The 288,358-nt window shown below is 43.7% G+C and overlaps 1 long non-coding RNA gene across 1 annotated transcript; it reads left to right on the forward strand.

The window, feature by feature from the left end:
- The first annotated feature begins 10,942 nt into the window (after positions 1-10,942).
- On the forward strand, positions 10,943-135,944 carry LOC141114535 (uncharacterized). The gene is made up of 2 exons (XR_012236922.1): positions 10,943-11,754; positions 135,476-135,944. It is a non-coding gene; the product is annotated as an uncharacterized lncRNA (long non-coding RNA).
- Positions 135,945-288,358: the final 152,414 nt, after the last annotated feature.

A 288,358-nucleotide genomic window follows, 5' to 3' on the forward strand; every position in this document is an offset into this window, starting at 1 on the left:
GGACATAAGTAGACCGGAATGCAATCCTATGCCCATAGCTTCGGACTTGGTAAGGTTCATTTTCAGGTTAGATATACTACTATATTTCTTGAATTCTTGCAAAAGGTTTGGGAGGGAGACCATCAGGTTAGTAAGTGAGAACAGCATGTCGTCCGCGTAAGCGGCTACCTTCTGCTGGGAGTCCCCTATCTCAACCCCGGTTATGTCTGGATTAGACCTTACAGTGCACAGGAAGGGCTCCAATGACAGGGCGAAAAGGAGTGGGGATAATGGGCACCCCTGACGAGTTCCGTTTTTGATCGTAAAAGAGTCGGACAGAATCCCATTAGCTCGAACCTGGGCTGTGGGGTCTGAGTAAAGTGAGTTTATCCAGTTGAGCATCGTGTTGCCCAAGCCCACATAACCCAAAACAGACGTCATGTAGTGCCGGTTCACCCTGTCAAAGGCCAAAAAACATGAGAATGCATGAAAATAAAAACGAAATGACAAAAAAAAAAAAGAAATTACAGATCAGTGCCCACAACAGTGCCCAAAAAAGTGCCAATCAGTACCCCATCAGTGATGCCTGTCAGTGCCCCATCAAAGTACCAATCAGTGCCACTCAGTAAAACCTATCACTACCTCCTAATCAGTGCTGCCAATCCAGTGCCCATTAGTGTCCATCAGTGCCGCCTATCAGAGCCGACAGTGCTGCCTATCAGTGCCGCCTATCAGTGCCCATCACTTTTTTTTTTTCAAAATTGTCGCTCTTTTTTGCTTAGGCCGAGTTCACACTGGTGCGACATGACAGTCGTCCTACTTTGGATCTGACTTTGCCCTGCGACTTGAAGCCGACATATGTCCAACTTTCAATGAATGGGGATTCGACTTGGATCCCTGCCAATACCAGGCACTGTGTTTGGTATGAATCTTGAGGGGGAACTCCACGCCAAATTTTAAATAAAAAACCAGCATGGGTTCCCCCTCCAAGATCATACCAGGGCCTTTGGTCTGGTATGGATTGTAAGGGGCACCCCCTACGCCGAAAATACGGCATGGGGGTCCCCCCCAAAATCCATACCAGACCCTTATCCGAGCACGCAGCCCGGTCGGTCAGGAAAAGGGGTGGGGACGAGCGAGCGCCCCCCCTCCTGAATCGTATCAGGCCACATGCCCTCAACATGGGGGGGTGGGTGCTTTGGGGCAGGGGGCGCCCTGCAGCCCCCCTACCCCAAAGCACCTTGTCCCCATGTTGATGAGGACAAGGGCCTCTTCCCGACAACCTTGGCCATTGGTTGTCGGAGTCTGCGGGCGGGGGGCTTATCGGAATCCAGGAGCTCCCCACCCTATGTGAATGAGTATGGGGTACATCGTACCCCTACCCATTTACCCAGGAAAAAACTGTCAAAAAAAAAGAAACACGAGAGAGAGTTTTTAAAGTAATTTATTAGGCAGCTCTGGGGGTCTTCTTCCGACTTTGGGGGTCTCTTCCTTCTTCTCCACGCTCTCCGGCCTCTTCTCCGCGCTCTCCGGTTCTTCTCCCACTCTCCGGTATCTTCTGACGGGCTCCTCCGCTATCTTCTGCTCTTTTGCCGGCTCTTTTGCTAGCGGTGGCCCAGTCTTCTCCGCCGTCTTCTTCCCTCTTCTCTTCTTCCGATGTTGACACAACGCTCTCTCCCGCTGTAATGCCGTGTGCGTGGTGCGCAACGACTTATATAGGGATGGGGGCGTGGTCACCGGGTGAAGTCACCCGGTGACCCCGCCCCTTATGATGTCACAGTCCCGGGGCATGATAAGCCCCCCCCCCCGCCCGCAGACCCCGATAAGCCCTCCGCCCGCAGACCCCGACAACCAACGGCCAGGGTTGTCGAGAAGAGGCCCTTGTCCTCATCAACATGGAGACAAGGTGCTTTGGGGTGGGGGGGCGGCAGGGCGCTCCCTTGCCCCAAAGCACCCACCCCTCATATTGAGGGCATGCGGCCTGGTATGGTTCAGGAGGGGGACGCTCGCTCATCCCCACCCCTTTTCCTGACCGGCCGGGCTGCTTGCTCAGATAAGGGTCTGGTATGGATGTTGGGGGGACCCCCACGCTGTTTTTTCAGCGTAGGGTGTTCCCCTCAAAATCCATACCAGACCCAAGGGCCTGGTATGCTCTTGGGGGGGAACCCATGCCATTTTTTTATTTAAAATTTGGCACGGAGTTCCTCCTCAAGATCATCTGAGCACAAGTCGCATGCCAAAGTCGGATCATGCAAGACGGCGATCCGACTTTGATCTGACTTCATTGATAGTCAATGGGCTGAAGTAGTATCAAAGTCAGACCAAAGTAGTACAGGGAGCATTTTCAAAGTCGGACCGACTTGTGTCGGACCAGTTAGGACAGCTCCCATAGGGAAACATTGATTTTCACACGTCATGCGACATGAGCTCCCAATGTCGGAGCATTTGTCGCACTAGTGTGAACCCGGCCTTATAGCGCAAAAATTAAAAAATGCAGAGGTTATCAAATACCACCAAAAGAAAGCTCTATTTGTGGGAAGAAAATGATAAAAATTTAGTATGGGTACAGTGTTGCATGACTGCGCAATTGTCATTCAAAGTACGACAGTGCTGAAAGCTAAAAATTGTCCTGGGCAGGAAGGGGCAAAAGTGCCTGGTATTGAAGTGGTTAATCATGATAGCAGTAGAAATTATTAGCTACTTTTTTACTAGATTTTATTTTGTTGTTTTTCAGTATGTGGGGTCACGATTGACTTCCTGAGGCTTATATTCTCTGTAAGGGGACAGCCTTTTTAATTAATCATCAGCAATGCTATGTTAACCGCCCTCTTTCCCTCCTGTGGTCAGGATGGGAAGTACTTAAAATATAACGATGGGTGTGGCACCGCCCTTCTGTTGAATATGCATGACTATTTAAGATGGGTGTATAACGTGCTTCCCTATACGCTGATGAAGTCCTGCCCTATGAAACGATACATAGTTGCATAGTTGGTAAAGCTGAAAAAAAGACATTAGTCCATCCAGTTCAATCTGTAAAGGTATATGTGTATCAGTGTCTATAATGATTTCCCATATCCCTGTATGTTGTGTCCTTTTATATGTACGTCTAATGCCGCGTACACACGGTCGGACTTTTCGTCTACAAAAGTCCGACAGCCTGTCCGACAGACTTCCGACGTACCTTCGGCGGACTTGCGGCAGACTTTCTTACGAACGGACTTGCCTACACACGACCACACAAAAGTCCGACGGATTCGTACGTGATGACGTACACCGGACTAAAATAAGGAAGTTCATAGCCAGTAGCCAATAGCTGCCCTAGCATGGGTTTTTGTCCGTCGGACTAGCACACAGACGAGCGGATTTCGGGGTCCGTCGTACTTACGACGTAAAGATTTGAAGCATGTTTCAAATCTAAAGTCCGTCGGATTTGAGGCTAAAAAAGTCCGTTGAAAGTCCGGAGAAGCCCACACACGATCGGATTACCAGCCAGCTTTAGTCCGTCAGCGTCCGTTGGACTTTTGTAGACGAAAAGTCCGACCGTGTGTACGCGGCATAAGAGTCTTTTAAAAATATTCATACTCGCCACTCTCACCACCAATTGAGAGAGAGGGATCCACATCCTTATAGCCCTAACAGTGAAGAACCCCTTACGCAATTTAAGGTTAAACCGCTTCTCCTCCAGCCTCATTGTGTGCCCCCGTGTCCTTATACACTCCCTAGGACTGAATAGTTTAATTCCTATGCTGGGATTAGTTATCATGCCTCCTCTCAAGTGTCTCATCTCAAGCGAGAATACACTTAGTGTTTGCAGACGTTCCTCATAATTGAGGTCCTCCAGTCCCTTTATTAGTTTTGTTGCCCTTCTTTGGACTCTCTCCAGTTCCAGCACATTCCTTCGGAGGACTGGTGACCAGAATTGGATGGAAAACTCTAGACATGTGTACAACAAAAAAATTAGTTTAGTTTTGTTTCGTTTCTTTTTGTTTACGTTGATTCGTAATGATTCGTAAGACGCAAGTTTTCATATTCCGACTAGTTCGTATTTTTGTAACAGTTATATTTTCGTTGATACGAAATGATTCGTAATTCCATTAGTCTAATGATTTGTAATTTCGTAGGATGCGAGGTTTCATATTCGGACTCATTCGTATTTTCGTAATAGTTATATTTTCGTTGATACGAAATGATTCGTAATGCCGTTAGTCTAATTTTCTTTGATTCGAAATTCGTAATTTTGTTAGATAACAATTTTCGTTCATTCGGTATACTACTCGTAATTTAGTAATTGCTCCTTTTGTGAGATTGCCTTTTTCGTTGATTCATACTTTCGTAACATTGTTTTGTTTTCGTTGATTCGTAATCGGAACACATTTCGTAATTTTACGTAATGTGCTTCAAATGTATTCATACTTTTGTAAATACCTTGCGGTCATTCGTACTGATTCGCAATCTCGTATTTTAGTTTCGTTTTCGACACGCGGCTATAGTCTACGCCCCTGTATGCCTTTTTGTGAGGGTGTACAGTGGTGTGGTGAGGGAGGAGCAGAGAGTGGGATTGTTGTTTTTGTGGTTGTTTTTGTGTGGTTTGGTGGTTTTGTTGCAATTAGAATGTCTGGGAGTGAGAATGGACGTGTAAGTCTTGTGAGTGAAAATGTTGGTGTTAGTGAGTGTGTTGGTATGAGAGTTGTTGGTGTGACTGAGAGTGAAGGGGACAGGAGGAGTGGAGGAGGGGACTCAAGGTAAGGGGTGGAGGGGAGCAGAGGAGTGGAGGAGGGGACTCAGGGGAAAGGCGTGGAGGAGAGGAGAGGTGTGGAGGGGAGGAGAGGCGTGGAGGGGAGGGGAGGCCTGTAGGGGAGGAGAGGAGGGGAGGGGAGGCGTAGAGGGGAGAAGAAGCGTGGAGGGGAGAGGAGTATAGATGGGAGGAGAGGCATGGAGGGGAGAGGACTGGAGGTGAACGGAGGCATGGAGTTTAGTCGAGGCCTGGAAGGCAGTGTGGAGGTAGAGTGGAGTGGAAGCATGGCCAAAAACGGAGACATGTGTCCCCCCCTACATCACAGAGTGCTGACTCAGACATGTAGCAGCCCCACCAAAGCAAGGGACAAAGATCAGGACAAAGATCAGGGGGGCCCGTATAAACCCAAGAGCAGAATGTTGTATTGGTTGCTGCAGTTCTAAAAGAAAAAGTGACACTCTTCTGCCAAACTGTGCCAACATCCGAGAAGGCAGCAGGCTGGGGACGAGTCCCGGAATCCGTGAATGCAGTCTCCAAGTTTCGCAGGCCCACCACTGGCGTCAGACACAGGTAATTATTCCAATATTCTTTCACTCTTAGAACACACATTTGTAAAAAATAAATGGTGTAGTAGTCAATAAAAAGTAACAGTAACGAAAAAGTAAGCAGCTCCAGTAGATACGGAGGAGGGTTCCTCTAGCCCCAAGGCAGCGCCAGCAGCAATCGGAGCTAGTAGGATAAATGGAGTGGAATACATCTGGGGTCATATACCAGAAGTAGAGGATTTTATATGTGAAAAAATAATGTGTTGCGCTAAATATTAACCTTCCAATCAATTAAACTCAACGTATATATAAATCCATCCAAATTGATTAACTTGTGAATGTGATTGAGTCATTAACACTAAAAACTATAAAGTAGTGCTCAAAAAATAATAAATAAAGTCCCGAATGTCATGTGTGATAATAATTAGAATGAAAAATAGGATATAACCATTATATGTAGTCCAGTATCATTATGATAAATATAGTTAAAAGGTTTAACAGAATTTCCCAATTATAGGTTAGTTGATAGCCGTTCTTAGTTGTATTAATTATACATTCCACTTCATCAGTATTACTAGGAGTAGTCCCATGTACATTAAAACACGAAATCTATTCACCAAGATCTCCCAATAATGCTGTGTAATATAATATAGGTGTTTCCAGAGGGGAATTCTCAGGTATCGCGAATATATGCAATAAAAAAGAACAGACATCATTGCGCAGTAAACGTTTGTTTAAAACCAGCAGCTTTTCAATGAGTGCACTCACGTAAGCCTGGATATTCAAATGCCTGGATGGAAGACAATCAGCCGCTTGGGGCGCGGTGGATCCTCATACCGCTCGTTGCAAGCTGCTGACTAGCCTCAATACTGTGCGTTACTGACTCCTCCTACCAGGGAGTCACTTGTTACTTTGTTTTAGGTGTCTGAACACTTTTAAGTTTTGCAGCTTTTATTATTTGGTTTTCTTCCAAGTCAAAATATTTGCACAGGGACACTACTAATCCCGTTAATTAGTGGTTTAATTTATATCCATTTCAGCGCTTTAGTATTTTTTTTTATTTTTGCACATATATACTAGAGGATTTTATATGTATTTTCCTTGTAAAGCGCACAGAGCAAGCTTTTCGCCGCCTGAGACCAGATCACCCGCCATTGCTCCATAGGGATCTCCTATGGACATGCATTCAGTATTTTGTATATATCAGATATTAAGCCCTTCTGGGCAGATCCCGCCAATATTAGATTTTCAAAAGGGGTTGGAGGGGAAAATTGCAGGTTTGGTGCAAAAGTCGTAAAGGCGTATTTGGAGGTACCCATAGAACTCCTGGTGTTGCAGATCAAATTTGGCCTGTAGCTCGGCAAAAGGCAGCAGTTTGTGAGTCCGGGGATCCATCAGATTCCCAAAGTGAAAAAGATTCCGTGTAGCCCACGGTGAGGACATTCGGTGGGTAAGGCTATCTGGCCCCTTGGGAAGGCAGGCAAATGAGTTCAGGAGCGAGCTATCAGGGGACAGCTCATGTTGGCGTGCCAGCTTACGCCATGTCTGCCAAAGTTGGGACATAGGGCCCAACAAATGGTCGGGGTCTACCTCTGCGCTTGCACTCCAACGTAGATTGTTTGGGTGTACTGGGGCGAGCCACAACTTTTCGATTTCCGTCCATTTGTTATAGGAGCGCTGGGTCAACCAAGAGGCCCGCAGCTGGGCCGCCTGATAATATTTATTAAGGTTAGAATAAGCCAGGCCCCCGTCTGATCGTGTCGCCATTAGTACCGAACTAGGAATTCTATGCCTTTTGTAATTCCAAGTATATTGGAGCAAGTCGGTCTGAAGCTTTCTCCTTGTGTTCCTAGGGTACACACATAGGCAGAGTTTGGAACAGGTACAGTAGTTTTGGGAGGACTGTCATCTTTATGGAGGCTACCCACCCCAGTAGGGAGATATGGTGTTTTTTCCACTGCAGTAGGAGGGCCCTGATGAAGTGAAAGAGGGGGGGAAAGATCTGTAATTTCATGGGCACTGACAGGCTTTATAGAGGGGTACAGGCTGGCAGGTGATGGGCATTGATTGTCAGCTGATGGGTACCTTTTGATGGGGCTGTGCTGATAATCAATGTGCTGATTATCAGCACAGACAACCCCCCCCCCCCCCCCCGATCCGATCGGCTCTCCCTGTCAGCGTGAACCAAGGAAAGCCGTTTACCGGCACTTCCTGGTTCACCTGATGATCAGCTGTGATTGGTCACAGCTGATCACGTAGTATGAAGCCTCTGTCAGAGGCTTCATACCACGATTGGAGTTGCGGTGTGTCAGACTGCGCACCCCACTTTGCCGCCGTCATTTTGCTATATAGCGGGCGGCAAGTGGTTAACTAAAACATCAACCGTGGCCATCTTTCACAAATCAATTAATCGCATATAAAATGAAACATATACAGCAAATATTGAGTAAAGTATTCTACTTTAGCGCTGCACTATATTGATCACATGCGATGTCTGTGTTCGCAATAGTGTGTTTAAGGAGTCTGCCGGTCTATTAGTCTGCTGCTTTATTTGACTAAGGGTGTCCTCTGCCCTACCCCTCCCTCTCTGAATTGTTCCTGTTGTGAGTAATTTCCCTTTTGTTCAAGCATAAAAGTGACTGTCGCCTATCTTTCTACCTTGCACACCACCCAAAATGCCTAGCAACCTGCATTCTAAAGTGAAATGTCAGCTCTCCCTGTCTCTGGGAATCACCACCCGGTCTTTGGAGGTCAGGGGGGGGCGCTAAAATAATGATAATTAAATGCAAAAAAAAAAATGAAAATCACAAAATACCACCATAAAACAAATGCCTCTTACAGAAAAAAACCTAAGGTTAAGGCCATATTAAAATAACACAAAATAAAGACTGACACCCCCCCCAAAATATAAAAAAAAAAAAAAAACCCAAAACACACCTGAAACAAAAGCCTGTTTTTTTAAGGGAAGCCTTGCAGCAAAAAAAGTTTGCTTTGGAACGCTGACCTCAAATCAACCACATAATAAAATGAAAGACAAATACAGAAGGCCCCAAATATTAGGAAAATAAAAAGCAGCAAAAGGGTTGATTTCCCAAAGAGCTATGAATAATAATTAACCAGTTACCAACCAGCCTATAGCCAAATGACGGCTGCAGGGTGGTTGGATAACTCTGGAAGCACGTACTATGACGTGATCACGTAAGACCGCTCCCGCGCGCCGGCGCGCACACGGAAACATCCGCGTCCGCCGGGTCCAGAGGATCACGGTAAACGGATCACGGTAAACGGCCGCTGATCGGAGCGATCACATGTAAACAAACCAATCTGTACAGAGGGGGAGGGATCGGATGGCAGCAGCGCTGTGGGCTGGATGTGTAGTGCCCACAGCGCTGCTCTGTGACGTGTGCAGTCACATCCATGGATCCATCCTTCCATGCTCAACCATCCCTCCATGCTCAGCAATACCCTGCAATACTCTGCAATGCCCCGCAATACTCTGCAATGCCCCACAATGCTCTGCAATACTCTGCAATACCCTGTGCAATACTCTGCAATACCCAGCCATACTCTGCCATACCCAGCCATACTCTGCAATACCCAGCCATACTCTGCAATACTCGGTGATACCCAGCCATACTTTGCCATACCCAGCCATACCCAGCCATGCTCAGCCATACTCTGCCATGCTCAGCCATACTCGGCTGTGCTCGGCCTCTGTATGTGGCCAGGCTCTGGAAGTCTCACACATGTGGTATCGCCGTACTCAGGAGGAGTAGGAGAATCTATTTTGGGGTGTCATTTTTGGTATGTACATGCTATGTGTTAGAAATATTGTATAAATGGACAACTTTGTGTTAAAAAAAAATGTGTTTTAACCACTTCCCGCATACGACGTCCTTGACTTTGTGCAGGGATATCTGAATGATGCCTGCAGCTACAGGCATTATTGAGATATCAGCTTTTTCAGCCGGCGATTCCCTACACCATAAGAATGATCATAGCGGCTGTTCCACTGCTTGATCATTCTTACGGGAGGTGAGAGGGGACGTCCCCCCCTCCCGCCGCCCTCAGGTGCTTCTACCGACTCACTGCTACGATCGAAGCCAGGATTTTTTTTTGGTTTTAGGCTTCCCAGCCTAGAGGTGAGATGTGGGGTCTTATTGACCCCATATCTCACTGTAAAGAGGACCTGTCATGCCATATTCCTATTACAAGGATGTTTACATTCCTTGTAATAGGAATAAAAGTGATCAAAAAATTAATTTTTTGGACAAAAGCGTCAAACTAAAATAAATAAAGTAAAATGAACAATAAAAAATGTTTTTTTTTAATTTTTTGTCCCTGTGTGCTCGCATGCAGAAGCGAACGCATAGTAAGTCCTGCCCACATATGAAAATGGTGTTCAAACCACACATGTGAGGTATCGCTGCGATTGGTAGAGCGAGAGCAATAATTTTGGCCCTAGACCTCTTCTGTGACTCAAAACATTTAACCAGTAAAAAATTTTAAAGCGTTGTCTATGGGGATTTTTAAGTAGCGAAGTTTGGCGCCATTCCACGAGCGTGTGCAATTTTGATGGGTGACATGTTAGGTATCTATTTACTCGGCATAACTTCATCTTTTGCATTATGCAAAAACATTGGGCTAACTTTTCTGTTTTTTTTTTAAAGCACAAAACTGTTTTTTTTTGCAAAAAAAGGCGTTCGAAAAATGCCGTGCGAGATAAAAAGTTGCAATGACCGCAATTGTATTCTCTAAGGTCTTTGCTAAAAAAACATATATAATGTTTTAGGGTCCTATGTAATTTTCAAGCAAATAAATGATGATTTTTACATGTAGGAGAGAAATGTCAGAATTGGCCTTGGCACTCCAGAACGCCTGAAGGTGCTCCGTGCATGTTGAGCCTCTGTATGTGGCCACACTGTGTAAAAGTCTCACGCATTGGGTATCGCCGTACTCGGGAGTAATAGCAGAATGTGTTTTGGGGTGTAATTTGTGGTATGCATATGCTGTGTGTGAGAAATAACCTGCTAATATGACAATTTTGTGAAAAAAAAAGAAAAACTAAACAATCTTGATTTTGCAAAGAATTGTGGGAAAAAAAAAACAACTTCAAAAAGCTCATCATGCATCTTTCTAAATACCTTGGAATGTCTTATTTCCAAAAAGGGGTCATTTGGGGGGTATTTGTACCTTTCTGGCATGTTAGGGTCTCAAAAAATTAGATAGGCTGTCAGTACTTCAGGTGTGATCAATTTTCAGATATTGGCACCATAGCTTTTGGACTCTATAACTTTCACAAAGACCAAATAATATCCACCAATTTGGGTTATTTTTACCAAAGATATGTAGTGGTATAAATTTTGGCCAAAATATATGAAGAAAAATTACTAATTTTGCAAAATTTTATAACAGAAACGAAGAAAAATGCATTTTTTTTTACAGAATTTTCAGTCTTTTTTCTTTTATAGTGCAAAAAATAAAGAACCCAGCGGTGATTATATACCACCAAAAGAAAGCTCTATTTGTGTAAAAAAAATGACAAATTTCATATAGGTACAGTGTTGCATGACTGAGTAATTGTCATTCAAAATGTGAGAGCACCAAAAGCTGAAAATTGGTCTGGTTATTAGGGGGGGTTTAAGTGCCCAGTGGTCAAGTGGTTAAAGTACAATTTCTTAACTGACCCTACTCTCTCTCTCTAGCATTTTCAGCTCTCCCCCTTTGCTTTACCTGCAACAGCTTCCAAGACATTCAGGATACGATGACTGCTGTGTCCCCCTACCCCACCTTTTATAGTGAACAATGCACATTTACCAGCATAACCAGGATCTTCAAATTCCATCCAAGTTTTATTCAAGATGGTCACATCACAGCGGAAGAGTCCAACATTTCAGAGCCACAAAGGACCCCTATATCAGGCATTTGATCACATCAAAAATAAAAATATTCTTGCCAAAGAATATACAAGAACCTTAGCTGAAATTGTGATCATGCAAAAAAAGTATTTCTGATGTGATTGTGCATTTTATTCATATGAAATATAACTCACTCTAAACATTGCTTTTAAACCTTGCATTTCTTTCTCTTGCAGTAGATCAGGAAAATGGCCTGTTATTATCTTGGACTGCCTTTGCTGTTAAATTATAGCAAAATATATGGGCAATGTACTGCAATGTATATGGAACATTCATCCTGGAAGGATTGTTTTTTTTTTTTTTTTCTTATTGTGCTGATGATGACACAGCATTGACAGTGTAGCAGCATGCATGTAAGAGGAGGCGAATGACAGAGGTAAGAGTGGCAGCGTAAGCAAATGCAGCCCCCTCCCCTCCTGTCCACATCTCTCCCTGCCCCCTCCCAGACTATTTTCCTGCATCCCAAGGCCTCCAAGATGCTGGACATTTTCATCCTGATGTTTTTTGCCATTATTGGCTTGGTTTTGCTGTCGTACATCATCTATATATTGTGAGGAATAATATTCTTGGCGTGCAGGTAAGCCACTTGTCATTCTCTGTCACTATATGTACACTGTTATGGCTCCAGTAGATAGCAGGCTACAGCGTTTACCTAATCCTAACATAGCAGTTATGCTCTACATACTATATATATATATATATATATATATATATACACATATGCAGAGAAAGAAAGAAAGAGAGTTTGTACCTCGTATTAGGAACCTGCACCCTCGTGTTTATTACATAGGTTAAAGTGCATATCTCGGTATTATCATCTTTCTATTTATCAAAACCCCCCTTTCCCATATAAATGACCATAAGTCATATGATGTTTATACTCGGTTAATTGTTGACAGAAAGATCCTGAGCAAATTTCCGACTTTATGTATACCCGGGTATATGCATGTTAACGTGCGTGTGTGTATATACATGACGTAAAGTTCTTCTTCATCTTCCTCTGTTGCCATTGTTGCAATATACGCGTACAGTATTTACTTGTGTATACATGCATATGCATTCAAATTTTTGCACTCAAACTTAACATTTTCTATTTATATTTAATGGCTCTGACATGATTGCTGTATTACTGATCTTTACAAAGCTGTGTGCTTTGTTCCACAGACAACAAAGCACCTGTGTTCGGATCAGTAAAAAATTGGCATTTTTACTCCCATGTGCAAGAGGCCTAATGTATCTGTTCTCTACAAAAGATGTACTCGTAGTTCATTTGTGATATGAAGCAGTAATTGGCCTGTTTAACTTTTCAAATGACTTGGGGCCAAATCACACTTTTGCATTGTGGTACAGTTACAAGTGTGTTACCACCTTACACATTACGTGTTAGTGCACTGAGGTAATCACTACTGTGCGTTGTAGTGTGCTGCGCTGGAAAAAAAATGCTGCATGTCCATGTGCAGGCGCAGGTGCATGGCGCTGAACGCACACTGTCTGCATTCAGGGCTGTGTACCCATGTAGATGCCAAATTGGGAGTAGCAGCTGTGTCCGTGTGGCCACTGTGTTCCTATAGGCATTAAAGGGACTGCCTGCTAAGGGATGAACAAAACACTTGGTAAAGTCGAGCCTTGCACGGGGTATACATTGATACGCCCGTGTAGGGTGCAAAAAGGATGACCAGATCAGTGGGTAACACTTCTGAAAACTGGAATCAAGCTGACTATGATTAAAATAAAGTTAATTAACCCCTTTGCGACTGCTCTATAGCCAAATGATCGCTACAGCGTGGCCGCACTTTGCCGGGAGGCCGTTATATGATGTTCTGCCATGCTCGTGCTGCCTGCGGTCCCCCTGCGGCACGCATCGGCAGCGATCTGTGATCACTGCATCCTTCAGACACGGCTGATCACAGATCAGGTTAAAGAGTGAATCACGGCGGATCCTTAATAGGTGATGAGCTGTGTCCAATCACAGCTGATCATGGACGTAAACAGGATTTGCCGGTTGTCGGCAATCCTCCCCTCAGGCTGACAGGGCGTGAGTAGAAGGGATCCGAAAATTGGCAAATGCACACAGGGGACATCTGCCCTGACAATCAGGGCACTGATCATCATCATCATCAGTACCCACCAGTGCTGCCAATCAGTGCCCACCAGTGCTGCCAATCAGTGCCCACCAGTGACGCCTATCAGTGCCACCTATCATTGTCACCTAGCAGTGCCTGGTTAAAGTGATATTTAAAGGCTTTTTTTTTTAAAGAACAACCATGTCATACTTACCTGCTCTGTGCAGTGGTTTTGCATAGAGCATCCCTGATCCTCCTCTTCTCGGGTCCCTGGTGCTCTTGGCATCTCCCTCTTGCCAAGTGCCCCCAGAGCAAGCGGCTTGCAATGGGATCACCCAATGGCTCCCGCTTCTGTCTCAGGCAATGAGGAGGGAGAGTCCCTGGAGAGCCAAAGTTCTCGTGCACATAGCTGGATCGAGATGGGGCTCAAGTAAGTATTAGGGAGGACTGGGGTGACTGCTGCACAGAGAAAGATATTTTTTTTTACCTTCATGCATACAATGCACAAAGGTAAAAAAAACCTAGAGCCTTTAGGACCACTTTAATGCACACAACACCTGTCCAATGCCATAGAAACAAAAATTGATGCTGGATATCCGCAATCCAAATATTCACCTTTATTTTGTAAAAAGTAGAAATCAAAGCATAATATGTAGATACAGACCAATTGCACAGCTAAAGCGTTTCACACCATATATGGTGCTTAATCATTGCCTTTGGAGCAGTGAACTCCCACACCTGTCCAATGCCAACAAACCATAAACACAGCAAAAGTGAAAAATAAACGTGACAGCGAAACAAAACAAAACCAAACCAACAATCTAACTATAATACAATATGTATAAATGGAGGGAGGCTGACATAAACAAGGCATGACCAGGACTGAGATTGAGAACACGGGGAGCAGAGATAGGGTAACAGGATACGGAACAAAATAATCAGCAAGCAGATGTATGGCTAAAAGGCAAGACACTGAAGCACTGATGAAAGTCATGGTAGGGGTTATATACCTTTCCAGCAGCCAGAATCAGGAGCTAATTACTGGGATCTGCTGGCAGCTGGCAGACACCCGCTGGGGGCCACCTGAAATTCAGCTCTGGGAACCACAGTGCCACCAGAAGGTGATCCAGGTTCTGACAGCCTGTGTGAACAAGGCATAACACTTGCAATCTGCTAGGGATGAGCCGAACACCCCCTGGTTCGGTTTGCATCCAGAACATGCAAGCAGGCAAAACATTTCTTCGAACACGGGAACACCGTTAAAGTCTATGGGACACGAACATGAATAATCAAAAGTGCTCATTTTAAAGGCTTATATGCAAGTTATTGTCATAAAAAGTGTTTGAGGACCTGGGTCCTGCCCCAGGGGACATGTATCAGTGCAAAAAAAGTTTTAAAAACTGCAGTTTTTTCGGGAGCAGTGATTTTAATAAAGCCTAAAGTAAAACAATAAAAGTGAAATATTCCTTTAAATTTCATAATTGGGGGGGTGTCTATAGTATGCCTGTAAAGTGGCACTTTTTTCCCGTGTTTAGAATAGTCTGACAGCAAAATGACATTTCTCAAGGGAAAAAAAAGTCATGAAGCAATAGCGGTGTCAGCTATAGTGAATTGTCTATGGGAGAAATCAAAAGTGCTAATATTAAGGGTTAATATGCAAGTCATTGTCATAAAAAGTGTTTGGGGACCTGGGTCCTGCCCCAGGGGACATGTATCAATGCAAAAAAAAGTTTTAAAAACAGCCATTTTTTTGGAAGCAAAATTACATTTCTAAAGGGAAAAAAAAGTCATGAAGTAATAGCGGTGTCAGCTATAGTGAATTGTCTATGGGAGAAATCAAAAGTGCTAATTTTAAGGGTTAATATGCAATGTGTTTGAGGACCTGGGTCCTGCCCCAGGGGACATGTATCAGTGCAAAAAAAGTTTTAAAAACTGAAGTATTTTCGGGAGCAGTGATTTTAATAATGCTTAAAGTGAAACAATAAAAGTGTAATATTCCTTTAAATTTCGTACCTGGGGGGTGTCTATAGTATGCCTGTAAAGCGCATGTTTCCCGTATTTAGAACAGTCTGACAGCAAAATGTCATTTCTAAAGGAAAAAAAGTAATTTAAAACTACTTGCGGCTATAATGAATTGTCAGTCCAACAATACACATAAAAGTTCATTGATAAAAACGGCATTGGAATTTCCCCACAGCGGAACTCTGAATCAAAATTTAAAAAAAAAAAATGTGTGGGGGTCCCCCTAAATTCCATACCAGGCCCTTCATACCAGACCTGGATTTTAAGGGGAACCCTGCGCCAAAATTTAAAAATAAATGGCATGGGGTCCTCCCAAAAATCTATACCAGACCCTTTTCCGAGCACGCAACCTGGCAGGCCGCAAGAAAAGAGGGGGGATGAGAGAGCGCCCCCCCGAACCGTACCAGGCCACATGCCCTCAACATTGGGAGGGTGCTTTGGGGTTATTGATGGGGCCTCATCCCCACAACCCTTGCCCGTGGTTGTGGGGGTCTGTGGGTGGGGGGCTTATCAGAATCTGGAAGCCCCCTTTAACAAGGGGACCCCCAGATCCCGGCCCCCCTGTGTGAATTGGTAATGGGGTACCCCTACCATTTCACAAAAAAGTGTCAAAAAGGTTAAAAAACACAAGAGACAGTTTTTGACAGGTCCTTTATTAATTTCATCTTCTTTCCGCCTCTTCTTCTATCTTCTTTCTTCTGGTCTTTCTTCAGTGTTCTTCTTCTTCCTCAATCTTCTTCTTCTCCTTCTCAATCTTCTTCTTCCTCTGCTCTTCTCATCCCGCATCTTCCTCTGGCTTCTTCTTCCGTCTGTATGATCCGCCCCAGTGGGAGTCTTCCGCCTGTGACGCTTCTGACGCTCTGACGCACGGGGACTTTACGGGGACTACCCTATGGCTTTTCCCGTGTTGTCAGAGGGAGGCGGGGTCACACGGTTACGTAAACAGGTGACCCCGCCCCCTCTGACAACATGGGGAAAGCCATAGTGAAGTCCCCCCAAAGTCCCCGTGCATCAGAGGAGGGCGGGGTCACCGGGTGGCCCCACCCTCCGTTATATAAGAAGTGTCAGAAGAACCGAAGCGTCACGCGGTGGAAGACTCCCACTGAGGCGGATCATGCAGACGGAACGGAGAAGAAGCAGGAGGAAGATGCGGGACGAGAAGAACTGAGGAAGAAGAGATGGAGGATTAGAGCTGAAGTCCCGGAACCCAGGGCTGGAACAAGTTCTAGCCCTGGGCTCCACTCCATAGTGGTATCCTCAATGGGTGCAATGTGTGTTCTCACACACAGCACCAAGTGAGGATTTTTGGGAGAATATCTGGCCAGCAATCTCTGCTCTTCCCCCCCTCCTCAATGCAGTCAGCGGTTGTTAGGACCACCGGCGTCCCAGCAACCAATGACATAATTTGCAGGCCACCTCTTAGCTCCGCCCCCCTTTCGGCTCCCGATCCGGCCTCTCAGCGGTCCCCATCACGTCTCTCAAGTGCCCCAATCCCATCTGCCAGTGGCCTAGATCCCAGCCGCATCTCAACTGCCCTGATTCTGACTGTCAGTGCTCCTGAAAGGTAAGAGGAACTGAACTTTCTCACACAGAAGCACTCCACATGCTTCTGTGTGTTAGCACCAGGCATTCAGGGGGGACATGGCCCACATTTGCTGGTGGGTGCCCTGGGTCCCAGCGCCACAACTGCCCGCATTGCTGCCCTCACATTAGGGATGCCGGAGGTGTCTTTCCCTGGCTGTCAGGACTGTAGCATCGAGTCGAGTGAAGTGCTTTGAAACTCCTCCTCGGCTCCATACTACAGTCCCGACACTCAGAGCTGTCAGCAGCACTGTGCTTAAAAAAGCACAGGGAGTCACATTAATCTGCATTTCTGAGAGTTGGGGGGGCAGTAGAGGAGAGAGCTGGGGGGGCATTAGTAAGAGAGGGGGGATTGGTCAGAGAGCTGGGGGGGGGGGCGTTAGTAAGAGAGGGGTGGAATTGGTCAGAGAGCTAGGGGGGGCGTTAGTAAGAGAGGGGTGGAATTGGTCAGAGAGCTGGGGGGGGGGCATTAGTAAGAGAGGAGGGGGGAATTGGTCAGAGAGCTGGGGGGGCATTAGTAAGAGAGGAGGGGGAAATTTGTGAGAGAGCTGGGGGGCATTAGTAAGAAAGAAAGGGGATTGGTGAGAGAGCTGGGGGGTCATTGGTAAGAGAGGAGGGGGGAATCGGTGAGAGAGCTGGGGGGGGGCATTAGTAAGAAAGAAGGGGAAATTGGGGAGAGCTGGGGGAGCATTAGTAAGAGAGAAGGTGGAATTGGTGAGAGAGCTGGGGGGGCATTAGTAAGAAAGAAAAGAAGGGGGGATTGGTGAGAGAGCTGGGGGGTCATTAGTAAGAGAGCAGGGGGAATTTGTGAGAGAGCTGGGCATTAGTAAGAGAGGAGGGGGGGGAACTGGTCAGAGAGCTGGGGGGAGCATTAGTAAAAAAGAAGGGGAGATTGCTGAGAGAATTGGGCGGCATTAGTAAGAGAGGAGGGGGGAATTGGTCAGAGAGCTGGGGGGGCATTAGTAAGAAAGAAGGGGAAATTGGTGAGAGAGCTGGGGGGGGGACATTAGTAAGAGAGAAGGTGGAATTGGTGAGAGAGCTGGGGGGGCATTAGTAAGCGAGAAGGTGGAATTGGTGAGAGAGGGGGGGGGCATTACTAAGAGAGGAGGGTGAGAATTTGTGAGAGAATTGGGGGGCATTAGTAAGAGAGAAGGGGGGAATTGGTGAGAGAGCTGGGGGTGGGGCATTAGTAAGAAAGAAGGGAAGATTGCTGAGAGAAGTGGGGGGAATTAATAAGAGAGGAGGGGGGAATTGGTGAGAGAGCTAGGGGGGCATTAGTAAGAAGGAAGGGGAAATTGGTGAGAGAGCTAGGGGGGACATTAGTAAGAGAGAAGGTGGAATTAGTGAGAGAGCTGGGGGGGGGGCATTAGTAAGAGAGGAGGGAGGGAATTTGTGAGAGAGCTGGGGGGGCATTAGTATGAAAGAAGGGGAAATTGGTGAGAGAGCTGGGGGGAGGGGGCATTAGTGTGAAAGAAGGGGAAATTGATGAGAGAGCTGAGGGGCATTAGTAAGAAAGAAGGGGAAATTTGTGAGAGAGCTGGGGGGGGACATTAGTAAGAGAGAAGGTGGAATTGGTGAGAGACCTGGGGGGCATTAGTAAGAGTGGAGAGTGGGAATTTGTGAGAGAGCTGGGGTGGGCATTAGTAAGAGAGGAGGGGGGGAATTTGTGAGAGAGCTGGGGGGGACATTAGTAAGAGAGAAGGTGGAATTGGTGAGAGAGCTGGGGGGCATTAGTAAGAGAGGAGGGTGGGAATTTGTGACAGAGCTGGGGTGGGCATTAGTAAGAGAGGAGGGAGGCATTGGTGAGAGAGCTGGGGAGCATTAGTGAGAGAGCTGAGGGGCATTAGTGAGAGCTGGGGGGCATTAGTGAGAGCTGGGGGCATTGGTGAGAGAGCTGGGGGGCATTGGTGAGAGAGCTGGGGGCATTGGTAAGAGAGCTGGGGGGGCATTGGTGAGAGAGCTGGGGGGCATTATTTAGAACTAGGGGCATTGGGGAGAGCCGAAGGCATTGGTGAGATAGTTGGGTTTTGTTTAACCACACCCCTTAGGCCCTTCCCACATTTTGGCGCTACGCGCGTCGCAGCTCACTTACTCCCTCAATTGTCCCTCATTCTGAAGTTCAAAAATTGGGAGGTATGATTATATATATTTTTTTTTTCAGCAGAGACCCTCCCCCGCTGAGACCACTTTTATATGAAAGACAATCGCCTACTGTAACTAAAGATACCCGGTTTATGGCAGCTAGCTGCTGCCATAACCCCGGTATTTAACATCAAAGTAATAAGGTATATTTACAGTTAGGTGGTCGGCAAGTGGTTAATGTCAATTCCGCCATGAGATGAGATTTATTCTCAGCCTGTGGAAAGTTGCACAGTTCTAATTCACCTATCTAAAAATGTACAGGCTTTATATGACTTAAAGTGTATGTCACCCTATATATAGATTTTTTATTTATTTTTTTATTTATTACAGGTACTTACAAAGCGCTGTCAATTTGCACGGCCCCCCCTTAATCTTACCTGTGCCCGTTCCGATCCAGCGACATGCACGAGGGCAGCAGCTCTGGCCACTGTCTCCTTCCTCATTGGGCAGATTGATAGCAGCAGCCATTGGCTCCTGCTGCTGTCAATCAAATGCTGTGATCAGGGGGCAGGGCAATAGATGCAGACTGGGCAGCTCGGGAGCAAGACTATAGCATATAGGCACACTGTAACCTGCCCCCACCCCCCCATCAGGAAGAAGAGATACATGGTCAGATGAAAGGTTTTTTTAACCTTGTAGAAAAGATAACAAAGATCAATTCTGAAACTAAGCAAAAGTAGTTATGGTTGGTGCATAGTTAAAACTGTATTAGAAAGTAGCTTGCTATGGGGGCACCTGAGCGGATTCACAGCTCCCTGTGTCCATTCAGACACGGAGCCCTGATTTGGCCCCGCCCCCTCTCTCTCCTGATTGGCTAACTGACTTTTGGCACCATGGCACCGCTGCTGTGCCTCAGCCAATCAGGAGGAGAGTCCCGGGCAGTCAAAGAACTTGTGGACATCGCTGGAGAGAAATGGGGCTCAGGTAATTATTAGGGGCCACTGGAGTGGGGCTGCTGCACACAGAACGCTTTTTATCCTGATGCATAGAATGCATTAAGATAAAAAAACCTTCTGACTTTACAACCACTTTAACTTCCCTATAAAATGAATTGTAAAAATATATATGTATATCAGTCTCTGCAAACACAGACAATACATTATTATTTATATTTATCAGCATGCAATGAAAATACAAGGGAAAAGAAAAAACAGGGACATTCATAGGTACTCCACACAAATCAAGAATATCTAAATATTTCTTTATTACTGGACTGGAATGCACACGAGGGTGAAAAACACCTATTTCAGAGGGGTCTGACAATTTTTTTTCTGTTTCAATATTTTTATTGGAGCATAGATCGACATCCAGTAGTGTATTTAGGTTTTGTGCTGCCCTAGGCCTGACTAAACTCGTAACACCCTAATTTAAATATGACCCACCCCTTCCTGTCAAGGCCACACCCCTTGCTGTTTAAGAATCGCCCTGAAATTTTAGAGTGGGGACACTAGTTCTGAGGGCCTGGGGGGTAAATGGATTCCCTTAATTTGCATAGATTTCCTCTCACTTCCTGTTTGGCTATGGGGCAAGAAGTGAAGGGAAATTTCTGCAATGGGACAGGGATGGTAAAAAATAAACTGACAGGGGCTATAACCTTCCCTTATTCTATCCAAAATGAAAAACAAAAGTGTTGCCTATAGTTCTACTTTGAGTACAAATTTATGATCATTTTATGGAGAGGACTAAGAAGATATAACCATGCCAATGGTGCAAGAGAAAACATATAGCACAGTGAGGAAGGTTTGTGGTCCAGGATGATAGGACAGTCAAAATTAGAAGCAGCAGCGCCCCCCGTTTTATCTATCAGTGCCCATCAATGCCTCCTATCAGCACTGCCTATCGGTGCAGCCAATCAGTACTCATCAGTGCTACTTGCCTCCTCAGCACAGCTCTGAGCAGAGAGCGTATCTCATATACAGCTCAGAGCCGACAGTTCTCCCTGCTCCCCCTTACGTCCCCTCTACCTCCCTCCTCTCTTGCATGGGATGACACAGCTAATCTGGTCTTTCTTCCCCCACCGCTCTCCTGTATGTGTACTGTGGAAGGTGTGAGCTTGTTAGCTTCACACTTGACTTTCACGCAAAGCACACACAGGAGGGGGAGAAGGAGCAAATCGGCTATGCCATCCCGTGCGAGAGAGGAAGGAGGGAGATGCTCTCCGCTCTGAGTCATGGGACTAGCAACCCCGCTGGGGCCCCTGACAGTGGCGGAATGCCAGGGCCCGGTCGCAAGTGTGACTGCTGCGACCCTGCGATCCACTGGGACAGGGTAGGGCAGAGTACCGAGGGGGGCTCTACATAAAGAGATTAATGGGTTGCGCTGTATGGACTTGGGCCTCCACCACCTCTAATCTGGTCTGTAAGACCTAGCGTATAATTGAGTCAGTTGGATAAGTTGCACTGCCATATAGTATTTTTATGAGGTCAAAAACACCCAGCCCACCAGCCTCTTGTGTCCTGTAAAGCATGCAGAGTGACAGTCTATGGCCCCAGGGTTGCCAAATGAATTTCAAGAGCTGGCTTTGAAATCGCCAGATGTCAGGGCAGGAATCAACATGGGGGGATAAAAGAAATATAAAATTCTAGGAAAGAGTATCATCTTAACTGCAGCTACTCTGCCCATCCAGGATAAATGGCCCATGGACGACCACACCTCCACATCCTGTAGCAGTTTAGAAAACAAATTTGTGTAATTGTAATTTAGGTTGCAGAGAAAAACTATAGCTATGCTTTAGGCTCCGTTAGGCATCCTCATCCAGATTAATGTTAAGAGCTTCCAATTTCGCCTAACTCGAGATGTGCCAAAAGCAAGCTAATAGATCCATGAGCAATGGAAGGGAAGTGTGGGGGGAAGTGAGAAAAAGGAACAGGTCATCAGCAAACAACGAGCATTTACCGGTCCTCCTGTAGGGAGTCCTGGCACACAGGGGGCTCGGACAGCAGGAGGATCAGTGGAGAACAATGCTCTCCTTGCCTCTCACCCAGGTTTCTCCCCTTCTCCCTCCCGCCGGCTTTTAGCTGCTGGGTGAGAGACACGGAGGGATGATGAGGCTGGCCGCCTCTGAGCTCCTTCCCCTGCCCACACTCACAGCTGGGAAAAAGGTCCGCTGTATTGTGCTCTCCTTCCTGTCAGAAGAACATTCCACTATACAGCACATAAGACCACAGATCGCTGTTACTGTAGATCGCATTGCACTGTTTACACAGCGTCCCCTATCCACATTTCCTGCTGTTGGGAGAAGAGCAGCCCTTGGAGGAGATAGGGGGTGCTGTGTGTGTGCAGTGCAATGCGATCTACAGTAAGATCCTGTATACTGTAGGTGAATGCTCTTCTGACAGGACAGAACACAGCATTGTTGGCAACATTCTGAAAAAATTTATAGGGACACTTTTTTGTATGTAGGTGGAGTCTTATTTTAATTAGGGTGGGGCATTCTCGTACAGAGAGGGTGCGGAGATGGTACAGGAGACTGTCACAGAGTGTGCGGAGATGGTACAAGAGACTGTCAGAGAGTGTGCAGAGATGTACAGGAGACTGTCAGAATGTGCAGAGATGGTACAGGAGACTGTCAGAGAGGGTGTGGAATGGTACAGGAGAGGATGCAGACATGGTGGGTGAGAGGGTGCCGACATGGTGGGTGAGAGGGTGCAGACATGGTACAGGACTTGATGTGCACCTCCAACACAGCACTCTGCACCCTCCTCCCCCAACACACAGAACATCCAGCAGATCACCTGCAGCATCCCACCTGCACCTTTGGCTGTCAGCTCACTGAGAATTGGGTGGACGGCAGCTCTGTGGTGCCTGCGGGATCTCCATGCGGCTAGAAGGTCTTTTCCGTGTGTACAGTGGAGAGGGGCCTTCGACACGGACAGCTAATCGGCTGCAGTGTACAAGCGAATTGCTCTGCTTGCACACAGAGGAGAGAAGCCGATTAGCTGCTCGGGGCAGAGACTCCCCTCTCCACTGTACACACGGAAGAGACCTGATAGCCGCATAGAGATCCCCACACGGCCATGTTTTCATAGCCGGGAGCTGTGGCTGGTGGTTGGCCGGTGACGGTTTGCCGGGACAATGCCAATTTCCTGTGATTTTTCCCAGGACACGGACAGACCAGGACAAGGGACTGAATCACGTGAATTTCCTGGGAAAATTGACTGTTGGCAGCTATGCTCCTGCTGGCTATTAGTGGCTTCCTCCTGTAAGTTGGGGGAGGGGGGACGGGCAGCTATCTGTGTTGGGAAAAGTGATGGAGATTTAGGGAGGGGGGATATGTGCTAGGAGGAGGGAGTGGGGGGGGGTAGGGGGTGGAGGGTTGAACCAGGAGAGGGGATGCTTGTGCTGGGGGGGGGATTTCGGTAGGGAGGAAGAATTAGGCCTGGGAAGAGTAACTTAGAGGGGGTTGTGCTAGAAAGAGGGATTTGTGGGAATTTGTCCTAGGAGGGGGATTGAAGTAAAAAGATTTGTGCTGGGAGGAGAGATGGGGGATTTTGTGCCAGGAGCAGGTGTGCTAGAAGGGATTAGGGGGGATTTGTGCTAGCAGTGGGGATTTGGGGGAGAAGGTTTGTGCTAGGATAGAAAGTGGGGGCCCATCAGGTAGGCTGTACGGGGCGCCGTAATTCCTAACAGCAGCCCTGTCTGTAGGCACAAGAGGAATTTAGGACCAAACTGAAATCTAGACAAAATTCTGAAGTAAGTCCAAAATAAAATGTTGAATGCTTTCCTTATGTCTAAAGAAAGCAACATCCCTTTCCGTAGTCTCCCCATCCCAAAAGGAATTAAGTATTGAAATATGATCGACGGCCCAGTGAATTTGGTTAAATGCTTGTCTGTGCAGAAGGAAGCCGACTTTATGGATGTAGCGGGCGATAAAGCCATTTAACCTTGTAGCATAAATTTTGGCTAGCAACTTCAAGTCTGTGTTTATCAAAGAAATCGGCTTGTAATTAGCCACAATGCTGGGGTCTTTGTTGGGCTTGGGTATGAGACTGATAAAGGCATTGCTGGAGTCTGTGTCTAGTGGGCCACCCTCCCGAAGGAGCCACACAGAAAAGAGGGACGCGCCATCTAACTGCAGTAATTAAAAAGCATTTATTAAAACTTTGGTAATAAAAACCTACAAGATGGTAAATATACATCAAGTATAGTGAGAAGAGCCCATGTCTTACTTTGTAAACTTATGTAGCACCCTCTACCATAGGTAGGTGCTAGCATAGGATTTTTTGCTAGGGAAACTGTCAGCACAGGTAAATTTAGGCAGGCCTAGCCTTTAGGCTAGGCCTGTTTGTTTTGATCTGGGGGAGGGGAGTGGTTAGTGTAGCAGTGGGTGTGATCATCTGTACTTTAGTTCTGAGGCGCCTCCCCTGCTTCAAGTGAGAATGTTCTGGAAGAGGAGCAGGGCCTGGAACTGGAGTGGCAGGCAGCTCATGTGAGGAGCCCTGACCAATCCCTAACAGTTATTGTCAGGGGGGAGGCCTCCCATATAGGCTGAGGTAACAGGCCACTGGGGGGAGTTGTCGGCTGGGAGAAGTGAAGAATGGAGTACTAGACAGCAGCAGGAGGGCTCCCCCATCGGGGGGGGGGGGGTGCACCAGTCGCAGGAGGAGGCCCGGGAGAACTGTGAGGGAACTTCACCTTTACACGGTCATTGGTGAAGTCTTCATCATTACATGGTCATTGATGAGGAATTCCTGGAGCAGAGGGGCAGGAGAAGCTATCGGAACGTATGGTCCGGTTAAGTTCTCTATCATGGACTCAGCACAGAGAAAGGTCGGTGAGTGTACCACAATGGAGGGCTGAATGTGGAGACATGCCAGGAAGTCTGTGAGGGAACTTCACCTTTACACGGTCATTGGTGAAGTCCTCATCATTACGCGGTCATTGATGAGAAGTCCTGGATCAGAGGAGAGCCTGTGGGGAATAGTGTCAAATCGATGCGGCCCGAGGGCGCAGAATTTGCAAGCTGGGCAAGCTGGGAACAGTAGTCCACTGTTCAGCACATGCTATTAAACTGCTAGGCCTCCGGGGAGAGGTACTGCAGACCTCTAGCCTAGTAGCAGCAACCAATCAGAGTCAGCATTAGAGACTATTCAGAGTGGGATCTTTTGCATATAGAAGAAGATGTGACAAGAAATGAATGTGCTACAGTATAAGTTTGTGCAGGAGGGAAGGATTCTTGGGAGCTTCACCCTTACACGGTCATGGGTGAAGTCCCCATCTTTACACGGTCATTGATGAGGAGTTCCTGGGAGCAATAGTCTGCAGGAGTTACGCAGAGGAAGAGCGCAATAATCTGCATGGTGATGCAGGGAAAAGACTGTAGATATTATACATGCATATAATTTCTTCAGGCTCAAATGAAGTTATAATCTATAAATATGATGGCAAAGTAATTTGATCTATGGGCATCCCATATACCCTTTTTCCCCAACAAAGTTATACCCCCAATAAACAAAAACAAAGCAAATGACTTTTCATTGTCTTGGATGTGATATATGGAGGTCGGGCAGCAGGGTGATATGGTGGATGTGTCAGGGCTGGGCTCAGTCCTTCCTTCCCTGAGCTGGCCGCTCAGCTGTCGGCTAATTGCCAGCTCCCATCTCTCTCTACAGTTACTCAGCTGTTGATGATTCTGCTCGTCAGTCCTGCCTACTTAAGCCATCCAGTCCAGAGGAGCTCTGCCTTCGCCTTCGTCACATCACAAGAAACTATCTCCTGTGTTCCTGTTAAAAGACTGGCTTTGCTGACATCCCTTCTGGCTCCAGATCCTGCTTGCTGTTCCACTACTTGTATCCCTGACTTCTGGCTTGGCTGACTATCCGTTCAGGTTACTGAACTTTGGCTATGTTTTCACTAAGTTTGTTCTTTTTACTTTTTTCGGTCTGATTTCATGGTTTCTGACAGTAGGCGAAGGACATGAATTCAGAAGATACAGTCAATCCACTTGTTGGTAATATTTTTTCCAAATATAAAATATAATTGGATGAGCAAGACAAACACTCCTGAGTCACACGGCTCACCTGGAACCTCCCACTGTGGCTGCTCTGGTACAACCTGAGTTGCAGGCCTTTCCTGCTGCTGTGCCAGTCTCTGTGCAGGCACCCGCATCGAGTATTACCTCTATAAGAGGTATGTCTGGTTCCGCTCTGCATCCCCAGCGATTTGGGGGTGATCCAGTTCCATCAGAGGGTTTCTCAACCAGGTTGAGATATACTTTGAGATGCTGCCCCAGGGGTTTCCCATGGACAGAAGCAAAGTAGGTTTCGTGATAGCTTTCTGAGAGAGCCTTGGCCTAGGCAAACCCTCTATGGGAGATGCAAAAACCTGTTGTCTTGAGTTACCCTGAGTTTGTGACCTCCTTTAAAAGGGTATTTGATGTTCCCGCATGCTCCACTTCTGCTGCCAAGTGCCTCATATCCATCAAACAGTACGAAAACTGTTGCTGACTACGCCATTGAATTCCGTACTCTGGCAGCAGAGGTTGCTTGGAAGAATGAGGCCCTCGTGGCTGCTTTTTCTCATGGTCTCTCAGATACCATCAAGAATGAGATAGCAGCCCGAGATATACCCACTAAGCCGGAGAAGTTGATCACATTTGCCATCCTCATTGACTCCAGACTCAGAGAAAGACTCTCTTTTAAGGAGCGCTTGCGGAAGCCTCCTGTACATTTGCCTCCGAGCTTTGCAGTCCCACCCATGCCTCCCTCACCTCCCATGCCTCCTGGTACCGAATCAGTCAGTGAACATGAACCCATGCACTTGGGCTTCGTGCGTCTCTCTGCGGATAAAAGAACCTTTAGGAGGAGGGAGAGATTGTGCCTTTATTGTGGCCAGACAGGTCACTTTTTGAAGTCTTGTCCTACTAGTCCAGGGAACGCCCGAACCTTGAGGTCCTGTCACGGACAGACCTTAGGTGGAGTTGTTTCGTCCCCAGTTATCCAGAAGGATAAGCCTCTGGTTTCAGTCACCCTTTCTTGGGCTGAGTCGTCCATCGAGATACAGACTCTAATTGACTCTGGGGCTGCAGGCCTTTTTATTGATGTTGCCTTTGTATCGAAGCACTCGATTCTGCTGCAGCTGCGTGACACTCCACTTGCCATTGAGGCTCTTGACGGGAGATCTCTACAGCCTGGCCATGTGACTCATGAAATGGTGAGGGGGAGGAGTAAGGGGAGGAGTATGGGCAGATGTTGAATACACAATGATAAGGGAAGTGACAGATGTATTACGAGGACGGCCAAGACAACAATTGAATCATTAACGTCAGTGCTATATACAGTGAAGTCCTGAAGGATTTTGACACGGGTACAGGGCACAGATGGATCCCTACTACTGCAGGATCCCCATCTCAAAGACAGTATACCAAATAAACCCAAATTTTCATATAGGAAAGCACCTAGCATTAAGGGAAAGATTGCCCCAAGCAAACTCAAAAAGAAAACAAATATGTCATCTTCACTCCAACTTTTTTTTATGATTGGGATGTATCAATGCCGCAAACCCCTTTGCCTTACATGCAGTTTTGTACAACATGGTCAAAAAACATTCACGATTAAAGATAAAACATACAAAATTTCGCAATCCTGTTCTACAGATCATGTTGTATACTGCCTGACCTGCCCCTGCGGCCTCTACTATGTAGGTCGAACCATACGCCCCCTACGCCAGCTTTTTGGAGAGCACCGCTGATTCATCAAGGCCGGTAAAGACCACCATTGCCTCCCACGACATTTCACCCAACATCATCCTAAATCCACCGTAGGCCTAAAAGTATGGATCATCGAATCCATACCAGCCACTCTCTCTGCGGCAGAGAGATTTAAACGTCTCTGCCAATGGGAGACTTGTTGGATATACGCTCTTGGCGTACTTTCGCCTGGAGATATTAATGAAGAATTGGAAATTAGCACCTTACTCTAAAAAATACTACATTTAAAATACAGATTGTGATATCATGGTGTCTATTTGTTATCCACTACTAGTATACTATCCACCTCCAACCTCCTAATTTTATCTTGTGTAAGTTATATGATCTACTACAGTAAGTTATATGATCTACTACATTTAGTAGTTCATTTATCATTCATTCCTTCTTATTATCATATCCATACGTCATGGTGTTTGCCTGTTATACAGGTACATATCTGCCATCTGTCTCAATCAAATATGATCTATTATCGACAACTATAGGCACAATCTGTACTATTTGTAGAGCATCCATTACATTTTATTACCTATTACTATAAGTAAATTCTTTATAGTAGATTTGTGACCTTATTTGCGGGTGTGTAAATGCCCGGCCGCCCCTGTAACTCACCCGCATAATTATTTAGTCTATTATTATCTATTATCATCTATTATCGTCAGAGTATTGCTACAGGCATAATCTATACTATTTGCATAACCATTCACCACCTCCTATTACCCTTCTGTAGTTTATAGACGCCCAGCCGCCCCTGTAACACTTCTATATACTAATACACAGTTGAGTAATACCTCTCACCGTGAGATTATTGCTACAGGCATAATCTGCACAATTCGTACAACTTGTATAAGCATCCACTATTTTCCTCTACCTGTCTTTAGTGTATAGACGCCCGGCCGCTCTTGTAACGCACATATACACTTATTCATAGTCAAGTAATATTCAGCATTGTTTTATCATTGTTACAGACATAATCAGTACAATTCACACAACATCCACTATATACTGTCGCTTATTCGTTTTTTTTAAATCCCCTTTCAACAGATTTATTACTTCATTTGCATGTGTACAGACACCTGGCCTCCCCTGTAACGCGGCTGCATATTTATTCATTGTTAATTCAACATTAGACTTACGACCTTATTTGCATGTGTACAAACGCCCGGCTGCCTTTGTAACACGTGCACATAGATGCCTGGCCGCCTCGTAACACATGCCTGGCCGCCCTTGTAACACGGCTGTATATTTATTCATTGCCAACTCAACATTAGACTTACGACCCTATTTGCATGTGTGCAAACGCCTGGCCGCCTTTGTAACACATGCATGTAGACACCCGGCCGACCATGTAACACACCTGTATACTGATTCAATGTCAACCTTACGTTTGTATATTTATTTATTATTGTTAATTTAACCACTACCATCTGTGCCCAGTACCCCTGTGTCAAATTCCTTCAGGACTTCATTGTATATAGCACTGACGTTAATGATCCAATTTGCGGGTGCACGGTCATCTTGGCCGTCCTCGTAATACATCTGTCACTTCCCTTATCATTGTGTATTCAACATCTGCCCATACTCCTCCCCTTACTCCTCCCCCTCACCATTCATAAGCCAGCTTAAGGAGTATGGGCGTAGGTCTAACGAAGGAGCCGCACATGCTCCGAAACGCATTACCGCCCCCTTCTCTACACTGACATCATCAGCCTCGTGTGTCCCGTAGTGAATACAGGCTTCCCTGCTGCCTCCTCTCTACAACACATGTGAGAACGCTTTACAGCTGCTGGACGGCTCTACACTTCTCTCTACCACCATCCCGAGAATGGACACATGCCACAGATGAGGACTCCTGATTTTATCATGTCTTTTAACACTCAACAATCTTGTAAGTGCTTTTAACCCTTTGTACACTTTATTAAATTTTGCATACTGCACTTAGAGGTGCCTTTCTTTTCCTTTTTTATATCTTAAGAGTTGCTTCTCCTCTAACCAAAATGCTACCAGAAGTGCAACCTCAGCACTATCATTCCTCTGACCAGCTATCCACCTCCACCAGATCGCCCTTATCTCCTCTCTGTTTTATCCTTTCACAGCCATCACTAAATGTAAACACAGAGCTGTTAGCAGTTCTTCTCTCCTCACACACCAGTGTCAGGAGAGAAGAACCAGGAGCAGTGAGTTACTGATCTGTGTCTGTATTGTACTGCACAAGCACAACACTTGTCTCATTCCCCCCCCCCCATTATCATCTGTCACCCAACAGTCACCCCATAAAGTCCACCTGTCCTATAAGAGACTGCCATCAGTGACCGTCAGTGGTGCACCCATCAGTTACCGTCACCGCCTCCCATCAGTGACTGTCAACTGTCACCGTCACCCATCAGTGGCCATCACCCATCAGTGGCCGTCAACTGTCACGTCACCCATCAGTAACCGTCGCCTGTCACCGTCACCCATCAGTGACCGCCACCTGTCACCCATCAGTGACCGTCGATCGTCACCCATCACCCATCAGTGACCGTCAGCAGTGCACCTGTCACCCATCATTGACCGTGCCCTGTCACCTATCACCCATCACCTGTCACCCATCAGTGACCGTCAGCCATCACCCGTAACCCATCAGTGACCGTCAGCCATCACCCATCAGTGACCTGGCCTGTCATCCGTCAGTGACTGTCACCATCCGTGGCCTGTCACCCATCAGTGACCATCGCCTGTCACACCATCATTACCTAACAGTAAACGTCACCTGCCACCCATCACACAGCCCATCAGTGACTGTCACCTGCCACATGTCACACAGCCATCAGCGTCATTTCCAAAAGATTTTATACTAGCGAGGAGGTGTTCCAGATCCTTTCCATGACTGATGAGAGAAGCAGGGAGTTCTCATCAGATTCCAATTCTGATTCCAAATCAAATTTGGCATTTGAACCGATTGAGAATAGTGAATCAGCAAATGATTCAAAGGAGGAATGGGTCCCTCCTAAAAGGACACGGCACTCTGGAAACCAGGCAGCTGCCAGCAACGAGGAATATATTCTCAGGCCCAGTACCAGCGCTGCCGCCAGCAATAGCCCCAAGAACAAATTCCCAGGCCCAGTACCAGCGCTGCCACCAGTGATAGGCCCCAGGAACAAATGCCCAGTACCAGCGCTGCCGCCGGCGATAGGCCCCCAGGAACAAATGCCCAGGCCCAGTACCAGTGCTGCCACATCACGCCTGAGTACCAGCACAGGAAATTCAAATCCCCCAACTACTGGAGTGTCACATCCCCCAAGAGCCAGGGCCTCTCCATACATGCCAGATGGTCTTGCCAACCCAACATGGCTGCCTTCCAACTGGGGATCACCAGTTATTCCCCCTTTCACAGCACAGCCAGGTGTGCAGGCCAACACCCAAAATTTCACAGTGATTGATTTTTTTAATCTGTTTTTGCCCGACACTTTGCTGCAATTTATTGTGGACCAGACAAATTTATATGCCCAGCAGTATATTGCCAACAATCCTCAATCATCATATGCCCGTCCGTTTGAGTGGAGAGATCTGAATTTGGAGGAGTTCAAATTGTTTATGGGCCTCACCATAAACATGGGGATTACAAAAAAAAGAAGGACATGCCTATTGGTCCACCAACCCCATCCACCACAAGCCCATTTATTCTGTCGTAATGTCCAGGTCCCGATATGAGATGATAATGCGCTTTCTTTATTTTAGCGACAATACCCAACGCCCTCCCCGCAATCATCCAATTTATGACAAGTTATATAAAATTCGCCCACTTATGAATTTCTTTTCCCAACAATTTGCAGAACTCTATGTCCCCGATCAGAATATATGTGTTGATGAGTCCCTGGTACCCTTTTGAAGCCGGCTAGGAGTAAAGCAATATATTCCTAGCAAAAGGGCCAGATACGGAGTAAAATTTTATAAGCTCTGTGAGAGAGCCACAGGATATCTGTATGCGTTCCGCATATATGAAGGAAGAGATTGCCTGCTCTAGCCCCCTGAGTGCCCAGCCTACATGGGCACAACTGGAAAGACTGTATGGGACCTGGCATACCCACTTCTGAACAAAGGATATCACATATACCTTGACAACTTCTACACCAGCCTGCCTCTTTTCAAACATATATACATCGCAAAAACCCTGGCCTGTGGAACCTCCAGAAAGAATAGGAAGGGCTTCCCACAATCTCTAGTGAACAAAAAGCTGCGAAGGGTGAAAACATTGAGATGGAATGAAGTGCTGGCCTTGAGGTGGAAGGATAAAAGAAAAGGGACGTGCACGTGATGTCCACCATCCATGACGACACAACAATTGAGGTTCAAAGAAGATGAGGTCCCATTGAAAAGCCAACATGTGTCCAAGATTATAATCTCTACATGGGGGGGTGGATTTCAATGATCAAATGATTCAGCCGTAGGGATGAGCCGAACACCCCCCGGTTCGGTTCGCAGCAGAACATGCGAACAGGCAAAAAATTTGTTTGAACACGTGAACACTGTTAAAGTCTATGGGACACGAACATGAATAATCAAAAGTGCTAATTTTAAAGGCTTATATGCAAGTTATTGTCATAAAAAGTGTTTTGGGACCTGGGTCCTGCCCCAGGGGACATGTATCAATGCAAAAAAAAGTTTTAAAAAAGGCAGTTTTTTTGGGAGCAGTGATTTTAATAATGCTTAAAGTGAAACAATAAAAGTGAAATATTCCTTTAAATTTCGTACCTGGGGGGTGTCTATAGTATGCCTGTAAAGTGGCGCATGTTTCCCGTATCCCTGCACAAAATGACATTTCTAAAGGAAAAAAAGTAATTTAAAAGTACTCGCGACTCTAATAAATTGTCGGGTCTCGGCAATACACATAAAATTAATTGAAAAAAACGGCATGGGATTCCCCCACAGTCCATTACCAGGCCCTTTGGGTCTGGTATGGATTTTAAGGGGAACCTCGCGCCAAAATGAAAAAAAAAAAATGGCGTGGGGGTCCCCCCAAAAATCCATCCCAGACCCTTATCCAAGCACACAACCTGGCAGGCCACAGGAAAAGAGAGGGGGACGAGAGATCACCCCCCCCTCCTGAACCGTACCAGGCCACATGCCCTCAACATGGGGAGGGTGCTTGGGGGTAGACCCCGAAAGCACCTCATCCCCACAACCCTTGCCCGATGGTTGTGGGGGTCTGCGGGCAGGGGGTTTATTGGAATCTGGAAGCCCCCTTTAACAAGGGGACCTCCAGATCCTGGCCTCCCCCCCGTGTGAAATGGTAACGGGGTACAAATGTACCCCTACCATTTTACAAAAAAAGTGTCAACATGGTAAAAATTACATGACACGGCTTGGGGACAAGTCTTTTATTAAAAAATGAAAAAATAAAACTATCCCACAAAGTCTTCTTCTCTTGCTCCGCTGACGGACCGAAAAAAAACAAACCCGCACACCGTCAGCGATCCGCCTCCATGGGAGGCACCCGCCGTAATGACCGTCCTCTCAGGTGACAGTTCTTTTATAACGTCCCCTCTGACGCTACAGGGAAGCCATAGGGATGTCCCTGTGTGTCAGGGGGGGCGGGGTCACCCGGCGACATCACCGTGTGGCCCCGCTCTCAGTTATAAAAGAACTGTCACCTGAGAGGACGCGTCATGCGGTGGATGCTTCCCATGGAGGCGGGTCGGTGCGGCTTTTTTTTTCCTTTTTCGGTCCATCGGCGGAGCAAGAGAAGAAGAAGACTTTGTGAGACATTTTTATTTTTTTATTTTTTAACCACTTGACATCCGGCCATAGCTGAATGACGGCTACAGCGCGGATGTCAATTCCTGGGAGGCCGTCATATGACGGCCTCCCCTTTCCTCGCTCCCTGTGCACGCTCACGAGCGCGCATCAGGGAAATTCTGTGTTGGCCGTGTCCCTTGGACACAGCCAATCACAGATCGCTGTAAATGGCCAATCACAGCGGCCATTTACAGCGCGATCACGATGGCCAATGAGCAATGATCTCAGATGTAAACAATTGAGATCATCTCTCATTGTCGAATCTCTCTCCTCACACAGAGACAGCGTATGAGGAGAGAGAGAATCTGTCAGCGATCTGTGAGTTTCCAAAAACCTTTTTACAGTCCCAATCAGTACAGTGCCAATCAGTACAGTGCCCCATCAGTACAGTGCCCCATCAGTGCAGTGCTCTATCAGTACAGTGCCCACCTGTGCCAATCGGTGCCCACCTGTGCCAATCAGTGCCCACCTGTCTGCCATCGGTGATCAGTGTCCATTTGCACATCTTCACAATTAGTGCCCACCTGTTCCACCTCATCAGTGCCCACCTGTGCCACCTCATCAGTGCCCACCTGTGCCACCTCATCAGTGCCCACCTGTGCCAATCAGTGCCCATCTGTGCTGCCTCAGTGCACATCTGTGCAATCAATCAGTGCACATCTGTGCCACCTCATCAGTGCCCATCTGTGCCACCTTATCAGTGCCCATCTGTGCTGCTCCATCTGTGCCGCCCCATCTGTGCCACCTCATCTGTGCCCAGCTGTGCCACCTCATATGTGCCACCTCATCAGTGCACATCTGTGCCATCTCAGTGCACATCTGTTCCGCCTCAGTGCCCACCTGTGCCACCTCATCAGTGCCCACCTGTGCCACCTCATTAGTGAGCACCTGTGCCACCTCATCAGTGCCCATCTGTGCCAATCAGTGCCCATCTGTTCCGCCTCATCAGTACACATCTGTTCCACCTCAGTGCACATCTGTTCCACCTCATCAGTGCACATCTGTGCCACCTCATCAGTGCCCACCTGTGCCAATCAGTGCCCACCTGTGTCAATCAGTGCCCATCAGTGCCACCTCATTAGTGCACATCTGTTCCACCTCATCAGTGCACATCTGTTCTGCCTCATCAGTGCCCACCTGTGCCGCCTCATCAGTGCCCACCTGTGCCGCCTCATCAGTGCACATCTGTTCCACCTCATCAGTGCACATCTATTCCACCTCATCAGTGCCCCTCTGTGCCACCTCAGTGCCCATCTGTGCTCATCAGTGCCGCCTCATCAGTGCCCATCAGTGCAGGCTTAGCACACACCTGTGTAGTCGCATCACCACCAGCAACCATGTCCAAAAGACGCTTTTCCGCAGAGGAGGCCTTCCAAATACTTTCCCAGGCCGACGAGAGCAACGGGGAGCTCTCTTTTTCATATTCCCTTTCAGACTCCGATTCTGAGTCGGACATAAATTATGAGCCAGTCCTCAGTAGTGGAACACTGAGTGACTCAGAGGAGGAAGATATTCGGCCTGCCAAACGAAGGCGTTCTGGTGAGGAGGCAGTGGCATCCACCAGCACCGCAGTGCCATCCACCAGCACCACAGTGCCATCCACCAGCACAGCAGTACCATCCACCAGCGCCGCAGTACCTCAGCAAGAAAGGCCAAGGACCCATGCCAGCCTTCCCTATGCCCTGCAGAACCCCTTGTGGCTTCCTCCTAATTCAGGAGAAGCCAACATTCCCCCTTTCACTGCCCAGCCAGGAGTCCAGGTGGACACGGAAAATTTTTCCCCAATAAATTTTTTAAATTTAATTTTTACCAAAGACATGCTATCAAATATTGTGGCCCAGTGCAACCTTTATGCACAGCAATTTATTTTAAATAATCCAACGTCCTACTATGCCCGTCCCTACGAATGGAGAGACCTAACGGTGGAGGAGCTGAAGGTTTTTTTAGGCCTCACATTTAGTATGGGACTCACCAAAAAAAACTCTTTGATGTCCTATTGGTCAACCCACCCCATCCACCACATGCCAGTATTCTCCAAGGTAATGCCCAGAAACAGATACCTCATGATAATGAGGTTCCTTCATTTCAATGACAATACCCAGTGCCCTCCCCGAAATGACCCAAATTATGACAGGCTTTTCAAAATTCAGCCGCTAACTTATTTTTCTGAAGTATTCCCCCAGCTGTTTACCCCAGACCAAAACATATGTGTGGATGAGTCCCTTGTTAAATTTAGTGGCGGGCTTAGAATAAAACATTTTATTCCCAGTAAAAGGGCCCGCTATGGGGTGAAGGTATACAAATTATATGACTGAGTCACAGGGTACATGCATGCCTTCAAAGTGTACGAAGGGAAGGACACCCAGCTGCAACCCCCTAATTGCCCAGACTACTTGGGATCAAGCGGGAAAATTGTTTGGGACCTCATATACCCCCTACTGGAAAAAGGCTACAATTTATATGTAGACAACTTCTACACCTCTCTGCCCCTGTTCCACAACCTTCACCGGAAGAAGACGCCAGCATGTGGCACCGTAAAAAAAAAAACGGAAGGGCTTTCCTCAAAGTCTTGTCAATAAGAAATTGAGAAAAGGAGAAATGGCAAGTCTACGAAACAACGAGATTTTGGCAGTGAAGTGGAGGGACAAAAGAGATGTCTACATGTTGTCTTCAATCCACAATGATACCTTTGTGGAAATCCCCAGAAGGAATGGCCCCATACAAAAACCTAAATGCATCTATGATTATAATTTGTTTATGGGGGGAGTCGACTTCAATAACCAAATGCTGGAACCATACCTTGCCACAAGACGGACATACCATTGGTATAAAAAAGTCGCAATTTATTTTTTTCAATTGGCCATATACAATTCATATGTAATTTATCGTAACTCCACCCAAAACCCCAAACGCTTCCTTGGCTACCAGGAGGAAGTTTTCACTGCCCTTATATTCCTGAACGGCCCCCCAGAAAATATCCAATCAGATGTTCAAAGTCGACTCTCTGAACACCACTTTCCCGATAAAATACCTCCCAAACCAACAGGCCAACGACGGCAAAAAAAATGTAAAGTGCCGTCATGCCTCTGCCTGTCACTCTGACCACACCACATGGACCTGCCTACTACCAGGACCAATATTTTTGGCACTGCTGACAATATCTCTGCCTGCGCTGACCCTGGACTTTACATGGACAGTAACCCTGCCTGCTGCCTGGACAATTGTGTTCGCCGTTGCTGACCAAGTCCCTGCCTGCTGCCTGGACCAGTGCTATCCTCCTGTGTACAACTGTGCTACTACAACCACAGGTAATCTTTTGTTTACGCTTTGCTCAGCATAATGTATTTTGAGCTGTAATTCTTGGTATGTACATGTTATGTGTCCCTGGAACACCTGACGTGTTCCTTGCATGTTGGATCTCTGTATGTGGCCAGGCTGTGTAGAAGTCTCACACATGTGGTATCGCCATACTCAGGAGGAGTAGCAGAATGTATTTTGGGGTGTAATTTTTGCTATCTAAATGCTATGTGTTGGAGATATCTTATAAAAAAAGACAACTTTGTGTAAAAAAAATGCGGTTTCATTTTTTCCCACATTTTCCAAAAACATCTGGAAAAAAATGAACCATTCAAAAGACTCATTATGCCTCATAGATTATACGTTGGGGTGTTAGCTTTTCAAAATGGGGTCATTTTGTGGGTGTTTCCATTGTCCTGGTGCTCCAGGGCCTTCAAAAATGTAATAGGTGGTTGAGAAACATGATGTGTAATTTATGCTCCTAGAACACCTGATGGTGCTCCCTGCATGTTGGGCTTCTGTATGTGGCCAGGCAGTGAAAAAGTCACACACATGTGGTATCGTAATACTCAGGAGGAGTAGCAGAATGTATTTTGGGATGTCATTTTTGCTGTCTAAATGCTATGTGTTGGAAATATCTTATAAACGGACAACTTTGTGTAAAAAAAATGAGGTTTCATTTTTTTTCCACATTTTCCAAAAACTTCTAGAAAAAAATGAACCTTTCAAAAGACTCATTATGCCTCATAAATTATACGTTGGGGTGTTAGCTTTCCAAAATGGGGTCATTTTGTGGGTGTTTCCATTGTCCTGATGCTCCAGGGCCGTCAAAAGTGTAATAGGTGGTTGAGAAACGTGATGTGTAATTTATGCTCCTAGAACACCTGATGGGGCTCCCTGCATGTTGGGCTTCTGTATGTGGCCAGGCAGTGAAAAAGTCCCACACATGTGGTATCGTAATACTCAGGAGGAGTAGCAGAATGTATTTTGGGTGTCATTTTTGCTATCTATATGCTATGTGTTGGAAATATCTTACAAACGGACAAACTTTGTGTAAAAAAAATGCGTTTTCATTTTCTTTCCACATTTTCCAAAAACTTCTGGAAAAAAATTAACCGTTCAAAATACTCATTATGCCTCATAAATTATACGTTGGGGTGTTAGCTTTCCAAAATGGGGTCATTTTGTGGGTGTTTCCATTGTCCTGGTGCTCCAGGGCCTTCAAAAGTGTAATAGGTGGTTGAGAAATGTGATGTGTAATTTATGCTCCTAGAACACCTGATGGGGCTCCCTGCATGTTGGGCTTCCGTATGTGGCCAGGCAGTGAAAAAGTCCCACACATGTGGTATCGTAATACTCAGGAGGAGTAGCAGAATGTATTTTGGGGTGTCATTTTTGCTATCTAAATGGTATGTGTTGGAAATATCTTATAAACGGACAACTTTGTGTAAAAAAAAAAGCGTTTTCATTTTTTTTCCACATTTTCCAAAAACTTCTGGAAAAAAATGAACCATTCAAAAGACTCATTATGCCTCATAAATTATACGTCGGGGTGTTAGCTTTCCAAAATGGGGTCATTTTATGGGTGTTTCCATTGTCCTGGTGCTCCAGGGCCTTCAAAAGGGTAATAGGTGGTTGAGAAATGTGATGTGTAATTTATGCTCCTAGAACACCTGGTGTTGCTATCTGCATGTTGGGCCTCTGTATGTGGCCAGGCAGTGAAAAAGTCCCACACATGTGGTATCGTTATACTCAGGAGGAGTAGCAGAATGTATTTTGGGGTTTCATTTGTGGTATACACATGCCATGTGAGAAAAATAAGCTATTACAATGACAATTTTGTGGGAAAAAAAACATGAAAAAAATCTCAATTTTGCAAAGAATTGTGGGAAAAAATTACAACTTCAAATAACTCACCATGCCTATAACTAAATACATTGAAATGTCTACTTTCCAAAAAGGGGTTATTTAGGGGGCATTTGTACTTTCCTGGCTTGTTAGGGTCTCAAGAAGTGAGATAGGCCACCAGTACATCAGATGTGATAATTTTTTATGATTTGCACCATAGCTTCTAGACTCTAAAACTTTCACACAGACCAAATAATTTCCACTAATTTTTGGTTATTTTTACTAAAGATATGTAGCATTATAAATTGTGGCCAAAATTTATGAAGAAAAATTACTAATTTGCAAAATTTTATCACAGAAATTAAGAAAAATTCTTTTTTTTCAAAATTTTCGGTCTTTTTTCATTTATAGCGCAAAAATTAAAAAACCCAGAGGTGATCAAATACCACCAAAAGAAAGCTCTATTTGTATGAAAAAAAGGACAAAAAAATCATTTGGGTACAGTGTTGCATGACTGAGTAATTGTCATTCAAAGTGTGAGAGCACTGAAAGCTGAAAATTGATCTGGATAGGAGGGGGGTTTAAGTGCCCAGTAAGCAAGTGGTTAATAAAGGACTTGTCCCCAAGCCGTGTCATGTCATTTTTACCATCTTAAACTTTTTTTTGTGAAATGGTAGGGGTACATTTGTACCCCGTTACCATTTCACACAGGGGGAAGCCGGGATCTGGGGGTCCCCTTGTTAAAGGGGGATTCCAGAGTCTGATAACCTCCCTGCCCGCAGACCCCACAACCATCGGGCAAGGGTTGTGGGGATGAGGCCCTTGTTCCCATCAACATGGGGACAAGGTGCTTTGGGGGGCTACCCCAAAGCACCCTCCCCATGTTGAGGGCATGTGGCCTGGTGCGGTTCAGGAGGGGGGCGCTCTCTCATCCCCCTTCTTTTCCTGCGGCCTGCCAGGTTGCGTGCTTGGATAAGGGTCTGGTATAGATTTTTGGTGGGACCCCCACTCCATTTTTTTTTTAATTTTGGCGCGGGGCTCCCCCCTCAAATCAGGCCTGGTATGGTTTTGAGGGGGAACCCCACACCATTTTTTTTTTTATTTTGGCGTGGGGTTCCCCTTAATATCCATACCAGACCTGAAGGGCCTGGTATGGAATTTGGGGGGACCCCCCACGCATTTTTTTTTTTTAATTTTGGTTCGGAGTTCCCCTTATTATTCATACCAGACCCAAAGGGCCTGGTAATGGACTGTGGGGGAATCCCATTACGTTTTTTTCAATGACTTTTATCTGTATTGCCGAGACCCGACAATTCATTATAGCCGCAAGTAGTTTTAAATGACTTTTTTCCTTTAGAAATGTCATTTTGTGCAGGGACTGTTCTAAACATGGGAAACATGCGCTACTTTACAGGCATACTATAGACACCCCCCAGGTACAAAACTTAAAGGAATATTTCACTTTTATTGTTTCACTTTAAGTATTATTAAAATCACTGCTCCCGAAAAAACGTCCGTTTTTAAAACTTTTTTTTGCATTGATACATGTCTCCTGGGGCAGGACCCAGGTTCCCAAACACTTTTTATGACAATAACTTGCATATAAGCCTTTAAAATGAGCACTTCTGATTTATCCCATAGACTTTTAAAGGGTGTTCCGCGGCTTTCGAATTTGCCGCAAACACCCCAAATTGTTTGCTATTTGGTGAACGGGTGAACAGCCAATGTTTGAGTCGAACTCATGTTCGACCCGAACATAAAGCTAATGCCTATTCAGCCCTATTTGTCAATAAGGAGGTCCCAATTCTGGTACAAGAAGGTAGCAATTTATCTCATCCATTTGGCCATTTATAATTCCTACGTAGTCTAAACCAAATCCATGGAAAGCCCTGCCCCCTTCCTAAAGTTCATAGAAGAAGTTGTCACGTCCCTCATCTATCAACAAAGACCCCCCTCCACAAGACCTTCGCTCTGATGCTGTTAGCCGACTTCATGAGCGCCACTTCCCCTTCCACATTCCACCATCTGAAGCAGGCCGAAGACGGCAAAAAAAATGTTGCGTGTGCAGCAAAAGAGGATTTCGAAAAGATACCAGCTACCATTGTCCCCAGCGTCCCTCCCAACCTGGCCTTTGCATTGGTGAATGCTTCCAACTTAATCATACATCCCTAAAATATTAGCCCATGTTTTTAACCATTTCCATCATCTGTGCTGACCATTTTCCATGCTTCCCAAATAACCATGCCACTACCTTCCACGTGAACTGACCCTGGCCTGTTTCTTGACTATGCCTCTGCCTACCGTTTCGACTGCTTCCAAGTGAACTGACCCTGGCCTGTTTTGTGACTATTCCTCTGCCTACTGTTTGGACTGCTTCCACATGAACTGACCCTGGCCTGTTTTATCAACTACGCTACTGCCTACCGCTTGGACTGCTTGCACGTGAACTGACCCTGGCCTGTTTTAGGGACTACGCTTTTGCCTACCGCTTGGACTGATCTGTTGCCCTGCTACTATAGTACCCAGGGGTCTCACATATGTGAGGGGCTCCAGAATTGTTTTTCCGGATGGAGAAAACTATTTTTTTTTGTTTTCTCCGTGTTTCAGAATTTCCGGATTAGGGTCTGGAGTCCGGAGGCTTCATAGAGATTTGGGAGGGTCGAAGCCTCTACCCCTGTGCCCCATTGCACAGGTCTTACCTGATTGCGGCCCTCAGCCTGCTGCTGACTTACTGCCATTATGCCTCTGCCTGCCGCATGAACGGAGAGCGATACAATAATGAGTGCCTGCAGGTAACAGTGTACCAGGACTAATATTATGGCTGTGCTGGCTGTCTCTGCCTGGACAATTTCTATGGATTGTGCTGTGCTGACAATATCCTTGTGCTGACTATAGACAATATTCCTGCCTGCTGCCTGGATAATTACTATTGCTGTCGCTAAGCACATCCCTGCCTGCTGCCTGGACCAGTGCTCTACTCTGTGGATACTACAAAAAGCACAGGCTTTTTTTTTTTTTTTTTTTTTTTTACTCTTTCCGCAATAGAATTTATTTTGTATTGTAATTCTTAGTATGTACATGCTATGTGTTAGAAATATGAAGAGCCTTCAAAAATGATAGGTTGCCAGGAAATTATATATGTTATTTATGCTCCTAGAACGCCTGATGGTGCTACTTGGATGTTGGGCCTCTGTATGTGGCCAGGCTGTGTAAAAGGCTCACATATGTGGTATCGCCATACTCAGGAGGAGTAGCAGAATGTATTTTGGGGTGTCATTTTTGCTATGTATTTGCTACGTGTTGGAAATATCTTATAAATGGACAAATTTGTAAAAAAAATGGGTTTTAATTTTTTTTCCACATATTCCAAAAACTTCTGGAAAAAAATGAACGGTTCAAAAGGCTCATTATGCCTCATAGATTTTATGTTAGGGTGTTTGCTTTCCAAAATGGGGTCATTTTGGGGTCAATTCCACTGTCCTGGTGCTCCAGGGCCTTCAAAAGTGAAATAGGTGGTTGAGAAATGAGATGTGTCATTTATGCTCGTAGAACGCCTGATGGTGCTACTTCAATGTTGGGCCTCTGTATGTGGCCAGGCTGTGTACATGTGTTGGAAATATCTGATAAATGGACAACTTTGTGTAAAAAAAATGCGTTTTCATTTTTTTTCCACATTTTCCAAAAACGTCTGGAAAAAAATGAACCATGCTCGTAGAACGCCTGATGCTGCTATTTCAATGTTGGGCCCTTGTATGTGGCCAGGCTGTGCAAAAGTCTCACACATGTGGTATCGCCATACTCGGAAAGAATAGCAGAATGTATTTTGGGGTGTAATTTGTTGTATGCATATGCTCTGTGAGAGAAAAAACCTGTTAATATGACATTTTTGTAAAAAAAAAAAAAAAAAAAAAATCTTTATTTTGCAAAGAATTGTGGGAAAAAAAAACTTAAAAACTTAAAAAAAAACTCACCATGCTATTTACTTAATACCTTGGAATGTCTACTTTCTAAAAAGGGGTCATTTGGGGGGGTATTTGTACTTTCCTGACTTGTTAGTGTCTCAAAAAATGAGATAGGCCTTCAGTACATCAGATGTGATCAATTTTCAGTGATTGGCACCATAGCTTGTAGACTCTATAACTTTTACAAAGACCAAATAATTTACACTAATTTGGGTTATTTTTACCAAAGATATGTGGCAGTATAAATTTTGGCCAAAATTTATGAAGAAAAATTACTAATTTGCAAAATTTTATGACAGAAACAAAGAAAAAAGGATTTTTTTCACAAAATTTACGGTCTTTTTTATTTATAGCGCAAAAAATAAAAAACCCACTAGTGATTAACCACTTGCCGACCGCCGCACGACTATATACGTCGACAGAGCGGCACGGGCAGGCAAAAGGACGTATATGTACGTCCTTGCCTGCCCGCGGGTGGGGGGTCCGATCGGACCCCCCCCCGGTGCCAGCGGCGGTCGGCAAATCTCCCCCGGCGATCGGAGGTGAGGGGGAGGCCATCCATTCGTGGCCCCCCCCCTCGCGATCGCTCTCAGCCAATGGGATCATTTCCCTGCCTCTGTATTGTACACAGAGGCAGAGGAAATGATGTCATCTCTCCTCGGCTCGGTATTTTCCGTTCCGGGCCGAGGAGAGAAGACTGCAATGTAAGTGCACCAACACACTACACACAGTAGAACATGCCAGGCACACTAAACACCCCGATCCCCCCCCCCGATCGCCCCCCGATCCCCCCCCAATCACCCCCCCCCCCCTGTCACAAACTGACACCAGCAGGTTTTTTTTTTTTTTTTTTTTTTTTTCTGATTACTGTATTGGTGTCAGTTTGTGACATTTACAGTGTTAGGACAGTTAGTATTACCCCCCTGTAGGTCTAGGGTACCCCCCTAACCCCCCCTAATAAAGTTTTAACCCCTTGATCACCCCCCGTCACCAGTGTCGCTAAGCGATCATTTTTCTGATCGCTGTATTAGTGTCACTGGTGACGCTAGTTAGTGAGGTAAATATTTAGGTTCGCCGTCAGCGTTTTATAGCGACAGGGACCCCCATATACTACCTAATAAATGTTTTAACCCCTTGATTGCCCCCTAGTTAACCCTTTCACCACTGATCACCGTATAACTGTTACGGGTGACGCTGGTTAGTTTGTTTATTTTTTATAGTGTCAGGGCACCCGCCGTTTATTACCGAATAAAGATTTAGCCCCCTGATCGCCCGGCGGTGATATGCGTCGCCCCAGGCAGCGTCAGATTAGCGCCAGTAACGCTAACACCCACGCACGCAGCATACGCCTCCCTTAGTGGTATAGTATCTGTACGGATCAATATCTGATCTGATCAGATCTATACTAGCGTCCCCAGCAGTTTAGGGTTCCCAAAAACACAGTGTTAGCAGGATCAGCCCAGATACCTGCTAGCACCTGCGTTTTGCCCCTCCGCCCGGCTCGGCCCAGCCCACCCAAGTGCAGTATCGATCGATCACTGTCACTTACAAAACACTAAACGCATAACTGCAGCGTTCGCAGAGTCAGGCCTGATCCCTGTGATCGCTAACAGTTTTTTTGGTAGCGTTTTGGTGAAATGGCAAGCACCAGCCCCAGGCAGCGTCAGGTTAGTGCCAGTAGCGCTAACACCCACGCACGCACCGTACACCTCCCTTAGTGGTATAGTATCTGAACGCATCAATATCTGATCCGATCAGATCTATACTAGCGTCCCCAACAGTTTAGGATTCCCAAAAACGCAGTGTTAGCGGGATCAGCCCAGATACCTGCTAGCACCTGCGTTTTGCCCCTCCGCCCGGCCCAGCCCAGCCCACCCAAGTGCAGTATCGATCGATCACTGTCACTTACAAAACACTAAACGCATAACTGCAGCGTTCGCAGAGTCAGGCCTGATCCCTGCGATCGCTAACAGTTTTTTTGGTAGCGTTTTGGTGAACTGGCAAGCACCAGCCCCAGGCAGCGTCAGGTTAGTGCCAGTAGCGCTAACACCCACGCACGCACCGTACACCTCCCTTAGTGGTATAGTATCTGAACTGATCAATATCTGATCTGATCCGATCAGATCTATACTGGCATCCCCAGCAGTTTAGGGTTCCCAAAAACGCAGTGTTAGTGGGATCAGCCCAGATACCTGCTAGCACCTGCGTTTTGCCCCTCCGCCCGGCCCAGCCCAGCCCACCCAAGTGCAGTATCGATCGATCACTGTCACTTACAAAACACTAAACGCATAACTGCAGCGTTCGCAGAGTCAGGCCTGATCCCTGCGATCGTTAACAGTTTTTTTGGTAGCGTTTTGGTGAACTGGCAAGCGCCAGCGGCCTAGTACACCCCGGTCATAGTCAAACCAGCACTGCAGTAACACTTGGTGACGTGGCGAGTCCCATAAGTGCAGTTCAAGCTGGTGAGGTGGCTAGCACAAGTAGTGTCCCGCTGCCACAAAGAAGACAAACACAGGCCCGTCGTGCCCATAATGCCCTTCTTGCTGCATTCGCCAATCCTAATTGGGAACCCACCGCTTCTGCAGCGCCCGTACTTCCCCCATTCACATCCCCAACCAAATGCAGTCGGCTGCATGAGAGGCATTTTCTTTATGTCCTCCCCCTAGTACCCCTACCCAACGAACCCTCCCAAAAAAGATGTCGTGTCTGCAGTAAGCACGGATATAGGCGTGACACCCGCTATTATTGTCCCTCCTGTCCTGACAATCCTGGTCTTTGCATTGGTGAATGTTTTGAACGCTACCATTCACTAGTTGAGTATTAGTGTAGGGTACAGCATTGCACAGACTAGACACACTTTCACAGGGTCTCCCAAGATGCCATCGCATTTTGAGAGACCCGAACCTGGAACCGGTTACAGTTATAAAAGTTACAGTTACAAAAAAAGTGTAAAAAAAAAAAAAAAAAAAAAACACAAACAAAAATATAAAATAAAAAGTAATAGTTGTCGTTTTATTGTTCTCTCTCTATTCTCTCTCTCTCTATTCTCTCTATTGTTCTGCTCTTTTTTTACTGTATTCTATTCTGCAATGTTTTATTGTTATTATGTTTTATCATGTTTGCTTTTCAGGTATGCAATTTTTTATACTTTACCATTTACTGTGCTTTATTGTTAGCCATATTTTTGTCTTCAGGTACAGCATTCACGACTTTGAGTGGTTATACCAAAATGATGCTTGCAGGTTTAGGTATCATCTTGGTATCATTCTTTTCAGCCAGCGGTCGGCTTTCATGTAAAAGCAATCCTAGCGGCTAATTAGCCTCTAGACTGCTTTTACAAGCAGTGGGAGAGAATGCCCCCCCCCCCCCCCATCGTCTTCCGTGTTTTTCTCTGGCTCTCCTGTCTCAACAGGGAACCTGAGAATGCAGCCGGTGATTCAGCCAGCTGACCATAGAGCTGATCAGAGACCAGAGTGGCTCCAAACATCTCTATGGCCTAAGAAACCGGAAGCTACGAGCATTTTATGACTTAGATTTCGCCGGATGTAAATAGCGCCATTGGGAAATTGGGGAAGCATTTTATCACACCGATCTTGGTGTGGTCAGATGCTTTGAGGGCAGAGGAGAAATCTAGGGTCTAATAGACCCCAATTTTTTCAAAAAAGAGTACCTGTCACTACCTATTGCTATCATAGGGGATATTTACATTCCCTGAGATAACAGTAAAAATGATTAAAAAAAAAAAAAATGAAAGGAACAGTTTTAAAATAAGATAAAAAAGCAAAAAAATAATAAAGAAAAAAAAAAAAAAAAAAAAAAAAAGCACCCCTGTCCCCCCTGCTCTCGCGCTAAGGCGAACGCAAGCGTCGGTCTGGCGTCAAATGTAAACAGCAATTGCACCATGCATGTGAGGTATCACCGCGACGGTTAGATCGAGGGCAGTAATTTTAGCAGTAGACCTCCTCTGTAAATCTAAAGTGGTAACCTGTAAAGGCTTTTAAAGGCTTTTAAAAATGTATTTATTTTGTTGCCACTGCACGTTTGTGCGCAATTGTAAAGCATGTCATGTTTGGTATCCATGTACTCGGCCTAAGATCATCTTTTTTATTTCATCAAACATTTGGGCAATATAGTGTGTTTTAGTGCATTAAAATGTAAAAAAGTGTGTTTTTTCCCCAAAAAATGCGTTTGAAAAATCGCTGCGCAAATACTGTGTGAAAAAAAAAAATTAAACACCCACCATTTTAATCTGTAGGGCATTTGCTTTAAAAAAATATATAATGTGTGGGGGTTCAAAGTAATTTTCTTGCAAAAAAAAATAATTTTTTCATGTAATCAAAAAGTGTCAGAAAGGGCTTTGTCTTCAAGTGGTTAGAAGAGTGGGTGATGTGTGACATAAGCTTCTAAATGTTGTGCATAAAATGCCAGGACAGTTCAAACCCCCCCCAAATGACCCCATTTTGGAAAGTAGACACCCCAAGCTATTTGCTGAGAGGCATGTCGAGTCCATGGAATATTTTATATTGTGACACAAGTTGCGGGAAAGAGACAATTTTTTTTTTTTTTTTTTTTTTTTGCACAAAGTTGTCACTAAATTATATATTGCTCAAACATGCCATGGGAATATGTGAAATTACACCCCAAAATACATTCTGCTGCTTCTCCTGAGTACGGGGATACCACATGTGTGAGACTTTTTGGGAGCCTAGCCGCGTATGGGACCCCGAAAACCAAGCACCGCCTTCAGGCTTTCTAAGGGCGTAAATTTTTGATTTCACTCTTCACTGCCTATCACAGTCTCGGAGGCCATGGAATGCCCAGGTGGCACAAACCCCCCCCAAATGACCCCATTTTGGAAAGTAGACACCCAAAGCTATTTGCTGAGCGGTATAGTGAGTATTTTGCAGACCTCACTTTTTGTCACAAAGTTTTGAAAATTAAAAAAAGAAAAAAAAAATTTTTTTTTTTGTCTTTCTTCATTTTCAAAAACAAATGAGAGCTGCAAAATACTCACCATGCCTCTCAGCAAATAGCTTGGGGTGTCTACTTTCCAAAATGGGGTCATTTGGGGGGGGTTTGTGCCACCTGGGCATTCCATGACCTCCGAAACTGTGATAGGCAGTGAAGAGTGAAATCAAAAATGTACACCCTTAGAAATCCTGAAGGCGGTGATTGGTTTTCGGGGTCCCGTACGCGGCTAGGCTCCTAAAAAGTCCCACACATGTGGTATCCCCATACTCAGGAGAAGCAGCAGAATGTATTTTGGGGTGCAATTCCACATATGCCCATGACCTGTGTGAGCAATATATCATTTAGTGACAACTTTGTGCAAAAAAAAAAAAAAAAAAAAAAAAAATTGTCACTTTCCCGCAACTTGTGTCAAAATATAAAATATTCCATGGACTCAACATGCCTCTCAGCAAATAGCTTGGGGTGTCTACTTTCCAAAATGGGGTCATTTGGGGGGGGTTTGTGCCATCTGGGCATTTTATGGCCTTCAAAACTGTGATAGGTAGTGAGGAGTAAAATCAAAAATGTACGCCCTTAGAAATCCTGAAGGCGGTGATTGGTTTTCGGGGCCCCGTATGCGGCTAGGCTCCCAAAAAGTCCCACACATGTGGTATCCCCATACTCAGGAGAAGCAGCTAAATGTATTTTGGGGTGCAATTCCACATATGCCCATGGCCTGTGTGAGCAATATATCATTTAGTGACAACTTTTTGTAATTTTTTTTTTTTTTTTTTTTTTTTGTCATTATTCAATCACTTGGGACAAAAAAAATGAATATTCAATGGGCTCAACATGCCTATCAGCAATTTCCTTGGGGTGTCTACTTTCCAAAATGGGGTCATTTGTGGGGGTTTTGTACTGCCCTGCCATTTTAGCACCTCAAGAAACGACATAGGCAGTCATAAATTAAAGGCTGTGTAAATTCCAGAAAATGTACCCTAGATTGTAGGCGCTATAACTTTTGCGCAAACCAATAAATATACACTTATTGACATTTTTTTTACCAAAGACATGTGGCCAAATACATTTTGGCCTAAATGTATGACTAAAATTGAGTTTATTGGATTTTTTTTAGAACAAAAAGTAGAAAATATAATTTTTTTTCAAAATTTTCGGTCTTTTTCCGTGTATAGCGCAAAAAATAAAAACGGCAGAGGTGATCAAATACCATCAAAAGAAAGCTCTATTTGTGGGAAGAAAAGGACGCAAATTTCGTTTGGTTACAGCATTGCATGACCGCGCAATTAGCAGTTAAAGCGACGCAGTGCCAATTTGTAAAAAGTGCTCTGGTCAGGAAGGGGGTAAATCCTTCCGGGGCTGAAGTGGTTAAATACCACCAAAAGAAATCTCTATTTGTGTGAAAAAAAGGACGCAAATTTCATATGGGTACAGTGTTGCATGACTGAGTAATAGTCATTAAGAGTGTGAGAGCGCTGAAAGCTGAAAATTGGTCTGGGCAGGAAGGGGGTGTAAGTGCATTGTATTAAGGTGGTGACGAGTGGAAAACTGCGTTTAATACCAGAACAGGCCATTATGAGTACCTCGTAATGCCTTTTGGCCTTTGTAACGCCCTGGCAGTTTTCCATGAATTTATTAACGATGTCCTCCAAGATTTGTTGCAGTTATGTGTGGTGGTTTATCTCGATGATATCCTCATTTTTTACTTTTGTATACCCTTTTACTTCATCTTTGTTATGGAGTAGTTCATTAAGTCCAACTTAGTAGGTATCTATTCCCATGTTCACTTACATAATTGTCTGCACAATAAACAATAGTAATGTCAGCCAATTAGATAGTAATTTTGTAAAATCTTAGTTAAAGTTAAATACTATTATAAATATGTCTATTACAAAGTCCCGCCCTTTCTGCTCTCTTCTTATTGTACATATTATATTTTTGCACTTTTGTACCTAATTTATTTGTGCATAGCCCTGTCCAAGTTTCCACCCTTTCCCCATCCAACTAATTGATATGGGATGCCTTTGCTCCTGGGCCCAGGAGGTACTTTTGTAATTTTTTTTTTCCACAGCTGGGGACAGCTGTGATTTTGGTGGGGGGGGGGGGGGGGTGAATGTAGCACCCTCTACCATAGGTAGGTGTTAGCATAGGATTTTTTGCTAGGGAAACTGTCAGCACAGGTACATTTAGGCAGGTCTATGCTTAAGGCTAGGCCTGTTTGTTTTGATCTGGGGGCAGAGAGTGGTTAGTGTAGCAGTGGGTGTAACCACCTGTACTTTAGTTCTGAGGCACCTCACCTGCCTGAAACTGGAGTGGCAGGCAGCTCATGTGAGGAACCCTGACCAATCCCCAACTGGTATTGGCAGGGGGCAGGCCTCCCATATAAGCTCAGGTAACAGGCCACTGGGGGGAGTTGTCGGCCGGGAGAAGTGGAGAATGGAGTACTAGACAGCAGCAGGAGGGCACCCCCATCTGGGGGGGGGGGGTGCGCTCATCGCAGGAGGAGGCCCGGGAGAACTGTGAGGGAACTTCACCTTTACATGGTCATTGGTGAAGTCTTCAACATTACACGGTCATTGATGAGGAATTCCTGGAGCAGAGGAGCAGGAGAAGCTGTCGGAACGTACGGTCCGGTTAAGTTCTCTATCATGGACTCAGGGCAGAGAAAGGTCGGTGAGCGTACCACAGTGGAGGGCTGGATGTGGATACATGCCAGGAAGTCTGTGAGGGAATTTTACCTTTACACGGTCAATGGTGAAGTCCTCATCATTACACGGTCATTGATCAGGAGTCCTGGATCAGAGGAGAGACTATGGGGAATAGTGTCAAATCTATGCGGCCCAAGGGCGCAGGATTTGCAAGCTGGGCACAGTAGTCAACCGTTCAGCACATGCTATTAAACTACTAGGCCTCCGGGGAGAGGTACTGCAGACCTCTGGCCTAGTAGCAGCAAACAGAGTCAGCATTAGAGACTATTCAGAGTGGGATCTTTTGCATATAGAAGATGTGACAAGAAATGTGCTACAGTATAAGTTTGTGCAGAAGGGAAGGATTCTTGGGAGCTTCACCCTTATACGGTCATGGGTGAAGTCCTCATCTTTACACGGTCATTGATGAGGAGTTCCTGGGAGCAATAGTCTGCAGGAGTTACTCAGAGGAGGAGCAATAATCTGCATGGTGATGCAGGGAAAAGACTGTATATGTTATACATGCGCAGTTATACCCCCCAATAAACAAAAACAAAACAAAGCAAAAGACTGTTCATTGTCTCGGATGTAATATATGGAGGTCGGGCAGCAGGGTGATATGGTGGATGTTTGTTACTAGTGGCAACTACATCGCTACACTTACAATCTGTTTATTTATGTGCATTATATTAAAGTATGCAGCAAAGTCAGTATAACTGGCAGAAAATGCGGGGGGGGGGTATGGGGAGTGAGGAGGAGGTCCTCTGTAAGTAAGTCCTCTGTAAGTTTACCTTACAGATTCTTCTGTAAAGGTGAACTTACACTTTAATATTAGGGAAAACTTGGAGACAGAATAAAACAAATGACGCTGCAAAAATCTAAACTTATCCCACCTTAGTGGATATTGTCAGTCAGCAGAACAATAGACAGAGTCCCCATTTCACATCAGAGTCCCTTCCATCACATGAGAGTCCCCTCCAGCACATCAGAGCCCGTCCATCACATCAGAGCCCCTTCCATCACATCATAGCCCCTCCATCACATCAGAACCCCCTCCATCACATCAGAGTACCTCTCAACATCAGTCCCCATTTCAGATTGGTGGGGGGAGGGGGCCCCTAAGGAGGTGTTAGGATCGTCGACATTACAAAACGTTTCTGACTGTCTGTGAATCTGTGCTGGCAGGTCAGATGCAGTGTCATTGTGCCTGTTCTAATCTGTTCCCATATGAGAGAACTCTCTTGCACAGCAGTGTGTCTCTTACCTCAGAAGCTCCTGTCCCGGGCTGCTAATCCTCTGAGCCAAAATTCAGACTTCTCTCCTCCAGTCAATGAGAGCAGCGGAGGGGTGTGGTCTGGGGAGAAGGCAAACTAGAAGCTCTGGACTGGGGTACAGAGCTCAGCTGGGGTCCTGGGAGACACAAGATGGATCGGACCTGGATTCTGTTTCCAGGATTTTATGATCGAAAAATCCAGCGTGTACAATGAGAGCAGGGAGCCAGGGCCCCCTGGAGCTAAATACAGGGTTGCTATGGTGACTCCTGCACCCCTTTATGCTATGCCCATGGTATTAATACAACATCCCCTAAACTAGTAGGAGCGGATGAGCTTGGGTGTAAATTAGAAAGCGTTTTTTTGTTTGTTTTTCTCCACTGAACTGTCTTTGAAGCTGCACGGGCCCGGTACAACAGGGCTGGTTGTACTGGCTTATCAGCGGCCCTGAGTGCAGGTAGTGATATTTATACACACTGTGGACAAGTGGAGAGCTGGAAAATATACTATCTACACCTGTGTACATACATGTACCTGTATATAAATAAAGGCTCCATAATTAATAAATGTACATACCCTGTTTCCCCGAAAATAAGATCTAGCGTGATTGTCGGTGATGGCTGCAATATAAGCCCTACCCCCCAAATAAGCCCTAGTTAAAGTCCTTGTAGGTCTTATTTTCAGGGTAGGTCTTATTTTTGGGGAAACAGGGTAGGGCTTATTTGGGGGGTAGGACTTATATTGCAGCCATCACTGACAATCATGCTAGGTCTTATTTTCGGGGGAAACAGGGTACAATAATAAATTCAATATAAATCAATATGGTTCCACAATTAATGAGTATGCATTAATGAGAAACTCATTAATAAATAAAATAAAAATCGGGTAAGAGGCAGAAGGGGGGGGGGGGATTGGGGGATTACGGGGAACAAAGGAGAAGGAGGGGGAGAATTATAACAAAGTACACACATATATTTTCACTAATAGCAGAAGTATTCTAGTAAACTATATGAATAAAATATGATACTTACAATGATGTCAATTTATAAAAGACCTTAAGGGTCCAGCAGTCTTAACTGCAAAGACCGTAAGGTTCTCCTGAAAATATATAAAACAGGGATATATGTAAGTGCTAAAGATTATCAACCTACCATAATAATATAACAGAAGGTACTTAAAAATGTCCCACTAACCTATTAAGATTTAGATGTTTATATTAAAGTATTTACCTCAATTTCCTTGTTCAAACCCCCTGGTGCCAAAGTTCCCAATGTATACAGTATATATGTAAATGTATTTTATTGGGATTTTATGCGATAGACCAACACAAAGTGGCACATACTGTATTTATTGGCGTATAACCTGAAACTCGGGTGCAAATAGTGTGTGCGTGTTATGCGCCGATACGGCAAATTGGGATGCCTAGGAGGGAACGGGGAGGGGGGCAGGATGAGTGTCATCGGATTATATACAGCGAGAATCTCCTGTTTACTCAGTGGCCTCTGTAATAGGAAGTACCGTCTCCTGGGCTGCCATTGGACCAGTGTTCTGTCTATCATAGAAGCCGGTCCAGGAGGCGGGACATTGTATTAAAGAAGCCGCCGAGTAAACAGGAGATTCTAGCTGTATGTAATCTGACGGCACTCGTCCCGCCCCCTTACCTGTCCCCTCCGAGGCAGCAGTAATCTGAGGTGAGGCTGCAGATGGGCATTGATCAGACTGCATTCATGGCAATGGTGAGGCTGCATATGGGCATTGATCAGGCTGCATTGATGGGCAATTGTGAGACTGCAGATGAGCATTGATCAGGCTGCATTCATGCCAATGGTGAGGCTGCATATGGGCATTGATCAGGCTGCATTGATAGGCAATTGTGAGGCTGTAGATGGGCATTGATCAGGCTGCATTGATGGATAATTGTGAGGCTGCAGATGGGCATTGATCAGGCTACATTGATGGGCAATTGTGAGGCTGCAGATGGGCATGGTTCAGGCTAAATTGATGGGCAATTGTGAGGCTGCAGATGGACATTGATCAAGCTACATTGATGGGCAATTGTGAGGCTGCAGATGCATTGATCAGGCTGCAGATGGGCAATGGTGAGGCTGCATTGATGGGCACTGACCCTTATTTTGTTTAAAAGTGCTTTATTTAAAATTTTATATTTTTTTCTGAAATTTCCCTCCTAAAATGAAGTTGCGTGTTATATGCCTGTGCGTGTTATATGCCAATAAATACAGTAAAATGATAAATGGTTTTCAAAATTTTTTTTACAAATAAATATGTGAAAAGTGTGGCGTGCATTTGTATTCAGCCCCCCTGAGTCAATAATTAGAACCATTTTTTGCTGCAATTACAGCTGCAAGTTTTTTTCTACCAGCTTTGCACATCTAGAGAGTGACATTTTTGCCCATTCTTCTTTGCAAAATAGCTCAAGCTCTGTCAGATTGGATGGAGAACTAAGAGTAATGCATGATTTGGGAGGATCCACTATACCTCTGTTCTCCTCTATGGAGCAGATTCAGTATTAATGGCACACATGTAATGGATAGTAATGTAGTGGGATATATTTCCAAATGGCATTAGAACGTGTATTTATAATATAAATAATATTTATATAATCCTTATATGTCACTTTGGGATACCTATTCTTAATTTTAATTGTTTGTATTAATAAAATATATATTTTTTATAAACTTTGTGCACTCTGTTCAAGTTGGCACCGCGATAGTCCCCCCCCCCCCTCTTGGTGACCTGTTGGGGACAGGCTTTCCTTGTTCCAATTTCAATTTCTTCAATCAATTTTGGATGATGGTACCTTTTTATCCTTATGTCGCGTACACACGGTCGGACTTTTTGTCGTGTGAATGTCCCCTTTTTCTCCTCATGCATGCTGTAATTTTTTCCTGTTCTTTTTTGTCATGCATGTATATTTGCCTTCACTAACCTCCCCAGCATACAATGCTGGGCACATATCCACCTAGTCTACTCAGTTTGAATGTATTTAGTCAGCTGCATTGTATTTTGTTTCCCCTAAACTCCATCCAAATAGTGTGTGTGTCATTAACTTGATTTCCAAACCCCTCACCCCCCCTAAACTCCATCCAAATAGTGTGTGTGTCATTAACTAGATTTCCACCCCCCCTAAACTCCATCCAAATAGTGTGTGTGTCATTAACTTGATTTCCAAACCCCCCCCCCTAAACTCCATCCAAATAGTGTGTGTCATTAACTAGATTTCCAAACCCCTCCCCCCCAACTCCATCCAAATAGTGTGTGTGTCATTAACTAGATTTCCAAACCCCTCCCCCCCTAAACTCCATCCAAATAGTGTGTATGTCATTAACTTAATTTCCAAACCCCTCCCCCCCCCCCCCGAAACTCCATCCAAATAGTGTGTGTGTCATTAACTTGATTTCCAAACCCCTCCCCCCCTAAACTCCATTCAAATAGTGTGTGTGTCATTAACTAGATTTCCAAACCCCTCCCCCACCCCTAAACTCCATCCAAATAGTGTGTGTGTCATTAACTAGATTTCCAAACCCCTCCCCCCCTAAACTCCATCCAAATAGTGTGTGTGTGTCATTAACTTGATTTCCAACCCCCCCCCAACTCCATCCAAATAGTGTGTGTGTCATTAACTTGATTTCCAAACCCCTCCCCCCCAAACTCCATCCAATAGTGTGTGTGTCATTAACTTGATTTCCAAACCCCTCCCCCCTAAACTCCATCCAAATAGTGTGTGTGTCACTAACTAGATTTCCAAAACCCCCCCCCCTAATAATTTGCTATAATGTTCTGTGGTGTTGATTTTTACAAATATATGTTGCACTTTGAAAAATGCATTTGCACTCTGCAAGTGCATTTGCTCCAGAGCTTTAGTAAATGAGCAGAAGCTCTGCTGATTTCCATCATCCAATCATGTGCAAGCCACAAAGTGTTTGAATTAATTGCCCTTGCATGTGATTGGGTACTCCTTGCAACATGAAGCCTATTACCTTACCTCATTTACTAAGCTGTGGAGCAACTGCACTTGCAGAGTGCGACAACTACACTTTTCAAACTGCACAGTCTTGTAGCCTTTAGTCAATAAAACCCTGCGTGTCCTTAAACTTTTAATTTCTAATTTCACCACCCCCTAAAATGTAACAATGTGCCATCAGAGGGGGTGAGCAATCTGATAAGTGTGCCTTTCCATATTATTTATTCAAGAAGATTGCAATTATTTAATGTTATACTGATGCTGGGCAATAATGTTTTAAGTGTATAATGTTCTTGCAATGTTCTTTTCTAAATTACTGAGTTTTGTTTTCTTGTTTGATTCCCCAGTTTCCTTCAACGCCACAGGAATGGCAGACTGTGGCAACCCATTTTGCAACCCGTTGGGACTTTCCCAATTGTGGAGGGGCTATAGATGGGAAACATGTCCACATCGTGCCACCACCCCATTTGGGGTCATACTATTTTAATTATAAGGGGTTCCATAGTATTGTCTTAATGACGGGGGTGTCGGCACAATATGAATTTCTCTATGTGGAAGTGGGGAAGAATGGCCGGATGTCGGGTGGAGGAGTATTTGCCCAGACGGAGTTCTGCCAGCGTCTCCAGAGTGGTGGCCTGGGATTGCCACCTGATGCGGATAACGTGGAAGGACTCCCCTTTGTCTTCATAGCAGATGAAGCCTTCGCTCTGAGCAAGCACCTCATGAGGCCATTCCCCCAAAGAACCCTCACCCTGGAGAGGAGGGTTTTTAATTTCCGGCTGGCCAGAGCGAGAAGAGTTGTTGAGAATGCTTTTGGGATTCTGGCCAGCCGGTTCCGCCTGTTTCAGACATCCATAAACCTGGCGGAATACAAACTTAATTTCATCATTTTAGTGTGCTGCATCCTGCACAACTTTTTGAACAAACATTCTACAAATTATATTGTGCCAGTTGGGCCTGAGGCCGGACTTATTAGTGACAATCTGACAGGCCTGGATACTGTCCGTACTGGCTTGGCCCCCCAAAGTGCCCGTCAAGTTCGAGATCAATATGTCAATTATTTTATGGGTAGGGGGGGCATTGCAATGCCCCAGGATATTTAATTTCTCAAAATAAAAAATCTTGATGAAATATTGAATTATATTTATTGCTTGCCTTTCATTTTGGCTTTCTCCTAGGTTATGGTAGAGCACTTGTAGTGCCAAGTGTATTTTCCTTGCCTAAATAAGCACCATTGTCACTGTAAACAACTATTTAAAATTTAAACAAACTGATACTGAGCATTGAAATAACAAACCACACATTTAGTTAATTATTAAACGTAATGTTTTAGTAATTGTTTTAGATGTTTTAATATTCTGTATACATTCACTTATGCATTTGTAAAAAATGTTGATAGTCAAAAAAATATATCTATATATTTACAAATTTGGAACAATATAATTAGGTTTTTTTTTTTTTTTTACTATATAATTTTTTATTTTTTTGGGTTTTAACAAACAGGCCTCTTTATTTTTTTTTCTTTATTTTTTTGTTTTTTTCAAAACAGGCCTCTATTTTTTTTTATTTTTTTTATTTCTTTTTGGAAAACAGGCCTCTATTTTTATTTTTTTTGTTTTTTTCAAAACAGGCCTCTTTTTTTTAAAGATTTTTTTATTTTTTATTTAAACAGGCATATAATTTATACCGAATAAAAAAGAGAAGGCCCAGAATGGGGTCAGCAAACAAGGAAATGAAGAACATGATCAATGTTTTTTGGGTTGAAAAAGGGCATTTAGATTCGACCCAAAACATCGATCATGTTCTTCATTTCCTGCTGCATACGATCCAGCCGATTCCGCATTTGATCAATCTCCCCATTTCAGGCCATTATTTGAGCAATTAATCGTTGGGCACTGTCTGTGGTAAAATTTTAACTCAGACCTAAAATTGAATGAAAAAAAGATGTGTTTAGAAATATGCAGACATACATAGATTACCTTACCATAAGCTGGTGTCTCAGACACTGACCTGGTGGGGTGCCCATGCCGCATACTTCATCAACATCCTCGGGGGTGGCGCTGTTGCTTGAGTCAAGCACAACCAGATCACCTAAAATAGAGTTTAAAATTTTCATCAAAAAATATGCAGCCATACATAGATTACCGTAAGCTGGTGTGTCAGACACTCACCTGGTGGGGTGCCCATGTCGCCCACCTCTCCTTCCTCCACATCCTCAGTGGGGCTTGGGCTGATTTCCCAATTATGTTCTTTCGGTTGGGGGGGACTGGGTTCATCTTGGCTGAGTCTTTTTTCCCCCATGTGAAACAAAAAATTAATATACTTAGCACACAGATATTTTAGTACATAGTAATCTTCAAACATTGTAGTGAAGTGGTGTACAAATTGTCTGTTTGTGTAGATTTCCTAGTTTAATACATTTTTAATTTTATAAAGACATATCTAGATAGATAGATAGATCGATAGATCGATCGATCGATAGATCGATCGATCTATCTATCTCTAAATATAAATAGATATATAAATATATATATATATATATATATATATATATATATATATATATATATTTAAATATATATATGTATATATATATATTTAAATATATATAGATGTGTGTGTGTATATATATCTATAGATAGATAGATATATCTCTAGATATATATCTCTATATCTCTCTCTTTATATATATATATCTATATATCTATAGATATATAGATATATAGATATATCTATATCTATATATCTGTAGATATATCTATATCTCTAGATATATCTAGATCTATAGATATATCTAGATCTATAGATAGATCTAGAGATAGATAGATACATTAATAAAAGATCTAGGTCTGTATATATGTAACGAGGTTTATTAAAAAATCGTTTCAAACGATCAAAAAACTCGTACAGTAAAGAAAAGCACATGGAGCAGTGTACAAGGTAATAAACAGAAGATGAACACACGACAAGTACTTTACTTTTTTTCAGCACTTTACGGATCTGTCTGTACTGATCTGGCTCCTGGAGTTTGAGGTTGGACCATCTTTTCCGAATCTGATCTTTCGAGCGCCGTACCCCAAAAGAAAGATGTAATGTCTTCACCACCTTCGCCATTATTTTGGCTTTTCTAAAATTAGGCCAGGCGTACGGTCCATACTTCCCATCATAATCATTATTTTTCAGAATTGCCACCATTTCCACCATCTCTTTAAAGGACATATTATAAGTATGGAAGTCAACTCTGGAGAGACTTCTCACGATTGTCCAGACGACCATCCCGGAAGCAACGATGGAGATGTTGTAAAAGAAAATTGGGATCTTGAGGAACATGTATAAGAGGGAGCATAACAAGATCCAGGATTCCATGAGATCAGGAGCATCAGCAGATGATGTATATGTACCCAGGCTGTGGTACTACAATAAACTACGGTTTCTTGATGACCAGACTGAAGCCAGGGCATCACTTTCAACCCTTCCCTCCATTCTTCCCTCCACCCTTCCATGCACTCTTCCATGCACCCTTCCCTCCACCCCAGCAGAGGCTGATGAGGACCAAGCTGGGTCTTCCATCCTGGAAGAACCAGATGTGACCATCTGGAGTCAGGTAAATTAATTTCAAAAATATTTACTGTCCTAATATTAATGATGTTAACTGGATGTTATAATTGATTAAAATAATTTTCTCCTAAAAATGATGTATACATATCAATTGACAGTGTTGGCCAAATATGTTTGTCACCTGCTTTAAAAAATGATGGTGCCCGATTTCTAGACTCTTTTATTAAGAGATGTATTCACATTGAATTTGCAAGTCATGAGAAGCAAATTGTGTGTCATTGATGAACCCAAAAAAAAAAACTAAAACTATGTCCCTTTTTTTATACACAGGATGAGGGCAGCCAGGAGGAACGTGGGGAAAGTGGCAGGCAGGAGGAGGCCGGGCCCATGGACAGCCTGGAGGAGGCCAGACCCAGTGTCATCCTGGAGGAGGCCGAACCCAGTGTCATCCTGGAGGAGGCCCGACCCAGTGTCAGACAGGAGGTGGCTGGGCCCAGTAGGAGCCTGACACAATCTCAAGTGCCTCCCCTCCACCTTCAAAAAAAAAGGGCCAGGAAGGGGACGGTGACACAGGAGGCATCCCTGCGCCTCATGCGAGAGGCCACCAATTTTTTGAGGAGCCCCCCCGAAGCTGAAGAGGCCTATGGGTGCTACTTAGCCAGCAGGCTGCTTCAAATGCAGTGGGGCCAACGCCTCATTTGCGAAAAACTTTTGGCGGAAATGATCCACAAGGGACTGAACAGCGAGCTAACTGCCAATACACAATTACATGAGGCAGCCCCCCCTCCTCCTCCTCCTTCTCCTCCTCCTCCTTCTCCTCCTGCCACAACTCAAACACCAGAGCCATAGCCTCCAAAGAAGGCTGCAGGGCAGCGTGGAGGAAAGGCTGCAGGGAAGAGAAGAAAGTGATGACCTGGGTTCAGTCTGGTCTGACAGAAGACGCAGGCTGTTGTAGTACCACAGTCTGGGGACATCTATATCATCTGCTGCTGCTGTTGATCTCTGGGATTCCTGGACCAGATTGTGCTCCCTCTTATATGGACTCCTCAAGATCCCAATTTACTTGTCCACAGACTTTTTCCAGCGTTGACTTCCTCTTTATTTTCTTTTGACCATAAATAAATGGATATTTGAGTTTATGAAAAGACTTTATGTGATTTAATTAACATCATTGATTTAGACACAATGTCAAATTAACAAGGGACAACAATCTCCTTGAGGTTGCAAAAACACACAAAAACAAAAAAATAATGTTCTAGTGGTAACTTAAAAAAAAAAATTATACATAACCAAAAAGGTTCTTTGTGTTAACTTTATATACAAAAGAAAAAATCACAATAAACAAAAAAATGGTTCTTTGTGGTAACTTAAAACAAACAAAATTAAAAACAAACAAAAATGAAAGAAAAATGTATTTGTGTTCAATTTAAGAACTACAAAACTAAAACAAAAAAAAAATATAAAAAAATGGTAAATGGTTCTTTGCGGTAACTTTACAAACCCAAAAAAAAAAAAAAAAGGTAGATAAAGATAAAATAAGTTCGACAACAATCATAAAATAAAAATCTGGATAAAATCTAAAATAAAAGATGACTCCCCCCAAAAAAACAAGTGTAAAAATTATTATTAGTATGGAGACATTGTTTTTAAAAATAATACTATATCATTCATGAGATCAAAGAGAAAAAAAATCCAGAAATCAGTTTGGGAGAACTCTGTGTGAATAGGAACAGCAAAACATCTTCGTTCTTATAGCATTATTAAAGAAGACATTAATGCGCTGCATTCAACGATCACAGAATTTGCTGTGTGAGGAATGTGCTACCTACAATACGAACACTAGTTTTACTAGACCGAGTGCTTCCGATTAGTTTTTGCTTATGAGCATGCGTCGTTTTTTTGTCCGTCGGACTAGCATACAGATGAGCGGATTTCTGGGTCCGGCGTAGTTACGACGTAAAGATTTGAAGCATGTTTCAAATCTAAAGTCCGTCAGATTTGCGGCTGGAAAAGTCTGCTGAAAGTCCAGGGAAGCCCACACACGATCGGATTGTCAGCCGTATTTTGTCCGTCGGCGTACGTCAGACTTTTGTAGACGAAAAGTCAGACCGTGTGTACGCGGCATTATACATTTAGATTTCATATGAGACTTAAACTTTATTTCCCAGGAAAAAATTGTACCTTTACAATCTCTTTAAATCTCTTTGCATGCAACCACATCCTCAGGGTCATTCAAAATAAAGAAGGTGGAATCCCAGAAGATATAACAAAAGTATTGGAGGGAGCCCACTACAATAGGCATAGCTCCAAAGCCTTGTAAGAACTGGTGGAATTATTAAATGAGAATGACCATATAGATGAGATTGACTCTTTGGGTTTGGACATAATCTTGGCCGAGCACACTGAACAAGTACTTGTACAGACAGAATTTAAAAGGAAATCTAAAATGTTTTCCCCTTTTAGTCCAAAGACAATATTTTGGTATTTGTAAATCAAGTAGTGGAAGGCATTGAAAATATTGCATTCTGGCCCAAGAGTGTGGATTTATTTTAGGGAATAATCTGAGGGGTTGGACAAGGGGGGAAACGTGGTAATTTTAAAAAGTTATCTATACGGGGGGCGTGGCCTGACGCAGCATGGAGTAAGACATGTGTGATCTGAGCTCCGTCCGTTACTCCTGCTTTTAATTGATCCTGCACTCCGGCAATCTCCTGAAGCAGTCTGAAAGATCCCCATAGGGACCCTGCACACATACAGCCACGGCTCCAGAGGCTTCCGGCCAGGCGGCGGTCCGAGCAGAGAGACGCTCCTCCACACAGCAGCCGCCTCAGGGACAGACCGTGGCTTCGGCCAAGGCTCAGAGACTGGCGGCCATATTACTCCTCCCGGACTCTCTGCCAACACTATACCACGCCCTTCCTGACTCCCGGCTCCCTCCCCACACGGTGCCAGAGGATGACCAGTAGGGATGAGCTTCGAGTTCGAGTCAAACTCATGTTCGACTCGAACATCGACTGTTCGCCAGTTCGCCGAACAGTGAATAATTTGGGGTGCTTGCGGCAAATTTGAAAGCCGCGGATAATCCTTTAAAAGTCTATGGGAGAAATCAAAAGTGCTAATTTTAAAGGCTTATATGCATGGTATTGTCATAAAAAGTGTTTGGGGACCTGGGTCCTGCCCCAGGGGTCATGTATCAATGCAAAAAAAAGTTTCAAAAATGGCCGTTTTTTCGGAAGCAGTGATTTTAATAATGCTTAAAGTGAAACAATAAAAGTGTAATACTCATTTAAATTTCGTACCTGGGGGTGTCTATAGTATGCCTGTAAAGGGGCGCATGTTTCCTGTCTTTAGAACAGTCTGACAGCAAAAGACATTTCAAAGGAAAAAAAGTCATTTAAAACTACTCGCAGCTATTAATGAATTGTCGGTCCGACAATACACATAAAAGTTCATTGATGAAAACGGCATGGGATTTACCCATAGGGGAACCCCGAACCAAAATAAAAAAAAAAATGGCGTGGGTCCCCCCAAAAATCCATACCAGACCCTTATCCGAGCACGCAACCTGGCAGGCGGCAGGAAAAGAGGGGGGACGAGAGAGCGGCCCCCCTCCCTCCTGAACCGTGCCAGGCCACATGCCCTCAACATTGGGAGGGTGCTTTGGGATAGCGGCTCCCCAAAGCACCTTGTCCCCATGTTGATGAAGACAAGGGCCTTATCCCCACAACCCTTGGCCGGTGGTTGTTGGGGTCTGCGGGCGGGGGGCTTATCGGAATCTGGAAGCCCCCTTTAACAAGGGGACCCCCAGATCCTGCCCCCTCCCTGTGTGAAATGGTAATGGGGTACAAAAGTACCATTACCATTTCACAAAAAAAGTGTCAAAAGTGTTAAAAATGACAAGAGACAGTTTTTGACAATTCCTTTATTTAAAGTCTTCTTCTTTCCATCTTCTTTGGGTCTTCTTCCTTCGGGTTCTTCCTCCATCTTCTTCTTCCTCTGGTTCTTCCTCCGATCCTCTGCTTCATGCTCCAGTGTTCTCGTCCAGCATCTTCCTCCGCGGCGTCTTCTTCTCCGCTTCGTTCTTGGGCCGCTCAGCATCCATGGGAGGCTCCCGCTGTATGACGCTTCTCTTCTTCTGACACTTCTTAAATAAGGAAGGGCGGGGCCACCGGGTGACCCCGCCCCCTTCTGACGCACAGGGACTTGACGGGGACTTCCCTATGGGTTTCCCCGTGACCTCAGAGGGGGCGGGGTCACCCGGTTACGTAACGGGTGACTCACGTTTTGGCTTGTCTGACTATTCGTTCTGGTTCCTGAACTCTGGCTATGTTTTGACTACGTTTACTCTGTTTACCTTTTTTTATTATTATTAAACAAGTGTGATTTAACTGTACTTCTGTCTCAGTCTGATTCATGGTGTCTGACAGTAGACGAAGGCCATGAATTCAGAAGATGCAGTCAATCCACTGTAATATTTTTTCCAGATTGGATGAGCAGGATCACCGCATTGATCAGTTTGCCATGGTGTTACAAACGCTCCTGAGTTGCACAGCTCACCTGGAATCTCCCACTGTGGCTGCTCCAGTACAACCTGTGTTGCAGGCCGTCCCTGCTGCTGCTCCAGTTTCTTTGCAGGCACCCGCCTTGAGTATTACCTCTATAAGAGCTATGTCTGGTTCCGCTCTGCTTCCCCAGCGATTTGGGGGCGATCCAGTCCAATGCAGAGGGTTTCTCAACCAGGTTGAGATATATTTGATATGCTGCCCCAGGCGTTTCGCACGGACAGAAGCAAAGTAGGTTTTGTGATATCTTTGCTTTCTGAGAGAGCCTTGTCCTGGGCAAACCCTCTATGGGAAAAGCAAAAACCTGTTGTCCTGAGTTACCCTGAGTTTGTGGCTTCTTTTAAAAGGGTATTTGACATTCCCGCACACTCCGCTTCTGCTGCCAAGCGCCTCATGTCCATCAGAGTACGAGAACTGTTGCCGATTACGCCATTGAATTCCGTACTCTGGCAGCAGAGGTTGCTTGGAACAATGAGGCCCTCGTGGCTGCTTTTTCTCATGGTCTCTCGGATAGCAGCCCGAGATATACCCACTGAGCTGGAGAAGTTGATCACGTTTGCCATCCTCATTGACTCCAGACTCAGAGAAAGACTCCCTTTTTAAGGAGCACTTGCGGAAGCTCCTGTACATTTGTCTCTGAACTTTGCAGTCCCACCATTGCCTCCCTCACCTCCCATGCCTCCTGGTACCGAGTCGGTCAGTGAAGATGAATCCATGCACTTGGGCTTCACGCATCTCTCTGTGGATGAGAGAACCTTTAGAAGGATGGAGAGATTATGCCTTTATTGTGGCCAGGCAGGTCACTTTTTGAAGTCTTGTCCTACCTGTCCAGGGAATACCCAAACCTTGAGATCCTGTCACGGATAGACCTTAGGTGGCGTTGTTTTGTCCCCAGTTATCCAGAAGGATGGTTTTGGTTACCCTTTCTTGGGCTGAGTCGTCGGTTCTGGGGCTGCAGGCCTGCTCATTGATGCTGCCTTTGCATCGAAGCACTCGATTCCGCTGCAGCTGCGTGACACTCCACTTGCCATTGAGGCTCTTGATGGGAGACCTCCACAGCCTGCCCATGTGACTCATGAGACTGTTCCGTTGTCCATGGCCGTAGGGGCTCTTCACCATTAGATAATCCAATTCCAAGTTATTTCCTCACCTAAGTTTATGTTATTGGTTATTGGTTACAGAGGCACAACTCCTCTTTTGGCTCTGTGCTGAGGTTCTCTCCTGGTCACCACAATGTAGTAAAACATGCTTCCAGAAGGTAGCCAAGGTCCTGTGCACCTCTTCATTCTCCTCCCTGCCGGAGGAGTACCGCGATTTTAGCGATGTCTTTGACAAAGGTCAAGCTGGTAGTTTGCCTCCACACCGGTCATATGATTGCGTAATTGACCTTTAACCTGGTGCCATACCCCCTTGTGGCCGGGTTTACCCTTTGTCGGTCTTGGAGGATAGGGCCATGGAGGAGTATGTTGTAGACGCACTTTCTCGAGGTTTCATCCACAAATCTTCATCTCCTGCTGGTGCTGGTTTCTTCTTTGTGAAGAAGAAGAATGGTGAACTGAGACCTTACATTGATTATAGGGGTCTCAATTGTTTCACGATTAAGAATGCCTATCCGATTCCGTTAATTACGGAGTTATTTGACCGCCTCAAGGGAAAGCTTGATTTGAGAAGAGCATACAATCTTATGAAGTTTAAGGAGGGCGACGAGTGGAAAACTGCGTTTTAATACCAGAACAGTCCATTATGAGTACCTCGTAATGCCTTTTGGCCTTTGTAACGCCTCAGCAGTTTTCCAGGAATTTATTAATGATATTCTCATATTTAGAAAGGGAAACTTTCAGCAGTCCTACAGTGGCCCCAACCCGTGGTTTTACGTCCTCTGCAGCGTCTTCTTGGCTTTGCCAACTATTATCGGATGTTTATTCATAACTTCTCATCTCTAGTCAAGCCCCTAACTGATATGACCAGAAAGGACGGTAACCCACAGAGTTGGTCTCCGGAGTCCATTAAGGCCTTTGAGAGTCTCAAGGCTGCCTTTGTTTCTGCTCCTGTGTTGGCACATCCTGATCCTACTTTACCTTTTATCCTTGAGGTTGATGCTTCTAAACTGGAGTTGGCTCTCCCTTCTGTCTGAACGTCCTATCTCTGAGAGCGCTATGCATCTTTGTGGCTACTTTTCCAAGAAATTGTCACTTGTGGAGTGCAATTACGAGATTGGTGACAGAGAGCTGTTGGCGATCATTTTAGCCCTGAAAGAATGGAGACATCTCCTCGAAGGTACCACTGTGTCGGTTCTCATTCTTACTGATCATAAGAATCTCACATTCTTGTCTGAGGCTAAACGCCTCTCTCTCAGAAGGGCACGAAGGGCTCTTTTCTTGTCTAGTTTCAATTATATTGTCTCATTCTTACCCAGTACTGAGAATGTAAGGGCTGATGCTTTGTCACGACAATTTTCTTCCACTTCCAAGATGGAGTCAGTTCCGGTTCCTGCGATTCCTCCTGATCGTATTCTGGCTATGGTTCGCACCAGTCTCACTTCTCCTTTGGGTGACAAAATTCTTGCTGCTCAGGTCCATGCTCCTCCTGAGAAACCTTGTGACCGCTGCTTTGTCCCAGAGAGTCTCTGTACTGCTGTGCTCCAGACTTACCATTCTCCCAAGGCTGCTGGCCACCCTGGGAAAAATCAACTCTTTTGGGCCATTTCCCAACAATTCTGGTGGCCTAGTCTACGTGCTGATGTAACCACCTTCATAGCTGCCTGTTCCGTGTGTGCTCAGAATAAGACTCCACGACACCTTCCAGTGGGCCTCCTACAACCCATTACCAATGGAGAAAGGACCCACCTGTCTATGGATTTCATTGTGGAGTTACCCAACTCCCAGGGCAACACAGTTATCCTTATGGTGGTTGACCAGTTCTTGAAAATGTTCTATTGTATTCCACTTAAGAAGTTGCTCACTTCTAAGGAAATGGCTTTGATTTTTGCTCGGGAGATCTTTCGCTTACATGGGCTACCCAAGGTGATTGTCTCGGACAGGGGTAATCAGTTTGTGTCACAGGTCTGGCGAGCCTTTTGTGTTCAGTTGTAAATTCAGCTTGCTTTTGTCTCTGAGCATCACCCGCAGTCTAATGGGGCCGCAGAATGAGCCAATCAGTCCTTGGAGCAATTCCTACGTTGCTATATTTCTGACCATCAAAAAAACTGGTCAGACCTCTTACTGTGGGCGGAATTTGCTCACAATAGTGCCTTGAATTCTGCTTCCCAATTGTCCCTGTTTATGGCGAACTATGGTTTCCAACCTTCCATGTTGCCTGACTCATTTGTTCCGCAGAGTATTCCTGCATTGGAGGAGCATCTCTGTGATCTTTCTTCCACTTGGGCACAAGTCCAGGAGGCTTTGCGACATGCTGATGTTAGGTAGAGACTCCATGCTGACCGCAGACGCCTGCCTAGGCCTTCCTACCAGGTTGGGGACAGGATCTGGCTGTCATCTCACAACCTCCGACTTCGTGTTCCCTCTCTGAAGTTTGCACCTTGGTTTATTGGGCCTTTCCGTATTCTTCACAGGATTAACCCAGTGGCTTACGCATTAGACCTTTCTTCTAATATGCATATCTCAAATGTATTTCATGTTTCCTTGTTAAAACCTTTGGTATGCAAACACTTTACCACCTCGGTGCCTCGTCCTCACCCTGTACAGGTTGAGAGCCATGAGGAGTATGAAGTACAGTCCATTGTTGACTCCCGTAGGTTCTGTGGGTGCATACAGTACCTGGTGCATTGGAAAGGGTATGGTCTGGAGGAATGCTCTTGGGTCTCATCCTCGGACGTACATGCCCCTGTGATTTTCATAGCCGTTTTCTCCTCAAGCCTGGTGGTACTCCGAGGATGAGGGGTCATTGAGGAGGGGGTACTGTCAGGGCAGGGCTCAGCCCCTCTTTCTCCACAGTGACTCACCTGTTGATATCTTGCTTGTCAGTACTGCCTACTTAAGCCGTCCAGTCCAGATGATCTCTGCCTTCGCCTCGGTCACATCTCTAGAGATGCTCTCCTGTGTTCCTGTTAAAAACTTGCTTGGCTGACATTCCTTCTGGCTCCAGATCCTGCTTGCTGTTCTACTATGCTCATCTCTGGCTCCCTGACGTTTTGGCTGACTATCCGTTCTGGTTCCTGAACTCTGGCTATGTTTTGACTACGTTTATTCTGTTTACCTTTTTTTATTATTATTAAACAAGTGTGATTTAACTGTACATCTGTCTCAGTCTGATTCATGGTTTCTGACAATTAGGGTCTTTTCACACTGGGACGGTTTGCAGGCGCTATTGTGCTAATAATAGCGCCTGCAAACCGACCCAAAGTGCTGCTGCTTTGTCTCCAGTGTGAAAGCCCCGAGGGCTTTCACACTGGAGCGGTGCACTAGCAGGACGGGAAAAAAAGTCCTGCTAGCAGCATCTTCGGAGCGGTGAAGGAGCGGAGTGTATACCGCTCCTGCCCATTGAAATCAATGGGAGAGCGCGGCTATACCGCCGGCAAAGCACCTCTGCACAGTGCCGAGAAACCAACAAGAGAGTGAACGAATAACCTACAATATGCAGCACACAGCTGGGTGCTGCAACAAGGGACCACAAGCCCCCTTCTCCACAAAATAGGGGAAACTGCTCCACTTACTTACAGGTTTACAGGTACTGTAAACTTCCTAACAAGCTCCCCCTTCAATGTCTCCAGTTTGACTCTATATTTTCCTCTTGTTCTCCCCCCCCACTGCAATATAGAGGTCCTACTTTCTATACCACCTGAAATAATATAACCATTTGGTGACCAGCCCGCCTAATCACCAATGACACTCCAACCAGCGCTACCTTGCCAGGGTACTCGCAACTGTATTTTGAACGTCATGACCTAGACCAGGGGTGCCCAACCTTTTGAGGAGTGAGGGCAACTTTAGCGACTTGGTAACAGGTCGCGGGCCACAATGAACGTAGCGGGCGGATGGCAAGTCTGTGTCCGCTTTGCATATGCAGAGCAGACACAGATGCAGCCCGCTCTACCCTAAGGGCCCTCTGATCTGCCCAGACAGAAGGGAACAGATCCCCTTCTGTTTTTTTAAGCAGATCAGATTGCAGATAGGCGGGTGTAAGCAGACACGAGTCTGTTTACATCTGCCGCTCTATAGAGGTGAATGGAGGGTCCGATTGGGTCCGCCTGAAAAACAGACAGGCAGACTCGATTGGACCGATCGTGTGAAAGGGGCTTAAGGCTGCTTTCACACTGATGCACAGCGGTTTACCTGCATCTCAACTGACCTTGATCTCTATAGAGGTGAATGGAGGGTCCGATTGGGTCCGCCAGAAAAACAGACAGGCAGACTCGATTGGACCGATCGTGTGAAAGGGGCCTAAGGCTGCTTTCACACTGATGCACAGCGGTTTACCTGCATCTCAACTGACCTTGATCTTCACTTCTTCCTCAGGATTCCTGCAGCTGGTTGCTGTTGTCTCCCAGGTGGTTATAACTGGTGGCTGCTGCTGGCTGTCCTCCAGGGCTGGTACTGCTGTTGGATACTGCAGACAGGTGCTGGTACTGCTGTTGGGTACTGCCTGCTGGTACTGCTGGCAGATACCGCTGGCTAGTACTGCTGGTTGGTACTGCTAGCAGGTACTGGTACTGCTGGCTGGTACTGGTACTGCTGGTGGGTATTGGTACTGATGGTGGGTACTGGTACTGCTGGTGGGGACTGATACTGCTGGCGGGTACTGGTACTGCTGGCTGGTACTGGTACTGCTGGTGGGTACTGGTACTGCTGGTTGGTACTGCTGACGGGTACTGGTACTGCTGGCTGGTACTTGTACTGCTGGTGGGTACTGGTACTGCTGGCGGGTAATGGTACTGCTGGCGGTTAATGCTGGTTGGTACTGGTACTGCTGGTGGGCACTGGTACTGCTGGCTGGTACTGCTACTGCTGGTGGGTACTGATACTGCTGGCAGGTACTGCTGGCTGGTACTGGTACTGCTGGCGGGTACTGGTTCTAATGACTGGTACTGGTGGCTGGTACTGGTGGCTGATACTGGTACTGGTGGCTGGTACTGGTGGCTGATATTGGTACTGCTGGCTCTGGCACTGCTAGCTGCTGTCTGAGATCGCGGGTTCCCATGCATTAGTGTGACAGAAGCATGCAGCTGCAGTAGAGAGCAGAGCCGATGCTTCCTGTCACAGGCGGAGTACATTTGGTATCACTCCGCCTGTGAAGGAGCCAGCGCCATACAGGAAGCATCGGCTCTGCTTTCTCTAGCGGTGGCTCCATTTTTCACGCTAAAGATCAGAGATGGCGGGTCTGGAACCTGCGATCTGGGCTTGCTGACCCGCCATCTCAGAGCAAGACGTGGCGGGCCACATTGGAGGGCACCGCGGGCCACATGCAATTGGGCACCCCTGACCTAGATGCTCGAAACACTCAGGCCAAAGCCACATACAGCCAGCATGATTTGTTGTCTGGAGCCCTTCTGGCGTGTTGGGTTTAGGTGTCGGTTTAGCCTGATACTGATAGCCTGATACTGATGGAAAGCATCATCTATGAGAGCTGGGGGGTATCCCTTGTCCAGAAATTTTTGGGTTAAGAGTTGGCTTTCCATCAGTATCAGGCTAAACCAACACCTAAACCCAACACGCCAGAAGGGCACCAGCCAAAAAGGTTTACCACCCAGTTCCATGACCGCTACAGACAAATGGAAAAAATCTTCATCAAGAACTGGCCCATCCTGCTGGAAGATCCTTTTTTGGGTTCCACCCTAACATCCAAACCCAACGTTTCCTACCAAGGCCAAAAATATCAAGAGCTGAATTGTGCCAAGTAAGATCTGCATACCCAAGCCAGGTCTCACCACCTATACCCCCCTGATCCCACTAGTGGGCATGTTTTAATGCAAGAAAAAATTATGCATGATGTGTAAATTTGTCCAGCATGGACAAAAAAGCTTCTCTACAAAAGGAAAAACTTACCCTATAAAAAAGTTTCACAATTGCTCCAGTGATCATGTAGTATACTGTCTGACCTGTCCTTGTGGCCTCCTATATGTTGGCAGAACCATCCGTCCCCTCTGCCAATGGTTTGGCAAGCACAGGCGGTTCATCGAACAGGGATGTGATGAGCACAGTGTGCTAAGACATTTTTTGACTGAACATCAAAAGTCCACCAAAGGCCTGAAGGTGTGGGTCATAGAGGCCATCTCCGGAGGTTTGCCTGCTGCGGAGCATTTCAAACTACTCTGCCAGTGGGAGACTTTCTGGATATATTCCCTCCATTCCCTCTCGCCAGGGGGACTCAATGAGGAATTAGACGCATACACCTTATTATAACAGATCACATGCCCATTTCTGGTTTGTTTTTCCCCCCTCCTTCCTACCTTCCTCTTACCCCTGTCTCTCCCCCCCACAAACAGGTCTGTCTCTGCTCTACCAGTCGGAAGTGGTATAGCAAATATATTATATGTATATTTCATATATATGTATGTATGTGTGTGTGTGTGTGAGTGTGTGTATGTATATATGTGTATGTGCAGACATATATGCATGTTGCATGATCCATCATTAGGTGCACCCCACTTGGTATCTACACCATGAGGGGACATACACACATATACATCCCTTGTATACCAACTAGGGGGAACACAGCACCAACTTCATTTTTACTGTTCATTATTATTATTAATAATTCTTTACACTACAGCCTGTTCCCCCTCCATCGCTTCTTCATGTTTACATGCATACAATCCCCCCCCCCCCTTTTTTTTTTAAAGTTTTTTTTTAAAGTTTTATTTATTTATTCATTTATTTATTATTATTATTATTATTATCTTTTTTTTCAATTTTATTTTATTTTATATACTTTTATTTATATATATATATAAATACACTATACACTATTCACTATATACAATCACCTGACACTAGTTAGTTTCCACAATCCATGACTTAACTTCACAATTCACGCAAATACGTTTTAAATTCAAACTGTAGCACTGACGTAAGTAATTTTTTTTCCCACAGTAGCGTGACAATCCCTCCACCTCCGGTCTAACTAATCACTCTCACCTTATGGCAAGGATCCCTGTGCAAACAGGTGGTCATGCAAGAGGATATTAAAAGGGTTAACACGGACCATAAACTTCTCTCACGTCTCCTTAGATCTCAGCAAGGATGCCAGGTCATGGGTAGAAAGAAAAGATCTAAGTGCTCACAGCTTAAGTATAAGATTTAATTTTTGTGTTCAAACACAAACTACTCACATAAAGATGATAAAAACACAGCATGTAAAGCCGACAATCGCGTTAGTTCCGTAGCAGCAGCGGGTGACGTCATGCGTAGCTCCTTCCCCATACGCGTTACGTTCAATCAGAACTTCTACGTCACCGGACTCCCCCCCCCCTTCATTAGCAGACGGAGGCACTTGGGGAAGGGGGAGGAGTCCGGTGACGTAGATGTCCGTGACGTCACCAGATCTCCGACGGAACGCCCTGAACACCCGGAAGCCGGCGGAGAGGTGAGTGCCGATCAAAAGAATTTTGATTGATCAAAAAAATTCATCGAGGAATTAATCTTTAATTTCCACATCCCTAATATATATATATATATATATATATATATATATATATATATGTATATGTAGCGCTGGTAGATTTTTAATCTACCGCTGATAGGTAACTTTTGTGGGTTACTTGTTAGGTGAAGTTAGATTTGCCTGTTCCAGCTTGGCTGAGTTGCGGTTGCGTGTAGTTCCACACTGTGCCGGTGGGTGTCGTCACCATGGACTGGTGTTGGAAAGGCAACGTGTTGAAGCGTATGAGTGCTCCTCTGTCCCGGAGACAACTCGGTGGAGGTGGTCCTCCGAGTTGCATTCTGGGAGAGGGTATTTATGGGACAGACGCCATGTTTAGGGGTTCGTTTTCCAGCCACCTGCTGGCCCTCCTGGCCGACAGGTATGCGTTAAGAGTTCCACCTCGTGGTCCTCCATTCCGGAGGCCCACGTCGCTGTGGCGTGTGGGTGGGCCCAGAAGCCTGTCTGGGGCCTACCACAGCAGCAGAGGAATGGTCCTGAGCTGTCTATCCTGAGTGAAGAAGCTGGACAACCGAGGAGATCCCACGGGAGGACCCGTCATGGAAGGATCACGCAGAGTGCTGGTCTGGAGAGGGGCCTGGTGACTTGGTTGGAGGACATATCCTGAAGTAATCTTACTGCATAGTACTGCCGGGTTGGCTTAAAGGTTCAAGTACTGTGTCTGACATTCATCGCAAACCAATGCATCCTGTGGCAGAGGATCGTACTGGTTTTATTCCAAACAAGTCTGTGGCAGAGACTTTTGTTCGTGCTGCGTACTGGCTGCTAGGCAAGTGAGAGAGGCCTATCCAGGCGGGCAAAGATTAAATCCCACAAGGGGAGTGCATTCAACTACAAGTGTTCAGTTCCAAAGAATGTTCTAAAGAATACTAAGGAAAGGTATTTGAGCTTCCCTGCAACTTTCCTTTTGCCTCTTTCCTGCTACTTCCTTTATTACTTGTTCATTAAAGCATTGGAAAATATACTCAAGTGTTTGGTGCTTATATCGTCCAGAGGTAAACTCAACTGGACCCTAGACCCGGTGCCGGTGAAACAGTTAGTGCTACATGTGGGGGCGTCGTCCAGGATTTGTTGGCCATCAGTTCTCGCAACCTGGAGAAGTGTTTCGCCGGGAGTTTACGGTGAGAGCTGGACTTTGTCAATTTCTCAGGAGAAGAAGAGGTTAAAAGTTGCAGGACTTTATTTCTGACTGCGTAGGCGGCGGGCGCCAGTGAAAAGCCGGGAGCTACGTGATCAGAGGAACAAGTGGGAGGAGACTAGCCTACTTGATACCATGTGGGACGCGTGTGTGTTGGCGCCAGAGAAGAAGAGAGGCCTCGTGATCGTGCTGAGAAGATCAGAGTGTAGCCATGTCTTTTTCGGTGATGCAACCAACTGTGGGGCCTAAGATGTTCACTACCAGCACCACTTCGGGTGCTATGCTGACCGGAACCTTGCTTACAGATACCGGCATTCGTCCGAAACCACAGGGGTGGTTTGTTCTTTATACAGTTGGAGATATTGAAGGACTGGGCATGCTTTGCCACAAGTGTGAAGGACTGGTCATACATCTCCATCCATTAGTTCACTGCTCGCAATGTGGAGAATATTTGTTTGTGGTGGAGCAACCTACCATGTCGCCCCGTGCTTATCGTATGGACTGGGCTACAGGTATCGCCACAATAGAAGCTTCTACTACTGCTGAAAAAAACGGCAGGCCGTGATTTAGCCTGTTGTCACCGAAAGTGTTCCTGAGAGAGATACTGCAGTAACCGACTCATCAGCGGACATTACCTTGATTTCCGCGTCCACTACACCTATCCCTGTTGTACCTGTCCAGAGGAAGGTGGGATATGTAAAGGCTTCCCGCGGCCGTGGTCGAGGCCTACCCCAGAGACTGCCCGAACCGGAGAAGTTCACATCAGGAACGGGTGAGAGTTCACAGGGGAATGTATCTGGGACTTTGTATAAATATTTGCCGGCAGAAGAGTTGAGAGATTCAGAGATAGATTCCATGTTGGATCTCTCCGGTGGTGATGATTTATTTGAGACAATGTCACAAGAACTGTTATGGGCTCAGGGTGAAGACGTTGCTTCTGCCTTGACTTTCTCAGAATGGACAGCCCTGAATTCTGGGAGAACATCACCTTGTGTGGAGCCACACAGTACTGTCGGGGAGACATTGCCTAAAGTTACTACTTTGTTGCCGACACCCGTCGGGTCTATGGTGAGCAAGTCATTGAACTCTTGTGTGCCTCCTGGTTTGGGGAAAAACAGGTTGTTGCCCAAACTTGCACGTTTACAGAGAATGCTTAACAAGCGTGTGGCCAGGGAATATGGTTTGGAGTTCCCATATGTTACCCAGGACATTATGCAAGAGATTGAAACCAACCGGGAGCTTTGGTACAGTGAAGCTGTTTGGGACTATTTGTCTGTGCCTAAGCCTTTCCGGAAAACTGGATGTTCTGTCGCTATGGATGAATGCTTCAGTGGATGTTTCCTACACTGGAACTATGGTCGGCACATTTATGCTGACAAAGTGGTCATTTGCAGACCAGGAAAAGATGATGTGGTGTACTTTATCACTACAATGGATAAACAAGGAAAATCACTGACATTGCCAGATCCTCGGTTCTACTGGTGATTATGGATAAAGAACTGTGGGGTATGTAGATAGATAGTGTCAGTGTTCAGAGATCTTCGAGGTCAAGATTTGGTGTTCAGCTCTGTGCTTCTAAATCCAAGGCTCGTTTTTTTCACTAGCTGGACTTCTTTCATTTAAAGATATGACATACCTAAATATATATAGGGATGGACTCCTCAAGTTATTCTAGTTGGTTCCTTAGTGGGAACATTGGAAAGATTATAGGAAGAGAGTTTCATTTTTTAAGAATGAGACTTTGCTCCTAAAACTGTATATATCTTGTGTGTGTGTTTAACTTTGTTTTTTTCAGGAGCAAGTGGACCTGCTATCAAGCTGTTAGGCTTTTCAGCTAGATAGATAGTGGGGTTGCAACAGTATTAATGTGGTTTTGTTTACGGATGTGAACATATTGTTTAAAAGGAAAATGTTGAAATTGTAATATCTCTCTACTGTCTTCTTCTCTTCTTTACTCTAATCCAAGTTTTAAGCTCAAATACCTACTCTCAGGCTTGGGAGTTATTATTATTTTTTTGACAGACGTTGAGGACAACGTCTATTGTAGTGGGGGGAGTATGTAGCGCTGGTAGATTTTTAATCTACCGCTGATAGGTAAATTTTGTGGGTTACTTGTTAGGTGAAGTTAGATTCGCCTCTGTTCCAGCTTGGCTGAGTTGTGTGTAGTTCCACACTGTGTCGGTTGGTGTCGTTGTCACCATGGGCTGGTGTTGGAAAGGCAACGTGTTGAAGCGTATGAGTGCTCCTCTGTCTCGGAGACAACTCGGTGGAGGTGGTCCTCCGAGTTGCATTCTGGGAGAGGGTATTTATGGGACAGACGCCATGTTTAGGGGTTTGTTTTCCAGCCACCTGCTGGCCCTCCTGGCCGACAGGTATGCGTTAAGAGTACCACCTCGTGGTCCTCCGTTCCAGAGACCCACGTCGCTGTGGCGTGTGGGTGGGCCCAGAAGCCTGTCTGGGGCCTACCACAGCAGCAGAGGAATGGTCCTGAGCTGTCTATCCTGAGTGAAGAAGCTGGACAACTGAGGAGATCCCAGGGGAGGACCCATCATGGAAGGATCACGCAGAGTGCTGGTCTGGAGAGGGGCCTGGTGACTCGGTTGGAGGACGTATCCTGAAGTAATCTTACCGAATAGTATTGCCGGGATGGCTTAAAGGTTCAAGTACTGTGTCTGACATTCATTGCAAACCAATACATCCTGTGGCAGAGGATCATACGGGTTTTACTCCAAACAAGTCTGTGGCAGAGACTTTTGTTCGTGCTGCATACTGGCTGCTAGGCAAGTGAGAGAGGCCTATCCAGGCAGGCAAAGATTGAATCCCACAAGGGGAGTGCATTCAACTACAAGTGTTCAATTCCAAAGAAGCATTGGAAAATATACTCAAGTGTTTGGTGCTTATATCGTCCAGAGGTAAAGTCAACGGGACCCTAGGCCCGGTGCCGGTGACACAGAGGTATCGAGAGTGAAGGTAACAGCCCGCTTTAAACCAGCAGCTTCACCGAGAGTTAGTGCTACATATATATATATATATATATATATATAATATTATTATTATTTATTTTTTTTTGTCAATCCGAGACTGTTAACCCCTGCTTCACCTTGCCCCTTGCTATAATTTATTGTTTAATGATTGATCTGCTGGGAGTTCCAGTCCCACGACCACACCCACATGCTCTCCATTGTGTATATATAGCTGTCCTCCTTTAGAGGGCAGCAGGCCAATAGAAGGAGCAGTCAGCTCCGAGCGCATAGCCTTTCATCACTGCAGCCCTGATTGACAAGATTCCAGCCCAGCCTATGTCCAATCAGACGCCGGTGACATCACTTCCTGTTCCACGGTCCATGCTGGTCTGTGTGGAGCTGCTTGGTTCCTTTACTCCTGGAAAAACACTGTGATCCATTCCAGCCAGCTGCTCAATCCTTTCCAGCTATCCGGAACAGTGGTGGGACCCACAGAGCCATGTGGAATGCCAGGACTGCACTTTACTTTGACGAGCATGCATCTTCTATCATGTTGTAAGTGTTTTTAATCTTATCGTGGACACACTCTGAAGGATGGCTGCCTTCCTTTTTAACCCTTAATACCCCTTTCTATGGATACATCACCATCCAGCTATTACAGCCACAGACTATACCCCTAAGGATTACTCCATCTGGAGCGCCAGATAAACACTGACTATACTGCTAACTCCCGTCACATACAGTGCTAAACCTTTCATCCAATTTCTAAATTGCTGCATTTGTAAATTCCAAAAACCAATACAACAGGAGTTAGTAGTGGTAAAAAAAGCACTTGTGGGTTTAAACAATTTATTTCTTTTGTACAATTCTCCTTTAGGGGGGCATGGCAATGGGTGTGTCCTATGCCTATGTACTTTTGCTAATAGTTGTCCCTCATTCCCATCTCAAAAAGTTGGGAGGTATGCCTTCATCAGTTAGGGCCCTGATTCGGATTTTGTTTATGTTACTCTCTTAGGCTGGATTCACACCTATACAGTTTTAGTGCTTTTTGCATTTTGCAGATTTGCACTACAGAAAGTGTTCCATAGGAAACCATGTTAAATGGACTGTAGTGCAGATCTGCAAAAAGCACTAAAACTGCATAGGTGTGAATCCAGCCTTAGGCCTCATGTACACTGCTGCTGGTAAACGGATGTTTAGGAGAAGTTGGGCATTTTTTTCAACTGCTCCTGAACTCTCCTCTATGTTATCTTATCAGTGCATGTACACAGGTTCATTTATAGTCGTTTCTAGGCAGATGTCTTTAGAACATCTAAAAAAAAAATGCGTTCAGAAGCTGTGTTTAGAGGCATTCCAAAGGCGTTTTGTTTACAGACGTTTTTCATTTTTGGCTATTTTGAAATAAAATTAAAAATACTATTTTTTTTTTCCAAATGTTTCTAGGCGCAAACGTGGCTAAACGTGGCATGTAAGCGCAGCTTAACGGCCCTTTTAAGATGCTGGTTTCTAGCTGTCAAGTTATATAGCTCAGATGAGGTTGAACAATGTCCCGTGTATATGAAGCCTTACTTGAATGAAGTGTTTGACACACTTCTCATGCAAGTTCATGTTTTGTTATGGGAATATGCCTACACCAGTGTTGGGCTGGGAGGGAGGGAGAATTGTTAAATCGAAAGTACAATGCTATCATTTAGAGAATGCAATGTTGAGTATACTTCTACATGCTTTACTATCTAGAGGGCTTGCCGACGTATATGGGGTGAGGACCCCCTCTTGGGTGACACTGTGGTACTACATGATCAAACTCCTTTGTCATTTACATCATACTTTACCATGGCATCTCTGAAGTTCTTAACTTGGAACGTTAGAGGATTACGGGACTGCATTAAACGCTCAGCCGTCCTATCATATATTAAAAAACAAAGGGCAGACGTCATAGTCCTGGTTGAGACACATATAGACGGCAGTCTACAGCTTGCTCTTAAACGCCCCTGGATTGGCTGGGCATATCATTCAGTTTATGCCACACACGCAAGAGGGGTGTCCTTGCTCATAACCAAGTCCCTGCATTTTGAGTTGTGTGACCTGAGCTCAGACACCACAAGGTCACTATGTTTTTCTGCATGCCAAAATATATAAGTTTTTGCTGATGGCTTATTATGTACCACCCCCATTTTGCATGACAGTTTTGACGGAGGGACTTGACTTTATGGCACAGCATCCGACGATCCCTGCCATTTGGCTGGGAGACTTCAATGCTACCTTAAACCCCAGTCTAGACAGAGCACAGCAGACTGCCTTAACCCCTAGGCCCTCTACATCTACCAGGTTTGCCAGATTAATATCAACCTTCAATCTAACAGACTCATGGAGGACTAAACACTCAAACGCCAGAGCATTCTCATGCTGCTCCTCTACCCACAACACGATGTCCCACATAGACTTTATCCTACTATCACAGATACTAGTGCCCCATCTACTAGATGCAGCCTTTTGCCCTAGACTCTGGTCGGATCAATAGTCCGTACTGTATTACACTAGCTGTCCCTATAGGTAAACCACCCAGGACATGGAGACTAAACCCTTTTTGGCTCTCACTGTTACCAAATGATGGTCAGATGGACTATGAATGGAAAAGGTATTTCCATGAAAACGCACACTCTGCCTCATTTGAGAACATATGGGACTCATTCAATCCACACGTGAGGGCCCCTCTGATATCCCGAATTAATAGATTAGATAGATCGCTTCTTAGAAGAATTCACCTTCGCCCAATTGACCTCAGATAGATACACTTGAGGCGCCACTAACAACCGAGGAGATAGCAACAGCAATCGCCAGCTTTGCTAGATCCAAATTGCCAGGGTCAGATGGTCTACCCATCGAATTCTATTGACAGTACAGTAAGACTCTCTTACCTAAGCTACTAACCCTGTACAACCACCTATTTGAGACTTTCACCTTACCAGCATCCATGAGAGAAGCAATTATAGTGCTCATCCCCAAACAGGGCAAAGATTTGGACCTCCCTGAATCATATAGACCCATCTCCCTGCTTCAGGTGGACATCAAAATTCTGGCTAAAATCTTGGCGCTGTGCCTCAATCAAGTTATCCTAACCCTAGTACATGAGGACCAGGCTGACTTCATGTCAGGCAGGAACACCTCATTCAATCTTAGGAAATTGTTCATAAATATGCAGGCCCATCACGACAATGTTGGGGAGAGTGTAGTGGTGACACTTGACACTGCTAAGGCTTTCGACTCAGTGGAGTGGAACTACTTGTGAAAATGCCTGGCACAATACGGCTTCGGTCCTAAATTTCTTAGGTGGGTCTGCTCACTGTATCAGGGCCCCAGTAGCCAGAGTAACAGCTAACAGATGTCAGTTGGATACTTTTGAACTCTCCAGAGGTACCAGACAGGGCTGCCCTCTTTCCCACCTACTGTATGCTTTAGCTACAGAACCTCTAGCAATATCCATCAGATGCAACCCATTGATACAAGGCCTAAGTGTGGGAGACCTAGGAGAAAAAATATGCATGTACGCAGATGACACATTACTATATCTAGCTGACTCAGGCCCCTCTCTAGCTGAGGCCCTACGAACAATTGAACACTTCGGTTCATTTTCCGGACTCAAAATCAATTACTACAGACCCAATTACCCCTACAACAAGTAAACAATATCAAATACCTAGAAGTGAGCGTTACTAGGTCATCGATCGATTATGTCTCTCTCAATGTGGAACCACTGTTTGCCCTGATAAAATCTAAAACACAAATATGGGCACGTCTCCCTCTCAGAGTACTAGGTTGTATCAACCTCATTAAAATTATACTCCTTCCTAAAATTCTATATATACTGTGGCATGCCCCTGTGTATCTACCGCTGAAATATTTCAAAACCATTGATGCAATTCTCAAACCCTTTGTTTGGGGGAAGAATAGACATAAATTGGCATGACGATTACTCAAAAAACCCACTGATCTGGCCGGTACGGCCTTACCAGACTTTAGTTTATACTACTTGCCATCCCAATTATCCCAATTGTTCCATATAGATAAAACAGACAGGAAGACATTTACCTTACTCATATGCCCTGCCTGGGCCCAACTGACATCTGACCCCATCTGCGCTATAGCAGCAGGCATCGAGAGTGTTACAAAAAAAGAGGAACGCAACTCCCTCCTAAACCACTATAGGAAGATATGGAGACTGGCCTCTGCCAAACTGAACATACCTTCACATAACGACTATTCTCCCGTCAGGCATAATAAAACATGCCAAGAATTTTTGACTGTGCCAGACTCGGAGGCCTGGTGTAGAAGTGGAATTTTTTACCTCTCGCACTTACTTGCTGGCACATTAAAACATTTGATGCATTAAAACTAGAATTTACACTCCCAAATCATGTTTTTTCGATTTCTACAAGTCCGACATGCTATTCACTCCCAGTTCCCAGAATCGTTACCTAACCCCACCCATGATCCTATAATGGATATGGTCAAAAGCAGTGACCCTCAAAAATTAATATCAATATTCTATAACATGCTTCATACTCCCTCATTAACGAAAATGGCCCACAATATAAAATCATGATGGGAAGGAGACATAAGGAACCTCGAAGATGAAGACAGGAATGAGGCACTCTACACATGCAAAGCTGTCTCGCCCAAACTATCTGACAGACTTATGGCCCGTACACACGATCGGACTTTGTTCGGACATTCCGACAATGAAATCCTAGGATTTTTTCCGACGGATGTTGTCTCAAACTTGTCTTGCAAACACATGGTCACACAAAGTTGTTGGAAAATCCGATTGTTCTAAACGCGGTGACGTAAAACACATACGTCGGTACTATAAACGGGGCAGTGGCCAATAGCTTTCATCTCTTTATTTATTCTGAGCATGCATGGCACTTTGTCCGTCGGATTTATGTACACACGATCGGAATTTCCGACAACGGATTTTGTTGTCGGAAAATTTTATATCCTGCTCTCAAACTTTGTGTGTCGGAAAATCCGATGGAAAATGTGTGATGGAGCCCACACACGGTCAGAATTTCCGACAACAAGGTCCTATCACACATTTTCCATCGGAAAATCCGACCGTGTGTACAGGGCATAACTCAAATTTATATTCTACACTGCACATACCTCACACCTGTAAGAATGGCCAAATTTAATCAGTCGCAACCCTCCACATGTCTATTATGTAACCAAGAGGCACATTCTTCCACCTCCTATGGTCCTGCCCATACATACAGTGATTCTGGAAACATTTGGTGGATTTCCTTCATGACAACATGGGGTCTCCACTGACTCTAGACCTCAAACCTGGGTATTTTTCCAGACGCTGACACTTTTATGCATGAAAAACAATACCGCCCGGAAAACAATAGCTAAAAATTGGATGAGACAGGCTCCCCCTAGATTATCTGACTGGAAGACTGACGTCAATACCACATTGCCCTATTAAAAGTTAATTTACATGAATAGAGGGTGCCCTGCAAAATACAATAAAGTTTGGGATAGCTGGCTGAATGCATCTGACACATGTGTGTAACACTGCAGGGCACATCTCCTTCCTTCACGTGCCGCCCAGCTGGGCCCGGGTCATATATATCACTCTTTCTAAATTTAAATAATCGCAAAAAATATGTTGGTACCTGAAAAAAACAAATGTATTACTGCATAGCAACAGTCTCTATAATGAACTAGGAACTTTTATGTATTACCTACGCAAGCCTCATGTGGAATGACTGTATTGGACAAAGGAAAATGCTTGTGCATTGGAAAACTATACATATTTGTGGGAAATAAAAACGTTTAACTAAAAAGAAAAAAAAACAAAAAAAAAAAAACAAAAAAAAACAAAAAAAAAAAGGTAACTATACAAGAACATGCTGTATGTAAGCAAAGCCTAGCCAATAAGCATTGTTATAAAAAAGTTCAAACAGTAATCTGTGAATTCCAGCTGGAATTCTATTTTAATTGATAGGGCCCTTAGCCAAGAAATCATATCTAAACTGGACTGGAGAATTTCTGAAAATTGAGTACCCCAAAGTAAACACCTTTCACACATAAAAATATTTTATGCCCTCCTGAAAGACTGATTTAATCGGGTCAGGGACATTTAACTGAAAATGAAAGTAGAAATAGTAAAAACAGTATCTCACAAAAGTGAGTACACCCCTCACATTTTGGTAAATATTTTATTACATATTTTCATGTGACAACACTGAAGGAATGGCACTTTGCTACAATGTAAAGTAGTGAGTGTACAGCTTGTATAACAGTGTAAATTTGCTGTCCCCTCAAAATAACTCAACACACAGCCATTAATGTCTAAACCGCTGGCAACGAAAGTGAGTACATCCCTAAGTGAAAATGTCCAAATTGAGCCCAAAGTGTCAATATTTTGTGTGGCCACCATTATTTTCCAGCACTGCCTTAACCCTCTTGGGCATGGAGTTAACCAAAGCTTCACAGGTTGCCACTGGAGTCCTCTTCCACTCCCCCATGACGACATCACGGAGCTGGTGGATGTTGGAGACCTTGCGCTCCTCCACCTTCCATTTGAGGATGCCCCACAGATGCTCAATACGGTTTAGGTCTGGAGACATGCTTGGCCAGTCCGTCACCTTTATCCTCAGCTTCTTTAACAAGGCAGTGGTCATCTTGGAGGTGTATTTGGGGTCATTATCATGTTGGAATACTGCCCTGTGAACCAGTCTCCAAAGGGAGGGGATCATGCTCGGCTTCAGTATGTCACAGTACATGTTGGCATTCATGGTTCCCTCAATGAACTGTAGCTCCCCAGTGCCGGCAGCACTCATGCAGCCCCAGACCATGACACTCTCACCACCATACTTGACTGTAGGCAAAACACATTTGCCTTTGTACTCCTCACCTGGTTGCCACCACACACACTTGACACCATCTGAACCAAATAAGTTTATCTTGGTCCCATCAGACCACAGGACATGGTTCCAGTAATTCATGTCCTTAGTCTGCTTGTCTTCAGCAAACTGTTTGTGGGTTTTCTTGTGCATCATCTTTAGAAGAGGCTTCCTTCTGGGAAGAAAGCCATGCAGATCAATTTTATGCAGTGTGCGGCGTATGGTCTGAGCACTGACAGGCTGACCCCCCCCCCCACCACTTCAACCTCTGCAGCAATGCTGGCAGCACTCATAAATCGGTTTTCCAAAGACAACCTCTGAATATGACGCTGAGCACATGCACTCAACTTCTTTGGTCAACCATGGCAAGGCTTGTTCTAAGTGGAACCTGTCCTGTTAAACTGCTGTATGGTCTTGGCCACCGTGCTGCAGCTCCATTTCAGGGTCCTGGCAATCTTCTTATGGCCTAGGCCATTTTTATGTAGAGCAACAATTCTTTTTTTTCAGATCCCCAGAGAGTTCTTTGCCATGAGGTGCCATGTTGAACTTTCAGTGACCAGTATGAGAGAGTGAGAGTGATAACACCAAATTTAACACACCTGCTCCCCATTCACACCTGAGACTTTGTAAAACTAACGGGTCACATGACACCATAGAGGGAAAATGGCTAATTGGGCCCAATTTGGACATTTTCACTTAGGGTGAACTCACTTTTGTTGCCAGTGATTTAGACATTAATGGCTGTGTGTCGAGTTATTTTGAGGGGACAGCAAAGTTACACTGTTATACAAGATGTACACTCAGTACTTTACATTGTAGCAAAGTGTCATTTCTTCAGTGTTGTCACATGAAAAGATATAATAAAATATTTACAAAAATGCGAGGGTTGTACTCACGTTTGTGAGATACAGGCATACCCCACTTTTAAGTACGCAATAGGGTTTTCTTTACTAAAGCTGGAAAGTGCAAAATCAGGCTTACTTCTGCATAGAAACCAATGAGCTTCTAACCCCAGCTTGTTCAATTAAGCTTTGGTAATAAAACCTGGAAGCTCATTGGTTTCTATGCAGAAGTGAGCCTGATTTTGCACTTTCCAGCTTTAGTAAATAAACCCCATTGTGGGGTATGCCTGTACTGTACATGTTTGAAACCGCATGTTAGGTGTCTTCTTTCTCACATTAAGGATGCATTCCAATTTCAGAATTCCCCACGCCGCACCGGCACTGAGGGGGAGGTACTGTGCCCCCACACATTATAAAAGATGGGAAACATTGTTTGGTTCTCTAACTTTGCTGTAGCTGCGATCATCAGCTTTTGTGATGGGGAAGAGATTAGGTGCTGCTAGGGGGGGCGGTCCCTGTTTCCAGGAGGAGGAGGACTGTCATTGGCCACTGCTAAAGCCAATCATATTCCATCACAAACATCACATACTGTACATCACATACAAGCACGTGGGTTGGATTTGAGAGGTGGATCAGCAAGATGAGTGTGCCAGGACAGGTGGATGTGTCTCATAAAACACAAAAAGAGAGGCGGCTCTGGGTGCAGTATTTAGGAAATAAAGCTTTTAATAATAGATGTAGATCAACTCACATTTTGTAGGAATAAACAGGCATGGTATTAATAATACAGTGACGCATCCCCGAGTCCTAGGCAGTAATCCTTGCTGACAACTGTGAGATCTTCCGGCAGATGGAGGACGCCAGCTCCGGAGAGCGTCCTCAGAGCGAGGCGTGGAAAGCACAGGACATCTTGCTGCGGAAGGATGACGTCATCAAAGCTGGACGCATTTCGAGAGCGTGCACACTTGACGATGTAAGCAAGTCGCGCTCCTTTGTCAACAGATTAAGATAGAAATACCATGACTAGACTTTATAGAGGGCTGACATGGGAACGTGAGGGGGGTCATGTAACGAGCAAGATGTAGGAGGCGTGTATACAGAACAAACAACACAATGAAGCTAAAAACTAATTATAAAAAACAGGGCAATTAAAAAAGAAACAATCATATAAGCGGTTCTGGACAAAGGTCATATGTAATAAAATGTTAACATTGGAATGGCATAATGAGATAAACTAAATAAATAAATAAATAAATACATGGCAGGGGTGACGGAAAAAATAAAATAAACACATGGTAGGGGTGACGAAAAAAAAAAAAAAAACACATGGCAGGGGTGGCAAAAAAAATGTAAAAAATAAACACATGGCAGGGGTGGCGAAAAAAATGAACACATGGCAGGGGGGGGTGACATAAAAAATAAACACATGGCAGGGGTGACAGAAAAAAAATTAAAATAAAAGAAGAGATAAATCTAAAAAATAATCATATTTAAAAACAATGAGACTAGGTGTAGTAAATACTAATAAAAACAACCAATAGAAGCTAAAGATAATGCAAAAAAAAGAACGAATGAATACCCCCCAGATGAGTATTAAGGGACTTTGTAGGCAACAAAGGAGAAAATAAACAAAAATATATGAATAATATTTATTTTAAAGAAGATATAAAATTATTCAGGTGCAAACATCACCAAAGAGTATAATGATTAAAAACAACAGGTTTCAACAATAAATCGTTAGTGCATGGTAGTTTTGTGGATATTCGCCCCTCGTTTCAGGACATATGTGGGGTCTTTTCATCAGGGGCATTCAAGACAGAGTGAAAACTACCATGCATTTTCGATTGTGTGAACCTGATACTGCATACACCTCCAAACAATAACTCAGCGGATGTCGTAGGGCAGTGTGGGATAGAGATGACTAATTAATTGTAGCTAACCAAGAGTTTTGCGTAGTTGAACGTAAATTGGTATGAAACTTGGATACAGCAAATAGCCACACTCTAGGTTACAAAATGTCTTGTAGTGGGTGTTAGTATTGAGCTATCCCAAACATCTGCTGACGTCCATCCTGAAGTGAGTGGAGGAGGCCTAATAATGCAAAAAAAATTATAAAAGCTGATACAAAGGAATATAATAAATTATTTTATATTCTTATAAAATGGTGGAAATTTCGATTCCTTCGTTAATTCCGCCAGGCGAGAGAACGTCTAAATTATAAATCCAGAATGTTTCTCTCGCACACAGCTTTTTAAAAACGTTCTGCTGCTGGGAGAGAGTTAGATTTGCTCAGTCACCCAGACCTGCAGGCCAACCATAGACTGTTGATGAGCTTTAAAAAAGTGTCTTGGGACACTCTGCGGGTCAGTACCACCTTCAATCGCTCTCCTATGTTCTCTGAATCTAACCCTGAGGGCTCGAATAGTCCGGCCTACGTAAACTAGGCCACATGGACAGCTGAGCCCATAAACAACAAAATCTGAGGAGCAATTGTAAAAGTCCTTCAAATCATACATTTTCCCTTTTGTGGTAAAGGACTTTTGACCATGCTGAACGTGTAAATACTGTTTATTCCTACAAAATTTGAGTTGATCTACATCTATTACAAAAAGCGTTATTTCCTAAATACTGCACCCAGAGGCGCCTCTCTACTTGTGTTTTGTTGCAGCTGAGGAATTTTTTTTTTTTTTTTAGCAGATTTGTATCAGAATGTTTATGATGTCTGACTTGTTTTGCGCCTATACTTGTTATAATGGATGTGTCTCATCTCTGCTGCCTTTCATCACTCTGCATATCACACATAGCATAGACGAGAAGAGGGTGGAGCAGATGAGCAGGAGGGTAAAGCGGTGGGGAAAATGAGCAGGAGGGGTTCAGAGGTGGGACAGAAAAGCAGGAGTGTACAACGGTGGGGCATATTGTGCAGGGAGGTACAGTGGTGGAAGAGATGAGAAGAGGGTTCAGCTGTGGGACAGAAGAGCAGATGGGTTACAGTGGTGGGACAGGTGAGCAGGGGGATTCAGTGTTGGGACAGATGAGAAGGGGGTTCATTGGTGGGACAGAAAAGCAGGGGGGTAGAGCAGTGGGGCAGATGTGAAAGGAGGTGTATTGGTGGGACAGATGAGCAGGGGGTTACAGTGGTGGGACAGGAGAGCAGGGGGAACAGAGGTGGGGCAGAAGAGCAGGGGGGTACAGAGGTGAGACAGATGTGCAGGAGGTACATTGGTGGGGCAGATGAGAAAGCAGGTTACAGTGGTGGGGCAGATGAGCAGATGGGCTCAGTGTTAGGACAGATAGGAAGTTGATTCAGTAGTGAGACAGAAGAGCATGGGGGTACGGCAGTGGAGCAGATGTGCAGGGAGGTACAGTGGTGGAGCAGATGAGAAAAGGGGTACATTGATGGGGCAGATGAGCAGGGGGGTTACAGTGGTGGGACAGAAGAGCAAGGGGGTACGGTGGTGGGGAAGATGTGCAGGAGGTACAGTGGTGGGAGGGATGAGAAAGGGGTTCAGCGGTGGGACAGAAAAACAGGAGGGTTCAGTGTTGGGCCAGATGAGAAAGGGGTTACAGTGGTGGGAAAGATGAGCGGGGGGGTTCAGTGTTGGGGTAGATGTGAAAGGAGATGCATTGGTGGGACAGATGAGCAGGGGGCTACAGTGGTTGGGCAGAAGAGCAGGGGGTACAGAAGTGGAGCAGATGTACAGGGGGGTACAGTGGCGGGGCAGAAGAGAGAGGAGGTACATTGGTGGAACAGATGAGCAGGGGGTTACAGCAGTGGGGCAGAGGAGCAGGGGGGTACAGAGGTGGGGCAGATGGGCAGAGAAGTGCAGAGGAGAAAGGAGGTACAACGGTGGAACACATGAGCAGATGGTTATAGTGGTGGGGGAGAAGAGCAGGGGGAACAGGGGTGAGACAGATGTGCGGGAGGTACAGTGGTGGGGCAGATGAGAAGATGGTTCAGAGGTGAGACAGAAGAGCATGGGGGTATGGCGGTGGAGCAGATGTGCAGGGAGGTACAGTGGTGGGGCAGATGAGAAAGGTGGAACATGGTGGGGCAGATGAGCAGGAGGTTACAGTGGTGGGACAGAAGAGCAGGGTGGTACAGTGGTGGGGCAGATGTACAGGGGGTTACAGTGGTGGGACAGATGAGCAGGGGGGTACAGAGGTGTGACAGATGCGCAGGGTAGTACAGTGGTGGGGCAGATGTGCGGGATGGAGTTACAGTGGTGGGGCAGATGTGCGTGGGGTTACAGTGGTGGGACAGATGTGCAGGGGGGTACAGTGGTGGGGTAGATGTGCAGGGGGTTACAGTGGTGGGGCAGATGAGCAGGGGGTTACAGTGGTGGGGCAAATGAGCAGGGGGTTACAGTGGTGGGACAGAAGAGCAGGGTGATACAGTGGTGGGACAGATGAGCAGGGGGGGTACAGTGGTGGGGCAGATATGTAGGGTAGTACAGTGGTGGGGCAGATGTGCAGGGGGTTACAGTAGTGGGGTAGATGTGCAAGGGGTTACAGGGGTGGGGCAGATGTGCAGAAGGTTACAGTGGTGGGGCAGATGTACAGGGGGTTACAAAGATGAGGCAGATGTGCAGAAGGTTACAATGGTGGGGCAGATGTGCAGGGGGTTACAGTGGTGGGGCAGATGAGCAGGGGGTTACAGTGGTGGGGCAAATGTGCAGGGGGTTACAGTGGTGGGGCAGATGTGCAGAAGGTTACAGCGGTGGGGCAGATGTGCAGGGAGGTACAGTGGTGGGGCAGATGTGCAGGAGGGACAGTGATCTGAGGTGTGGAGTTGCAGGAATTGGGGCTGATCAGAGGCTGATCAGAGGCGTGAGTGCAGGATGTTAATTTCTCACTACTACTCAAGTAGTTTACAACATTTACTTTCTAAAAAATCCTTTTCGTGATTGAGAGTGTTTTTTATAAAATCGGCACGCTCAATTTCTTTGAAAACATTTTTCCTGACGCCACCATGGCAGCATGCTAGTGATAGGCTCCGCCTTTCTCCCCTCCCTCAGGACCAATGAAATAGCATAAATTAAAGGCCAGTTAGGCCCCGCCCCATTCTTCTTTTTGTCCTCATACCTCCACGCACCAGTGAAGAGTAAGCAGTACTATGTTCCCCCCTCTGCCTCCAGGCAGCTGCCGGCTGGGTTAAGCCTCTCCCAGTGCGAAGTCCCAGTATCGGGCTGCTAAAAGTGCCAGAGTAGCTTGGGAGCTCCTTCTGTGGGTCTCGATGGAGCTGAGCAGTTTTTCCTATTTAGGAATGAAATCTGCCTTTACGGTTGGTGTCTGCAACGCTTGTTGGGTTTGGAGAGGCCAGCTTTGCATCCTTCTTACCTTTGCCTTTGTTTGTCTCCTGTCATTTTCTCACTTTCTGCACCTCCTGTTCTTTTCCTCCTGCAGTGGCACTAGTCTGGGTACATAACTCCCCCTAAACAGGTTCTCTGTCCTTTGCTGACCTAGGCCGGCTGTAGGTATAGCTTATGTTTGTAGGTTGTGTATGTATAGGTTTGGGGTAGGTGGGTATGTGTTTATATATGTATGTATGTATGTATGTATGTAATGTGTGTGTGTGTGTGTGTGTATGTATATGTATATATATATATATATATATATATGTGTGTGTGTGTGTGTGTGTGTGTGTGTGTGTGTGTGTGTGTGTGTGTGTGTGTGTGTGTGTGTGTAGATATGTATGCGTGTGTATTGTAGGGGATCAGAGGGGTGGACAGATGGCTCAGAGACGGCCCATTAAAACAAAAGTGGCTTTATTCAGCAAAATGACATAAGATAAGACAGACTTGTCTTGTCTCAAGGTTGTGCACACAGGTACAGCTCACAGTTCAGCAGCACACAGGCTTATAGATAATAGTTCATGGCTCCAATCAGAGCTACAGTCTTTGTGTTAAGCTCACCCAGCACACCTCCCAGCAATGGACATTTTCACACACAGCATGCTCCTGTGTCTCCCATTCCTACTCAAACAGCTCCTCTCTGAGACTTTCAGCCCAGCTGACAATTAGCAGGTCTGAAGGGGAAATACCTGCCCTCTTCGATTAACCCCTTCTTAACCCTGCCCCAGGCTTACCCTCTGCAGTATGTATATATAAATGTGTGTGTGTGTGTTATGTTGGTTGGTATGTATGTGTGTGGGGGGTGTTATATGGAGCGGTATGTGCATGAATTTATATATGCATGCATATTGTTTAAAAAAAAAAGGGGGGGGGGGAGGAGAGAGTGTGTAGATGTATATATTTAGATATACATTATTGCCTTATCTATTTTTCCTCTTCTCTGTCTTTCTGTGGCTGTCCGTCTCTCAGCTGGTCGTCCCATTTCTCCACGGTTCAAGTATCAGTCACCACCCATACAAAAGACCCTCAACACTTAGGGTGGGAACCACCGTGTGGTAAGTTTTCAGGAAAAGAGTGCCCTCTCATGCGGATTGCTTTGATTTGCTTCAGCTCCGCGCGCCCACGCTCTCAGGCCAGAGCCAGAGGCCATAGAAAGGCGGACGTTCTTCAGAGAAGCATAGCTCGGATGCCTCTCCCACTCAGGAGAGAGGTTCCAAGGAAAATGTCTTAGCTCTTCTTTCCCAGACCCAGCACCCCAACAAGAGTCCTGCAGGACCTGTGGCACAGTGCCTATGCCCAGGAGGCTGGTGAGTGAAGTCGGCCTGGTTGAAGTTTGCAGCTGACAGGTAATACCGAATGTCCTTATTACTTATAAGGTGGTGCAAAACTTCTGTTTTAAACTCACTGTAATTACTCTAGCTAGTCAGCCCCCTTGTTGCGGGTCTAGCCACTAGCAGAACAATCTGCCTCATGGATCACTCATCCTCTCAGTACTCCTGAGGAGGGGGCGCAGCCTGCAAATGATTTTAGCTCCCTTGCACCAGAGGAAGATCTGGAGCTACTTGATGTCAGTTTTTCTTTGGAGAACTGTGCATCCAGGCAGTCATGCAGACCATTACATGGGTTAAAAGACAAAGTCCTATTTACCCTTTCAATGAGCAATCGCTTTTCCATTAGGAAACTGGTTTAATTCAAGGCGGATATAGCATTGCTGAAATCCATGCCTACAGTGGGACCGGCTGTTGTCCAATAGGGTGGCGGCTGGGAAGGGCCTGCCACTCAACAGAGGCCCTTACCTTGGTGACGGGTACTTTGGGTTTCTGCTCCCAGGATATGGTTGGAGAGGAAATCCTTAGGGGTGATATCTTGGGACCCGGCCAAGATGTATCAGCAAATTTCACTGCGGAAGCAGCAATAGTCTCAACCTGGTGCCTGGCCAAGGCAATGCTATACTCAGTTACGGCTAGGGGTACCCATTGGGTTGAGACCCAGGGCTGTGTTTGGCTTCCTAGAAACAAAATTGAAATAGTCACTTTATAGTGCAAGATCTCTGTTTGATATAAAACCAGAGACAGCCATGTTGGAAGTGACAGGAGGAGGGTCTGTTCTTCTCCCATAACAGAAAGCAGGAAAGTAAAAAAAATATTTATATATAACTAAAAATAAATAATAAAAAAAATAAAGGGAGAAATATGTTTCTCCCACTAGGTTCCTCTAGGGGCAACCTTTCATAAGGTCCATAGATGAAAATTTTTGGGTGTACCGCAGGTACCCACAAAACCCTTTTACCGGGTGCATGCCCAGACTTTTAAGGTAAGTTCCAGTGGGCATCACTGTTACTGGACAGTGGATTGTGCAGATCCTTGGAGGATAGGCACTCATGGTCACTTCGGTGGATTCCTCACTGTTCCTTCTCCGGACCTTTTTCTCCCCCTCGGAGCTGCCAGATCCACCGCAACCACGGCGGTTACAATACTTACAGACACTTCAGACTCAGAGGGGAGCTGTCCTGGTCCCATCTCACAGGAGAGATTGTAGGTTTCCTACCCACCCCTGTTTGTAGGTTGCGGGGGTTGGAGAGAAGCATTCGCTTGCAGCAGACGGCTGGAGGCTTTCGCTAGATCGTCAGGATTCTTAGCCTCACAACCCGAAAATGTTTTCTTTTCTTTTTTTTATTCCAAAGTAAGTAAATTTGTTGATTGGTTGGACACATCTCCACTTTATCAGCCTACCTTTTAGCCTATGAATATCTCTAAGAATATTCACAGAGGTTTCAGTGCCATGTAAGTTCCTCTTGGAGAACAGGGTCTCCAGATTCGCCACTACCTGGGCGTCATTCCTTTCTACATTAAAAAAAAAAAAATGGCAACTTTTGTTTTCCAACAGTTAAAGTGCCTGTGGGAGCTCTACTGGTTCCTCTGTTTTGCTTCCATCAGAAAAGGACGGTGACGGTCATAAGGAGAATTCTGAGATCAGATTCCTCTACTTCAGGGAGGACTTCTAGGTGTCTCAGCCTCCTGGCCGAAATGTTGTCATTCATACTGATGATACCTTGGGTACATGGGCACCGTTGCTAGTTTCAACTACAACATAGGAAACGGGATCCGGCGTAGCTATGGTCAGTGTCACGCAGTATGTATAGTGGTTTGCGGTGATGGAAAGACTTTGAGGATGTCACGAACCATCTGACTGAATCAATGTGATGAATCATATTGGCAAGACAGCCTGGAAGGCGCACTGCAAGGGTCTGTTGGTCAAGGCAAGCGGAGTTTGCTAGCCAAGGAAGGTAGTCTTGAAAGCGCTGAAAGGTCAGGCAGCCTTTTTTTATCACTTTGACCTTGCTACACAGAATCAAGGGTGACCAGTCATTTTGCGGTTAAGCAACAGGACAGCAATTGCGTATTTTCAGCTCCAGGGAGGATCTCGCGGCAATATGCTATTGAGAGATGTAGAACCCAGAATGTCTGGGTAGGAAGATCACCAGCAAATTCCGGAAGCAATTTACTTCCTAGGGGACTGGAATACACAGACATACTGTCCATCATGCAAGCTTGCCAGAGCATGAGGGGGAGGCTTGTCCACAGGTGGCCTACCACAGACAGGCTTCTTTGCTTCTCACAGCAAAGGCCAATTTAAGAAGAGGTCTGACTCGGTTTCCGCTCCCCAAAGCAGAGAACAGAAGCCGAGTTTCTCCATGAAACTGCAATCAAGCCTACTGTATATGTTTCCTCAACTTCTCTCGTAATGAAATTCCTCTGGAAGCTGTCAAGAATGAGCATGGTAGTCACGACCACCCCTCCATTCTGACCATAGGAGTCTTAGTGCTTCCTGGCTTTCTACTTCAGAATACAGAAGTCGATTCCCCTTCACACATGCACAGACCAGAGATGCAAGCATAATGGCGGGAAGGGGAAGCCGCACAACCTAGATTGCTCCAGTGTTGCTCCAAGAGTGAGCTCTACTTTGGGGGGGTGCGAAAGGCACTCTACTAACAGCCTCTATGCCAAGATCTGGAACATGGCAATATATTATTCTTACTGCGCCTCTGGTGGCAGCTGTTCTGGTCTTCTTGTAGGTCAGATTGGACATAAACTTTACCCTATACTCTTTTGAGGTTGCAGGTGTCAGCAAGAACAAGGTTTATTTGGCCAAAGGCCCTTAGTTTGCAAAATTTTGAAGACAGGAGGTTTCGTAAACCGCGAGAGAGAATCTTTCACAATTAAAATCTTTCCATGCTGTTGGGGTTTATTTTAACTGTTTACTCCAACAGGGCAGTGTTCGGTTTAAGACATCACTTACTAACCAGTATTTAGCGCAAATCGTCAAACAGAAGTCGGTTTGAGTTTCAAGCCCTCAGAGCTTCAGAAAAGCAGATTGCTTTTGTTACAGGAGTAGAGCTGCATCCTGTGGTTCAGCTTATATCAGATGTAGCGACAGCCCTCCATCTATCAATCATCTGTCCATTGCCTAACTTTCCAGACGTTCAAGCAAGAAAACCACACAAATTGGTCATTCCCAGAGCTTGAAAGAAGTTTCTGTCCACAATTGCTCTTTTCAGTTCATATGATAAGTTTTTCACTGTTCCAGATGGAATTCATCAGGCAAGAGAGGTTGCCTCCTGGACTTTAGCAAGATTGGTTGTGCAGATATGAAATGAGTCGTGAGCCTCCTTCAGTGACAGGATGCATCCTCTTTGAGAGGGGTTGAGGCCTCATAGGCGGCCCAGTTGAAAGCATCTATGGATTAATTCTAAAGGAAAGTGGCATGCTTTGCCCAGCATACCTTTCCAACCTTTACAGAATAGATCTGGGTGCCTTGTCATCAGTGGGCTTCGGAGGAATGACTGTTCAGTCTTCTGTCCCATTTGAAAATAATATAAAATAATTATTTTGGTCTGTTAAGTAGAACCCACCCTGTCAGCTAGGATATGTATCACTAGTATGCTGCCATGGTGGTGTCAGGAAAACGGAAAATTGTATCATACTTACCGTAATTTTCCTTTCCTGACGCCAATCCATGGCAGCATACGGACCCACCCTTGTGCATTTCGGTATCTAGCTAATTACGAAGAATGGGGCGGGGCCTAACTGGCCTTTATTTTATGCTATTTCATTGGTCCTGAGGGAGGGGAGAAAGGCGGAGCCTATCACTAGTATGCTGCCCTGGATTGGCATCAGGAAAGGAAAATTACGGTAAGTATGATACAATTTTCCGTTTTTTGGCACACTGTGAACAAAAGTTTGCCTACCCCAGGCCTACCATATTCAAAAGATTGAAATACTGTTGGGTCTTTTTACAACCGAATGCACAATTTCAATTGGAGTATAATGCCTTTTTTATTGACCTTTTGGAATTAATATTAACCACTTCAGCCCCGGAAGGTTTTACCCCCTTCCTGATCAGAGCACTTTTTACAATTTGGCACTGCGTCGCTTTAACTGCTAATTGCACGGTCATGCAATGTTGTACCCAAAAGAAATTTGCGTCCTTTTTTTCCCATAAATAGAGCTTTCTTTTGATGGTATCTGATCACCTCTGCAGTTTTTATATTTTGCGCTATAAACGTAAAAAGACTGAAAATTTTGAAAAAAAAATTATATTTTCTAATTTTTGTTATAAAAAAAATCCAATAAACTCAATTTTAGTCATACATTTAGGCCAAAATGTATTCAGCCACATGTCTTTGATAAAAAAAAGTCAATAAGCGTATATTTATTGGTTTGCGCAAAAATGATAGCGTCTACAAACTAGGGTACATTTTCTGGAATTTACACAGCTTTTAGTTTGACTGCCTATCATTTCTTGAGGTGCTAAAATGGCAGGGCAGTACAAACCCCCCCAAATGACCCCATTTTGGAAAGTAGACACCCCAAGGAAATTGCTGAGAGGCATATTGAGCCCATTGAATATTTTATTTTTTTGTCCCAAGTGATTGAATAATGACAAAAAAAAAGTATTTTACAAAAAGTTGTCAGTAAATGATATATTGCTCACATATGCCATGGTTATATGCAGAATTGCACCCCAAAATACATTTTGCTGCTTCTCCTGAGTATGGGGATACCACATGTGTGGGACTTTTTGGGGCCCTAGCCGCGTAAGGGGCCCCTGAATACCAATCACCGCCTTCAGGATTTCTAAGGGCGTACATTTTTGATTTTACTCCTCACTACCTATCACAGTTTTGAAAGCCATAAAATGCCAAGATGGCACAACCCCCCCCCCCCCCAATGACCCCATTTTGGAAAGTAGACACCCCAAGCTATTTGCTGAGAGGCATGTTGAGTCCATGGAATATTTTTTATTTTGCCACAAGTTGCGGGAAAATGACAAACTTTTGTTTTTGCACAAAGTTGTCACTAAATGATATATTGCTCAAACATGCCATGAGCATATGTGGAATTACACTCCAAAATACATTCTGCTGCTTCTCCTGAGTATGGGGATACCATATGTGTGGGACTTTTTGGGAGCCTAGCTGCGTACGGGGCCCCGAAAACCAATCACCGCCTTCAAGATTTCTAAGGGCGTAAATTTTTTTATTTCACTCCTCACTACCTATCACAGTTTCGAATGCCATAAAATGCCAAGATGGCACAAACCCCCCAAATGACCCCATTTTGGAAAGTAGACACCCCAAGCTATTTGCTGAGAGGCATGGTGAGTATTTTGAAGCTCTCATTTGTTTTTGAAAATGAAGAAAAAAGAAAAATGTATTTTTTTTTCTTTTTTCAATTTTCAAAACTTTGTGACAAAAAGCAAGGTCTGCAAAATACTCACCATACCTCTCGGCAAATAGCTTGGGGTGTCTACTTTCCAAAATGGGGTCATTTGGGGGAGTTGTGCCATCTGGGCATTCCATGGCCTCCGAAACTGTGATAGGCAGTGAGGAGTGAAATCAAAAATTTACACCCTTAGAAACCCTGAAGGTGGTGCTTGGTTTTCGGGGTCCCGTACGCGGCTAGGTTCCCAAAAAGTCTTACACATGTGGTATCCCTGTACTCAGGAGAAGCAACAGAATGTATTTTGGGGTGTAATTTCACATATGCTCATGGCATGTTTGAGCAATATATCATTTAGTGACAACTTTGTGCAGGAAAAAAAAAATGTCATTTTCCCGCAACTTGTGTCACAATATAAGATTATCCATGGACTCAACATGCCTCTCAGCAAATAGCTTGGGGTGTCTACTTTCCAAAATGGGGTCATTTGGGGGGGGGGGGTTGAACTGTCCTGGCATTTTATGCACAACATTTAGAAGCTTATGTCACACATCACCCACTCTTCTAACCACTTGAAGACAAAGCCCTTTCTGACACTTTTTGTTTACATGAACATTTTTTTTTTTTGCAAGAAAATTACTTTTAACCCCCAAACATTATATATATATTTTTTAAAGCAAAGGCCCTACAGATTAAAATTGTGGGTGTTTCATTTTTTTTTTCCACACAATATTTTTTTTTTCTTTATTATTTTTTTGCTTTTTTTTAATCTTATTTTTAAACTGTTCCTTTCATTTTTTTAAATCAATTTTATTGTTATCTCAGGGAATGTAAATATCCCATATGATAGCAATAGGTAGTGATAAGTACTCTTTTTTTGAAAAAATTGGGGTCTATTAGATCCTAGATCTCTCCTCTGCCCTCAAAGCATCTGACCACACCAAGATCGGTGTGATAAAATGCTTTCCCAATTTCCCAATGGCGCTGTTTACATCCGGCGGAATCTAAGTCATGAAATGCTCGTAGCTTCCGATTTCTTAGGCCATAGAGATGATTGGAGCCATTCTGGTCTCTGATCAGCTCTATGGTTAGCTGGCCGAATCACCGGCTGCATTCTCGGGTTCCCTGGTGGCACAGGAGAGCCAGAGAAAACCATGGAAGACGGTGGAAGGATTGCTTTTACATGAAAGCCGACTGCTGGCTGAAAAGAATGATACCAAGATGATACCTAAATCTGCAGGCATCATTCTAGTATAACCACTCAAAGTCCAGCAACATACCAGTACGTTGCTGGTCCTTGTTGGGCATATATTGTAATCTTTTTTTTCATGCAGCCTATGGGCTGAACGAAAAAAAGAGATTGATCTGTGGGTATGCCCACCATTAGAATACCTCCCTTCATCCACCCACTTCTAATGATGGGCATACATGCACCATTTATATATGCTGAAACATGGGGGCATCCGCCCCAAAAGTTAGGAGCAAATCGCTCCTCTGCCCCTGATGCCCCCATGCTTCGGCATATATGCTCTTTTTCTTAACTGTGGTGGTGAAATCACCCCTTACAGCGCTGGAGTAACGGCTTTATGTATCGTGCGAGCAAACGCTGTTGCTGTCAAGATAAATAAATCCGCGCTGCAACTGAATGGCGTATCTGCTAAGCAAATGATGGTTAACAATAAAACAAAGTAACATTACAGTATAACAGTAAGACATACCATACCAGCAAAGCACATACAAAAAAAAATAGTAAAAAATAAAACTTTTTTATTTTTTTTTTTATTAATTTTTTATTTATCACTGGAAACAGGTCCACAGGAACCGATACAGCATTAATTAACATCCTAACAGTGCAACATAAACATTTACACAGATAGCATAAAGAAACCTTGGCTTGTATACTCTGAGGGTAGCTTGTGTTGCGACGTTAGTTGAGTTTGATGTATTTCAGAGGCTCAGAGTATGTGATGGCTCCTGAAGTGCGATGTAGCTCAAGTGCTGTCTCAGTCATTCGACATGTATCATTATCGCAATGTAGTTATCTAGTGAGGATGGATGTGTAATATCTCTGAGGTGTCCCTTTTTTAACGCAACCTGTGCCTAAAATATATATATGCCGAAGCATGGGGGCATCCACCCGCAAAATGTAGGAGCAAGTCGCTCCTCCGCCCCTGCTGCCCCTGCTGCCCCCATACTTCGGCATATATGCGCTTTTTTGTTTAACTGTGGTGGTGAAATCACCTCCGACAGCGCTGAAGTTACAGCTTTATGTATCGTGGGAGCAAATGCTGTTGCTGTCAAGATAAATGAATCCGTGCTACAACTGAATGGCGTACCTGCTAAGCAAATGATGGTTAACAATAAAACAAAGTAACATTACGGTATAACAGTAAGACTTACCATACCTGCAAAGCAAATACAAAAAAAAAATAGTAAAAAAATAAAAATTTTTTTAACGCAACCTGTGCCTAAAATATATATATGCCGAAGCATGGGGGCATCCACTCGCAAAAGGTAGGAGCAAATCGCTCCTCCGCCCCTGCTTCGGCATATATGCTCTTTTTTTTTTAACTGTGATGGTGAAATCAACTCCGACAGTGCTGGAGTCACGGCTTTATGTATCGTGGGAGCAAACGCTGTTGCTGTCAAGATAAATAAATCCACGCTGCAGCTGAATGGCGTACTTGAAAACAAAAAAATGGTTAACAATAAAACACAGTAAACAGTATAGTATAAAAAAAAATTACATACCTGAAAAGCAAATATGATAAAACATAACAACAATAAAGCATTGCAGAATAGAATACAGTAAAAAAAGAGCAGAACAATAGAGAGAGAATAGAGAGAGAGAGAACAATAAAACAACTATTTTTGTTTTTTATTTTATATTTATTTTTTTACTTTTTTTTTTTTTTTTTTTTTTTTTTTTTTTTTTTTACATTTTTTTTTTTATAACTAACTTTTGTAACTGTAACCGGTTTCAGGTTCGGGTCTCTCAAAATGCGATGGCATCTTGGAAGACCCTGTGAAAGTGTGCATAGTCTGTGCAATGCTGTACCCTACGCTAAAACTCAACTAGTGTATGGTAGCGCTCAAAACATTCACCAATGTACAGACCAGGATTGTCAGGACAGGAGGGACAATAATAACAGGTGTCACGCCTATATCCGCGCTTTCTACAGACACAACATTTTCTTTGGGAGGCTCGTTGGGTAGGGGTACTCGGGAGGACATAAGGAAAATGCCTCTCATGCAGCCGGCTTACTGCATTTGGTTGGGGAAGGTGAGGTGGAGCACCGTCTGGAAACAGAAGATTTAAGGAAGGATCCAGTCCGTCCTGAAGCTCTGTATAGCACACGAGCATTCAGCAAAGCCAATTGAAATAAGTATACAGACACTTTTTTATACCAGCGTCTGGCCTTACGGGCAACTAGGTACAGCGCCAACAACTGGTCGTTGAGGTTCACCCCTCCCATATTTTGGTTATATTCGAGGATACAGAGGGGTTTCTCCACAACACCAGTCGCCGTAGTAATTTGGACAGACGTGTCTGCATGAAGGGAGGTAAGAACGCAAACATTCTTATCCCTCCACTTCATAGCGAGCAAGTTATTACACTTCAAGCAGGCTCTCTCCCCCAGCCTAAGACGGGAATCTACAAGCCCCTGGGGGAAGCCCCGGCAATTAGATCGCACAGTGCCACATGCTCCAATCTGATGATCAAACAAGTGACTAAAAAGTGGCACCCTCGTGTAATAATTGTCCACATACAAATGGTACCCCTTTCCGAATAAGGGTGACACCAAGTCCCACACAATCTTGCCAGCGCTTCCTATGTAGTCAGGGCAGTTTGTCGGCTCTACGTGACTATCTCTTCCCTCGTAAACCATAACACTACATGTATAGCCTGTGGCCCTGTCACAGAGCTTATACATCTTGACCCCGTGTCTGGCACGCTTGCTGGGAAGGTACTGTTTGAATGACAAGTGGCCAGAAAACTTAATCAGGGACTCATTAACGCAGACAACTTGATGGGGAGTAAACAAGTCTGCAAAATGATGGTTGAAGTGGTTTACGAGGGGCCGAATTTTGTAGAGCTGACCGTATCCAGGGTCTCCACAAGGACGACAGAGTTCATTGTTGTTGAAGTGCATGAACTGCAAAATCTGCTCGTATCGTGCCATGGCCATGGAAGCAGAGAACAAGGGCATATGGTGAATTGGGTCAGTGGACCAATATGACCGCAACTCACTCTTTTTGGTTATGCCCATGAGGAGGGATAGGCCCAGAAAGATCTTAAATTCGGAAACCATAATTGGTTTCCAATCTCTGGCAAGGGAGGACTGGGGAATAGTGGTGATGTGTTGACCAGCGTACAAATTGCTTTGGTCCACAATAGATCTATAGAGATCTTCGGTGAAAAACAGCGAATAAAAACCAAGTGACGTAAAATCAACTGTTTCCACATGAATGCCGGGTTGGCCAGTGAATGGGGGAAGTACGGGTGCTGCAGAAGTGGTGGGTTCCCAATTAGGATTGGTGAATGCAACAGGAAGGGCACTATGGGCACGATGGGCCTGTGTTTGTCTTCTTGGTGGCAGTGGGTCACTACTTGTGCTTGCCACCTCGCCAGCTTGAACTGCACTTATGGGACTCGCCACGTCACCAAGTGTTACTGCAGTGCTGGAAGTACGACCAGGGTGTACTAGGCCGCTGGTGCTTGCCAGTTCACCAGAAGGAATAGCGGCGCTAGTACTTCTCTGCTCCATATTGGAGCCCTGCGGTTCTTGCACCTCAACAGCAGCAGAAGAAGATTGGGGTCTGGTAAGCCTGACCTTGGCAGGGACCACAACTCCGTCGTCAGAGCTATCTGTCATGGAGCCGCTGTTGTCTACAGGTTTGTATTCTGAGCCTGAATCTGACAGATGAGTGACTTCCTCTTCACTATCTGTCATGCTCAGAAACGTGTAGGCCTCTTCACTTGTGTACCTTCGATTTGCCATTTTGGGCTCTAAATTTAGTGGTACACTAGTGAGACTCACTGGCAAAAAAAGCTCCTGACTGTTAGCGACTGTATCAAAACGCTACCAAAAAACTGTTAGGGATCGCAGGGATCAGGCCTGACTCTGCGAACGCTGCAGTTACTGTATGTGTTTAGTGTTTTGTAAGTGGTAGTGATCGATCGATACTGCACTTGGGTGGGTGAGCTGGGCTGGCAAAACGCAGCTAGCAGGTATCTGGACTGATCCCGCTAGCACTGCGTTTTTGGGAACCCTAAACTGCTGGGGACGCTAGTATAGATCTGATCGGATCAGATCTAGATCCGTTCAGATACTATACCACTAAGGGAGGTGTATGCTGCGTGTGTGGGTGTTAGCGGTACTGGCACTAACCTGAAGCTGCCTGGGGCGACGCAGACCCTATCTGATCCTAAAATCTAACTTATATCACCCGCCAGGCGATTAGGGGGTTAAACCTTTATTAAATAATAAACGGCGGGTGCCCTGACACTATAGAAAACTAACTAACCAGCGTCACCCGTAACAGTTATAAGGTGATCACTGGTGAAAGGGTTAACTAGGGGGCAATCAGGGGGTTAAAACTTTTACTAGGTAGTATATGGGGGTCCCTGATGCTATAAAACGCTGACAGTGAACCTAAATACTTACCTGCCTAACTAGCGTCACCTGTGACACTAATACAGCGATCAGATAAACAATCGCTTAGTGACACTGGCGACGGGGTGATCAAGGGGTTAAAACTTTGTTAGGGGGTACCCTAGACCTAAAGGGGCCTAACACTAACTGCCCTACCACTTATAACTGTCACAAAATGGCACCAATGCAATAATCAGAAAAAAAAAACGCTATTGGTGTCACTGTAACAGGGGGTACAGGGGGGTGATCGGGGGTGAAAAGTGTGCCTATTGTGTTCTACTGTACGTGTAGTGTTCGTGCAAACTTACTTGATGTCTTCTATCCTTGGAAGCCGGAACGAAAAGGCTTCATGAGGAGCGATTACATCACTTCCTCTTCCGCTGTTTACATTACAGCAGCAGAGGAAGATTCCCATTCGCCAGGAGCGATCATGAGGGGGTGGCCATGAATCAGTGGCCTCCCCCTCACCTCAGATCGCTCCTGACGGTAATCCAACTGCCACAGGCACCGGAGGGGTCCGATCGGACCTCCACCCGCGGGCAGGCAGCGACGTACAGGTAAGCCCTTATGCCTGCCCGTGCCACTGTGCAGACGTACATCAGCATGCGGTGGTCGGCAACTGGTTAAAGCAAAATCTGTTCACAACTGGTGGCCACCACTACCTCCAGGTGCAAAACATAGCAATGGGGATGTGTTATGCCTCATCCTACGCCAATTTTTACTTGGATGGGGTGGGAACAGGAGGTCTTTTTGAATGACATCTTTCCAATATACCTGTGCTATGTTCTTTCATGGCACAGGTACATTGATGACGTGTTAATCATATGGGGAAGTAATAGGTCCCTAATAGAGTAATTTTTATATGGCTGAATCACAATATATTTAATAGAAAAGCATGGTCAAAACTTTTTTGGCCACACCTTTCTAACGGTCACAGGAGTGCACTCCTCCCTTCTCTCCTGCAACTCAGAATCAGCTGACAATGGGCTAAAGCCTGCTGTCAGTTGATGTCACAGAGGCTCTCCACGATTGACGGGATCCACCCAAATGCCTGATCAGCAGTGGGCTCAGCCTCTCAGTGCACCGCTGGGAGCCTGAGCCCACCACTCTTGCCCCCTCTTCAGCCTGATGCTCCAGTAACTGACAGTCGCCTCTCTGCCTAGAGCTGATTAAGAAGCGAGTGATCAGTGGTCATGTGATTGTTCAGTTCTCAGGCTAATGCCACGTACACACGGTCGGACTTTTCAGCTACAAAAGTCCGACAGACTTTCGACGGACTTTTGGCGGACTTTCAACAGACTTTCTAACGACCGGACTTGCCTACACACAATCACACCAAAGTCCGACGGATTCGTACGTGATGACGTACACCGGACTAAAATAAGGAAGTTGATAGCCAGTAGCCAATAGCTGCCCTAGCGTGAGATTTTGTTCGTCGGACTAGCATACAGACGAGTGGATTTCTGGGTCCGGCGGAGTTACGATGTAAAGATTTGAAGCATGTTCCAAGTCCGTCAGATTTGCGACTGGAAAAGTCCGCTGAAGGTCCGGTGAAGCCCACACACGATCAGATTGTCCGCCGGATTTGGTCCGTCGGCGTCCGTCGGACAAGTCCGGTCGAAAAAGTCCGACCGTGTGTACGCGGCATTAGAACCGGTGGGGGACAGCTGCAGCGTTACACAGATGCTTCAGCAGGGAGGTGAGTATAGATGTTTGTTTTTTTATATTTCCACATATCTCCTTTAATTTAAACCTGTGCTCAGCGTAGAATCTTCTTTCTACTGTAGATGTTTACATATTTGTGATTATAGGTAGAACATTGGCAAGCACTCTAAACTTTAGGGTCATAGCAGGGAATGGCAACAGTACACATCCCATCCCTTTGATTACAAGTATAAAAAAGTGTCAGTATCTGCGCTATTCTAAGCAAACCAATAAAACAAAGCAGCCAGCACAGTCTGTTGATAACCAAACATAATAATACAAAAGTCTAAAAGTTGCGGCACTTAAAATGACAAGTAATGGTGAGTCCGAAGTAGAGGAGATGAATATACCAGTCACCAATTTTAGTGCATGTATACAAAAGCACTCAGCACCACGTGGTAAAGTGACCTGCTTACCAGATGGCTGGAAATCGTATGCATGTTATATTAACCCCAGGCATATCTTGCATTTCCAGCTTCAAAGCAATAATCTCCCACATAGGCCAATAAACGTTCTCCAGATAATATTCCCCCTCAGACAAACTTCTCCAGGAGTTCACATCAGATGAAAGGCATTCAGTGTATCGATCAGCAGTACCCAGTGAAGGAAATAAGTGACCAATAGTGAAGCCCGCAATGGCATTAAAAACAATTTTATTGTAGTAACTTACAGTTTAGATTCAAGAGTGCATGCATCACAAAGAACAATCGGCTGCAGCATTCAGCATGCTGGTGTCAACCTGCCTGACATGTTTCATCACAAACGGATATCATCAGAGGCCTGGCTTCACTGACCACAGCACGCCCTGAATATATAAGAAGGCCAATTGCAACTGATTGGGGAGGGAATTATCTCCCAAAGCAGCAGCTGAGTGTAACAAGCCGCCATACGGTGCAGCGTGCTATGCGCACATGCACCAGGGAGAAACATGATATGATATCCACCGTGTCATTACGTTCACCTGAAAAACTTGGCGAGCAACTGCCCTTATGGTGCATGCCCGAGTAAACCATCCATTTCATTGGCTTGTTAAAATGACAACAACTGACACCGAACTGACGTCAGCTGCGTCATCGCGTCAAGCAAGGGGATAACCTCTTTGGAGCGCAGATGTACCGCGTTCCAGAGTGAAACACGTAAACAGGAAGTCTCAATACCCAGGACAGCGGCAATGGAACGCATTGCGGTCCAACACCCCGGAACGTGGGTTAAGAGACTCATATATGGAGGGTAAGGTCAACCCCATATTAGAAATAGCAGGGAGCCATCTTCTTTTTTTCCGAAGGGATCTCAAAAGAACAAAAGGAGGAGGAGACACGGAACGAAAAAGAAGGAGACTATAAAAGATGCTGGGATTTTTAATCTCAGTAAAGTAGTCCTGACTGACAATGAAAAATTTGTATTGAACCATGGACTGAAATATGCCCCTGACAAACCCCTGAGTAAATTTGGAGCTTTTCTGGATGTGCAAAAATACATTAGAAAAATCAGTATTAAGAGACATTTTTTGTCACAACCTGCAGGAAGAGTAGTTAACACCACTAATGCAGTGAGACATTCTGGTCTAATGCTTCCCTTTTCAATCCCCCTGGCTTTGTTCCCCCCGTCCATTTCAGTCTTTAAAGATCTCGTCCTGAAGGACATCGATAAACTTAAAATAAAAAAAGATCAGAATAATTCTAGATTCCGTGAGGGATTGAAAACCTTGAAAGATAGGAAAGACATTATAATCCGTCCAGCGGATAAAGGGGGGGAAATGTGATTCTAAACAAATTGGCTTATGTTGAAGAAATGAATAGAATCCTTCCTGATACAGACACCTATGTCCCTATGCATTATGACCCTACAGGGAAGTATAAGAGGGAGTTGGAGAAACTCATTGAAATAGGTTTTAACGATCACCTGATTAATAAAAAAGAGAGAGCTTATTTAGTTCCGATGGCCCCCTGGATTCTGGTCATTTACTTTCTACCAAAAGTTCATAAAAACTCGGTTAAACCACCAGGTAGGCCTATCATCAGAGGGTTGGACTCTGTAACCTCTCGCATTGGGAAATATATCGATGGGTTTTTACAACCGTTGGTTTCGCAGACTCCTTCCTTCTTGGTCATACAGATCCTGGAGGCCATTGAGTGGAAAGAAAAATATATTATGGCAACTGCGGATGTAACATCGCTTTATACCATTCTATCCCACTCTGATGGCCTAGAAGCCGTAAACCTATTCCTAACGAGAGATGATCATCTGGTTCCATCACAGAAAGAGTTTATATTACATCTACTCAGGTTCGCCATGTCACGCAATTACTTCTGGTTCGGTGATACTTTTTACCTCCAGAACAGAGGGGTTGCCATGGGCGCAAAATTTGCGCCAAGCATGGCCAACTTGTTTATGGCCAAGTGGGAGGAGGATGTCATCTATTCTGACAGGAGACCAGAGTTAGTGTTGTGGGGCAGATATATAGATGACATCCTCCTCCTATGGGATGACGATGAAGCATCGCTAACCAACTTCATGCTGCAATTAAATCAAAACACTTTGGGCATAAATCTACAATTTGAGATGAATAGGGCCACTATTCATTTTCTGGACTTAAACATACAGATTACAAATGACAGGTTTAAGATTACTACTTTCCTTAAGGAAACGGACCAAAATGGGTATATTGGTCAAGGAATCTGTCAGCATCCTTCTTGGATGAAATCTGTGCCTAAAAGCCAATTCGCCCGTTTGAGGCGCAACTGTACATTAAAGGAAGATTTTCTGATGCAGGCTTCTGACCTTAAAACTAAGTTCTTGGAAAAGGGGTACTCAAATGTAGATTTGGACAAAGCCATTGAAGAAGTCTCTATTATGGATAGGACTACCATGTTGAAAGGAAGGGAAAAATCCATAAATAATAACATCCATAATTATTCTCTGATTTCTACCTGTTCACGGCAGCATTATAAAATAAAAAAGATTATGAAAAAACATTGGGCTGTATTAAAAAATGACAAAGTTTTAGGCCCTGTTCTACCTGAGCACCCACAGGTGATTTTCAGAGGGGTACCACCTCTGAAGTTGCAGATTGCTCCCAATATTTTGGATGCACCAAACAGGGTATCATTTTTTCAGAAATCAAAAGTTTTTTTTCCCTGTCGTAAATGCACAGTATGCCACGTTAATAAAAACAAAGATAGAAAAATTAGTAAGTTTAGGTCCCATACCACCGCAAGGATCAAGGATTTATAACATTGACACCTTTATAACATGCACATCTAAAAATGTGGTGTATCTGTTAATTTGCCCATGCGGTCTGCAGTTTGTAGGCCGCACCATGAGAGCAATGAATGTGCAGGTAATGAACACCTAACAAACATCAGAAAAGGGTTCTCTAAACACACTGTGTCACAACACTATTTAGAGCATCATAATAAGAATCCAGCCGGAACAACTATTATTGCCATCGATCGGTTCACACCCCATTGGAGAGGTAGCTTCACTAAAAGGGAGATCTCATGGTTGGAGACCGGCTGGATATACAACTTGAAGTGCTACACTCCCTTTGGGATGAATGTAGAATGGGACGTTAATAGTTTTATTAATAACAGCTGAATACACATCTACGATTAGCTAATACCTAATGATTTTGAGTTCATAGTTATATTTGCTCTATTGTTTTTTATTGCTTCTCCTCTTTTTTGAGTCCTTTTTCCAGTTTGCATACAATTTTGCGTTATATCTTAATGATTGATGTTTTTATCTATACCAACTAATCATTTTTACCTTTAATGACTTTTATTCAATTTTTTTTGCATATTGCCTTATTGTCCATGCTTTACCTCTGGGTGGCTTCCTCCATAGCTTTCTCATAGGCATTCCATATTGCTCTGTTTCTTTTAATCATTCCGGTTTTTTAATGATTTATTTTTAATGTGATAGCTCCCTGCTATTTCTAATAAGGGGTTGACCTTATATGACCTATATCTGATGATATCCGTTTGTGATGAAACATGTCAGGCAAGTTGACACCAGCACGCTGAATGCTGCAGCCGATTGTTCCTTGTGATGCACGCACTCTTGAATCTAAACTGTAAGTTACTACAATAAAATTGTTTTTAATGGTATTTTAATCACTATTGGTCACTTATTTCCTTCACTGGGTACTGCTGATCGATACACTGAATGCCTTTCATCTGATGTGAGCTCCTGGAGAAGTTTGTCTGAGGGTAAATATTATCTGGAGAACGTTTATTGACCTACGTGGGAGATTATTGCTTTGAAGCTGGATATGCAAGATATGCCTGGTGTTAATATAACATGCATACTATTTCCAGCCATCTGGTAAGCAGATCACTTTACCACGTGCTGCCGCGTGCTTTTGTATACATGCACTAAAGTTGGTGACTGGTATATTCATCTCCTCTACTTCGGACTCCTCATTACTTGTCATTTTAAGCGCCGCAACTTTTGGACTTTTGTATTAGATTAATACCATATGGGCAATATTTACACATCAGGGTCAAATGAAAACAGATTTTAAGAGGGAGACAGATGCATTGAGGGACAGACTAAGATCAAGAAATTACAGTAATAAACTTTTCCAGAAAGCTTACAATAAAGTAAAATTCCAATCTCTGCAATTGCTTCTATAAAATCAAAAGCAACTGACAAAAGAGGATACAGCTAAATTCTATCCGTATCATCACAAATAGCATAAATGGAGGAGCTCTTCTGTTGCGCTGTCGCCACCATTGCTATGAGGTACCCTAAATTCTCACCATCCTCAAAGTATTTCTGTTGTAGGCAATATCTCTTCTTTTCAGCAGAACACATAATAATGGAATTTTATCATTTCTGGACTTCCTGACAGCTTTTTTGATTAGTGGAGCTCGGGTCAGCTATAAACTGAGCTTCTGCCTGTTGGACTTCCTGTTTGACAGATTCCTCCCAAGCCTTGTGCCGCATACACACGAGCGGACTTTACGACAGACTTTGCTCGGCGGACTTTTCACCTGACTTTGTCGGCTCCTTGCGCCGGACTTAAAAACGGACGGACTTGGCCACACACGATCACTGTAAAAGTCTGCTGGTTTGGAACGTGGTGACGTATAGCATGAACGACGGGACTATAAAAAGGAAGTTCAAGCCCCACTACGGCACCCTTTGGGCTCCTTCTGCTAATCTCGTGTTTATCTCGTGTTAGTAGAAGTTTGGTTAGAGACAATTCGCGCTTTTCACACTTCATCTTATTTCGATCGTTTTCTGCGGTTCAGTTTGTGCTTGTGAGGTTTGTATCTGCTTTTCAGTGCGTGTTGGTCAGTTCGTAACCTGCCTTGCAGGCCGTTCTGGTCCGCTCGTTCCTGACTTTCAGGTCGTTCTTCATAGGCCTTGCTGTTCTTCAGTGCGTTTGTTATAAGTTTATTTGTTTGACCAGCCGACCGTTTTGAAGCCATGTCGCGTGGACGTCCTCGTTCTCGAGTTCGTGCTGTGTGGGGACTTGGTGTTGGGGTTAATACTTTGACCTGAGTCCAGTCCATGAACAGGGCGAGGAGGAGTTCATAGATAAAGAATTGGTTGCGCCAGCGTGACCAATTCTCTCATATGCCTTTGCTCCGTGAGCTCCGTGAGAATAATCCTGAGGATTTCAGGAATTATCTCCAGATGACGGACCCCGTCTTTGAGTGTCTGCTGGCTATGCTGACCCCCTATATCAGCAGGCAGGATACCTGCATGAGGCAAGCCATCAGTGCGGAGCAGAGGCTAGTTGCCACGTTACGTTACTTGGCGACAGGGAGAAGTCTTCAGGACTTGAAGTTCTCAACAGGCATCTCCCCCCAGGCTCTGGGGATCATACTCCCAGAGACCTGTTCTGCCATCATTCAGGTCCTGCAGAAGGACTATATGAAGGTAAGTTTTATCCTTTAACATTACATGATATGTCTTAAATGTTTTTTAATGTATTGTATAAATGTCCTCCTTACCTAATTGCCATGCTTTCAATATGCTGTGAATGTCCCCTTTATCTTCATGCATGACTGTTTTTGGACATTAATCATTTATTGCCCTACATGCATATTTACCTTCAATAACCTCCCCACCATGCAATCCTGGGTCCATTTATATCTATATAGCCTATAGTCCCTTGAACAATGTATATTGTCTGCTCCATTGTCTTGTTTGACCCTCCCCCACCCCACAAATGTTTGAACCAGTCAGGTGTGTTTTGGGCCCTAATTAGAACCCCTCCCCCACCCCACAAATGTTTGAACCAGTCAGGTGTGTTTGTTCACCTTATTAGAACCCCTCCCCCACCCCACAAATGTTTTAATCAGTCAGGTGTGTTTGTTAACCTAATTAGAACCCCTCCCCCACCCCACAAATGTTTTAATCAGTCAGGTGTGTTTTGTGCCCTAATTAGAACCCCTCCCCCACCCCACAAATGTTTGAACCAGTCAGGTGTGTTTGTTAACCTAATTAGAACCCCTCCCCCACCCCACAAATGTTTTAATCAGTCAGGTGTGTTTTGGGCCCTAATTAGAAACCCTCCCCCACCCCACAAATGTTTGAACCAGTCAGGTGTGTTTGTTCACCTAATTAGAACCCCTCCCCCCACATTCAAATGGATCAATGGGCCATCAGAGGGGGTGATTAATCTTATAAGTGGGCCTTATGTTTTTTACCTTTTCAATTACAAACACACATAATAATAATGTTTGACTGCTGTTGTTCGCTAATGTTTTGGTGTAATCTGATATACAAGTTAGGTTTCAAAGTCCTTATCTTCATTTTTTTTTCACTCCACAGTTTCCTTCAAGTACACAGGAATGGCAGACTGTGGCCTCCCAGTTCGCTGACCGTTGGGACTTTCCCAACTGTGTCGGGGCGATTGCTGGGAAGCATGTCCGGATTGTGCCACCACCGCATTTGGGGTCTTATTTCTATAACTACAAGGGGTTCCATAGTGTAGTTTTGATGGCGGTGGTCTCGGCACATTTGGACTGTTTGTGGATGTGGGGAAGAATGGCCAGATGTCTGATGGCGGAGTCTTTGCACAGACCGAGCTGTGCCAGCGTCTCCAGACCGGTGGCCTGGGATTGCCACCTGATGACCAGAATGTTGATGGACTCCCATCAGTTTTTATTGCCGATGAAGCGTTTGCTCTCGGTGAGCACTTGATGAGGCCGTTCCCCCAAAGGACACTCACCCCTGAGAGGAGGGTATTTAATTACTGGCTGGCCAGAGCAAGAAGAGTTGTGGAGAATGCCTTTGGGATTCTGGCCAGCCGGTTCCGTTTATTCCTTTCTGCAATTAATCTGGCGGACTATAAACTAAATTACTTCATCCTTGCTTGCTGCATCTTGCATAACTTGTTAAGGAGACATTCAGCAACATATATATCTTCTGTTGGGCCTGAGGCCGGACTGGAACAGGATGCCACAATGACAGGCCTAGAAATTGGCCGTATTGGCTTGGCCCCCCGAACCGCACGTCAAGTGCGTGACCGTTATGTTAATTATTTTAATGGTCGGGGGGCCATTGCTATTCAGCAACAGCTGTAATTTTACAAAAAAAAAATAAATAATTTTTCTAAAATATCTTGTTTTTATTCTTGTTTGCATTTAGTTATGTCTGTCTCCTAGTGCACTTGTAGTAGTGGCAAGTGCATTTACCTTTATTTAATCAGGCCCCAAAAAAATATTTGTCTGAAATAATCAGCCACACACATTGTATTATTAAAAAATGTTTACTTTGTGCACATTGAAAGGTGCATTTTTGAATATTTTTTTGGTTTTTATTTTTTTGAATGATTTTTCTTGGTGTAAAAATATATGTTTTTTAAACATTATTAAAGGCATATTTTAGCAAAAATAGACCTTCCTAAAAAATTTACATTCACAACAGTGTTTTTATAAACATAACAAAACATTAAAGAACTTACAAAGTTCAACATTTAAAGAACGGTGCATGTGATGTCACCCTTGGAAATCGTTCCTTTTGAATATGCTCAAAATAGAGATTTACAAAAGGGTCAAGTCAACATGTGCTATCTCCCATCATGGGTGAGCAATGTACGTGTTTTGTGCGTGCAATCCCTTTTTTGGTTCCTATCACCACAAAATAATTTAGAGGATGAAGGGGTTGCAAACACAAAACAAGTACATTGATAACCCATGATGGAAGATAGCACATGATGACACACCGTGTGCATCATAATGTAAATTTGGGTATCACAAATAAATTCTAAAAACATTTAGTAGAAAAAACAAACTTCCCAAGGAAATGAAGAACATGATTGATGTTTTTAGGCCAAACGTTATTATATTCTGCCCAAAACATCAATCATGTTCTTCATTTCCTGTTGCATGGAGTCCAGGCGAAGTTGCATGCTGTGAATTTGGTCATTCATTTTATCTATTTGGCCATTCCACAGCATTATCTGGCCAATCAGTCTTTGGGCACTGTCTGTGGTGAATGGCTCTGCCGCTTGGCCTTCCACAACCAGAAACTCGCCTAAAATGAGTGAATAAAAACAAGGTTTACAATATGCACGCCAAAATACATTTCCTTAAGCTGGGGTGTCAGTCACTCATTTGGTGGGCTTGAAACCTCGCACACTTCCTCCACCTCTCCTTCCTCCAGGTCGTCGGATGGGCGGGGTCTTGGGCTGGGGCTTGGGATATCTTCTGCCTCAGGCTGGTGACTTGGGGGGGTCCTGGGATCCTTGGACTGTTGTCTGAGTCTTTTCTCCCCTATGAGAATTGAACAAAAGGTATAGTTAAAACACAGTGATATTTTAGATTATATTAAATAATCTTAAACATTGGTTAGGAGTTGTGGCCAATTGCCTTTTTTGATCCTCAAAAATTTAGAAGACAGGATGAACATTCCCTCTGAACAACAATTATAAACAATGCACATTTTCAGGCAAGTTTCACAGATGCAGACACCTCAATGATCTCCTATGTGTATTACCCCTCTAAAATGTATTTATGGTCACATAGTACACTATAGTGCTCGTGAGTCCAGATGTGGAAAGCTGCTGTGTCCTGTCCTTACATTACACTGAATCATTTTTGAAGAAGCATTATATTTTCCAACACTACGTGTGTGAATGTCACCGGCGCAAAACGAAAACTATATATCAGCGTTGTTTTCAGAATTGCTGCATTCAAAAAAACCTTTCTTTAGAATGGGAAATGTGAAAGTAAATGGATGTGAATGCGCTATTCGTGTTTTTACACCAAATATATCAAAAAAATATTTATGTCATACGGCAATATTCCATAAGTATTCAAATAACCATCTTCGGTGTAAAAATCAAAAAACATAAATCAAATAAGTGCATGTATACCAATGGTTTTCTACTGTGTCACACATGGAAACCTATTAAGCAACTGAAAACATATATCAAATTAACAATCAAGTGTACAAACATTTCAAAGTGCACAGATGTTTCAGAGTCCCATAAAGAATGAAAATCAGAAAATCTTCTATCAATTGCTGTGACTGTATTCTTATCGTGCTCCTGTATCTTTTCTATTCATATGTTACTTTGTGATACACCACCACCTTGTAGATTGGCCACTCACCAGATGCTTGTTTAATGATGTGCCTTTGGTTCATTCATGGGATAACCGCTCCACCTTAATATCGCTCCACCTTAGTATCACTTCCCACCGACTATGCTTTAATGTTCCTCATGTAGGGTATATAAATGAGCGATCATTGCACAATGCGTTTAAAACATATTGGATAAAAACCAAAAACAAATAATACACTCACATTTAAAAGTGCCTTCAAGCCGGCACTGAGCGAATCCAGCAGATACGGACGAGTGTTAAACGGTTCCGTGGTCCGTAAGTGACCGCCGTGTTCAGCTTGCGCTTCACCCCTCGCTCTCGTATGTGTTTCCGCCCGCTGTCCGGACGTTTCCGATCACCTATTCCGAAAGAGTTTCCAGCAGCCTCTATGCGTTTCGCATCACTGTATGCGTCATCAGGAAGCTGCCTTGTGATTGGTGCGTGTTGTATTTATACTCCGTATAACCGGAAGTACGTGTATCGCCATCTTAACTAAGGGACGCCTATCCCAATGTATGTTCTCTATAGCCGGAAGTTCATATCCCGCCCTCTTGACTAAGTAATGTTTTGCCCAATTACTATTTTGTAATGTTGTATATCATGCGGGCCTCCGCCCACTTTACGTTTTCTAAATATCCCGTTATTTTAGCTTAATTACTTATTTTATTGCGAAGTAGATGTTTATTCCGAGATGGAGTCCATCTATATCTGCTGAAGAGGTTCTTACATTGCTACAACATTTAAACCACTCTTAGTGTTCCACAGTCTTATTTGACCTGCAGGCAATATGGGACAGCAAAAATGTATTAACTACCCCCACAGCTCAAAAGATATCAATGCGTCTTATGCACCCCATATAATTATATCAATATTCATTTAAATTAGGGATTATTCTGTTTCTAACAAATTAAAAACTAAGAAACTAAAAGACTAGAAAAAAATATTAGAAAAAAATATATAGAAATAACAAAAAGTAAAAAATGAAAATAAAAATAAAATTAAAATAAAAAATGAAAATAAAATAAAAATAAAAATAAAATAAAAATAAAAAAATAAAATAAAAATAAAAATAAAATAAAAAATAAAAATAAATAAAAATAAAATTAAAAATAATAAATAAAAATAATAATGAAAATAAAATTAAAAAAATGAAAAAAACGAAAAAAATATGTAAAAAATATAAAAAAATATAATGAGGGAAATAAATTAGAAGTATGAAGATAAACCATATGCAAAATAAAAAGAAGATTTAGTAGTCCTCCAAAAAACAATTGACATCTAGCTCCACATTCAACCCCAGTGGCCTCATCGTGTCCATTTTGAATATCCAATGTGTTTCATTTTTTGACACCTCTCTTTTCATATTAGTGTTCCTCCAGTTCTTTTCTATCTTGTCTATTCCATAGAACTTCAAATCTTGGGGGTTTCTTCCATGTACATCCCTAAAGTGCTTAGATACACTATGATGCTTGAATCCTTTTTTGATGTTTCTGACATGTTCACCTATTCTTACTGCTAGGGCTCTGGTCGTTCTACCTACGTACTGTAGGCCACAACTGCACTCCAGCACGCAGGTGACGTGTGTGCTACAGCATGTTATCAGTTTCTCAATTTTGTATTTTTTCTCATTGGTATTTGATACAAAACTATCCATCTTTCTATCCTGTTTTTTGGTAGATCTACAAGCCTTACATTTTCCACATCTGAACAAACCCTTCTGATTGAAAAAAAGTTGACATAGTTTTGGGGGGGTCAGGCACGTTTTTTACTATTTTATCGTGGATCCTTCTCGCTCTCCTGTATATGAATGTCGTTTTTTTTGGTAGTACCTTACTTAATTGTGGGTCATTGCTGATTATAGGCCAGTGTTTTTTTATGATATTCTCCAATGCTTTATACTGTTTGTTGAATCGCGTAATGAATGGTAAGTTATTACTCTGGCTATGGTTTTTGATTTTCTTTTTTAGGATCAGTTCTCTGTCCATACTAGCTACATTCAGACGTGTTTCTTCCAGTACGTTCCGTTTATACCCCTTGTCCATAAACCTCTCTATCAGGATATCGGTTTGTTGGAAATAATCCTCCATTAGATCACAATTTCGTCTTATCCTGATGAACTGGCTTTTTTGGATTGCCTTTTTCCAATGGGGGTGGTGACAACTCCCCATCGGTATATATCCATTTCTGTCCGTTTCTTTGAAATGTGTTCTAGTTCCAAGCTGGTTTTGGTTTTTGAATATCTCCAAGTCCAAAAAATTTATTTTTTGTAAGTTATATGTAGCTGTGAATTTAATGTCATATTGGTTGCAGCCAATATGTTGTATAAACTGTTCCAACTTTTCTTGGCTTCCCTTCCATACTATCAGAATATCGTCTATGTAGCGTTTGTATAACAGCAAGTGTGGCCAGCATCTCCCGAAGATTTCTTCCTCCTCCCATTTGCTTAGGAAGATGTTGGCCACACTCGGTGCATACTTGTTACCCATACCCACCCCTTTTATTTGTCTATAATAGTTGTGGTCGTGCCAGAAAAAATTGTTGCCCATAGCCATTCTTAATCCCTCCAATATGAACCGTCTTTGTTTCAATTTTAAATCGGATAGTTTCTTCATTCCCCATGCTACAGCTGCCAGGGCATCTGTTTGTTTTATATTAGTGTACAACGATTCCACATCCAGTGTTACCAGCAATGTGGAATCGTCTACCTGTATGTCTCTCAAATTGTTGATCACATCTTTGCTATCTTTCAGGAACGCTTTACCTTCTCCTGCTATTGGCTGGAGGAATATAGCCAAATATTCCCCCAGTCTGGAGTATACTGATTCAATGCCACTGATTATGGGCCTACCTGGTGGTTTAGTTTTGTGTTTATGAATTTTTGGGACCTGGTATATTACTGGTATTCTCGGTGCCTCTCTCAATAGGTATCTACCTTCTTTTTTGTTAATGATTTTTTTCTGCTATACCTTTATTTAGATATTCCTTCAGTTTCTTTTTTAGTTCCCTATTGGGGTTCTTTTTTAGGGGTTGGTATGTACTACTATCTTTTACTAGTCTTTCTAGCTCCATTTGGTAGTCCTGTTTGGTCAAAACCACTACCCCTCCCCCCTTGTCTGCTGGTCTGATTACTATATTTTTCCTTTTTTCCAATTTTTTCAGGCCTTGCCATATCCTATCTTTATTGTGGTTAACCGGTTTGATATATCTCATTTCTTTCTCTACCATCCTTTTAAATACTTCTATGTGTTGGTTAGTGTTAGATCTGGGGTTGAATGTGGACCTGTTCCTCAATTGGCTATGTTTGTACCCTGTATCATTAGGTTGTGGTTGAGGTTCTCCCTTTTCCAAAAAATACTTCTTTAAATTTAATTTTCTAATAAACTTTTGCAAGTCAATAAAAGCTTCAAACTGGTTAAAAGTTGAGCTAGGTGCATATTTAATACCACTATCTAGTACCAATAATTCTTCCTGAGTGAATTCTATGTCCGTAAGGTTAAAAATTCCCTCCCCTAATTTTCCCTTTTTCTTTTTGCCTCCCCCTCTACAGCCTCTTTTTCTCATTGGTTTGTATTTCCTCCAGTTTCCTGGGGGTTCCTGCTCCAACTCCCCCTGCTGGTCTGGAATACTGGCATTGGTGGTTTGTAGGGTTCCCTCCAGTCCCGCCATTCCCCCTGCCACATAGGTGGGCCATAATTTTGATTATAATGGTAATATCCTCTGCCCCTGCCTCTATATCCCCCTCTCCAGGGTCTGGGATACTGTCCCATCGGTGGTTGATAAGGGGGTGCATTGGTAATATTATTCCCTTGTTCAGGTTTCTGACTATTGATTTTTTTCTGGTTATTGTTTGGGGTATTGGCTTGGCATCCTAGTGTCTCTCCTTAGTAAGTTGGCGATAGGGGTGTTAGGTGTTCCACTAGGTCTTGTGTCTACAACCACATCCCTGGTGTCCATCTCTTCATCCAGAGATGTGTTTGCAGAATTAGTTGTGGTCTCCTCTTCCTGCCACCTATACACTCTCCCCTCTAGGTAATCCTTTTTGTCTCTTTGGTATTTCTTGACCTTTTTATTCTTCACTTCATTATCCAATTTAACTAAAAATTCTTGTAGTTTGGCTGCTCTAGTTTTATATTCATTTGTCTCTACATGCAGTAGCGTATTATCCTTAATGTTACCAATGGTGGATTCTATCTTTTTTAATTTAATCCTCCTTCTTTCAATTATGTTATCTAGTAATTTGTTTTCACAGCTGTTAAAGAACTCAAACCAGGTTCTTGATAGATTTTCATCTATTAACCCATCGTTGGGGCCTAGGTCCCATCTGAGCCTTCTCAGAGTGATTTTAGCTGCTCTATATTGGTCTAATGTATTAATATCCCACCAAATCCTAATTTGTTTGTCCATTGCGTTTTTTAAGTGTTTGAAACTTTGTTCCAAATTCAGTGCCATGGTGTTATCATAGTTTTGGAATAGTTCACCCAGATCAAGTTTGCGATTCGCCAGAAATGAGAAAACCTCCATATTATGCTGCCCGTGAAAAAAAAACCCTTTATGTGTGGGAAATAAAACTACGTGTGTGAATGTCACCGGAACAAAACGAAAACTATATATCAATCAGTGTTGTTTTCAGAATTGCTGTATTCAAAAAAACCCTTCTTTAGAATGGGAAATGTGAAAGTAAATGGATGTGAATGCGCTATTCGTGTCTTTACAACAAATATATCAAAAAAATATTTATGTCATACGGCAATATTCCCTAAGTATTCAAATAACCATCTTCTGTGAAAAAAATCAAAAAACATAAATCAAATAAGTGCATGTATACCAATGGTTTTCTACTGTGTCACACATGGAAACCTACTAAGCAACTGAAAACATATATCAAATTAACAAATGAGCGATCATTGCGCAATGCGTTTAAAACATTTATTTGTGCTTGTGATTGGTGCGTGTTGTATTTATACTCCGTATAACGGGAAGTACGTGTATCGCCATCTTAACTAAGGGACGCCTATCCCAAAGTATGTTCTCTATAGCCGGAGTATAAATACAACATGCACCAATCACAAGGCAGCTTCCTGATGGCGCATACAGTGATGCAAAACGCGTAGAGGCTGCTGGGAACTCTTTCGGAATAGGTGATCGGAAACGTCCGGACAGCGGGCGGAAACACATACATGAGCGAGGGGTGAAGCGCAAGCCGAACGCGGCGGTCACTTACGGACCACAGAACCATTTAACACTCGTCCGTATCTACTGGATTTGCTCAGTGCCGGCTTGAAGGCACTTTTAAATGTGAGTGTATTATTTTGTTTTTGGCTTTTATCCAATAAATGTTTTAAACGCATTGCGCAATGATCGCTCATTTATATACCCTACATGAGGAACATTAAAGCATAGTCGGTGGGAAGTGATACTAAGGTGGAGCGATATTAAGGTGGAGCAATATTAAGGTGGAGTGGTTATCCCATGAATGAACCAAAGGCACATCATTAAACAAGCATCTGGTGAGTGGCCAATCTACAAGGTGGTGGTGTATCACAAAGTCACATATGAATAGAAAAGATACAGGAGCACGATAAGAGTTCTTTAACAGCTGTGAAAACAAATTACTAGATAACATAATTGAAAGAAGGAGGATTAAATTAAAAAAGATAGAATCCACCATTGGTAACATTAAGGATAATATGCTACCGCATGTAGAGACAAATGAATATAAAACTAGAGCGGCCAAACTACAAGAATTTTTAGTTAAATTGGATAATGAAGTGAAGAATAAAAAGGTCAAGAAATACCAAAGAGACAAAAAGGATTACCTAGAGGGGAGAGTGTATAGGTGGCAGGAAGAGGAGACCACAACTAATTCTGCAAACACATCTCTGGATGAAGAGATGGACACCAGGGATGTGGTTGTAGACACAAGACCTAGTGGAACACCTAACACCCCTACCGCCAACTTACTAAGGAGAGACACTAGGATGCCAGCCAATACCCCAAACAATAACCAGAAAAAAATCAATAGTCAGAAACCTGAATAAGGGAATAATATTACCAATGCACCCCCTTATCAACCACCGATGGGACAGTATCCCAGACCCTGGAGAGGGGGATATAGAGGCAGGAGCAGAGGATATTACCATTATAATCAAAATTATGGCCCACCTATGTGGCAGGGGGAATGGCGGGACTGGAGGGAACCCTACAAACCACCAATGCCAGTATTCCAGACCAGCAGGGGGAGTTGGAGCAGGAACCCCCAGGAAACTGGAGGGAATACAAACCAACGAGAAAAAGAGGCTGTAGAGGGGGAGGCAAAAAGAAAAAGGAAAAATTAGGGGAGGGAATTTTTAACCTTACGGACATAGAATTCACTCAGGAAGAATTATTGGTACTAGATAGTGGTATTAAATATGCACCTAGCTCAACTTTTAACCAGTTTGAAGCTTTTATTGACTTGCAAAAGTTTATTAGAAAATTAAATTTAAAGAAGTATTTTTTGGAAAAGGGAGAACCTCAACCACAACCTAATGATACAGGGTACAAACATAGCCAATTGAGGAACAGGTCCACATTCAACCCCAGATCTAACACTAACCAACACATAGAAGTATTTAAAAGGATGGTAGAGAAAGAAATGAGATATATCAAACCGGTTAACCACAATAAAGATAGGATATGGCAAGGCCTGAAAAAATTGGAAAAAAGGAAAAATATAGTAATCAGACCAGCAGACAAGGGGGGAGGGGTAGTGGTTTTGACCAAACAGGACTACCAAATGGAGCTAGAAAGACTAGTAAAAGATAGTAGTACATACCAACCCCTAAAAAAGAACCCCAATAGGGAACTAAAAAAGAAACTGAAGGAATATCTAAATAAAGGTATAGCAGAAAAAATCATTAACAAAAAAGAAGGTAGATACCTATTGAGAGAGGCACCGAGAATACCAGTAATATACCAGGTCCCAAAAATTCATAAACACAAAACTAAACCACCAGGTAGGCCCATAATCAGTGGCATTGAATCAGTATACTCCAGACTGGGGGAATATTTGGCTATATTCCTCCAGCCAATAGCAGGAGAAGGTAAAGCGTTCCTGAAAGATAGCAAAGATGTGATCAACAATTTGAGAGACATACAGGTAGACGATTCCACATTGCTGGTAACACTGGATGTGGAATCGTTGTACACTAATATAAAACAAATAGATGCCCTGGCAGCTGTAGCATGGGGAATGAAGAAACTATCCGATTTAAAATTGAAACAAAGACGGTTCATATTGGAGGGATCAAGAATGGCTATGGGCAACAATTTTTTCTGGCACGACCACAACTATTATAGACAAATAAAAGGGGTGGGTATGGGTAACAAGTATGCACCGAGTGTGGCCAACATCTTCCAAAGCAAATGGGAGGAGGACGAAATCTTCGGGAGATGCTGGCCATACTTGCTGTTATACAAACGCTACATAGACGATATTCTGATAGTATGGAAGGGAAGCCAAGAAAAGTTGGAACAGTTTATACAACATATTGGCTGCAACCAATATGACATTAAATTCACAGCTACATATAACTTACAAAAAATTAATTTTTTGGACTTGGAGATATTCAAAAACCAAAACCAGCTTGGAACTAGAACACATTTCAAAGAAACGGACAGAAATGGATATATACCGATGGGGAGTTGTCACCACCCCCATTGGAAAAAGGCAATCCCCAAAAGCCAGTTCATCAGGATAAGACGAAATTGTGATCTAATGGAGGATTATTTCCAACAAACCGATATCCTGATAGAGAGGTTTATGGACAAGGGGTATAAAAGGAATGTACTGGAAGAAACACGTCTGAATGTAGCTAGTATGGACAGAGAACTGATCCTAAAAAAGAAAATAAAAAACCATAGCCAGAGTAATAACTTACCATTCATTACGTGATTCAACAAACAGTATAAAGCATTGGAGAATATCATAAAAAAACATTGGCCTATAATCAGCAATGACCCACAATTAAGTAAGGTACTAACAAAAAAAACAACATTCATATACAGGAGAGCGAGAAGGATCCGCGATAAAATAGTAAAAAACGTGCCTGACCCCGCCAAAACTATGTCAACTTTTTTCAATCAGAAGGGTTTCTTCAGATGTGGAAAATGTAAGGCTTGTAGATCTACCAACAAACAGGATAGAAAGATGGATAGTTTTGTATCAAATACCAATGAGAAAAAATACAAAATGGAGAAACTGATAACATGCTGTAGCACACACGTCACCTACGTGCTGGAGTACAGTTGTGGCCTACAGTACGTAGGTAGAACAACCAGAGCCCTATCAGTAAGAATAGGTGAACATGTCAGAAACATCAAAAAAGGATTCAAACATCATAGTGTATCTAAGCACTTTAGGGATGTACATGGAAGAAACCCCCAAGATTTGAAGTTCTATGGAATAGACAAGATAGAAAAGAACTGGAGGAACACGAATATGAAAAGAGGTGTCAAAAAATGAAACACATTGGATATTCAAAATGGACACGATGAGGCCACTGGGGTTGAATGTGGAGCTAGATGTCAATTGTTTTTTGGAGGACTACTAAATCTTCTTTTTATTTTGCATATGGTTTATCTTCATACTTCTAATTTATTTCCCTCATTATATTTTTTTATATTTTTTACATATTTTTTTCGTTTTTTTCATTTTTTTAATTTTATTTTTATTTTCATTATTATTTTTATTTTTATTATTTTTAATTTTATTTTTATTTATTTTTATTTTTTTTTATTTTCTTATTTTTATTTTTTTTTAATTTATATTTTTATTTTTATTTTTATTTTATTTTTTTTATTTTTATTTTATTTTAATTTTTTATTTTAATTTTATTTTTATTTTCATTTTTTACTTTTTGTTATTTCTATATATTTTTTTCTAATATTTTTTTCTAGTCTTTTAGTTTCTTAGTTTTTAATTTATTTGTTAGAAACAGAATAATCCCTTAATTTAAATGAATATTGATATAATTATATGGGGTGCATAAGACGCATTGATATCTTTTGAGCTGTGGGGGTAGTTAATACATTTTTGCTGTCTCATATTGCCTGCAGGTCAAATAAGACTGTGGAACACTAAGAGTGGTTTAAATGTTGTAGCAATGTAAGAGCCTCTTCAGCAGATATAGATGGACTCCATCTCGGAATAAACATCTACTTCGCAATAAAATAAGTAATTAATTAAGCTAAAATAACGGGATATTTAGAAAACGTAAAGTGGGCGGAGGCCCGCATGATATATAACATTACATAATAGTAATTGGGCAAAACATCCCTTAGTCAAGAGGGCGGGATATGAACTTCCGGCTATAGAAAACATACATTGGGATAGGCGTCCCTTAGTTAAGATGGCGATACACGTACTTCCGGTTATACGGAGTATAAATTCAACACACACCAATCACATGGCAGCTTCCTGATGACGCATACAGTGATGCGAAAAGCGTAGAGGCTGCTGGGAACTCTTTCGGAATAGGTGATCGGAAACGTCCGGACAGCGGGCGGAAACACATACGAGAGCGAGGGGTGAAGCGCAAGCGGAACGCGGCGGTCACTTACGGACCACGGAACCGTTTAACACTCGTCCGTATCTGCTGGATTCGCTCAGTGCCGGCTTGAAGGCACTTTTAAATGTGAGTGTATTATTTGTTTTTGGTTTTTATCCAATAAATGTTTTAAACGCATTGCGCAATGATCACTCATTTATATACCCTACATGAGGAACATTAAAGCATAGTCGGTGGGAAGTGATACTAAGGTGGAGCGATATTAAGGTGGAGCAATATTAAGGTGGAGTGGTTATCCCATGAATGAACCAAAGGCACATCATTAAACAAGCATCTGGTGAGTGGCCAATCTACAAGGTGGTGGTGTATCACAAAGTCACATATGAATAGAAAAGATACAGGAGCACGATAAGAATACAGTCACAGCAATTGATAGAAGATTTTCTGATTTTCATTCTTTATGGGACTCTAAAACGTCTGTGCACTTTGAAATGTTTGTACACTTGATTGTTAATTTGATATATGTTTTCAGTTGCTTAGTAGGTTTCCATGTGTGACACAGTAGAAAACCATTGGTATACATGCACTTATTTGATTTATGTTTTTTGATTTTTACACAGAAGATGGTTATTTGAATACTTAGGGAATATTGCCGTATGACATAAATATTTTTTTGGTATATTTGGTGTAAAGACACGAATAGCGCATTCACATCCATTTACTTTCATATTTTCCAACACATCTACACCACATCAACAAATTGTGGGAATTTGACAAATTATCAAGACATAAATGTATGTCCAACCCTGTACCATCGTATTTGGCGAAAAAATAACGTCATTTTCTAAAGCAGCATATGTATTTTACAAAGAATGGTCTTTACGAACGATGCTGTATAAAGTCCAAAAATAAGGATCAGCATGCAAGTTAAGTATCTCAATAGGAAAACACAACAAGTACTTACTTTTTTAAGCAGCTTCTTTATTCGCCAATATTGTTCTGGCTCCCGACTTTTGATGTCAGACCACCGCTTCCTGAATTGTTCTTTCGACCGTTTTGTGCCAAATTCTGCTTCTAGAGTGGTGACAATTGAGGACATTATTTTGTCCTTACGCATATTCGGTCGTGTGTACGGTCCTTTTTTCCCATCGTAGTCCTCTCTTCTCAATATGGACACCATCTCCACCATCTCTTCAAAAGCCATGTTGGTGGCCTTATATCTCCTCCGGGATGTGGATGGTTGTAGCTCCGGGCTTTCCTCCGCGCTACTTCCACTGATTCTCTCCGCCATCTTTATCTATCTACTCCCACTGCGCAACGAAGAGTGAAGGGGTGGGGACAAATCATACTAAAGAACGTCAGGGGCGGGTGACGCAGGCCTACGTATGTCCGTGCGGAAGTAGCGAGCGTCAGAAACGAAGGTAAGATTAAAGTGGGGGTGTGTGTGTGTGTGTGTGTGTGTGTGTGTGTGTGTGTGTGTATGTATGTGTCCCCTAGATTACAAACAAAAATAATCCTGTGATTTGTGACTGACATTAGTTTGGATCTTGTGTCTTGTCTTTCAGAAAAAATGAATCCCTTTAAAGAGGAAGAATTTTTGTGCCAATTTATTGAGCTCTATCAGGAAAAGAAAAACCTGTGAGAGGTCAAACACCCACTATATTATAATAGGGATGTAAGGAAGGCAACACTGGGCACACTTTTAGAATTTGTGAAGACTCGAGTCCCCCAGGCAGACCTCAAGTTTGTGGACAAGAAAATTGGTATCTTGTGAAACATGTATAAGCGGGAACACAATAAAATCCAGGAGTCGCTCAGATCCGGTGCAGCAGCTGACCAAGTATATGTACCAAAGTTGTGGTACTACAACAAAATGCGATTCCTGGATGACCAGACCGAAGCCAGGCAATCGCTTTCCACCCTTCCCCCCACCCTTCCCTCCACTCTTCCCTCCAGCCTTCCATCCACCTCCACCCCAGCTGAGAATCCCAGGATGAACTGGGCCTTTTCATCATTGATGAAGTTGATGCGCCCAGCTTCAGCCAGGTATCCTTTTTTGTGTAATTTTTGATTGTGTAAATGTTATTAATGATGTTTACGTGTTAATTTTTAAAGTGCTTCCTAAAAAATTACTTATATCACTAGACAGTAGTGGCCAAAAATATACTTCTGCATAGGGGTGTGCACCCCAAAGCTCAAATACATATGCATGTGTATATGTACTGATGGTGTCAGTAGGGCAGTGGACAGTGTAATTTAGTTAATTTTCTTTTCCCCAAATTTTTGGCCTTGTGTAACATTTTTTTGGGGGGATGAAATATCAGTGGTCAAAACAGGGGGGGGAATATGCAGCACACAAGGCAATTAGGGTGTGCATAGGCACACCTGGCACACCCTGTGCGCACGCCTATGTACTTCAGATATTGTTGATCAGTTGAAATAATGGTGGTGTCAAATAGATAGCCTTTACTATTTTGTGTAAATTATATTTGAAAGTCATGAGCTGAAAATTGTGTGTGATTGCATAACACAAAATTAAAACTATGTCCCTTTTTTGACACAGGATGACCTCAGCCAGGAGGAGGCCTTGCCCAGTGGGAGAGAGGAGGAAGCTGTGGCTGGGCCAAGTCGAAGCCGCACGGAGTGTCAGGTGCTTCCCCTCCGCATTCTCACCAAAAGGCCCAGGAGAATGATACCAACTGAGCAGGAATCCCTAGCCCTCATACGGGAAGCAAGCCTGATCCTGAGCAAACCACCCAATGCAGAGGAGGCGTATGGCACCTATATAGCCAGCAGATTGCTGGAGTTGGAAAAGGGCCAACGCCTCCTCTGTGAGGGTCTAATTTTTAAGGCATTTGAGAAGGGCTTGAGAGGGGAGCTTACTGCTACCACATATCTGGCAGATGAAGCCTCTCCTCCTCCTCCTCCTGCCCCAAGTACACCACCAGAGGCACAACCTCCGAGGAAGGCTGCAGAGAAGCGTGGAGGGAAGGCTGCAGAGAAGCGTGCAGGGAAGGCTCCACGGAAGACTCGAAAGTGATTGTCTGGCTTCTGTCTGGTCTGACTATGCTCCCTGTGCTCCCTAGTCGCAAGATACCAATTTTCTTGTCCTCAAACTTGATGTGTGTCCTGGGGGACGAAAGGCTTCCCAGATTCTAAAAGTGTCTCCAGTGTTGCCTTCCTAATTTTTTTTTATAAAAAATAAATGTATTTTTTGGTTACCTTACATTATTGCCTATGTGTTTTGATTCAAAAACGCCATTTGGTTTGGGAGTAGGCAGGTACAGGTCAAAAAGACTATGGGGTTGATTTAAGAAAAGCAAATAGACTGTGCATTTGCAGAGGGCAGTTGCCCTCTGCAAGTGCAATTGCTCCAGAGCATCAGAAATGAGTTAAAAGCTTGACTTTGCAAAGAGTACCCAATCCTGTGCAAGGAAAATTCTAAAAACAGCATTTTTGCTTGCACATGATTGGATGTCAGCAGAGCTTCTGCTCATTTACTAAGCTCTGGAGCAACTGCTTTTGCAGAGGGCAACTGCACTTTACAAAGTGCACAGTCTTTTTCCCTTTAGTAAATCAACCCCTATGTGTGTTTTTGACAAAAGGCTAAATCATTTCGAATATCAAGTGAAAAGTACTAGTGAAAAGTTCACTTTAGAAATTACACAGCAAGTGCACTTGTTGGAAGTGCAGTCGCTGTAAATCTGAGGGGAAGAGCTGAAATTAGGGGAAGCTCTGCTGATTTTATCATAAAATCATGTGCAATAAAAAGTTTTTTTTTGGGGGGGGGGGCTTCCTTGCATGTGCCCCTTGGATCCACAGCGAAGGCACTTCAAAATGCTCTTTTGTGTGCAATTCCAAGTAGAATTAGCACTTGTAGTGAAAAATGCATTTGCCTTTGTTAAATACAACCCCCTATGTCTAATGAACAAGGGACAACAACCTCATTAAGGTTCATTAAAACAACACAAAATATTAAAGGTTATTGTGGTAACTTGAAAATCCACACAAAAAAACACAAAAAAATGTTGGTATAATTTAGCACACATTGTAAAATAGATAAGTGTTGAAATCAATAAAAAAAATAAAGAGGAGTCCAAAATCTTATTTAATTTTTTTTATTTATGGAGATCTGGCTTTTTACAAATATTATATTAGTCATGGCATGGGGATAAATCATGAAGAAAGTAGTTTGTGAGAACTCTGTGTGAATATAAAGCAGAAAAACAACTTCATTCCTCTCGCATTATCAATCCTACAAAAAGCGCTGTATTAAAAGATCACAGAAGAGGAATGTGCTAGCTTCAAGACGAAGGCTCGTTTTACCAGACCGAGCGCTTCCGTCTTGTAATTGCTTCAGAGCATGCGTCAGTTTGAGTTCGTCGGACTAGCACACAGACGATGGGTTTGTCCGCTAGAAAGAAGAGCCTGTCGGATAGATTTAAAACATGTTTCAAATCTAAGTCCATCCAACTTTTGAGCAAAGTCCGCTGGAGCCCACACACGATCGAATTGTCCGACGAGATCCAGTCCGCCGGGCAAAGTCTGGCGTAAAGTCCGCTCGTGTGTACGCGGCATTAGAGTTATAATTTAAAAATGGAGATTTCTTTATTGATCAAGCCTTAAAGAGGAGCTACAGCCCCCCACCAAAAAATTAAAAGTCAGCAGCTACAAATACTGAAGCTGCTGAGATTCCATTCCTGTCACAGTGGTTACGAAATTATCCCTCTTTTTGTTTCTTTTGGTCTTCACAAATGTATATTACTGTTTGCACAGGAAGAAACCTTTTCCATTGAAAAACGTGAATTGTTTTTCAATTACATTTTTAACAATTCCCTCAATGTGGGGGCTTTACGATAGGTGAATTTAGCACATTGCACTTTATATAACATTTTTGTATTGTGATTCATATTTGAAGCACATTGCACTCTATTGTTGTATTGCTTAAGTTTACACATTTATTTATTTGGGAGAGGAGGAGTATTGCTCCTCCTTATAAAGAAGTGTGGATTTATTCTATATCATGTTTATTTTATTTGTATAATATTTATGGTGTTGGTGATTTAATCTATGTTGGAGCAGTGCAAGCACATAAATAGCATTTACTATTCTGATCCTTTTCCCTCCACACATCGTCCTAATTCAGGAATAAAATTAGTGAATAGTGTAGGGCGAGAGGTTAGTCTCTATTATTAGAGGACGATTTATCTAGCGTGAGGTCTAGGGAATTATTATAGTTGCCTAATGCCGGTAGTGGAATGTCAAGGTAGAGGGCCATAAATTAGGCTTGGCATTTAAGGACTTCTGTAGAGAAGGGTGAAGGGACATACACTGCTGCCACAATACAAGTAAAACCATTCAGCTTGCATAACAGAAATACATATCTGCCCCCTTATCAATCTGTTCCTGTAAACAGGTAAAATGCACTATATGAACGATTAGAATGCCAGTTCCTCTAGAAAAAGACAAATGAATTGGGTACAGTATAATCAGGAGTAAAGCAAATTTAATGACTCGGGTGTCATATGTGTTTCCTGTAAACAAACCAGAGATAGTGCCAACCTTGTAAGGGTTGAGAGAGGCCTGGTGTAAAAGGAAAAAAGCCTAAACGTAGGGCCAGCATGACTGGGTAAGAAGGGGTTTGAGAATAGGAGGAGCCATTATGGTATAAGGAAAGGTATTAAGTTGTTTCACTTTTTGATTGGTGAAAGGTTGGGAACAGGAGGGCTTTCAGGAGTTGGCACATAGGAAGGGTTTAGGAGGAGTTCAGTCGGTAAGAGAGAGCTTGGACGGGACATCTTCCCTCCCTCCCTATGGGTAATTATTGTGGTTGTTTTTGTTTTTTTTTTCTGTTTTCTTTCAGGTCTGGGAGCTGCCATTTTTGTCATAGCGGCTGGCGGGGTATGAGGTCCTTGGATGGGTGATAATTAGAGGCAAAAGGGTACATTTGTAGGGACCTGTCTGAGGTACGGCTCCCATTATTCTGGCTGGTGGTACCTACAATGTTGGTTTGTCTCCAAGCCAGTGCTTTTTGCAGCTGGAGGCCAAAAAATGGTGGTTACGCAGGTACTTGGAGTGCATGCCCACTAGGACCTTGGGGCCCCTGGAATACTGTCTGATGTTCATGTTATTTGTATATTTGGTTAATAAAAGGCTGCTGTGGCAATTAAACTCCAGTCTGTGTCATGTTTGGTTAATTTTATTATAAGTGGTCGGTGGAGTGGTGGTCAGGCACTGGGAAAAAAGCCTCTTTGGTACCCTAGTCATGAAAATGGGGAATCTTGATCTGGTCTCTCAACCCCCTAATATTTCAAAAGAACATGAGCAGACGTTTACACATCGCAGTAGGTAAAACCAGCATAGAAATATTGGATACATCTTTTCAGCATACTGCATACTTGGTATACAAATACTAGGTAAGTAAACTGTACATGGATACTGCGGTGTAACTCCGAGTGTGGCTCGGAGGTTACCGCTTCTGGTACTGAAAATTAACCCCGAGCCAAACTCTGGACTACCGCCAGGGAGGTTAAGCAGTGGCTGTCTATAGGTTATTTATGGACAATAAGGACATGATTGTCACTTTAAATTAGTAAGATATTTGTAAAAAAAAAAAAAAAAGAAGAGGAATGGGGTGGGGTAACTTTTTATAGTTGCTATTCTGACACCCTGTAAAATTCAAGTCCTCCTGTAAAAAATCTCTAATTTTTTTATTTCACATGACTGCTTGCTAGGTTTTTCGTTTCTGCCTAATTTCTCCCATCCCTTCTCTTACTTCTTGAACTTCTGGGGGAATCTAGGATGGAAAAGGACCTAGGGGTCCTATTGGATGATAGGCTCAGCAATGGCATGCAATGCCAAGCTGCTGCTAATACAGCAAACAGAATATTGGCGTGCATTAAAAAGGGGATTAATTCCAGAGATAAAACAATAATTCTCCCGCTCTACAAAACTCTGGCCCGACCGCACCTAGATTATGCTGCCCAGTTCTGGGCACCAGTCCTCAGGAAGGATGTACTGGAAATGGAGCGAGTACAAAGAAGGGCAACAAAGCTAATAAAGGGTCTGGAGGATATTAGTTATGAGGAAAGGTTGCAAGCACTGAACTTATTCTCTCTGGAGAAGAGACACTTGAGAGGGGATATGATTTCAATATACAAATACCATACTGGTGACCCCACAATAGGGATAACATTTTTTCGCAAAATGGAGTTTAACAAGACTCGTGGCCACTCAAAATTAGAAGAAAAGAGATTAAACCTTAAACTACGTAGAGGGCTCTTTACTGTAAGAGCGGCAAGGATGTGGAATTCCCTTCCACAGGCGGTGGTCTCAGCGGGGGGGGGCATTGATACTTGAAACTATTAGTCAGTCTTTGGCTGTGGAACTTTGTGTAAGTGGAACTTGGTATAAGTGGGAGTTAAAAACTAGAGTTATAGAGTGAATAAGTCTTGCTTGTTGATTGCTGGGTTTGCTGGGGTGCATTTTGGGGGCTTTTCCTTTTAGTTTTTCATTTGCCTTTTTCTGTCACTTTTTAAATAGCTTTTTTTTTTTTTTTTTTCCCTCTGGTTCCTTCAGCCTATCAATTAAGGGGGGTGGTTAATTGCTAACAGGTGCCTATTTAACTGGGTGTAGAACTCAGTCTGAGCGTGCTCAGTCTTTGGCTGTGGAACTTGGTATAAGTGGGAGTTAAAAACTAGAGTTTAAAACAGGAGGTTATAACAGGGGTCATAGTACCTGTGTAGTGTGAGTATCTGAGTGTTGTCTGAGTAGTGTGTGTGGATCGTTAGTATTTGTGTATTGTGTACTGTATACTTGAGGATTGCGAGTGCACGTAGGTCTGCGACTGTTCTGTGATTGCACGTAGGTTTGTGAGTACCTGTGTATTGTCTTGTTGTGTACCTGTGTATTGTCTTGAGTATTAGTGCCAGGAAGCTAGCTGTTAGGTAATTTGGACAGGGTAAATTCCCCAAATCCTAACTAAATTTAATAGGTACGATGCCCGGCGGGTGTGGAGAGGCGACTCTTTGTACATCTTGCCGCATGTATGCGTTCCTTGATCATCCGATCGAGGGTGAATACTGCTGTGCAAAATGTAAGCACATTGTTTCCCTGGAAGCCCTGGTTCTGAATCTAGGGAAGCAACTGTCAGCACTGAGAAGTCCCTCCATACTAAAGGTGAGCCAGGAATGTACACGGCAGGTGTCGGCAGGGGCCAGCACAGAGGCGGGTGGAGACAAAGAGGTGCAGGCACTAGCAAAGAGTAGATGGGTGACAGTCAGGAGGGGTAGAGGGGGAAGTGCCAGAGAGGCCGATCCAGGACTGGAGCATCCCAATAAGTACGCTCCATTGAGTGTCATTGGTGAAACCAGTCAGGGACCAGCACTGCTGGAGATGAGGGACTCTCCTAGCTGCCAGGGGAAGAACTCCTCCAGTGAGAGTGGGGGGCAGCAAAGGGAAAGGAAAGACAGATTCTGGTGGTAGGGGACTCAATTCTTAGAAGGACAGAGAGGGCAATCTGTAACCAAGACCTGAAGCGCTGAACAGTATGTTGTCTACCGGGCGCTCGGGTTCGGCACATCACGGATCTTGTGGACAAGAGGGGCTGGGGAAGACCCGGCTGTCATGGTGCACATTGGCACCAATGACAAAGTCAGAGGCAGATGGAGTGTCCTAAAGAACGATTTTAGGGACTTAGGTGCTAAATTGAGGAAAAGGACCTCCAAGGTAGTATTCTCAGGAATACTACTGGTACATCAAGCCACACCAGAAAGGCAGAGGGAGATTAGGGAAGTAAACAAGTGGCTGAAGAGCTGGTGTAGTAAGGAGGGGTTTGGGTTCCTGGAGGACTGGGCTGACTTCTCAGTCGGTAACCGGTACTATAGAAGGGATGGACTGCACCTAAATGAGGAGGGTGCAGATCTGCTGGGAATGAAGATGGCCAAAAAGTTAGAGGGGTTTTTAAACTAGGCGATGGGGGGGAGGGTCCAGAGACAGTGATAGCCAGCGCGGATGATATTCCAGAGGGTAGTGTTGGGGGCATTAGTGGTAGGTTAACCAAAGCACAAAAACACAAGGTGAGTATAGTAGCAAGTCCTAGTTGCAATTTTGAAACACCCAATACGAGGACAATATGCGACCGGTCTAAACTATGTGGCATGTTCACCAACGCCAGGAGCATGGCAGACAAGATGGGTGAACTAGAGATACTGTTGTACAAGGAGGATTTGGATTTTGTGGGAATTTCAGAGACCTGGTTCAACAGCTCTCATGATTGGCTGGCAAACATTCAAGGGTATACCCTATACCGCAAGGATAGAGAGGGTAAAAAAGGGGGAGGGGTATGCCTATATATCAAGAATAATGTACAAGCGAATGTGAGAGATGACATCACTGAGGGAGCTAGAGAGGAGGTGGAATCCTTATGGGTAGAGCTCCAAAGGGATGAAACTAAGGGGAAAATAATACTGGGAGTATACTATAGGCCCCCTAACCTGAAGGAGGAAGTGGAGACGGATCTCCTATCACAAATTGGATTAGCAGCAAGGATGGGAAGTGTTATCATAATGGGGGATTTTAATTATCCAGACATAGACTGGGCGGAGGGAACCGCGCATTCATTTAAGGCTCGCCAGTTCCTTAATGTCTTGCAGGACAATTTTATGGGTCAGATGGTAGACGCACCAACTAGAAATAAAACATTACTGGATCTACTGATTACCAACAATACAGACCTGATCACAGATGTGGAAATACGGGGCAATTTAGGTAACAGCGATCACAGGTCAATTAGTTTCAGCATAAATCACACAAATAGGAAACATAAAGGGAATACAAAGACACTGAATTTCAAAAGAGCCAACTTCCCTAAACTACAAACCTTGCTAAAAGGCATAAATTGGGATAAAATATTAGGAACAAAGAATACGGAGGAGAGATGGGTTTGCTTTAAGAGCATATTAAATAAGGGCATTAGCCAATGTATCCCATTGGGTAATAAATTTAAAAGAGCGAACAAAAATCCTGGATGGCTTAACTCCAATGTAAAAATGCATATAAAAGCAAAGGAGAAGGCCTTCAAAAAATACAAGGTTGAGGAATCATCCTCAGCATTCAGACTTTATAAAGAATGCAATAAGAAATGTAAGGGTGCAATTAGGACGGCTAAGATAGAACATGAAAGACACATAGCGGAGGAGAGGAAAAAAAATCCCAAGAAATTGTTTAAGTATGTAAACAGTAAAAAAGGGAGGACAGACCATATTGGCCCCATAAAGAACGAGGAAGGACATCTGGTTACAAAGGATGGGGAGATGGCAAAGGTATTGAATTTATTCTTCTCCTCAGTCTTCACGAGTGAATCGGGGGGCTTCAGTAACCAAAACTGCAGTGTTTATCCTCATGACGCAACACAGGAAGCACCTCCATGGTTAACAGAGGACGGAATTAAAATTAGACTTGAGAAACTTAACATTAATAAATCACCGGGACCAGATGGCTTGCATCCGAGGGTACTTAGGGAACTCAGTCAGGTGATTGCCAGACCGTTGTTCCTAATTTTTACAGACAGTCTATTGACTGGAATGGTACCAGCTGATTGGAGAAAAGCCAATGTAGCACCAATATTTAAAAAGGGCCCAAAAAACATCCCTGGGAATTACAGACCAGTTAGCCTAACATCAATAGTATGTAAAATCTTGGAGGGGATGATAAGGGACTATATACAAGATTTTAGTAATAAGAACGATATCATTAGCAGTAATCAGCATGGATTCATGAAGAATCGTTCTTGCCAAACCAATCTATTAACCTTCTATGAGGAGGTGAGTTGCCATCTAGATAAAGGAAGGCCCGTAGACGTGGTGTATCTGGATTTTGCAAAAGCATTTGACACAGTTCCCCATAAACGTTTACTGTACAAAATAGGGTCCGTTGGCATGGACCATAGGGTGAGTACCTGGATTTAAAACTGGCTACAAGGGCGTGTTCAGAGGGTGGTGATAAATGGGGAGTACTCAGAATGGTCAGGGGTGGGTAGTGGGGTTCCCCAGGGTTCCGTGCTGGGACCAATCCTATTTAATTTGTTTATAAACGATCTGGAGGATGGGATAAATAGTTCAATCTCAGTATTTGCAGACGATACTAAACTAAGTAGGGCAATAACTTCTCCGCAGGATGTGGAAGCCTTGCAAAAAGACCTGAACAAATTAATGGGGTGGGCGACTACATGGCAAATGAGGTTCAATGTAGAAAAATGTAAAATAATGCATTTGGGTGGCAAAAATATGAATGCAAACTATACACTGGGAGGAGAACCTCTGGGGGAATCTAGGATGGAAAAGGACCTGGGGGTCCTAGTAGATGATAGGCTCAGCAATGGCATGCAATGCCAAGCTGCTGCTAATAAGGCAAACAGAATATTGGCATGTATTAAAAGGGGGATCAACTCCAGAGATAAAATGATAATTCTCCCGCTCTACAAGACTCTGGTCTGGCCGCACCTGGAGTATGCTGTTCAGTTCTGGGCACCAGTCCTCAGGAAGGATGTACTGGAAATGGAGCGAGTACAGAGAAGGGCAACAAAGCTAATAAAGGGTCTGGAGGATCTTAGTTATGAGGAAAGGTTGCGAGCGTTGAACTTATTCTCTCTGGAGAAGAGACGCTTGAGAGGGGATATGATTTCAATTTACAAATACTGTACTGGTGACCCCACAATAGGGATAAAACTTTTTCGCAGAAGAGAGTTTAATAAGACTCGGGGCCACTCATTACAATTAGAAAAAAAGAGGTTTAACCTTAAACTACGTCGAGGGTTCTTTACTGTAAGAGTGGTAAGATGTGGAATTCCCTTCCACAGGCGGTGGTCTCAGCGGGGAGCATTGATAGCTTCAAGAAACTATTAGATAATCACCTGAATGACCGCAACATACAGGGATATGTAAGGTAATACTGACACATAATCACACACATAGGTTGGACTTGATGGACGTGTGTCTTTTTTCAACCTCACCTACTATGTAACTATGTAACTATGTATTAGATAAGCACCTGAACGACCGCAACATACAGGGATATACAATGTAATACTGACATATAATCACACACATAGGTTGGATTTGATGGACTTGTGTCTTTTTTCAACCTCACCTACTATGATACTATGACTATGATATTACCGGTATATACTTTTTCATTCAATGGCTCTTTAAAATTTTCACTCTTTTGCTGGCCCTCAACTCCAAAAATTCTGGCTGCATCAATTTCAAGACTGTCCTCTTTGAACGCCTTGCTGGTAGCATGCGTGACACATATACAGTATATGAGCACATATTGTGATTTCCTACCTGTGTGGGGAGTCAGTGCCACAGAAGACTGAAGCTGAGTCACTACACACTGTATGAAATTGTGGTTTTAAGGAGAAACTGATTTGTGATTCTTTGCACAATGGTTATATATACTGTATTATTTTTCAACACATTATTGATATTAGGTATTGTATGTATGAGCACTTATTTGAGCCCCATCATTCTATCCTTTTGATGTTTTTTTTCTATTTTTTAAATTGTGTATTCACATCATATTAGCACATTGCGCAGATTGTAGAGTCATTTGGCATTAAGACAGCAGCACAGCAATATTTTTTGTACTAATCAGTTTTATTAGTGGGAACACAATTGGTGTTAGCAGCAGCTGAATATACTGTAAGGAGTTCCTTAAGGTTTTTTTACACTATTATTGGGGTTTGTTACTGGTAGCGCAGTAGTTACACTTTTTATGTAAATACATTGCACTTTGCGTAGAAAATGGAAATGCTTGTTTTGTCTCAATCTGATTCACATTGTATGAAATCTTCAGCCTTTAGGTGAATGGATGTGTCAAAATGAACAAGCCAATGTTGTGAGACACAATGCTCCTTAATCCACTGTGGACCAGAAAGGACTCTTTGAGGGCAATGACAGATGTAGGATACCAAAAACATGAGCAGGAAGATGCTATCAAGGAGTTTTTCGTGTGGAGACACCAGAGCAAAAAAGGAGAAACAGTTACACTACCGATATCACAGTTAAAATGTATATTTTATTTATAAATATTGTTGGTCAAAGAAACAAAATAAAAGACTGCAACATGAATTTTATATATGTATTTCACCTGCTATCATTTTACATATTGTGCTACATTAATTGATTTTTTATTAACATATTGAAATGTAATTTTTTTGTTAACATTTTAAATTTGGTTTGACCAGCTTTTATCATGACCAAAATAATATGAACAAAAACATTGGCTCACATATGTAATGGAAAATAAAGTTTAAGAAATCATATTTTTTCACCCAAATGCTCAAGTATGCCTTTACATGTACTGTGTTTTGCAACGGAAATGCAGCTGAAAAGTTTCTCATATTCCTTCATTCTAATGATAATGTACCTTGTCGAGGTTACGAGACTTGCATGCATCAGGTAAACTAAAATTTTTGCTGCTTGGAGTTTTAATTCCTGTTAGGGTCGTCTATGGCAGATGGGTTTTTAGCAGAGATGCCAGACTAAAACCTACTTTAGGCAGAAGCAATATAACAGGTTGTCAGATAATCACTGAAGGAGGTGATAACAGCAAAGACATTAACTCAAACTTGGATGAACAAAGGCAATGACAAACCACTTCTGTACGTAACCAAGAAAACCATATGGATAAATACAATAGAATGTTAGGATAGTGACAGAAGATGGGCTCCACAAGTCAGAAGGCACTCAACATACCCCTGAGCTAAGGATTTTTCAAAGTTTATGTAAATGACAGTACTAGATTAAAACTTTTGGTTGTTGTGGCAAGGTTTTTTTATTGAGGGGGTTTTGGCACATAATAGAACAGGAAGGACCAGCATGGTGGACATGGAGATAATAACTAAAGGGCAAACTCCAAAAATTCTAACAGAGATCTGGGGGAGCCACCTAGCAATCCAAAACCAACTCTGTTTATCTACATGTCTACCAAGGTACGTTTATAAATGGCATGGTAGACAAGGGGTAAAATCAAGTTCACAGCTGCTACTGCAGCTGTGAGCTTGACTTTGACCTTATTTGTGCACAAGAGATTTTCGATAAAGGTCATCGGGCAGCTCTAAGCCACCTGATCACTTTTATTAGCTTCTGAAAGGGGGTCCCTCCCACTGGCATTGCTGGCGACACCCACAGTGGTTTCTGGGCTCTCCCGTTCCAACGGGGTGTGCAGGACTAGGACTGCGGAAAACTGCTTCCCCGTTAAAGAAGGAGGATCTGTTCCCAAATTTCTCATGCGACTGACCCCAGAAGTAACGTGTATTACGTAATTTCCAGAGTTACAACTGTCATTCCTTGGCTAATATAGCCATGGATGCATCTATTCCAGCACGATCTGTGCTGAAATGGTTGTATTGCAGTAGGGGAGACATTGGGGGTCTAACAGAGGGCCTATCTCTGGTCTGATAGAAATCAAGAGGACCTGTCACCTGCCCATGCTATCACATAGGGGGATAACAACTTTGCACCACATATGTGAGGTATTGTCGCAAACATCAGAGTGAGAGCAATAATTCTAGGGCCATAGTTCATGGTTAACTCTAAACTGATGACCTGTAAAAGCTTTTAAAGAGTCGACTATGGAGAATTTTGGTTACCATAATTTTTTGCGATTTCCTGGGTGTGTGCAATTTTAGGATTTTACATGTTTGGTACCTATTTACTCCATACACCCCATCTTTTATATTTTGCAAAACAAAGCGCTCATAAGATTGCGTTTGTGTGCACTAAAATTAATTTTTGTGTATTCTTCCTGACAATATGCATTTGATAAATAACTGCACAAATATAATGCAACATAAAAAAAAAATAAAATACCACAATTTTATTCTCCAGGGTCTCTACTTTCAGAAAATATATGCTGTACATTTTGAGTGGGGGGTTACAGTAATTTCTATCAAAAAATGCAGATAACGTGTGCTAGAAAAAATTGCCTGGTAAACAAGTGGTTAAAGATGAGAGTTCTAGGTCCCACACAATGCCCAGAGCAGTACAAATCCCAGCAGCACCAGTGTTTAGACAGAAGTGTAGCACTACCCCCGTAGGAGCCGCTGATTAGGATTGGTCCTCTGTTCTTTGCCTCAGCCTCTTCCAAAAAAAACCTAAGCCCTTTTAACACATTGAGTGTACAAACATACAATATCACAGGAAATCACTGAAAGTAATACTTAGTAGCGCTATATCAAAGAAAACAGGCACCAAACTAGGTAGTACATATTATATTGTCACACAATATGGTTGGTAACTTGGCAAGCATAAAATAGATTAACAATGGTAATAACAAGTTCCATTCTTCCTTCTAACGCCATGTTTCAACATCCGACTGTTGTGACTACCTGGTGTATTTGCTCTATGGCCTTTCGTATAAATGGCATCTTCCCAGCTCCATCCCCATGCTACCCTATTCTAGGCAATCCAAACTTCACCCTGGGGATGTCAAGACCCACTTTTCTGCCCCTGCACCTCCGAGACATGTATTCTGCCATCCATTAGATTAAGGATTCTATGTCTGTTCATCTTTGCTCAGATGTGTCAAGACCATAATTTTTCTGACCTGAGACACTTTTCCATTTCCTACGATCCCTACTGAATGACTCCTCTTTTATGTAATTTTCATTAACTATATAGGAACGTGAATGTCAGGTTGAGACCTCTCAAGAAAAAAAAACACAATATGAACCCAGCGCCAATGGTGGGCTACCTGGAGTGCTCTATATAGAACGTGTGATGCATGACTCATATGGAACTATCCTGCCAGGTGTCAAACATTATGTAAATAGACACCATAATCTATGCAGAAATGTGGAGGGAAGAAAAAAAGAAACAGGACACCCCGTGCAGCTGGGCCAACCGTAGCTGGTGGATACAGATCACAACAGGAAGAAAACAAATACAGCCCAGCGCTCAGGATGTGTTAAGAAACTAGCTACTACAACAGACATAAAAAATGTAATGATTTAATAAACCAAATTGTAATTAGATAGTGGTAACTATTGAATGATAAAACCACAATGTGTGCAAAAATATATAGAAAAGCTGTTGCAGAGAGCACCACAGTAACACAGAATTAAAACACAATGATAATTAAAAAACAATAACCAAAAATTAAGATAAAAAGTAGTGCATTAAATAATAACATGTGAAAGGCACTAGCAATAGCGGACAGACAGCTATCTAACGACAGGAGACCAGCACAGGAGATTTAGTCCAGAAAAAAACTCAATACAAAGCAATGGGTAGAATGACACAGTTGAAGTGTAGTACTTGGAGCAAGTGGCAATGGGTAGAGTGATGGAAGTAGGAGAACGTGGAGAGAAGACCCTAACAGCCTACCGTGGTGAAGGGAGTCTAACCTCATATGAGGGAGCTCGCCGGCTCCAGTGAGCTGTCGGGTGGCTGTGGTGTTCAGGGAGATTGGAGGACTGTAGACTCGTGCAGGGGGGCTCGCCGGCTCCAGTGAGCAGTCAGGTGGCTGTGGAGCTCGAAGAGCCGACGCTCTGTCATGGGGAGAACAGCCCGGCTGGAGCTCCGGGGTGACAGCTGATGACGTCAGCACGGGGAGAGCCGCCGGGATGTCAGCAGGTGAAACACTGAACCGCTGCGTCTCCAGATGGTGTCTCCACAAGGGTAAACGCTCCTCAATAGAACCTGGTGTCACTGCTCAACAGCCAACGCTGGACCTGAGGAATTTGATGAGGGGAAAATGGAAGAGCAGGCAGGCTGATGGAGCTCACATCAGCATGGAGGGCCTCAGACTCCTCAAAGAAGTGCAGAGTCAGAAAAGAAAAAAAAAAAAATGATATAAAAGTGAAGCAAAAATAAAAATTTGTCAAAGGTCATCTGCCAAGGAGAGATGTGGAGGATGAAGTGGCTGGGGTAACCCCTGCTAGCTACAAATGGAAGCTACACAGGGATGGTGGATGGATGGACGGATGAATCAATACCCACTGTGACCGAGTCCTGGCATGGGCTGCTGTCCTGGGGTTGCCTTGACGATGAGTTTCGCGCACAGCGCTTTGTCATAGTCAAGGGAGTAGGCAACTCACAAAGTTTAAATAGATGTGTGTAAATTAGGGGAGGGAACATAAGGGGAGGGAAAAAAAAAAAAAAGTGTCTTAACCCATTGTGGGAGAAAGTGAGGAAGGAAACAAAATCTCCAATGTTAACCCCCTGTAGTTCTGACTACTCAACAATGGAAAAACATGCAATGAAACAATACCGATATATATAGATAAAACATATGTATGAACATATATGAGACACCTAGTTAATAATCAAAACCAACATTATATTGGGTTGTCACTCAACACTATTGTTTCAAGAGAATTCTCTTAGAAAGGTTACATTAAAACAATTATTCAAGAATACAAAAGTACTAAAATATAAAAATACAAAAATGTACAGATACAAAAATACCCAAATGTACAGATTCACCAATATCAAGCAACAAAAGATGAAAGATTCCTATTGGGCATATCTTATTGATTTCCTTAAAGAGACTTCAGTGTATTCTCAACCAAATTCAAATTCACTCTTTCCCAGCTCTACACAAAACTACATGTTTCTAGTTCTTCATTCAACCCCCTGGGGGCAAGCGAATCAAACATGTAGATCCAAAAAACCTCACGTTTACATAGCAAGGAAAATCTCTCATTATTGGTTAGTGTGCCCTTGGGGATCGTTTCGATCACAAAGACCTCCAGAAGTCTGACGTCCTTGCCATGGAAACGTAGGAAGTGCCGAGGCACACTGTGTTCGTCATTTCCTTTAGAGATAAGTCGACGATGGTTACCCACTCTGGCCCGTAATGCCCGAATGGTCTGGCCAACGTAGACTAGCCCGCATGGGCAGCGCAAAACATATATAACAAACTCTGTGGAACAGGTGATGAATTGCCTGATCTCATATTTTTTTACCTGTGATGGTTGTGATGATTTTGGTGCCATGGGCAATAAACTGGCATGTCAAACAACCCCTCTTTTTGCACTGAAATATGCCCTTTCTATCATGAACGTAGGATCTGATATCAAGGGGGGATTTGAATGTTTTGTCTATTGTTTTGCTGGGTGCTAGCAGGTTCTTTACAGTGCGAGCTTTACGAAACGTTACCTGCGGGAACTCCGGTAATACCGGAGCAAGACGTTGATCCAGACGTAGAATATCAAAATGTTTTCTAATAATTTTGGATATTGACTTATAGTTGTCATTAAAAGTAGAAATAAATCTAACTGTCTGGTTAGTTCTTGATTCATCTATTGGACCCTTTGCTCTGAGGGGGAGGTTCATGTGGGACAGGAAGGCGTCATTAATGAGGTCAGATGGATACCCTTTCTCTTGAAATTTCTTTTTCATCACTGCCCCCTGTTCCACATAGTCCTCCACTCTTGAGCAATTACGTCTGAGTCTATTAAATTGACCACTTGGAATGTTGCGTTTCCATGAGGGATGGTGGCAGCTCCCAAAGTGTAGGTAGGAATTGCCGCTAGTTGGCTTGACATGGTTTCTAGTGAAAATCTTATGTTGGTCATGGAATAACACCAAATCCAAGAACACAAGTTCCTGGGGATCTATAACGTGAGTAAATGATAGGCCAAGAGAATTGGAATTACAGTGGACCACAAATGAGGAGAACAACTCTGGACTTCCGCTCCATATGATCACAACGTCATCGATATACCGCCCAAAGAAGACGATGTGCTCAGCGAACGGATTATTGGTCCAGATATTTTGTTCTTCCCAATAGCCCATGGTGAGATTAGCATAGACCTCTCAAGACATGCTCTTTCCCTCACCTATAAGCTATTGCTGCTAGAGAGCTCACAGTCCCTACTTATAGTGGAAGTAAAGGCAAAACCTAACTGAAGCCAGTCTGGTCTTCAGCAGTGCCCTCTGTGTGCAGGAGAAAGCCTATTGGGAAGCGACATCACCCATAGACTTACTATGGGGCTTCTGTTGTTGGCTGCCTCTCCTACAAACTGAAGCCGCCGCTGACAGCTCAGGGATCGGACCGGAGTGGCTTCAGAATAGGTAAGTATAGTGATCTTTTCTTTACAGGGTTAGAAAAATTAGGCTTACAATGGGGGTGGGAGTAGGTTTAGAGTTAATTAGGTTTTGCCTGTACTTCCACTTTAATTATTTAGACAAATGGGAGAGAAACCTCCAAATGAGCTGCACACCTGCAGATCGCAAAAAGTTCTTAACAGTTTAATCAGACATTTGCAAATATCAGTTGAATTAAAAAAATCCATACACAATAGTGTTGCACCACTTCTCTGCTGCACTGTATATGACAGGGGAGACATGTTACACATGTTTTGGTCATGTCCAGTGCTCAACACATTTTGGAACAGGTTACATACATTATTATTATTATTATTAAACATTACATATTTTATTAATAATATTATTATACAGGATTTATATAGCGCCAACAGTTTACGCAGCACTTTACAATATAAAGCGGGACAGTCCAATTACAATACAGTTTAATACAGAAGGAGTAGGAGGGCCCTGCTCATGGAGCTTACATTCTAAAGGGAGGGGGAGGTGGTACAAAAGGTAATAGCTGCAGGGGATGATCTGATGGAGGTGACTCAAGTACAGTTCTTAGGTGGAAGCGGGGTACACTTCCCTGAATAAATGGGTTTTCAAGGATCGCCTAAAGGCAGACAGGGTAGGAGCTGACAGGACATGCTACAGCGGGGAGTATCAGAGAACGGGAGAGGCTCTGGAGAAGTCCTGAAGTCAAGCGTGGGAGGAGATAACAAGGGAGCTATAGAGCCTGAGGTCTTGGGAGGAGCGGAGTGAACGGTTTGGGTAATATCAGCAGATGAGGTTAGTGATGTAGCTGGGGCAATGGATGGCCTTGTATGTTGAGGTTAGTGAAGAGATTGGCAGAGAGGGGCAGCAGTCACTGATCGGTCAGTAAGGTGTATTAGTCTAGCAGCAGCATTCATAATAGACTGAGGGGAGAAAGCCTGTGTAAAGGTAGGCCAGTGAGGAGGGAGTTGCAGTCAGAGGCGGCTCTTTAATTAGGCGGTTGCCTTAGGCCTCACACTCACAGGGGCCTCGTGGCCACCTAACTTGCCTAATGCATGTAGCGGGTGCCGCGGATCCCCCTCCCAGCTTGATCTTCCTGACGGAAAATGACAGATGCAGGTCCGAGAAGGAGACTCCCCTGTTCTAGCCGCTGCTGAAAGACTGGAGGGCCATCTGTCTTTCCTGCCCATTCCCTCTCCCTCTTCCTGTCAGTGGGAGGTAGCAGAACAGCAGGAGATTGCAGTGTCTGCATGGAGAGAGCATCTGTGGGCTATTTTTTTCCCCTCCTCCCTCTCCTCCTCTTGCCGCTGTACTCGGGAGCAGTACTGGCTAGGTTTCTTCCCCCTCCTCCTTATTGGCCAGGAAAAAAAACAATAAAAAAAAAGCAGAGAGGAGGATTAAGGGACACGTAGTTCTGAGGGCTGGACATTGCAACCCTAAGGGAAGAAACTGCAGCCCCCAGCATGCCCAACTGAAGAGAAGGGAGAGAGAGTGCCAGAAGCGTGGGAGAGCTTTTGGGGAAGTGCACCCAGGACTCCAGAGGGAGAGGATTGTGCTGATAGAACTCTGTCAGAGATAGAGAGAACCCTGCATCACTGCACCACCAGAGGGAAAGCCACACAGCCTAGCACCATCTCTGGTAAAGAAAGGAACTAAGTTATTTCCAGAATACAGATCTTGGTGCTATCTAGCGCAGTTGCCACGGGCAACCCAGAGTGAGCTAACTCCTGATCGGAAGAATCGTTTTTGCTGTATCCCCAGGTGTGGTGAGAGGGCTGGTCGGCCATTATCTACTGCCATCCATAGGAACTGCCCACCCTGTTATTCTTTGGCCCTAATACTGCCTGCAGGCCCTATTCACAGCTACAATGTGTACTAATGATTAGAGATGAAGATTTAGGACTAAAGACTGCCCTATAACTGTAGCAGCCCCAGGGCTATGGCCGGCACTACCATAAGGCGGCTTAAGCAGCCACCTCAGGGTGCCAGGATGGGGGGTAAAATTTGAAACCCCAGCCACTTGCTGGGGTTTATGATTTTTACAGTGCTGTACGTGTCTTTTTACACACATAGCAGCTGGGAGTGTGTGTACAGTACTTTAGTAAAGCTGACTGTCGCCTTTCACGTGGAAGGGTTACAAGCGGCTATGAAGCCGCCTATCACTTCCACCACTGCTGCGATGTGCGCCCCCTCCACCATTTTTACTGGGCACCACTGTCCCACCTACGGGCCCCGTGCTGTCATGGCTGGTGGCACTGGGAAGGGCGGTGGGAGCTCAGTAGACCCTCGTCCACTCAGCCTCCCTCCTGTACACAGACTGGGAAGTGTCATGTATGACGTCACTTCCTGGACTGGTGATAAGTAGACAAAAAACCTTGAACCAGCCCTGCACAGGGCCCAGTTTGTTGTTGTCATTTAAAGGGGAACCCCATCTTCTCTAATTTCTTTGAGTGCACTCAAAAACCACTAGGAAACTGCTAATCCTTTAGACACGTTTAGAGTACAGTTGTGTTGCTAAATATTGATTTACCTATTCCCGTATTGATTTTTATACTATTGATATAGAGCTGCTTTTATAGATATATTTGTTTACCTTTATTACCTGAGAGCAGTTCTACTCTGCTTAGTGAGCTGCACTTTGTCTTATTTATGCAAGTTCTTAATTATAGTCAAATAGTGTCTACCACTAAGCAGGTGTGTACTCGTTTATTGCCTATATCCTACAGTAAGGTGAAAGGTACTATATGCTGGTGTTGCTACGTGTGTCTTTAGTGATTCAATCAACCAGGTGTGTCAGAGGGGCTGAGGTTGGAGGTGCAGAACAGGTTTTGAGGGACAGGGGACCTTAATGCTGCTGTGCTCAGGCAGCGTTAAGTGCCCTGTTTCATTTAAGCGTGCCGACCATCTGATTTGCAGCACTTTATTTTAGAGGTGACAGGACATCTTAATGCCACTATGTGCAGGCAACATTAAGAGCCCTGTCACACTCACCTCTCACATAACCTAAGACTCCTGGAGTTCCGCCTGCCAGCCAATGAGGAGTGATGTTGCATCTGCACACGTCAGCCCCACCCATCCACTGCACTAGGCTCAATCTGGGAAGGCCTGCTGCGTAGCTAATGGGCATCAGTGGTACCTCATGTCTAGGTTTTGCCTAGGGCCTCACAAAGACTAGAGCCATCTCTGGTTGCAGTAGTCAAGGCGGGAAATAACCGAGGCATAAATAAGTTGTTTTGTGATGACATTAGTCAGGAAGGGGCGAATTCTGGAAATGTTGCAGAGGTTAAGGTGACAAGATTTAGACAGTGATTAGATGTGGGGGCTGAAGGAGAGGTCAGAGTCTAGGATAACACCTAGCACCCTAGCATGTGTGGTGGGACCAATGATTGGAAGCAGGAAAAATTTCAAGCTTGGTTTTTGAAAGATTGAGTTTCAGGAAGTGGTGTGACATCCATACTGATATAAAGAAAAAAGTTCGAGGGCAGGAGGCGGAGCCTAGCGGAGCAGACATGCATTGTTAGAGCTCCACACTGCTGAGGAGAGAAGAGAAGGACAAAGCAGAGCCTGCAGGCTCAAAAGGTATCCATTTGAACCTTTTTGCCCCAGGGAACAAACTGTGAAAGTTTGGGCAGGAAATATGGTACTGGGAGGAAACCGTGGCAGAAATAAAAATCACCTCACAAAGAGCTCACAGGCACTCACTGCAGCTGAAGCAGCTCCAGTCACCTCACAAGATACAGCATCAGGGCGCTCTCACAGACAGAAAATGTCACAGCAAGACTCTCCATTTGAGTCAGATACAGAACAAATCCTCTCACAAACTTCTCCACAAGCCTCCTCAGTATCCCCAGTAATATTATTACAATTTGAAAAGATGCTTCATAAGGCTTTAAAACAAACCTCAGACCAAATAACAAAAAGCCTAACCAAAGAAATAAGAGAGCTGGGAAACCGCACCGCAGCCTTAGAAAAAAAATGGATGAAATTGAAATTACAACCCAAGAAAATATAACAGAATTGGAAGAATTAAAAGAAGAGAATTTAATACTTCAAACTAAGCTCGAAGATTACGAAAATAGAGCCAGACGTTCAAACTTACGCATAAGGGGAATACCTGAAACTGTGACAGACCTGCAATCTACTATTACTGCTCTATTACAAGAACTAAAGCCAGATATCCCTATTGAACGTTTAGAACTGGACAGAGTACACAGAGCCCTCACAGCCAAAAAGAAAGATGGACCCCCACGTGATATAATCACAAAATTTCATTATTACAGAACGAAAGAACAAATACTAATTGCTGCAAGAGAAAAAAAGGAACTTAATTTTCAAGGACACAATTATCAAATTTTTGCTGACCTATCCCAACTTACTATTACTAAAAGACGATCCATGAAACCCCAACTAATGGAACTGCAACGCCACAACATTATGTATCAATGGGGCTTCCCCTTTTCAGTCAGATTTAACTACCAAGGTACAATTTACAGAAGCAGATCAGCAGATGAACTACAACAAACCCTTTTAAAATTAAATCTGACAGAACCCACAAGCAGCAACACTCCCACACGCAGAAGAATGGCATCATCTTCACCTTCAGGCAGCACCCAGAAAATTTCAGAACAAAATGGGAATCATCATTCTCACAAAAGAGGCCGTTATGCCACATCATCCATGGACCAAGAAGATTCAATGGACTGACATCCTAATTCCTGATATCTCTTCATTTATTATACTAAGAGATGGTTCTCTATAAAAAACCTATATTTATAACTGAATGTAACTGCATTCTGATAGTCACACACTGTGTGGGATCATGTTACATTCCAGTTATATTTCTTATTACTTCTGATTCATATAGCCTTAGAATATATAAGTGAAATAAGGAAATTGTTGTTCAGTTATATATTATCAGGTAATAACAATAGATTTATTCCTTCTTAGGACAAATATGTTCAATAATCCAGAAGTAATGGAAGCTTTTTCTTTCTTTTCTTAAAACAAATATATTATTACCTAACTAGTTGCTAGAATTATGTTTTTGTTTATTCTAATCTGAAGCAATACAACCTCAATTTTATGAGTTAACATATCTAAACAGTTACGTATGAATAAAATATGTAATTGTTTACTCTAAAAGGGTTAAATTCCCAAAATAATTCAAACTATCTTCATCAATACCAAAGTTATTAACAGTACCTTTATAACTGAATTATTTAGCCTAGGGCAAGACAAACCATATACAACCACCCTGGAATAAATAATTTCAACAAAAACTATATTCTGCACTCCAATTAATGAAACATCATTTTGATGTCTTTTGACATAGCACTTCTTAGCCCTCCTCATTCTCCCAACCATATTATGTGGGAGTGTGACGAAGGCACTTATTCCCCTGAGAGAGATATTTATTCTCTTTCACGGGTAAATTGTGATTACTTGCAAAAAATAATTTATACAATGTATCATCTAATCTCATATGTTTTTTGTTTACTCTTTACTCCAGAATTCACTGGTTTCTTTTCTATCTATTCATCTCTTCAGTCCACACAGGTTGATCTGCGCAGTCAGCTCTGCATAACAAAAAGTAAGTCAAAACTATTTGATCTATTGCCATGGCACCACTGAATATACTTTCCCTGAATGTTCAGGGAATAAATGTCCCTCAAAAAAGGACCAAAGCCTTCCGTACTTTCCATAACAAGAAGGCTCACATAGTATGCCTCCAAGAAACACACTTCACCAAAGATTCTACTCCAAAATATATTTCTCCTTTTTATCAACAAATTTACACGGCTTCTGCCTGTACCAAGCAAAGGGGAACTCTAATTGCATTTCACCGATCCACACCATTCACCTTATCATCAGAAATTAAAGACCCAGAAGGTAGATACCTGATACTCATGGGTTATATAATGGATACAGCAATCACGGTGATTTCCTACTACGCTCCTAACAAACAACCTACACCATTCCTCTCACATATATTACAAGTGATTAATACACACAAAATAGGAACAGTGATAATGTGTGGGGATTCGAACCAGGTCCTCTTCCCATTTCTAGATAAATCACCTTTTACACCATCCAAAATAATCTCTAGATTACCTTTTTCTCAACTTCTTTCCAAATACAATCTGGTAGATTCATGGAGAGAAAGTAACCCAATGATAAAGAAATTCACTTATTTCTCGCACCCTCATCAAACCTTCACCAGAATAGATCATATTTTTCTAACAATAGGAATGATACCAGAAATTATTGCATCAGATATAATTCCGATTCCGTGGTCTGACCATAATGCAGTATACACTACTATAGCCTCAGCCATACCAAAAGCGCATGACCCAACATGGTACTTACCGGACATAATGCTCAAACACCCACTACATCAGATGGCCATTGAACAAGCTTTAAAGGAATACATATCAATTAATAATACAACAGACATCTCCCCAATAACACTGTGGGAAGCTCATAAGCCTGTCTTGCGTGGTACAATACAAAGACAAATGGCACTGTTTAAACGGGAACGCAAAAATCTAGCAAAAAAACTAGAACTCAATTTTAATGCAGCCTACATATAATTTCAAGATAATCCATCTCAGAGTACAAAATCTCATCTGGAAAAATCTAGATTGGAATACGATCTATTTCTCACTGAGTCAGTTGATAAATCCCTCAAACGCTCCAAACACAATTTCTACATGAATACAAACAAACCAGGTACATATTTGGCTCGGGCATTAAATTCAACTAACAAATCTTTCAAACCAATACGTTTGAAATTATCAAAAAATTTTTACACTTGTAATCCAGTTAAAATAGTGCATAAATTTCACTCACATCTCGCAACTTTATACAAGACAAACAATGAATTTAATCCTACAGAGGCTGAATCCTTCTTCTCAAAAATAACCTTACCTGAGTTATCTCAGAATCAAAAAAACAGTTTGGATGAGCCTATAACTATAGATGAAGTTGCTAACGCCATAAAAGACCTAAAACTTAACAAAAGACCAGGCCCAGACGGCTACTCGGCTTTATACTATAAAACATTCTCAGAAATACTCTCTCCCATTCTCACTGAAACTTTTAACAAACTTCTAGATGGACATTCTTTTCGGCAAGAAACACTAATGGCAATTGTTTGTATGATCCCAAAACCCCATTCTGATGATACTTCCTGTGTGAATTATCGGCCTATCTCTCTGTTAAACCTCGATATTAAATTATTAGCAAAAATAATAGCAAAACGCCTCAATAGCATTATAGGAAAATTAATACATAGAGATCAAGTAGGCTTCATGCCAAATAGACAGGCAGGCGATAATATACGCAGGGCAGTGTTATTGGCACATATTGCTAAAAAACGGAAAATCCCTTTATGTTTTCTATCTCTCGATATTAAGAGGGCATTTGACACAGTATCCTGGCAATATATGCAATATTCATTACAAAAATGGGGTTTTGGACCCCACTTTTTAACATGGATCAAAGCATTATATAATAAACCCAAAGCCTATATAAAATATGCTGGATACAAATCTGAAGCCTTTAATATCGAAAGAGGTACCCGACAGGGTTGCCCATTATCTCCCTTATTATTTGCCCTTATACTCGAACCCATGGCCCAATACATCAGAACAAACCAAACTATAACTGGCATTGAAGTAGGAGGTATTACACACAAATTATGTATATTTGCAGACGATATATTACTTTTTCTATCATCACCACAGGTCTCTGGTCCTAACTTAATACCAGCTCTTGATGGGTTTGCAGCCCTATCCGGCCTTATGATTAATCCTAAGAAATGCCTAGTGCTTAATATTTCACTCACAAACATGGAATTGATCCCGGCTAGGGCTGCACTCCCATTCACATGGGCAGAAAAATCAATCCCATATCTTGGAATTCATTTAACAGCATCTCATTCTGACTTATTCTCAACCAATTATCCTCCTGTATTAAGACAGATCACAAATCTAATAAAACAATGGTCGCAACTTCCTTTATCCTGGATATCGAAGATTAATGCAATCAAAATGACTATTCTACCCAAATTGCTTTATCTATTCAGAGTCCTCCCTATTCCAATTCCTTCCTATTTTTTGAGAATAGTACAAAAAAGAGCAACTTCGTTTATATGGGGCTCTTCTAAACCACGTATACCTATACACACACTACATCTTCCCAAAAATAAAGGAGGCCTGGGATACCCTAATTTTACTAACTACTACAGAGCAGCACATTTGGCCAGTCTGTCCAAATACCATGCAATACAGGAAATCCCATTATGGGTATTTATAGAGGCTTCAGAAAATGACCCTCTATTAATATCAAATTTATTATGGCTTGATCCTAAAGACCGCTTTAAAATTCATAATCCCATAACTAAACACTTCTTATCTCTCTGGGATAAACTAAAAACCAAATATCAGTTACAATCTCCACACAATCCTCTCCTTTCTTTTATCAGAAATCCGGCCTTTTATCCGGCATGGATCTACCCAAATTCTTTTAAAGCTTGGACAACATCAGGCATTCAGACACTAAATGACTTCATGGCATCTAAATCATTCCTTTTTATTCCCATCGCTTAGAGAAAAATATGATCTACCAAACTCTGAGATATTTAGATATCTCCAAATCAAAAATTTCTATACACCATTCCTAAAGGGGGATACACCATTATCCCAATTATCCATTTTTGAATCAATCTGTACAAAAGATCCATTTGCTAAAGGTACAATTTCATCACTTTATAATCAATTATATGGAGTAGCAAATCTTAATAGACCCTCTTACGTTCAGAGGTGGGAGGAGGACCTGGGACGAACTTTAGAAGACACGGACTGGTCTAACATATGGCTCACATCTAAGTCATCTTCACCCAACATCTTAGCACTGGAGACAAATTATAAAGTCCTAACTCGCTGGTACCTTGTACCCGCTAGAGTGGCAAAATATTCACCTAATACCTCAGCTCTTTGTTTTCGAGGATGCCCAGAAATAGGCACATATTTACACATATGGTGGACGTGCCCAGTAATCCAAACCTTCTGGAAGGAAGTCTTCGTGATTGCATCTAAAATATTTAAAAAAATAATACAACCAGATCCATATTTAACTTTACTTAATCTAAAACCGGAATGGTTAACACTCTCTCAATTCAAACTTATGATCCAACTAATAACGGCTGCAAAACAAACAGTGGCCAAGGCATGGAAATCTCCTACATTGGTACTAGCAGAAACAATTCACAGAATGAATAATACAATGTCCCATGCTAAGATGGTAGCCATCGATCAAAATCAAATTCCAAAATTCGAAAAACTTTGGCATCCTTGGATAAAACAACAGTTCCTGTCAAACTTCAATGACTCTGTCCTGTTGCCATGGTAACAGATTAAATGACTTACAGAGACACCCATTCTAAGGCTTCAAAGAGAACTAAAAAGAATAATAAACTGACGAGCGGGACAACCTTGTGGACCATACCTCTACCTTTCAACCCTTTTTCTTCTTTCTCTTTCCTTTTCTCCACCTTACGATTAAAGCTCATTATCAGAATTTATTTGACCTATATACACTCTACTTGTAAACAATATGTATAGTAGGTATAAATCATTTAAATACCTACAAAAGTAACTAAGGAAATGATATATATCTTTAATTTAGGTTTACGTGAACCCAATGTTTAATATTTGAAATTGCATGATATTTACCTATATAAACCCTACTGTAAAACAATGAGCTTACTTTATAGATCCTTGTAAACTTACTTTATGTATCTTTATAACATTGTATACTCAATAAACTTCTTTTGACAAGGAAAAAAGTTCAGTGCGCTAATCAAATAATAATAATGTGAATATAAAAAAATGAAAAAATTATAGTTCATATGGAAAATGATGGTATCATAAACCGGAGGTGTAATTCCTCTTTAAATCTTCAGTAAATCTTCTATGGATCTTCTAAGACAGTGCAGAAATAGGAAAAGGGGGCTGCTTACCAGATTTGATGGATCCCCACTACAGAGATCAAACGAGCCTGAACAAACTCCTCTCGGGGTCAGGAACAGCTGGTCTTTGAGTAGAGACAGACTTCCCTCCACGCCTGGTAGTTGAAATTTCAGAGGCGGCAATCAGGAACGCTCTCCTCCATTAGCTGCTCCTGAAAGACCACTCATAGCAGGAAATAGTATATTTTAAAAGAAAAAGAGGTGCTTCATTGTGCAGTAGTTTAAAAAGCTTTAATTCATGAATGGACAACTGACATCAAAGCATTGGCAGGGTAAAACACCGTAGCAATTAAAAAACACAGCCGACGCCGAAGCTGATCAGCTGAGAGTGTGGTGACGTCAGGTCCTCTGGCTCCACCCAACGTATGTTTCTCCTAAACAGGCATCGACTCTCCTAAACAGGCCTCTCCCAGTCGATGCCTGTTTAGGAGAAACGTACGTTGGGTGGAGCCAGAGGATCTGGCGTCACCACACTCTCAGCTGGCGGTTTTAATGGAATGTTGTGGGCGAAAGCTGGACGTAGGGGCTCGAGAAAGTTGTCAGTGGGGTAGTCAGTAAGGTGGCAACTTGTGAACAAGGTTCACAAGAAGCTGGGAGGCAAATAGGAGTAGGGAGATGGGTCTTAAGTTATTAAAACAGGTGGGGTCTAGTGAGGATTTCTTTTAGGTATGGAGTTAACCAGCGCATGTTTGTGCTGGGAGGGAATGGTCCTGGAGGAGAGGGAGGTTGAAGATGTAGGTTACAGAGTTTAGGATAGAGCAGGAAGGTGGTCGCAGTAATTGAGGGGACAGGGTCCAGAAGACAGGTGGTGAGGTGAGCCATGGAAAGGAGTTTGGCAACTTCCTCAGCGGTACCAGAGTTGAAAGAGGAAAGTATTGAGTGTGGTGTTGGACCTGGTGTGTTGGTTGGGGGAGGAAGCTGGAAGCTAGATATCTCATCACAAATTGTGTCAATTTTGTTTTTTAAATGATTGGCAATCTCCTGGGCAGCAAGCAAGTTGGTGGGTGGAGGCAGTGGGGGGTGAAGTAAGAAGTTATAGGTAGAAAAGAGTTGATGAGGTTTGGATTAGAGGGTTTTGATGACAGTGGTGTAGTAGGTTTGTTTAGCAGTGTGGAGGCAGGAGGTGTAGTTTAGAAGGGCAGATTTGTAAAGGGTGAAGTCTTGCAGGGATTTAGTTTTATGCCATGCTTGCTAAAGAGCATGGCTGCATCACTGGAGACTTTTGGTGATGTCTGTTTGCCAGGGTTGTGACAGGCGAGGCCTGGTTCTGTATGTAGAGATGAGCAAGTGTGCCCAGGGAGGATGTTGTAGACAGAAGTTGCCAGGTCTGGGCAGGACAGGGGTGCGCTTTTAACATAAAGACAGTCAGCAGCAGAATAAAGAAGGGAAGGGTTGAGGTGGTGAAGGTTCCTGTGGGTAACTGTTTGCAGGTTGGTGTCATGGGAGCAGGGAGACAGGGAGAGTGTGAAACTGATAAGGTTGTGATCGGAGAGAGAAAAGGGAGTGTTAGAACAGGTTGCAAGGAGTGCAGAGGTGGGAGAATATGAGGTCAAGAGTGTTGCCACTGGAGTGAGTGGTAGTTTGTGTCCATTGTGTTAGGTTAAAAGAGGAGGTAAAGTTGAGTAGTTAAGAAGTGGCTGAGGTGTTAACATTGATTGGAATGTTAAAGTAACTGAGGATGATGGCAGGTAAAAAAGTAGGGTAGTCATGCGGAGAAGTCATTGAAAAAGTGTGACACTGGACCGAGAGGCCGGTAAATTACTGCAATGCTTAGACAAACTGGGAGAAAAGAATAATGCAGTGCACTTTATAAGAACAGAGGAAAAATAGGGAGGTGTAAGAAGAACCTGGAAGGTGCTTTGTGGGGAGAGGGGAAGTACAACTCCGCCTCCTTTTCATCCGCTGGGTCTGGGTAAGTGAATCCCCTCTGGACATCATGGGAGAGGGCAGCATCAGATTCCTGGAGCCAGGTTTCGGTAATAGCAAGTAGATTGAGGGAGTTGGAGAGGAAAAAATTAGAAAAAATTACTTATAGATCCATACCGTTCACGCCTTCTTTTCATCTATTGCATCACACTGATATCCCATTGTCTGCATTATAAGAAGACGGTTGTGTGACATTTGGTTAACGCTACTGGGTGTGTATTCTGCTACTGTGGAAATCGACAACTCCACCAGCTATACAACAATGGCTTCTTAAAGTGGAAGATATTAGGCAAGCCTCACCAGTTCTTTAAACACGAGTGAAATATTTACCAAAACATGGTTTTACTGGATAGAATTTTCCTAAATTCACAAAGATCCTGACGGACTTATCCTTGCACATTATAGGATCCTTCTGTGACGGATCCTATCCCACACTCCACTGAGTGCCTCCGTCAATAACACCGCTTACTCCAGTATGACCATCAGACAGATATAATATTATAGCTGCAGTAAATACAAGTCTAGTCGATAATAGCTTGTAGAATCTTGACTGCTTTATTGGACAGAACACAGCCTTTTTATACACATTTAACACAAGGGGTTAGATAACAAGGTAGGGCTGACTCATAGACACCCCCCCCTCCCCTCTAGCAAAAACTTAAAAGACAATAATATAATTAACATGTTAATTAACACAACACTTAAGGCAGACCTGGTGACCAGACAGTTCGTCTCTGCAGGTTAATGTGATCAGCTCTTTCAAGAATCATGTATTGGGCAAGTTCAAAAAAAATAAAAGATTAATATAGAAATACCAAATAACAGGGTGAATGTGGACAGAAAAAGGTCCTTGCAGCCAGTGTCCGCGACAGTGCCCCCCCCTGTCCCATAGTCTGGCAGACCCAACTAGATCCACCACGGGTCAGCTTGGGGCTGTCCGGGAGAGTTTTATAGTTCCGTTTGCCGGGAAAGTCCATCAGCATTCCCATTCTGCTTTCCTGGCCGATACTGTATGGTAAAATTGTAGGGCTGCAGTGCCAAGCTCCATCGTAACAAACGTCCATTATCCCCGGAGACCCGATTAAGCCAGATTAATGGATTGTGGTCGGTGAGCACCGTAAAAGATCGTCCGTAGAGATAAGGTTGGAATTTCTTGAGAGCCCACACCAGCGCCAAACACTCCTTCTCCACGGCTGCATAACCGACTTCCCTGGGTAGCAGCTTCCGACTGATGTAGGCCACTGGGTGCTCACCGCCATCAGGTCCTACTTGGCTCAGTACTGCCCCCAGACCGAATGTAGAGGCATCTGTGTGGACACAAAAACGTTTGGTTGGGTCAGGGGCAGCTAGAACAGGAGCTGAAGTTAGTGCATTCTTTAATTGTTGGAAGGCAGCTTCACACTCGGGGGACCACAGTACCTGTCGGGGAAGGTGCTTCTTAGTCAGGTCTGTCAGGGGCTTAGCGATGGAACTATATTGCGGGACAAATTTCCTATAGTACCCAGCTGTGCCGAGGAACGCCAGGACCTGGGTTTTAGTACGGGGGGTTGGCCACTTGGCAACGGCCTCAATCTTAGCAGGCTCAGGTCGTTGTTGTCCACTGCCTACTCGATGTCCAAGGTACTGTACCTCGGACATCCCTATGCTGCATTTCTCTGGCTTAAGGGTTAGTCCTGCAGCCTTGATGCGGTCTAGCACGACACCCAGATGAACCAGATGGTCCTCCCAGGTATCACTGTAGATCGCAATGTCATCCAGATATGCACAAGCATAGTCCTGGAGGCCATCGAGGAGTTGGTCTACCATCCTCTGGAAAGTCGCCGGTGCATTCTTCATCCCAAATGGCATTACTTTAGACTGGTATAAGCCAAATGGGGTAATGAACGCCGATTTCGGAATAGATTCCGCATCCAGAGGAATTTGCCAGTATCCTTTGCATAGGTCAAGGGTTGTCAGGAATTTTCCCCGAGCAATGCGATCTAACAGATCATCGACCCGGGGCATAGGGTAAGCATCAGTGGTGGTGCACTCATTTAATCTGCGGTAGTCTACACAGAAGCGAGTTGTGCCATCCCGCTTCGGTACAAGGACCACCGGGGAAGCCCAGGGGCTGCTGGATGGCTCAATGACTCCCAATTCAAGCATCTCCTTAATCTCATGACGCATCCCCTCTCTCACTGCGTCAGGTATCCGGTAAGCTGCCTGTCTTAGTGGCAGTTGTCCCGGGGTCTCCACACGGTGCACTGCTATAGTAGTGTACCCAGGGACTGTGGAGAACATTTCCCTTCTCTGACTAAGGACCTGTCTAGCTTGTTCTCTCTGCGTCGGCCCTAGTTGGTCGTCAAGCTTTATCATCTCTATCCCTGCAGTAATTCTATTTAGCTCCGGGAGCACCAGCAGGGGAAGATTCTCAGAATCTTCCACAGCTGGAGCACATATAGCGGCTACCTCTCCTGATCTTTCCCAGTATGCTTTCAACATGTTCACATGAAAGGTCCGTCGGACTCTTTCATCCGAACATTTAGCCACTAGGTAGGTTGTGTCACAGAGCTTTGCCACAACCCGGTAAGGTCCCTGCCAAGTGGCCTGTAACTTGTCCTGCTTGGTTGGTCTGAGGGCAAGAACCTTCTGCCCAACCTCCAGAGTGCGGTTCCGAGCAGTACGATCGTACCATCGTTTCTGCCGCCTTTGGGCAGCCCGAAGGTTCTCCTGGACAGTGTCCGTGAGCTCCTTCAGTCTGTCCCTAAACTCAAGAACGTATGCTACGATAGAGGACCCTTGGGGATCAATTCCCCCTTCCCAGTGGGCTCTGACTAGATCTAGGGGCCCCCTCACCCGCCTCCCATACAGTAACTCAAATGGGGAGAACCCGGTAGATTCCTGCGGCACCTCCCGATAAGCGAAGAGAAGGTGTGGCAGATATCTCTCCCAATCCCTGTGAGAGGTTGCAAATGTCCTAAGCAGCTGTTTCAGTGTTCCATTGAACCTCTCACACAGTCCGTTGGTCTGGGGGTGATAGGGAGAGCTCTGTAGGGGCTTTATCCCACACAGCCTCCATAACTGCTGAGTGAGCTCAGCAGTGAACTGGGTCCCCTGGTCAGAGATGATTTCCCGAGGGAAACCCACCCTGGCAAAGATCCGGAGCAAAGCATCAGCCACAGTTTCTGCATGGATATTTGCCAGGGGAATGGCCTCCGGGTACCGGGTGGCATAATCCACCACAGTAAGGATATATCTCTTCCCAGAAGGACTAGGTCTGGGCAATGGTCCAACCAGGTCTACGGCAACACGGCTAAAGGGTTCATCAATGATCGGTAAAGGGTGTAGGGGAGCTTTCAGCGGGCCCCCATGCTTACCCACCCGCTGGCATGTGTCACAGGTCCGGCAATACTGTCGGACATCCCCTGTAATCCCCGGCCAAAAAAATGACTGAGTCAGACGGTGGAGGGTCCGGGACATCCCCAGGTGTCTGGCTAAGGGTATGTCATGCCCAATGCGCAGCAGGTCATGACGATATTTCTGCGGCACAACCAGCTGCCGCTTGGGTGGATGGGAGGCTGTCTTTCCCTCAGTAACCCGATAGAGTAATCCCTGGACCCACTCTATTCGCTCCCTCTCCAACCCCCCAGGGTCCAATCCTGCTCTTTCCCTATAGCTAGCTAAGGAAGGGTCGCTAAGAGTTGCCTGAGCAAATTCTTGGGGAGAAGCCCAAGTCGGGATAGGGTTAGTTGGGGTAGTACAGTCTAGGTCAGGGGTGACAGGTCTTACCTGGGTCCCGTCCTCGAGGGAGCGCACCTCCATCCGGGCTTGCTGGCGGGTGGTAACAGGATAGGCTTCCGGGGATACATCCAGGGAGAAGGCTGAATTTAAACGTCCCAAATCGTTGCCCAACAAAACCTCTGCAGGTAAGTTCTGCATTATTCCCACTTCCACTTCTTTGGCCCCCGAACCCCAATCAAGGTGAACCCTGGCAGTGGGGACCCGCATAACATTTCCCCCGGCCACCCGCACAGCCACAGACCGTCCTGTCTGCTCTGCCGGGTTTATCATTCGGGACTGTATCAGGGTAATAGTAGCTCCCGTGTCCCGCAGTCCCTGGGCAGCCCGACCATTAATCCACACGGCTTGTCGATGGTGCAAACGATTATCTGTAGTGGCAGCTTGCACAGGGTCTGCCTCATGTAGAATTCCAATATTCTCCTCGCTTGGGTAAGTCACATCATCTCTCTCCAGACAGTGTGCAGCAGCCCGGGCAGGTCCAAGGGGCCTGTTGTTCCGCGCGTCCTGGGAAACATTCTGCGGACAATACCTCCTAACATGCCCTGATTGGTTGCATCTGTAGCAGAGGTCCCCTTTTCCTCGTGAAGATGGTAGCTGAGTGGGTCCGGGGATTGACGGCTGGTGTGGAGGGGCAACGCTCCGTGGAATGTTGGGGACAGGCCGAGCTGGGGTCTTAGGCTCTGGTTGTACAGTCCGCCTTGAATCCACGTATTGGTCAGCTAGGGTGGCAGCTTCATCTACTGTGACTGGCCGCCGATCCTTTACCCAGTCTCTAACTTCATGTGGGGTATGATCATAGAATTGTTCCAGGAGGATTAGCTGGAGCGCATCTGCCATGGTAACAGCTTGGCGCCCGGTCATCCAACTCTCCGCTGCTCGGGTCATTTGATGAGCCCATTCTGTGTAAGGCTCTCTCTCCTTTCGGCGGAGGTTGCGAAACCTCAAACGGTGTGCCTCTGGAGTAATGCCGAAGCGAGCCAATAGTCTTTCTTTTACCCGGTCATAGTCCTGGCTGATCTCATCAGGGACATTATTGTATGCCTCTGCAGCCCTTCCTGTGAGACGGCTGACCAGGAGCGTGACCCAATCTGCTTTCTTGACACCTTGGAGACCGCATTGACGCTCAAACATTTGCAGGTAAACATCCATCTCATCTTCACCATCTTGAAACATGCGGAAGGCGGCATAGGGTAGCTTTTTGCGGGCCGCTGGAGCTTCCCGGTTGAACATAACTGACGCTCCTTGGTCCCGCTGGAGTTCAGCCATTCGCAGCTGGGACACCTCTGTTAACACTTGACTGATAACCTCCTGCGGGGGGTGAGTACCATACAAGGCCAGTCGCCACTGGACGTCACGCTGGAACTTTGCCGCCTCTGAGGTATCTGCTGGTGGGTTACTGGCCTGGTCAATCTCCATTAGTTCGGTGATGAGAGTCGCTTTGGATTTGTTGCTGGAGACTTTTCCACGGGCTTCCAAGAGATCCTTCAAGGTGCTGCGCTTGAGTCTGGCGTAGTGATGTTCCATCTGCTGTTAGGAGCAGGGGGTCCCGGTGGTGATTTGGGTGTGCCTAGGCAAGAGGAAGCATCCCAGAGCTTGCCACCAATTGTGACGGATCCTATCCCACACTCCACTGAGTGCCTCCGTCAATAACACCGCTTACTCCAGTATGACCATCAGACAGATATAATATTATAGCTGCAGTAAATACAAGTCTAGTCGATAATAGCTTGTAGAATCTTGACTGCTTTATTGGACAGAACACAGCCTTTTTATACACATTTAACACAAGGGGTTAGATAACGAGGTAGGGCTGACTCATAGACACTCCCCCCCTCCCCTCTAGCAAAAACTTAAAAGACAATAATATAATTAACATGTTAATTAACACAACACTTAAGGCAGACCTGGTGACCAGACAGTTCGTCTCTGCAGGTTAATGTGATCAGCTCTTTCAAGAATCATGTATTGGGCAAGTTCAAAAAAAATAAAAGATTAATATAGAAATACCAAATAACAGGGTGAATGTGGACAGAAAAAGGTCCTTGCAGCCAGTGTCCGCGACACCTTCCTTACCATCTGTAATGGGCAGAGCTGCCTATATGGATCCCGAAGTTTGGCATGGTGTTTGGGGGTGCTTTGGTGACATTTAGCGTCCATAGTGACAAACAGTAGTGAGGACACCTCAAATGCAGCAGTGAGCAGTAGTGAAGTTTAATCTACTGAGCGTCCTCACTACTGTTCTCTGTTCTGCCATGACTCTTGAAGCTGCTCAGTAAAGGGGAATTGCAGAATAATTATTATGGGAGGGGTAGTCCTTTAACCACTTCAATACAGGACATTTTCACCCCCTTCCTGCCCAGGCCAATTTCAGTTTTCAGCGCTGTAACAGTTTGAATGACTGTAACCATATGAAATTTTTATCATTTTTTTCCCTTTCCCCACAAATAGAGCTTTCTTTTGTTGGTATTTGATCACCGCTGCGGTTTTTATTTTTTGTGCTATAAACAAAAGAGCGACAAGTTTGAAAAAAAAAAAAGCACAATATTTTTTACTTTTTGCTATAATAAATATCCCATTAAAAAAAAACAAAAAAAAAACATTTTTTTCTCAGTTTAGGTCGATATGTATTCTTCTACATATTTTTGGTAAAAAAAAAATGCAATAAGCGTATATTGATTGGTTTGCGCAAAAGTTATAGTGCCTACAAATAGGGGATAGATTTATGGCATTTTTATTATTTTTTTTTTACTAGTAATGGCGGCGATCTGCGAATTTTATCGTGGCTTTGACATTGTGGCAGATATATCGGACACTTTTGACACTATTTTTGGACCATTCACATTTACACAGCGATCAGTGCTATAAAAATGCACTGATTACTGTATAAATGTCACTGGCAGGGAAAGAGTTAACACTAGGGATTCGATCAAGGGGTTAAATGTGTTACCTAGGGAGGGATTCTAACTGTGGGGGGAAGGTACTGACTTGGTGAGGAGACTTGGTTTGAACACTCGATCTGTCTCCTCTCCCCTGACAGGACGTGGATCTGTGTGTGTTTACACACACAGATCCACGGTCCTGCTCTGTAATGGGTGATCGCGAGTGCCTGGCGGTCATTGAGGCCGCCGGGCACTCGCATCGGCTCCTTGGTGACACGGCGGGCACGCGCGCATGCCCCCAATACCGCCAAGAAGCTGAGGACGTCATATGACGCCCGCTCAGGATGGGAGATCCCATCTGCGGATGTCATATGTCTATGGGAAGTGGTTAAAATATTCTGTCAGCTATCGTTGGGGCCCTTTAAAAGTGGTAGTGCACTTAACAACAATCCCAGTTAACCTGCATGCACTACAGCTACAGTAGAAGTATGGTATAATCTCAGCACAGGTGCAAGGTAGAAGTGGTTCAGATGCAGTAAAGGTTTGGTATTGGGTACACTTGGTGTCCGGTTTGTAGTGGTTCAGTCCCTGCTAGCAGTATCAGCAATGGGCAAATAACCCTCTCACCAGTCCCTGGGATGCTGTGGTGACTTCTCACTCTAGAAGAGGGACCCCTTTGGTCTCTGCCCAAAGGCCTCCAGGTAATATTTTGGAATGAATGTAATTTCCCAAACAATCACCACTTACACTGCTATAAATTTGTTAGTTCAGGAAAAATTTTCAGCTCAAATAGATGTGCATATACTGTATAATATCTCATAACACACCATAAATGTGCGTATAGTATCTTATAACACACCATAAATAAATACATATTAAAATAAATAATAAAATGTCCAATCAAAACAATTCAATAATAATTCTTGTGTTCATTGCATCTGATCTCATGCTCCACCAAAAAGTGTAGTACTCCACCACCAATGGGAATGCTTGCTCATCTTGCCAGTGGACCTATATAAATATACATGTCACAATGCGCTTTATCCAGTCATCTGGTGATGTCTCCCCTCATCACAGACTTCAGTATCTCTAATAGGTAATAGTAAGGCAGGTCACATTTAAATTACCAGCTGGTCCCCTTTATATCTCAGGCATCCTTCAACTTATCTATACAGTACATGGTACTCAAAGAGGAAAGAGGCCTCTGAAAGTGCAGTACCTTTTTATTATTATTTAAGAATAGTGGTGGGTGAATGGTTGGCTGTTCGCTCCCATTCGTCCAACACCTGAATTTGCAGGGTGTTCGGCGCACTGCACAGTGCATTTTGCTCCCTGATTGGGCAAGGCTTTGCCCAATCAGGGCGCAGTATAAGCTGGTTATGAGGGAGCAGGGCTGGGGAGCCAGCCGCGGCATCCTTACCAACCGATAAGTCATCAGCTGTCAATGGGTTTCCTCACTGACAAGTCCAACCTGTGTATGTGCTTTTATGTCAGTATTACATTGTATATCCCTGTATGTTGTGGTCGTTTAGGTGCCTAATAGTTTTTTTGAAATTATCGATGCTCACCGCTGAAACCACTGCCTGTGGAAGAGAATTCCACATCCTTACCGCTCTTACAGTAAAGAACCCTCTACGCAGTTTAAAGGTTAAACCACTTCTCTTCTAATTTTAGTGAATGGCTGCTTGTCTTTTTAAATTCCCTTTCGTGGAAAAGTTTTATCCCTATTATGGAGTCACCAGTACGGTATTTGTATATTGAAATCATATCCCCTCTTAAGCATCTCTTCTCCAGAGAAAATAAGTGTAGTGCTCGTAACCATTCCTCATAACTAAGGTCCTCCAGTCCCTTTATACGCTTTGTTGCCCTTCTCTAGACTCTCTCCAGTTCTAGTACATTCTTCCTGAGGACTGGTGCCCAGAACTGGATGGCATACTCCAGGTGTAGCCAGACCAGAGTCTTGTAGAGTGGGAGAATTATCGTTTTACCTCTGGAGTTAATCCCCTTTTTAATGCATGCCAATATTCTGTTTGCTTTCCATGCAGCAGCTTGGCATTGCATGCCACCGCTGAGCCTATCCTCTATCAGGACCCCTAGGTCCTTCTCCATCCTAGATTTTCCCAGAGGTTCTCCCCCTAGTGAGTAGATTGCATTCATATTTTTGCCACCCAAATGCATTTTACGTTATTCTACATTAAACCTCATTTGCCATGTAATTGCCCACCACATTAATTTGTTCAGATCTTCTTGCAAGGTTTCCACATCCTGCAGAGAAATTTTTCCACTTAGCTTAGTATCGTCTGCAATTACTGAGATTGAACTGTCTATTCCATCCTCCAGGTCGTAAATAGGATTGGTCCCAGGACAGAACCCTGGGGGCCCAGCTTTTCACACAGGACCATTCTGAGTACTTTGCCTTTATCACTACCCTCTGAACTCGCCCCTGTAGCCAGTTTTCAATCCATGTACTAACCCTCTGGTCCATGCCGACAGACATTAGTTTGTACAGTAAACGTTTATGGGGAACTGTATCAAATGCTTTTGCAAAATCCAGATACACCACGTCTACGGGCCTTTCTTTATCTAGATAGCAGCTCACCTCCTCATAGAAGGTTAATAGGTTGGCTTGGCAAGAATGATTCTTCATGAATCCATGCTGATTACTGCTGATGAATAGGGATGAGCCGAACACCCCCTGGTTCGGTTCGCAGCAGAACATGCGAACAGGCAAAAAATTTGTTCGAACACACGAACACCGTTAAAGTCTATGGGACATGAAGATGAATAATCAAAAGTGCTAATTTTAAAAACTTATATGCATGGTATTGTCATGAAAAGTGCTTGGGGACCTGGGTCCTACCCCAGGGGACATGTATCAATGCAAAAAAAGTTTTAAAAACGGCTGTTTTTTCGGGAGTGGCGATTTTAAGAATGCTTAAAGTGAAACAATAAAAGTGTAATATTCCTTTAAATATCGTGCCTGGGGGGTGTCTATAGTATGCCTGTAAAGTGGCACATGTTTCCCACATTTAGAACAGTCCAAAAGCAAAATGACATTTCTAAAGGAAAAAAAGTCATTTAAAAGTACTCGCGGCTATAATGAATTGTCTATGGGAGAAATCAAAAGTGCTATTTTAAACGTTTATATGCATGGTATTGTCATAAAAAGTGTTTGGGGACCTGGGTCCTGCTCCAGGGGACATGTATCAATGCAAAAAAAAGTTTTAAAAACGGACGTTTTTTCGGGAGCAGTGATTTTAATAATGCTTAAAGTGAAACAATAAAAGTGAAATATTCCTTTAAATTTCATACCTGGGGGTGTCTATAGTATGCCTGTAAAGTAGCGCATGTTTCCCGTGTTTAGAACAGTCCGAGAGCAAAATGACATTTCTAAAGTAAAAAAAGTAATTTAAAAGTACTCGCGGCTATTAATGAATTGTCGGTCCCAGCAATACACATAAAAATCATTGAAAAAAATAGCATGGGATTCCCCCACAGTCCATTACCAGGCCCTTTGGGTCTGGTATGATTATTAAGGGGAACCCCGAACCAAAATTAAAAAAAAAAAATTGAATGAGGGTCCTCCCAAATTCCATTACCAAGCCCTTCAGGTCTGGTATGGATATTAAGGGGAACCCCGTGCCAAAATTTAAAAAGGAAATGGCGTGGAGGTCCCCCTCAAAATCCATACCAGGCCCTTTAGGTCTGGTATGGATTTTAAGGGGAACCCCGTGCCAAAATAAAAAAAAAAACAGCGTGGGGGTCCCCCAAAAATCCATACCAGACCCTTATCCAAGCATGCAACCTGGCAGGCCGCAGGAAAAGAGGGGGGGCGAGAGAGCGCCCCCCTCCTGAACCGTAGCAGGCCACATGCCCTCAACATGGGGAGGGTGCTTTGGGGTACTGGCCCCCCAAAGCACCTCGTCCCCATGTTGATGGGGACAAGAGCCTCATCCCCACAACCCTTGCCCGGTGGTTGTGGGGGTATGCGGGCGGGGGGCTTATTGGAATCTGGAAGTCCCCTTTAACAAGGGGACCCCCAGATCCCACCCCCCCATGTGAATTGGCAATGGGGTACAAATGTACCCCTACCATTTCACAAAAAAAGTGTCAAAAATGTTAATTAAGACGGTTAAAAAAGACGCCCTGGGAAAGCCATAGGGATGTCCCCATGCGTTAGAGGGGGGCGGGGTCACCCGGGAACGTCACGGTGTGGCCCTGCCCTCAGTTATATAAGAGCTGTCACAAGAACAGAAGCGTCACACAGCGGGAGACTCCCATTGAGGCGGATCGTCCGGAGGACAAATCAGGGAAGAAGAAGCTGGAAGAAGATGCCGTAGGAGAATTCCAGAGGAAGAAGCAGAGGAAAATAGGAGGAAGAAGCGGGGGAAGAACAAGATGGAGGAAGAAGAAGAAAACCCAAAGGAAGACCACAAGAAGATGGAAGAAGAAGCGGGGAAAGAAGAAGACATTAATAAAGGAATTGTCAAAAACCGGCTATTGTCTTTTTTAACATTCATCACTTTTTTTGTGAAATGGTACATTTGTACCCCATTACCAATTCACACAGGGGGGCCGGGATCTGGGGGTCCCCTTGTTAAAGGGGGCTTCCAGATTCCGATAAGCCCCGCGCCCGCATACCCCCACCAGGCAAGGGTTGTGGGGATGAGGCCCTTGTCCCCATCAACATGGTTACAAGGTGCTTTGGGTGGCCGCTACCCCAAAGCACCCTCCTCATGTTGAGGGCATGTGGCCTAGTATGGTTCAGGAGGAGGGGCGCTCTCTCTCGTCCCCCCTCTTTTCATGCGGCCTGCCAGGTTGCATGCTCGGATAAGGGTCTGGTATGGATTTTTGGGGGGGACCCCACGCCATTTTTAAAAAAAATTTTGGGGTGGGGTTCCCCTTAATATCCATACCAGACCTGAAGGGCCTGGTATGGAATTTGGAGGGACCCCCACTCAATTTTTTTTTTTACATTTTGGTTCCGGGGTTCCCCTTAATAATCATACCAGACCCAAAGGGCCTGGTAATGGACTGTGGGGGAATCCCATGCCGTTTTTTTTCAAGGACTTTTATATGCATTGCCGGGACCGACAATTCCTTAATAGCCGCAAGTAATTTTAAATGACTTTTTTCCTTTAGAAATGTCATTTTGCTCTCAGACTGTTCTAAAAACGGGAAACATGCGCTAATGTGCTACTTTACAGGTATATTATAGACACCCCCCAGGTACGAAATTTAAAGGTATATTTCACTTTTATTGTTTCACTTTAAGAATTATTAAAATCACTGCTCCCGAAAAAAACGGCCATTTTTAAAACTTTTTTTGGATTGATACATGTCCTCTGGGGCAGGACCCAGGTCCCCAAACACTTTTTATGACAATACCATGCATATAAGCCTTTAAAATTAGCACTTTTGATTTCTCCCATAGACAATTCATTATAGCCGCGAGTACTCTTAAATAACTTTTTTTCCTTTAGAAATATCATTTTGCTCTCGGACTGTTCTAAACACGGGAAACATGCGCCACTTTACAGGCATACTATAGACACCCCCCAGGTACGAAATTTAAATGCTCCCGAAAAAACGGACATTTTTAAAACTTTTGTTTGCATTGATACATGTCCCCTGGGGCAGGACCCGGGTCCCCAAACACTTTTTATGACAATAACTTGCATATTAGCTTTTAAAATTAACACTTTTGATTTCTCCCATAGACTTTTAAAGGGTGTTCTGCGGCTTTCGAATTTGCTGCGAACACCCCAAATTGTTCGCTATTTGGCAAATGGGCGAACAGCCAATGTTCAAGTCGAACTCATGTTCGACCCGAACATAAAGCTCATCCCTACTAATGATACCGTTTTCATTACTAAATTCTTGTATTTAGTTCCTTATCATCCCCCCAAGAGCTAGCATACTATTATGTTAGGCTAACTGGTCTGTAATTCCCATGTATTTTGGCCCTTTTTTAAATATTGGAGCTACATTGGCTTGTCTCCAATCTGCTGGTACCATTCTAGTCATAAAAATTAGGAACAATTACTTGACTGAGTTCCTTAAGGACCCTCGGGTGCAAGCCATCTGGTCTCGGTGACTTATTAATGTTAAGTTTTTCAAGTGTATTTCTAAATCTATCCTCTGTTAGCCATGAGGGTGCTTCCTGTGACATGTAATGAGGGTAAACTTTGCAGTTTTTTTCAAATATTTATTTTCATCAAGCAAAGGCAAATTAAAATCAATGTCACAATAAAAAATGAAAATTATATATATATATATATATATATATATATATATATATATATATACACACACACACACACACACACATATACACATACAACTGAAGGCTAATTCTGTACAAATGACAACAAAAATTTCAAATATACATTGAGTATATATAACCTTCCTTTCTGGCAACCCGAGAAAGGGAATTTCCCCTTTAGTCACCATGAGAAAGCATAACACTACCCAATCTTTCTCTTTAATTAAAAATACAACACAACAACAAAAGAGAAGAAAAAAAGGGGGGGGGGAATGATATCACTCAGGAGCTGGATCCAACATCAATCGGAAGCACTCAGGAAACACCTATGCAAAAAGGACCGATACCACTGAGAAAGTATCTTATCTTAAAACAATGCCTATAGGCAAGGCTTGGAACAAGTATAGAAACTTTGGCTAAATACTCATTTTATTAATATTACATTTCCCAAACCAGAAATGGAGCCCTGTGTGTCATGCCTCCATCTGGGAGCGTACTCTGTGTAAAAGTGGAAGAAAATTAAGATCAAAAATACACACAAGATCCGCAGGAATAAAAGTACCCAAATATTTCAGAGCCACATCTGTCCATTTAAATTTAAAACTAAGTTTCAAAGTTCAAAGTTGGGAGGTAGAAATCGCCACTCCCATGGCTTCTGATTTGGAAAGATTGATCTTAAGGTAGGATAGCAAGCTATAGGTCTCTAATTCATGAAATAAATTAGGGAGGGATATTACTGGATTAACCAGCGAAAAAAGCATATCGTCCGCATAGGCCGAAATCTTATGCTGCACCCCTTCAACCCCGTATGTCCTGGTTTAACCAGACTCTACAGAGAAAGGGCTCCAGGGAGAGAGCAAAAAGAAGAGGTGACAGTGGACACTCCTGCCTAGTACCATTAGCGATAAACAAGCCTAGTGCCATTAGCGTAAACAAAGGTGACAAAATACCATTCACTTTAACCAGCGCTCTTGGGGAGGAATAGATGCTTGTGATCCAACGAAGCATAATATCGCCCAGGTCTAAATGTCGCAAAACAGCAAACATAAATTGTCAGTTGACCCAGTCAAAGGCCTTCTCTGCGTCTGTTCCTAGGAACACACACAGGATTTTGGAGGAATTTGCCACATGGATCAGATTTAGTACTAGTAATGGTGTTGTTTCACGCTTCTCTTGTTGGAACAAACCCCACTTGGTCTAGATGTATCAAGGAGGGTAGATATTGCTGCAATCGTGTAGCAAGAATCTTTGTAAAAAACTTCAAATCCACATTTAATAGAGAGTTTGGTCTATAGCTCCCACATTGCATACAATCTTTCCCTTCCTTGGGAATAACCAAAATCAGGGCTTTCAAAGTTTCTTCATGAAAGGAGGTCAACTTTGCCATTAAACATCGTAACCAAATAGGGTCCCAGCGTAGGCAACAGAAGCTTATAATATTGAACTGTTAAGCATCTGGGCCCGGAGCCTTCCCTATCTTTGCTAAGTTCACTGCAGCTTGTACTTCCTATAATCTAATTGGGGCTTCCAATTCTTGCTGTATAGAAGATGCTAGACGAGTCATCCCTTAGGTTGCCAGGTAGTCCTCCATTCCATGCTGATCGGGGGTAGTTAACTGTAAATTATAAAGGGATGAGTAATAGTCACCAAACGACTGGGCTATTTGTTTAGGAAACGTAGCTTTCTCCCCCTCAGCATCTAGGTCAAGGGTCTTCAAACTACGGCCCTCCAGTTGTTCAAGAACTACAATTCCCATCATGCCTAGTCATGTCTGTGAATTTCAGAGTTTTACAATGCCTCATGGGATGTGTAGTTCCGCAACAGCTGGAGGGCCGTAGTTTGAGGATCCCTGATCTAGGTGGTATAAAAGTCGTCGACCATTGATCCCGCAGGGTTCAAGCGAGGAATTTGCCACATTTATTACCAAATTCATAGGCCTGTTTCTTCCCTATTTGTAATACTCTTTTAGCTCTATACAAAAACAAATCTGAGTCCTGTTTGCGAGAGCTCAGAAGGTCCGACCAAATAATTGACCCAATAGTGATCTCTATAACCGAGTGCAGTTGACCATGAGGGATGAAAAAAAGGTCAATACGAGAGTATGTATTATGTAAGATGGAATAAAAAGTGAAAAAGTTGCCATACATCCACTAATCGCCCCCCGTGGAGCGATTGGGAAATTCTCTTATGAGAACTAGGTAGAATCAAGGAGGAACCCACTGAGGTATCCTCCCTAGGGATCAATGGGACATTAAGATCTCCACCCCAAATCAATTGGCCTTCTGAAATATCTGACAATTTGTCTAGGATGTTTCTAAAGGAAAAAATCTTGTTGCACATTTGGAGCATATAAAAGAGGTCAATGTTACTTTAACTCCTTCAATTATCCCTTTGAGGAACGGGTAGCGACCCACAACATCCACGAGAGAATCCAAACAAGTCCATGGAACTTTCACTGATATCAAAACTCCCTTAGACTTAGCGTCAGGGTTAGTAGCATGATAAATTCATGAATAGAAATGGATTTCTAAGCAGAGGAAGACGGTTCTCTCTAAAATGAGTCTCTTGAAGATATACAATATCCACACTAGAACATTTCAAACCATGAAGTAATATACGCCGTTTTTCAGACGTATTTAGTTCCTTAACGTTAAGGGACATTATACAAAGGTTCTCCATCCTTAGAACCAGCCCCTGAAGGAAGGCAGGGAAAAAAAAACCCACAAAAGGGAAGGGGAAACACAAATAAACTATAGCCAATCAAGGAGGGCGCTCCTAATGTCCCGTCATCCCTGAAGGATACTGACGCAAAATTGCTTACGCATTTCACTTATAGCTCCAAGCTATGAGGATGCAAACCTAATAGGGGATAATGGCTAGACATGGCTAGCAGAACCCAATCTGGTTGAGGAAGAAGGAAAAAAAGAAAACAAACCCCCTCCCCCCCAGTAGTCTAATAGTTATATAAATACCATTAAGTATGTATCCACTTAAGATCACCTCCATATTTACTAGCCCTACCCTATTTGAGTAGAGCTCCATATTAATTCTACCCTATTGTTGCTCTGTAGACCTATCTTTATCTCAGTAAGAAAAGGAGGGGTTCTGCATCAAAAGATGTAGTCCCTCTGATGTTAATACTGCAGCTAATCACACAAGGCTAGACAGTGCAATCCCCCATTTAGGGTGACCTACACTATTCTAAAAATCCATGACGGTAAGGAGGTCACAGATCAGATTGACGCAGCCCAGGTTTACCAGGTACCCAATCCACTCTGCTATACCTCGAAATATGACATCTACAATAGTCCATGCAGCTTCTCTACGTGTTCGAAACTCTGCCTTTTATAAAATTTGAGTTAACTCCAAAAAATATATTGGTGTCTACACCAATCTATATTTAGAGTCTGTTTCAGGCCATGGTATTAAAAATAGTTTGGTAGGCCTCTTTCTCAATAGATTCCCTGGACCTACTTATTGGATGCAAGAGATAAGGTCAGGCAGAGCAGTTTAAGATAACCTATGTCTGGATATCATCTCCTGCAACCAAGAGTAAATCTAAAGATTCCCTCCCCTCTACCACCCTCGACCTAGTCTCCACCCACTAACCCACACCTCAAGGGTCTCCAAGACCCAACAATCCAAGCCAGTAGGTCAACCAAAGTAGGGGGGGGGCGGAAAAGGAAACCCATAATATTCTTCTATGGTATTCTTATTTTAAAGTACCTGGTGTTCAAATTACTGTAATATCCTACTAATATAATATTAAATTAAATAAAACACCCCACATATTCCATCTCTCTATTATCCTAAACCATAAAGAGGACCATATTTAGGACTCAAAAAAAAATACATACAAAAAGGGGGGGGGGGGGGATGACCCATAAAGTTAATGAGTTAATATAGGTATTCTTATTCTAAAGTGCCCAGTGTTTAAAGCATCACTAAAGATACATTTTTTTTTAACAAACATGTTATACTTACCTCCACTGTGCAGCTCATTTTGCACAGAGTGGCCCCGAACCTCGTCTTCTGGGGTCCCTCGGCGGCTGTCTCGGCTCCCCGAGAATGCATTAAGGTGAAAAAACTTTTACCTTTACAACCCCTTTAATATTTAAATTAATATTGTGCTACTGTAAAATTAAGTAAAAATCACCACTTGTTCTATTTATCTATACTCAAACCCCAAGGAGGACCATATTTGAGGTCCATATTATAAAGAAAAAAAGGAAGAGGGAAAACCCCCTTACTTCCTGGATCATTATACCCAATGTGAATACAAAGTATTTTGTGCTCAAACTATCTAGTGTTTAAATTTCTTAATATAATCTCATTAAAACCTATGTATACTTTACCCTTAATATACTCTCCCCCACCTACTCCAATGACAAAAAAAGGGGGGGGATTTTTTTTTTCCCCCCACACCAATCTTCCATTCCCTCCCCTCATTCATTTTACCACCATTACCCTTTTATTAAACAGTTAACCACTTCCACCTCTTTTCATTAGAGTGTCTGTGGTTCTTCCCTCCCCCCTACCCCCTCTCCATTCCTCTCTCCCCCCCTAAATAATAACCATAACACACAATCCAATACCTCCTTCTACCCCCCACAAAACACCCCACCCAAACCACCATAAAAGAATGTATAGGAAAAAAAAATAATAATTAGTACACAATCCATATCATAATATTTAGATAAATATCACATTCAAATGAAGGGGGAATCAGATTGCACAGTCCTCCAAAAAATAGGGGGACCCCACACAAAACTTAAACATGTAAGGTCCAAATATACAAACAGGCACCCCCCCCAAAAAAAAAAAAAAGAGGAAGGAAAAAAAAAGGTTTTCTATTAATTCTTAGTTCTTGGTTTCTAGGTGTTGATTAATAATACAAACTCCAGCAACAGTCTATCAAGATTCAGCATTCGTGCATAGCATAGCATAACTATAGGGTATTTAGCTATTTAAGCAACATGGTCCATATACAGTCTGGAAGGCTTTCATTAAACTACTAACCTGTAAGTAGTTATGACTCTTGTAACCCCTCCAAGGCGGTAGTTCACGACCGGCGTCGAGCTCTAAATGGACGTGCATGTAGATCATACTGAGAGATACTGTCTTCTGTACGGCCCGGTATCTGAGCGAACATCCGAAGCCAGTTAGGGACTGGGAAGGGTTCCATCTCCAAGAAGAAGAAGTCTGGTAGGTCAACCTGTGAGCAGAAGGTAAACGAGGTAGATCCTTTCCGTACCGTAACAACATCTATAAGTATGGCCCAGCTGGCGTATTAGATTCAAGATTCAATATTGGTCGAAGCAGAGCTCTGCAATGTAAAGTGGCTCGGGAAACATCAGGTAGTATTTTATTTGTGTCCCTTCAAAGTCCACTGTCTCCTGTCAAGAGCCTCAATGGCAAGTGGAGTGTCACGCAGCTGCAGCAGAATTGAATGGTTCTTTACAAATTAACAGGCCTGCAGCCCCAGAGTCGATTAGAGCCTGTATCTCGACGGACGACTCAGCCCAAGAAAGGGTGACCAAAACCAGGGGCTTTTCCTTCTGGATAACTGGGGATAAAACAACGCCACCTAAGGTCTGTCCATGACAGGACCTCAAGGTTCGGGCGTTCCCTGGACGGGTAGGACTATATTTCAAAAAGTGACCTGCCTGGCCACAATAAAGGCACAATCTCTCCCTCCTCCTAAAGGTTATCTCTCAGAGAGACGGGTGAAGCCCAAGTGCATGGGTTCACCTTCACTGACCGATTGGTACCAGGAGCCATGGGAGGTGAGGGAGGCACGGGAGAGACTGCAAAGCTCGGAGACAAAACGTACAGGAGGCTTCCGCAAGCGCTCCTTAAAAAAGTTTTTTTCTGAGTCTGGAGTCAACGAGGATGGCAAACGTGATCAACTTCTCCAGCACAGTGGGTATATCTTGGGCTGCTATCTCATCCTTGATGGTATCTGGGAGACCATGAGAAAAAGCAGCCACGAGGACCTCATTGTTCCACGCAACCTCTGTTGCCAGAGTACGGAATTCAATGGCGTAGTCGACAACAGTTCTCATACTCTAGATCTATATGATTATTCCCGCGCTATCAGGTATGTAGCAGGCTGGACTAGTGGGAAAAGCTGCCTGCACCGAATCGGGTACAAACCAGACCCTATGGTTAAATAGTGGTATAGGTAGGTGGTGCTGCGCTAATCCTAAGTAAAAGTGAACTAGCTGAAAATAAAATGGATACTATTATGTGGCGTGTATTGTAATGTGCGCCAAATGATTTTAAAGTGTAGTGATTACTAACTAGCCCGTGTAGGATCAATCACTCGCACAGCAACAGGCCATAATAATGAAAATATACTCATAAGTAGTGAAATAATAAATAAATATCAACAAATACATGTAAATTATAACAGCAATGTGAAAGTGTCAGCTTCTAATAAAGTGCACAGACGCAATAAATAAGTGGATTGCAACGTGTATCAAACATGCAACACATAAGGTGACTGTGTGCAGCAGTGCGGCCAAGAAATGCAGCACAAAAAATGTCCAAACAGAGTGCTTCCACTCAAAACTCTTCCTTCATCACGTGACAGCAGCGTCCTATCATGCATCAATTGCAGTGTAGTGCTCAGATAAACCACATAGTGCACATCTTCGTGTTCAAACACACAGGTGGGTAGTGGCCCCTTACCTTAGGGTAATAGGGCAAGCGCATATGACCAAACTTGGGGGTACCGTCCTTAGGGTTCCACAGCTATCCTCATGGTCCTAGTCCCGGGGCATAGTTCCGTCAGATGTTTGGGGGGGGGGGGGGAGTATGGAAATAACAGAAAGGAGGATCCCAGATAGTGTAATACAGTTTTGCTATCCAGCGGCTTTTAGGTAAAAACAGGGTACTCACATAAAAGACAATAATAAAGTGACTTGCTCCAATGAGCGGCGAGCTTGTACACCTCTATCAGCATAGATGCCTGTCCCGTCCCTACGCGTGACATCACACCACACGTGACTTCATCAGAGATGCGTACAGGCAAAAAGAGTGTCTTTAAATAGCTTAATAATGGCCGGCAATGAGTGGCCATTTTCTCGAAGTCCCGTCTATAACATTGCAGTGGCCATTTTCTTAGAGGTAGCACGGCGCGGCCATTGCAATGGTATTCTATGGTGCAGTGCGCACGCCGGCACCCAGCATCAGCTGACTATCAGGACCAATGGGCAGGGGCGAGCACCTCTATCCCCCCTAGCTGTCAGCAGAGGACAGACGCAGATTACTCAACTCAAGTGTCATCTTACGCAAAATATATTTAAAAAAACTGGCAGACTCCTAAGAAAGAGGGGAAAATATAGGAGAATGTATATAAGAGAACCACCCAACGGTGTAATTAGGAGGTTCACAGGGGAAAAAAAAACGCTACAAAAAAATGTATATAAAAAAATATATAAAAAATATACGAAATATAATAAATATAAGAATATATAAGTATATATGTATAATTTAAAAAACAAATAGGAAGAGAGAGACAATCATGCTGATATAGGCAAATTAACCACACAGAGATAGGGCATATCTCTGAGTGTGTATATATATATATATATATATATATATATATATATATATATATATATATATATATAATGAATGTGCATATATATAGCATGGAGTAATCATCATAAATGGCACATCATATAGTTCATAAAAAAATAGCCTAATTAAAAAGATAATACAGATATTGTAGATGTTAAAATTAAATGATCAAATGAAAGGACAAACTAATTTGATAGACAAGGATGCTTGAGAGTGAACCTACTTAGATACACCCAGCAGTCCATTCTCAATAGGACTACGTGGGTTGTAAAGGGTAAATGATGGCTAGATACGAACAAAGAGAACTGAAAATGGAGATCAAGTGCATTTAAAATGTATAAAAAGAAAATGAGCATAAAAATGGGCAATAAAAAATCACTGAGGAAACAATTAAGATCAAATTCAATATTTAGGCCACGGGGCGAGAATGTGTCCAAAGTAAAGATCCATTTGCATTCCATTTGACTTAGGGTCCTCACCTTGTGGCCCCCCCGCCAGTGTTTAATGTATGGTGTGATACCCCAAAACTTCAGGTGAGTGGGATCCTTGTTATGACATATCAGAAAGTGTTTGGACACACTATGTTTGTCATAGCCATTGAGGATATTTTGGACATGTTCTTTAATACGTATTCTCAAAGGTCTTTTGGTGCGGCCAACATACTGAAGGCCGCAACTGCACTCCAGGGCATACACCGCCCCTTCAGTATTGCAACAGATGAAGTTTTTAACTTCGTAGGTATCTCCCGTGCTTGTCGACGTAAAATTGAACACCTTTTCGTTTGGACGTTTGGTTCTCAGGCATGCGAAGCATCTTTTGCACGGATAAAATCCATTACCAGTAAAGAAGGAAAAGGGCTTCTTAGGTTGATCTACAACATTTTTGACCACTAGATCCCGAATCGTGGGTGCTCTTTTGTATATAAACTTCGGGTCCTTAGAGAGGGTATCCTGTAACTGTCTATCCGCCAACAGGATATGCCAGTGGCGTCTGATAATCCTTTTGGTTCCCTTATGTTGCACATTGAAATCTAGGATAAGCGGTATTCATTCTAGTAAGTTTTTCTGTGTTACTTTTTCTTTAACCACTTCAATACCAGGCACTTAGACCCCTTCCCGCCCAGACCAATTTTCAGCTTTCAGCGCTGTCACAATTTGAATGACAATTGCGCGGTCATGCCACACTGTACCCAAACAAATTTTTTATCATTTTGTTCCCACAAATAGAGCTTTCTTTTGGTGGTATTTGATCACCTCTGCGGTTTTTATTTTTTGCGCAACAAATAAAAAAAGACCGAAAATTTTGAAAACAAACAAGTTTTTCTTTGTTTCTGTTAAAACTTTTTTGTAAATAAGTACGTTTTCTTCTTCAATGACGGGCACTGATATGGCTGCACTGACGGGCACTGATACGGCGGCACTAATGGGCACCGATGAGGTGGCACCAATGAGGTGGCACTGATGAGGTGGCACTGAAGGGCACTGATGATGGGCACTGATAGGCGGCACTGATGGGCACTGATAGGCGGCACTGATGGGCACTGATAGGTGGCACTGGTATGCGGCACTGATGGGCACTCATAGGTGGCACAGATGGGCACTCATAGGTGGCATTGATGGGCACTCATAGGTGGCATTGATGGTTACTTATGGGTGGCACTGATAGTTGGCACAGATGGGCATGGATGGGCACTGATGGGCACGTATTGGGCACTGACAGGTGGCATGAATGAACACTGATGGGTGGCACTGATGGCACTGCTTGTTTGCATCACTGCAACATAATGGGTACTGATTGGCACAGATTTGGCACACTGGGCACATGTGGATGGCCATGGGGTACATACATGTTGCCCCTTCCCTGGTGGTCCTAGTGGAGATCCCTGGTGGTCCAGTGTGGTGATCTGCGGGGGGGCTTGCACTGATAAATAATCAGCGCAGACCCCCCCTGCCAGGAGAGCCGCCGATCGGCTCTCCTCTAATCGCGTCTGTCAGACGCGAGTGAGGAAGTGCCGATCAACGGCTCTTCCTATTGACAGTGTGATCAGCCGTGATTGGACACGGCTGATCACGTGGTAAAGAGCCTCCGCCGGAGGCTTTTTACCAAGATCAGTGTAGCGGTGTGTCAGACTGACACACCGCTCCACCGATCGCCGCGATGCGCGCCCCCGGGGGCGCGCTGCGGCATGTTATCCTGCTGGACGTCATATCACGACCAGTCAGGATAACAGAACCACTTCCCGGACGTCAATCCGCTATAGGGCGGGCGGGAAGTGGTTAATCAGTTCTTTCCGATCCATCTTTGATACTTCAACAATATTAGTCTTAATAAATTGGCGATCATAACAACATTACAACATTACAACAATTTCAAGAGAATTGACACACACTCTAATAAGTGACAAGGGTTTCCTCATACTGAAACTCCCTTGTTTCTCTTGATTTTTTGTTTTTTAACATAGCTTTGAATTAAATCCCTATATAAGAGGATATACAGAAACAGGAGCTACTATGAATATAATCTAATCATCAATACGGAGAGCGGAGACTACCCTGGGCGCCTTACATGACCGCGGTGGTGAGGAGATCGTGGAGGAGATAATCTTATGCTGTTTGCCCCTTTGGGGTTGTTGGATTCGGTGAGTGGAGACCCTTGAGGGGGAGCACAAAAGTCACTATGAACATCTGAAAGCACCCCAGTCACGGTTTTTGCTTGAAGAAAATTTGAACACTGGTTTTCTTGCAGAAATTCATCATCTTATGGAGTATGATCACTATTTATAATTTTTTTGGTGTTATTTGTACTATTAGGCAGAGGTGCACTTTTATGTCTCTGTTAAATGCCAAACCACTATACTATATGGTGGTTTTTCTTTGAAATTCCATCACAATTCTAGGTGTCTAGTTTACACCTTCTATATTCTTGTGTTCACATTTTTATGATTTTTATCACTTAAGATTGCTTATATAGGCACAATTTATTGGTGGTACCGCAAACCACCACTAGGGGTTATGGTGTTTTTGTAAACTTCATTCAGATATTTGGTATAGTTCACACTATCACACATTAGGACACAAAGGGATAACAACCCCCCCACCTCCCCCTTCGCTGTAGATGATCATCCCATAGAATCCTATAGGGAGCGCCATACCCCAATGTGAATAATCTTTAAGTCTTTTGGAGGATCCTTAGGGAAGCTCCTTTCAGGGGGGCTGCATACCTCAATCCTTTGTCCTAAGCGCAGCCATTATACACATTTATTATTAACTAGAAAAGGTACAATTTCTGGGGAAATTGTGAAAGTGTTCTTGCCTCTACAACTGGAGTGGGCGGAGTAACTGGGTGGGGTGGAGTGGCTTGAGTAACTGTGAAAAGTGTTAAAAAGCTTAATATTTTAAAAAGTATAAATATTAGTAAAAAAGTTCCATCATTCGCTGAAAGAGCTGAACATTTTTTTCAAAAGTAATTTTTTTTTTCAAAAATGAATTTTTTTTAATCAAAAATGATTTTTTTTTCTTCAAAAATGATTTTTTTTTTCAAAAGTAATTTTTTTTTTCAAAGGTAATTTTTTTTTTCAAAAATGAATTTTTTTATTTCAAAAATAATTTTTTTTTTCAAATATATTTTTTTTCAAAAATAATTTTTTTTTTAAAAGAAATTTTTTTTTCAAAAATATTTTTTTTTTTCAAAAATAATTTTTTTTTTTCAAAAATAATTTTTTTTTTTTCAAAAATATTTTTTTTTTCAAAAATATTTTTTTTTTTTTTCAAAAAGGATTTTTTTTTTTTCAAAAATTATTTTTTTACTTTTTTCAAAAATTTTTTTTTTTTTTCAAAAATATTTTTTTTTTTACATGGGGCGGTCATAATGTTTTGGCTGATCATGGGGTGGTCATAATGTTTTGGCTGATCATGGGGTTGTCAGCTTTTGTCACTTCCCACTCTAGTTTTGAACATTTCGCCATTCATTCCTATGGGACCAATTTCGCCGCAAAAACGTCATTTCGTGGACCATTCGGCGAAACATTCCACAAAGTAATAACACACCAATCGGGAACAATCCGCTCGTTTCGGTATATTATTTGTCTCTGTAGTGTGAAAACTGTGGGAGGAGTCTACAAGCATTATCAAGTCTAGCAGATGAAGTCACATGCATTTGGAGTGTCTCAGCATCTTGTGTTTACAACCACTGTTTCCTAGCAACGCTCATGCCCTGTTTATGCTTCGCAAATACTGCTTCATCAAAACTGCCCCATCAGAATTACCCCATCAAAACTGCCCCATCATATTCCTCTATTATAAATCAGTACATGGTGTGTCTGTCCCCTCCCCCGGGCTCTGTAATCAGCTGAGATGCTCCAGCCACCTCCCCCCTGTGTATAACAGAAGCTTTGGTAACCATGGCAACAAAACAAACACTAACAGTACACTCTGATTAATGGCTAAAATTTCCTGAAATGACCTCTAAACAAATGGCCGTATTTTAAAAACTATACATCCTACAGCGAAGATCTTTATATTGTGAGAATCACAAGACCCAGACCTAGATTTTGATACATAGTATGTCTCTGAAATATTAAAATTGAAGGCACGGTCGCAGTTTAGATATTGCCCTTCAAATTTGGAGGGGGCTAGAGTGTAGTTTCAATGAATGTCAATGGACGGTGTGAGTTGCAAACAAATGGTCATATTGTGAAAACTATCAGGACTATGGCTTAGCCGTGGACATGTTTAGTGGCAGCAGGGATAGCTGAACGTTTTGATATAAGATTTGTGTAGGTGGGCTTGAAAATGAGGGAGTGGCGGCAGTTTAGAAATCATGTTCTGATTTTCCAGCTTTTGTCATCTCCCACTCTAGTTTCCCCATTCATTCCTATGGGACCAATTTCGCCGCAAAAATGACGATATTTCGTGAACCATTGGGCGAAACGTTCCACAAAGTAATAGCACACCATTCGGGAACAATCCGCACGTTTCGGTATATTACTTGTCTATGTAGTGTAAAAACTGTGGGAGGAGTTAGGGTGGTAAATTTGGCTATAATAATAAGAATAATATATATGTGAGATAACAGTAAGTGGTCTTGCTATGCAAGAACACTTAATAAATTGGCGATCATAGCCTTTCAAAATAAACCTCTCTCCCATCTTCTCAGCCTGTTCGAAGAACATCTCTATTTTGGTACAATTTCTTTTAATCCGCATAAGTTGGCCTTTTGGGATGTTGAAAACCCAATTTTTATGATGACAGCTTTCTATTGTAAGGTAACTGTTCCAGTCTACGCTTTTAAAGCGCGTCTTAGTGCTGAATGTGGAGTTCTCCTGTGTGATCTCCAGGTCCAGGAAATTTATTTTATTTTTACTGATGTCCCAGGATAGTTCAATATTTCTATCGTTATTATTCAGTTTTTCGAGGAATTGTGTTAACTCACTTACTTGCCCATCCCATAGTATAAAAATATCATCAATATATCTTTTATACATCACTAGCTCTTCCGGACGATCATTAAAAACGTTTTCTTCCTCCCATTGTGCCATGAAGAGGCCAGCTATGCTCGGGGGCATATTTTGCTCCCATAGCAACTCCAGTCTGGTGATGGTAATACGTCTTATTGTACCAAAAGTAGTTGTTTTTTAGACTAAATTCCAGGCATTTAATCAAAAACTTCCTCTGCATACAGGGTAGCTTGGTGTATTTCCTCAAGCCCCATTTGGCAGCCTCGCATGCCCGATGGTGAGGGATCACCGTATATAGAGATGACACATCTGCAGTGGCCAGAACCCATGATCTATCTTCTCTTGGAATATTCTCTATAATTTGCAGAATTTGTTTAGTATCTCTCAGATACGCTTCTGTATTTTGAACCGCTGGCTGTAGAAAGACATCAATGTATTGGCCCATCCTAGAAGTCAGTGAATCGATACCATTTACTATCGGCCTTGGTGGTGGATCTGTTCTATTTTTATGGATTTTAGGTAATGAATATATAATTGGCATACGGCAGGAGTCTGGTGTAAGAAATCTCGCTTCTTTATTAAGTATGGATTTTTTCACCCCTAGCCAGACAACCTGTTCAAGTGCCTTACGGCACCCGAACATGGGGTTCCTCAATAGCTTAGTATATGTATTAGCATCATTCAGCATATTCATCATCGAATTGTGGTATTGTTCTTTTGAGAGAATCACGATCCCTCCTCCCTTGTCCGCTGGTCGGATAACGATATCTCGCCTTTTCGTCAGCTTCCGGATACCACTTCTGATATAGTTGGGTTCTTCTTTCTTTTTGATCTTCAGATCCTTGATCTCTTCTAAAACAATTTTCTTAAAAACATCAATGTTTGCTATCTTTAGTTGGGGGATTAAAAACGGATTTGTTCCTCAGTGAATGTAAGATGCCATCATTTACGGACTCTACAATTTTGGGCATCGGAGGATTTCCTGCTATATATTTCTGGATATTCAGCTTTCGCACAAATTTTTGAATTCCAATGTAGGTCTGAAATTTATCAATGTTTTTTGTGGGTGCATATTTCAACCCTTTGTCTAATACCCCGACCTCTTCATGTGTAAGTTCCTGACCGCTGAGGTTAAAGATGCCCTTTCCTCTTACTCTCTCTTTTGTTGTCTCTTGCCAGATCTTCGTCCTCTCTTCTTTCTGGACTTTTTCTGAGAGCGTGCATCTCGTCTGGGTTTCTCACTGGGTGATTTTCTCTGCTCCGGTCTAAAAAAGGTCTATTATAGTTTTGGTCCCCATATTGTGAGGGGTATGGTCTAACTGGTCTTTCTTCTCCTTCTCTATTCATCAGGGGGGCGTAGTAATTATACGTGGGAAATAGACTTTGTTCGTCCTGCCGGTAGTTTCTCTGAGGTGGGCCCCTTCTATCTTCATATCCACATTCCTGGATGGGGCTCCTATCTCTTGGTCTGTAATATTCATATCCCGGTTCTCTGTTATTCTCATAGAATACCATTGCAATGGCCGCGCCGTGCTACCTCTAAGAAAATGGCCACCGCAATGTTATAGACGGGACTTCAAGAAAATGGCCGCTCATTGCCGGCCATTATTAAGCTATTTAAAGACACTCTTTTTGCCTGTACGCATCCCCTGATGAAGTCACGTGTGGTGTGACGTCACGCGTAGGGACGGGACAGGCATCTATGCTGCTAGAGGTGTACGAGCTCGCCGCTCGTTGGAGCAAGTCACTTTATTATTGTCTTTTATGTGAGTACCCTGTTTTTACCTAATAAAAGCCGCTGTTTAGCAAAACTGTATTACACTACCTGGGATCCTCCTTTCTGTTATTTCCATACTCCCCCCCCAAACATCTGAGGGAACTATGCCCCGGGACTAGGACCGTGAGGATAGCTGTGGAACCCTAAGGACAGTACCCCCGGGGGGCGTGTCCAGATGTTAGTGGAGAAGGACGTGTAGGAGAGGAGCTCCAAAAATCCTTCCATAATCCGAAGCCATCCGTGCCCAAAAAACAGCAAAGGCTTACTCAGAGTGATCCTACCCGTTCCTCTACTTCTTCTGCTCCTGCCTGAGGGATTATTGAAGGTGATCCGCCCAAATAGACGTGGTCTCCATCAGGCCCGCGGCCGCTGCCATTAATCCGGCCCCCAACCAGTTGTGCAAAGCTGTCGCTGGCTTGGGAGAGAGGCAGGGGACCTTATCCATCATCCAACGATCCCCCTGTGTGTCCGGGAGGTTGTGGGGCCGCTATAATCATCTGTGGAGGCCGCGGCCCAGTGCAGCCTAGTCAAGCCTGCCGCTCACCGGACTTTCCTGAGCCGCTGGCCCGCGGAGGAGCGCCGCCGTCGGCAATCCGGAGCGTGGATGCTGCTGTCCCCCACCATCCTGAAGGTAACAGTGACTGTCAGGGGCTGCCTGTGAGGGTAGAATTCAGGGGACAAGCATCCTATACAACCTTCTAATACTAACCCGGCTCTCTGCATCTCCCACATTGATTATTCTGCTGTATGCTCCTTAGATGCCATCCAGGAGATCAGCAAAGAAGCAGCCGCTCCTAAGAAGCAGACCCCAGTGGTGTCACGTGCGGGGGCGGTCAGCCCTCGGGTGTAGGCAGAGCCGCGGCCATGTTGTCGGCGCTGCAGCTTCTGGGAGACATGGAACACAAGGAGGGAGACCTGCCGTGGCCCTCGGGTGTGGGCCAATCAGAAGCTACCGACTCCACTGCAGCTATCCTGGCAGCCATTGAGGAGAGTAAGACTATGGTCATGGGAAGGATAGACACATTGGCCATGGAGTGTGGCCCTATCCGACAAGACATGGACAAGTTTAGAGGCTGTGTCACTGCCGCTGAGAATAGAATTTCCAACTTAGAGGATAATACGGCTACTACCTCGCGGAATGTCGCAGAACTGCAACGCACAGTAAAGACGCCGAAAATAGACTGCGACGTAACAATGTGCGCGTGGTGGGTCTTCCTGAAGGTGCTCACAACCAACCAGCTTCGCTGAAAACTTCTTTAAAGAAATCCTTGACTTGCAACAAGTTTCCTCAGCATACATTGTGGAGCGTGCTCACAGGGTCCCATCAGGCCAGAGACCGCAGGGCGCCTTTCCCAGACCATTCCTGGTTAGGTTTCTCAATTACCGTAATAGGGATCTCATCCTTGCTGAAGCGCGGAAGAAACCACAGCTCCGGTTCGAAAATACCACCCTGCATTTCTTTCCGGATTTTTCCCCGGAGCTGCAGAGGCGCAGGCGCATGTTTGTGGAGGTCCGGAAGAGACTACGGGAAAAGGGGCTCAAGTATAGCATGCTGTACCCCAGTAAGCTCTGAGTGGAACACCAGGGCTCTGTGAAGTTCTTTGAGGCCCCCTCAGATGTCTCGGATTGGCTGGACACCCTGGATTGAAGTGAATCATCACCTTTACTTCATATTCTTTAAAGGGGGAGGAAGGGAAGAGAAAGGTATTTTTGTTTGGTTGGTTTTTTGTTTTTTCTTTTCCTGTTTTCTCCAATCCGGTGCAAAGAAGATTGTATGCACTCAGGCGGTTATATATGCTTTCAACATACTCTCATTCATTATTGCTATAAGGCCCTGTATGGGCGGACATGGGCTTTTTGATCCGTATCTCATGGGGCACCATGAAGACACAAGAAAAGGACATCTATACTTGCTGAACATTTCGGCACACGTACTTCCAGTTTTATTTTTTGTTCTGCCCCTTTTTTGGGAGTTTTTTTGGGACTAAGCCACATACCAGTGGTTGGGTTGTTTGTTTTTATTTTTTGCTGGTTTCTGGTATAATGGCAGTAGGGGATAGTAACATCACAGTTCACCACTCACAAGGGGGAATAGGTATAGTTAGGATATCCAAAAGTACTTGCAGATTGTACAAAGCACTGCACTTAGGCTCCTGTTATTTCATATTCTGTTTACAGGTTTATGGCTAAGTGTGCAAAAATTGTCTCATGGAATGTGAGAGGACTGAACAACAAATATAAAAGAGCATCCATATTTCAGTTCCTTAAACAGTCTAAGCCGCATATGACCTTCCTGCAAGAGACCCATCTAGATGGTAGTAGGGTCCTGGCTATGCGCAGACCCTGGGTTCAAAAATCTTTTCATGCGACTTTTTCCACATTCGCCAGAGGCGTCTCAATTCTTATCAGCAAGGCCCTGACATGTACTATACATCAGGTGTTCTCGGATCCAGGGGGTAGATATGTGGCTGTTCTATTGGATGTTCATCATTATAAAATGTTACTAGTGAATGTATATCTGCCTCCTCCTGTAAACATTCAAATTTTATATGATTTATTTACCAGATTGGCTCCCTTTGCTCAACTCCCTCTTATTATGATGGGTGATTTCAACGCTACTTTAGATGCGTTGGACTCCTCAAATCCAGGGAGAGTGGGTTCTGGTGAGCTTCTGTCCTGGGCCGCAGTGACTGGGTTGACAGAGTTGTGGCGAGCTAGAAATCCATCAAGCAGAGCCTACTCTCACGTCTCACAGACCCACCGCTCGTCGGCCAGGATTGACATGGCGTTTGGAAACCAGGCCTTGTTACCATTTGTGAAGGACATAGCTTACCTGGCGGGGGGTTTATCTGATCATTGCCCTCTGTCCCTTGACCTCAGTATGTCCGGTGGAAGGGGGGCAGGGGGTTGGCGGCTGTCCCCAGGATGGCTGCAAAATGAGCAGGTATCTGCCCGCTTACAGGAGTCTATAGCCTCTTACTGGTCATCTAATGAGAATACAGCGGACCCTCCGGTGGTTTGGGATGCATTTAAGGCAGTGATAAGGGGAGAATGTATTTCGGCGATAAAAGCTGAAAGGGTGGCTCATAACGCTGAAGTCGCCAGGTTACAGGACGACGAGAAGGAATGTGCGGAGAGACATGCTGGCAGTCCTTCTGAGTCCACATATTTGTCTCTGATGGAGGCTAGGCGTCTTCTCTCTCTACATTTCTCGGATCTGGCTCATATCGAGTTGAGACACAGGGCTAACTTAGTTTTTGCAGAAGGCGATAAAAATGGAAAATTACTGGCAAGGCTGGTGGCAGTTGATAAATAACAAACATCCAAGTAGTTAGAGGGCGGGATGGCACTATGATCAGGGACCCCTTGGGTATACTGGAGGAATTTAGAAACTTCTTTTCTGAACTTTATGCTCCTATACCGAGGTATGACCAGGCAGAATTGAATGCTCTTTTGGATACGCTGACCATCCCGAGTTTATCTGAAACAGATAAAGTGGAATTAGATAGTAAAATCACCACCAAAGAGATAATGGCAGCTATTTTTGACTTCCCACCCTGTAAGGCTCCGGGACCGGACGGCCTCCCCGCGGATTTTTATAAAAACCATGCTGACGAATTAGCCCCCAGACTGAACACACTCCTGGCCAAATGTTTAGAGCAGGGCAGTCTTCCGGCCTCTATGCTAGTTACCTATATGGTGCTATTACTGAAACCGGGTAAAGATCCCTTAGATTGTTCTTCATACAGGCCAATCTCCCTCTTAAACTCACACCTGAAGATACTGACGAAAGTATTGGCCAACAGACTGGCCGGGGTGATCCCCTCCTTGGTCAATATTGACCAAACGGATTTCATGCCCGGCAAATCCACTGACACTAATTTGAGAAGATTGTTTACCCACCTCCAGCTACCGGGGTCTGAGGAGGGAACCAGAATTATTGTTTCGATCGACATAGAAAAGGCGTTCGACTCAATTGATTAGTCGTATATGCTCCGGGTGCTGGAGGTGATGGGGTTCGGCAGCATTTTTAGGATGTGGATAACGTTGTTATATTGCAATCCCAGAGTAGCAATTAGATTGGGTCAGAGCACTTCTCCCTTCTCGGTGGACAGAGGCACCAGGCAGGGGTGCCCTCTGTCCCCATTTTTATTTGCGCTTGATGGAACCCTTAGCAGTAGCACTTAGAACGTCTAGTGAAGTCAAAGCAATTAGAGTGGGTTTCATTAAGGAATGTCTAGCTTTATATGCGGATGACATGCTCTTGTTTTTGGAGGACCCTGGAACATCACTGCAGGCGGTTCTAAAAATTTTCAATGATTTCACAGTTTTTTCGGGACTAAAGGTGAACTGGAGCAAGTCCTCCATTTTGCCATTAGATGTTGGGGCCAGGAAAGAGGCTGTCCATAATCTGCCGCTGAAGTGGGTTTCTTCCATCAAATACTTAGGAGTTAAAATTACTGCAGACAGTGCTGAATATGTGACTCTTAATCTACTGCCCCTATTGTCCTTTGTCAGAAGGCGCAGGCCTGGCAAAGGCTCCCTCTGTCACTGATAGGGAGGATAAGTTTATTGAAAATGAAAATTCTTTCAGTCATACTCTATTTTTTGAGACACACTCCGGTACGGCCTCCCAAATCCTTTTTTTAAAAACTAGAGGGCATAACCAGTTCATTCATATGGGCCCCCAAACAACCACACATAGGACTTAAGGTACTTCAGGAACCTTGGGGGCAGGGGGGTTTGGCCTTGCCTGACTGGAAGAAGTATTACCTAGCTGGTCAGATGGTATTTGTCCATAAATGGTTGACATCTGATGACGGAGATTCAGCAACTGTTGTGGAGGCGGCTCACTTGGGGTCATAGGAGACCCTCCGGTTGGCCATTCACAGGGGTGTTGGGTCGGATCTTCCTTTGACATTGGCCATGAAGGCCACAATTAAGATTTGGGGGGAGGCAGTGATGTTGGCGTGCCCGAGCTACTTGGGTTTCTCACCTCAGACTCCCCTGTGGGGGAACCCCAAGTTGTCTCAATTCTACTCTGACTCGGTTAAATTGATGATAGGCAACTCCTATCCTCATATTGATTAGTGGTTCCAAATTAATAATAACTACTGCAGTAGGGAACAGACACAAAAGATACGCTCAGCATCTTTCCAAATTACTGTTCTGCTTTATTATGATGCAATTGAAGGTTTTTATGCACATGATTACGTAGGTATCACATTAATATTACAATTGTAGGTTTATCGTAACAAAGGGCTTTACATAGGCAGGCTTATTCTAATCAGGACTCGAAAGAATGTAAACATTTACTGAAAACATTATTAGTGCTGTTGCACAGTGAGGGCAGTGTGCAATACATACAAAATACAATACAATTATATACAGAACTTACACATTTCCATTACAGTCTCCCCTCTTTTGATCAATATTTTGATCACTAACCATACCTGCTATCACCTTTAACCTGGAATCTCCACACGCTTAGGTAGAGGTAGTCCTGGCCAAAGAGGCAAAAAAAACTCCATTGTGGAGAAAATAATAGCTGAGCAACTTTTTCATTACAAAATGACTTTTCATTGTGAAAAACAAATGATTGATAAGACATATTTACAGAGTACTGGCTGTACACTCCTGTGGCCAGAATGGCCTTCTAGCTGAATTGTGGACATGCTGACTTATCAGCATATGTAAACACAGACAATTCTACATAAAATGGAAGAAGTACAAAAGACAAATATGACTTCAACATGGCTGAACTACTTTTCAATATATATATATATATATATATATATATATATATATATATATATATATATATATATATATATATATATATATATATATATATATATATATATATATATATATATATATATCTCCCTTACAATTAAAGTAATTTAATCAAAAAGTACCCTAGACTGTGATCACAAGAGGGAAACAAATCAAACACAGATTTCTTTAATTTAGTCTTTTTTGCAGTGTCTGGTGTGGATCCAGGTGACTTTTCCTTCAAGTTTTGCAAAAACTGTACATGAAATAGATGCTGTATTGAGTCTCCAAACATTTCCTTATATATAGATGTCTCTTAACAATCCACAAGTCACCTGGCTTTAGTTTTAGATCCTTCCAAACTTTTAGGATCTGGAATTGGGGAGAAAACACATAAATGAGTTTGTCAAAAAACCTTAAAAGATCAGCAACATTCTCTGTGAGATCGGAATGGAGGACTTCAGCTGCTGAGACAAAATATAAGCAAGTGAGTAACACACTCCCAAACCAAATCCCATAGGGAGAGAGTCCAACATCCCCCTTAGGGGCTTCATAAAATATAAGAAAACATTCAGGCAAAAGTTTTCTAGTTTCTTACTCTACTTTGTCCACTACATTGTAGACAGTAGGGGGTGTAAAAATAAAACCTCAAAACTTCTAGTAAAGACTCTCCTATAAAAAAATGATTTCCTCTGTTACTCTCTGTACTTTCTGGCACTCTGTACTTACAAACTACTTCTGATAACACTTTTTACTGTGGCCTTTGCAGTAGCATTTGCCACTGGACATCCAAAAAACATGTCCATACAGACAAAATGCATACTTGTAAGATCCTGACTTGGGCATCTGGATATATCTTTTTTGTGATCTTTGGAAGGGATGTTCAGCTTTTGGTAACACCTTTGGTAACAGGTAAAACAAGAAGTGGTATGTTATAAAAACAACTGTGGAGAACCCTGGCTCTATCCCACGCTCATTTACTAAGGCAGCCATAATTGCTTGTGACTGATGACACGGTCCATGTGTCAAGCTGGAGGGAAAAGAGTGGCTGGCAGACATAAATGATCACCTTTTCCAAAGTCCTGTTTCATAAGAAGTTGCCCCCTGTGGACCACTTGTTCTTCTCGTTCTGGGGTAATTATTAATCCCAGCTATACTGGGCCAGAACTAGGGTGGAATCTGTGAGTTGCACAGACCCATCAAGTGTCCGGGGCTGTAAATGCAGCATCCTTACTCACCTGGTCTGCTTCCATGTGTGAGTTTTAAAGTTAATATGGCTACCTCAGCAAGAACCTGGAAGGCTGAAAACAGCCGATCAAATTAACTTGGCATGCTTGGTTGGTTTACCAGCCGAAGTAAAAACAAACTTCTGGCCCTTTAAATGGAACCAAAAGCTCTCTATATCTCGACTATCTATATAAATATACACTCTTTTTATAGCTCACAGGCTTTGCTAAAACATGGAGCTCTGCTTCTTGAGCTGGGGAAAAAGGATCCAATGACTTTGAATACAAAGTATCCTTCTGGGTGATAAACTGCATACTCAAATCTACAAAAAATGTAATATCTGGGTCTTCAGGGAGTGTGTCCTGCACTGGGCTCACAGCAGCTGATTTCTACATCAATTTAACACACGTGTCTTCCTTTGTCTCCAGCCTCCTCCAATAGAGGCAATAAGGTGGCTGGATTCAAATGTACACATTTTTCATTGTTATATTTGTACATAAACAAACTCATATTTTAAACCTTTCATTAGACAGACATTTAGTTAGCTGTATATTTGCTGCACAGAATGTCGGACCATTAAAAATTAAATGTTTGACCAAAACAATATCTAACTTTGTCTAATAGCACCTTTGCATAAAAGCTGCAGCTCTGATATATCGGGGTGAACCCTTCATTACTGGGTTCAGCTTGCATAAATATATTACAATGGCTGGTTTTCTATCACGCTATTTGTGTAAGAACTCCAGTTTCATGTTTCAAAAGACAACTTTTTCCTGGCAATATTATAACAAATGATAACAATACCCTGCGGTCATGCAGAGATGCCCATAAATCCAAAATATTCTTCTGCTTATACCACTGTACTTACAAGGAAAAGGGGCACATCATTTCACAATCCACACATTCTGCTTTGGATTTCAAAAATAAAAATAAATAAAAACAAAAAGGACCAAGAATCTGTATGATGGACCAGAAAGCATCAAAAACTATAAAACAACTGTCTGCAGGTGGTATCTATCCTAACAGGGTGTGTGGACTTGATGTGATGGGTCTGTTATACTTAAATTCTATTTATTATTACTCTCACATCATGGACCGCACATCAAGTTATCATCAAAAACCTTACAATATCATTTTTGTAGAAGAACTTCTTATGTATCCCATCCATCTTGGCTTTGTTAAATATTATGGCAGCTTTATTCAAAATAAAAACCTCATCTTAATCTTTTTTTTCTCTCAATAAGGGCTTATTGTATAAATGTAAAATTACAAAATTGTTATCTTAATGTAAACTAATCCCATTTTTACAAATTACCCCAATAACCTGGATTTCATTTCCAACCAAAGGTTGTCTAAACCAGTTTCAATATATCTATATAATTGTTAAACGCATATTAGAAATGAATACTCATTATTACTTAATTTTACTTAATTTCCCTTTTTTAAATGCACTGTTTCCACTATCAAAGGATATTCAATTTGTGCAATACACAGTTAAATGCAACTTTCATTTTACCATGTTTAGAAAACAGATTCAAAATAATTGTGATCACATTGTTTACCATTACATTCGTTAACCCGGCACATGTTTTGTCTAAAAAACTGGAATTGGCATGGTGTCCTTCCAGCTTATCACTGACCTCTCAGGGACATTCTTTCAGGAGAGCACAAAGGAGGGGGTCACATCTGCGTACATGACACACACAAGCAATAGAACTAAAGGTCCCAGCATTCGCACACACATACACCAATATCTCTCTAAAATCGTTTACTTTTTCCCATTTGTACACAACACATGCATATCATTCTCTCACTTTCTTTTAACTCTCATTAATATTTTCCTGCCTAAATTCTGCATTCCTTATTTTGTTCAGATATCTTTTATATCTAGCTTCTATGATCAGATGGGCAGCCAGAGTACTCATCCCATCTTCTCTCTCTGACAACATATAAAGTATTCTGTTTTAATTCTCATTTCTCTGTTTCTGACTTTTAATAGTTGTAGTGCCTGACCCCAAATTCATCCCACAACTTAACATGAAAATGTCCCTTTTCTGTCTAGTGTTAATGTCACCCTTGATCCATCCTGCTCACATAGATAGCTGTTTCTTTAGCTATTTACTCTGCATTATTCTTGGTCCCTGTGGACCTTGGTAACCCAGTTACCCTTTGTGGATCCATGTCCACTCTAACCATTAATCTAGGGGCTCAGTATAGGTGGAACCGCACCTTTGGTTCATATATAGCGCTCCTCTTGCGCTGGGCATTTTTTAGGGCCTCTTACCCTTCATTCCCTTACTTAATTCAATGCCCATAATGACTGGCCAGTCTTCTCACTTCTCTACGTGTGCCTATATCCTCTTGCCTCTAAACTACTTTATCTAGCAGATTTACTACATATACCTGTGAACAGCACTATTCTTCCCTTTCTTATCTATAACACTCCAATGGACAATAGACAGGGACAACATAACATATAACCACCAATCAATACAGTTCGATTAAGGGGAGAAAAATAGGTACCCTTTGTCCCGAAAATGCCTTACCGATCAAGGAAGTCTGATAACTCAAATGTAAGCAAAAGGCTTACCTAAGCCGGCTGATTATCAGAAATTCCCGGATCGTCTCAAGCTCCTCGTTTCGGATACTCAGGGTCACCTGGAATCCCCTCCTAAGGCAAAGCTCGCCATGCTGACTCGGTTAAATTGATGATAGGCAACTCCTATCCTCATATTGGTTAGTGGTTCCAAATTAATAATAACTACTGCAGTAGGGAACAGACACAAAAGATACGCTCAGCATCTTTCCAAATTACTGTTCTGCTTTATTATGATGCAATTGAAGGTTTTTATGCACATGATTACGTAGGTATCACATTAATATTACAATTGTAGGTTTATCGTAACAAAGGGCTTTACATAGGCAGGCTTATTCTAATCAGGACTCGAAAGAATGTAAACATTTACTGAAAACATTATTAGTGCTGTTGCACAGTGAGGGCAGTGTGCAATACATACAAAATACAATACAATTATATACAGAACTTACACATTTCCATTACAACTCCTTTCAGGATCCCATGGTGTGGGTGGTCAGGGGAATTAAGTTGCTAAAGGACATCACCAAAGAAGGAATACTTCTGGCTTTTGAACAGCTAAAGACTAAGCATAACCTCCCTAACTCATATTTCTTCAGATACATACAGCTTAGTCACGCATTTCAGGCCCAATTCAGAGATAGGGCGGTGGAGTCCATCCCATCGGCTTTAGAAGACATGCTCATGGTAGAAGACCTCCCTAAAATTTTGGCAGTTACATATAAAGAACTGTTTAAGAAAAGTCCGCCGGCAATGGCTAAATGTAGAGAGCGCTGGGAGAGTGAAGTCCCCGATATGGATGGGGAGGATTGGGATGAAATATGGGTGCATCCCTTCAAATATTTAGTCTCTGCAAGAGACAGGCTCATACATTTTAAATTTTTTACACAGAATTTATTTTACACCGGCCAGATTGGCTGTAATCTACCCATCAGTCACTTCGGCTTGTTGGAGATGTGGATTTTCACCGGCAGATGCCAAACATATTTTCTGGGATTGCCCGCACATTAAGACGTTCTGGGAAGGAGTAATAACATATATGGAAGAAATTTTAAGTATACCTATCCCATTGTCCATTAGAGTATGTTTGTTGGGCCTAGTAGAGGAGGTAGTTCCATCCAGAGCTCTTAGAACATTATTAAACATTCTATTTTTCTATGCAAGAAAAGCCATGTTATTTAAATGGAGGAATTCCGCTCCCCCTGGTGTTCCATTTTGGAAGGGTGTCGTAAATTCCATGATGCCATATTATAAGGCAACGTACCAATCTAGAGGGTGCGGAAAAAAGTTTGACAAAGTTTGGCAGGCTTGGTTTGGCACAGAGGTTTTGGCTGGATAGTTCTACTCTAGATCTAATATGAGATAAAGTCATAGTCATGGGATACTGATCTGGCCAAATACATTTGGAGGGGTGGGAGTTACTGGTAGTTGTGTCCTTTGGGTCATAAATTAGCTAACCAATAAGTAAGGTGCAGTGCTTTGGGGAGTAAATAAACTCATACATTCATATTTACATCGTTTTTCATGTCATTTTTCCTCATTGCGGTGAACTGTGGTATGGGGGGTGGGGGGGGGGGGTTAGGTATAAGATGTCGCCTGTGTTGGGTAGACAAATGTTGGTTTCAAGTCGACCATGTTGCTAAAGGAATGGCTGGTGTTGTGCCGGTTACTCCACTAGTTGTGTATGTTTATATGTTCAAAAATTTAATGAACAGAATAAAAAAAAAAAAAAAAAGACGGTACCCCCAAGTTTGGTCATATGCGCTTGCCCTATTACCCTAAGGTAAGGGGCCACTACCCACCTGTGTGTTTGAACACGGAGATGTGCACTATGTGGTTTATCGGAGCACTACACTGCAATTGATGCATGATAGGATGCTGCTGTCACGTGATGAAGGAAGAGTTTTGTGTTGAAGCACTCTGATTGTTTGGACATTTTTTGTGCTGCATTTCTTGGCCGCACTGCTGCACACAATCACCTTATGTGTTGCATGTTTGATACACGTTGCAATTCACTTATTTATTGAGTCTGTGCACTTTATTAGAAGCTGACACTTTCACATTGCTGTTATTAATTTATATGTATTTGTTGATATTTATTTATTATTTCACTACTTATGAGTATATTTTCATTATTATGGCCTGTTGCGGTGCGAGTGATTGATCCTACACAGGCTAGTTAGTAATCACTACACTTTAAAATCATTTGGCGTACATTACAATACACGCCACATAATAGTATCCATTTTATTTTCAGCTAGTTCACTTTTACTTAGGATTAGCGCAGCACCACCTACCTATACCACTAGTTCTCATACTCTGTTCGACGGACATGAGGCACTTGGCAGCAGAAGCGGAGCATGTGGGAACGTCAAATACCCTTTTAAAAGAAGTCACAAACTCAGGGTAGTTGAAAACATGTTTTTGTGTCTCCCATAGAGGCTTGCCCAGGTCAAGGTTCTCTGAGAAAGCAAAGATATCACGAAACCTACTTTGCTTCTGTCCATGGGAAAAGCCTGAGGCAGCATCTCAAAGTATATCTCAACCTGGTTGAGAAACCCTCTGCATTGGACTGGATTGCCCCCAAATCACTGGGGAAGCTGAGCGAAACCAGACATACCTCTGGCAATACTTGAGGTGGGTGCCTGCACAGAGACTGGAGGAGCAGCAGGGTCCGCCTGCAAAATATGTTGTACTGGGGTGGCCACAGTCGGAGATTCCAGGTGAGCCGTGCGACTCAGGAGCATTTGTAACACCATGGCAAACTGATCCATGTGGTGATCCAGTTCATCCAAATTGGGAAAAATATTACCAACAAGTGAATTGACTGTATCTTCTGAATTCATGGCCTTCGCCTACTGTCAGAAACCATGAAATCAGGCCGAGACAGAAGTACAGTTAAATGACACTTGTTTAACCGCTTCCCGTCCAGCCATCACAGGCTCCCCTGCACGAGAAAAATGAGTGTAAAGAAAGAACTGCTGCCTCTACCAGTACACCTCCACCTGAGTGGAGTGTGTTAAGATGAATATAAAGGAGAGTGTAGCTATGGTGCTGTTCTAATTAGAAAAAACAGAGTGTTTTATGATAAAGCTGCTGTGTTACACCCTCTGCAGTGATCCAAAACCAGATGTAGATAGTGAGGGGATTAATACAGAGAATGGCAAAAAAAATGTAGATGATAGATTTTCAGCAGGTGCCTCGACCTGTATGTGTGCACCCCCAACAGGGTGTGGTGCCATAAGCCAATGTGCAGATATGTTATCCTCTAATGGCTATACTCAACTCAAAAGAGGGAATATTGAATAGATATAAGCGTAAATGTGCATATACTATCCACAGGGTGTGGTATCTTATGAAAAAAAAATCAGGTGTGTTGCCCTCTAATATCCACGTCTAAATTTCAGAAAGAGGAGTAAATGTGCATAAAGGGAACACCAGAGATGGCTTTCTTGTAATGATGTTAAACCCTCTATATAAGAGACCAGTGTTTGGGGTAAAAGCTGGTGTCCAACTGTGATGCTGATTAAAATAAAGAAGTTGACAATATGGCGTCAGCGACCAGAAAGGGGAAAATGTGTTTAAGGTGTGTTGCACCTTCTGGCAGCTAGTTGACAATATGGTGTCAGCAACCAGAAAGGGTAACCCAGCTTACTCCTAATGTTGGTTTTTAAAAGCTGGTTATGTTGTGAAGAAAAGTGCCCCTCTGGCTGCCTAACCAGTGGGAAAAATAAAATATAATAGACTACAAACTGAAATCTATGCTATTCACCAATGATGTGATTAGAATAACATAAATATGACCGAATTCATTATTAATGTGTTTCGTCATTGGATGTCAACAGGACGTCAACAGGAGCGTGTTGACGTCCAATGACGAAATGCGTAGGGCGGGGTTACGAACGTCTTACATCACCTCCGAGTAGACGAATACAGTTTTCTGACGGCATCCATCTACTCATGTTTTCATGCTTATACAATTCATATAAAATGTGAGTACAATTTTTTTAATTAATAAATAAAGTTTAAAAACGGTTTTAGGCTATGGGCATCCCTTCTCTTCCACATGATGAACAAATAAAACGCTGCTAACAACATTTAAAGCACAGACCAGGGCTGCCAAGGATTGCTACACAGTGGCTGATACTGTGACCGTGCACTACCCCTGTGGGGGTGAGGCTATTTGGTGAGTGCATGCACATTAGGAGCATGAATAAGGATCACCATCACTAGCTGGCACCTGAACAAGAAGTTTTTTAAAAAAACAACATTGTTCCTCAGCAAGCACTGGAGTTTTCTCTTGAGCACAAGTCACTTTCTTAAATAGCTCATTTGCTAGCACTGGACACTTCTTGAGCACTAGGCACTTTTGTAACATACACTTTTACTAAGATCTCACTGTTAAGTATACTAATTTTGTAGAACGCATTATTAATTAATTCGGTCATATTTATGTTATTCTAATCACATCATTGGTGACTAGCATAGATTTCAGTTTGTAGTATATTATATTTTTTTCCCCACTGGTTAGGCAGCCAGAGGGTGTAACACATTTTGGACACTTTTCTTCATAATAACATAACCAGCTTTTAAAAACCAACATTAGGAGTAAGCGGAGTTACCCTTTCTGGTTGCTGACACCATATTGTCAACTAGCTGCCAGAAGGTGCAACACACCTTAAACACATTTTCTTTATTTTATTCAGCATCACAATTGGACACCAGCTTTTACCCCAAACACTGGTCTCTTATATAGAGGATTTAGCATCATTACAAGAATGCCATCACTGGTGTTCCCTTTATGCACATTTACTCCTCTTTCTGAAATTTAGACATGGATATTAGAGGGCAACATACCTGATTTTCTTTCACAAGATACCACACCCTGTGGATAGTATATGCACATTTACGCTCATATCTATTCAATATTCCCTCTTTTGAGTTGAGTATAGCCATTAGAGGATAACATATCTGCACATTGGCTTATGGCACCACACCCTGTTGGGGGTGCACACATACAGGTCAAGCCACCTGCTGAAAATCTATCATCTACATTATTTTGCCATTCTGTGTATTAATCCCCTCACTTCCTACATCTGGTTTTGGAGCACTGCAGAGGGTGTAACACAGCAGCTTTATCATAAAACGCTCTCTTTTTCCTAATTAGAACAGCGCCATACCTACACTCTCCTTTATATTCCCCTGCACGAGACCTCGTAGCTATACATCAGGCTCGCGGGGTCGGGATAGCAGGAGCGTGCGCCCACAGCACAGCGCGGGGGGGAGGGGGGGCGATGCTCATGGCCGATGGTCACGATGACCGCCGGCCACGAGCGATCGTGAGTAGGAGACACAGAACAGGGATGAGTGTGTGTAAACATACACTTCCCTGTTCTGAGAGGAGTGACAGATCGTGTGTTCCTATTAGCTAGGAACCACGATCCGTCACTTCCTCTAGTCAGTCCCCTCCCCCTTCAGTTAGAATCACCTCCCAGGGAACACAGTTAACCCCTCGATCGCCCCTAGTGTTAACCTCTTCACTGTCAGTGACATTTTTACAGTACGATGCATTTTTATAGCATTGATCGCTGTATTAATGTCAATGGTCCCAAAAATGTGTCAAAATTGTCCGATGTGTCCGCCATAATGTCGCAGTCATGAGAAAAAAAAAAAAAAAAAAAAAAAAAAAAAAAAAAAATCGCAGATCGCCACCATTACTAGTAAAAAAAAAAAAAAAAAAAAATTAATAAAAATGCTATAAATCTATCCCCTATTTTGTAGACGCTATAACTTTGGTGGTGCCAATCAATATACGCTTATTGCAATTTTTTTTACCAAAAATATGTCGAAGAATACATATCGGCCTAAACTGAGAAAAAATTAGCTTTTTTAAAAAAAAAAATGGAAATATTTATTATAGCAAAAAGTACTAAATATTGTGTTTTTTTCAAAATTGTCGCTCTTTTTTTGTTTATAGCGCAAAAAATAAAAACCGCAAAGACAATCAAATACCACCAAAAGAAAGCTCTATTTGTGGGGAAAAAAGGACATCAATTTTGTTTGGGTGCAACGTCGCACGACCGCGCAATTCTCAGTTAAAACAGCGCCGAATCGCAAAAAGTGCTCTGGTCAGGAAGGGGGTAAATTCTTCCGGGGCTGAAGTGGTTAATAATAAAAGTAAAAACAGCCAAAGTTCAGTAACCAGAACTGATAGTCAGCCAAGCCAGAAGTCAGTGATCAATGTAGTGGAACAGCTAACAGGATTTGGAGCCAGAAGGGATGTCAGCAAAGCAAGTCTTGAACAGGATCGGAGGAGATAGTTTCAGTGATGTTGACCAAGGCAAAGGCAGAGAACCTGGACGGCTTAAGTAGGCAGGACTGACGAGCAAGATATCATCAACAGCTGAGTGACTGTGGAGAGATATGAGTTGGCAATTAGCCGACAGCTGAGCGGCCAGCTCAGAGAAGGAAGGGCTGAGCCCAGCCCTTACAACTATCTTCACGAAGTTGGATCTTCGAGGGACATATAATCTGGTTCGCATATGGACTGAGGATGAATGGAAGACCGCATTCCGTACCCGATTCGGGCACTTCGAGTACCTAGTGATGCCCTTTGGGGTGCGCAATGCCCCTGCTACATTCCAGCATTTTGTCAATGACATTTTTTGGGACTTTCTGGATTTTTGTTATTGTCTATTTAGACAATATTCTGATTTTTTCCCTTTTCTCTAGAGGTTCATCAGGGACATGTGTTAAAGGTGCTGACTCTACTCCGTCAACAGGGTTTATATGCCAAACCTGAGAAGTGCGAGTTTGAATGCCAGAGCATCCAGTTTCTGGGTTTAATAATCTCCACAGAAGGTATAAAGATGGATCCCCAGAAGATCACCGCCATCCTGGATTGGCCGGCTCCCACAGACAAGAAAGGAATACAACGTTTTGTGGTGTTCTCAAATTTCTATCAGAAATTGATCAAAGGATTCTCTGCCATCATTTCACCAATCACACAACTAACCAAGCACAACAACCAGTTCTCCTGGACTCCTGAAGCTCAGTCTGCTTTTGAAACCCTTAAAGGGTTGTTAAATAATCTAAAAAAGGGGAATTGACGCATTAAATGTAGTTCATATATAAATGCTTATAAAAGTACATATATAAAAAAGTACATATATAAAATTAAATTATTTTTACGTGCAACCAATGTGCTCTTGGGAGCTAGGAAATATGTGCAGAAGCTCCACCCACCAATGTTATACAATAAAGTGCAACGTGCTAATATATATATATATATACACACCCAATATATATATATATATATATATATATATATATATGTGCCCAAAAATATCTGTAAAAAGCAGAATCTCAAAATATTCCAAATGTGATGAAAAGTCTTTGATACAAACTTACTTAACAATTAAACCTTTAGAATAAAATCCCCAACGTGAATACGTGAAAATTCCAATTCATAAACAACGTGGTGAAAAAATGTAAAAATATAAAAACAGTGTTGAAAAAATTCCAATTCTATAATGAAAACAATGTCCAGAAAAAAAGTTCCTTAGATGTGCCCTTCTGATGGTAAAACTGTAATCTCAGCAAAGCAAGTGTTCCCCGTCTTTCACTACACCCCCACTCGTGCTCTCACTCACCGGACTGCCCAACCCCTGCAGGGGTGAAAGGCATGCAGATAAAATCCAGCGATGATGAACCCAGGAAGCGATCCTCAGCCCAAAGGTGTTTATCCTTCTCTGGTGTTGCGGTGTCCCCAACATTAAACATCCATATGCGGCAAAGAATAAAAGAACCTCATAGCGTGAATCCGAAAAAAATGGATTATGTTGATCGGTAAAAACTATAAAACTTTTAAAACCAGGAGCTGACAGCGCTCCGCTAACCGGCTCGCAGCTGGTGGGCAGCGTGGTGGAGCGTGCGTTCCACCGCCCGCCTGAAACCGGAAGACTCAAAGTGAAGAGGTTGACGTATGCGTATCTCGAGGCCACGCCGTACGCGTCTCGTCATCAAGACGTCATCTGAGGCGCGGCCATCTTGGTACTCCATACGTCTATACAAGTCAATGGAGGTGCCGTGATCGCCAATCACATTTTACTATCCCACCTTCGTGACAACTAAGTGAACCTTAATAACGTCCACAGATCTAACCTGAACGCCATCTAGTGGATCAAATGAGGAATAGCATGCTAGGCACCTCCATTAATCATAAATAACAGAACATAAAACTAGTGTCTAAAAAGTTAACAATGCATGGACATCAGATAATCAACAGAGGGGGAAGCAGAGGGGGAGAAAAACTAAAGGAATAAATACATATAAAACACATAATATTATATACCTCAAAAATGGACAAAAAATGTTACTTCACTTAAAAACATGTTACATGAAGAAATGTAAAAAATAAATAAAAATTAAATAAAACGGGAATAACATAAAAATTATATATATCTGAATCTAGATAAACTATGGGGGATCCATAAATGTACATAATAAAAACTATATTGGTAATTCATGTATAAAAGGCAAAAAATATATATTAAGGGGACAGTAATAAATTATATAGCTGCCCAAGGTTTAATGTCTCTAGCAGAACAAACAAACATCTGGGATTCAATAACCAATGACCAGTGGGTGGTTACAACCCCCAAACTAAACCATTCGGAGTTATGTATGGGAAATACCACAAAAAAATATATATAAAAAAAATTATATACATAAGATATATATATATATATATATACATACACACATATACATACATACATTGTGAAAAACTACAAAAGAAAGAACTAAAAAATATGTATCAACAGAAAAAGGAAGAAAGGAGAAGTGAAGGTGTAAAGAGTATATGTGATGGTGTATACTAGGATAAAGGCCTGTATGAGTAAGGCCTATGGCCTAAGGGTAGAATACACTAAGATCACCTGAAGGGTGCAGTAGGGTATGTTCACATTAGAAAGGGGGCCAATGGAAATTAAAAATTAGATAGAAAACAATTTAAATCTATTTCCACATTTAATCCCCTCGGGACAAGACAGTCTAGACGGTGTATCCATCTAGTTTTGTTCTGCGATATCAGTATTTTCTTACTGCCCCCCGTCCAGTGGCTTTTAATAGTATCTATTCCATAAAAAAACAATCCAGATGGATCCCTGTGGTGAATTTTATCGAAATGTCTGGAGAGGTTATGTTTAGGGAACCCTTTTCTGATGTTATTAATGTGTTCCCTAATACATACACATAGAGGTCTAGTGGTCCTGCCCACATATTGCAGTCGGCACGGACATTCGATAATATAAGTTACTTGGGTGGTATTGCAGGTGACCAACTCCCTAATCTCATACTCTTTACCATTCCTTGCCTTAAAAGAGGTTCTCTTCTTGGGTTGTCTTTTGCTAACTCTGCAGGCCAAACATTTTTTACATCTGTAGAAGCCCTTCATGTCGGAAAACAGTTTTACGTTCTTAGGGGGGTCAATAACATTATGGATGAGGTGGTTTTTTCCCAAGGGTCCTGTCAGATTTTAAGATAGGCCAGTACTTCCTCACTATATGCTCGATGGACCTATATTGATTATTAAAACCTGTGACAAAAGAAATGTCCACCGGAGGGTTCTTCTTACTACTACCCTCTTTTATTAACAGGGAGTCTCGATCAAGTTCTTGTATCTCATTTCGTATTTTTACCCGGGAATCAAGATGATATCCTTTATCTACAAATTTCTTTATTAGGGTATCAGTCTGATTACGATAATCCTCAATGTTTCGGCAGTTCCTCCGTATTCTCAAGAGCTGTCCCTTAGGGATGTTCTTTTTCCATTTTGGGTGGTGGCAGCTCGAGACGGGTATATACCCATTGCGGTCTGTGGATTTAAATAAAGTCTTTGTAGACAACTCCCCATCTTGTTTGAAGATCTGTAAATCTAGATATTCTATCGAGTCATAGTCAGACTTGCCAGTAAAGGAAATACTGTACTCATTTTGGTTAAGTCCATCCAGAAACCTCTGGAAGGATTCGGGATCTCCTTCCCACAGGATAATTACATCGTCAACATACCGACGGTAAAACTTTATTTCAGGTCTTCTAATACCATATATATATAGAACGTTCTTCCAGCAGGTCCATAAATAAAGTTCGCCACGCTTGGGGCATACTTAGCGCCCATGGCAACTCCCTTTTTCTGTACGTAAAAATCTTTTTGATACCAAAAGTAGTTACTCCCCATTGCCAATTCTAGTCCTTCCAAGATAAATTGAATTTGTTCATGCTTGAGATCTGAACCTTCATGCAGGGCTTTCTCAACCCCTTTTAGCCCATCCTTCTGTGCGATACTCCTATACAGGGAATTGACATCAATCTTTGCCAGTAGGCAATGGTCAATCCCAGTGATTGTCTTCAATTCATTAATGAGTTGAGTACTATCCCTAAGGTAGGATTTACCCTTCACTACTAGTGGTTTCAAAAACTGGTCAATATATTCTCCTAGTCTCGAAAACAGAGAATCCACTCCACTAATAATGGGTCTACCCGGTGGTTTGTTCAGCCGCTTGTGCATTTTGGGCAGGTAGTATATAACGGGGGTTCTTGTAGAATCCGGAATCAGGTATCTGGCTTCCTTCTTATTCAGAATGCCTGCCTCTCCACCCTTTTTCACCAATCTTTTTAAACTCTTTAGGTATTGTGATTTGATATTACGTTTCAGTTTTTTATAAGTGTTTTCAACTCCCAGCAGATTCTTCGTCTCTTTTTCGTATTCATCTTTCTTCAAGATAACCAGTCCACCCCCATTATCGGCGGTAGGGATGAGCTTCGAGTTCGAGTCGAACTCATGTTCGACTCGAACATTGGCTGTTCGCAAGTTCACCGAACAGCGAACAATTTGGGGTGTTCACGGCAAATTCGAATGCCGCGGAACACCCTTTAAAAGTCTATGGGAGAAATCAAAAGTGCTAATTTTAAAGGCTAATATGCAAGTTATTGTCATAAAAAGTGTTTGGGGACCTGGGCCCTGCCCCAGGGGACATGGATCAATGCAAAAAAAAGTTTTAAAAACGGCCGTTTTTTCAGGAGCAGTGATTTTAATAATGCTTAAAGTCAATCAATAAAAGTGTAATATCCCTTTAAATTTCGTACCTGGGGGGTGTCTATAGTGTGCCTGTAAAGGGGCGCATGTTTCCTGTGTTTAGAACAGTCTGACAGCAAAATGACATTTTGAAGGAAAAAACTCATTTAAAACTACTCGCGGCTATTGCATTGCCGACAATACACATAGAAGTTCATTGATAAAAACGGCATGGGAATTCCCCAAAGGGGAACCCCGAACCAAAATTAAAAAAAAAAAATGACGTGGGAGTCCTCCTAAATTTCATACCAGGCCCTTCAGGTCTGGTATGGATATTAAGGGGAACCCCGGCCAAAATTAAAAAAAAAAAAAATGACGTGGGGTTCCCCCTAAATTCCATACCAGACCCTTCAGGTCTGGTATGGATTTTAAGGGGAACCCCACGCCAAAAAAAAAAAAAAAACGGCGTGGGGTCCCCCCAAAAATCCATACCAGACCCTTATCCGAGCACGCAACCTGGCAGGCCGCAGGAAAAGAGGGGGGGACGAGAGTGCGGCCCCCCCTCCCTCCTGAACCGTACCAGGCCACATGCCCTCAACATTGGGAGGGTGCTTTGGGGTAGCCCCCCAAAACACCTTGTCCCCATGTTGATGAGGACAAGGGCCTCATCCCCACAACCCTGGCCGGTGGTTGTGGGGGTCTGCGGGCGGAGGGCTTATCGGAATCTGGAAGCCCCCTTTAACAAGGTGACCCCCAGATCCCGGCCCCCCCCCTGTGTGAAATGGTAAGGGGGTACATAAGTACCCCTACCATTTCACGAAGAAAGTGTCAAAAATGTTAAAAATGACAAGAGACAGTTTTTGACAATTCCTTTATTTAAATGTTTCTTCTTTCTTCTATCTTCCTTCATCTTCTGGTTCTTCTGGTTCTTCTGGCTCTTCTGGTTCTTCCTCCGGCGTTCTCGTCCAGCATCTCCTCCGCGGCGTCTTCTATCTTCTTCTCCTCGGGCCGCTCCGCACCCATGGCATGGGGGGGAGGCTCCCGCTCTTCTCTTCTTCTTTTCTTCTCTTCTTCTTTTCTTCTTTTCTTCTCCGGGCCGCTCCGCAATCCATGCTGGCATGGAGGGAGGCTCCCGCTGTGTGACGGCGCTCCTCGTCTGACAGTTCTTAAATAACGGGGGGCGGGGCCACCCGGTGACCCCGCCCCCCTCTGACGTACGGTGACTTGACGGGACTTCCCTGTGACGTCACGGGGAATGCCACAGGGAAGTCCCGTCAAGTCACCGTGCGTCAGAGGGGGGCGGGGTCACCGGGTGGCCCCCCCCCCCGTTATTTAAGAACTGTCAGACGAGGAGCGCCGTCACACAGCGGGAGCCTCCCTCCATGCCAGCATGGATTGCGGAGCGGCCCGGAGAAGAAAATGAAGAAGAGAAGAAAAGAAGAAGAGAAGAGCGGGAGCCTCCCCCCCATGCCATGGGTGCGGAGCGGCCCGAGGAGAAGAAGACAGAAGACGCCGCGGAGGAGATGCTGGACGAGAACGCCGGAGGAAGAACCAGAAGAGCCAGAAGAACCAGAAGAACCAGAAGATGAAGGAAGATAGAAGAAAGAAGAAGCATTTAAATAAAGGAATTGTCAAAAACTCTCTTGTCATTTTTAACATTTTTGACACTTTCTTCGTGAAATGGTAGGGGTACTTATGTACCCCCTTACCATTTCACACAGGGGGGGGCCGGGATCTGGGGGTCACCTTGTTAAAGGGGGCTTCCAGATTCCGATAAGCCCCCTGCCCGCAGACCCCCACAACCACCGGCCAGGGTTGTGGGGATGAGGCCCTTGTCCTCATCAACATGGGGACAAGGTGTTTTGGGGGGCTACCCCAAAGCACCCTCCCAATGTTGAGGGCATGTGGCCTGGTACGGTTCAGGAGGGAGGGGGGGCCGCACTCTCGTCCCCCCCTCTTTTCCTGCGGCCTGCCAGGTTGCGTGCTCGGATAAGGGTCTGGTATGGATTTTTGGGGGGACCCCACGCCGTTTTTTTTTTTTTTTGGCGCGGGGTTCCCCTTAAAATCCATACCAGACCTGAAGGGTCTGGTATGGAATTTAGGGGGAACCCCACGTCATTTTTTTTTTTTAATTTTGGCCGGGGTTCCCCTTAATATCCATACCAGACCTGAAGGGCCTGGTATGAAATTTAGGAGGACTCCCACGTCATTTTTTTTTTTTAATTTTGGTTCGGGGTTCCCCTTTGGGGAATTCCCATGCCGTTTTTATCAATGAACTTCTATGTGTATTGTCGGCAATGCAATAGCCGCGAGTAGTTTTAAATGAGTTTTTTCCTTCAAAATGTCATTTTGCTGTCAGACTGTTCTAAACACAGGAAACATGCGCCCCTTTACAGGCATACTATAGACACCCCCCAGGTACGAAATTTAAAGGGATATTACACTTTTATTGTTTGACTTTAAGCATTATTAAAATCACTGCTCCTGAAAAAACGGCCGTTTTTAAAACTTTTTTTTGCATTGATCCATGTCCCCTGGGGCAGGACCCAGGTCCCCAAACACTTTTTATGACAATAACTTTCATATAAGCCTTTAAAATTAGCACTTTTGATTATTCATGTTCGTGTCCCATAGACTTTAACGGTGTTCGCATGTTCGAACGAACTTTTTTCCTGTTCGCATGTTCTGGTGCGAACCGAACAGGGGGGTGTTCGGCTCATCCCTAATCGGCGGGTCTTATTACTACCTCCTTTCTCTTGCCGATATCTTTGATCGTTTTCCAAATATACGAACTTCTAGATTTCTTCGTATCCATTTTGGCCAAGTCATTTTCCACCATCCATTTAAATGCACCTATACATTGATCCCCGGGACCTTGGGGTTGAAGATGGAATTGTTCCTAAGTTTGGTATGAGCATAACCTTCAGTGTCAGTTGTGGTGACTTTTATTCAAAGCATAATGTTTCTCTATCTTCAATTTCCTAATAAACTTCTGTAAGTCAATGTACACTTCAAATTTGTCAATGCCCTTTTCTGGTGCGAATTTCAATCCCAGATCCAATATCCTTATTTCGTCATCCGTAAAGGTTGCCTCACTTAGGTTGAAAATCCCCTGGCCTAGTACTCCCTTCTTTTTCTGCTTCCCTCCTCGTTTACCTCTGGTCTGTTTCTTTCGCTGCCTCTGTGCAGGTATCCTGACTCTCTGAGTTCATGTTCCTTCCATTCTCCGGATTCATACGTGGATGTTGTGGGGAAGGATAATCTTGATATCCATTCATCCTCTGTGTCCTGTTCATTCCAGATGGTGGGCCTCTTCTTTGAGGACTGTAAGGGTCTCTCCGTGTCCCTCTCCAACCAGGTGGGTGATATTGTACCCTCGCATTCCATCTCCCAGGAGGCCTGTCTCGTGGTCTCCCCTGTTGAAAATCCCTTTCTCCTGGGTAGTCTCTCCTATTTCTGAAATCCCACTGGGGCATGCATTGTCTCCCTTCCCTAAGTGGGAAAACCGGTTGCTCGTGGGTACATTATACCGTGGAGTGCCTGGAGATCTTCCATAATTTGGTCCATAGTACTCATCCCTCCTCTTATCCATATGTCTAGGTGGAAAATTGGGGGTTCTGGGAATTATTCCTCTCCTATTGGGAGTTCAAATCTAGTTTGACGCGTAATGTTCAGATTCTGGATATCCACCTCTGTGGTCTCATCAGTAAGATTATCATCCAATGATAATTCATCCAGGTCTTCATTTACTTTTCCCAACTCCATCTGCCACTTATAAACCTTTTTATTGGTATAATCCAGGACATCCCTTTTGAATTTCCTTTGTTTTTTAGCTTGAATCTCTGCTTCATATTTTTTAATGATCTCTTGCAACTCCCTCTACTTTTTAGACACTAGTTTTATGTTCTGTTATTTATGATTAATGGAGGCGCCTAGCATGCTATTCCTCATTTGATCCACTAGATGGCGTTCGGGTTAGATCTGTGGACGTTATTAAGGTTCACTTAGTTGTCACGAGGGTGGGATAGTAAAATGTGATTGGCGATCACGGCACCTCCATTGACTTATATAGATGTGTATGGAGTACCAAGATGGCCGCGCCTCAGATGACGTCACGCGTAAGGCGTGGCCTCGAGATACGCATACGTCAACCTCTTCGCTTTGAGTCTACCGGTTTCAGGCAGGCGGGCGGTGGAACGCACGCTCCACCACGCTGCCCACCAGCTGTGAGCCGGTTAGCGGAGCGCTGTCAGCTCATGGTTTTAAAAGTTTTATAGTTTTTACCGATCAACATGATAAATCCATTTTTTTCGGATTCACGCTATGAGGTTTTTTTCTTCTTTGCCGCATATGGATGTTTAATGTTGTGGGGACACCGCAACACCAGAGAAGGATAAACACCTTTGGGCTGAGGATCGCTTCCTGGGTTCATCATCGCTGGATTTTATCTGCATGCCTTTCACCCCTGCAGGGGTTGGGCAGTCCGGTGAGTGAGAGCACAAGTGGGGGTGTAGTGAAAGACGGGGAACACTTGCTACGCTGAGATTACAGTTTTACCATCAGAAGGGCACATCTAAGGAACTTTTTTTCTGTTTTCATTATAGAATTGGATTTTTTTCAGCACTGTTTTTATATTTTTACATTTTTTCACCACTTTGCTTATGAATTGGATTTTTCACGTATTCACGTTGGGGATTTCATTCTAAAAGGTTTAATTGTTAAATAAGTTTGTATCAAAGACTTTTCATCACATTTGGAATATTTTGAGATTTTGCTTTTCACAGATATTTTTGGGCACACATATATATATATATATATATATATATATATATATATATATATATATATATATATATATATATATATATATATAATATAAATAATAATACATTATATATATATTATTTGGAATATTTTGAGATTCTGCTTTTTATATATATATATATATGTGCCCAAAAATATCTGTATAATTATATATATATATATATATATATATATATATATATATTTTAGCACGTTGCACTTTATTGTATAACATTGGTGGGTGGAGCTTCTGCACATATTTCCTAGCTCCCAAGAGCACATTGGTTGCACGTAACCATATATATATATATTTATATATTTATATATGAACAACATTTAATGCACATATAGCTGGACAGCGCCAATTCCCCTTTTTTAGATTATTTGTTAATTTGAATTTCACCTAGGTGATATTCAGTGTCAGGGGGGCTGCAGTTCCTTTTTCTCTTCCTCCTAAGCGTGGAACTACTGCCATTCCTTAAAGGGTTGTTCACCTCTGCATCCATTCTAAAGCATCCTGTTCCAGCCCTACCATATGTCCTGGAGGTCGACCCATCAGAATCAGCAGTGGGGGCAGTGCTTTCCCAACGCCAGGGGGCAAAGGCTCTTCTACATCCAGTGGCATTCTTTTCCCGTAAACTATCATTATCAGACAAGTTTTAAGATGTGGGGGGCTGGGGGGCAGCTCAACCAACACTAATCTTTATCGACCACAAGAATCTAGAATACTTAAGAACGGCAAGACGCTTGAAGCCCAGTCAAGCCAGGTGGGCGCTGTTCTTTTCTCGGTTTGCCTTCCACATAACTTACAGGCCTGGGTCAAGGAGTACTAAGCCAGATGCGCTATCCTGTATGTTTGGCGAGTCGAAAGAATCTATGCTTCCCGACACCATCCTGTCTTCAGGGAACTCCCTTCTATTACAAGAAAATCTGTTGTCCCAAATTAAGGCCTCTGTGGGAGTTCCCTCACCCCCTAAGACTTCCTTACAAGTAAGGGATGGTCTATTATGGTACCAAGACAGGATCTTTGTGCCAGAAGATGTGCCTGTCTCTGTTCTAGGCTTGTGCCATGATCATGCATTAGCAGGACATTTTGGAACCAGTAAAACTTCTGAACTAGTACAACGTACCTTTTGATGGCCTCACTTAGAAAAGGACTGCAGGAAGTATGTGGAATCATGTACCACATTCATTTGGAATAAAAGCAACAGGACCAAAGCATGGGGTCTGCTTAAACTATTACCAATTCCAGATAGACCCTGGAAGATGATTTCAATGGATTTTATTGTTTAGCTTCCCCCATCAGAAGGCTGTATGGCCATCTATGTGGTGGTAGATAGATTGTCTAAGGTGGCACATTTCCTGCCCTTGCAAGGCACACCCCTGAAAAAGCACAGATTTTCATCAAGAAAATAGTATAGCTCCATAGAATCCCAGCTAACATTGTGTCTGACCGGGGGGTTTAATTTTGGAAATCTCTTGCTGAAAATTGAGTTGTCCTTCTCCTCAGCCTATCACCCTCAAACTAATGGTCAGACAGAAAGGACCAACTAGACCCTGGAGCAGTACTTATGCTGCTTTTCTTCATTTTCTCAGAATGACTTTGTATCATTGTTACTTATCATTGTTACTAGGGATGGGCTTTATGTTCGGGTTGAACGTGAGTTCGACTCGAACATTGGCTGTTCGCCAGTTCGCCGAACAGCGAACAATTTGGGGTGTTCGTGGCAAATTCGAAAGCCGCACCCTTTAAAAGTCTATGGGAGAAATCAAAAGTGCTAATTTTAAAGGCTTATATGCATGGTATTGTCATAAAAAGTGTTTGGGAACCTGGGTCCTGCCCCAGGGAACATGTATCAAAGCAAAAAAAAGTTTTAAAAACGGCCGTTTTTTCAGGAGCATTGATTTTAATAAAGCTTAAAGTGAAATAATAAAAGTGAAATATTCCTTTAAATTTCGTACCTGGGGGGTGTTTATAGTATGCCTGTAAAAGGGGCATATGTTTCCCATATTTAGAGCAGTCTGACAGCAAAATAACATTTGTAAAGAAAAAAAAAAGTAATTTAAAACTACTTGCGGCTATAATGAATTGTCAGTCCGACAATACACATAAAAGTTCATTGATAAAAACGGCACTGGGATTTCCCCACAGGGGAACCCTGAACCAAAATTAAGGAAAAAAATGCACGAGGGTCCATAAAAGGCCCTTAGGGCCTGGTATGAATATTAAGGGGAACCCCGTGCCAAAATTTTTTAAAAAATGGAGTGGGGATCCCCCCAAAATTCCATACCAGACCCTTATCCAAGCACGCAACCTGGCAGGCCGCAGGAACAGAGGGGGGGACAAGAGAGCGCCCCCCTCGAACCATACCAGCCACATGCCCTCAACATTGGGAGGGTGCTTTGGGGTAGCCCCCCAAAGCACCTTGTCCCCATGCTGATGGGGAGAAGGGCCTCATCCCCACAACCCTTGCCCAGTGGTTGTGGGGGTCTGCGGGCAGGGGGCTTATCAGAATCTGGAAGCCCCTTTTAACAAGGGGACCCCCAGATCCCGGCCCCCCGTGTGAATTGGTAATGGGGTACCCCTAGCATTTCACAAAAAAAGTGTCAAAAAGTTTAAAAAACACAAGAGACCGTTTTTGACAAGTCCTTTATTATTTTCTTCTTCTTTCATCTTCTTTCTTCTGATCTTCCTTCGGTGTTATTCTTCTTCCTCCATCTTCTTCTTCTCCATCTTCTTCTTCCTCCGCTCTTCTCGCCCCTCATCTTCCTCCTGCTTCTTTTCCGCTCCGTCCGCATGATCTGCCTCAGTGGGAGTCTTCTGCCGTGTGATGCTTTGGTTCTTCTGACACTTCTTATATAAGGGAGGGCGGGGCCACCCGGTGACTCCACCCTCCTCTGACGCACAGGGTAAGCCACAGGGAATTCCCTGTAAAGTTCCTGTGCGTCAGAGGAGGGTGGGGTCACCGGGTGGCCCCGCCCTCCGTTATATAAGAAGTGTCAGAAGAACTGAAGCGTCACACGGTGGAAGACTCCCACTGAGGTGGATTGTGCGGACGGAGCGGAGAAGAATCCGGAGGAAGATGTGGGACGGGAAGAACGGAGGAAGAAGAAGATGGGGAAGAAGAAGATGGAGGAAGAAGAAGAACACAGAAGAAAGACCAGAAGAAAGAAAGATGAAAGAAGAAGCGGAAAGAAGAAGAAATTACTAAAGGACTTGTCAAAAACCGTCTCGTGTTTTTTAACCTCTGACACTTTTTTGTGAAATGGTAGGGGTACATTTGTACCCATTACCAATTCACACGGGGGGCGGGATCTGGGGGTCCCCTTGTTAAAGGGGGCATCCAGATTGCAATAAGCCCCCCGCCTGCAGACCCCCACAATCACCGGGCAAGGGTTGAGGCCCTTCTCCCCATCAACATGGGGACAAGGTGCTTTGGGGGGCTACCCCAAAGCACCCTCCCAATGTTGGGGGAATGTGGCCTGGTACAGTTCAGATGGGGGGGCTCCTCTCTTGTCCCCCCTCTTTTCCTGCGGCCTGCCAGGTTGCGTGCTCGGAAAAGGGTCTGGTATGGATTTTTGTGGGGACCCCACACCATTTTTTTTATTTTGGCGCGAGGTTCGCCTTAAAATCCATACCAGACCCAAAGGGACCCCCGCGTCATTTTTAAAAAAAATTTGGCACGGGGTTCCCCTTAATAGCCATACCAGACCTGAAGGGCCTAGTGTGGAATTTAGGGGGACCCCCACGCATTTTTTATTTTTTTTTATTTTGGTTCGGGGTTCCCCTGTGGGGAAATTCCATGCCGTTTTTATCAATGAACTTTTATGTGTATTGTCGGACCGACAATTCATTATAGCCGCGAGTAGTTTTAAATTACTTTTTTTCCTTTAGAAATGACATTTTGCTGTCAGACTGTTCTAAATACGGGAAACATGAGCCCCTTTATAGGCATATTATAGACACCCCCCAGGTACGAAATTTAAAGGAATATTACACTTTTATTGTTTCACTTTAAGCATTATTAAAATCACTGCTCCCGAAAAAACGTCCATTTTTAAAGCTTTTTTTTGCACTGATACATGTTCTCTGGGGCAGGACCCAGGTCCCCAAACACTTTTTATGACAATAACTTGCATATTAACCCTTAAAATTAGCACTTTTGATTTCTCCCATAGACAATTCACTATAGCCGATACCGCTATTACGTCATGACTTTTTTTTCCCCTTTAGAAATGTCATTTTGCTCCCGAAAAAAATGCCGTTTTTAAAACTTTTTTTTGCATTGATACATGTCCCCTGGTGCAGGATCCAGATCCCCAAACACTTTTTATGATAATAACTTACATATTAACCCTTAAAATTAGCACTTTTAATTTCTCCCATAGACAATTCACTATAGCCGACACCACTATTACTTCATGACTTGTTTCCCTTTAGAAATGTTATTTTGCTCTCGGACTGTTCTAAACACGAAAAAAAGCGCCACTTTACAGGCATGCTATAGACACCCCCCAGGTACGAAATTTAAAGGAATATTTCACTTTTATTGTTTCACTCGCTTTACTCTCGCTTTATTAAAATCACTGCTCCCGAAAAAACTGCCATTTTTAAAACTTTTTTTGCACTCATACATGTCCCCTGGGGCAGGACCCAGGTCCCCAAACACTTTTTATGACAATAACTTGCATATAAGCCTTTAAAATGAGCACTTTTGATTATTCATGTTCGTGTCCCATAGACTTTAACGGTGTTCGCGTGTTCAAACTAATTTTTTGCCTGTTCGCATGTTCTGGATGCGAACCGAACCGGGGGGTGTTCGGCTCATCCATAATTGTTACCCTTAGCTGAATTTGCTTACAACAATTCCCGGCACTCTGCTACCAGACAATCTCCATTCTTTGCCAATAACGGCTTTCACCCATCATTCCCGCCCAGTGAAATTCCGGAATGTTCTGTTCCAGCTGTTTCAGAAACAGTAACCTTCTTCGAATCCAATAACAAACAGTTACAAGAAGCAATGACAAAAGCACAGGAATACAGTAAAAAAAGTTTTTGACAGGAAGAGACCGGGGGAGCTAATCTTTAAAAAAATTAAAACTGGCTTGTCCATCAAAGAAACTAGGACCTAAATTTGTGGGGCCATTTCCAGTGAGGAGAAAAATAAATGATGTTGCCTATAAGCTAGAGTTACCAGGCTCCTTCAGAATTCATCCGGTCTTTCACATAACCTTACTAAAACCTGCAACTCCTGATCCTTTTCCTGAAAGGAATTGGGGTCCACCTGAGCCGATGATGGTTGACGGGGAGGAGGAGTATGAAGTTGAGGCAATTCTAGATTGCAGAAAAAGGAGAAACCAAACCCAGTATTTGATTAAATGGAAAGGTTATGGACCTGAGGAAAATTCTTGGGAACTTGAAAATAATATTCACGCTAAGAGACTTGTCCAAGCATTCAACCATTCCCATCCAGATAAATTGGCCAAGATGGGCATCCTGAGGCTGCCCATTGGGAGAGGGCAATGTCAGGAAAGGCTTACCAGAGGAAGAAATGTTTACCGCAGGTTAACTCCTGTTCCCCGACCTTTGCTTGGGGGAGCTGCGTCAGCGCGCGCTAAAGTACGTTAGCACATGAGCATGAAGGTTGGCCAGAATGCGACCGGTTATGCGCATGTGCACATTAATGCGCGCGGCGCATCGTGTGACAGACAAATGGGCTATTTAAACCAGATCAGTACACAGATCCAGTGCTGTCTTGTCTTCAGCGTTCCTGTGAATGTCCTGTTTCCTGTGCATCTGATCCCAGTTACCTACCCGGCTTGCTTTGACTATTCCTGCTCTCCACCTGCATCGACCCAGGCTTGAACTTTGACCACTCTCCAGTCTCTGCATCTGTACCTTATGCGACCGCACTGTGTATGACCCGGCTTGTCTGACCCTGCTCCAGTCTTCTGCTTTCAGCCTGAGTAGCTCCGGTAACACTGACCTGCATCCACAGCATACCTTCATCCGCTGTCCTGCATCTACAGCTTGCCTGCATCCACTGTCCTGCATCCACAGCATACCTGCATCTGCTGCCATCTGACACACCACTAAACTGGAAGCCCAGCAGCTAGGACGACTCCTGGCCCTTGTGCAACTCACTCTGCACTCCTTGCGCCACCTGTCTGCTCTACCAGGGTCAGGAGTAAGAAGCCTTCCTCTGCATACCAGGCTCTTCCTGCCAGGTATGTGACAGCGGTAAGGATATTTGGTAACCTCTAGCAACCAATCAGTGAGCAGTAATGTGCAGTAACCTCTCGCAACTAATTAGTGAGTGGTAAGGATGTCCAGTAACTTCTAGCAACCAATCAGTGAGCAGTGTTGATGTACAGTAATCGCTAGCAACCAATCAACAAGCAGAAGTCATGTGCTGTAACCTCCAATAATCAGTAAGCCATAATGTGTTCTGTAACCTCTAGCAGCCAGTCATTGAGCAGTAATGATACACTGTAACCTCTGGCAACCAATCACAGTCGCTGCTGGATCTGATTCAGTAAACTGATTTTGAGTCTAGCTGCTATTTATTCTATGTCTCAGAGCAGGTGGAGAGTGAAATTGCATGTAGGGGGGCCCAAGAAAATGTTTGCCCAGAGTCCAATCAATATTAAAGACCGCCCTGCTGCTGGGGCTGGCTGTGTTTGTCAAAGCCTTCTGTAAAGCAGCAGAGGAAGTATGCAGCCACGCTGCTGCTCCTATGGCCCACCTTCACCAGCCACGGCTTTTTGCAAAAAGTGCATATTTGGAAAACATGAGGGACTCTTATGTCATGGTTGGGATTTGAACCAATGGCCTTCGTGCTGTTAGGCAGAAGTGCTAACCACTAAGCCACTGTGCTGCCCATAGCTTTAATTAGAATATATAGTAGTACCATGATTCGAGGATTAAAACAGAGCTCCACCCAAAAAGGGAAGCTCTGCTTGTTTGCTTCCTCCCCCACCTCCGCTGCCACATTTCGCACCTTTCGGGGGGAGCGGGTACCTGTTTGACAGGTACTTATCCCTACTTCCGGGAGACCTGGCCACCACAAGGTCCCTAGAAGTTTGGCTCCCCTCCTCTTTACACCACCACTAGGCCATTCAAAAAGCGCAGTAGGGAACCACAAGGAACCACAAGGCTTCACTGCCAGTTTCCCTTACAATGAATGGTGATAGATCAGATTGAAAAACCGGCTGGGGTGCTGACATCGCGGGATCCCTGGACAGGTAAGTGTCCTAATATTAAACATCAGCATCTACAGTATTTGTAGCTGCTAACATTTAATTTTTTGGTGGTGGTCTGGAGCTCCGCTTTAAGATATATATAATTATAAGTAAATATTCTAATAACATTCGATTTAGACATGAAAAATGATTTGTCATATAACAGACATAACTATAATTTTTATAGATATATTTAACATTAGAAAAAAGTATGCATTACTCTGTAACATTCATTAAAAAATGCATTAGTTTGCAGAACATGTAAAAAAAAAAAAAAAAAAAAACACTACAAAAACAGGAAAGTTAATTAATATTATTCCAAGAGCAGCCAAACAAGAAAATCACACTTTTCTATGATGGAAACGCGACTATGCCAACTTGACATTTACTAATAGGTGTTTGCCTACAGTATATGATGGTGCTTCTCCGTTCAACACTGAGATCTTAATTGTTTCAATTTGGTGCAATTAGGTGTCTAATGTCTATTGCTTCACCTTACTGTTAGTAAATCAACTCCATAGCGTCCTTATGAATCAGTCATCTGAAATAGGAAAGGGCAAGTATTATGAATCAAAATTGTTACTTTTTTGCTCTAGGGGAAAGAGCATGAAATCAATGAGAATAAACATAATTTGGAAGTTTTGGGTAGAGATGTTGTAGTAAAATGAGTCTCCTGCAGCATTACTACATGTGGAGAGAGGTGACCTAATTCTTACCACAATTTATTTTGTTTTGTGGTTATTGGATTTAGGACTCACAATTTGCAAGGCATCCGTTAAAATCAAATGGGGCAACACCGTATTACCACCTTGATAACAATAATTCTCTCCTTCCAGTCCTCGTGAGCAGATGACTGATCCCAACAAAAAAAAAAAAAAGAACAGGATGTAGTAGTATGAAAAAAAAAAAAAAAAAAAAAAAAAAAAAAAGGTAAGGGGGGGGAGGGAAGGGGAAAAAGGGAAAAAAAAAATAATTGGGTATTTGGGACAAACAGTTGGCTATTCCAAAAGACTGATCCCATCGCTCCAAAATAAACTGCCATTTGCATTTTGAGCTCCTAACTATGGAGCCAAGCTCAGGAAAAATGTCACCAGGCGCAAGCTCCCATCTCCCGCTTATAAAAAACAAATATCAGATCACATCTAACAACAAATAATATCTCATCAGCAAACAAGCCTTTATCTATGAATGAGACAAATATAACAAATAACCAAGTATAATTATTCAACAGAAACCAACCCTAGCTATAGACGGGTTCCCTATATGTGGCAAAGATATCCCATTTAATGTGCCCTCTCCTCCCCCCAAAAAACCCCCCGCCCCAAAACCACCCTCTGGCATGTAATATTCTCTGTCATGTACCACAATATAATGGTGTATATTATTGCATCATGGGGTTGGTTATGTGTCTTATTTACAATTCTAAAGCTCTAAAAATAACTAAACTTTCAATTTTACTCATTCCTAGGTGGGCATCCCTCAGTATCCACATCCCCAAGTTGATTTTGGTCCCTGTGATCTCAGGGCGACTTGTTGACATGGTTCTGTTCATTTAAGCCCTGTGATGTCACACGGCAAGGACCATTTCTATTGCTGGGAGATTTAATTTCTCCAAAAAAAACAGAGAAGATCCCTTTTTTATCTCTAAGAGAGGTGGTGACTTTAGTCACTATCAGGCGAAATGGAAATCCCGATCTAAAGGTCACACCAACTTGTTGCAAAACTTCCACAAGGGGACGTAGTGTTTTACACCTCCACAGTGTTTGCTTTGAAAGATCTGGAAATAAAAATAGTCTGGCCCCATTGAAGTCCATGAAGCATTTTGATGCCATCATTCTTATTATGGCCACCTTGATACAGTATTTATGTAGCCTGCAAATAGCATCATGGTCCATATTTGGGTCCTGAGGAGGAGGTCCAGGGAACCTATGCGCTTAATCTATTTCAGTATAATCTGGTACTTCCTACCCAAAAACCTTTGCAAAAATAACCTGCACTGTAAGGCTCAGATCAGAGGGAGCAATGGCTTCTGGAGTGGCCCCTGTTTCTTACATTTTGCCATCAACTACTATTTTCATAATCACCTAACTGAAAGGTAGATCTGTGATCAGTGCTTCTTGTACTGTAACTTTGGTTTGTAGTTATTCTAAAGATTGTGCCAGTCCCTCCTGAGTCCCTTTCAGCTGTCTACTCCGTAGCCCAATTGCATAATGTCCTCTTTAAGGGCATTGATTTCTTGTTTAAACATATTCTCAACTGCTGATATAAGCTGCACAATGTCCGCTTTGGTAGGGAATACTTGCGAATGTCCCAATCCTGTGTGAGTGGCTCTGAGATATATGGAGTGGGATCTGAAACTAGTAGGGATCCAAAAGTGTCTGATGGAGAGGCAGTGGATGGCTTGATATGTACATTCTGCACTTCTGAGCATTCCTGGGAGTCTTGCTGTACAGCATCTCTCCTCCAAGCCGATCCCAGCAACAGGAGGTGACGAGGTGGCCATCTTGGCTGCAGAGCAGGTTGTCTGTGTGCCCGGGCAGTGAAGGAGAAGAGGGCTCCTGCTCCAGCCCCAGCAGTAGAGACTGCTATTCATGATGTCTGTGGTTGCAATATTGCTGCTACTACCATCTACTAACCGGCTACAGCGTTGCTGTGGGGGATTTGGGGGAGGGCATTCAGCTCAGCTGTGTCCTACCCCAGCCATGTCCAAAACATGCCAACCTATCTCATCCCAGTTTCTAAAGAGAGAGGAGTGGCTATTGCCATATACAAGAACTGTCCCTTTTCAGTTGTTGCTTCGCAAACATATCCAGGGGGCCGTTATGTTTTCATAAAAGGCCAGATCCAGGACCAGATATACACCCTGGTCTCCATTTATGTGCCTAATGCCTGCCAAATCCCCTTTATTGATGACATTATAGATAAACTGTCCTGTTTTACAGAAGGGCTCTTTGTACTTGGGTGAGATTCTAACATTGGCCATTCCTGAAGCTGCAAATCTCGGCCTGCAAATTTACTGTCTCATTCACAGCCTTATTTTTAAATTGTTTTTATTAAAAAATATAACACTTGTACAAAATTGGACAGTAACAAAGCTAGTAATTGGTAAAAACAAAAAGAGCAATCTTCATAAGAAACATAGGCGTAAGAAATACACTTCGAAGTGGCTCAGCTAACGGCCTCCACTCCCGTCATCCCACGCACCTCCAATGGGAGCCTGGTGTGCAAGGGGTAGCCGGGGAGGTCAGCCCGGATCCATGAGGAGAGGGCTATACCACTTTCCTACCAGAAAAATACAAAGTAGTGAGAGCCGTGTCATTTTATTTTACCTGGGCTGGTGAAAGCTAATGTAAGAAGGCCTCTGGAGACTGTAAAGGAGTCGTTCAGTCCATCTAAAACTGTACTGGAGCGTTTGTGATCGCTAAGCGATTTGATAGGCTGAATCAACTCATGGTTGACCTGAGAGTAGAGAGGGAGAGGAAACGGGGGGGGGGGGAGAAGGAGAAGTGGAGCCAGAAAATATATGGGAGAGAGTACTAGTGGGGACTTGTATGGGCGCATGCTCACAGGTGCGCGCTAATGCGCGCGCACGCACACGTGCATGTTTGGGCGCCAAGTAGCCTATTTAAACTGAGCACTGACACATGAACTTTGCTGAGTGGTCTTTCAGCTAGTGCATGCTTCTGATCCGTTCCAGTTACCTGTGTTTTGACCCGGCTATACCTGAACCTTCTCCTTGACTTCCGCCTGCCTACCTGATCCCGGCTCGTGTTTGACTCCGCTTCTGCCTGATGTTCCTGTACCTTGCTGCCCATCTGTGTACCAAATCCGGCTTGTATCCCATCTCTGCCTCCTGTCTCAGTACCTGCTCTGTCCGGCTGTCGATGACCTCCTGGCTTTTGTCCCGGGTACGCCTCCATCTGCTGACCCAGCGATTCGGAGCTCCAGTTCTCAGAGCCTGCCCAGCGCTCTACAGCCACCTGGTTCCTGCCAAGACCCAGCCAGCGCCAACAGCTACATCGGCCCTCGTGCCACTCTGTGTCCTTCACTCCCCGTCATCTCTACCAGGGGTGTCGGACAGGAGGTGCAAGAGAAGCCCCCTCTCCAGTTTGATCTCCACCAGGTACGTGACAGAATCTTTTTTCCTAGGGATGTAGAGACACTCCAATGTGTTTAGCCCAGGGTTCAAAGGTGAGTTTGAATTTCTCTGACGTGTCCAGTATGGTGTTGGATATCTGTATGGTATTGGATATTTTTTCCTGAGACATTAAACAAGAAATTTTTTGTCTGGTCAAGTGAAAAGAGACTGGAGGGGGATTTCCACGCTTGAGCTATCTTTAATTTGGCCCCCAGGACAATGAAGTAGATTAGGGCCTGGGTTAATTTTGGTACTTCTGGGATTCGACTATTGAGGAGCGCGATGGCGGGGTCTTCTTTCACCACCAATCTAGTGGATTTGCAGACTAGATTCAAAATTCTGTTCCAGTACCCTCTAATTCTGGGGCATTCCCATAGGATGTGGAGGAGGGAACCCAAGTTGCCACAGCCTCTAAAGCATAGGGGGGAGGATTGGGGGTAAAATTTGGTGAGAAGAGTGGGAACTAGGTACCAGCGGGACATAACCTTGAGGTCTACTTCTACAAGGGAATTATTAAGGATCCCTTTGTATGAGCAGGCAAAGTTAGAGTGCCAGGTGTCTTTCACCAAAGGCTCAGCCAAGGCTGAGTAAATTAGGGAGATTCCCCCTCTCGCGTCCACAGCTGAGTAGCACCACAGCTCGTATCGGGTTACAGAAAGTGGACTCTCAGAACTTTTTCCACATCCGATGCAGGAAGTGTGACAATTGGTTGTATTGGAATGTTTCCGCAGGGGGCATGTCCAGTTTGGAGACGCAATAGCTCAGGGTGAGGGGGCCATTCGTATTGAAGTATTGCCCTATTCTGTATAGGCCCTTGTCAAGTCACCACCTGAAGGCCTTGATATTTAGTCCTGGGGGGAATTGGGGATTATGGAAGATGTGTGCTAAAGGGTGCCAGTCCAAAGTCAGGGAATTCAGCTTGTACAGTGAGTCACATAGAGTCATGGAATGGGAAAGTGTAGGGGACAGGATTGGGTGGCGGTATCTACGGGGGCTCCAAACTAGGAAGTCTAGGGTATGGTTGGGGGTTGCCTGCCGTTCCATTCCTACCCAGTCTGGTTTCTGGCCTCTGGAGTATATGATCGAGAATTGGCTGAGTTGAGCTGCTTGGTAATACCACCATAAATTAGGCAAACCCAGTCCCCCCTTTTCCTGGATCTAAAGAGAACAGTTTTGGAGAGACGATGTCCCTTATTACCCCAGATGAAGTGGATAATTGCTGACTGCAGATTGTCGAGAAGTTGTTTGGTTATGGGTGGGGAACGGAAAAGGTACAAGATTCTGGGTAGTAAGGTCATCTTGACCGCATTCTCTCTTCCTAGCCATCTTATAAAGTGACCATTGGGAAAGGTATTCCGTTAATCTCTTGAGCATAGGGGGGTAGCTGTACTGGTGTAGTAGATCTATTTTAGACATGAGTTGTATGCCCAGGTAGGGGATAGAGGAGGGGTTCCAGGAGAAGAGGAAGTGTCTTTTTAGTCTATCTACTAGGTCCTGGGGAGCTGAGATATTAAGGGCAGTTGATTTGGTCATGTTAACTTGTAGGCCTGAGACTAGCCCAAAATCCTTCAGAAGTCAGAGAATATTGGGGGTGGAAATGAGGGGGGAAGTGACGAAAAGGAGGACATTGTCGGCAAACAATGCACATTTATAAGTTGATTGGACTCCATGGATGTCTGGGTGTTGTCTTATAGCTATCGCCAAAGTTTCTACTGCGATAGCGAAAAGAAGGGGGAAAAGGGGGCAACCCTGCCTGGTGCCTTTTAGGATGGAAACTGGTCAGAGAGGTGTCCTTGCATTCTAATTTGGGCTATGGGGGATGAAAAGCCGGGGCCAAATCTGCATGTTTGTAGTATGGTGAAAAGGTAAGGCCAAGTGACCGTGTCAAAGGTTTTTTGGAGATCTATGGATAGGAGGTAGCCCTCCTGGGGAGGTCCACCGTCCCATCCAGACTGCATAAGGGAAATTAAGTCCACTGCTCTCCTTATCTGGTCCGGCCCCTGCCCCCACCTGGTCCTTATGGACGTAAGATCCAATGAAGGACGCTAGTCTGTTAGACAGAATTTTCATCATTATCTTCAAATCATTGTTGATTAAGGAGATCGGTCTGTAATTGCCAACTTCACTAGGGTCTTTGCCCTGTTTGGGGATTACAGAAATGTAAGCTAGGTTGGCCGCCAGTTCCAGGGGAATTGAAGAAACGGACCAGACAAGGAGAGAGCACCTCAATGAAAGCCTTGTAATAATTGGTTAAGAAGCCATCAGGGCCTGGGGCGGAGCCTTTTTTGAGGTCTTTTATGACCGCTCGGACTTAGTTTTCCTGGAAAGGTGATTCTAGAATAGAGTGGTGGGAGTCTGAGAGTTTAGGGAGGGGTATATCTTCTAGGAATGAGTTAAGGCTACTAGGAGTATTTGGGTTGTGTGTGGTGTAAAGTTTGGAGTAGAAGGAATGGAAAGCTTCCAGTCTCCTTTTGGGGTTCTGGGTCAGGAATCCTGTCAGGGATTTGATTTTGGGGAGAGAATAATTTCTAATTCTGGGGGTGAGTTTGGCCACCAGCTGCGGTCCAATTTTGTCAGCCTGTAGATAGAATCTGCCACTCACCCATCTGAGGTGTTTATCCGCATTGGAGGTGAGGGCCAGATTTAGGGCTACTCTAGATGACTCTAATTTAGCTAAGGTGTCGGGGGTGGAGTTGTTTTTGTGTGACGCACTGAGGGATTTGAAGTCTTTTTCACTTCTGCTTTCCTTTGTTTTAATTTGGAGGCCAGCTGGATAATTTTTCCCCTCATGACTGCTTTGTGGGCCCCCCCAGAGGGAGCTCGGGGTCGTGCCTCCTGTATCATTAATGAAGAAAAATTCCCGTAGGTCCCTTTCCAGCATGATGCAGTGAACTGGGTTGGACAAGATGAATTCCTTAAGGTGCCACTGGTGGGGTCCTGGGGGGGGACAGGGATCCAGTGGTTCTTAAGACAACTATGGAGTGATCAGACCAGGGGACTGCATGGATAGATGCGTGGGAAGCTGTATGGATCTCGGAATTGGGGATGAAGATGTGGTCGATTCTGGCATATGTCCTATGTGGGGCAGAATAGTGTGTATAGTAGTGATTCTCAACCAGGGTTCCGTGGAACCCTAGAGTTTCTCCAGAGGTTGCTAGGGGTTCCTTCATCATTGGGCGATTTCTGCCTCTCGGATAAGTTCCCACCGACACCATTGATCTTTTTAGCTATCTGTAAGGAGGTAATTCTTCCCAATGGTACAAATAAAATAAGAACTAATGCGCAAAACCACACTAACAATGTACCGGATGGAGAGCTGCCAACTTAAATCAGTGTGCTCACACACCCCTGGCAAAGATGAAATCAAAAATAGAAAGATTATGTGGCGCTAACCTATCCTTAATACTCACAAAATGCTAAAAAATGAATCCTGATCATAAAGGTGCACTGTGCATGTAGATAAAGTGCACTAGATGATGCCTCTTGATCACAACATCCAATCCCACACAATATTGAAGGTAGCAAATATTAATAATCCAAATAGCAACCAATGCGATGATAATTCAAATAAATAAACCAATAAAGTGTCAAGTGCATAATAGATAATGTGCAAAATTATAGCTCCTGATGCAATAATAACTCCTCATGCGACTGCTAAATAAGAAATAAAAGTGACAAAGTGTGCAAAAAAAATCCCAAAGTGCATCAGTGCGACTAAAAATGTAGACTGAAGATTTCACATAAACTGTTTAAACAATATCAGTAATTTAACAAGTCTAACCCAATATGTAGATTGCAACAAATCAGTCTAAGTCCAAATCAGCAACTCATGCAATAATTATTCAAACTGATAAAGCAGATAAAGTGACAAGTGCGTAATAAATATTGTGCAAAATAGTGACTCTTAGTATGATAGCGACTCCTGAAAAACGTATACAAGTGACAAAATATGCAGAAAATATACACAAAGTGCATATGTGCGATAAACAGTGTAACTGAAGATATCACATAAACTGTTGAAACAATGAACGTTTTTAACCAAGTGACAGTAATGCAATGAAGTACAGAAAGGTCCAAAGCAGTGCAACTCCTATTGTGACAACAATGTCCACAAGAGGGAATCTTCTAAAAAATGTAGATGCAGTGATGGCAAGTGTCTTGTGATAAATGCATCCACTTCTATTCCGGTGCATGACAGATATTTCCCCCAGCCTCTCACCTGAAGCAGCGGCCCCCAATGGGCCGAATCAAGTGAAAGCCACTCAGGTAGATGATGCTCCGTGCAGGGGATAGATCTTCAAGGATGGTCACACTTCCTGGAGAGATGTCCTTGAATAGGGATAATTGCGAACCTCCCCACCGCTCACATTGGTGATCCCAGGATGCAGGTGGAAAAGAAGAAAATATCCTCCATGGTGTAGTATTTTGAAATTTTTTATTAAATCAATGTAGCAACTTAATATAAAACAAAGAAGGATTGCGCTAGGTGCATATGTTATGAAACACAATAGTGTTACAAAATAAAAAACTACCGTGATGGAAGACCTGCTGCTGCACACAATAACCCTGATATATATATATGTGCAGCGCTGGAGAAGATAAATAAGTTAATACGAAATTGAATAAAGTAGTGATACAAAAATCAACACTACATACAATAAAAGGTGCATAAATATTAACCAAAAAGTAGTGAAATAGTTGAAAAAGTCCAAATAAATATCCAAAATTAATTGCATATACGAAAAATATGTTGAGAAATCCCAGTGTGGTATTGCAACTGAACAGTGCTGCCTGTCATCAGATGTGAGCGAAATGGAGGCTTACCGAAAAGCCTGCGACCGCCCTTACTCAGGGGGGTCAATACAGGCTTAGTAGATCATATAATCGTGCGTAGGCTGATGGTCCTCGACCCTCCTTCCTCCTTCCCAATAATGTCCCAGGCAACAGCGGGGAACGCTCCAGACAGTGAAGTGACAGGATACTTTAAAGATTCAGGTACTCCAGCAGATAGAACACGTTATGGAAAAAAAAAGGAGGATTTCCATAGTGTAGGTTGCCAAACCGGTTTATTAAAAATTAGGCATAATATACATGGCTCAAAAGCAGGGTAAAAATCTGCAGAAATCCAAACAGAAAATAAAAGGCTAAATCGCCGTTTCAAATTGAAAATATCCTCCATGGTGTAGTATTTTGAAATTTTTTAATTAAATCAATGTAGCAACTTACATAGAAAAAAACGGCAAGCAGTAGCGAATGGAAGGCTTCCAGGTCCGGCCGTACCCTGGAAGCAACGTCACCTAGCTCCCCCTACATTGACGCGTTGCGTCACACCACGTGACTTTTTCAAAGGGGTGAGGAGTCCGGTGCCTAGTCTTCAATATATATCATAGCCGTTGTCATGACAACAGCCCTAAACAAACACTAACAAGTGATCACTATACATATTAAGCGATAGGCTATGTCTTCACTGGATGTGCTGAATGTAAATTCTCAAATAACTATAACATAGAACATAGAACATAGAACATTTCTATTCCTCTCTTCCAAGTATATTGTCAGCATTTTAAAACATAAGATGTCAATACATATACATATTGGGTTAGACTTGTTAAATTACTGATATTGTTTAAACAGTTTATGTGAAATCTTCAGTCTACATTTTTAGTCACACTGATGCACTTTGGGAATTTTTTTGCACACTGTCACTTTTATTTCTTATTTAGCAGTCGAATGAGGAGTTATTATTGCATCAGGAGCTGTAATTTTGCACATTATCTATTATGCACTTGACACTTTATTGGTTTATTTGTTTGAATTATCATCGCATTGGTTGCTATTTGGATTATTAAGATTTGCTGCCTTCAATATTATTGTGTGGGATTGGATGTTGCATCATCTAGTGCACTTTATCTACATGCACAGTGCACCTTTATGATCAGGATTCATTGTTTAGCATTTTGTGAGTATTAAGGATAGGTTAGCGCCACATACTCTTTCTATTTTTGAATTCTTCCCAATGACCACAAATGTAAGGACCGTTTCTCCCACTGACCATCACACTAATGTATCACGAGTTGTAGATTTCTAATTTTTAGCAGGGGTTCCCCGAGACTGGAGAACTATTTCAAGGGTTCCTCTCGGTTAAAAAGGTTGAGAAAGGCTGGTGTATAGTTTTTAGCTGTGGGTTTCAGTTCCCTCCAGGTATCAATCAAGCCTAGGGAGTTAAGTAGACGGACGATACGGAGACTCTGTTTGGGTTTTTTTTTAAGATGGGGTCCGTCGTGGCCCATTCTGTCGAGGAGATGGTCAAAAGTGATGTTGGAGTCGCCTCCTATAATTACTCTGCCTTTAAGCAGAGGGGAGAGGGATGAAAGCATAGAGGAAAAGAAGTGTGCTTGGCCTTGGTTAGGGGCATAGTATGAAATAATGGAATACATTACTCCTGCAATGTGGCCCTTGACCAGAATATATCTATCATCCATATCCCTAACTGTGTGTGTATGTGAGAATGAGATTCGCTTGGAGAAAAGGATAGCTACACCCCTTCTTTTGGAGTCTGCGTTTGCCAACTAAAAGGTGGGGAAGCTGCAATGGAGGAAGTAGGGGGAATAGCTGATGGGGAAGTGGGTCTCCTGTAATAGGACAATATCAAGGCTCCTAGAGAGGTAGCTTTGGAAGGCCTTCCGCCTCTCAATTTGTGAGTTCAGCCCCTGCGTGTTATGCAAAGCAATTCTGAGAGACATTTGTTGGGGGGTAGAGTCAGGCATGGATGCGTGGAGGGGGTAGCGAGTACATGTGAGGGGTGCCTACCTCAACCACTGGTGATCAGGAACCGTTCTGCGAAGACCTGGGAGTGTTTGGATTCCATATTGGTGGAGCGATGGAAGCTTTCCATGAAGGTTCCTGTAAATTACAATTGAAAAGGTTAGATGAGGGGGACAAGGCATAAGAAAGAGAGTACAAGTAAGACAAGAAGGGGAGAGAATTGATGAGTTCAAGACAACAATGAGTAAAGTAATGGAGGTGCAGGACTGGCAAGTCAAGTCCTGATCCGAGACCCACTGTATGGGTGGGATCGGTAAAGTGGCAGCCCTGTTGTAGGTTGCTTTAGGTTGTCACCAGAGGAGAAGAACTCCTCTACGTCACAGCAGATGAAGTGGCATGCAGGGCCGCTCCGGCCGCCAGGCCCCCATGTGATGGAGGACATTGGTGTGGGACCCTGATAGGGAGAAGCTGTGGGGTGTAATCAGGATAGGAATATCTAGCAAAAACCATAGACAAATGAACCGAGATATTAACAGTAGGTTATGGATTAAACTACAAGGGAAAGAAGGGTAATGGAAGGGTAAAGGATGGGGTGGGAGCAAATATACAGGAAGGAAGAGTCACTGGTGGGTGGGTAACGTGCCCGCTAGGGAAGGAAACTTAAGGAGAAGGTGGCATCACAAATTAGCCATGGGGTGGACATTTAGGGTTTAACAAAATGAGACCATTGGTCCTTTGAGGTGAACGGGTGACCGACACAATCGAAAGGGGTTACCGTCTAGACCAAGAGCAGGGGTCAAACGTCCCATTGAGAGCGTGGGGGGTAACTGCTCACCTTGGGGGTTGAGAGTCTCAGTGTCTCTTCGAGAGTTGGTTGTTCCACAGCAGAGTCAGAGGGCTGTTTGGAAGGGGTCTCTTAGAAGAGTTCGACTTGACGGCTGTTTGCTGGGGGGGTAATTCTTGGCAGATGAATCCAAGTTGAAGGAGCAGACGTTCTCCTTACTGGAAGTTTGTGAATCCATATGATTTGTCCCTGTGTTGGAACTGAAGAGGGAATGGGACAGGCCAGCGGTATTTGATGGATTTCTGTGCCAATATTTCCAGAAGAGGTTTAAAGGGATCTCCGCTTCTGAAATATCAGCAAAGATTTTAATTTTGTTCCCCTGGAAGGAGAGGTTGTTCTCATTATGTCTTCCTTCACTCCATAATAGTGGGGCTTAACCACTACATCCCTCAGAAGCCCGTTTTTTTTTGGGGGGGGGGGGGGTTGCAGAGCTCTATGGGCTCTGTCTAGCTCAAGTCTGTGGCCCAGGATGTCTGGGATAATGTCTTTGATGAAAAGTTTGATGGTGCCCAGTTTTTCTGTGACCGATTCGGGGATACCTCTGGTATCGCCTGCCCCTGTTCTCCAAATCATCGTTTGGCAAGTGCAGTTTTAAGTTGTTCTTGCAGCCTTTGGATGTACGTGGTGTTTTGGTTAGTGCATGCGGCTGTGTTATCCACTGCCTCAATGGCATCCATGCAGGCTCCAAGGCTCTGCAGGTCAGCTTTGAAGATAGCTGTAATCTGCATGGCTTTCTGGGCCAGGCCTGCAGCCATCATTTCTGAGAAACTGTGCAGTAGCTGGGTTATGTTGGTGGGGTAGCCCGGAGACATAGGGGAGGCCTACTGGGAGCCTGCAAGGTCGAGGGGGGAATTCAACATAGGGGGTGTGGAGGAGATCCGCCATTGTTCTGCTGAGAAGGGATTTGGTGGAGGCAGGAGAGGCCCTGTGGGGGGAGAGGTTACTCACAGGGTTGCCAGCAAGGGGTGAGACTGCTGGTGTGGTGGAGGTGGGTCCACTATGGAATCCTGGTCCTCCGGGCCACTGCATGTGGGAGCAGCGACCGCTATCTTGCAGGGTACAGGGGTGGGTAGGCTGACATCCAGTTGGTGGCTGACCTCCTTCCTGGGCTGATCTCCCAACATGTGGGCAGATGCCATGGCTCTTCCGGAGAGTGTGGGAGTCTGTCTTGGCTGGATCCCGCTCGTTTAGGTTGGTGTGGGGACTGTAGAAGGCCGGAGCGGATCGTAGCTCCAGGGTATAGTGTCTTCCCGTAAGTCCCATGCATGCGCACTCCATCTCATTCACAGCCTTAAAACATTTTTGGAAAGCACTTTAATCATTGCATTTGATGCATTGTTGGCACTCCATTCATGCCTCAAGGTGTAACTATAGCTACTATTGAAAGACTCACAAAACCTATTCCAGAATTGATTTATTGCCTCTTGACCAGTTCTATTTAGATACCATTGTGAGAGCCTTTATTGAACAAAAAACTTTGTCGGATCATGCGTCTGCGACCATAAACCTACGACCCTTGACTGTAGGTGCCAGGGATTGGACTCAGCCTGAACAACAACATACTGGATGACCCGATGGCTCTTGACACTGTCACAGATGTTATTAAATCCTATTTTAATGTGAATGTTGCAGAAGAGGTGTTTGAAAGCTTGGTATGGGAAGGTCACAATGCAATGATCAGAGGCTTTCTTACAGTGCCTTAAGTATTCATACCCGTTGAATTTAACTTTCCACATTTTATCAAGTTAGAACCAAAAATGTAAATGGATTTTATTATGATTTTATGTAATAGACCAACACAAAGTGGGAAGTAGAAGGAAAATGATAATGGTTTTCAAAATTTTTTACACATAAATATGTGAAAAGTGTGGTGTGCATTTGTATTCAGCCTCCCTGAGTCAATACTTTGTAAAATCACCTTTCGTTGCAATTAAAGCTGCAAGTCTTTTTGAGCATGTGTCTCTACCAGCTTTGCACATCTAGAGAGTGATGTTTTTGCCCGTACTTCTTTTGCAAAATAGCTCAAGCTGTGTCAGATTGGATGCAGAGCATCTCTGAACAGCAATTTTTAAGTCTTGCCACAGATTCTCAATTGGATTTAGGTCTGGACTTTGACTGGGCCATTTTAACACATTAATATGCTTTGATCTAAACCATTCCATTGTAGCTCTGCCTGTATGTTTAAAGTCCTTGTTGACATGTTTCACTGTGGGGGTGGTGTGTTCAGAGTGATGTGCAGTGTTAGTTTTCTGCCACGTTTTGTGTTTTGCTTTTAGGCCAAAAAGTTACATTTTTGTCTCCTTTGACTAGAGCACCTTCTTCCACGTTTGCTGTGTCCCCCACATGGCTTTCTTTCAAGAATGGATTTCTTCTTGCCACTCTTCCATAAATGCCAGATTTGTTGAGTGCACGATTAATAGTTGTCCTGTGGACAGATTCTTCCACCTGAGCTGTGGATCTCTGCAGCTCCTCCAGAGTTACCATGGGCCTCTTGGCTGCTTCTCTGATAAATGCTCTCCTTGCCCAGCCTGCCAGTTTAGGTCAGGGGTGTCCAAACTTTTTTTTAAAGAGGGCCAGATTTGATGAAGTGAACATGTGTGAGGTCTGACCATTTTGCCTGACATTCCTTGAACCATTAAAATTCGGTCTAAGTGTGTTCGTCCGAGCACTTATACAATGTCCAACGAGAATTCTCTTGCCTTTGTGGCTGTGTGTGGTGAAGAGATGAGCTTGGGCGTTTTATTTGAATATACCATATTTATTGGCGTATAACACGCACCTTCACTTTAAGAAGGACGTTTCAGGAAAAAATCTTAAATTTTAAAAGAACTGTGAAGCAAAATAAGGTTCAGTGCCCATCAATGCACCCTAATCAGTGCCCATCTGCGGCCCCACCACTGCCATGAATGCCGCCCCACCACTGCCATGAATGCCGCCCCACCACTGCCATGAATGCCGCCCCACCACTGCCATGAATGCCGCCCCACCACTGCCATGAATGCCGCCCCACCACTGCCATGAATGCCGCCCCACCACTGCCATGAATGCCGCCCCACCACTGCCATGAATGCGGCGCCCCCCACTGCCATGAATGCGGCGCCCCCCACTGCCATGAATGCGGCGCCCCCCACTGCCATGAATGCGGTGCCCCCACTGCCATGAATGCAGCACCCCCATTGACATGAATGCAGCACCCACCGTTGCCATCAGTGCAGCCTGATTCATGCCCATCTGCAGTCTTGGAGGAGACAGGGACAAGCGCCAACAGATTACATACAGGAGAAACTCCTGTTTTCTCGGCGGCCTCTTTAATACAAAGTCCTGCCTCCTAAGATGGACAGCACAGTCGTCCAATGGCAGCGCAGAAGACGGGAATTTCTTTTACAGAGGCTGCTGTGTAAACAGGAAATTCTCCTGTATGTACGGCACTTGTTCTGTCCCCTCCAAGGCAGCCAGCATATATATCTTTTGTGGCGAATCGGGGATTCGTTGGGGGCCACAAAAGATTTACATGTCCAAATTACCAGGTGGGCCGTTTGAAACCGGAACGTGGACCGCAATTGGCCCACGGGCCAAACTTTGGACATGCCTGGTTTAGGTGGATGGCCATGTCTTAATAGGTTTGCAGTTGTGCCATACGCTTTCCATTTTCAGATCATGGATTTAACAGTGCTCCGTGAGATGTTCAAAGCTTGAAATATTTTTTTATAACCTAACCCTGCTTTAATCTTCTCCAACTTTATACCTGACCTGTCTGGTGTGTTCCTTGGCCTTCATGATGCTGTTTGTTCACTTAGGTTCTCTAACAAATCTCTGAGGGCTTCACAGAACAGCTGTATTTATACTGAGATTAAATTACACACAGTCTGACTATTTACTAATTAGGTGATTTCTGAAGGCAATTGATTCCACTAGATTTTAGTTAGGGGTATCGGTGTAAAGGGAACTGAATAAAAATGCACTCCACACCTTTTCAGATATTTATTTGTAAAAAAATATGAAAACCATTTATCATTTTCCTACCACTTCATAATTGTGCCACTTTGTGTTGGTCTATCACATAAAATCCGAATAAAATGCATATACGTTTTTAGCTGTAACATGACAATATGTGGAAAATTTCAAAGGGGTGTGGATACTTTTTCAAGGCACTGTATTTCTAAAGACTCTAGGCTTAAAAAGCAGCAGCTCAAGGAAAGCAAGAAATTAACTAGCGGTATGCTAAAGAATAGACCTAAACTTTCTCAGACACCTGATGTGGAACAGCAATTGAAAGCTCTGAGAGAAGAGTTTTCCCACCTTATGGAACAAATTCAAAGAAAAACGTAATACTGAGCACACAGATTGTATGAGTGGCAAAAAAAGCTGGAAAATTTCTTGCCAGAGCATTACATAAAAGATAGGAACTTGGCCATGTTCATAATTTGCTGCCTCCCTCTGGTTATCCAGGCCCAGGTTGCACAACAATTTCTTGACTTTTTTCACTATTTGTATAACCTGACACATGGTGAAACTGCTCAGTCTCACCAAACACATAGGAAATCTATTTATATATATTGGGGTGGGGCGAGAGCGAAAATACCATCCCCTCATACAGGGCGTGGCTTGGCGCGTGGTGTAGATGGCAGCACTGCACTAGAGCTCCGGAGACCTGAGAGGCCTGAGACAGAAAACGGACCGCTGTAAAGGTGATTATGTCCACACAAATCAGATGTGGGACACATAATCACTCTCTGAGATCGCTGACAACCCCCAAAAGGAGAATATCCACAGCAAAACTCCACAAAAACAGATACAGCAGCGGTGGGGAATTTTCCAAGATGGCACCGCCGCACAGAACAAACAGAGAAACAGACATGGAGGATGATGAAGTCTCCCTGCCAGCATCGGAGGACTCCACAGCAGGTAATAGCAACAAAGACCTACCCCTAACGTATGCCACTATGACTGACATAGCAGCAGACATAAAGAGATCATTCTCAGCAGCCATCACTGACATTAAAACAGAACTGCTCAGACTATCAGAACAAATGGCTGTCAATGAACGTGCAGGGAAGAGGAGAGACAGAGAACTGCTCAGACTTGATGATATAACGAACACACACTCCATGCACCTGATAGAAATGAACAGACAGATCGAGGATTTGGACAATCGTGGTAGAAGACAACATAAGAATCAGAGGCATCCCTGAATCTGTGTCCACGGACAATATCAGGCCTACCTTATCCTCCATCTTCAATAACCTCACTGACAGACCTGAGCAATCTCCAATTGACTTTGACAGAGCTCACAGAGCACTCAGACCCAGAGCTCCAGCCGGCAACCCACCCAGAGATATCATCTGTTGTCTCCCAAACTATGGTCTGAAGGAGATCATTCTGCAAAAAGCGAGATCCCAGGAACGAATTGCATACGAAGGCACAACAATCCAACTCTTTCAGGATCTCTATCCCATCACATTAAAAACAGGAGAGCTCTAAAAACCCCTGCTAGAAGTGCTGAAAGAAAAGGAGATAAGCTATCGCTGGAAATTCCCCTTTGCCCTTCAAGCTTCATTCCTAGGAAAACATATGCTAAGAGTACCAGACGATCTACTAAACTTCTGCGAATCACTTCAAATCGCACCAGTAGACCTTCCAGACTGGTATGCAGACTTCCACATGCCACCTACTATCAACAACCCACAGTTTGTTTCAGGCCCTCTCCTTCTCAATCCCCCTTCCACTTGGGGAAAAAACATAAAACCCCCAACAGAAACAACTATAACTCACCGAGCTCATCCAAAACCAGCAAGAGTCCAAGATACAAAGAAGCCAGACATTACTGAGTGTGCCATCTCATGGTAATTCATGAGAAGAAAAGTGAAATGAAAACGTCTTTATACCTTTCTTTTTTTTTTTTTTCTTTTTTTTTTATCCTTTAATTTTCATCTCACCCACATGATGTCTACCTAACTGCAACAGATATCTCCTGCATCCGGAACACCCCACATACCTTTTCATTTAAATACGATCCTCTCCATAACATTGATCCTTTCCTCATGCAGTTATCCTATATCCTGGTAATAACTGAATTGGTTGCAAGTGGTTGTACCTTCATCCTTTCGCCACTAGATGTCTCCATTTATCCAAAATGACTGCCTCATAACAACCTTAACTTTAACCTTGAACTTTTACCTAGAACCTGATTATTACCTATGCTTTAAGGACGCTATAGCTTGAGATGGCTACGCTACTTTTCTCAAAAGCACCATTACAACCCAGCACAACAGTGAGTAACCTAAAAGATCTACACAATACTCTTAAGGAAGGTTTCATGGTTTCACAGGAGACGATAATTATTCTACTTTACCAGAACACATAACATATACAGATCTTTAAACAACACAGTGGTCTCCATCAGATATCATAGTTCTACTGTTTATTATTATGGGGTATTTGGATTAGATGTCAAACAAAAGATCTACAGATCGTAGCCCTATCTATAGAACGCTCTAAACATTATAATACCGAGCACCTGTTCCCAACAGGCTCTATGGATGGCTATAACATAAAATGAACCCCACCTTAAGAGCACACCGACATCTAGTTCAGAACCCCTATCAAAGTTAGGCTATTGGCCTCTTATATAGGTTTGTTTATTTGTATAAGTATTTTTTCAAGTTTGACATACCGCATTATCTCCAACCAGGGGTTACCTTTTGGAGAAGTTTTTTAGGTATATAAGGTATACATTGTGAACATTTATACAAAGAACATTCATTTACTATATATGTTGGGGTAGCTCACATAACATAGCAGTACCTTACATAGCGGTCCCCAGAGACATAACTTCCAAACTTGATAACTGCTCCCAAGGCCTTTCGGTCCCTATTGAGAACTACTTTATTCTAACAAACTCCAATTTATTGGCATAGTTTAGATTGCACTACACTAAACGTACCTCCTACAACCCCCCCAGAGTTTCTACTTACAAAACAAGACACTAACTAGCTCTCCACAAAATAGGTGGGACCTCAGAGCAAACACTCAAAATACCCTCCACCCACTTCACCCCCCCCCCCCCCCCCACTCGCTTTTTTAACAGCAGCTTCAAACCTTTCAGGTCTGACACTTATACACAAACCATTGAAATATGGCATATGCATTCCTAGGCAAGGCACCAACCATTGTATCCCATAACGTAAATGGCCTGAACATTCCCGAAAAAAGGTCGAAACTACTGAAAGAACTTAAAAAAGGTCAGACCATCCATTGTACTCCTACAGGAAACACTTCAAAAGCAAACAAATCCCTAGACTAACAGATAACATTTTCACGCCACCAATCCCCTAGCTAAAACAAACAAAGGGAGTTTCCATCTTAATCAATAAAGACGCACCTTTCAAACTAAAACAACAACTCATCGACACAGAAGGTCGTTATATATTCTTAAAGGGTACCTGGGAAGGCTCACCAATTACGATAGCCAATGTCTATTTTCCAAATACGGCACATGTCCCATTTTGCCGCAAAATAATTGACAAACTTAAATGGTTTGCAGAAGGATGCACAATCCTAGGAGGAGATTTCAACATACCACTCTCCCCACTTAAAGATACCTCCACGGGACAAACCTCAATAGCTTACAAGATCCTCAAAAGAATTAAAGCCCTTTTACACTCCCTCTCTCTTGTAGACACTTGGCGCTCTACACATCCTACAGAGAAAGACTTTTCATTCTTCTCCGCCCGCACAAACGTTACTCAAGAATAGACATGATTTTCATAACCCAAAGAAATTTGACCAACATGTCCTCAGCTGAAATAGGTATTATCTCTTTCTCTCTCTCTCTCTCTCTCTGATCACGCCCCAACAGCTATCACACTTTCTTTCAATCCACTTAAACGTCCCTCCTTTAATTGGAGACTTAACGCTTCACTACTGACTGATCAAAACGTAAAAGATGAAATAAACTCCACCATTAATGACTACTTTCAACGCAACATTGACACAGATACAAACCCTCTAAACAACTGGGAAGCACACAAAGTTGTTGTGAGAGGAGAACTCATAAAATGGGGCGCAAGGAAGAAAAGGGAAAGAGAAGGGGAAATCCAAAGATTATCCCACCGAATCGCTAAATTGGAACAACAACATAAACAATCCCTCTTGATTAAGATAGAAGAGGAATTAACACAATGTAGAAATTCCCTGAAAGAACTACTAGACTTAAAAATTAAGAAAGCCCTTTTTTTTTTAAGAAAAGTATTTTCTATGAATACGGAGACAAAAGTGGGAAACAACTAGTTAGAGTGCTCAAAGATGCAACAATAACAGGTCACATACATTCTATAAAAGACAAAAAGGGAACCCCCAAACATAACCCAATAGATATTGCCAAGCTTTTTCATGAATTCTACTCCAAATTATATAACCTCCCAGTGCAACACAAACCTTCCCATCTACCACTTACGAAACAAGAAACAATACAAGAATTCCTTAGAAACAGCAAAATCCCTTCACTCACAACAGAAGACTCCAAAAAATTAGAAGAACCCATAAATTTAAATGAAATACAAGAAGCTATCAAAAATGTAAAATCAGGAAAGAGTCCAGGCCCTGATGGATTCACATCTCAGTATTACAAAACCTACACCCATCTACTGACTAAACCTCTTCTATCCGCCTTCAATCACTTAGCAACTAGCACCCATAATTCTAAATCCTTTCTCATGGCACATATAGCAGTAGTACCCAAACCAGACAAGGATAATACAGACTGTGCAAACTACAGACCCATCTCCCTCTTGAACATTGATCTAAAACTACTAGTGAAAATCCTAGCCAATAGATTAAAATCCGTTTTAACACACATCATCGGTCCAGAACAAGTAGGATTCATGCCAGGTCGCGAAGCTAGAGACAATATTACAAAAGCACTGAACCTCATTCTCCAAGTGCCAGAATTCTAAAACTAAAGGTCTTCTTTTATCCACGGACGCAGAAAAGGCCTTCGATAAAGTCTCCTGGGACTACATGTTAACCACTTGCTCCCATATAGGCCTAAGTGTGAACAAGCTCTCTTGGATCACAGCACTCTATCGGAGCCCTCAGGCAAAAATTAAAGTCCTCACAAAAGTCGTAGGTAAAATTGCATATCGAACGCACAGAGGCAATAGTTCCAGTGGTAGGCAGCCGTCCAGGTCCCAGGGGGGAGGCACACAGACCGCCGCTGGCTTACGCGTTTCGAAGGTTTAACCTTCTTCCTCAGAGCCTTAGTGGTGGCAGTCTCATGCCGGCTTTATATACACATGTCAAACTGAAGCAGACTGATCAGGCTGGTATCAGGGCTCCTCCCTTAATTGGTAGGCGGTCCTCTAGGGGGGGGGGGTTTTGAATCTTGGCTCGGTTAACAATATTAAAGGGCCATACCATGTTAATTTATTGAATACATTTAATAGTTGGTTAATTTGCTTCTATTCCCATTGTTGTTATCGCTGGTAAGTTTATCTATCCCATAGTAAGTGAGCTGAAAGGGTCGTATCAATAGTTACCCATAGACTATCTGCTCATTCGCCCTCACATCCATAAAACACACAGATGATAGAGAGCAATGTACAGTGTTCAGAGGATTAGAAGTATGAAATAGGGGTGTACCTTGCTGTCTGTGGATCTGATGGCATCTCTTCTGCTTGAGTGCGTTTGTCTTCTGCAGGGGCTATGTCTGTGTGGGCTATCATTGCTGACAGGTTCGCTCCTATGCCCCGCGGGACCGGGTGGAACGCACGCCGCCGATTAACTTCCGGGTTGCGGTCCACAGGGCGGAAGTGCGGTCGTGATGTCACATCCCGTGCGCCTTTCGGCGCCTGGGATGTGACTCAATAAGGTAAACAGTGGCCTCCATCTTGCTGTAGGCGCAGATAGAGGTCGAAGTCAGACTGATAGCGTCTGACTTCAGACTAGAGGGAAAGGGACTGATTAAAATGTGTAATTATAATAAAAAATATTAATAATAGAAAATTATATAATAGTAAGCGATAGTGGTAACAGGGAAATTCAAAGGGGACCAGGGGAGGGGAGTGGTGAGGTCCGGTCTGAAACAGTAGCTAGAGAAAGCAATGCTCAGAACATGTGTATTTAGAAGCCGGCAGGAGACACACTTATATTGTATTTAAAAAGTAGTAAAATACGTACAAACAGTATACCTTCTATAAAAAAAATTAAAATAATAAATATATATATACACATATATATAGAAAGTAAAGACCTTATACACATCAATCGCATATCCATATACGTGCATACGGTAATTATTTAAAAAACAAATGTTGTTAAAAATAAAAATAAAATCCGTATATAAGTACAACGAACTGTGTACTTTGCCTATATAATATAGAAAGAGAGGGGGAGGGGGGGGAAAGGAAAAAGAACATTTTTGTTGTTGTCACCTCATATCGACATTCAAATAGTGGTTTTGTATATTATAGCAAATAGCCCAGAGGTTTTTTAGTATACATCAGTGAACGAGATATTGTATGAATTATAATAAAAAAAAAAAAAAAGGCCATCCTCAGTACTTGATGCCAGTATTATTATACTATTTTATGTACTTCTGGATCCTCATTTAGGCCTCCTGGAGCGAGACTACCAAGGGTAAAGATCCAGAAGGCTTCTCTTTTGCAAAGCCTCTGGTACCTTCTTCCTATATCCAACTCCCTTCCAATCGACTCAATCCCAAATACTTTCATGCCTGCAGGGTTCCCTTGGTGGACTTCTACAAAGTGTCTAGGAACTGGGTATTTGTCTCTTAGGTTTATAATACCGCATTTGTGTTCACCAATTCTCACTCGCATTGGGCGTTGTGTGCGGCCTACGTATAGACGCCCACAAGGACATACTATACCGTATACCACATACTCTGTTGATAAATTGCTTAATTGGGTGAATTTTTCCGTCTCTCCCTACTACCGTCTTTTTCCTATGCCACATGTACATGCATGTGCCACAGTTCTTAATGCCGCATCTATAGCAACCTTTTTGGTCAAAAATTGTAGCCCAGCTATTGGTTGGTTTGCTGGTACAGGTTTTTACCCTGCTTGGGGCTATCAGGCTCCTAAGATCTTGGGGTTTCCGAAAAACTATATTAGGGTGATCGGGGAGTGTTTTACCCAAAACAGGGTCATGCTTCAGAATATTCCAATTCTTTTTGATAATATTCTGAATTTCGAACGCTTTGCTTGTATATTGGGTAGAGAAGCAGGCCTGTTGAATAGTTGGGGTGGTCTGGTGCCGGGATTCTGTGTTGTTCGAATCGCTACTAGATGGATCGTCGTAGAGAGCCAGATATTTAGAAAAGGCTGATTCTATATGGTTAGCTTCATAGCCTTTCTCACTAAATTTCTGCATAAGAAGTTTGCTCTGTTCTAAATAATCCTCTTTCTTAGTACACGTCCTTCTGAGACGGCAAAATTGGCCAAAGGGGACATTCTGTATCCACCTGGGGTGGTGGTTACTTTTAGCATGTAAGTATGAATTGCCCCCGCTAGGTTTAAAATGAGTTTTGGAAAAGATGTTACCATCTTGGTCACTCTGTAGTTCTAAATCCAGGAAGACTAGACATTTCTCATCTAGGACATGAGTGAAATCTATTCCAAATGGGTTGTTTTTGCAATGTTCTAGAAAGCTCTGGAGACTTGAATCCGACCCATCCCAGATGATCAAGATGTCATCAATATATCTTGCATATAGAACCAGGTTTGCCCCAAAGGGGTTATTCTTCCATATGAAGTGTTCTTCCCAGTATCCCATAAAGATATTCGCATAACTGGGGGCAAACCTGGCTCCCATAGCTGTACCTTTTATTTGCAAATAATGGTCACCTAAGAAGGAAAAATAATTGTGTGTGAGGGAGAATTCCACACAATCCAATAGGAATTTGGCCTGCCGAGGATTCATCCTGTCATCCTTTAGTAAAAAATGGTTAATGGCTCTTAGGCCGAATGTATGGTTTATTGATGTATATAATGAAGCTACATCCAAAGAGAGCCATCTATAGCCAGGTAGCCATTTGTAGTTTGACAGTATCTCCAGCACGTGGCCAGAGTCTTTAACAAAGGATGGCAACTCGACCACTATATCCTGCAAGAAGTGGTCAATGTAGCACCCCAAGTGACTAGAGAGGCTGTCAATCCCAGATATTATAGGTCTACCTGGAGGATTTAGAAGGCTTTTATGTACCTTCGGTATGTGATAGAAATGCGGGGTGGCGGCATGTTTATTATATAAAAAAAGGTACTCATTTTTAGTGAGGACCTCTTTGGATAAAGCATCATCTAGAAGTAATTTGAGCTCCTTAGTGTATTCCAGAGTGGGATCTCTTTTTAATACAGCATATGTTTGGGTATCACCCAGGAGTCTTCTTGCCTCAGATAGATATTCGTCTCTATTTTGAATGACTAGACTCCCACCTTTATCGGCCTTCCGGATGATTATATCCTTATTTTGTTTGAGGGCATCTATAGGTACAGCATTTTTGTCTATATTCGTATTGGTCTTCATGGGTTTATCGAACTTTGTTTTAAACGTGTTAAAAACCGTATCATAAAAGGTGGAGATGAATCTCCCTTTGGCCCAATGGGGAAAGAAGGAGGATTTTGGTCTGAAAGAGGTATGGACAATAGCACTTTCACATGGGGGGGCAAATTTGGGTTCGAAAATTGTTTGTCCCTCAAAGTGTGCTTCTTGGTAAATCTCTTCGAGAATGTTAAGTATGGAATCTTCTTCCACACTAGTATCGGATAGTAATGGCTCTTCCGACTCTACTCTTACATTATCCGTGCTATTCACATTCTTAGCTTCTTTTAATGTGTAGTATCTTTGTATAGTAAGCTTGCGTATATATTTATTTAGATCTATAAATAGTTCAAACAAGTTTGGTACACTAGGTGGGGCAAAGTTAAGGCCCTTCCTGAGGACGTCTAGCTCAGTTTCAGAAAAAACAGAGCTAGAAAGATTATAGATCTTAATAGTAGAATGAGCGGTTTCTATAGTCTGCCTCTTTTTGTATCTCTCTCCTCCCCTTTTCCCTCTTCGTGTTCTTCTTCTCTTTTCCTTATTTTCTTCCCCGTGGACAGTATATGCGATAGAGGGTCCGGTAGAAGGTTTGTTGCAGACCCCCCCAGGGTTGCAACTGCTTGCTCTAAAAAAACCAAAGGGGGTGTGATGTCTGATATGCTTGTACTATTGGCTTCTAGATCGCCAAGAGTGGAAAACGGATTATACGTGGGAATGCCCTTTAGCAATTGACTGTCAATATCAGAGACAACATCTGCATTCTCAGGTAGACTACCTGGGGTGCAAGTGGCGAGTAGAGGTGTGATACTCCTCCCGTTGACTGGTGGTATGGTGGATGTTCCTCTTTCTAACTGTGGGTTTTCACTAACATTAGTGGTGGTTATATTTATGGGGTCTCTTGTCATTGGAGGATTCTTTGCTAGTGGTTCTTCAGGTAGATTGGCCTTAGTATCCATAGTATTAATCTTTTTACTGTTACATACAGATGGTCTATTCATAGTAGTTGTAGCTACTCGATTGAGTTTGGTAAGGTTGGAATTTTGTTGGTTTTTAGTATTAGAGTGTTGTTGATGATGGGGTCTATTGTGTAGATGGCCTTCCCCTGAAGTTGTCTGATTCACAGGGGGATCTTTTTTGTGGTCAGTTTTGGTTTTATTACTTGTTCTGTTCCTATTTGATTTTGCTTTGATATTGTGGTTTCTTGGTGTTTCTTTTTGATGTTTTCCCTGAAACTGTGTACCATATGTGTTGTGTCCTGACAATTGTTCGTTTGTCATACCCTTTCTATTTTTACTTCTATTTTCGTTTCTATTTCTATTGTCACTTTCCCTATTGTTAGGCCTTTTCCAATTAAATTCTCGATCATTTAAATAATCCAATCTATCTCGTTCAAACTTGCCCGATTTTTTACTTATGAGATTGGTCTCATAGTCTGTTATCTGTTTGTTCACTTTCTTTTTTTTTTTTTTTTTTTTTTTTTTTTTTATTATAATTCATACAATATCTCGTTCACTGATGTATACTAAAAAACCTCTGGGCTATTTGCTATAATATACAAAACCACTATTTGAATGTCGATATGAGGTGACAACAACAAAAATGTTCTTTTTCCTTTCCCCCCCCTCCCCCTCTCTTTCTATATTATATAGGCAAAGTACACAGTTCGTTGTACTTATATACGGATTTTATTTTTATTTTTAACATTTGTTTTTTAAATAATTACCGTATGCACGTATATGGATATGCGATTGATGTGTATAAGGTCTTTACTTTCTATATATATGTGTATATATATATTTATTATTTTAATTTTTTTTATAGAAGGTATACTGTTTGTACGTATTTTACTACTTTTTAAATACAATATAAGTGTGTCTCCTGCCGGCTTCTAAATACACATGTTCTGAGCATTGCTTTCTCTAGCTACTGTTTCAGACCGGACCTCACCACTCCCCTCCCCTCCCCTGGTCCCCTTTGAATTTCCCTGTTACCACTATCGCTTACTATTATATAATTTTCTATTATTAATATTTTTTATTATAATTACACATTTTAATCAGTCCCTTTCCCTCTAGTCTGAAGTCAGACGCTATCAGTCTGACTTCGACCTCTATCTGCGCCTACAGCAAGATGGAGGCCACTGTTTACCTTATTGAGTCACATCCCAGGCGCCGAAAGGCGCACGGGATGTGACATCACGACCGCACTTCCGCCCTGTGGACCGCAACCCGGAAGTTAATCGGCGGCGTGCGTTCCACCTGGTCCCGCGGGGCATAGGAGCGAACCTGTCAGCAATGATAGCCCACACAGACATAGCCCCTGCAGAAGACAAACGCACTCAAGCAGAAGAGATGCCATCAGATCCACAGACAACAAGGTACACCCCTATTTCATACTTCTAATCCTCTGAACACTGTACATTGCTCTCTATCATCTGTGTGTTTTATGGATGTGAGGGCGAATGAGCAGATAGTCTATGGGTAACTATTGATACGACCCTTTCAGCTCACTTACTATGGGATAGATAAACTTACCAGCGATAACAACAATGGGAATAGAAGCAAATTAACCAACTATTAAATGTATTCAATAAATTAACATGGTATGGCCCTTTAATATTGTTAACCGAGCCAAGATTCAAACCCCCCCCCTAGAGGACCGCCCACCAATTAAGGGAGGAGCCCTGATACCAGCCTGATCAGTCTGCTTCAGTTTGACATGTGTATATAAAGCCGGCATGAGACTGCCACCACTAAGGCTCTGAGGAAGAAGGTTAAACCTTCGAAACGCGTAAGCCAGCGGCGGTCCGTGTGCCTCCCCCTGGGACCTGGACGGCTGCCTACCACTGGAACTATTGCCTCTGTGTGTTCGATATGCAATTTTACCTACGACTTTTGTGAGTAGTTTTTATCTTGTTTTTAACTTAATAAACATGCCAAGGATAATGCACTAGGCTGGTGCGCTCTCTTTTTTTCTCTTTTTCTTTCAACACTAGGACAATCCCATCCTTTGAGAGCAGCAAAGCCGAAATTCATAGTCCTCCTTGAACTTTTTTAGCCAACACACCAGTGCGCAAGAGTACTTTTTTTCGTTTTCTTAAAAATTAAAGTCCATAACGTTCTTTCTGACCCCATTGATATATATAATGGCACTCGCCAAGGTTGCCCCCTTTCACCAATCCTTTTCATCATTTCCCTAGAACCATTAATAAGATCAATTAATCTACAAAATGATATCCGTGGTTTCACAATCGGGAAGGCCGAGTACAAAACTGCCGCTTACGCAGATGATCTTCTATTCTTCCTTACACAACCCCATACATCTGTCCCCAACCTTAAAAAAACTATTTGAACTCTTTGGATATATCTCAAACTTCAAAGTAAACCAATCAAAATCAGAAGCCCTTAATATCAATCTTCCCCTAGAACAATTAAAATTAATGAAAGATAATTACTCCTATAAGTGGGAAAAATCATCTCTCAAATACCTAGGGATAAACCTAACAACATAGATTTACTCTACTCTGCCAATTATAAACCCCTTCTCACCAATATTACTAAAGATCTCAATAGATGGTCGTCAAAGTCATTTTCATGGTTTGGCAGAGCCTCAATCTTGAAGACGACGGTACTACCCAGACTACTCTATCTTTTCAATGCACTCCCCATTAAAATACCCAACTCCTTCTTCAGTAACCTTCTAAATCTACAGAGACGCCTCTTACGGGCTGGGAAGAAACCCAGAATTAATTTCAGAACACTAACACTACCCAAAGACAGAGGAGGTATAGGTTTACCAGACTTCAAGAAATATCATCAAGCCTCCCATTACAAGAATAATAGATTGGCATTGTCATGGATACAATAAGGACTGGATCTCCCTAGAACAAAATCTAGCTCCACACCATTTACTCTTCTATCCATGGTCTTCACATTCTAAAAATGTCAGGAGTTTAAACCACCCCCTCATCGCAAATACACTGAACGTTTGGCACACAATAGCCAAAACACACAAAATCGCTTCAATATCGGGCCCACTAATACCTATCACTAACAATCCTAACTTCATCCCAGGTTTACACATTAAAAAAACTAAACACCTGCTTGCTACACACTGTATAAGTACCTCTAAAGTTAAATAATTCGAAACTTTACAATCAGATTGGAGCAAATCACTTCCCAGCCTGTGGTTTTACATGCAATTGAAGGACTTCCTGGTAAACAGTAAAAATAGATCACAATACTGCCTCCCGATGACACAACTAGAACGCCTTTGTCTCAAAGGATCTCATGTACCCAATACCACATCTCTAGCGTATTCTTGATTAACCAAAAACACACCGGCAAACAGTACGCACAAAGAAAAATGGGAACGAGACCTGGAAATTACAATCACTGAGAAACAATGGGAAAAGGCATGCATTGTGACACACAAATGCTCTCTAAGCACCAAATACCAGGAGATTTCCTATAAAATACTCACCCAATGGTATATTACACCACAGAGGGCTGGGAGATGGTCCGCCACAACGCCAAACACATGTTGGCGCTGTAAAAACCACATAGGTACCTTATTTCATATCTGGTGGGAATGTCCCTTCATCCTAACCTACTGGGAAGAAATCAGGAAATGGGTTACACACGTCACCGAAACTAAACTTGAATTGAACGCTGCCATTTGTCTGATTAACCTAATCCCCTGCACCTTAAGTAAATACAAAAAAATCGCTTACCAGACACTTGCTGCTCGTGGCCAAAACACTCATCCCCCTTTACTGGAAATCCACAAGAGTACCAAAGATCAAGGAATGGATAAACAGGACACACTACATATACAAAATGAAAGAATTAGCAACCATGAAAAGAGAAAATAGTGATAACTTTATTAAAACATGGCAACCATGGTTACTGTTCACTTACTCAGCCGAATATAAATTAATTATGGAATAACTTTTCAAGAATGAAAATACTTTGTTCAACATATTTATCATATGATGGAAAAATTTACCCACAGACCGCACCCGAGTACCTATATATGTTATCTTTATGCACCTGTGGAAATATGACAAGCCAAATCTATAATTCTGCTCTACCCCTTTTTACTCTTCCTCTCCCCCCCATCCCCTCTTTTCTCCCCCCTCCTACCTTTCTCTTTCCTATAATACTACATTCTCATAACCCTCCTTAACCCCTCCCTCTCAAATCATTTCCTATATTATTAAGTATTACATGATAATTTGCCTCTAGATTCAAATTTCATAAATTCATTTAAAAACTTTTCAATGTTATGTTTAAAACTAAGATACCTGTATGTTGACAATTGTTAACAGAAAGATCTATGTATATCTCACATTTGCTAATGTCTACTGTAAGACTTCTTAAACTGAAATAAAAACCTTTGATTGTGAAAAAAAAAAATACCATCCCTTCGAAAGAGGCACCATCCCGTAAATATATGCAAATGTATTCCTAAAAAGGTATATAGAACTGAATGGGACTTTAATTGTGCCTCTAAGTATAAATAGATGAAAAACAATTAATGAGAAAATACATTATTATTATTCAATATAAAAACAGTTAATACATTACAGTTAATACAGTTGAAATGGATTCAGGGTGTGCAAATCCCCGATTTTAACAGAGTTATGGCCTATGCGTTTCGCGGACGAGGCTGCTTCGTCAGGGCCTTTGAGAATGGCACAATGTGATCACGTGTAGATTCTACAAGTAACACATCAATTAATATTGCATAGATTTATAAAGTTACATCAGTGAGGGCTAGAATATTATAATATATATATATATATATATATATATATATATATATATATATATATATATATATATATATATATATATATATATATATATATATATATATATATATGTATGTATGTATGTATGTATGTATGTATGTATGTATGTATGTATGTATACATACATACATACATACATACATACATACACACACACACACACACACACACACACACACACACACACACACACACAAAGGTATGTGTTTAATGAGAAATTGTTAACAATGTTTACTAAACAGATTTAGATGTTTTATAAAGTATTCAACAGACAAATATAGCTGCATTTTCAGTCCACTAGGGGTGTGTATGGCGATGCGTGTGAGGTTAAGCAGTGATCAACTCTATACTGTTAAATGTTTAAACAGGTAATGCTATGGTTATATATAAGAAGGAAAATAGAATATATATAAAAAGCATCAGTGGAGAGGAGACACGTTTTTCCCATATTAACTCTTACAGGAGAGAATTTCCCTCCCTGGGGTAGATAGGGAAGGGTTATCACCCCTGTGACATTTGTTTTGCTGTCTGTGCACCTCTTCAGAAGATTTTACCTCACTTTCTGTCCCAATGACAAATGTTTGACAATTTGGGGTTTTTAGTGAAACAAGGATTGGTGATAAAGCATCAGTGGAGAGGAGACACGTTTTTCCCATATTAACTCTTACAGGAGAGAATTTCCCTTCCTGGGGTAGATTTCATCTCACTTCCTGTTGTCTCCTTCCGTTTGCAAGTAGGAGTCGTTTGTAAGTTGGATGTTTGAAAGTAGGGGCCTGCCCTATATACTCAGTACAAATTGAGGCCTTAGGTGTTGGTGTTGCCACAACACTGTAAGCTCACAGTTACTCTTGGTGGGCGCAGGAACAGGCTCTGCTGTGAAATATTAGCTCAAGAATTGTAATTACATGCACCTGTTAAACAGGGTCAGAAAAATTGGGCCTTTGGTGGTGGTGGTGGTGCTGGTGCCACAACACTAAGTCCTCACAGTTACTCTTGGTGGGCGCAAAACCGGGCCCTGCTGTGAAATATTACATCAAGAATTGTAATTACATGCACCTGTTAAACAGGGGCAGAAAAATTGGGCCTTAGGCACTGGTGCCACAACACTGCAACCCCTCACAGATACTCTAGTTGGAGCGTAGGATTGAGCCCTCCTGCAAAATATTGCATCAAAAATTGTAATTACACGCCCCTGTTAAACAAGGGCTGAAAAATTGGGCCTTAGGCACTGGTGGCGGCGCCAAGAACCAAAAATATTCTTACAAGCTATCAGCATGATCATTGAGGAGGAAGAGGATAGTCACTCAGCATCAGCATAGGCAGTCTTGAAGGGATCTGACATTTCAAAAAAAATTATTCGGTTACATCAGCATCAGATGCTTGGTAGCTGATGGTGATCCACGACGGATTCTTTTTTATGAAGGTCAGTCAATCGACCGAGTCGGTGGACAGGCACACCCTGTGATCGGTTACAAAACCTCCAGCAGCACTGAATGTGCGTTCCGAATGAACGCTGGATGCAGGACAGGCCAGTAGCTCAATTGCATACTGTGCAAGCTCTGGCCAGTGGTCCATCCTCAAGACCCAGTAACCCACAGGATTTTCGGTGGGAAAGGTGTCCAAGTCAGATCTTGCCCCTAGGTATTCCTGCACCATGTAAAACAGACGCTGGCGATGGTTGCTGGAATCGATCATACCTTGGGGCTGCGGACTAAAAAATTCTCTGAACGCATCAGTCAGAGAGCCACCTTCTCCACCACTCCTTTGACTGACCAAAGCCTCAGCAACACGTTGTCTAGGAACAGGAGTTTGTAACCTCCCAGTCTCTGGGAACGCATTGCACAGACCTTTCTGCAAGGCCTCCCGAAGAGGTTTCATCCCCTGCTCCCTCTGCGACAGCAAGATAAGGTCTGCAACCTTACCCTTGTAACGTAGATCAAGGAGAGTTGCCAGCCAGTATTGATCCCTCTCCTTGATACCACGAATACGAGGATCCTTCCTCAGGCTTTGCAGGATCAGGGAGGCCATGCAGCATAGGTTTGCTGAGGCATTCGATCCGGAGTCCTCTGGGTCACTAGGGACAACATGATCCGCAGCCACCACCTCCCAGCCACGTACAAGTCCATGGGTTTCTTGGGACTGTAAATGCTCCCTTAAAGACTGCTGCTGATGGTGAGTGCCAGGCTCCACCTCCATGCTGACACAATCCTCTTCCTCCTTCTCTTCCTGTGTGATCGGCGGGCATGCAGGAACACTGTCTGGATAAAGGGGGCCTTGAGAGCTAAGGAAGTCCTCCTCTTTCTGCCTCTGTTCTGCCTCAAGTGCCCTGTCCATTATTCCATGCAGCGTGTGCTCCAACAGGTAGACAAGGGGGACAGTGTCACTGATGCATGCACTGTCACTGCTCACCATCCTTGTGGCCTCCTCAAATGGTGACAGGACAGTGCATGCATCCCTGATCATGGCGTGGGAAAAAAAAAAAAAAAACAAGCTCCCCTGACCCGGTCCTGGTGCCATAGTCGCACAGGTACTCATTGATGGCACTCTGCTGCGTGTTCAGCCGCTGCAGCATGGCCAACGTTGAATTCCACCTGGTGGGCATGTCACAGATTAGGCGATTCTTGGGCAGGTTAAACTCCTTTTGGAGGTCAGCCAGCCGAGCACTGGCATTATATGACCTGCGGAAATGCACACAGACTTTCCTGGCCTGCCTCAGGACATCCTGTAAGCCCGGGTACCTGCCCAAGAACCGCTGCACCACCAAGTTAAGGACCTGAGCCAAACAGGGCACATGGGTCAGTTGTCCCTGTCGGAGGGCGGAGAGGAGGTTGGTGCCATTGTCACAAACGACCATACCGTCCTTAAGCTGGCATGGCGTCAACCACCTCTGAACCTGCCCCTGCAGAGCTGACAATCTCTGCCCCAGTGTGGCTTCTGTCCCCCAAGCACACCAGCTCAAGCACCTCATGGCATCTTTTGGCCTGCGTGCTTGCGTAGCCCCTTGAACGCCTACGGAGCACCACTGGTTCCGAAGACAAATCAGCACAGGAAGAGGCCATGGAGGAAACAGAAGAGAAGGGGGTGGAGGAGAGAGGTGTGACAGAATCACCACTAGTAGTATTTGAGGCGTGGTGGCGGAACAACCTCCAACACTACTGCACCCTGTCCTGCATCCTTCCCAGCTGCCAGAAGAGTCACCCAGTGCACGGTGAAAGATAGGTAACATCCCTGTCCATGCCTGCTGGACCATGAGTCAGTGGTAATATGCACCTTACCGCTGACCGCCCTGTCCAGCGAGGCCAAGACATTGCCTTCCACATGCCGGTAGAGAGCCGGCTTCGCCTTCCGTGAGAAAAAGTGGCATTTGGGAACCTGCCACTAAGGAACCGCACATTCCACAAACTCACGGAAGGGGGCAGAGTCTACCAACAGAAAAGGCAGCAGTTGAAGTGCTAGCAATTTAGCCAAGCTAGCATTCAAACGCTGGGCATGTAGATGGCTGGGAGCAAACTTTTTTTGGTGGTTGGGGCAGGGAAATTTGCCTGGTACAATCTGACGTCGGTGTACCAATAGCAGATTGACCCCAAGTACTTGGCTATGACACACCTAATTCTACACCTTCATTCCTCTCAGTGCAGGTCTCAGAGAGGACTGAATGTATAGTGGGCTTGGAGATCCCAGCTGATGAGGAGCAAGGTCCTCTTTGTTCTTTGATGTGGGTCTTTTAGGTTCGCTTGCCAGCGAACTACATGGCAGGTCAACATATGTCTGGTCAAGCATGTGGTGTCCAAGCGGGAGATGTTTTGGCCATGCGAGATACGCTTGAGACATATGTTGCAAATAGCAGCAGTGGGATCTGATGCACTCGTCTCAAAAGAGGCCCACACCAAAGAACTTTTGGAATAAACGCGTAGAGACAGCAGCGCCCTGCACATGCGGAGCTCTGCGGTGTGATGCAGTCAGTGTGCTGCCCTTAAGCTGGCCCCTGGAGGGCATCCTGCCTCGTCGGTGATGTGCCTCCTCCTCCTCTCTCCTATCAGGCACCCACGTGGAGTCAGTGACCTCATCATCCCCTCCCTCCTCATCACTGGAGCAAAGCTGGCAGTATGCTGCAGCTGGGGGAACATGACTGCCAGATTGCTGTCCTTCTTGGGCACCCCCTCTCTCTGGGCTCATGTCACTGCCTTCCTCTAGCTGGGTACCATCATCAGAGCCTTCAAAATGCTGGGCATCCTCCTGGAGCATGTACCCAACACTGTACCCACACTGAAGATAGCACCCATCCTGGTGCTTCCACCTGGTGGGCGCTTAGGGACACTCAGGGCCCTTGCGTATCCCCACCCTGCCAGGAAGGCATGTTTGCAGCAAATTTACCCCCCCAAAAAAAAGACACGGTCAGTCTGCAAAGCTTAGGGATGAAATATGGAGAATTAGAAGAAGGGACAGGTTAATAAAGATTAGAACAAGGCCAGCAAATAATACTGTATAATGTGTTGGTGGTGACAAGCATGCACATAAATCTTCCGCTGCCCGTAATAAAAATACAAAATCACAACTATAATACAAAACATAAGTCATAAATGCAAAAATTCATATAATGAACTGTGAACTAATTACTGTGTCAGACATGGTCTCTACAAGACCTGAAAAGTTGGTTTTAAGTAATAATCCAGATACCTATATCTTGTATTCTATAGTAATAAAGAATGGAAAATCGCATCATTTGATGTGATCCAAACCATCCAAATGGGGACCATAGGGTGGCATATGTAGGAACCGAGGAATAAAGTGCTGGATAGGGGGCATAGTCTAGGAAAATCAACGTATCACTTCAATGATTGTTGGCTTTGAAGCAACATAGGGAATATCTAATATGCACCTGGGGACATGTATGTCAACACACAGAGCAAGATGTGAGGGAGCAAAGAAAGAAAATTCCTAAGGGATAATAGGAGGCCCTTAATGTGGAAAAGCAGATGGCATGGTCTATTGGTGGGGGTAAATTCCAACTATACAGGAGGAAATTAGAACTATAATCTGAGATATATAATATGAGACTCATTGAGGCCAGGCGGAAAGGTGGCCTGTAGTTGGAATATCCATCTTTGCTCCTTTTGTAGAAGAGCCTTATTCCAATCACCACCTCTATTTGGAATGTGCATCCTATAGAGGGCCGTGAAGGTGACTTTTGGTACCCTATACTTGTGTGTTGAGACAACATGTCTACCCACTGGGAGATAAGGATTCCCTATTTGCATGCTGTACACATGTTTGGAGATATGTTTCCAGAATTCCTGCTTAGTTTTCCCTATGTAGTAAGCACCACATTCACACTCCATAAAGTATACCACTCCACGGGTTTGGCAATTTACGAAGTGTGTGGGTGTGAATGTCTCTCCTTTGGGAAGACGAAAGATCTTTAGCTTTCTGATTAGTGAACAATAGGAACAGTGTCTGCATGGAAAAGAACCAACTACGGGACAGTGTTTGGATCTTCTATTTTCATTTTTGTATTCACTCTGGACCAATTTATCCTTTATTGAGGTGGCTCTTTTATACGTTATGGCTGGTTGGTTAGAAACAAATTCCCTAAGTTTAGGATCATCCGTAAGGATGTTCCAATGTCGCTGTAGGATGTTTCTAATGGCAGTGTGTTGACGCGAATAACGCATAATAATGCGAGCGAAACTGGAATAGGGACTTGGAGGGTTTCGGTTGGAACAGCACCTTAGATCGAGACTGTCTTAGTGTTTGGTTATAGGCTTTCTTAAGGCATGATCGACTATATCCTCAGGCTAGGAGGCGACTTTGAAGGCCTTCAGCTTCTCTTTTGAACAGATTGTCATTGGAGCAGTTGCGACGAAGCCGCAAATACTGCCCATAGGGGATGGAGTTCTTGAGTGGTACAGGATGAAAACTATCCGCATGAAGAACCGTGTTACCGGCAGTTGCCTTGCGGAAAAGGGTGCTGGATAGCTTTCCTTCTGATGTTATTGAAATGGAAATATCCAAGAATGTGACACTTTTTCAATTGTGCGTCATAGTAAATTTCAAGTTGCAATCGTTGATGTTGATCAAATTGAAGAATTCAATTATAGTCTCGGGTCCCTCCCAGATGACGAAGACGTCGTCAATATACCGCAGCCACTGGGATATGTGGCTGGTGTATGAGACGAGACCCTCGTCATCCAGGAGGGATTGCTCCCACTTCCCCAGGTACAGGTTGGCGTAAGATGGGGCACAGCATGTCCCCATAGCTACACCCTGTACCTGGAGGTAGTGGGAGTTGTCAAAACTGAAATGGTTGTGATTTAGCATATATTCAAGACCCCTTAAGATAAACGCGTTTCGTGCAGAGTCATATCTTGAGTATTGTTGGAGAGCCCTCTGCACAGTAGGCAAGCTGGAAGAGTGAGGGATGCTACTGTATAGAGCCTCTACGTCAATAGTGACGAGAATAGTCATCAGATACTCTACGTTCGTTAATAAGTTGTAGGAACTGTATCGTGTCTCTGACAAAGGATGGCAATGAAAGAACAAGGGGTTGGAGGTGAGCGTCAATGACATGGCTCAAATTTTCGGATATGGCCCCATTGCCAGAGACAATGGGACGACCAGTAAGTTTTGTAGAGTTCTTATGGATCTTGGGTAAACTATAAAAAGGTAGCCACTTTGGGATGTGGGGTCCTAATGAATTCATAGATGTCCTTCGTGATAGCGCCGGTGTGGAAGGCGCGATCTACCATATTATAGAATGTAGAATTATACTGGTTGATATTGAGAGCTGAAATTTGTTTGTACCATTCTTTGTTTTGTAGGATGTTAAGACACATTGTGGTATAGTGCTCATTGTTCATAATGACCACATTGCCACCCTTGTCAGAGGGTTTAATTACGATTTGGGTGTTCTTAATGAGATGATGGAGGGCTTTGTTTTCATCGGGCGTGAGGTTATGTGGGTAGGATTTAGTTTGTGATAATTTGCATATGTCCCAAATGGTCTGTTTCAAAAAGATGGCCACATTCGGATTAATGCTAGAAGCAGGATGTAGGGGCCTTTTTAAACATTAGCAATGGATTTGGGGCTGATTTCTCAACCTCCTGAAGTAAAGTGTCCAAATCGATTTGATCGATTAGATTTACTGTATTATTCTCTTGATAGAGAAGGGTTAGGTCACGTAAAGCTTTGAATTCCTTCATGCTATAGGTGGACAAATCGACAGTGTCAACATTGGAATCATCCTTCGCATGCAAGTACTTTAATAGTAACTTACGTGCAAAGAGTTGTAAATCTGTGATGGTTTTAAAAACATCAAAATTCTGTTCAGGGCAAAAAGTTAGTCTGCGGGATTAAAGTTCAGTCTGTGCTGTTGTTAGTATCAAGGAAGATAAATTGATAACACTTAGGTGGTTTGCTGAATCCGAACCACAAAGGGGTCCATTCCTTTGCCTACTCTGTTGGTTTGCGGGGACCCGGGTCCCCGAATGGGGTTTGAAGATTTTTGTGAAGCTCCTTTCCAGAGATGGATGTTTGACCCAGGCCAGCGGAGGGATCCATCTCCGCAGGTGGGTCAGGATGGACACCGCTGAACACAGGTTGTGAGTCCAGGGGGTCGGTGTCCATTGTCCGTTTCTTGGGATCTTGTTCAAGTGAATTTCTATTACTGCGATTTCTTGACATCTTGACATGCCAGAAAAGAGCAGATTTTCTTTCAAGTACCTGAGTTAACTTCTGAAATAGTGATGAAATGGATAGTTCTTTTTAATCACCCTGTTCAAAGGAGTTTTCATATTCAGACATCAAGCTTGCCCAGTCTGCACCTATAAATTTACTCATTCTGTAAATAAAATAAAACAGCCTCGGTACAGTAAAGATAAAATTCCAAAGTTATTTACAATGCATAGAAAACAGCTCACAGTTCATGTCTTGACTCGAGTGTCAAAAAAGACGGGGGGAGAGGGGTGATTAACCACCCAATATCAACAATTGGAAAAAGGAGGACACTCACAGGAGTAAAGAGAAAGGGGGCTGCACACCCCAGATAATGGATCAAAAAAAAAACGTGAAATCCCCCAGGGGGGTTTTTTAGCAGCCAACAATATTGTAATTAGCAAACTAGAAAAATGGTAATGTAATAAATAGTTATTACAAAAGATATTAATACTGACATGTATGGTCAGAACATGAACTGGATTACAAAAACATTGTGTTAAAAGACAACAGTACCAATGAACAAAAGGCAGTATAGGATATGTTACACCATATGCGACAGTAATACAATAATACAGAGGTCTTGCGTGTAAGATACTGACACGTTTCGACCCCAATGGGTCTTCTTCAGAGGATAATGTATAAGAACTGTGTGGATGTAAACATATGTTAAAATACTTCAAAAGAAGAAAAAGAAAAAAGAAAACCAGGTATGGACAAATCCATATGTTGTGTTTTTACCAGTTACGATGTGTTCAGTAGTTGCAAATGGCCTTGATATGGAAGAATTTCCCTTTTGCTCTATCCCCAATCTCCCAGCGGTCGATCCGGTCAATGGAGGAGTGAATAGCATACACACATGCCTTACAAGGAGTCACACACTAAATAATCCCCGAAACTAGAGGGGCAGTGGATGAGGGAGGGTATATGCTGCACCTGTGGTAGGATAACATATGTTGAACAGACAACTCCGAAAAGAGTTTAAATTTTTATAAAGAGAATATATCTGTATATTTAAAGTGAACAGGCTATATGACGTAATTAAATATCTATGTGTATTATAAGGTGTTGCAAAAGAGGTCCATGCAATAAAACCTATAAAAAAAGTGCAAGAAAGTGAGGAATATAAGGAAAAAAGGGGGGAGGGAGGGAAAAAGGGGGGGGGGGGAATGGCAAAGGAGGGCTGGGACAGAAGGGGAAGGAGGGAAGGGAAGGGGGGAAAAAGGGACAGGGGGGCAGGAGAGGAGGGGAGGGGAAAAAAGGGGAAGGGAAAATCGGGGTAGGAACTAGTGTGAAAGTGAGGGAAAAAAAAAAAACACAGCATGGACCAATTTTAGTTGCAACCACCTGAGTGCAAAAGTATAAGGATAGTGACAGGTGAACGTGAGTGGCAAAAGTGCATGATAAACCACCAAGAAAATGTGGAAGGGCCCACCAAGGGCCAAAAAGAGACAAATTTAGTGCCAAAAAATTCAAAAACTGTGAAAATAAATTTGTGATAAAGACACCCAAAGGAAGTGCAGTGAAAGAGGTAAGATATGGGGACAATACATTGGAGGTGTGTAAACGATCAATCAGATCGAAAAAGAAAATATTCAAAGTGAAAATCTAAAATATAATATAAATATTAAGCAAATGAGTCAAAATTAAAAATCTTGAAATGGCACAAACATGGCGAGAGCCACACACCATGGAATGTGATAATATTATGTAGGGGCTCTTACCGGGACGTCAGAGGTTCTAACAACACAGGAGCGTCCAGTGGGGAATTGGGGTAACACTAAACTCCCCACAATGCCCATTCTATTTATAAAGCAAGTCATTTACCTTGATAGGCTGCAGATAGAAGATATACGACAGACGACGGAAGACAGACGACGGAGGACAGCTGATAGACGATAGAAGATAGCTGATAGACGATAGAAAAATCGAAGGATAGACAATAGAAGATAGAAGATAGATGATACAAAATAGGACGATAGAGGGGTGCATGCGCAGAACTCTCACATGGACGCTTAGTCACAGAGCTCCGTCCCGTTCCAAGATACCGGCGCCCTCAGCAGCAGGTACACTCCCCCCGTCACCTCTTCCGGGACCGGAATTCTCTGGCTACCTGCTGGCACAAGATCAAGCGGTTTGGGCTGACGAAACGGACCCTCACAGCCATGCTCACAGCTTTGCTGGAGGCCGCTGTGAAACCTAAGGTGGCGGCGGAGCGGCTGTCTCACGACACAGCTTACACAGGCACAGCTGCTTCCTCTACATGGCGGACGGCTCTTCATGAGGAGGTATGTGGAGGGACCCGGCCACCTTCTCCTGCAACAGGCCCTGCATCCCCAGCATCCACATTGTCTCTTCTTGATCAGTCCCTTAATGACATTCATATGCTGCCCTCTGTCAACCTCACAGAAGCCTGAACTTCAGTCACAGGCACAGAGCCAGATTACCTCTCATCCCCATGATCTCTCTTTGCTTTTTTCAAGATTTGCTGACATTATTTGCTGATAAAGGACTTGCTCAAACAGCTGCTAAAATCACCTCAGATATTACCTCGGACATTAAATCAGACCTTCACCTCCTGGGCTCTCGTATTGAGCATATTGAAACTAACAATGGATGCCACCATTGAGCGCGTCAATCAAAATACTGATCGATTCCAAGAGCTTCATGAACAACTGAAGGGGGCTATAGCCAAAATTGATGACCTTGAAAACAGGTCCAGAAGGCTGAATTTTAGGATCAGAGGCCTTCCAGAGACTTGCACTGACATACCCGAAGCAGTACACTCCTAAATTAAACACTAGATACCTGACATCAGAGCTCACAAATTGGAACTTGATCGGACCCATAGGGCTCTGGGCCCCCCTCGGCTACCTCGTGACATTATAGTGAAGCCTATTACAATGTTAAAGAAGAAGTCATGAAGAGAGCCCGAACCATCCCAAATTCAGCTTCTGGGTCATACAGTTCAGGTTTCTGCTGACATTTCGCCCTTCACTATCCGAATAAGGAGAGCGCTCAAGCCTCTTCTGTCTATTCTACAACAGATGAATATCAAATATTGGTGGCTTTTTCCTTTGAGCCTGAAATTTGAGTTTAAAGGCAAGACCTTCAGATTCTCTTCGCTCGCGGAGGGATTACATTTGCTATGGAAGCTCGGCCTCCTACCCACGGATCCTTCCTCTCCGATGCAGTCGTCTCCATCCATCCTGACCAAAAGACCTCCTCCATCTAGTCCACTCACCTCGACGTGGCAACAACCTAAGTACAAGAAGACCAAAGACGGCACTGCTACCTTAACTGAAGAACCACATCATTATTTTTCCCTTTTTTTTTCCATCCCTTTCTGGGATAGGGGCACGATCACTCTCTTAGGCACTAGTGCCCACCTACTCGCATTTGTTGACTTCTTCACCGACATTTCCATCTGCCCTGTAGTACATACCCATCTGGGTGGATTCAGGACGTTGCTATGGTTACCCTCCATGGTGGGACTTTATTTTATCTGACTTGAATACTTCAGCTTTCATGAAACTACTGCCTTTTACACCCCACGGGTTCTTAGATACCCGATTCCTCCTCGGGAGGAACCATCGATGGCCTCAGAGGACACTAACCCTTTCTGATTTTACCCTTTTTAACCTTTACAGCTTTTTCTCTTCCCCGAGTTCACCTTTATATGCCTAATTGCAAGTTATGTTTGGGGGGGGGGGGGTACCCTAACACGCTATGTTTTTTGTTCGCATTGTTTCCGGGGGTGCGGTACAAGGGACGGTACCTATGCACCTCATCCTACACTCGGAGCCGGAGTTTTTTTTTTCCTTTTCCTGCTCCTAGTTGGGATTTCTTCTACTAGTTGGAGGAACCATTTTTATGTCACAGGACAGGGCGAAATTTTTTCTCCCATGTCCTCGGTTTCTTCTTTATTCCCTCATTCCTCTTTTTCTTCCTTTTCCTCTTTCCTACATATTTGCTTCCTTCAGGGACGGGTGCAGTCTCGCTCGCCTGCAGGATCCGGGAACTTGTTCTATTGGACTTGAGGTTGGATGGTACTTATGGAATACCTTTCAGATGGAAGGTAAGTGGTTGGGTTTTTCTAGCATCTCAGCCTACACTGCTCCATGACTGATCACACCACTTCCACGCAGGCTCTACGCTTTGCTTCACACAACGTACAGGGGATTAACTCCCCTATCAAGCGTCGGAAAGTCTTTCAGTTCTATCATGACCAAAAAATAGATATACTATTCCTCCAGGAAAACACACTTCCCAAAAACCTATACCCCATCTTTCATACATGCCAAATTCCCTACATTCTACCTTGCCAATTCCGACAAAAAAAAATAAAGGGGTGGGTATTTTTTTCTCCCGCAAAACCCAATTTTCTCTGATCTCAGAATTCAAGGATCCAGATGGCAGGTTCATTCTAGTGAAGGGGCTCATAGATAACCAGTTTTACTCGCTAATCTCATACTATGCACCTAATCGTGGACAACCACAATTTTTTCGCGCCCTCTTTCTCTCCCTGACTCCACTACTGGAAGGCATGGTTCTGTATGGTGGTGATTCTAACATTGCGTTTGACATAGGTAAGGACAAGTCCCGGCCCCCAGGAAGGGATGGTGTACGTCCCACCAGACAAAGTCAACGTAGCCAGACAAATTTTCCAACAAGGCTTAGTGGATGCCTGAAGAGAATTAAATCCTAAGACTCGGGACTATACACACTATTCCAGTCCCCACAATACTTTTGCTAGAATAGATCACTTTTTCCTTCTGCAAAAACATACCCCGCTGGTACAAAAAGCAATCATTAAGGACTCTGTCTGGTCGGACCACTCTTTCCTTCTCTTGATAATTCACACACCAATGACTCAACAACGTGAGTTTCATTGGAGATTAAATGCCTCATTACTTAGCAACCCCTCTCACGTCCGTGAGATTGAACAAGATATCCGGGAATATTTCTTGCTTAATGACCTTGATAACATCTCTCCTACCACGTTGTGAGCGGCTCACAAAACCTATGTACGTGGTAAACTGATCCAAATGTCCGCTAGGATAAACAAAGCCCGCAGACTTGATATAGACAGACTAGAAACAGAATTCTCACATTTAAGCAAGCGACATAAACGTAATCCTACCTCGGCCTCAGCAGCTAGACTTGAAACAGCATGCACAGCTCTTAATTTATCCCTCACATCCGTAGCTGAGAAAAGCTTGCAATGGGATGGAGGGAGGTTTTATCATCAAAAGGATAAACTGGGTACCATGTTGTCTCACAGGCTAACTCCCAAGTTGAGGGCTCGCGCTTTACCTAGATTACGATTGAGCAATGGTACACTTTCCCAGAATATTATGGAAACATTGCATGATTTTTACCGCTCCCTGTACAGTGAACCTGGGAATTAACCTTCCCCTAGCTTAATAGATTCCTACCTCGGTTCACTGAATATCCCTAAGCTTCGGGATCACCATAGGGACAGCCTCGAGAACCCAATTTCGGCGGAGGAAGTCTCTCAGGTCATTTAGAACCTTAAAAATTACTCTGCTCCTGGCCCGGATGGCTTTTCAGCCCTGTACTACAAACATTTTGCCCCACCGTTGTCTCCCTACCTGGCCCGATTCTTTAACCAGCTTCGAACTGGTTCTCGACTAGACAAGCTGCTCAACTCAGCCTTTATCACTGTACTACCAAAACCAGGGAAGGACACTAGCTGCACCGCTAATTATCGACCCATATCATTGATCAACAATGATCTAAAAATCTTAACGAAAATCCTGGCAAACAGAATATCTACCTTTAGCCTATATATTCATAGGGATCAGGTGGGTTTTATTCCTGGGAGACAGGGCCCAGATCAGATCAGGAGAGCTATAGATGTAGTTTCACTTCTAGGCTTGGGCTGGGACAAGGGACCCCCACAGCAGGGATTCCTGCTTTCAGTGGACCTCTTGAAAGCTTTCGACTGTCTCCTGGGCCTTCCTGATCCAGATACTACAAAAATGGGGATTCGGTCACTCCTTTATGAATATCTTAGGGGCGCTATACTCCACTCCGGTAGCACAAGTTAAAATGCAGGGTTATTCGAATTCTTTCCCGATTCTGAAAGGTACAAGACAGGGTTGCCCTTTGTCCCCATTGCTTTTTGCCATGGTCATCGAGACACTAGCTATCGCTATTCAGGATGATCCGAACATACATGGAGTGCGTTGTGGCCCACAAACCCACAAGTGCGCTCTCTTTGCTGATGTGTTGCTTTTCATCACCTCACCACTTACCTCATTACCAAATCTTTACAGGGTGCTCGATGACTTCGGCAAGGTGTCTGGTCTTAGAGTTAACTACTCTAAATCGTTGGCACTAAATGTTAATCTACCAATATCCATGATAGCTCTGCTCAAAGATAGCTTCCGGTTTGGATGGGGCGAGGCTATGATCCCCTATCTGGGTATCAATCTTACAGCGTCTTTTGACAAACTCTATAAGGCAAATTTTCCCCCACTATATCGCAAACTGGGTGAGGACTTGTCACGATGGGATAAACTGGGACTGTCCTGGTTGGATAGAATCAATTAGATAAAGATGACTTTACTTCCACGCATCCTATATTTGTTTAGATCTCTACCCATACCCATCCCCAGGGCCCCCCTTAGGAAGTTTCAATCTAAAATCATTAAATTTATATGGGGTAGGAAGGGCCACAGGATTACCAAGGGGACCCTGTTTAGGAGCAGGGATCAGGGTGGTGTGGGTCTACCCAACCTCCTCTGGTATCACCAGGCAGCACAACTTTCCACTATCTACTCTAAGATTGCACACCCAGATTGGGTACACATGGAACGACAAGCTATCCCTCACTATACCCTTGATTATATCCTCTGGTCCGCTTCTAAATCTAGACCTGCCATCATGGTCCCTACACTTTCCCACTCCCTTGTACTATGGGATTCTCTCAAAACCAATCCTCGGCTGGTTTCACCTTGGCATCCTCTGTCGCACATTTTCCGAAATCCGCCCTTTCCCCCTGGCATGGACATAAAAGCATTCCGGTGGTGGCTAGATAAGGGGATGTATAGGATAGGACATTTTGCTAACCCTGCCGGTCCTCTCTCTAGGACCCATTGCATTATCATGGACCTCTATGAGTGCCCATGGAAGACGTCACCTCTGACAAAACGGCGTAGGGAGGAGCGACGTGCTGACGTCACCACGATCCTCGCTGATCCCGGAAGATACGGGCAGCAGTGTGTAGCCGGCCGGCTACTGTTTACGCGATTCTTTTTCTACTGCACTGTGAGTGTGATTCTTTTAACTTTTTATAAATAAAGTGTTTTAAACTTGTTACGCTATGGGAGCTTCTGTTATCTTTACATGACAAACGAGTGACCATTTGCTACATTGAGGATTCCAATCATAGAGGTCCATGAGTGTCACTTCCTCGGTCCATACCGGTACACAGCCACATGCCTGCTTGATCTCCCGAAAAGAGATCCAAAGAGTCGATAAGGGGCCATTCTTTACATCGGTGAAAGAGCTTTCCTATTATCACTGAATCCTGGGTGATTTAACCATATGTCATACACCATTCGGATGTTCACCACTTTTTCCCTGGCATAAAATTTTGCACCTTTATGAACTGTACACCCTTATGCACCTTATATTTGGATTTTATGTTATTTATCAGCAATTGTTTTAGTTTTGAATGTGTGGGTCATGATACCACTGTTATAACCCACGTATAGAAATTTACACTATACTTTTCAGGATACTTTCACTATTGTATTTGTTTCATATCACTTATTGCAGCGCAGCCTTTTTAATAGTGACATATAACTATAGCCCAAACAGCGATCTACCCTCTCCACAGTTTATGCTCAATCGTCATACTAGACTCTACACTTTCATTTCACTATACTTCCTCCCCTCCTTAAGGGTTTCACTTCACGGTTGTTTCACCATAATCCATGATACTGGATGTTCGGCCCCGCCTGGGGGGCGGGCCTCCCCTCCCGGCAAAGCGAGTTCCCCTGAGGGGTGCTGGGGTGGGGGAGCGGCCCCTCTCTCTGGAGTTGGCCTCCATGGATTTAGCCTACTATTGAAACCATGCATGTCTCCATCTTTATTGAAATGTTTACTCGGTCTAGTACTATGTCGCTAATAGATGCACAATGGTTTTACCTGTATTTTAGCTTAACTCTTCTGTTATATTCTTTTGTTGAGAACTCAATAAAAACTATTGAAAAGTAAAAAGAAGAAGACACAAAAAATAAAAAAATAAAATCCTGGTAAGACGGACGACAGAAGACGGACGACAGAAGACGGACGACAGAAGACGGACGACAGAAGACGGACGACAGACTTAAAAAAAATGCAGCGCTGAACAATGATGTACCTATGAAAAAACTAAAGCATACATAAGTCCATGTATAGGGTATTGGTTGAACAATGTGATAAAAAAAACATAAGTCCAAAATAAAAGAGTAGTGAGTGAATCGAGTGTTAACTCTTATCCATACATTGGAGGCAGGACGGAAATGGATGGTTGGAGACAAAAGGAACTGGTGGGTATAGTGTAGATCCGTAGAGCTGGGCTAGCATCGATGATATTAGACATCAAATAAGTAAAAGAGATGGGTACTCTTACCGAAGGAGGTGGACTCCCTTGTCAGCGACATGGAGTCAATCAGGCAATGAGCCCCATCGGGCTGGAAGAGGAAATCCAGAATGTTGAAACAGGCAGGATAAACTTCCGGCAGCAGGAACACCAAGGAACATACGATGGGTGCCAAGGATGGAGACGTCCAGGTGTAGAGTGGCAAGACAGCACTGGTCCTCCAGAGGAAGGATACTAGATAGAGCACTATACCAGTGCAAGTAAGCAGGCTCGAACGATGCAATGTAAACACGATACACGAGGATGCGCGATGGCCGCGGGTGACGCCACAACGTAAAATTACAGAGCAGAGATGATGGACCCCCTAAAGAGCAGGGTCAGATGAACAGGCAGAAATAGCCCTCTGCAGGGACATAGGATCCTCCAGTATCTCCGGTCTTAGGTTGTCTCAGATGTTCAGTGAGGGGAGTCGCCATATAACAATGAATGCTTGTCAGCTGAAATCCTCAGTGGATGATGTTGCCGTATAGCAATGAATGCTTATCAGCTGGATCCCTTAATTTTTTAAGTTCTTCTAGATGACAGACGACAGACGATAGACGATAGAAGATAGATATGTCTATAATGGGGTGTGGCGCTAACTAATGAGTTATATGGGATGGGCAGCTGTATGGGGGGGCTAACTACTGTCTAAATTAGTGAGCGTGTCCCTCCTATGCCCAAATTGTGTGATAGTTGCAAACTAAATGTTACCCAGTGAGAGTTATAAATATCATCATTCAATTGTTCCAAAGTGTAAGCTTCTCTGTGTGATAAAGTAATTCGTGATAGATACCGTGGAGATTAGCATGTGGTTCCTTCTAAAACTGGATAAGAGTGTAGCTAGAAAACTATAGTAGTCCCCTATAAATAGTGATGTGCCATCAAAAAATAACATCATACATATAACATAGTAGGGTTACACTGTATGAAGCCATATACTGCAACCCCTACATATCAATTCAAACATGTAATCATAACATCAAACAAGATCATGTAGTGTTCATAGTCCATAAATTATATAGGATTTCTACAAAAAACGTGTTCAAGTTCTTCAAACAAAACCGTGACTGGAGTGCTCTTAATGTTCTTGGTGACTTTTGTGCTCCCCCTCAAGGGTCCCCACTCACCAAATCCAATCACCCCAAAGGGGCAATGTGCGTATGGGTAAATCCTCCACGATCTCCTCACCACTGTAGTTGTTAGGGCACCCAGGGTAATCTCCAGCTTCCGTATGGATGGTTAAATCGTATTCATGGTGACTCCCTCATTAAGGAATATAGGCTCCCATAGTGTAGTAGGTAAAATTTATTGATAAGGATTCCAAATTATTAAAAATTAAAAATCAAACAAATAAGTAAAAACAAGTCCAGCAACAATGTACCAGATAAATAAACAAGTTCAGGTACAGCTAAGGCGGAGTAAATAGCATCCACGAACTAAGCAAGTGAATACCGGCAAGCGTGACGCTAGATGGAGACAGTGCTGAGTGTTTGCACGCCACCTGCGTTCCAACAGCACGTACCCGGAAATGAGGTAGCGTGCGTGGCGCCGTCATAGACGTCCTCAGCGACGATAGAAGATAGATAGAAGATAGAAGATGGACGATAGATGATACGATCACACTAGTTCCTACCCAGTTTTTCCCTTCCCCTTCCCTCCTCCCCCGCCCCTTTTTCCCCCCTTGCCTTCCCTCCTCCCCCTTCTGTCCCACCCCTCCTTTCCCATTTCCCCCCTTTTTTCCCTCCCTTCCCCCTTCTTTCCTTATTTTCCTCACGTTCTTTATAGGTTTTATTGCACGGAGCTCTTTTGCAACACCTTATAATACACATAGTTATTTAATTACTTCATATAGCCTGTTCACTTTAAATATACAGATATATTCTCTTTAAATTTTTATAAACTCTTTTTGGAGTTGTCCGTTCAACATCTGATGTTATTCTACAACAGGTGCAGCATATACCCTCCCTCATCCACTGCCCCTCTAGTTTCGGGGATTATTTAGTGTGTGACTCCTTGTAAGGCATGTGTGTATGCCATTCGCTCCTCCATTGACTGGATCGACCTCTGGGAGATTGGGGATAGAGCAAAAGGGAAATTCTTCCATATCAAGGCCTTTTGCAACTACTGAACACATCGTAACTGGTAAAAACACAACATGTGGATTTATCCATACCAGTTTTTCTTTTTCTTTTTTCTCTTTTTTTTTCTTCTTTTGAAGTATTTTAACATATGTTTACATCCACACAGTTCTTATACATTATCCTCTGAAGAAGACCCATTGGGGTCGAAACGCGTCAGTATCTTACACGCAAGACCTCTGTATTATTGTATTACTGTCGCATATGGTGTAACATATCCTATACTGCCTTATGTTCATTGGTACTTGTCATGGAACGTCCCACACTCCGCTTGAGTGCTTCCGTCATATACCACTTCCTCCCAGTCTGTATACAGATATCAGATATTCCAATCTCTCTGAGCACAAAACAAGGCGACACTTGCTTGTTGCTACCATGAACTGTTTATTTAGAATCAAAGTTACAAGACTTTATATGCCGTTGGAACCTCCTCTAACAATACAACTGTAACCTAACATAATTAACATGAGCTAATTAACCAAAAAATTTACCCAGACCAGATGACAGACTTGTGGGCTCAGAGCTTCAATGTGATCAGCTCATTCAATTAACATAAACACTGGTAGTTGGAGTTGATGACACCAGCATCTCCTCACAGGATGTGTCCCAACAGAATGAATCAGTCTTAGCAGGGGGCTGCTGGAGGAATCCCCCCTCCCTCTTCAGGGACACAAATCCACAGCAAGAAATCCCCAACAGGATCAAACATACAATATATACATATATACACTACGGAGTCCGATTAGTACAGTTAAGACTGGATTTCTCATTCACCTCACAAAGAGTATTGTTCCATTGAAAATCCAGGGCCCATAATCAAAAGGCAACAGGCTTGCATTCAGTCCTCTCCAACAGCCTCTGTCCCGGCTAGGTCTGTCACATTTCTCCCCTTTCGGCAGGAGACTAACACAGGAGGAGACCCCAGACAGGTTGACTCCGAAGTTAGTCAGTAGTTCCAGTCCTCTACTGCCTGTACCCACACAGTACCCCAAACAAATTGTTCCAAACAGAGTATTACTCACCCAGCCAAACTCTGCCTCTCTCAGAGAACATATTTGCCGCTGGAGAGAGGCCTGGACTGGCCCTTCTCCCTGGAGTCCTTTCTGCCGCTGGAGAGAAGACAGGGGGACTGGGCTCGCTCTGTCATGCTGTTGGGGATCTGGGCCGACTGCCCAGCATCCCTGGAGTATACAGGTAGAGACTGAAGTCCCATCCACCTTCACAGGATATCCATCTGCTGTTAGTTGAGGGCAGAGTCCAGCAGTACTCGGCCCTGTTGCCAGCCCTTCTGCTGGAAACCCCACACCATCTGCTCTGGCTAACTGTTGGGGAGGGAGGCCGACTGCCCCACCTCCCTGGAACTCTGTAGTTGTTGCCGGTGATGGCCAGAGGTTGGTAGCACTCTGCCCGGTTGCCAGTGCTTCAACTGGGGAAGTTCCCTGTAACTCCACAGATACTGCTGTTGGTGCTGGGCAGAGCACAGTGAAGTTTGGCCCCAATAGCAGCTCTTCTGCTGGAGGCTCATCAGGTTGTTCTTCCTCAGCAGAAAAGTCTATTAAATCCCCTACCTCTATAACTGGTGTCTGTGGATAGAGGTTCACCATCTCCTGTCCGTGGAATTCAGAAGATGCCATCAGTGCTGAGCAGAGCGCAATGAAGTTTGGCCCTAATCCCAACTCTTCTGCTGGGGGCTCACCCGATGGTTCTTCCTCAGCAGAAAAGTCTATCAAATCCCCTGTCTCTGCAACTGGTGTCTGGGGATGGAGGTTCACCATCTCCTGTCCATGGAATCCAGAAGATGCTATCAGTGTTGGGCAGAGGTTAGCAGAGCTCTGCCCTGTTGTCAGCACTTCAGGTTTGGGGATGGCAATCTCCAGATTTTCCACTGCAGATTCTCTGGCATGCTGTTGGACAGGCACATTCCTCCATCCAAGATCATCCCATGCAGAAACAGGATCATCAAGGTAAGTCAGCACTTGCTGCATCCGCCATAAGACCTCCGCCTCCCTAGCTGTGGGGGCAGGTTGGCAAAGCACACTATTGCTCTGCCACATTGCCGACTCTTCAGCCAGGATTTCAGGGTTGTCAGCTGGTATTTCCTGATAGTCCCAGGCAAAGGGAGCCCAGCCCTGGCACTGAGCAATGTCTAGCAGCCGTCTATAGGCGATCTCTAGCTCCCATTCCTGAACGGCCAAAAACTCCAAATCTTCCTGTGCCCAGTGCACTTCCGAAATGTTCAGTAGCCCTTCTCTGAAATCCATGATTTTGGTCAACCGCCACTCCAAATCACTCCCAAAGTTAGGGTCCCCTGTCAGCTTCACAAACAACAGTCCCAAGCCGCCGTAGCTTAAGCCTTCCGTTGGGCTGTCATCCGCTATCCAGGGACATGCTTGGGATACATGCCACCGGAGAGCTATGTAGCTCTCATCCAGCTTTATCTCTGCCCAGACCAGCCTGCTTAATTCAGCTGTCTGCTTCTTGTGTGGTTTTTCTCCCAAAAACCGCAGTCAGTACTGCGACCAGTACCTTTCCTCGATGGAGGGGAGAACTTTTCCATGGTGTCGCTGCTCACGGGCTAGCGCTTCCTTCCAGAGTTTGCAGTGAATAGAATCACACCATCCCAGCAGGACCTGCTCCGATACTGGTCCTCTGTGCTGTATCTGCATCTCTCGCAACCTCCTTCTGAATTCCTCATCCATGGCGGCTGGTATCTGTACCTCTCCTCTCCTGCTATCTGGACCTTGGATACAGATGGAAGTTTGGATGTCCCAGACTGCAGGAAGCTTTCCCGCTGCTTGCCACCAATGTCACGGAATGTCCCACACTCCGCTTGAGTGCTTCCGTCATATACCACTTCCTCCCAGTCTGTATACAGATATCAGATATTCCAACCTCTCTGAGCACAAAACAAGGCGAGACTTGCTTGTTGCTACCATGAACTGTTTATTTAGAATCAAAGTTACAAGACTTTATATGCCGTTGGAACCTCCTCTAACAATACAACTGTAACCTAATTAACATAATTAACATGGAGCTAATTAACTAAAAAATTTACCCAGACCACATGACAGACTTGTGGGCACCGAGCTTCACACAGTAGTATAAACACAATAGCTGCAGCTCCAATAGGAGTCGTCCCATCTCCTACATTGTATAGAGGACAATGATCAGCTCATTCAATTAACATAACAATGTTTTTGTACTCCAGATCATGTTCTGACCGTAATTGTCAGTATTAATATCTTACATTACCATTTTTCTAGTTTGCTAATTACAATATTGTTGGCTGCTAAAAACCCCCCTGGGGGATTTCCCGTTTTTTTGATTATCTGGGGTGTGCAGCCCCCTTTCTCTTTACTCCTGTGAGTGTCCTCCTTTTTTCAATTGTTGATATTGGGTGGTTAAACACCCCTCTCCCCCCGTCTTTTTTGACACTCGAGTCAAGACATGAACTGTGAGCTGTTTTCTGTGCATTGTAAATAACTTTGGAATTTTACCTTTACTGTACCGAGGCTGTTTTATTTTATTTACAGAATGAGTAAATTTATAGGTGCAGACTGGGCAAGCTTGATGTCTGAATATGAAAACTCCTTTGAACAGGGTGATCAAAAAGAACTATCCATTTCATCACTATTTCAGAAGTTAACTCAGGTACTTGAAAGAAAATCTGCTCTTTTCTGGCATGTCAAGACGTTTGACAGGTACATCGAGGAGCAGATTAACCCTTTCGGACTATGTGTCCAGATATTTCCTAATGCGGATTTAATAAGTGATGAATGTAAAGCTGAATGGGAAACTAACCTTAAAACCTGTTCTCGGGAGATGGCTATTTTGTCTAGGGAATACAAACAGATTACGCTCCTGGACACAGTAATAACCAACTTAGAACAAGCCTTGATCCCGTATGCCCAACATACTCTATTCTTAGAACGACAGGCTCTTCTCAAAGACAATCTATCAGTTTTTAACAAAAACATTCTACAAAATAAAGAAATTAAATTCTGGAGGGACAAAGATACCTTCTCGGAGGGACGAGCTTACCGATGGAATAACCATCTGGCTCAATCTAATAATCACCCATGTCCGGAATCAAAATATATTAAGTCTAAAACTTTGAAATCTAAGATTCCCTCTACCACCGACCCCGACCAAAAAGATTCCTTACAACACGGTCCACGGTCGAGGGCGTGGCAAATAACAACAAGAAAGAAATCGCAGTAACAGAAATTCACTTGAACAAGATCCCAAGAAACGGACAATGGACACCGACTCCCTGGACTCACAACCTGTGTTCAGCGGTGTCCATTCTGACCCACCTGGGGAGATGGATCCCTCCGCTGGCCTGGGTCAAACATCCATTTCTGGAACTAACGTGAATACTTCTCTATCACATGAGATTTCTAGACATTCCTTTCCATCTTCAGGCTCCACAAAAGCAGCTTCACAAAAATCTTTAAACCCCGTTCGGGGACCCGGGTCCCCGCAAACCAACAGAGTAGGCAAAGGAATGGACTCCTTTGTAGTTTGGATTCAGCAAACCACCTAAGCGTTATCAATTTATCTTCCTTGATACTAACAACAGCAGAGACTGAACTATTTCCCGCGGACTAACTTTTTGCCCTGAACAGAATTTTGATGTTTTTGAAACCATCACAGATTTACATCTCTTCGCACGCAAGTTACTATTAAAGTACTTGCATGCGAAGGATGATTCCAATGTTGACACTGTCGATTGAATTCCTTCATGCTATAGGTGGACCAAAGCTTTACGTGACCTAACCCTTCTCTATCAAGAGAATAATACAGTAGATCTATTCGATCAAATCGATTTGGACACTTTACTTCAGGAGGTTGAGAAATCAGCCCCAAATCCATTGCTCATGTTTAAAACGGCCTCTACATCCTTTCCTGCTTCTAGCATTAATCCGAATGTGGCCATCTTTTTGAAACAGACCATTCGGGACATATGCAAATTATCACAAACTAAATCCTACCCACATAACCTCACGCCTGATGAAAACAAAGCCCTCCATCGTCTCATTAAGAACACCCAAATCGTAATTAAACCCTCTGACAAGGATGGCAATGTGGTCATTATGAACAATGAGGACTATACCACAAAGTGTCTTAACATCCTACAAAACAAAGAATGGTACAAACAAATTTCGTCTCTCAATGTCAACCAGTATAATTCTACGTTCTATAATATGGTAGATCGCGCCTTCCACACTGACGCTATCACGAAGGACATGAATTCATTAGGACCCCACATCCCAAAGTGGCTACCTTTTATAGTCTACCCAAGATCCATAAGCACTCTACCAAACTTACTGGTCGTCCCATTGTCTCTGGCAATGGGGCCATATCCGAAAATTTGAGCCGCGTCATTGACGCTCACCTCCAACCCCTTGTTCTTTCATTGCCATCCTTTGTCAGAGACACGATACAGTTCCTACAACTTATTAATGATCTTAGAGTATCTGATGACTCTATTCTCGTCACTATTGATGTAGAGGCGCTATACAGTAGCATCCCTCACTCTTCCGGCTTGTCTACTGTGCAGAGGGCTCTCCAACAATACTCAAGATATGACTCGGCACGAAACTTGTTCATCTTAAGGGGTCTTGAATATATACTAAATCACAACCATTTCAGTTTTGACAACTCCCACTACCTCCAGGTACAGGGTGTAGCTATGGGGACATGCTGTGCCCCATCTTATGCCAACCTGTACCTGGGGGAGTGGGAGAAATCCCTCCTGGATGACGAGGGCCTCGTCTCATACACCAGCCACATATCACAGTGGCTGCGGTATATTGACGACGTCTTCGTCATCTGGGAGGGACCCGAGACTAAACTAATTGAATTCTTCAATTTGATCAACATCAACGATCGCAACTTGAAATTTACTATGACGTACAATCGAAACTGTCACATTTCTGGATATTTCCATTTCAATCACATCAGAAGGAAAGCTATCCAGCACTCTTTTCCGCAAGGCAACTGCCGGTAACACGGTTCTTCATGCGGATAGTTTTCATCCTGTACCACTCAAGAACTCCATCCCCTATGGGCAGTATTTGCGGCTTCGTCGCAACTGCTCCAATGACAATCTGTTCAAAAGAGAAGCTGAAGGCCTTCAAAGTCGCGTCCTAGCCTGAGGATATAGTCGATCATGCCTTAAGAAAGCCTATAACCAAACACTAAGACAGTCTCGATCTAAGGTGCTGTTCCAAACCGAAACCCTCCAAAAGTCCCTATTCCAGTTTCACTCGCATTATTATGCGTTATTCGCGTCAACACACTGCCATTAGAAACATCCTACAGCGACATTGGAACATCCTTACGGATGATCCTAAACTTAGGGAATTTGTTTCTAACCAACCAGCCATAACGTATAAAAAGAGCCACCTCAATAAAAGGATAAATTGGTCCAGAGTGAATACAAAAATGAAAATAGAAGATCCAAACACTGTCCCGTAGTTGGTTCTTTTCCATGCAGACACTGTTCCTATTGTTCACTAATCAGAAAGGAAAAGATCTTTCGTCTTTCCAATGGAGAGACACATTCACATCCACACACTTTATAAATTGCCAAACATGTGTACAGCATGCAAATAGGGAATCCTTATCTCCCAGTGGGTAGACATGTTGTCTCAACACACAAGTATAGGGTACCAAAAGTCACCTTCACGGCCCTCTATAGGATGCACATTCCAAATAGAGGTGGTGATTGGAATAAGGCTCTTCTACAAAAGGAGCAAAGATGGATATTCCAACTACAGGCCACCTTTCCGCCTGGCCTCAATGAGTCTCATATTATAGTTCTAATTTCCTCCTGTATAGTTGGAATTTACCTCCACCAATAGACCATGCCATCTGCTTTTCCACATTAAAGGCCTCTATTATCCCTTAGGAATTTTCCTTCTTTGCTCCCTCACATCTTGCTGTGTGTTGACATACATGTCCCCTAGGTGCATATTAGATATTCCATATGTTGCGTCAAAGCCAACAATCATTGAAGTGATATGTTGATTTTGGGGACTTTTAGGAAATCAATCCTAGACTATGCCCCCTATCCAGCACTTTATTCCTCAGTTCCTGCATATGCCACCCTATGGTCCATCGGTCCCCATTTGGATGGTTTGGATCGCATCAAATGATGCGATTTTCCATTCTTTATTACTATAGAATACAAGATATAGGTATCTGGATTATTACTTGAAACCAACTTTTCAGGTCTTGTAGAGACCATGTCTGACACAGTAATTAGTTCACAGTTCATTATATGCATTTTTGCATTTAATGACTTATGTTTTGTATTATAGTTGTGATTTTGTATTTTTATTACGGTAGTGGAAGATTTATGTGCATGCTTGTCACCACCAACACATTATACAATCTAAGCTTTATTAACCTGTCCCTTCTTCTAATTCTCCATATTTCATCCATAAGCTTTGCAGGCTGACCGTGTCTTTTTTTGGGGGGTTAAATTTGCTGCAAACATGCCTTCCTGGCAGGGTGGGGATATGCAAGGGCCCTGCGTGTCCCTAAGCGCCCACCAGGTGGAAGCACCAGGATGGGTGCCATCTTCTTCCCTGCCAGCGGCATTCCAAATCCTTTCCAGACGCGGTGAACTCGCTCGCGCGTGATTTCGTGCGCGTGACGTCACGACGCCTGCGCATTTGCAGCGGAAATGACGGTGTATCCGAGAGAAATCCTCTTCCGGAACGCCGGGGGATTCACACACAGAGTGACGCCAAGCGTCACTCTCCCCATCTGAGGGGATGGACGGAGGGGGAGGAGAGCTGCACCTGCAGCCTATCAAGGTAAATTACTTGCTTTATAAATAGAATGGGCATTGTGGGGAGTTTAGTGTTACCCCAATGCCCCACTGGACGCTCCTGTGTTAGAACCTCTGACGGACCGGTAAGAGCCCTTACAGAATATTATCACATTCCATGGTGTGTGAATCACACCATGTTTGTGCCATTTCATGTTTTTTAATTTTGACTCATTTGCTTAATATTTATATTATATTTTAGATTTTCACTTTGAATATTTTCTTTTTCGATCGGATTGATCGTTTACACACCTCCAATGTATTGTCCCCACATCTTACCTCTTTCACTGCACTTCCTTTGGGTGTCTTTATCACAAATTTATTTTCACGGTTTTTGAATTTTTTGGCACTAAATTTGTCTCCTTTTGGCCCTTGGCGAGCCCCTCCACATTTTCTTGGTTCATCATGCACTTTTTCCACTCACGTTCACCTGTCACTATCCTTATACTTTTGCACTCAGGTGGTTGCAACTAAAATTGGTCCATGCTTTTTTTTTTCCCCCTCACTTTCACACTAGTTCCTACCCCGTTTTTCCCTTCCCCTTCTTCCCCTCCCCTCCTATCCTGCCCCCCTGTCCCTTTTTCCCCCCTTCCCTTCCCTCCTCCTCCTTCTGTCCCACCCCTCCTTTTCCATCCCCCCTTCTTTCCTTATTTTCCTAACGGTCTTGCACGTTTTTTATAGGTTTTATTGCATGGACCTCTTTTGCAACACCTTATAATACACATAGTTATTTAAAGGGGTTGTAAAGGTAAAAATTTTTTCACCTTAATGCATTCTATGCATTAAGGTGAAAAAACTTTTGACAGTACCGCCGCCCCCAGGCCCCCCGTTTTACTTACCTGACGCCTCGAATCTTCGCTGCTCGTCCTCGTCATCTTCATTGCAGCTCAGCCTGGTCGCTGATTGGCTGCAGTGGATGGATTGAAAGCAGCGCAGCCATTGGCTCGCGCTGCTGTCAATCACATCCGATGACGCGGCGCGCCGGGGGGCGGGGCCGAGTGATACAGCGAGTGGCTATAGCCGCTGGCTGTATCACGGGAGCACGCCCGCAAGCACTCACCACCGTGCGAGGGAGCTCGCATTAAGGTGGTAAATGCTTGCGGGGAGGAGCTGAAACAGCCGCCGAGGGACCCCAGAAGACCAGGTTCGGGGCCACTCTGTGCAGAACGCGCTGCACAGTGAAGGTAAGTATAACATGTTTGTTATTTAAAAAAAAAAAAAAAAAAAAATTAACTTTACAACCCCTTTAATTACTTCATATAGCCTGTTCACTTTAAATATACAGATATATTCTCTTTAAATTTTTATAAACTCTTTTCGGAGTTGTCCGTTCAGCATATGATGTTATCCTACCACAGGTGCAGCATATACCCTCCCTCATCCACTGCCCCTCTAGTTTCGGGAATTATTTAGTGTGTGACTCCTTGTAAGGCATCTGTGTATGCTATTCGCTCCTCCATTGACTGGATCGACCTCTGGGAGATTGGGGATAGAGCAAAAGGGAAATTCTTCCATATCAAGGACATTTGCAACTACTGAACACATCGTAACTGGTAAAAAACACAACATATGGATTTGTCCATACCTGTTTTTCTTTTTCTTTTTTTCTTCTTTTGAAGTATTTTAACATATGTTTACATCCACACAGTTCTTATACATTATCCTCTGAAGAAGACCCATTGGGGTCGAAACGAGTCAGGATCTTACACGCAAGACCTCTGTATTATTGAATTACTGTTGCATATGGTGTAACATATCCTATACTGCCTTTTGTTCATTGGTACTGTTGTCTTTTAACACAATGTTTTTGTACTCCAGTTCATGTTCTGACCGTAAATGTCAGTATTAATATCTTTTGTAACAATAAAACTATTACATTACCATTTTTCTAGTTTGCTAATTACAATATTGTTGGCTGCTAAAAAACACCCCTGGGGGATTTCCCGTTTTTTTGATCCACTATCTGGGGTGTGCAGCCCCCTTTCTCTTTACTCCTGTGAGTGTCCTCCTTTTTTCAATTGAGGACGCAGTACACTAACTGTAAATACTGTAGCTGCCTGCGGTATTAATAGGAGCAGAACAACAGCAATTTTCTTCAGGTAGCTTTAGTTGCACACTGTGCAGAGGACACAGTACACTAACTGTAAATACTGTAGCTGCCTGCCTGTGGTATTAATAAGAGCAGAAGAACACCACTAATTTTCTTCAGGTAGCTTTAGGTGCACACTGTGCATTGGACGCACTACACTAACTTGAAAATACTGCAGCTGCCTGTGGTACTGTACTAATAGGATCAGAAGAACACCACTAATTTTGCTTAGATAGCTTTAGGTGCACACTGTGCAGAGGACGCAATACACTAACTTGTAAATACTACAGCTGCCTGCATTACTGTACTAATAGGATCAGAAGAAAACCACTAATTTTCTTCAGGTAGCTTTAGGTGCACACTGTGCAGAGCACGCACTACACTAACTAGTAAATACTGCAGCTGCTTGCGGTACTGTACTAATAGGATCAAAAGAACACCACTAATTTTGTTTAGGTAGCTTTAGATGCACACTGTGCAGAGGACACATTACACTAACTGTAAATACTGTAGCTAATAGGACTAATAGGATCAGAAGAACACTGGCAATTTTCTTCAGGTAGCTGTAAATATTGTAAAAACACCTGCCTGCCAGTAGTTGGAAGAGAATAACAGGAATGGATCTAGCAAAACTGAATAATTATATATATATATATATATATATATATATATATATATATATATATATATATATATATATATATATATATATATATATATATATATATATATATATTTATTTATTACACACACACCACCTAGGATGTAAATATACACAATACACTGTAAGTGCAGCTAACTGACTCGCCTGCCTACTCTAACTTAAATCAAATGACACTGTCTCTCTGTCTATCTATCTCTCGCTCAATGCCGGAACACACTACACAGGGCCGCCGTGTAGGCGGCCTTATATAGTGTGGGGCGTGTACTAAACCCCCTGAGCCATAATTGGCCAAAGCCACCCTGACTTTGGCCAATTACAACTCTCTCTACAGGCGGCGCTGTGATTGGCCAAGCATGCGGGTCATAGTGCATGCTTGGCCAATCATTAGCCAGCAGCTCATCCCTACTGATGAGGCCCCACCCAGGCCATATGCTAGACCACGTGAAGATGAAGCCTTTTCTGGCACTTTTTGTTTACAAGTAAAAATCTGTATTTTTTGCTAGAAAACTGACAATTTCCCATCAAATACTTACCATAAATTTTCTTTCCTGATGGGCTCCATGGCAGCACCCTCATTGCTACCCCATAGGACCCAATCACATGAATTTTCAGGCTGAGCCAAAAGCCATTTCCTGTAACTAGCCTACTCATGACACTGGGAGGGAACTCCTGCTGCCATGGAGTCCATCAGGAAAGGAAAACTATGGTAAGTATTTGATAGGAAATTTTAAGTTTTCCTAATAGACTCCATGGCAGCAAATGTTTGGGAACTAACTAGTCCAAAAAAAAACAAGGGTGGGATGCCGATTGAAAGTAGGGTTTCAGAGCACTTAGCCAACAGAAACCTTATGAATAGATATTAACATTATAAGGAAGTTAACTACACCCCACAATGAGCCAGAATAGCCTTAATGGAAGACATGTCATCCCTCTACCAATATTGCTGGTGCCCTTTCACAGGGAGCCACCAAAGTCTACACACACCTGGTTGAGTGCATTGTCACTGTTTCCCAAGCTCTATAAGCCTGATGGGTAGCTGGAATGACTCATCCAGCAATGATTCTGGATGATATCTCTGTCCCGCTGGTTCTGCTAGAGAGGGTGACAAAGATGTCCTAAAATTCTGTAACTTATGAGAATGCTCAAAGCATCCCAATATCCTTGGCATGGAACCAGTTATCTCTAGTGGTCCTCCATATGGGAGGAACAAATCCTATGTTCTCATAGGATGCTAAAGCCACCTCAGATTGCAACCCAGTATGAATTACACTACCCGTAATAGGCAGAATGTCAACAAGGATCGCCCATGACCCAAGGCCCAGATCCCAGCAAACCTCCCGACTGAGAAAAAAAAAAAAAAAAAGACTAATGCCCTGTACACATGATCGGTTTTGCCATCGGAATAAAATCTGGAGTTTTTCCAAAGGAGTTCCGACGGAATTCCGCTGTCTTCCATACACACGGTCACACCAAAGTCCGACCGTCCAGAACGAGGTGACGTACAACACATACGACGGGACTAGAAAAAGGAAGTTCAATAGCCAGTAGCCAATAGCTTCTGTCTCGTACTTGCTTCAGAGCATGCGCCGTTTTTTGGTACGTCGGAACTGCATACAGACGAGCGGGTTTCCTGATAGTAATTAGTGCCATCGGAAAAATTTAGAATAGGTTTTCTATCTAAGTCCATCTGAATTTGACGGAAAAAGTCCGATGGGGCATACACATGGTCGGAATATACGATAAGCTCCCATCGGAATTTTTCTGATGGACATTCCGCTCGTGTGTATGCGGCATAAGGGAGGCTGCCTTCATGACCAAGCCTTTACTCAAAACTGAACTGAAATAGATCCCATCTGGAGCAGCAAGATGTCAATGGGTCCTAAAGGCCCTGATTCTGGCAAACTTCCTGTTGAGGATGTAGCCCTTGATCCCACCTGAAGCTGTAAGTCACCAAAAGATCCTTCCTAGCCTAAATTTTTGATCTTGGCAAACTTTGTGGTTAATAATAGAGCCCTTATAGTGCATGTCTTCATAGCTCAGTCTTTACCCAAGCTGGACTGAAAAGAGATCTCGTTTTGGAGTTGGCAAGGAAGTCCAGAGCAAGCAGTAAATCCCACCTAAAGAGTCTTGGCTCTCCCTCAATTAGGGATGAGCTTCGTGTTCGAGTGGAACCCATGTTCGACTCGAACATCATCTGTTCACCCATTTGCTGAATTGTGAACGATATGGGCCGGTCGCGCCAAATTCGGTACACGCCCCACACTATATAAGGCCGCCTGCACGGCAGCCCTGTGTAGTGTATTCAGGCGTTGAGAGTCAGAGAGACAGTGTCATTTGATTTAAGTTAGATAGATTAGGCAGGACAGTTAGCTGAACTTACAGTGTATTGTGTAGATAGATAGATAGATATACACACACACACAGTTTTCAGTTTAGCTAGATCCGTTCCTGGTATTATCTTCCTACTGACAGGCAGGCTTGTGTTGTTACAGTATTTACAGATACCTGAAGAAAATTGCTGGTGTTCTTCTGATCCTAATAGTACCACAGTCAGGCAGCTAGACTATTAACAGTTATTGTAGTGCGACCTCTGCACAGTGTTCAGCTAAAGCTACAAGTTAGTGTAGTGCGACCTCTGCACAGTGTTCAGCTAAAGCTACAAGTTAGTGTAGTGCACAGTGTTCAGCTAAAGCTACAAGTTAGTGTAGTGCGACCTCTGCACAGTGTTCAGCTAAAGCTACAAGTTAGTGTAGTGCACAGTGTTCAGCTAAAGCTACAAGTTAGTGTAGTGCGACCTCTGCACAGCGTTCAGCTAAAGCTACCTGTACAAGGTTGGTTGTATTTTCCTGATCCTATCACTACCGCAGGCAGCTACATTATTTTAATGTTAGTGTAGTGCGTCCTCTTCACAGTGTTCAGCTAAAGCTACAAGTTAGTGTAGTGTGACCTCTGCACAGTGTTCATCTAAAGCTACCTGTAGAAGATTGGTGGTGTTCTCATACTACAGGCAGGCAGTTGATTTTGCTAGCTGCAGTATCAGTGTATATATATATATATATATATATATATATATATATATATATATATAATTTTTTTTTTTTTCCCAGCTTAGTGCAGTTACATCTCACTGCAGGCCATTAGTATGTCTGTAAGGCCAACAGGGAGAGGCAGACAATCACAAGCCAATAAAAGAGGGCAAGCAGGCTCTGTGTCTAGAGGCAACAGTGCTGGTCATGGTGACGGTGCATCCTCATTAGCACGTGGCCACGGGACACGCTTGGCCTTTTTTTCGGCAGCTGGCCGTGTTGAGCCGCAACTTGCGGAAGACTTGGTCGAGTGGATGACCAAGCCGTCCTCATCCTCCTCATCCTGTCTCACCCATGCTCAGGGTACTTTGGCAAAGCAGCTGCCAACGCGTCCTCTTTCCTCGGCTCAATGGCATCAGTGACTCCTTCCCAGGAGCCACACTGGGGCAGAGGTTCTGTCAGCTCTGCAGGGGCAGGTTCAGAGGTGGTTGACGCCACGCCAACTTAAAGCGGGGGTCCACCTATCTATCATTTTTTTTAGTTCATTCACAAACTTTTCTTCTCAGCATTACATACTCACATATTATGTGTAATATGTCCGCCTGTGTCAGATTTTGTCTGAAAGAATAACTTATATTATTCACTGCAGGCGGTTTCCATCTTCATTGTGGGCATTTGAAGCCCACAAGCATTTATTTCCTGGATGTGGTGAATGCTGTGCTCCCAGCATTCACCGCTCGTTCCCGCACATGCTCAGTGGCATCCTGGGAAGCCTGAGACTAGCTCCCAGGAGTCTGGGAGAGGCTTGAAACACGCCTACTCCCATGGGAGGAGAACCAGGAAGTGCAAAGAAGAATAGAAAAATAAATAGGTAATTACAGCGATTTAAATTTTTTTAAACGGCATGTCAGCATCTAGGCAAGGAAGAGAATACATACAGATATTTTTCAAAATTTGGGTGGAACCCCGCTTTAAGGCAGGAATGGTGGTTTGTGATAATGGCACCAACCCCCTCTCCGCCCTCCGACAGGGACATATGTCCCTTGTGCCCTGTTTGGCTCACGTCCTTAACTTGGTGGTGCAGCGGTTCTTGGGCAGGTACCCGGGCTTACAGGATGTCCTGAGGCAGCCCAGGAAAGTCTGTGTGCATTTCCGCCAGTCATATAATGCCAGTGCTCGTCTGGCAGAACTCCAAAAGGAATTTAACCTGCCCAAGAACCGCCTAATCTGTGACATGCCCACCAGGTGGAACTCAACGTTGGCTATGCTGCAGCGGCTGCACGTGCAGCAGAGGGCCATCAATGAGTACCTGTGCGACTATGGCACCAGGACAGGGTCAGGAGAGCTTTTTTTTTTTCCCACGCCAATGGGCCAATATCAGGGATGCATGCACTGTCCTGTCACCATTTGAGGAGGCCACGAGGATGGTGAGCAGTGACAGTGCATGCATCAGTGACACTGTCCCCTTGTCCACCTGTTGGAGCACACGCTGCGTGGAATAATGGACAGGTCACTTGAGGCAGAACAGAGGCAGGAAGAGGAGGACTTCCTTAGCTCTCAAGGCCCCCTTTATCCAGACAGTGTTCCTGCGTGCCCGCCGATCACGCAGGAAGGAGGAGGAGGAGGAGGAGGAGGATTGTGTCAGTATGGGGGTGGAGCCTGGCACTCAGCATCAGCAGCAGTCTTTAAGGGATCATTTACAGTCCCAAGAAACACATGACTTGTACGTGGCTGGGAGGAGGTGGCTGCAGATCATGTCATCATTAGTGACCCAGAGGACTCCGGACCGAATGCCTCAGCAAACCTACGCTGCATGGCCTCCCTGATCCTGCAAAGTCTGCGGAAGGATCCACATTTTCGTGGTATCAAGGAGAAGGAACAATACTGCAACCCTCCTTGATCCACGTTACTAGGGTAAGGTTGCGGATCTTATCTTGCCGTCGCAGAGGGAGCAGAGGATGAAACATCTTCGGGAGGCCTTGCAGAAAGGTCTGTGCAACTCATTCCCAGAGACTGGGAGGTTACAAACTCCTGTTTCTGGACAACATGTTCCTGAGGCTTCGGTCAGTCAAAGAAGGAGCGGTGGAGAAGGTGGCCATCTGACCAATGCATTCAGACAATTTTTTAGTCCGCAGCCCCAAGGTATGATCGGTTCCAGCAACCATCGCTAGCGTCTGTTTTACATGGTGCAGGAATACCTAGGGGCAAGATCTGACTTGGACACCTTTCCCACTGAAAATCCTCTGGGTTACTGGGTCTTGAGGATGGATCACTGGCCAGAGCTTGCACAGTATGCAATTGAGCTACTGGCCTGTCCTGCATCCAGCGTTCTTTCGGAACGCACATTCAGTGCTGCTGGAGGCTTTGTAACCGATCACAGGGTGAGTTTGTCCACCGACTCGGTCGATCGACTGACCTTCATAAAAATGAATCAGTATTGGATCACCACCAGCTACCAAACACCTGATGCTGATGTAACCGAATACATTTTTTTGAAATGTCAGATCCCTTCAAAGACTGCCTATGCTGATGCTGAGTGACTATCCTGTTATACTGAGTAATTATCCTCTTCCTCCTCAATGATCATGATGATAGCTTGTAAGAACATTTTTGGTTATGGGCGCCGCCAGTCCCGCCACCAGTGCTTAAGGCCCAATTTTTCAGCCCCTGTTTAACAGGGGCATGTAATTACAATTTTTGATGCAATTCTTTGCAGCAGGGCTAGTTCCTGCGCTCCAACTAGAGTATTTGTGAGGGGGTTCCAGTGTTGTGGCACCAGCACCAGTGTCTAAGGCCCAATTTTTTAGCCCCTGTTCAACAGGGACATGTAATTAGAATTCTTGATCTAATATTTCACAGCAGGGCCAGTTTCTACGCCCACCAAGAGTATCTGTGAGGACTTATGCCGTGTACACACGGTCGGACTTTACGGCAGACTTTGCCCGGCGGACTTTGACGTACTTTACGACGGACTTTCTGAATGAACGGACTTGCCTACACACAATCCACCAAAGTCTGTCGAATTTGTACGCGATGACGTACGACTGGACTAAAACAAGGAAGTTCATAGCCAGTAGCCAATAGCTGCCCTAGCGTGGCTTTTTGTCCGTCGAACTAGCATACAGACAGCGGACTTTTCGACCGGACTCGATTTCGACGGATTAATTTAAAACATATTTCAAATCTAAGTCCGTCCAACTTTTGAGAAAACAAAGTCCGCTGGAGCCCACACACGATCGAATTGTCTGACGAAATCCAGTCCGCCGGGCAAAGTCTGCCGTAAAGTCCGATCGTGTGTACGTGGCAATACAGTGTTGTGGCACCAGCACCACCACCAAAGGCCCAATTTTTCTGCCCCTGTTCAACAGGGGCATGTCATTTCAATTCTTGATCTAATATTTCACAGCAGGGCCCTGTAAAGGCTTACAGTGTTGTGGCCACAACAACACCTAAGGCCCAAATTTCTGCTGAGTATATAGGGCAGGCCCCTACTTTCAAACTTTTAACTTACAAACGACTCCTACTTGCAAATGGAAGGAGACAACAGGAAGGGAGATGAAATCTACCCCTAGGAAGGGAAATACTCTCCTGTAATTGTTAATATGGGAAAAACTTTTCTCCTTTCCACTGATGCTTTATCACCAATCCGTGTTTCACAAAAAAAAACAATTTTTCAAAAAACATTTGTCATTGGGACAAAAAGTGAGGTGAAATCTCCTAAAGAGGAGCACAGACAGCAAAACAAATGTCACAGGGGTGATAACCCTTCCCTAGGTTTTCCAAAAAGCTTAAAATAGATTTTTTGACTGGAGCTAAACATGTTAAAAATGTACCAGTTTAAAATTACAAACAGATTCTACTTAACAACAAACCTACAGTCCCTGTCTTGTTTGCACCGCCTGTATACTGCTGTTCAGAGTATATAGGGCCTGGGGGCCCCACACCTTTCCTTTTTTAATTTGGGTGTGGGGTTCCCCTTAATAACCATACAAGACCCAAAGGGCCTGGTAATGGACTGGGGGTACCAATGCCGTTAGTCTCATTGATTTTCATCCATATTGCCAGGACCCAACATTACATTAAAGCTGCAAGCAGTTTTAAATGACTTTTTTTCCCCCTTTAAGAATTACATTTTGTGCAGGGACTGTTCTAAGCATGGGAAACACGTGCCACTTTACAGGCATACTATAGACAACCCCCGGGTACAATTTTTAAAGGAATATTTCACTTTTTTTTTTTACTTTAAGCATCATTAAAATCACTGCTCCCAAAAAACGGCCGTTTCTAAACGTTTTTTTTGCATTGATACATGTCCCCTGGCGCAGGACCCGGGTCCCCAAACCCTTTTTAGGACAATACCATGCAAATTAGCCTTTAAAATGAGCACTTTTGATTTCGAACGTTCGAGTCCCATAGATGTCAATGGGGTTCTAACGTTCGTGCAAATTTTCGGTCCGTTTGCAGGTTCTGCTGCGAACCTAACCGGGGGGTGTTTGGCTCATCCCTACCCCCAATGTTCAGATGCAGCCCCCATCAAAGTATTGGATGAGTTAGGGATAGTCCATGCATGAGACATTGGATATGACAGGGACTGCAGAGATCTGCCCTCTTAGAAAACTTAAGATCAGTTGAAGTCCAGAATGTACCTAACCAGAGGACTGAAACAGAATAAAAAAGCAGTCCAAATTAAACAAGCTTTATTCAAATCCTTTTATAGGATTTATAGATTTTAGCTTAGATAAAAACAGCCAAGCCTGATCAGTCTCTTTCTCCCAAGATGAGAAACTGGAAGAGATGAACAAGCATGGAGTATTGCACTCTGCAACAGAAGATCTCATTGGAGAGAAAGCACTTCAGTCCCATAACCCGGTATCAAAAGCAGAAACCAGGACCTGTTTGGCCAATGGGGAATTATTGCAATAATTGCTGCGGTTATTAGCAACAGACCCAAAAAAACAATGTTTATGGATCATAATGGAGGGAAAGCATATGACTTGTGAGACCTCTCCTGATCTGTCACAGCATCCGCACCCAGAGCTTGCTGGACCAGGCCCCTCGGGAAAAAGCTTTCCAGCTTCTAATAGCAAGGAGATGCTAGCAGATCTAACTCTGAAATCTTGTCTAGAGATAAAATCAACTTGAAAGAACCGAGATGTAGGAACCACTTGTTGCCCAATTGGGCCACAAAATATGGATTCTTCCCAGAAGTTCTGAATGTAGACTCAATGAAGTGTTAGAGAGATTCTCCTCCACCCAGATTACAGTCATCTCTACCTCTCAGTGGACTGACCCTGCAGGTTCTGGCCTGCCCTCTGCTGTAGGACACCACTGTGATGCTGTTTAGTCTCATTAGAGACTAGGGATGAGCTTTGAGTTCGAGTCGAACCCATGTTGGACTCGAACATCGCCCGTTCAACCGTTCGGTGAAATTGCGAATGTTATGGGCCGGTCGCGCCAAATTCGAGTGGCGCGTCATGGCCCATAATTCACTGCGACATTGCAGTGCATTGCTGGCTGATGATTGGCACATGCACTATGACCCGCATGCTTGGCCAATCACAGCGTCGTCTGTACAGAGAGCCGTAATTGGCTAAAGCCAGGGTGGCTTTGGCCAATTATATGGCTCAGGGGGTTTAGTACACGCCCCGCACTACATAAAGCCACCTGCGTGGTGGCCTTGTGTAGTTTGCTGTGGCGGAGAGAGATAGACAGAGGGACAGTGTAATTTGATTTAAGTTAAATAGAGTAGGCAGGCGAGTCAGCTGCACTTACAGTGTGTATATATATATATATATATATATATATATATATATATATATATATATAATATACACACACACACACACACACACACACACACACACACTGTATTCAGTTTAGCTACATCCGTTCCTGTTATTCTCTTCCTACTGACAGGTAGGCAAGTGTTTTTACAGTATTTACAGTTAGTGTACTCTGTCCTTTGCACAGTGTGCACCTAGAGCTAACTGAAGAAAATTGCTGGTGTTCTTCTGATCCTATTAGTACCACAGGCAGGCAGCTGCAGTATTTACAGTTAGTGTACTGTGTCCTGTGCACAGCTTGCACCTAAAGCTACCTGAAGACAATTGCTGTTCTGATCCTATTAATACCACAGGCGGGCAGCTGCAGTATTTAAAGTTAGTGTACTGTGTCCTCTGCACAGTGTGCACCTAAAGCTAAAAGAGGGCAAGCAGGCTCTGTGTCTAGAGGCAATGTGCTGGTCATGGAGACGGTGCATTCCCGATCAGTAGGGATGAGCCGAACACCCCCCTGTTCGGTTCGCACCAGAACATGCGAACAGGAAAAAAGTTCGTTCGAACACGCGAACACCGTTAAAGTCTATGGGACACGAACATGAATAATCAAAAGTGCTCATTTTAAAGGCTAATATGCAAGTTATTGTCATAAAAAGTGTTTGGGGACCTGGGTCCTGCCCCAGGGGACATGGATCAATGCAAAAAAAAAGTTTTAAAAACGGCCGTTTTTTCAGGAGCAGTGATTTTAATAATGCTTAAAGTCAAACAATAAAAGTGTAATATCCCTTTAAATTTCGTACCTGGGGGGTGTCTATAGTATGCCTGTAAAGGGGCGCATGTTTCCTGTGTTTAGAACAGTCTGACAGCAAAATGACATTTTGAAGGAAAAAACTCATTTAAAACTACCCGCGGCTATTGCATTGCCGACAATACACATAGAAGTTCATTGATAAAAACGGCATGGGAATTCCCCAAAGGGGAACCCCGAACCAAAATTTAAAAAAAAAAATGACGTGGGAGTCCCCCTAAATTCCATACCAGGCCCTTCAGGTCTGGTATGGATATTAAGGGGAACCCCGGCCAAAATAAAAAAAAAAAAAGACGTGGGGTTCCCCCTAAATTCCATACCAGACCTGAAGGGTCTGGTATGGATTTTAAGGGGAACCCCGCGCCAAAAAAAAAAAAAAAAAAAAAAAAAAAAACACGTCGTGGGGTCCCCCCAAAAATTCATACCAGACCCTTATCCGAGCACGCAACCTGGCAGGCTGCAGGAAAAGAGGGGGGGACAAGAGTGCGGCCCCCCCTCCTGAACCGTACCAGGCCACATGCCCTCAACATTGGGAGGGTGCTTTGGGGTAGCCCCCCAAAACACCTTGTCCCCATGTTGATGAGGACAAGGGCCTCATCCCCACAACCCTGGCCGGTGGTTGTGGGGGTCTGCGGGCGGGGGGCTTATCGGAATCTGGAAGCCCCCTTTAACAAGGGGACCCCCAGATCCCGGCCCCCCCCCTGTGTGAAATGGTAAGGGGGTACAAAAGTACCCCTACCATTTCACTAAAAAACTGTCAAAAATGTTAAAAATGACAAGAGACAGTTTTTGACAATTCCTTTATTTAAATACTTCTTCTTTCTTCTATCTTCCTTCATCTTCTGGTTCTTCTGGTTCTTCTGGCTCTTCTGGTTCTTCCTCCGGCGTTCTCGTCCAGCATCTCCTCCGCGGCGTCTTCTATCTTCTTCTCCTCGGGCCGCTCCGCACCCATGGCATGGGGGGAGGCTCCCGCTCTTCTCTTCTTCTTCTTCATCTTCTTCTCTTCTTCATTTTCTTCTCCGGGCCGCTCCGCATCCATGCTGGCATGAAGGGAGGCTCCCGCTGTGTGACGGCCCTCCTCGTCTGACAGTTCTTAAATAACGGGGGGCGGGGCCACCCGGTGACCCCGCCCCCCTCTGACGCACAGGACATGATGGGACTTCCCTGTGGCATTCCCCGTGACGTCACAGGGAAGTCCCGTCAAGTCACCGTACGTCAGAGGGGGGCGGGGTCACCGGGTGGCCCCGCCCCCCGTTATTTAAGAACTGTCAGACGAGGAGCGCCGTCACACAGTGGGAGCCTCCCTCCATGCTAGCATGTGTGAGGAGCGGCCCGGAGAAGAAAATGAAGAAGAGAAGAAAAGAAGAAGAGAAGAAGATGAAGATGAAGAAGAAGAGAAGAGCGGGAGCCTCCCCCCATGCCATGGGTGCGGAGTGGCCCGAGGAGAAGAAGATAGAAGACGCCGCGGAGGAGATGCTGGACGAGAACGCCGGAGGAAGAACCAGAAGAGCCAGAAGAACCAGAAGATGAAGGAAGATAGAAGAAAGAAGAAGTATTTAAATAAAGGAATTGTCAAAAACTGTCTCTTGTCATTTTTAACATTTTTGACAGTTTTTTAGTGAAATGGTAGGGGTACTTTTGTACCCCCTTACCATTTCACACAGGGGGGGGGCCGGGATCTGGGGGTCCCCTTGTTAAAGGGGGCTTCCAGATTCCGATAAGCCCCCCCGCCCGCAGACCCCCACAACCACCGGCCAGGGTTGTGGGGATGAGGCCCTTGTCCTCATCAACATGGGGACAAGGTGTTTTGGGGGGCTACCCCAAAGCACCCTCCCAATGTTGAGGGCATGTGGCCTGGTACGGTTCAGGAGGGGGGGGGGCCGCACTCTCGTCCCCCCCTCTTTTCCTGCGGCCTGCCAGGTTGCGTGCTCGGATAAGGGTCTGGTATGAATTTTTGGGGGGACCCCACGCCGTTTTTTTTTTTGTCGCGGGGTTCCCCTTAAAATCCATACCAGACCTGAAGGGTTCGGGGTACCCCTTTGGGGAATTCCCATGCCGTTTTTATCAATGAACTTCTATGTGTATTGTCGGCAATGCAATAGCCGCGGGTAGTTTTAAATGAGTTTTTTCCTTCAAAATGTCATTTTGCTGTCAGACTGTTCTAAACACAGGAAACATGCGCCCCTTTACAGGCATACTATAGACACACTTTTATTGTTTGACTTTAAGCATTATTAAAATCACTGCTCCTGAAAAAACAGCCGTTTTTAAAACTTTTTTTTGCATTGATCCATGTCCCCTGTGGCAGGACCTGGGTCCCCAAACACTTTTTATGACAATAACTTGCATATTAGCCTTTAAAATTAGCACTTTTGATTTCTCCCATAGACTTTTAAAGGGTGTTCCGCAGCATTCGAATTTGCCGCGAACACCCCAAATTGTTCGCTGTTCGGCGAACTGGCGAACAGCCGATGTTCGAACTCAAAGCTCATCCCTACCGATCAGCACGTGGCCGTGGGACACGCTCATCCTTTTTTTTGACAGCTGGCGTGTTGAGCCTAGGGATGAGCTTCATGTTCGAATTGAACGCATGTTCCACTCGAACATGGCCTGTTCGGTCGTTCGCTGAATTCCAAACGATATGGGCCGTTCGCGCCAAATTCGAGTGGCACGTCACGGCCCATAATTCACTGCGGCAGTGCATTGCTGGCTGATTATTGGATAAAGCATGCACTATAACCCGCATGCTTGGCCAATCACAGTGCCGTCTGTACAGAGAGCCGTAATTGGCCAAAGCCAGGGTGGCTTTGGCAATTATGGCTCAGGGGGTTTAGTACGCGCCCCACACTATATAAGGCCTCCTGCACGGCGGCCCTGTGTAATGTGTTCTGGCGTTGAGAGAGAGATAGATAGACAGAGAGACAGTGTCATTTGATTTAAGTTAGATAGAGTAGGCAGGCGAGTCAGTTAGCTGCACTTACAGTGTATTTTGTGTGTATATATATATTTATCACACACACACACACACACACACACTGTATTCAGTTTAGCTAGATCAGTTCCTGTTATTCTCTTTCTACTACTGACAGGTAGGCGTTTTTACAGTATTTACAGCTACCTGAAGAAAATTGCTGGTGTTCTGATCATATTAGTCCTATTAGCTACAGTACTTACAGTTAGTGTAGTGCGCCCTCTGCAGTTTGCACCTAAAGCTACCTGAAGAAAATTAGTGTTGTTCTTCTGATCCTATTAGTACAGTACCGCAGGCAGCTGCAGTATTTACAAGTTAGTGTAGTGCGTCCTCGGCACAGTATGCACCTAAAGCTACCGGAAGAAACTTGCTGTTCTGCTCCTATTAACACCACAGGCAGGCAGCTACAGTATTTACAGTTAGTGCACTGTATCCTCTGCACAGTGTGCCCTAAAAGCTACCTGAAGAAAATTAGTGGTGTTGTTAGGAAGGGCATGCCAGCACCCAAGATGGCTGCCGAAGAAGATGACCTGTTACCTCTGCCCCTGTCAGAATGCCATTGGTGCACACAAACCCTGTGACAGCTTTTGACACCCAAACGGGCTACTTAAACTCAGTCAGTTTCCAGACTTAGTGCTGTCTGCTCTACAGCGTTCCCTGTGTATCCTGCAATTACCTACCTGACTTCCGTTCCTGTTGTGACCCAGCTTGCTTCCTGACGTTCCTGTTTCCTGCCTGCATCCGACCCCGGCTTGTCCTCTACTCTGCATCTGCCACTTCGCTGCTAGTCTGCTGACGACCCGGCCTGTAATCTGATTCCGCTTCTCCATGGTGCAGATAAAAAGGTATCTTATTGCTAAAAAACCCGATACAAGTAAAAACAGTGATCACAAATGAAGTCTAGGGCAACTTAGGAGATGGTGTGGAAGTCCGACGCGGTTCATGCCCCAGTAGAAGACCTATGGGTCGAAACGCATCATGGAGAGGCTTTATTTTTCTCTTTGCATAAAAGAAATGAATGCCTGAGCTCCACCATACGTTGTGCATCCCAATTGACATCATTTCACCTGCATCCATTGAGAACATTTATCAGACGACCAGGTCAACATCGGTGAACTACTTACCTGCCAATCGTGACCGTCTGGATATCGTTGCACATGCCCAGGGTGGCACCATGCCTTCATGACTCCATGTCTAAGACAGGGGAGTCCACTGGATCTGGTAAGCGTTTATGCCTACCATTATCTGTTTTGATGCCATTGATAGGAGAGGAGGTGTCCATTAAGTGATTTTCCAAATCCCCTTCAAGTCTCCTTTCAACATTCAGAATATCCACCATTGCTGAGAGACTCTTTATGCTCATTTTTCAGGGACTCTGGTCTTTTTTATTTTTTAATTTTTATTTTCCATTCACGGATTGTTATGTTCTATTTTCTTCACTTTGTGGATTAATAGTGGTCCTTAGGACCAACACATATTTATTATCACATGCGCTACATTTGTTTATATATTTACTCACTCCAACTACCTGCCTACCACTGCTCTGGGATTCCTACAGACACCTCTATAACCCGGCCGAGTGCTCCGATCCAGCTCCAGGTTGAGCGATCCCGCCAGGCACTTGTGCGACTCTGCATTACGGTGCTTCCTGTCAGTGCTATCAGGGGCTCCAAGTCAGAGTTGTAAGAGAGGCCGTCCTCTGCATATCAGGCTCCATCACCAGGTACGTGACAGGTGTTCTTCTGATCCTATTAATACCACAGGCAGGCAGCTAAAGTATTTACAGTTAGTGTAGTGCGTCCTCTGCACAGTGTGAACCAAAAGCTACCTGAATGAAATTGGTGATGTTCTTCTGCTCCTAATACCACCACAGGCAGGCAGCTACAGTATTTACAGTTAGTGTACTGTGTCCTCTGCACAGTGTGCACCAAAAGCTACCTGAATGAAATTGATGTTCTTCTGATCCTATATTAATAATACCACAGGCAGGCAGCTACAGTATTTACAGTTAGTGTACTGCATCCTCTGCGCAGTGTGCACCTAATTCTACCTGAATAAAATTGGTGGTGTTCTTCTGATCCTATTAATACCACAGACAGGCAGCTACAGTATTTACAGTTAGTGTACTGGGTCCTCTGCACAGTGTGCATCTTAAGCTACCTGAAGAAAATTAGTGGTATTCTATTGATCCTATTAGTACAGTACCGCAGGCAGCTGCAGTATTTACAAGTTAGTTTAGTGCATTCTCTGCACCTAAAGCTACCTAAACAAAATTAGTGGTGTTCTTCTGATCCTATTAGTACAGTACCACAGGCAGTTGCAGTATTTACAAGTTAGCGTAGTGCGTCCTCTGCACAGTGTGCACCTAAAGCTACCTGGAGACAATTGCTGTTCTTCTGCTCCTATTAATACCACAGGCAGG

This window comes from Aquarana catesbeiana, linkage group LG12 (genome assembly GCF_042186555.1).
Source record: "Aquarana catesbeiana isolate 2022-GZ linkage group LG12, ASM4218655v1, whole genome shotgun sequence".
NCBI lineage: Eukaryota > Metazoa > Chordata > Amphibia > Anura > Ranidae > Aquarana > Aquarana catesbeiana.